The sequence below is a fragment of the Anomaloglossus baeobatrachus genome, chromosome 1, assembly GCF_048569485.1.
Source record: "Anomaloglossus baeobatrachus isolate aAnoBae1 chromosome 1, aAnoBae1.hap1, whole genome shotgun sequence".
Lineage (NCBI taxonomy): Eukaryota > Metazoa > Chordata > Amphibia > Anura > Aromobatidae > Anomaloglossus > Anomaloglossus baeobatrachus.
Window position 1 is genome coordinate 654,356,505 of NC_134353.1, and position 288,358 is coordinate 654,644,862.

At 47.3% G+C, this 288,358-nt stretch overlaps 1 protein-coding gene across 1 annotated transcript; it reads left to right on the forward strand.

Annotated features, from left to right (window-relative positions):
• Positions 1-63,606: 63,606 nt before the first annotated feature.
• P2RX2 (purinergic receptor P2X 2) lies at positions 63,607-185,617 on the forward strand. The gene is made up of 12 exons (XM_075341490.1): positions 63,607-63,898; positions 64,059-64,209; positions 86,265-86,336; positions 123,198-123,273; positions 125,004-125,100; positions 126,978-127,058; positions 135,410-135,542; positions 150,513-150,640; positions 162,404-162,494; positions 176,176-176,241; positions 180,397-180,474; positions 182,325-185,617. Exons 1-12 carry the CDS (start codon positions 63,756-63,758, stop codon positions 182,526-182,528), a joined length of 1,320 nt encoding a protein of 439 aa, XP_075197605.1. The 5' UTR covers positions 63,607-63,755; the 3' UTR covers positions 182,529-185,617.
• Positions 185,618-288,358: the final 102,741 nt, after the last annotated feature.

Genomic DNA, 288,358 nt, shown 5'->3' on the forward strand with positions numbered 1-288,358 from the left:
ATACTTTAGGTTTCCTCCCCCCCCTCACTGATCACTGTGGGGCACCAGATTCCCGCACTTTACTAGTCGCCGCCCACGGCTCCCTCCTCCCCTGAGAGCTCCGGCAGCCATTTTTACAACACATTCTGCCGGTGGAGGATTTCAGGAACGAGCTCTGCAGCTCTGGGAGACCCAAGGCAGGGAATCTGGTGGACACACACCGCTTTGGGCGGTCGGTAAGCCACACCGGTCACCCGGTGCTGGTCCCCCTAGGGTGCCGAAGTATATATATATATATATATATTTGTATATATTTTCTCTGTTCGGCCGAGTTGTTTTGCTTTTGGCTATATACCCTCAGTGATCACTCTCCTAGGAGACAACAGCATGTCATCCACAAGGAGCAAGGGCGCTAAGGCAAAGGGTTATTTTGCAACCTGTACCTCTTGTGCGGCTATGTTACCTGCAGGTTCCACCTACCCTCACTGTGAGCAATGTTCGGCCCCTGTTGCACTTGCTCAGCCGGAGCCTCGGGCACTAGTGGGACCCTCGGCTCAGGCAGAACCGGCAGCTTCCCCTGTCCAGGTGGCAGGGACAGAGTTTGCAGTTTTTGCTGAGAAACTCTCTGAGTCACTTTCACAATCCATGGCTCAGTCTATGGACAAATGGTCTGCCAAGCTACTAGAAGCTTTGCAGTCCAGATCGGTCCTTACACAGGCCCCGGGCACTGTTGGATCATCGCCTCCAGGCCCCTCTCGGTCTGCGCCGCAGCGTGCTCCCGGGGTGGCCCCTAGGTCTCACGTGGAGGACTCCGGCACGGACCACAGTCCCAGGCCGGCTAAGCGGGCTCGCTGGGAATCTTCCCCGACTTCCTCACGCTGCTCGGGGTCTCAGCTTGAGGACTCTCTGGAGGATGAGGCGGACGTCGCAGCTCAGGGCTCTGACCCTGACGTTGCTCTCAATCTTGATACACCTGAAGGGGACGCCATAGTAAATGACCTTATAGCGTCCATCAACCAGGTGTTAGATCTGTCTCCCCCGCCTCCACCTGTAGAGGAGTCGGCTTCGCAGCAGGAGAAACACCAGTTTAGGTTTCCCAAACGTACACGGAGTGCGTTTTTCGATCACTCTAACTTCAGAGATGCTGTCCAGAAGCACAGAGCATTTCCGGACAAGCGCTTTACTAAGCGCCTTAATGACACACGTTACCCCTTCCCCTCTGACGTAGTTAAGGGTTGGGCTCAATGTCCCAAGGTGGATCCTCCAGTCTCTAGACTGGCGGCTAGATCTGTAGTATCAGTTGCAGATGGCTCATCGCTCAAGGATGCCACTGACAGGCAGATAGAGCTCCTGGTGAAATCCATCTATGAGGCCACGGGCGCGTCTTTTGCCCCGGCTTTTGCAGCCATGTGGGCACTCCAAGCTATCTCAGCTTGTCTGTCTGAGATTAATGCGGTCACACGTACCTCTGCTCCGCAAGTTGCGTCTTTGACTTCTCAGGCGTCGGCTTTTTCGTCCTACGCCATGAACGCCGTCCTGGACTCTGCTAGCCGTACAGCGGTAGCATCCGCTAATTCGGTGGCAGTCCGCAGGGCCATGTGGCTACGCGAATGGAAGGCAGACTCTGCTTCCAAGAAGTTCTTAACCGGTTTGCCGTTTTCTGGCGACCGATTGTTTGGCGAGCGATTGGATGAAATTATTAAGGAATCCAAGGGAAAGGACTCGTCCTTACCCCAGTCCAAACCGAAGAGACCTCAGCAACGGAAAATACAATCGAGGTTTCGGTCCTTTTGGCCCTCAGCCAAGTCCCAATCCTCCTCGTCCAACAGGCCAGAGAAGGGCCAGAGGAACTCTTTATGCGTGGCAGTCTAAGTCACGTCCCCAAAAAACCGCCGGAGGCACTGCCTCCAAGGCGGCCTCCTCATGACTTTCGGCCTCCCCAAACCGCATCCTCGGTCGGTGGCAGGCTCTCCCGCTTTTGCGACGCCTGGTGGCCACATGTCCACGACCGATGGGTGAGAGACATTCTGTCTCACGGTTACAGGATAGAGTTCAGCTCTCGTCCTCCGACTCGTTTCTTCAGAACATCTCCGCCCCCATCTCGGGCCGGCGCACTTTTTCAAGCTGTGGGTGCCCTGAAGTCAGAAGGAGTGGTGATTCCCGTTCCCCCTCAGGAACATGGTCACGGTTTCTACTCCAACTTGTTCGTGGTGCCAAAGAAGGACGGATCATTCCGTCCCGTTCTGGACCTCAAACTGCTCAACAGGCATGTGAGCACCAGAAGGTTTCGGATGGAATCTCTCCGCTCGGTCATCGCTTCGATGTCACAAGGGGACTTCCTAGCATCGATCGACATCAAGGATGCTTATCTCCATGTGCCGATCGCACCCGAGCATCAACGCTTCCTGCGTTTCGCCATCGGGGACGAACACCTTCAGTTCGTGGCACTGCCTTTCGGCCTGGCGACAGCCCCACGGGTCTTCACCAAGGTCATGGCATCCGTTGTGGCGGTCCTACACTCTCAGGGCCACTCGGTGATCCCTTACTTAGACGATCTCCTAGTCAGGGCACCCTCCCGGGTGGCGTGTCAACACAGCCTGACCGTCGCTCTGGAGACTCTCCAGCGGTTCGGGTGGATCATCAACTTCCCAAAGTCCAAGTTGACACCGACCCAATCACTGACTTACCTCGGGATGGAGTTTCATACTCTCTCAGCGATAGTCAAGCTACCGCTGGACAAACAGCTTTCGCTGCAGACAGGGGTGCAATCTCTTCTTCGGGGCCAGTCACACCCCTTGAGGCGCCTCATGCACTTCCTGGGGAAGATGGTGGCAGCAATGGAGGCAGTCCCCTTCGCGCAGTTTCATCTGCGCCCACTCCAATGGGACATTCTCCGCAAATGGGACAGGAGGTCGACGTCCCTCGACAGGAACGTCTCTCTTTCTCTTGCAGCCAAAACCTCTCTTCAGTGGTGGCTTCTTCCCACTTCTCTGTTGCAGGGAAAATCCTTCCTGCCCCCATCCTGGGCTGTAGTCACGACGGACGCGAGTCTGTCAGGGTGAGGAGCGGTTTTTCTCCACCACAGGGCTCAGGGAACCTGGACTCCGACAGAGTCCTCCCTTCAGATCAATGTTCTGGAGATAAGGGCAGTGTATCTAGCCCTAAAGGCGTTCCATCGGTGGCTGGAGGGCAGGCAGATCCGCATACAGTCGGACAACGCCACGGCGGTCGCGTACATCAACCACCAGGGTGGCACGCGCAGCCGTCAAGCCTTCCAGGAAGTCCGGCGGATTCTGCTGTGGGCGGAGGCCACAGCCTCCACCATCTCCGCAGTTCACATCCCGGGCGTAGAAAACTGGGAAGCAGACTTTCTCAGTCGTCAGGGCATGGATGCGGGGGAATGGTGTCTTCACCCAGACGTGTTTCGAGAGATCTGTCGCCGCTGGGGAACGCCGGACGTCGATCTCATGGCGTCACGGCACAACAACAAAGTCCCGGCATTCATGGCACGGTCTCAAGATCACAGAGCTCTGGCGGCGGATGCATTAGTTCAGGATTGGTCGCAGTTTCGACTGCCTTATGTATTTCCTCCTCTGGCGATGCTGCCCAGAGTGCTGCGCAAAATCAGGTCCGACTGTCGTCGCGCCATTCTCGTCGCTCCAGATTGGCCGAGGCGGTCGTGGTACCCGGATCTGTGGCATCTCACGGTGGGTCAACCGTGGGCTCTCCCAGACCACCCAGACTTGCTGTCACAAGGGCCGTTTTTCCATCTGAAATCTGTGGCCCTCAACCTGACTGTGTGGCCATTGAGTCCTAGCTCCTAGCGTCCTCAGGGTTATCTCAAGATGTCATTGCCACCATGAGACAGGCCAGGAAACCAACGTCCGCCAAGATCTATCACAGGTCTTGGAGGATCTTCTTATCCTGGTCCTCTGATAATGGTTTTGCTCCCTGGCCTTTTGCCTTACCCACTTTTCTTTCATTCCTTCAATCCGGAATGGACAAGGGTTTGTCTCTCGGCTCTCTCAAGGGACAAGTATCGGCGCTATCCGTATTTTTTCAAAAGCGTCTACCCAGACTTCCGCAGGTCCGCACGTTCCTGCAGGGAGTTTGCCACATAGTCCCACCTTACAAGCGTCCGCTGGAACCCTGGGACCTTAACAGGGTGCTAACGGCTCTTCAGAAACCACCTTTCGAGCCGCTGCGGGATGTCTCTTTATCACGTCTTTCGCAGAAAGTGGCATTTCTAGTGGCAGTTACATCGCTCCGTAGAGTGTCGGAGCTGGCAGCGCTGTCATGCAAAGCCCCCTTCCTGGTTTTTCACCAGGATAAGGTGGTTCTGCGTCCTGTTCCGGAATTTCTCCCTAAGGTGGTATCTTCTTTTCATCTCAATCAGGATATCTCCTTACCTTCATTTTGCCCTAATCCAGTTCACCAATGTGAAAAGGATTTGCACTCATTAGATCTGGTGAGAGCACTCCGGTTCTACGTGTCTCGCACGGCACCCCTGCGACGTTCTGATGCGCTCTTTGTCCTTGTCGCTGGCCAGCGTAAGGGTTCGCAGGCTTCCAAGCCAACCTTGGCTCGGTGGATCAAGGAACCGATTCATGAAGCCTACCGTTCTTCTGGGCTTCCGCTTCCTTTGGGGCTGAAAGCCCATTCTACCAGAGCCGTGGGTGCGTCCTGGGCATTGCGGCACCGGGCTACGGCTCAGCAGGTGTGTCAGGCAGCTACCTGGTCGAGTCTGCACACTTTCACGAAACACTATCAGGTGCATACCTATGCTTCGGCAGACGCCAGTCTAGGTAGGCGAGTCCTTCAGGCGGCGGTTGCCCACCTGTAAGAGGGGGCCGTTTCGGCTCTTTTTATTGAGGTATTCTTTTACCCACCCAGGGACTGCTTTTGGACGTCCCAATTGTCTGGGTCTCCCAATGGAGCGACAAAGAAGAAGGGAATTTTGTTTACTTACCGTAAATTCCTTTTCTTTTAGCTCCTATTGGGAGACCCAGCACCCGCCCCTGTTCCCTTCGGGCTGTTTGTTCTTTTGTGTACACATGTTGTTCATGTTGAATCGTTTCTTTTGGTTCATGGTTTTCAGTTCTCCGAACATCCTTCGGATTGAATTTACCTTAGACCAATTTATAAGTTTCCTCCTTCCTGATTTTGCACCAAAACTGAGGAGCCCGTGATGCACGGGAGGGTGTATAGGCAGAGGGGAGGGGTTACACTTTTTAAAGTGTAATACTTTGTGTGGCCTCCGGAGGCAGAAGCTATACACCCAATTGTCTGGGTCTCCCAATAGGAGCTAGAAGAAAAGGAATTTACGGTAAGTAAACAAAATTCCCTTCTTTTTGTGCTTCTTTACATGCTTTCATGCTTCTTTTCATGCTTTCATGCTTCTTTTCATGCATTCATGCTTCTTTTCATGCATTCATGCTTCTTTTCATGCATTCATGCTTCTTTTCATGCTTCTTCTTATGTATTGAGATAGGGAAAAAAGCAGGAAAAAAAGCAGAAACAATTGACATGTCGCTTCTTTTTTTCAGCAACAAAAAAAGCAAGGAAAAAAGAAGCACTGTGGGCACAACACGTCATGATTATCATAGACTTTGGTGGTATGCATTTTCCTTGATTTTTTTCAGTTAAAAAAAAGCAAGGAAGAAAGTATGAAAAGCATGTGGGCATGATTTTTGCATGGGAGTAATGCGGGCTTTACACGAGACGATATATATTTCGTCAGGGTCACGGTTTTCGTAACGCACATCCGGCATAGCGCACAACGTCGTCTCGTGTGACACCTCTTAGCGACGCAGTATCGCTCACAAATCGTGAGTCGTGTACTCATCGTTAACTTTCATAATATCGTTTATTTTCATGGGTGCAGGTTGTTCATTGTTTCCGTGGCATCACACGTTGCTCCGTGTGACACCACGGGAATGATGAACACAGCGTACCTGCGTCCTACGGCACCCGCCGGCTTAATAGAAGGAAGGAGGTGGCCAGGATGTTTACATCCCGCTCATCTCCGCCCCTCCGCTTCTATTGGCCGGCTGCCGTGTGACAACGCTGTGACGCCAAACGTCCCTCCCACTTCAGCGAGATCATCCGGAAGGTAAGTACGTGTGACGGGGGTTAAATGAGTTTGTGCGCCACGGGCAGCGATTTGCCCGTGACGCAAAAACGACGGGGGCGGGTACGATCGCTCGTACTATCGCACGATAGATCGACTCGTGTAAAGCAGGCTTAAGGACTGCTCCCAGTAGTCTGTCGTTACGCCTCCCCTTTTGTGTGTGTGCTAAAGGCAGGAGGATAATGATTGGAATCACAGAGCTGCGCCATTTTCTTGATAACTGCATTATGATGCACATGTGAACAGCGTCTTCCCTGCATCATGGTGGACACAGGAGATGAGAGGGGCAGTGGTGGTGTATAAATCATTGTGTCTACTTCACTGCACTGTTTGCAGTGGTCCTATGAGCTACACACACCTCCATGGCCCTTTGGGTAGTAGAGTCACATTGGCATATAACTCGCACTAGTGCAGTGCCAGAAAAGCTCATGTTGTTTTTGGCCCAATGTTAGTAAATGATGCAGGTCAAATATGCCATGTTTTCCTCAGCCCTAATTGGACTGAGGAAAAATTGCAACATGCCTCGGCTCACTCGCACCTGTACAAGTCTATGGGTGAGCGTGAAACATCGGACTTGGATGACATCAGTACAGTCCGAAATACGCAGAGACAGGCAGCGGAGCAGATGAAGAAATTAATCTCTCCTTCTCCTCACCTCCGATCACAAGATCGGATCACAGTTGCATGACAATTGGCTCACGCTTGCAGCAGAGTTTGAGCTGATTGCATCTGATGCTACACGCCATTGTGACTCCGGCCTTATAGTGACTGCAGGCTGACCATCCAGTTCATTCACTTCAGAAAAGTGTCACTTTGCTCCCCACTTGATTAAATCTTGGCATGGCCCTGTCCGCTCACGTGTGCCAAGCTGCTCACAAGGTACGGCCTTATTCAGACAACTATGTGGTACCTATGTGTTCTATCCATTTTTTTTAGTGATGTCACATGTACCTTTTTAATCTATTGAGATATTCACATGTCCTTGCAGAACACATGGAGACATGTCCGTTTTTTCTGGCAGTAGTGATGACATCAGTGTGCCTCCGTGTGCTGTACGCATTTAATATTGCAAAGTATAAGAGAAGCTTTGTAATTTATTTAATAATCCATCTGTGAAAAACACTGATGACAACTAATGGTAAAATCGGTCATACGGATGTCACACTGTTGACACTCTGATCCAGAGCACTGGAGACACCGGTCATTTTTTCACGTACGTGTTTAAACACGGACATGTGAATGAGGCCTAAGGCTGAGGAGTGCCGCTCTTCACCTCCGCAGCCCTTCTGCCACTAACACATGCAGGAAGCTGGTAAAATTGCTGCCGGGTATAGGTCCTGTCAGCAAAGGGTGTTTGGAGCTCAGCGATTATTGCAAGGCTTCAGAATCATGGTGCCAGTCTGTCCCCACAGCAGTGAACTGCCAAGGAGAGTGTCCAGTGCACTACTGAGGAGCCCACAGAATAGGATATAGGTTTGAAGACCATTCCGGACCTCCCATTACCTTTGTATGCGTATGTACTTTGTGTAAATGTCATGCATTGACACATTACACAGAAGAAAATACATATGGCAGCCACCAGAGGCAGTGTAAAAAAAGTTATTTAAAAAATAGCAGTAGTTAATTTAATCCCCCCCCCCAAAAAAAAGAACATTTCATTTTAAAGGGAACCATCCAGCAGGTTTTTCAGATATAAAGAACAGGCAGTGCCATACTAGAGCTAGGATGCTGAGTCTAAGCATACCTTCAGTTTAGAGATTTGACGCTTGATAGCTCTAAAATCCTTTATCAAACCTTCAGAAATTACATCATTGGTGCAGTGGCTTGAGCATCAGGGTTGGGACTTTGTGGTCCAGGTCCTTCTCCAGGCTTGCCTCCTCTTCTTTAGGCCCCCTTCACATGTCTGTGATTCTGGTACGTATGACATCCGTTCTCATACGTACCAGAGAGACGGACATAAGCAGACCCATTAAAATCAATGGGTCTGTGCACACATCCCTGTTTTCTCACGGACGTGTGTCTTTTGCGCACACGCATGTCTGCGTGCTCCATACAGCAACATGTCCGTTTTTCTCTGGCAGCACTAATGTGATCTGTGTGACATCAGTATGACACATACCGGAGAAAACGTGTGTTTGAAATAAAATGATTTTCTATACTCACCTGTCTCCAGCCCTGCTGTTTTTGGCACTGCTGTCACTTGCTTCCAGGCCTGCTCATTCTGCTCATTTCATATTCACTGCACTGTAGACCAAGAAGCAGTAGCCATGGCGGAGAAAGCTGCGTCAGCGATAAGCGAGTATAGAAGTTCCTGCGGTCCGTGTGCTATCATTGATAGCACCCGGAGAGCACACTGACAACATACACTGAACACAGACACGGAACACGCACACATATGCATCCACACCACAGACTGTGATAAATGTGCGTTTTTATCATGGACGTGTGATGGGGGCCTTATTTAAATTTTGTACCACTACCGCCATTGCCACTGTTGGCGGTGCATGCACTGATGAAAAATAAAATCTGTGCCTGCAGCGGCACCGCAGATATTCATCCCCAAAGTGTCTTCAATAAAATTGCACCGGAGATCATGGTATGCGTGTGTTACGATTCCAGTGCCATTTTATTGAAGACAATGTCACACTAGCAATGCGCACACGCCGCCAACAGTGGCAATGGCTGTGGCAGTATGAAATGTACATAACAATAGGGCAGGCAAGCCGTAAGGAGGAAGCGTTCCTGAGGACCCGGCCCACAAAGTCTCACCCCGATGCTCAAGCCACTGCACAATGATGTCATTTCTGAAGCTTTGATAAAGGATTTTTCTGCAATCAAGCCTCCAATCTCTAAACTGAAGGCATGATTTGAATCACCGTCCAGCGCTAGTATGGCACTGCCTGTACTTTATATGTGAAGAACCTGCTGACGGGTTCCCTTTAAATAATTTTTTTTTTTTTTAAAGTGACACATTCCCTTCAATAAGAAAGAAGCAGGCTAGTAGTGTTTAGGTGCTGTGTGCCTCATTATTTTTCTTTGGGGGGGAGTTACTAGGAGTGTTGTTTAAACACTGAAGTATGGTGTAGTGCGCCTCATTTTAGGTAAATGCACATCTTACTGATACCCACATGTATATTCTCCCAGAGTTTGTATTGCTTGGACTGTGGATTGTGGGATTTTCACAGTCTGATGCCAATTTCACTTAGTAACTTATGTCTTTGTTTTTTAGCAGATTTAATAACAGCATCTTTTATTATTTTTAGACATACTGTATTATATACACTATATGCACTGTGATTTGGTGGTTTGGTCATTATAACCATAATGATTTCTTTTTCAGCACAGTATATGGTATATATTAAATTCTTCCTCTCCAGTCCTTCAGCAAAATTCCTGGCCCCTAATCATTGACATGAATGCCCAATCCTAAGGCTATGTGCGCACTTTGCTTTTTTACCTGCTTTTTCAACTGCAGCGTTTAATGCCAAAATGGATGTGTTCTTCTATTCAAACAAAGTCTATGGGAATTTGGGTTTCTTGTCCGCACTATGCTGTTCAAACTGCAGCCTTTTTGTGGCAGAAATTTGGGCAAAAACTCAGCTTTGCAGTGCAAAACCCAAATGGCAAAAACAATTTTGCACTGCAAAGCTGAGTTTTTGACCAAAGTTCCGCCACAAAAAGGCTGCAGTTTGAACAGCATAGTGCGGACAAGAAACCCAGATTCCCATAGACTTTGCTTGAAAAGCAGAACACATCCATTTTGGCATTAAACGCTGCAGTTGAAAAAGCAGGTAAAAAGCAAAGTGGGGCCCTAGCCTTAAAGAAACAACATATCGATTGTTTTTGCCATTTGCGTTTTGAACTGCAAGTACCTCGACGCAAAGTGTGCACATAGCCTAAAAGCAGAGTTTTTGCCCAAATTTCTGCAACAAAAACGCAGCGTTTTGAACAGCATAGTGCACACAAGAAATCCCAAATTCCCATAGACTTTGCTTGAAAAGCAGAACGCATGTATTTTGGCATTAAAACGCTGCAGTTGAAAAAGCAGCGAAAAAGCAGGTAAAAAGCAAAGTGCGGACATAGCCTAAGTCACTGAACGTGCAGTCAGTGGATTGAACACTGCAGGAAGAAGAAGTTGCTTGGTTGTTGTCAGAACTAAAATTTATAAACCTTTTTAACCCTAGAACGCATACCTGGGGCCTCGCAGGCCTGCTAGGTCATTTGTTTTCTATGGTAGATTGAATTGCTTGCGCGTTCTATGGTTAATAGGCTATGTTCACACACTGCATCTTTTATTGCGTTTTTGGTGCATTTTTGAGGTCACAAAGATGCACCTAAATCCATGCATTTCCATCTCCCACCAAAGTCTATGAGATTTCTATTTTGCCGGCCACACTGGGCATCTTTTGTTGGCTGCATCTTGGTTGCGTTTTTGAAGATGCAGCATGTCAATTCGTTTTGCATTTTCCCAGCGTTTTTTCCAGTCAATAGATTTGACTTAAAAAAGGCATTGGGCAAAATGCGTCAAATACACGTCAAAATCGCATGCGTTTTTGCCGCAGGTGCGTTTTTTTGGGGCCAAAAACGCTGCATCTTTGTGGTTAGAAAAGATACACTGTGTGAACATAGCCATAGACCTCCATACTGAATTCCACCACAACTCCAGAAACAGAGGCTTCCTCCCCCTTACGTTTTGGCATGTCAGTGTCATGTATGACAGGAGCCAGCTCATTTCAATAGCTAAGCCACTTCCATTCTGCCTTCATGATTTAGATGATGTGATGTGACAGACAATGGCTTAGCTCATGACATGCTCCAGCCATGCAGCCCCCATTATACATCCTGGAAGGAAGACCTTTGCTGTGCTGAAAGCCGGAGGTGGAGTTGCTATGACCGTGAGACTCAGTCTGGAAGATATTAGTAAATTATTTTCATTTTTAACAACCAAATAACCATTTTTCCCATGGACAATCGCCTTCTAGAGCTCATCTCTGGCATATGCCAATGTGCCTGACTAGTCTGTAATGGTGGCAGGTTCTTCACTCAGAACAGTCTGGCTTTACTTGTTGTAAGCACACCCCCTTGGGCATGATTGACATGCTCCTGACTCTTCCTGTGCCCATGAAATAAAGACATCACCTGCATAGGTGAGACTTCCAGCACAGAAAAGAAGACGCAGGGAGTAGGAGGATGTCCGCCATGCTCAGAGATGTGTGATTACAGTGCGTAAAGCAAAAGTGTTTGCAGTGAAAAAAAAAACAGACTAGTCAGGTATGTTTGTATTTCCCAAAGCAGCGATAATAAGGTATTTTCTGATAATAACAGTTATTGTTTCATGTATCGGAGACATTGTTGGAAAGTTGTAATTTTTAAGTTGTACTGAGGGCAGTTCTGAGGCTTTACTGACCTGACCTATTTCCTTTAGGACATTTTGCTCCACTATCATGCCTTATCATACTCTCTTTTTAGCTTAAAGGGAATCTGTCACCAGGTTTTTGCTCCCTAATCTGACAGCAGGATAAGGTGGAGTTCAATTTGCTGGGCTATTTGTAGTTTTGATAAAATCACTGCAGAGATTATCAGTACAAGACTTAAGGCCCCGTCACACTAAGCAACATCGCTAGCAACATCGCTGCTAACGAACAACTTTTGTGACGTTGCTAGCGATGTTGCTGTGTGTGACATCCAGCAACAACCTGGCCCCTGCTGTGAGGTCGTTGGTTGTTGCTGAATGTCCTGGGCCATTTTTTAGTTGTTGCTGTCCTGCTGTGAAGCACAGATCGCTGTGTGTGACAGCGAGACAGCAACAACTAATGTGCAGTGAGCAGGGAGCCAGCTTCTGCGGAGGCTGGTAACTAATGTAAACATCGGGTAACCAAGAAGCCCTGTCCTTGGTTACCCGATATTTACCTTTGATACCAGCCTCCTCCGCTCTCACTGCCTGTGCTGCCGGCTCCTGCTCTGTGCACATGTAGCTGCAGCACACATCAGGTAATTAACCCGATGTGTGCTGTAACTAGGAGAGCAAGGAGCCAGCGCTCAGTGTGCGCTGCTCCCTGCTCTGTGCACATTTAGCTGCAGCACACATCGGGTTAATTAACCTGATGTGTGCTGTAACTAGGAGACTGGGGGCTGGTCACTGGTTGCTGGTGAGCTCACCAGCAACTCGTGTAGCCACGCTCCAGCGATCCCTGCCAGGTCAGGTTGCTGGTGGGATCGCTGGAGCGTCGCAGTGTGACAGCTCACCAGCAACCTCCTAGCAACTTACCAGCGATCCCTATCGTTGTTGGGATCGCTGGTAAGTTGCTTAGTGTGACTGGACCTTAACAAGCCTGCTGCAATGTATCCTCCATATTCATGAGCCCTGTATAACCTCAATCCCACCACTGCTTGGCAGCTTTCTGCCTATGCACAGTGTACACAGAAAACTGCCAATCAGGCTACACAGAGCTCAGCATTCAGAGAACTGGTAAATCTACAGCGGATAAAACTAGGATTTAATCGAAACTGCAGAAAGGAGCCCAGGAAGTGATACAATACACTGGAATCAGGGTTTCTGCCCCTATATCATGCTACTCTCAGATGTAATAGCAAAATCTTGGTGACAGATTATTTTTAATCATGAACAGTCACAATGAGAGAAATGCTCAGCACCACTCAGTTAAGGTTAAGAGCAGCTAAAATCAAACTAGATAGATAGACATAATACTTATAAATTCTGAACCTTTTCGCTTATAATCTTTATTAAAACTGCATCCAATTATTGCTATCCAGTTTGATTTTATGTGAAAAGGCCCCCACCCCCTATAGACGTATTCTAGATATATTGAATATATTGGCATATACTGCACATCAGTGTTTCAAGCCGTATATAAAAGGACTGAATTTGTATCCCTAAAAGACCATTAAACCTAAACACACTTTACAGATACTTTTTTTTCTTTACTTTGGTTATATTAGGTTTAGTGGTCTTTTATACATTACAAAAAAGGGTACTATATACAAAATGCAGACAGTTGGAAATGGATAGTAGCACAAAAATATTTCTACATGATCTCAGAAATATGAATAATATCAATGATTAGTAACCAATAGTTTAGATTACAGCACAAAAACATTTACCAAAAATATATATATATATATATAGCACACTAGTCACAGAGACTGTAATTGTGTTTCTCGTGTATAGCTAGCATAAGAAAATACTATATGGTCAGTGAAAGTACAATCTAAAAATGTAATTATGTGGTAGTGGCAGGAAGTCCGCTTCTCTACGTATGTCATAAACCAGTGCTGTCCAAGTATTTAACACACCGGTCTACATCTTCTGTGATGCCATACGATGGATCCTGCGCCGCTCCGTTCCATAACATACAGTTTGTGAGCTCCGTTCTAGAATAAATGTCACAGTATCTCCATCCAGCAAGTCTTTTAAGATACATATTTGTGCATTGTCTCCTTTATTCCAGCTACATTCCTGTTCCTTTTGTTGGACCCTTTCTTTTCTTTTAATAAATGGCTCTTTTGTCAGTGTATCGAGAACAGTTTGGATTTTCCATTCCGTTTTTTAGATGTTTCTTCTGCTGGTTGGTCTGTTAATATATTTTTACCGTCCCTTTTAGCTTGCGCTCTCTGCAATTTCTTGAGCCTTCTTCTCCGTGACTTAGCTTTGGTTGCCAGTGATGGCGAGAGAGATGAGAGACTTTGTGTATGTGAGCTGAGGTCTACCCTCTGTCTATGTTTGTGGGTAGATGTGTGACTGTCTTCTGGGATGCTGTGGTTGAAGAGCTCTGGTTTGTGAATCTCGGCTTTTGGTACTATGCCGTTGTTTTTACAACTGATAAACAGATAATTGGAAAAAAAATCACATTACAAGATAATACTGAAGCTTGTTCACTGTACAAGCAATATAATGTGACTGATAAGACGAAGCTCTTGAGAAATACTGCAGAAATAAGGAAACGCACTCACCCTCCCCACCAGTGCCACTCCACACACTGTTCTTCTTCTCCCAGACTGAAGCAAGGCATTTCCAAGATGTTGAAAAACATGATACCGACAAATGTGGAAACTGTGTCATTAAGAGCATGAAGACATTGCCTAAACCTAAAGAGGAAAAGAAGAAATGAGAGTGATGGAAGGAAGAGGAAACAATATGTAACCCTATACATGTTTTTCCTATACTTGAATGCCCAGGAGATACATCAATATTTCCTGCCATTTAAATTAGTTCATGTAGATGGATTTTTTGCTGAGGCATCACATTGTTTGGATGATGCTTGCTATGCTGATAGTAAAAGGCAGAAAACATACATTTTTATTAACAAACAAAATTCAATCAAATTCACACAAGTTTTTTTGAAAATTTCAGTGCTCATTTACTGTGGATGTTCCCTCCATAAATACAGCCTAAATGTATTACATCCTATTTATAATAATGTTTTGTCTTTATCTCGTCTTATCCCAGCCTTTGACACACATTAGTCTATTTATTAGTTGGAAACATGGATTTACTGACTAGGGATGAGCAAACCCGATCTGTAAAGTTCGGGGTTCGTATCGGACACCAGGTGTCTGGGGCTTGGACTTCAACACTGACTTATTTTTATTTATTTTTTTAATAAGTCTGAGTTCAGTTTTTGGGCACTGGTCATATGTTTATAAAGTTTGTTGAAAGGCTTATTTTATTTATGAACTATTCTCCATAGGAATCGAAGAGTGTTGTGGGACATTACACTTTGCATTACTTCGGAATTTCTAGGATTTATTTTGAAATAATAAATTGGTGCACGAGGGCGTGTGAGGGAGTCTTTATTTTCACTGTGTCTATCCTTTTTTAACTCTACACTTGCCAGGTTAGTAGTGGGGGTGTCTGATAGATGCCTATCCATTACTAACCTCTGGACTTGATTTTAGCTGTCAATTGACAGCTGACATCAACCTCACAAGTATTACCCTGATTGACACCGCACCAGAGCAATCAGAAAGAGCCAGCCAAAGCTCTAGAATTGCCACATCTAATGGATGCACCACTTCTGATGGGGGGCTGCAGGCTGTTATGCTGGGAGGGGCGAAATAACCATTGCCCTTCCCACTGTGATAATACCAGCCCCCAGCTGTCTGCTTTACCTTAGCTAGTTATCAAAAATATAACCGAGCCCACACCGTTGTTTTTTAAATATTATTTAATTAATTTAAACAAAATGCTTGTGATCCCCTCTATTTTTGATAACCAGTCAAGGTAAAGCTGACAGCTGAGCATTGCAGCCTGTAGCTGACTGTTTTACCTGCGCTGGTTAACAAAATTAGGCAGGAGCCCACGCCTTTTTTTTAAAAAAAAAATGTATTCTATATCCACGTTTGCAGGGCAATTAATTTTATTTCCTTCTGCAGATCCCTAGCCCTTACCATTTTACAGCACAGAAGTTCGGGTCCACATTGAGTTACATGAGGTTCGGGATCCAGGTCCCGAACTGAACATTTAACTAAAGTCCAGGTGAACCCGAACTTCCACCGGTCCACTCATTTCTATTACTGATTAATTAACACTGCCATTTTAAAACTTTGAAACATGGATTAAAGGTACGGTATATGCTTTAAAGGTTTCCACAATTCCCTGCTAGTCCAATGGTCTGTCCATGGAAGACAGACTGCAGGAAACCAGACTCAAAGTTTCACAAATTGTGATTTCCAATCTAGTGGCCTTTGAGCACATTTCTTACCTTTGGTCACAGTCACAGTGGGACACGGTGTGAAGTCTGTAATTTCGTATCCCATACTTAAATTCAAATGCTTGAATTTGTGGAAAGCAGTGGTCATGTTCCCTGCAACAACGGTCCACTCCATGAAATATACCTTAAAATGTTACAAAAGAAAATGAGTGTAGATTAGAGTTTATCTGCAATATGTGGCTTGGATAAAGTATACTCTTATTCAGTTAAAACTGGACTCTAGTGGAACCACTCAAATATACACTATGCATTACATACAAGATAATTGGTAATCATTTTTAGATTACAGATTTAAGTGATTTTGGGTCTTCACCTAAATAAGTGAACTCTAGTGTATGTGTTTTGGGTGTATTCATCTTACCTAAGCTGGTAAAGTTTTCTGCAGTACTTCCAACTCCACACCATAATGTACCAGGCATTATCCAATTCCGTCTAGCCCTGGATTTCGGCTTGTCCCCATTTACAGTGAATAAAGCAATGAGATAGAGCACTTCTATGACTACCCAATTTCTCCAAAACATAGTTAAAGAACAATCTATGTATATTGCACTAGTATTTCAAATCCAAAATGAAAACTGCACAATATGAAGAATGCTACAAAAATCCCATGTCATGGAAATGCTACTTCTCTAGACAACCACAATGAGGCTTCCCAGCTCTGTAGATCAGTAATGAGGAAGTATGAATGAAGTTGGTCAGAGGTGGCTATACAACACTTTTATAGTAGTTGTGATGAGGTGATGTGTGATACTTCTCTCCTGATCCTGGTGTCACACCTACCATTTTCTCATTCATGCTCCGCATCCACAGGCGGCAGCTGTTATCAAGCTTTATCTCAAGGCTTTAAAGAAACACTTCAGTGTATTGCTTTCTGTTATGTAGAGGAATATATTTCTCTATAATTATAATCAATCTTTTGGGAGTAAGACATGGTAGATGTGTAGGGGTAGTCTAATCAGACATTCTCCCCCTGTCCACTACAATAATGCATAGGATCCTGAACTAATATCCAGACAAAATATGTGATCGCAGGTAGACTGGATTTCATTTCTACTCCTTAGGCTATGTGCGCACTAGAAATGTGAAGTTTCTCAAGAACATTTCTTGAGAAACGTCTGCCAGTGAAAGATTTCCGGACCTGCGGAAAAAATCCGCACCAAATCCGCATGCGGTTTTGCCGCGGATTTGCCGCGGATTTACCGCAGGTTTGTCCCTGCAATAAATAATAAAGATAATCGATAGACAGATAATGGATAGAGGGAAAGATGGATAGATGAATAGATAGATAGATAGAGGGATAGATAGATAGATGAATAGATGAAGAGATAGATAGATAGAGGGATAGATAGATAGATAGATGAATAGATAGATAGATAGAGGGATAGATGGATAGATAGATAGAGGGATAGATGGATAGATAGATAGATAGATAGATAGATAGAGGGATAGATAGATAGAGGGATAGATAGATAGATGAGAAAAACCTATATAATGTTCCACCTCCCTGCATTTTCTAAGCTGGCACCCTTTAGTGACTTTCATGTGGCACTAAAGGGTGCTTAGCCTTGTATTTAGCCATAAAATAAATAAATAATTAAAAAAAAACGACGTGAGGTCCCCCCATATTTTGTAGCCAGCTTGGGTAAAGCAGACGGCTGCAGCCTGCAGACCACCGCTGGCAGCTTCACCTTGGCTGATAATCCAAAACAGTGGGCACCCCACGCTGTTATTTTAAATTATATAAATAATTTAAAACAAAAAACGTGCGGTCCCCCCCATATTGGATCACCAGCCAAGGTAAAGCGGACAGCTGGGGTCTGATATTCTCAGACTAGGGAGGTCCACTGTTATTGGACACTCCCCAACCTAAAAATAGCAGGCCGCAGCCGCCCCAGAAGTGGCGCATCCATTAGACGTGCCAATCCTGGCGCTTTGCCCCAGCTCATCCCGCGCCCTGGTGCGTTGGCAAACGGGGTAATATATGGGGTTGATGCCAGATGTGTAATGTCACCTGGCATCAAGCCCTGGGGTTGGTGAGGTCAGGCGTCTATCAGATACCCGACATCACCAACCCAGTCAGTAAGAAATAAAAAATAGACAACAAAAAAAGTTTTATTTGAAAAAACACTCCCCACATAGCCTCTTTAACCAATTTATTGAAAAGAACAATCAATCCACGTCCGGCGTAATCCAATAAGGGGGGGGTCCCACGGCGATCCATACCATAGTCACTGTCCCAGTCAATGAAGAACAGAATGTTCCCCATTGGCTGGGAGAGCAATGCAGTGACCTGAGCTAACATCAATAGGTCAGCTATTGGTCAGGTCAGGGGATGACGAGCGCTGCCATCAGGAGCATAGATGAGATCATTACCTTCTGTGATCATCTCCTGTACTGCTGATGTCAGCGCTGTCACTCACTTCTATGCCCGCCGCGTTGTCAGAAGTATCGCGAGAGCCCGTGACGTCACCGCTAGTGACAGTCTCGGGCCGCTCGCGAGACGGGCATAGACAGCAGTGACCGCGGTGACGTCAGGAGGCAGGAGATCGTCACAGCAGGTAATGATCTCACCTCCTGACAGCAGCGATCGTCATCCCCGCGGCTCCCAGCACTGCAGGATGTCAGTGTCTGCCTGCGCTGCCGCGTGACAGGCTGCTGACACTGCGGGCAGACACTGACACTGCAGTGCAGGCAGCCGCGAGGCCGGAGCAGGACACAGACTGCACGGGCACCTGGAGGTCGCACGGAAGTGCTTCTGTGCGGCGTCCAGGCAGTGTGACGTCTGTGTTTACTCTGCTCCGCTTCCTCTTCCTGGCATAATGACATCGCTTCCTGCAAAACCACAGGCAGCGATGAGCATTCCCGCAGGTAATTCGCGGCTATTCCGGTGGTATACCGCACATCATTGCTACCTGCGGAATACCCCCGGAATACCGCAGGTACCTGCGGAAATTAATGGACATGCACATTTTCTCAAGAAAGTTTCTCGAGAAAATTTTCTCAAGAAATGTTCTTGAGAAAAATCCGCACAGTGCGCACAGCTATTTTTTTTTCTCATTGAATTTCATGGGAAATGTCTGCACAAAGATTGCAGACATTTCTCAAGAAATTTCCGCGGCAAATCCGCGGGTAAATCCGCAGGTAAAAAGCTCTAGTGCGCACATAGCCTAAAGGGGAACCTGTCACCAGTTTTATGGCCTATAAGCTGCGGCCACCACCAGGCGCATTACAATACTTTGATCTGCCCTGAGCAGGGCAGATAAAAGTACACCTGCGCAGGACCTCAGTGCTGGCGAGTGTGTATGATGTTGACGCGTCATGCACCCAGGCTTCAGAAGACGGAGGAGCAAGATGGGCGAGAGAGGAGGCGCCGGTCCTGGAGAACAGCACCGCCCACCAGGCCAACCAGCACCTCAGCGACCGGTTTAGGTGAGTATTATAAAGTGTTTTTTATGTTCTCGCAGCAGCCTGCGCTCTTATATACAGCATATTAGAGTACTGTATATAAGAGCCCACTGGTGGTGGCCGCAGATTATAGGCCATAAAACTGATGACAGGTTCCCTTTAATCACACTGTTCATGGAGGAGAGAAACAAGAGGAGTTGTGAGGTAGGATCTTCACAATATATTGCTCTTTTTGGAGTCATTATATAATCAATAGTGCTATGACAGAAGCTATTAAAGCCGCAGAATGCACCATAAAGCAAAAAATGGTTCTAGAGATAACCTCTAAGATAAAAGCTAGCCTCATACATGTTACACTTGGGTGGTATTTCAAAGGTACCTGCTACTTTGTGCATGCGGTCTGATATAGTCACATACCTATACTAGTGCTGCAGTACTACCCCTCACTAACCAGTCCTTTCTCCTATTCTGAGTATTGAGTTACTATGGCAACACAAGACACATCGACATTGTCATCAAAATGGGTGGCTCAAGTGGCAAAATTCCACCTGAGTATTCAGGTATTTGGGGTTCCTAACACTACTTAACGCCATATCTCTGCTTTTCTGTTCCCTACCACTACGACAACTCTGCTATATTATTCCCTAGCACTACTACATCCCTTGCTTTGTATAAAAAAATACATTGTGCATTTAGGAGAGGTAAGACACAGTGACTGTGTTGTATTTGGGATAAAGATTGGCATGGATATCACCATTTACACTGATGAGGAATATTATAGGTAGCGATAGGAAACCTGTCACTGGGGTAGACCCTTATTGGACTTGAGGTATTCCCATCTCCGAGATCCTATCCCAATATGTAGTACATACTGGGATACGATCTTGGAGATGGGAATACCTCAATTATAGTTGTATAACACAGGATTCAAACCATCACCTTGAGTGCCATCTATAAGGGGTAACTAACATACTAGTTAAAAAGGGTAGTGCCACCTTGGTAATTTATGGCAATGTATGGATAAATAAGGGTCCCACCTCAGGAATCTCGACTAGAGATGAGTGAACCCATTGAAGTTCAGTTTGGCGGATTCAGACAGATTTTAGAGAAAGTTCGGTTTGGGACCCGGACTTGACCTGAACCCCAATGGAAATCCGTAATTGGGCAAATCTGGTCTCTGCCCACATGCAGCCAGCCATAAACAGAGCACTTAAGAGGGAGGGAGTTGGGGTTTTCCATTTTTTTTGTGGGGGGGAAGGGGGTACACACTATATCTGATAAAGCTGTTGTTACCCTTAGTGCGAGCCATTTGAACACTGAAAGCGGCTCGCACTGGGACGAGCACTGAGTGTACCCAAGCACAACGCTGCTCGCTCGAGGAGTTTGCATATGTAAAGCACCTGATATTCGAACCCGAACACTGGTTTTTAAGTAAAGTCCGAGTTCGGTACAAACACTGAACCTCAGATTCGCTCATCTCTAATCTCAACCTATCTTGAGAATGAGACCCTATCCTGTGCTGTGGGAAATGAAGAGGTGGCCATATCTCCACTATCTGTTGCCCCTTCTCCATGTCTGCATACAGAATTAAAAATAATCTTTCCACAAAACTAACACATGATAAATCATGCCTAACATTTTCAGCATGGGAAAAAATGTTCTGACCATCATATAGTTAAATAAAGTTTATTACTTGCACATGATGTGTTTTTTTAAAGGAGGGCATTCTGTTATTTACACACATCATGTCATGTCTGTGGAAAGGGCAAACAACTTGACCTCTGCCCCCTTGACACGCAGACATACTCTGTGGAAGTCCAAGGTCCAAAGTGACAATAAGACTGGATGTTTACAAAGGTCAGGATGCAAATTATTGCTATAGTCTGGTTAAAACGGAAAGTGGAAACAAAACAGGAGTGCTGAGGACACAGGCGCTCGGGAAGACGAGATATGTAGGTTACATAACATGTAGTATTAGATTTATATTATATAGTATCATGAGTACTTAAAGTACATTTTGTATCAAACAGATACCGGGATGGACACATGTATATACAAACAGAACAAATGCTGCTGCAGTCTACCTACTTAAAGGGTCTCTGTCAGCACAGAATGAGTGTTCAAACCAAACACAGGCACTCGATGCATCATGGCGGGGCCAAAGTATTAACTGCACCTTCCCACCTCTTTGTTTTCCCTCAATCTCCCCCTCCCTCTTCTTTGATTAACCGCTGTGGCTGACAGGCAGAGAATGGCGGAGATAGATGGAGAACAAGCTGGTGGGAAAATGCATTTAAATGTTTGACCCCACCATGATGCCCCGAGACCCTATTCTTGGTTTGAACAGTCATTCTATACTGACAGAGTCCCTTTAAGATTGTCAGCTACTGCTCCCATATTATTGACAGCCATAGTCATTGCCAGGGTGATTTTTTTTTTTTCTCAGAAAGTTTGACCATAATGAATTACAGTAATCATAAATGATACAAGCCAACAGCTTTGAATGATATGATATGAACGGATATGAAGATATTTGTAGCATTTATTTTTTTTATTATGAAAAGAGAAATAAAATGACAAATATAATTTCAAACATCTTACTGAATCCAAACCAAGACCCACCAAAAAAGAAATTAAAAAAACCCCCATAACTTTACATTCTAAAACAAACTTAAATTAAACCTAATTATCCACTTCTGCCAAATTTTGGAGAATTCTATAAATCTGGAACAACTTTGATAGACAGCTTTTTTTGTAGGAAATATTTTGAGAAACTTTACCCAAGTTGTAATGGAGGGAGTATCTGAAGACATCCATTTCTGCAAGAGTACAATTGCTGTTGCGCGTAATAAGACCAGTTATATTGCTTTGGTTTCCTAATGATTAGTAAATATACCCACTTAACCCCCTAGAAAAAAGGAAACGGATATTCTGAAAAATCAACTTGAGCTCTTCAACAACTCTCTTTGGGGCATTCCACAATAGATTAAATATATCAACATTTCTTGAGAAAGCTTGATACTTACAACTTCTCTGGCTAATGATATAGCCACGAGATACAAGTCTTGTATGAAAGGTTCTCTAAGGAAGGATTTTCAAGAAGCTCACATGGATCTATACAGAAGGCACTACAGGACCATTCCCAGGGATGAACTGGATCATTGACAACTCGTCATAAATGAGAATAATGTTTTGTGAGAAACTCCTCAATTAGACAAGATATTGAGCTGCATTCAGGAGAATTAGGCTTGAGGTCTTTCTGAAATACTCTCTTGATGAAACTGTAAGACTGACGTAACATCTTCTAAAGTTCTACTATTGGTGCAGCACCATGAAGAAAAAATATTCCAACATGGGAACAAGTATAGAATGTAGTAGGTCTTTTGGATGCTAGTTAGATGTTTACTTTTCCCACTCAGCCTCAAAACCGTTAAGTGAAGCCTGCCTAGATTGGGATGACAGACTTCTTTCTTTGTCAGGTCTTTGAGAAGTGGCAACTGCCAGAATCTGCCCTTTGAAATTGCTGACATGAGTAGATACCAGGCCCTTCTTGGCTTCTGATGTAAGATGCCAATAGCTTTCGCCTTCTTTTCCGGAATTTTCCTTAGAACTCAAGGGACAAGAGAAAGAGGAGGAATTACCTAGATAGAGTACTTTGTCCATGGAATTGATAGACTGTCTATGGCCAAAGGATGGATTATCCTGTTGAGAAAGCAGAATTAATTAAGCATGATATTGTCCGTTGTCATCATCACATTCAAATCTGGCTGGAAATATGATTGAGGGCTTCTTGGTTAAGACACTACCTCTTAAGTGGGCTTTACATGCAACGACATCGCTAATGAGAGGTCGTTGGGGTCACGGAGTTCGTGACGCACATCCGGTATCGTTAGCGACGTCATTGTGTGTGAAATGCAGGAACGACCGTTAACGATCAAAAATACTCACCATATCGTTGATCATTGACACGTCGTTCTAATTCCGATTATCGTTGCTATTGCAGGATGCAGGTTGTTCATCGTTCCTGCGGCAGCACACATCGCTATGTGTGACACCGCAGGAACGAGGAACATCACCGTACCTACGGCCGCCGGCAATGAGGAAGGAAGGAGGTGGGCGGCATGTTCCGCCCGCTCATCTCTTCCCCTCCGCTTCTATTGGGCGGCCGCTTAGTGACGCCACTGTGATTCTGAACGAACCGCCCCCTTAGAAAGGAGGCGGTTCGCCGGCCACAGCAACGTCACTAAGTAGGTAAGGTAACAATGTGTGACAGGTGTTAGCGATGTGCGCCACGGGCAGCGATTTGCCTGTGACGCACAAGCGTCGGGGGCGGGTGCTTTCACCAGCGACATCGCTAGTGATGTCGCTGTGTGTAAAGCCTGCTTTAGGTGAATAAAAAAACAACTGAGAAAATGACAGAGCATTCAGAGCTCCCATATGTAGACCACTGAGAGGGAAAATAAGTAATTCTCTGCCCACTGCAAGAAATATCTGCACTTTTTTGCTAGTGAAGCAATCTTATTGCCCATTGTTTCTACGGGTAATATATTACGATTGGATTGTCTGACTGGACATGAACTTCCTCGTGTTGAAGGAATGACTGAAAGTGGAAAGTGTTAACTTGTTAGTCCTCAATTGTCTCATGTTGAGGAAAACCTCTTTTCCTCCTGAACTTCTATTCTTGTACTTGAACACCCCAGCCTCAACGTGAGGCATCCGTAGTGAGGGCTATGAAGGGAAGAGTTAGAAAACCACCACACTTTAAATGAGGTGATAATAACTACTTGAGATTAAATTTGACCATTGGAGACATAGTCATCAACTAATCTACGAATTGGGCATTTAGGCATCATTTCTGTAACAGAATATGACCCTGAAAAGTCTGTATATAGGCTTCTTTTTTTTTTTTTTTAAATCAGATCTTTTTTTATTAAATCATTACGGATCGGAGAGTATTTCACTTTTCATATAACTGATAACAATAAACAGATAAACACATGTGATTTATAAATCAGGTTCTTTCTCTGCATGTATGTAAATATAATAGAGTTCTCAAATCATAATTATATTATATAGCTTGAGCCTACAAACCTCGTGGCTCTACAAATAAACAAAACTTAAATTATGCAATAATGCCTCAGACTAACAGGAACACCTCCTCCATCAGCCGTGTCGCTCCACATCATATTACTATACTCTCCCACCCCTCCCTCTCCGTGCAGTCATCCATGAAACCATTCTAGTCCTCTCTCACCTCTTCATTCAAAGTCCACTTCGTCACAGAAAAAACTAGTTTTAATTCCCTTCCTCACACATGCCATCACTGCAGGCACAACAGTAACCGGTCCAGCATTGCATCCCGAACCAGTGCACTAGAGGGTAGGCCCGGCAACTCCATCCATGGCCGCCAAATGCTGTAAAACTTTTTCAATGTTTTTCTTTTTAAATAAACTCCCCTTTCTAATCTTATGACGTTATTTAATTTGTTTTTGAGCTCTGGTAATGTTGGTGGTAGAGGGTCTAACCAGTGATATGCAAATAGCTTTCTTGCTTGGTACAAGATACGTGCTATTCCCAGGGCTGTTGGAGAATCCGGATCCACTTCTTCCCACAGACTCAACAGGCACAGGCGGGGCGACGGTTGTATTGTCATATGATATATTTGATCTATAAGTCCCAGGGTTTGGTTCCAGAAATCACCAATGTGTCCACACTCCCACATAACATGCATCAAATGGGCATCATCCTGTCCACACCTAACACACTGTGTGTTTGGTCTGAGTCCCATCTTAAATAGTAGACTAGGAGTTTTATATACCCTGTGGATGAGATATATTTGAGACAGCTTTTGGCACTCCGATACCGCCAGTTTAGGAACTTGTTCCAATATATCAGACCACTGGCCTTCCGTTAGGGGACCGACGTCTCGTTCCCATTTGCTTTTAACAATCAATGGATGTGTTTCCAGATGGGCAGGTAGTAATTTTTTATATAGTTCCAAAATAAGACCCTTAGAGGACTCAGATGTAAGCAGCCTATGTAATGTTTGATTATGTGTCACTGTTACCGGGTTTGTCCTCCCCTGTCTTTCCAGTGCGTGTCTCAGCTGCAAATACTGATAAAAGAAGACATGCGGAAGGTGAAACTCCGTTCTCAGTTGTTCAAAGCTTTAAGAGTATTATTTTGTAGTACTTGTGACACTAAATGGATCCCTTTATCCTCCCATCCTCTGAACCCTACTAATTTTTTAATTTCTGGCAAGTCGGGGTTCTGCCACAGTGGCCAGAGCTCTGTAGGTCCGCTTATCCCCAAAAGAGACTTACCCCTGTCCCACACCCGGAATATCATAGCCAGTGTGGGATATCGTGCCCCATTTATCTGTCTTTGTCCCACATCCAACCGGCAACCTGGGTACTTCCATACTGATCCCTCTCTCACTATATCACCACTGGTATCATACCCTCCTTCTTTGCCCCAACCCCTCAGATGTTGCATCTGGGAGGCTATATAGTATATATATGGGTTTGGTACCGCCAGTCCTCCCTCCTCCTTTCCCCGCTGTAGCACTTCCAGTCGAATCCTAGCTTGCTTTTTCTTCCAAATAAGTTCCCGGAATATTGTATTAATTTTTACAAAAAATTCCCTACATATCCACACTGGAGAATTGTGTATAAGGTATAGTAATTGTGGCATCATTATCATTTTAATTAAATTGGATCTGCCGATATTTGATAGTGGCAAACGGCACCAGGTATGCACTTTTGCTCTGAATCGCTGTAACAGGGGTTCCAGATTTAGGGCCTGGAAATCCTTCGGGATTGGGCTGACAATTACTCCCAGATATTTAAACTCCCGTACCACAGGAACTGGAATCTGTAAGTCCGAAAAGTCCCCCGGAAGGGGGTCCAACGGCATTAAAGCCGACTTGGACCAGTTGATTCGTAGACCAGACCTCTGTCCAAATTCCCGAATGATATTCATTGCCGGCAAAATCGAGGAACGTACCCTGTCTAAATATAAGAGTAGATCGTCTGCGTATAATGATATCTTTTGTTCCACGGCGCCACACCGAAATCCCTCTACCTCCCTGGATTTCCGTATTGCCACTGACAATGGCTCCACTGCAGTCGCGAATAGCAAGGGTGAAAGCGGGCACCCCTGTCTAGTACCTCTTCCAAGAGGAAAAGACTCGGAGACCCTGCCATTAACCCTAACCTTCGCCACCGGTGAGTCATATAGCAGTTTTACCCAATTTATGAATCTATGTCCAAAGCCCATTTTTCGAAGTACAGCCCACATATATTCCCATTCAAGGCTATCGAACGCATTAGCGGCGTCTAAAGACAAAATTGCCCTTTCCCCCGGTACTTCAGAACTATGTTGAATTCCCAAATATAATTTCCTGAGATTCATAGATGTGGCTCTGCATGGAATGAATCCTGTCTGATCACTCTGCACTATAGATGAGATGACTCGGGACATCCTATTGGCGAGCACCTTGGCCAGCAATTTAATGTCTGTTTGTAGGAGAGAAATTGGGCGATACGAATCCGGGATCTCTGGATCTTTTCCGGGTTTTAATATTAAGACTATTAAGGCTTCCCTCATAGAGGGCGGGAGGACCCTCTGCCTTTCAGATTCTTCAAATACCTTAAGTAGTTTGGGTAGCAGTAAGGGTGCATACGTTTTATAAAACTCTCCAGGCAGGCCATCCGTTCCCAGAGCTTTTTCATTTTGTGTCTGGCCAAGCGCTTCCTCCAGTTCTTCCAATGAGATGTCCCGGTCCAGCAATTCCCTGTTTACATCACTCAGTGTAGGAAGAGAGAGAGCATCCAAATACTGCTCAATCTCAGTCTCCGTGAGGTCACAGTCTGATGTGTATAGCCGCATATAATACCTCTTTATTTCTCTTATTATATCCTCGCTTGCTGTTACAAAGTCACCTGATTCCGTCTTTAACCTATTTATATAGGAAGATCCTTCCTGTGCTCTAATGACTGTGGCCAGTAGGTGCCCCACACCCTCCCCCGCCATAAAATAATTTTGTTTAAGGAAATAGCGTTTATTTTCTGCCACCGACATGAGATTTTCTTTGAGTGACATCTGTGCCTTCTCTAGAGTGTTTTTAGTTTCTACTGTCGGGTTGAGCACCACCGCAGCCTCCGCATCAGATACCTTCTGAATCAGACTCTGGGTGTAACATTTGGTTTGATTTTTGCGTATGCATATTTCTCTAATATATATGCCCCTTACCACAGCTTTCATAGAGTCCCAAACTATGTGTGGCGGTGCAGAGCACTCATTAAGATGAAAGTATTCCAGAATGTTATCATATAAAGATCCCCCAATAAGCTGGATCCAGAAGGGATTAAGTTTCCAGATAGGCCTGGGCAGAGCGAGGGGGTTTCCCCATGCAAGCGTAATATGTAATGGTGAGTGATCAGATACACTTCTAGGTAGGTAGGCCACCTTTTGTGTATATGAGGCCATAAGTGCGTTTCCAATAGCCAAGTCTATCCGTGACATGGTGTGGTGGGAGCTAGAGTAACAGGAAAATTGTTTGGTTGTGGGGTGTTGGGCACGCCAAAGATCTACAAAACCCAGCTCTGTTAGCATTCTAGCAAATGAAGTCGGGGCGGCGTTCTCCGATATGTTTCCCGAGTGTAATTTATCTAGATAGGGATGTAAGTAATTATTAAAATCCCCTATCAAAAGCGTCGGCACAGATGGAAGGGAATCTAAAATAGACAATATCTTTTTTACCGGTTCGACTGAATATGGTGGAGGGATATATATCGCAACCAGAATAAATTGTATACCATACAGCGTGCAAAGCAAACATACAAATCTGCCCCCCGGGTCAATCACTGATTTGGTACATGAGAACAGGATGGATTTGTGCACCAACACACTCACACCCCGTGCATGGGTCGAGTATGTGGAATGATATTCATGCGCGATCCATCCCTTCCTCAGCCAATGAACATTATCCCTGACCATGTGGGTCTCGGAGAGACATAAAATAGCCGGTAAAAGTTTCTGTAGGTGAGTAAATATAGCACATCTTTTGTTCGCATCTCCGAGCCCTCTAACATTCCACACTACAATATTTAAAGATGTCGTCATAAGCGTAGACTAAGATATGATCTGGACGGATACTTCATACCTGGAGGAGAGAGGCGTTCTCCACCGATTCTCAAAAACATTAGGTTGAGCGACACGACTGAGGCACACCACACTTCCCAAACAGATTGCATCATACAACAATAAACAAGAAAAACAAGGAGAGAGATAGGGCTCCGCACACCAGTGCGCAGTGCCCCTGCCCTCAAAATCAAGTGTATCTTACACATTTCTCCCAAATAGAGAGAATCAGGGCTAAAAATACGCCCCAAGTCTATGCAGGGAGGGGGTCCACAACTCGCTAGTGCAGCGTGTGTCCACAATGAACCGGCCGTCTCCCAACCTGGATCCTAGATGAATTTAACTGAAATGAGCTCACCAGCATAGCGTCCCAAACAAAAACAACGCCTGGCGGCAGAAAGGGAAATCTCAGGTATTCTTCCTCCTCAGGGATCTCTCATTGATATCCAGCCAAGACAATACCGCCCCAGCCGTATCAAAAAAATGAGTCTCTCCGTTCGCAGCAATCCGCAGCTTAGCAGGGTACATCATGGAATATGGCACTTGTAGGTTGCGCAATCGTTTTTTTATCTCAATAAATTGCGCTCTTTTACGTTGCACTTCCATGGAGAAATCAGGAAATATTGATATCTTCCTCCCATCAATTGCAAGTTCTTTGATATCTCTGGCTCTGCGCAGGATAGTGTCCCTATCTTTATAGTGCAGTAGTTTAATCAGAATAGGACGTGGGGGTGCACCCGGCTGTGGGGCACGCGCAGGGACCCTGTGCGCCCTTTCAATGGTGAAGAAAGGGGACAGTATGTCTTTTCCCATGGTGTCTTTAAGCCATTTTTCAAAGAAATTCAGTGGGTCATTGCCCTCCATCCTCTCTGGGACCCCCACCAGTCTCAAATTACTTCTGCGGGAGCGGTTCTCTAAATCATCCACCTTGTTTAGCAGTGTGGAGATATTTTGCGTGGCCTTTCCCAGCTCTCGTGACATTGGTGGTAATTTATCCTCTGTTGTACTCACTCTTTCCTCCAGCTCCCCCATTCTGACAGTCACCCCTTGCAGCTCACGTTTAATACAGGCCATATCTGAGGTGACAGTTCCCATCTGGCTGCTTAGAGTGGCCAATGTGGTATTGCAAGAGTTAATTGCTGCCAGAATGTCTCTCAGTATGGCCTCAGTGAAAACAGGTGTTGTTTGCTCCACATCTCCCCCTCCTCCCTCTGCCAGCGCAGGCCTCTGTGTCTGCATATCTTGTGCTGCTGAACATGCAGGGCCCAGGGTACTCACAGTCTCACCGTCGGGTATGTTTTCTCCCTGCTCCAGGGCCCGTTCAGCGCTGCCATCGGGTGCCTCGTTGTAGGTAGGCTCCGTGCCAGGGGCCACTCTGGCAAACCGCTCCAACCTGCTTGCTACTCCCACTGCTCCAGCTCGGGATGGTGTGGATGCCGACGGCGCCATATTGGATTCTTCAGAGGCGCGCTCCTGCGCGTCTCTGTCCCTTTTATTGCTGCTGCGGGTCGGCATATCCTGGCTGTGCTCGCTTCCCCGGGTGTTATAAGTAGTGTTGCAGCCCTCCAGGGTCGGTAGTGCCTGTCAGCAAGGCCGGTGTGCAGGATATTTCAGGATCCAGGCAGGAGCTCACCCACGCTGCTTCCTCTCTACATGAGGTCCAGGCCACGCCCCCCCTGTATATAGGCTTCTAGTGATGATACTGCTTCTATGGAAGATGTTAGAAGCCCCAAAATCGTCATAGCGAAGCAAGTCAATTACAACAAAGAAATCACCTCACTAGAAAGCTATCCATCTAGCTACATACAGCAGGTGAAATAAGTATTGAATACATCACCAATTTTTTAAGTAAATATTTCTAAAGGTGATATTAATATGAAATTTTTAATGGATGTTGGTAACAACCCATCCAATCCACACAGGCAAAGAAATCAAACCATAGATCTCCATAAATCAAGTTATGGATAATAATAATGGGATAACAATAATGATAAATGGATAATAATGGATAACAATAATGAGAAATGACCCAGGGGAAAAAAAGTATTGAACACGCTTAATGAAACTGAATTAATATTTCGCACAAAAGCCTTTGTTGCTAATAACCGTTTCAGGACACCTCCTGTATAGAGAAACTAGTCACATGTATTTCTTTTTGTGATACCAGTCGAGAATCTCCTTTCCTGTATGTTTGGGATAATTGGTTTGCTGAAATGTCCACCCTTATTTCATCTTCATCTTGCTAGTTGATAGCAGCAGATTTTTATCAAAAATGTCTTGGTACATTTATCCATTCATCTTTCCATCAATTATATGAAGTTGGTCAGTGCCGTATGCCATATGCTGTGTATTCTGGCATCCAAAGAGTTGTATTTTGGTCTCATCTTACCAGACTATTCTCCCGGTATTTCACAGGCTTGTCTAAATGTTGTTGAGCAAACTTTAAACGCACTTGAACATGCTTTTTGTTCAGCAATGGAGTCTTTTGTGGTGAGCGTGCATACAGGCCATGGAGGTGGAGTTCATTACTTATTGTTTTCTTGGAAACAATTGTAACTGCTGATTCCAGGTCTTTCGGTAGCTCTCCAGAGGTGGCCCTTCACTCTCGGACAACTCTTTTAATAATTCTTTTCACTCCTCTGTCTGAAATCTTGTGGACAGCTCTTGGTTGTGGCCAGTTTATGGTGAAATTATGTTCTTTCAACATCCAGATTATGGCCCCGACAGTGCTCACTGGAACCTTCAGTAGTTTAGAAATTCTTCTGTAACCAGTGTCATCAGTAAGTTTTGCAACAATAAGGTTGTGAAGGTCTCTACACAGCTCACTGGTTTTACTCATAATAACATGTATTTTGTGTGACACTTAGGTAATTTGCCACCTTTTTATAGGCCATCAGTTGAACCAAATGATATTATTTTTCACTAAGTAGCAGGATGGGTTTCTAATTATTGATAGATTTCAGCTGGTGTCATGACTTTCCATCTCTTTTTGCCCCTCACTGTCTTTAAGTGTTCAATACTTTTTCCTTGTGTCATTTCTCATTATTACACATTACTAAATTTATGGACATCTATTGTTTGATTTCTTTGCCTGTTTGGATTGGATGGGTTGTCACCAACATCTGGTGAGACTTTCATGCCAATGGCACCTTTAGAAATATACAGCTCTGGCAAAAATTAAGAGACCACTGCAAAATTGTCAGTTTTCTGAATTTTCTCTTTATAGGTACAGTGCCTACAAGTAGTATTCAACCCCCTGCAGATTTAGCAGGTTTACACATTCGGAATTAACTTGGCATTGTGACATTTGGACTGTAGATCAGCCTGGAAGTGTGAAATGCACTGCAGCAAAAAAGAATGTTATTTTTTTTTTTTTAATGGTGAAAAGTTTATTCAGAGAGTCATTTTATTATTCAACCCCTCAAACCACCAGAATTCTGTTTGGTTCCCCTAAAGTATTAAGAAGTATTTCAGGCACAAAGAACAATGAGCTTCACATGTTTGGATTAATTATATCTTTTTCCAGCCTTTTCTGACTAATTAAGACCCTCCCCAAACTTGTGAACAGCACTCATACTTGGTCAACATGGGAAAGACAAAGGAGCATTCCAAGGCCATCAGAGACAAGATCGTGGAGGGTCACAAGGCTGGCAAGGGGTACAAAACCCTTTCCAAGGAGTTGGGCCTACCTGTCTCCACTGTTGGGAGCATCATCCGGAAGTGGAAGGCTTATTGAACTACTGTTAGCCTTCCACAGCCTGGACAGCCTTTGAAAGTTTCCACCCGTGCCGAGGCCAGGCTTGTCCGAAGAGTCAAGGCTAACCCAAGGACAACAAGGAAGGAGCTCCGGGAAGATCTCATGGCAGTGGGGACATTGGTTTCAGTCAATACCATAAGTAACGTACTCCACCGCAATGGTCTCCGTTCCAGACGAGCCCGTAAGGTACCTTTACTTTCAAAGCGTCATGTCAAGGCTCGTCTACAGTTTGCTGATGATCACTTGGAGGACTCTGAGACAGACTGGTTCAAGGTTCTCTGGTCTGATGAGACCAAGATCGAGATCTTTGGTGCCAACCACACACGTGACGTTTGGAGACTTGATGGCACTGCATACGACCCCAAGAATACCATCCCTACAGTCAAGCATGGTGGTGGCAGCATCATGCTGTGGGGCTGTTTCTCAGCCAAGGGGCCTGGCCATCTGGTCCGCATCCATGGGAAGATGGATAGCACGGCCTACCTGGAGATTTTGGCCAAGAACCTCTGCTCCTCCATCAAGGATCTTAAGATGGGTCGTCATTTCATCTTCCAACAAGACAACGACCCAAAGCACACAGCCAAGAAAACCAAGGCCTGGTTCAAGAGGGAAAAAATCAAGGTGTTGCAGTGGCCTAGTCAGTCTCCTGACCTTAACCCAATTGAAAACTTGTGGAAGGAGCTCAAGATTAAAGTCCACATGAGACACCCAAAGAACCTAGATAACTTGGAGAAGATCTGCATGGAGGAGTGGGCCAAGATAACTCCAGAGACCTGTGCCGGCCTGATCAGGTCTTATAAAAGACGATTATTAGCTGTAATTGCAAACAAGGGTTATTCCACAAAATATTAAACCTAGGGGTTGAATAATAATTGACCCACACTTTTATGTTGAAAATTTATTAAAATTTAACTGAGCAACATAACTTGTTGGTTTGTAAGATTTATGCATCTGTTACTAAATCCTGCTCTTGTTTGAAGTTTGCAGGCTCTAACTTATTTGCATCTTATCAAACCTGCTAAATCTGCAGAGGGTTGAATACTACTTGTAGGCACTGTATATTTTTGAGTAAACTGTAAATTCCTTTATTCTATAAACTACTGACAACGTCTCCCGAACTTCCAAGCAATAAATTTTGTATTTATTTTCTGAAAATGACAAATGGTCAAAATAAAAAAAAATGCATTGCTTTCAGACCTCAAATAATGCAAAGAAAACAAGTTCATAATCATTTAGAAACAACAATACTAATAATGTTTTAACTCAGGAACAGTTCAGAAATCAATATTTTGTGGAATAATCATGATTTTTAATCACCTTATGACACTCCTGGTGCAAAAATGTAAGCAGTTCTTCTTTATTTGATGGCTTTTGACTATCCATCTTTCTCTTGATTACATTCCAGAGGTTTTCAATGGGGTTCAGGTCTGGAAATTGAGCTGGCCATGACAGGGCTTTGATGTGGAGGTCCTTCATCCACACACTGACTGATCTAGCAAGGCACATTGTCCTGCTGGAAAAAACAGTCCTCAGAGTTGGGGAACATTGCCTGAGCAGAAGGAAGCAACTTTTTTTTCTGGATAACCTTGTATGTGGCTTGATTCATATGTCTGTATGTCTTTGGAGTGTGGGAGGAAACCGGAGAACCTGGGGGAAAGCCACGCAAACACGAGAAGAACATACAAACTCCTTGCAGAGGTTGTCCTTGGTGGGATTTGAACCGAAGACCCCAGAGCGGCAAGGCTGTAATGCTAACCAATGGGGATTCATTTTAATTACTCATGGGGAAGAGTTAAACTTAATAATAAATTGATTGAAAGTAAAGAGTGCTTTACTTCTAACATGATTTTAATAGTTAATTTTTGGTGCCTTTAGGTCATTGATCAAAGAAAAGTAATCCTAAAAAACGTGGAAATTTTAGAATAATGGGAATAAAGTGTAAAATAAGGATATTTTTTCCTTATATCAATAAATCACAAACTTGTGATTACCGTAATTTCATAAATACAGTGGGATTAAGGGCCCTGGTCAGTTTACAGTGCGTGTGCCCTCCACATTACATGATGTATCATGTGATATGTCACATGATATTTTTGGGAGGTTTTTGGAACCCAAGGAGACGTACGGTCATGAGTAGCTCGCGACACCAAATTGTTTCCCTTGCATACAACACCATAAATGACAATAAAGTATACTATGTAAGGGACAGCACTATACATGGTAAGACATGAAACCATGTAATAAGGGTCTGTGCTATACATAACTAGACAGGAAACTATATTAAAACGGACAGCATTCTACAAAACAAGAGAAGACACTATATCCGAAGATTTGATGCATTACATAAAATAAGGAATTTTTCTACAATGAAGGGTATTACCCAGGGGAGGATATATTATTGGTGAACCTGTGCAGCCGCACAGGGCCCAAGAATTACAGGGGCCCATTTCCACATTCCACATTCCATGCATTTTGATGAGCTCTTAGACTGCAAAGGTCTCATATATTGTTCTTGCACAGGGGCTTTCTTATATCTTAGTCTGCCAGTGATATTATAACATCATCTCTATGCAAGTAGAGCTGCATTTTCAAAGAAGAGTTATCATGAATGAACGTTCCTAAGAAGGCTTATTCAATGATAATCTGACAGTGTAAATGGGCTGCCAATCACCCGATGTTTGTTGAATATTACAACAAAAGTCCTTGTAATGTGTTTTGGAGCATAGGCACATCTGTTTGAGGAATGGAGGGATCTTTACCCCCGAAAATGCATTATAGCAAATGTTACAAGGGGCTGCTGATAAGTCTTTGGCTTTGTGATCTTTTTTTGTTTCTATGGTAATGAACGTTACATTACATAAAAGCCTTATGTGTCTAATATATGTCATAAAAATTTTGTGTTTGTTGCTTATGGCAACAGTGTTCTACGCATGCAGGAAAACAAAATGGCGGAGTTTAATGCGATATTCACAGCAACTGAGAGTAGAGGAGAGATAAAATTCTTGTTAATGCAAGGAAAGTACGCAAAGGATATTCATGGTGATATGTCACAGACATTGGGGGATCAATGCCCTTCATATTCCACAGTTAAGAACTGGGTTGCCAAATTTAAATCGGGCCACTTCAGCACCGATGATGAGGAACGTACTGGACGACTGAGAGTGGTTGTTCCGGAGATCGTCGATGCTGTGCTCAACCTCATGCTGGAGAATCGACAAATGTCAGCTAAAGCAATAGCAGACATCATGGGGATTTCCCGTGAACGTGTTTGTGTCATTATCCATGAACATTTGGACATGAGGAAGCTATCTGCAAAGTGGGTCCCCAAATGTTTGACAACAGATCAGAGAAGCATGCGAGTGAAAACTTCCCGGTCCATTTGTCAGCGTTTCTGGACTGATAAGAACTTCCTGGATTGACAGGTCGCTATGGATGAGATCTGGATTTATTTGCATGATCCTGAAAACAAGGAGCAGTAAAAAGAGTGGACGCACAGTGGTACTCCTCGTCCAAAGCAGTTCAGGGTGCAAAATTCAGCCACTAAGGTGATGGCGTCTGTGTTCTGGAATAAGGAGGGCATGCTGCTAGTAGACTACCTCCAAAAGGGTTCCACCATCAATGCAAGGTATTACATTGAACTTTTGGACCAATTGAAGGCAGCTCTGAAGGACAATAGGTGAGGCAAGCTGTCCAAAGGAATTTTGTTCCTGCAAGACAACACCTCCGTTCACACTGCACAAATGAGCATGGGAAAACTGGCAGAGCTGGGCTTCCAGCTGGTTGACCACCCACCTTATTCACCAGATCTAGCTCCATCCAACTATCATCTATTTCCAAACCTGAAGAAACACCTCAAGGGTATCATATTTCACACCATTTCTGATGCCATGGCTGCTACGGATGCCTGGTTTGAGGCACAACCAAAATCCTTCTTTTTGCTAGGCTTACAGAGCTTGGAATGCCGATATAAGAGTGTGTTGACTTCAGTGGAGAGTATGTGGAATAAATATAAAGTTTCATCATCCTATCTCGTTTCTTTCTAGGTTAAAGCCAAAGAGTTATCAGCAGCCCCTCGTTTAATAATTTTACGTCTAAAAAAATATACTTTGTAGGTTTATTGTATTTCGAGGATTACTGATGGAGCACCAATGATCCATACGTGCACAAACGTTTTCAACATAGATGCCAATGGTGACCCTGAAAGGTGATGAGATATCCAGGAAGGGGGTAATCGATGTGTATCTACTACCCCCTGCTGGAGAGTAAGTAACCTTTAAACGTATGTAGCTTTTATAGTACTCTTTCTCTGAGTGCTGGACATTTTCCTTTTCATATCTTTATGCAAATATTTATTTTATGATGTTCTACAGTCAATTGATCTATATGGATAATCAAATAAGAGGATGTTCACATAACTCCGTGTGATGTGGAATACAAGTTTTCCATGCAGAAGAGTTTCCATTATTAATCTTTGGATTTTCCATTATTAATCTTTGGATGGTATGAAAGTTTATGATTACATACTATCAAATTAGTCATTCTGTGACAGTAACTGTGGAAAACAGATATACAATTATAGAAGTTAGGGCAGAAGGATGATCTCATCTCTATAGGCACATCTGTAAAATCCAATTTAAATGGATCAATATTACATTGTTAGAACGTAAAGAACGTCACATTACAATACTATTAATTTTGTAATTACAGTATATAATAATAACTACATATAATACAGCAATTCTTAAGACAGTGCCTTGAAAAAGTATTCATACGCTGTGAACCTTTCCATATTTTTTGTCATTTTACACCCACAAACGTAAACATATTTTATTGAGATTTTATGTGATATACCAACACGAAGTAGCAAGTATTTGTGAAGGGTAAAGGAAATGATACATGGTTTTCTAAAGATTTTAAAAATATAAATCTAAAAATAGTGATGTATTCAGCCTCCCTGAGTCAATATTCTGTAGGAACACCTTTTGCTGCAATTACCGCTGCAAGTCTTTTAGGGTATGTCTTTACCAGCTTTGCACGTCTAGATAAAGATATTTTTTCCCATTCTTCTTTGTAAAACAGCTCTAGCTCAGAAAGATTGAATGAAGCCAAGTCTAGCCACAGATTCTCAATGGGATTGTGTCTGGACTTTGACTAGGCCATTCACATACATGAATATGCTTTGATCTAAATCATTCTATTTTAGCTCGGGTAGTATGTTTAGGCTGCTTATGCTGGAAGGTAAATCTATTTCTCTTTTTAAAGTTTTTTTCAGCCTCTAACAGGTTTTCCTCCAGGTTTGCCCTTTACCTAACTCCATCCATCTTCCCATCATCTCTGACCAGCTTCCCTGTCCCTGCTAAAGAAAAGCATCTCCATAGCATGATGCAGTCACCTCCATGTTTAACGGTGGGGGATGGTGTTTTCATGGTTAGTTGTCTGCTACACATCGTGTTTGGAAATTTAGCCCAAAAAGTTCTACTTTAGTTTCATTAGACTAGAGCACCTTCTTCCACATGTTAGCTGTGTCCCCTAATTGGCATTGTGGGGGCTATTATACTGTTTAGAGGGCTATGTGGGGGCCAGTATACTATTTGGAAGGTTATGTAGTGGCCTTCATACTGTATTGGAGTCGCTGTAGGGGGCATCATACTGTGCTGGGGTCACTGTGGGGTATCATACTTTGTGGGGGGAGGGGAGGTTATCTTACATTTCATGTGGAGGGTACTGTGGAAAAATACACTATGGGGGCATCATACTGTGTTTGGAGGGCAGTTTTGTTGGCATCATACTCTATGAGGGCCATGAAAGGGGTATCTTAGTACATGGGAATGTGACGCCCTGGCAAAACCAGGTAGTCACAGATGACTGTACCCCCACCAAGGGTACAGGAATCGCCTCCTCCTTGGGATTTAACATCACAACCCACACACAGGAACACCAGCCACAAAGCCTAGTCACCCTCCCCATGACAACCAGGACACACCAGTGGGCGGGACCAGGCGGATGGGAACGCCCACCTAGGGGTCTTGGGGTGACAGGGGGAGGAAACACAGGAGTTGAGTAGTGGAGTAGTGGAGTAGAGTTGGAGAGGAGTGGAGTAGAGAGTGGGAGCCTGTCAGTGCAGTCTGACAGTGAGTGGAGCTGAGTGGTCAAGGGTCGGAGCCCTTGGACCACGGAAGAACTGACTAGGTGGCAGACGGCAGGGTCAGGCTACAGGCGACGGAGATCCGGTCGTGGGAGACCCAAAGTGGACTGGGGTAGGGTTGTAGCCCGCCGGTACCGACAGTGGGAATCCGGTCCGGAGGCCGTGCACAGGCAGGGTACCTGGACCCTAGGACAAGGCACGCTTCAAGCCCCTTGTTAATTGACTAGCGGGACAAGGTTCCAGGCCTGGTTTCCAGAGGGAAGCCCGGAGAGAAAAACGGCAGCCGAACGTGGGGGATAAATGCACCAGAACCCACTAAAATCCCAAGGGTCAGATTTTGCAGGCACGGCCCCCTCTGTACACAAAACCACAGGGGAGCGGATTTCTCCCATTTTAAGCGGGTTAAATCAACACACAGCAAGACACAAGTGCAGGAGGAAGGGTCCCTACCTTGCTAAACCGTGTGCGGGACCAGCACACCTCTCCAACGGCAACCGGCATCTGGCCTTGGTTTACAGTACAGACTCTGTGTGGATTATTCCTAATCGTGAGTACACCGGTGTCATCCGGTCCAACCTGCCGACGGTGCCCCAGCACTGCTCCCCACCTACATCCGGGCCCCGGGACTACACCTCCCCTACCTGTGGAGGGGATACCATCTTGCTGCCCCACACCATCGTGTCCCAGGTACTGGCACCAGAGGCAGCGGCGGTGCCAGTGCCACCATATCATCACCGCAACCCACGGGTGGCATCACAGACAAAAACTATCTCCTCTGTAAATACCCCCATTCACTCATTCACTGTTACGAGGATGGGAGGTTGCACGAGCCCCGGGTCCGGTCACCACTCGAGCCTCAGACACGATCCCGGATCCGAGCGCCCGAAGCAGCCCCTCTGCCGTGGAGCGGCACCTGTCTGCGACAGGAACACTAAAGGGCTTCAATAAAAGCAACAGTACTTTGTAAGGGCTGCAAAGTTGTGAGTTATACCGGTCTGTGACCACACTGAATTTGGGTGTGTGTGTGTGGGGGGGGGGTATTGGTGTGGGTGTGTGGGTGGGTGTGGGGAGAGAGTCCAAATTGTGCACTTTTGCTATGGGACTCCATGATTTCTATGTATGCCCCTGGTCCTAACCCCAATGGAGTTCACAATCTGCCTATCTCACATGCCTGCTCTGGGTCCAATGTCTTAGAACACCAATTAATCAGTTCTGTGGGAGAAAACGGATAATCAGAAGAAACCTTCTTCCTACAAAGCTAGGTAGTATAATTTGCATACAGCTGGCAAAGTACTCAGGAAGTAAAAGAGGCAGAAAATCAATAGAATTATCTCAGGTAATTATTTTAAACCACTCTGCAATTTTGGTAAAAATTTCTAACGAGCGGGAAAGGGCATATAAAGGGAACCTGTCACCATGAAAATAGTCCAATATGCAGGCATTCTATAGAGCATGGGGAGCTGAGCAGATAGATATATAGTTTTGTAATAAAAGATTCAGGATAACCTGTAATTTAATAATTTACACCTCATCTCTTTCTGGGATATTTGGTCAAGTGGGCGGTCCTAACAGTGACTGGTAGCTATCACTGTATGCACTTATACAATTAAATCTGCCAGTCACTGATAGGACCGGCCACTAGACCAAAAATCACAGAAATAGCAGAGGTGTAAATGATTATTAAATCACAGGTTATCCTGAATCTTTTATCACAAAACGTTATATCAATGTACTCAGCTCCCCCTAGTCTATAACAAGGTGCCTGCAGTTTAGAATGTATTTTCATGCTGACAAGCTCCCTTTAATTGCCATAAACCTTAGTCATGAAAAAAGTCAGGGATCCCTAACATGTGGCTGTCAGGCACTTAAAGGGAACCTGTCACCAGTTTTTTGCCCTATAAGCTGCGGCCACCACCACTGGGCTCTTATATACAACATTCTAACATGCTGTATATAAGAGCCCATACCGCTGGATATAACATAAAAAACACTTTAGAATACTCACCTAGAAGGTCGCTCCGGTGCACAATGGTCGGAGGGGTGGCGCTGTTCACCGGGATCAGCGCCTCCCCTTTCGGCCATCTTGCTCTTTCTTATTCTGAAGCCGCAGTGCATTACGCGTCTACGTCATACACACAGGCTGGCATTGAGGTCCTCCGCAGGCGCACTTTGATCTGCCCCGAGCCGGACTGTTTCCATGGCAGTGTCGCGGGCGGAGGAGGGGACGCCGCGCTGTCCCACTGCTCGGGTCCGGCTGCCGCTGCGGCTGCTGCGGCCTGCTGCTGCTGCTGCTCGGTGGCCCCACCAATCAGTGGCCTGCTCTGGGTCAGCCTGTGTGGGGGACGGGCCCAGCTGGAGTCCCTCCGTGTCGGCTACAACCGGCACCTTCAGCAATGAGGGACCCCGCTGTGACATGGCCTGCTCTGCCTCCTGGCAGCTACATCCCCGCCGTGCCTCAGCCGAGGCCCGGTGCCTGGGAGCGGTCAACGTGACTTGCGGTGTTGGCGTTTGATCGAGGATCGCCTCCGCTACGGCCGGGCGGATTGCCGGGGCCGTCATCATCTCCGTCGCGGCTGGGATGGAGGCCGGGACGGGTGCCAGGGCGGTGGTAAAGGTAAGGCCCGGGGGCCGCAGGTCTGGGCCCTCTCCCACAGACGCTGCGGGCTCCGCTACCGGTGGCAGGGGTAACGGGTCGGTCGGGGCGCTGGCCGCAGGCATGGGCAGTGAGGGAGGTAGCGTGGTGGACGGCAGCAGGCCGGGCCCCTCAGCCGTATCGACCGATCCCTCTGGGACATAGGGGCGTGGGTCGCTTACCCGCTCCTCTGAGACCACCTCCACTTCGGATGCCCAAACGGTTGCGGCCAGGCCCTTCATCTCCGACGTCCACTTCGCCAGCATGAAGTGGACTTGGGCCTGGAGCTTCTGGCACATCTTGCTTCTGGATCCAGGAACGTGTTTCAGCAGAGTCCTGGCGTCTCTGCACGCTACAGCGCTAGTTACATGCGGCTGCGACCACCGCTCCTCCAGCGGCTCCGTCGGGCGCAGACATCTTGTTTCCGTCCCCCTTAGCCTCTTTCCGGCCACTCCTCTATCGGGGCGGGGTTTTGGCCTTCGCGCCTCTGCTACTCGAGAGGACGCTCGAGCGGGAACTTTTCGCGCCAAAGATGGCGACTTCTGAAATTTTCCGGCCGGATACCTCCGGCGGTCACAAGGCGCACCTCTAACCAACGGCAGAGCGGTAAGATCCTGTTCGTGACGCCAAGTTGTCGCGGGCGGAGGAGGGGACGCCGCGCTCTCCCACTGCTCGGGTCCGGCTGCCGCTGCTGCGGCCTGCTGCTGCTGCTGCTCGGTGGCTCGAGCGATGGGCCGGATCCCGGGGACTCGAGCGGCGCTCCTCGCCCGTGAGTGAAAGGGGATTGGGTTTTGGGATAGTTTATTGTCCGTGACGCCACCCACGGTTGTGGTGATTAAGTGGACACCACCGCTGCTCTGTATGGGAATCCCGGGAGTGATGGTATGGAGCAGCCAGTTGTTGATTTGCCCCTCCGTGGGTAGGGGTTTTTGGTTGTCCCGGGGCCCAGTGATGGGGTTGGAATGGTGGTCAGGCGGGTATGGGGCCTATGGAGGTGCAGGGGCGCAGGGGCAGCGCTGTGCTGCACAGCACGGAGGTACTCACTCAGCCAGTAAACACGACACAGTTCTCGGTAAACAAACGGCTGGTTGGACGGGTCCCTTGGACGGTTACGGTGCTGCTGTTCCCTGCAGTTAGCGGTGACGGTCTCTTCCCTGCACCTATGTAAAGTCTCTTGGTAGCGATGAGTTCCCACCGGGTACCCGCTCCCCGGCTTGGATATGGGCCGGAGGAGCCCCTCTCTTGCCCGCAGGCGCTGGCCCTGGGAAACTGGTGCCTTCGCGGTGGCGGTGTCTCCCCTTAACGGTCGGGCTGTTGCCTTCAATCGGGACTTGGTTGTTAGGCAAATTATGGTGACTCCTAGCCTTGCTGGGATCCGAAAGGCCCCTGCCCTGGTGCTGACTGTTCTTCGTATACTGCTCCGGTACCGCCGGGTCACCACCCGTCCGCGGTCCTTCCAGCAACCTCCAAGCAGTCCCCCTGCAGACTATCACCGCCGTCTGCTGACCTTGCTGTCTCAGTCCGGGGCACACACCCGGACCAACTTCAGGCTTGCTTAACTGTTTCTTTTTTACTTCTTTACTCCTCTTACAAGCTCCTCTACCACTTCCTTCTACTTCTTCCTCCAATCTCTATCTGCCTGGTTCTCCCGCCTCCAGGGCTGTGAACTCCTCGGTGGGCGAAGCCAACCGCCTGGCCCACCCCCTGGTGTGGACTTCAGCCCCTGGAGGAAGGCAACAAGGAATTTAGGTTAGCCTAGATGTACCTGCCGGGAATGTGGGGTGCATGTGATGTTGTGACCTGTGACCCCTGGCTTGCTCAGGGCGTCACAGCAGCTTGTTATGAGGAGAATAAACACCTAACTTTCATAGGCATACATTGACCAGTAGATGGCAGCAAAGTACACTTAACAATCCTCAGTGTACACACAGCACAACACAATGCATTACATACTTCCCAACTCATAGTGTGTCGCCCTGGGCAAGCCAGGGGACACAGGTCACAACAACACACACACCCCACATTCTCTGCAGGTACACCAGCTAACCTACAAATCCTTGTTGCCTTCCTCCAGAGGCTGATGATTCACACCAGGGGGTGGGCCAGGCGGTTGGCTCCGCCCACCAAGGAGATCACAGTTCTGGAGGCAGGAAGTACCAGGCAGATTAGCCCAGGCAGGGCAAGAGTGAAGTTCAGCTCAGGGAGAGCTTGAGTGAGGAGTGGACAACTAGGGAAGTAAGAGAAGTGACAGAAAGCCTGAAGTTGGTCTGTGGCTGTGTGCCCAGACGGAATCAGCAAGGTCAGCAGACGGCGGTGAAGGTCTGGAGTGGGACTGTCTGGAGGTTACTGGAAGGACCCCGTTGGCTGTGTGCCCGGTGGTCTGGAGCGGATACAAAGGGCAGTCAGCACCAGAGCAGGGGCTTTTTGGATCCCAGCAAGGCTTGGAGTCGCTGTAAATTGCTAAATCCGTTAGTGAAGGGGACGTAGATCTCCCAGCAAGCAAGTCCTGATTGACGGCAAAGGTCCAACCACAACGGGGAAACACCGCCACCGCCAAGGCACCAGTTTCCCAGGGCCGGCGCCTGCGGGCAAAGTGTGGAGCTCCTCCGGCCCAGATTGTAGTCGGGGAGCGGGTAACCGGTGGGAATCCATCGCTACCAATAGACTTAACATAGGTGCAGGGAAGAGTGACCATCACCGTCAACTGCAGGGAACCGCAGCACCGTGAACCGTCCGTGGGACCGTCCTACCAGCCGTTGGTTTACCGTACAAACTGTGTCCATGTCTCAGGCTGAGTGAGTACCACAGTGCCGCAAGGCACAGCGCTGCCCCCGCGTCCCTGCGCCCACCAGGCCCTGCACCTCACCAACCATCACCGGGCCCCGGGATCACCAACCCCTACCCACGGAGGGGCAACACAACACCTGGCTGCTCCACATCACCATCCCCGGGATCCCCGTATTAAGCAGCGGTGGTGCTACCAATCACCACAACCGTGGGTGGCGTCACGAACATTATCCCAACATCCCAAAACCCCCCTTTCACTCACGGGCGAGGAGTGTCGCTCGAGAAACCCCGGGATCCGGCCCACCGCTCGAGCCACCACTGAGCAGCTGCCGGACCCGAGCAGAAGGGGTGAGCGCGGTGTGCTGACACCCTCCTCCCCGCCCGCGACAACTTGGCGTCACGAACAGGATCTTACCGCTCTGCCGTCTGGTAGAGGTGCGCCTTGTTACCGCCGGAGGTATCCGGCAGAAAAATTTCAGAAGCCGCCATCTTTGGCGCGAAAAGTTCCCGCTCGAGCGTCTTCTCGAGCAGTAGAGGCGCGAAGGCCAAAACTCCGCCCCGAGAGAGGAGGGGCCGGAAAGAGCTAAGGGGGACGCGATGGCGGCTGGCCGCATGTGAGCGCGGCTGTGGAAGCAGGGACGCCAGGACCCTGCGGCCATTTATTGGTTCCTGGAAGAGGCCGCTGCTAAAGATGCTGAGTCCGACCAACAACACCGTGGTCCCCGCGCCCGGCATGGCGGCGTGGGTGGAAGTCCGGACCGCCCAGCTAAGCAGCCGTCTGCAGGTCCGCATGCAGCTCCTCCTGGAGGAGTGGGAGGCCGACATGGTGGAAGTGGTGGCTGCTATGCGGAGATGCGAGGTGGAGGAAGATTTGGAGGAATGGGTAAGAGACCCACGTCCCTGTATTCCCGAGGGATCGGCCGCTGCGGCTGAGGGGCCCGGCCTACACCCGTTCACCCTGCTGCCTCTCCCGCTACCCGCGTTAGCTGCTGCTGCCCCGCCACTAGGCCCGCTACCACCACCACCGGTAGCGGTACCCTGCCAATCCGCCCCGGCGGACCGACCTGCAGCAGAAGCTCATGACCACCCTGAACCGCTTCTATGGAAGAAGCCAAAGGCTGAGCCCGTCAGCAAAGATGCACCGGAGGCACGGCGGGGATGCAGCTGCCAGGAGGCAGAGGAGGCCATGTCACAGCGGGGTCCCTCATTACTGAAGGTGCCGGTCGTAGCCGACACGGAGGGACTCTGGCTGGGTCCGTCCCCCGCACACGCTGAACCGGAGCAAACAGAAAGTACTCCCGGCTGGGAGCGGCGGCAACAGCAGCTGCGCAGGGAGATCGATGCCCGAGAGGGGTGTAGAGCGGATGTGCATGCCCGCATGAATATGGAAGAAGATCGCCTGCAGCGAGCTACCATTGGGGTCCAGAGCGGTGCACCGTGTGAAGGTGGCACTAGAGCCCCACGAGTGAGAATGGACTGCTGAGCCGCAAAAGGCAGCGGAGTGCCGCTGCACCGTCCCCGTTGGGACCACCTGTCTGTTTGAAAGTTTTGAAAAATGGAAAAACACTGATTGAACCGAGTTTTCACCTGATTCACCGTGTGATTTGCAACCGGCTGGAGCCAGCACCGTTGTCCCCGTGGGGACCGTTTAAAGTTTAAAAATGCATGGGAACTAGCCATGGACAAGCCCGTGAACTCTGCAGGGCAACCACAAACGTTAGTGGCTTGTAAATATGTTGGGTACCGTTACCGTTTCCGCAATGCCGCCTCCGGAGAGGCAGGTTGGAGGGAGGGCCCTGAGCAGAGCAGGCCAGGGCCCAGCCACCAAAGGAACCGGTGGCTACCCTCTGGAGGGAAGGACAGATCCCGCTCGGGTACCGTGTGCTGGACTGTGGGTCAAGGGGTGCTGCCTGGGTTTTAGGGGCAGCATCAGGGCCAGGTTACTTGGGTGGGAGAGAGCGGAAACCGTGACCGTATACCGTTGCAACGTTAAAGTGAAATGTGCCTCCCGTTAAGGGAAGAATAATTAAAAATGTCTTATGTTATGTTTAACCCTGTTATCCCCTTTTTACAGAAAAATAAAACCGGTGTAGGACGGCAGCCCGCGGACGGTCTGCGTTTTGCTAAGGGGGAATGTGTCGCCCTGGGCAAGCCAGGGGACACAGGTCACAACAACACACACACCCCACATTCTCTGCAGGTACACCAGCTAACCTACAAATCCTTGTTGCCTTCCTCCAGAGGCTGATGATTCACACCAGGGGGTGGGCCAGGCGGTTGGCTCCGCCCACCAAGGAGATCACAGTTCTGGAGGCAGGAAGTACCAGGCAGATTAGCCCAGGCAGGGCAAGAGTGAAGTTCAGCTCAGGGAGAGCTTGAGTGAGGAGTGGACAACTAGGGAAGTAAGAGAAGTGACAGAAAGCCTGAAGTTGGTCTGTGGCTGTGTGCCCAGACGGAATCAGCAAGGTCAGCAGACGGCGGTGAAGGTCTGGAGTGGGACTGTCTGGAGGTTACTGGAAGGACCCCGTTGGCTGTGTGCCCGGTGGTCTGGAGCGGATACAAAGGGCAGTCAGCACCAGAGTAGGGGCTTTTCGGATCCCAGCAAGGCTTGGAGTCGCTGTAAATTGCTAAATCCGTTAGTGAAGGGGACGTAGATCTCCCAGCAAGCAAGTCCTGATTGACGGCAAAGGTCCAACCACAACGGGGAAACACCGCCACCGCCAAGGCACCAGTTTCCCAGGGCCGGCGCCTGCGGGCAAAGTGTGGAGCTCCTCCGGCCCAGATTGTAGTCGGGGAGCGGGTAACCGGTGGGAATCCATCGCTACCAATAGACTTAACATAGGTGCAGGGAAGAGTGACCATCACCGTCAACTGCAGGGAACCGCAGCACCGTGAACCGTCCGTGGGACCGTCCTACCAGCCGTTGGTTTACCGTACAAACTGTGTCCATGTCTCAGGCTGAGTGAGTACCACAGTGCCGCAAGGCACAGCGCTGCCCCCGCGTCCCTGCGCCCACCAGGCCCTGCACCTCACCAACCATCACCGGGCCCCGGGATCACCAACCCCTACCCACGGAGGGGCAACACAACACCTGGCTGCTCCACATCACCATCCCCGGGATCCCCGTATTAAGCAGCGGTGGTGCTACCAATCACCACAACCGTGGGTGGCGTCACGAACATTATCCCAACATCCCAAAACCCCCCTTTCACCCACGGGCGAGGAGTGTCGCTCGAGAAACCCCGGGATCCGGCCCACCGCTCGAGCCACCACTGAGCAGCTGCCGGACCCGAGCAGAAGGGGTGAGCGCGGTGTGCTGACACCCTCCTCCCCGCCCGCGACAATAGCACCCAAAGCAACTGTGGCACACCGGAACAGATCTACTGCCACACATAAGAGCAAAACGATCGCAGTCGCAGAGGTCGCCATCGCAACAGGGGCTGCAGGATTGAGAAGCCCGCTCTGCAGAGAAGGATCCCGCACCTATCAATCAGAGAAGAGCTGCACTGTTCCTGCACTCTCAGTGGGCGCTCCGCCCCCTCCATCCTTTGCATGTGACAGTGTGCTGGCTATGATGATAAATCAGGTGAAGCACTGGCAGTCTGAAATGTGCCTTGTCCCAGCACTGCTATATGGTCACTGCTGACTTCCAGCTTTCTGCAGTAAAGGCCCCGTCACACTAAGCAACATCGCTAGCAACATCGCTAGCAACATCGCTGCTAACGAACAACTTTTGTGACGTTGCTAGCGATGTTGCTGTGTGTGACATCCAGCAACAACCTGGCCCCTGCTGTGAGGTCGTTGGTTGTTGCTGAATGTCCTGGGCCATTTTTTAGTTGTTGCTGTCCCGCTGTGAAGCACAGATCGCTGTGTGTGACAGCGAGACAGTAAAAACTAAATGTGCAGGCAGCAGGAGCCAGCTTCTGCGGAGGCTGGTAACCACTGTAAACATCGGGTAACCAAGAAGCCCTGTCCTTGGTTACCCGATATTTACCTTTGTTACCAGCCTCCTCCGCTCTCACTGTCAGTGCCGGCTCCTGCTCTGTGCACATGTAGCTGCAGCACACATCGGGTTAATTAACCCGATGTGTGCTGTAACTAGGAGAGCAAGCAGCCAGCGCTCAGTGTGCGCTGCTCCCTGCTCTCTGCACGTGTAGCTCCGTGCGGTGGTAACCAAGGTAAATATCGGGTTAGTTACCCGATATTTACCTTAGTTACCAAGCGCAGCATGTTCCACGTGGCGCTGGGGGCTGGTCACTGGTTGCTGGTGAGCTCACCAGCAACTTGTGTAGCGACGCTCCAGCGATCCCTGCCAGGTCAGGTTGCTGGTGGGATCGCTGGAGCGTCGCAGTGTGACATCTCACCAGCAACCTCCTAGCAACTTACCAGCGATCCCTATCGTTGTTGGGATCGCTGGTAAGTTGCTTAGTGTGACTGGACCTTAAGTTTATATAGTAATGTCCTGTGGCTGAAAGGATGTTTTGTTGACAAGGACATCAGTAAGATAAGATATATTGCAGGAAAGTGCAGCCAGCATTGCAGTCTGTGTTGCTGTGGCCTTTTCTGCCATATACCATATCTTAACTAAACTGTTAAAAGATAGATTGATGTGTCAGTGTCATCAAGCTGCTTGGAACCCTTTGGAAGCTGGAGAGGTGGGGGAGGGGATGAGGAGAGAAGGATGTGGGACTGCAGGCTTATAGATAAGGTGGTGGGGGGTCGTCAGCCCTCATCCAATATGAGAAGTGGGGGGAGCATTAGGAGCAGTTTATGTCTGTAGAGAGCAGGTCCTGTTTATTGTGTTCAATATAACTAAATTACTGTGCACTCAGGGGCGTAATGATCACAGTCACAGAGGTTGCGATTGGGGGCCCACTGACCCCAGGGCGTGCCTCAGCTGGATGTACGTCCAAGGGTGCACATCCAGCTGAAATGTATTGCAGTACAGAGACCTGCACTGTAATCAGTGACGTAGCTACTTGGGGGCAGAGGGGGTGGTCACTCCGGGCCCCGCACTATAGGTACCCTTAATTATATCGATATGAGCAGCACGCTGCTATAGTTCAGCTATGCGGTAGACGGGCAGAACGATTGCAATCACATGGATCGTGACAGAGCCCGGAGGTGCAGGAGGCCCGCCAGCTCCAGCCCCTGCTTCAGCTGGATGTTTGTCCAAGGCTGCACATCCAGTTGAAATGCATCTCTGTTCAGAGACTGTTTCATCCACAGGTATGTGATACTGTTCCAACCACTGCCATTCCCATCTGAATTTCATATTCTTCTAACTCTTTGTTCTTGGTTCACACCTGTCTATTTCTTCTGCATCTTAAGTAGTTCGTTTTCTAGCTGTGAAGTAGTTCAAATGTTTCTCTTAGTTTCTACTTACTAATTCACCCCTGGTGTGTTTCTCAGAGCTCTCTTCCTCTATCCCCCTCCCTTCTGCTCACACCTGAGTCATTTTCTAGGCCTCTAGAGTTGTATAAATTTGTTGGCACAGGTCTGTTATGACCATGGTCTGTGTGATTTCATAAGTGGGATTTGCTAAGTGGGCAATCAGAAATGTCCCAGAAATGTCCCAGAAGGTGAGCTTTACCTCCTTAACTGTTTGTCACTTGCATTTTTTCCCCTACACTTTTTCATATTCCCATATGTAAACCTTAAACTCACCATGTTCACCTATGCCCTCACAGTTTTTGTTCCACTCCTCCTCACTCTCCTTCGCTATCCCCCAACGCCAGCACTCGCCAAACAAATATTCATCTCCCCTTCCCTTTTACCTCCCCACCTGTCCTCATCTGCTGACCTGCTCCTAAATCTCAGGTCTCTCTTAATAACACGCAGATCATGCCGTCCACTCTCCTTCTCCCACCTGCTCTCTCTTTCTCTACTTCTCCTCACTGCTGGTGACATATCTCCCAATCCTGGACCTCCCCAGATGGGACACTCCTCTCTACCACCCCCCTATCGCTCCACCCTTACTAGTAACTACCGCAACCTCTCCAATATAAAACCCATCCCCCTCTCACCCACTCCGCCACCCACTCTCTCTGGAGCGCTGTGGAATGCCCGTTCGGTCTGTAACAAACTGCACATCATTCACGACCTCTTTACCTCTAGCAACCTATCCTCTCTGGGCATCACTGAAACATGGCTGACACCATCCAACACTGCCTCCCCTGCTGCGCTGTGCTACGGTGGCCTTCACTTCTCCCATACTCCTCGCCCTGGCAATAGACAAGGTGGAGGAGTGGGCCTCCTTCTTTCTAACAACTGCAGCTTTAATCCAATCCCACCTCTACCCTCTCTTGTCCTGCCTTCCTTTGAAATGCACTCTGTCCGCATCTATTCTCCTTCCAACCTCCAAGTGGCCATCATATACAGACCCCCAGGCCCTACCACTTCCTTTATCGACCAGTTCTCTGCCTGGCTTCTACACTTTCTCTCTGCTGACATTCCCACTATCATCATGGGTGACTTTAACACCCCCACTGACACCCGCCAGTCAGCAGCCTCCAAACTACTCTCCCTTGCTTCATCTTTTGGTCTATCTCAGTGGTCCACCTCTGCCACCCATAAAGATGGACACACATTAGACCTTATCTTCACCCGTCTCTGCTCTCTATGTAACCTCACTACCTCCCCTCTCCCTTTATCTGACCACCATCTATTGACCTTCTCTGCTCTGTCCTCCTCACCTGCCCCTCCTGTCCAGCACGTATCACACCCTCGCAGAAACCTCGCACATGTCAACATACACACCCTTTCTGACTCTATCCTACCACTCTCCTCCATATCTTCAGTCCACGACACAAACAGTGCCACCACTTTCTACAACACCACTCTCACATCAGCTATTGATTCAGTTGCTCCTCTTGTGCATGGCAGAGTGAGACAAATCAATAGACAACCCTGGCACAACAGCCTCACTAAAAAACTGCGGCAAGTGTCTAGGGCTGCAGAGCGGCGCTGGAAGAAAACGCACTCCCAGGAAGACTTCACCACATTCAAAAATGCAATTCACACATTTCGCTTGGCCCTTACCTCGGCTAAACAGGAATACTTCAGAAACCTCATATCCTCTTTAACACACAACCCCAAACAGCTATTCAATACTTTCAACTCCCTCCTTCGCCCACCACTGCCCCCTCCAACCTCCCTCATTTCCGCAGAAGAATTTGCCACATATTTCAAAGAAAAGATCGACCAAACCAGACAAGTCTTTTCTGCTCAACCACCACAACCCCTTCATATAACAGACCACTGCTCCTCCCCCATAAACTTCCTCTCCAGTATCACCGAAGAAGAGCTTGCACATCTTCTCTCAAAAGCGCACCTCACCACCTGCGCACGTGATCCCATCCCAACCCACCTCCTCCCCAACCTCACCACTATCCTAATTCCAGCCTTAACCCATCTCTTCAACCTATCTTTAACAACTGGTACCTTCCCTTCTGCCTTTAAACATGCAACAGTCACACCCATCCTAAAGAAACCTTCCCTCGACCCAACCTCTGCTGCCAGCTATCGCCCCATATCGCTACTCCCATTCGCCTCAAAACTCCTGGAACAGCACGTCCATGCTGAAATTTCCTCCCACCTCTCCTCTAACTCTCACTTTGACAACCTACAGTCCGGCTTCCGTCCACATCATTCCACTGAAACTGCCCTGACTAAAATCACAAATGACTTACTTACTGCCAAAGCTAACAACCACTTCTCTATACTCCTACTTCTAGACCTATCCTCAGCTTTTGACACTGTTGACCACTCCCTCCTACTACAGATCCTCTCTTCCCTTGGTGTCAGAGACCTCGCCCTCTCTTGGATCTCTTCATACCTCTCCAACCGCACTTTTAGTGTCTCCCACTCACACACAACCTCTTCATCCCGTCCTCTCTCTGTTGGTGTCCCTCAAGGCTCTGTCCTGGGACCATTACTCTTTTCTATCTATACATTTGGCCTGGGACAACTCATAAAGTCCTATGGCTTCCAGTACCACCTATATGCCGATGACACTCAGATCTACCTCTCTGGCCCAGATGTCACATCTCTGCTGTCCAGAATCCCAGAGTGCCTATCAGCTATATCTTCCTTCTTCTCCTCTCGCTTCCTAAAGCTCAATGTGGCCAAAACTGAACTGATCATCTTTCCTCCATCTCACCTACACTCTCCACCTGATCTATCTATTACAATAAATAACATCACGCTCTCCCCAGCACCCAAAGTTCGGTGCCTCGGAGTGACCTTTGACTCTGCCTTGTCCTTCATACCACACATCCAATCCCTCACCACCTCCTGTCGTCTTCAACTCAAAAATATTTCCAGAATCCGTCCCTTCCTCAATTCTCAATCTACAAAAATGCTAGTGCATGCCCTCATAATCTCCCGCCTCGACTACTGCAACATCCTCCTCTGTGGTCTCCCTGCTAACACGCTCGCCCCTCTCCAGTCCATCCTTAATGCTGCTGCCCGACTGATCCACCTCTCGCCTCAATACCACCCCGCTTCTCCTCTGCATGTCCCTCCACTGGCTCCCAATCTTCCATCTTATCCAATTCAAACTACTAATACTGACTTACAAAGCCATCCACAAATTATCTCCTCCGTATATCTCTGAACTAATCTCTCGCTACACTCCAAAACGTAATCTCCGGTCCTCCCAAGATCCCCTTCTCTCCTCCTCTCTCATTCGCTCCTCATGCAACCGCCTCCAAGACTTCTCCCGAACATCCCCAGTCTTCTGGAACTCGCTGCCTCAACACGTCAGACTATCTACTACACTTGCAAACTTCAAACGGAACCTAAAGACTCATCTGTTCAGAAATGCCTATAACCTTGAATGACCTCACTGCCCCACCACCGTGCGGAGCTGCCGCCCCACCACCGTGCGGAGCTGCCGCCCCACCACCGTGCGGAGCTGCCGCCCCACCACCGTGCGGAGCTGCCGCCCCACCTACACCCCACCTACTTTCTCCTCCCCATAATCCTATAGAATGTAAGCCCGCAAGGGCAGGGCCCTCTTCCCTCTGTACTAGTCTGTCTACTGTAACTTGTATATGTATTTTGTATGTAACCCCCTTCTCATGTACAGCACCATGGAATCAATGGTGCTCTATAAATAAATAATAATAATAATAAAAATAATAATAAAAGACCCATTGGGTTCCTGCACTGTGAAATGCGATGCAGCCAAACAAAAGACGGCAGCTTTCAGCAGCGTGCCCATGAGGTGGCGCATGACAGTGACGTAATGCGTTGCCATAGCATGGACGCCAATGAAATCTGCCGCCACTGCGGGCCGGATATAGAGGAGGATGACGTACTAAGTGGGAGCCGGAGAGGGTGAGTACAGTATATACCAGAATGGGGACAGTTTATTCCAGGATATACCCGGAGGTGGACAGTATATACCAGGAGAGAATCAGAAGGAGAACAGTATATACCAGAAAGGTCTCAGGAGAGGAACATATATTCCAGGAGCTGGACTATATATTCCAGGAGGGGGACAGTATATACCAGGCTGGGGGACAGTAAATACCAGTATGGGGGACATACAGTTAGGTCCAGAAATATTTGGACAGTGACACAAGTTTTGTTGTTTTAGCTGTTTACAAAAACATGTTCAGAAATACAATTATATATATAATATGGGCTGAAAGTGCACACTCCCAGCTGCAATATGAGAGTTTTCACATCCAAATCAGAGAAAGGGTTTAGGAATCATAGCTCTGTAATGCATAGCCTCCTCTTTTTCAAGGGACCAAAAGTAATTGGACAAGGGACTCTAAGGGCTGCAATTAACTCTGAAGGCGTCTCCCTTGTTAACCTGTAATCAATGAAGTAGTTAAAAGGTCTGGGGTTGATTACAGGTGTGTGGTTTTGCATTTGGAAGCTTTTGCTGTGACCAGACAACATGCGGTCTAAGGAACTCTCAATTGAGGTGAAGCAGAACATCCTGAGGCTGAAAAAAAAGAAAAAATCCATCAGAGAGATAGCAGACATGCTTGGAGTAGCAAAATCAACAGTCGGGTACATTCTGAGAAAAAAGGAATTGACTGGTGAGCTTGGGAACTCAAAAAGGCCTGGGCGTCCACGGATGACAACAGTGGTGGATGATCGCCGCATACTTTCTTTGGTGAAGAAGAACCCGTTCACAACATCAACTGAAGTCCAGAACACTCTCAGTGAAGTAGGTGTATCTGTCTCTAAGTCAACAGTAAAGAGAAGACTCCATGAAAGTAAATACAAAGGGTTCACATCTAGATGCAAACCATTCATCAATTCCAAAAATAGACAGGCCAGAGTTAAATTTGCTGAAAAACACCTCATGAAGCCAGCTCAGTTCTGGAAAAGTATTCTATGGACAGATGAGACAAAGATCAACCTGTACCAGAATGATGGGAAGAAAAAAGTTTGGAGAAGAAAGGGAACGGCACATGATCCAAGGCACACCACATCCTCTGTAAAACATGGTGGAGGCAACGTGATGGCATGGGCATGCATGGCTTTCAATGGCACTGGGTCACTTGTGTTTATTGATGACATAACAGCAGACAAGAGTAGCCGGATGAATTCTGAAGTGTACCGGGATATACTTTCAGCCCAGATTCAGCCAAATGCCGCAAAGTTGATCGGACGGCGCTTCATAGTACAGATGGACAATGACCCCAAGCATACAGCCAAAGCTACCCAGGAGTTCATGAGTGCAAAAAAGTGGAACATTCTGCCATGGCCAAGTCAATCACCAGATCTTAACCCAATTGAGCATGCATTTCACTTGCTCAAATCCAGACTTAAGACGGAAAGACCCACAAACAAGCAAGACCTGAAGGCTGCGGCTGTAAAGGCCTGGCAAAGCATTAAGAAGGAGGAAACCCAGCGTTTGGTGATGTCCATGGGTTCCAGACTTAAGGCAGTGATTGCCTCCAAAGGATTCGCAACAAAATATTGAAAATAAAAATATTTTGTTTGGGTTTGGTTTATTTGTCCAATTACTTTTGACCTCCTAAAATGTGGAGTGTTTGTAAAGAAATGTGTACAATTCCTACAATTTCTATCAGATATTTTTGTTCAAACCTTCAAATTAAACGTTACAATCTGCACTTGAATTCTGTTGTAGAGGTTTCATTTCAAATCCAATGTGGTGGCATGCAGAGCCCAACTCGCGAAAATTGTGTCACTGTTCAAATATTTCTGGACCTAACTGTATATACCAGCATGGGGGACATATTTACTAGGATGGGGGAATATATATACCAGGATGGAGGACATATTTACCCAGAAGTCACCCAGGATGGGGGTCATATTTACCAGGAAGGAGCTCAGGATGGGGTACATTAAGTCAGGATGGGTGACATTATTACATAATGGGGTGGAGGGCAATTCATATGTCTGTCTTTATAGGATTTAGAACACTAAATATATATATACATATATACATCTGACCAACATGTGGGGAGGGGGGGCCCAGGTGTAAATTTTGTATTGAGGCCCATAAAAGTAGTTATGCCACTGGCCACACAACAACTGTTTAGCTCAGCAACAGTATAATGGGTACCCCCAGTGACATAACTAGAGTCCGATGGGCCCCAGTGCAAAGTGTAAGGCTGGGCCCCCCCACATGTTGGTCAGATGTAGGGGGCATTATAGCATTCGAAATCCTATAAAGACATGTGAGTTTCCCCACCTTCCCCTTAATTGTGTAGTACTGACTCCATTCTGTACTAATAGCCCCATCATAGGCCACTTCCTGTTAAATATGTCCCCCATCCAGGTGTATGTCCCCATCATGGCCCCATCCTGGTATATATGTCCCCATCATGGCCACATAGTTGTGTATGACCTCATCATGGCCCCAATCTGGTATATATGTCGCCATAATGACCCCATCCTGGTATCTATGCCCCATCCTGGTATATATGTCTCCTTCATTGTACCATCCTCGTATAGATGTCCCCTTAATAGCCCCATCCTGGTATTCATGTCCCCATAATGACCCCATCCTGGTATACATGTCCCCATAATGGCCCCATCCTGATATACATGTTTCCATAATGGCCCCATCCTGGTATACATGTCCCCATAATGCCACCATCCTGGTATACATGTTCCCATAATGACCCCATCCTGGTATACATGTCCCCAGCCTGGTTAATGTACCAATTCTGACTGCATCCTGGTACATATGATGCCCTCAGGTGCTGCACACAGTAAAAAAAAAAAGATTATACTCACCTTCCCCCTGTTCCCCCGATGTCCTCCTCCAATGATGGCATGTCGTAACTGACCAGCGTGTAAGTGGCACAGCGCATGACCTCACTGTGCGCCCACAGTGTGGTCAGGTGCCGGCATATTCTCTGCTCCCCACACCCTGAATTATGGGCATGGGGAGCAGTGAATATTCATAGTCTTAATCGACGAGTCTCAACGAATCTCAATGTATTTTAGCTGGATGCGCGCTCTCGGATGCACATCCAGCTGATACAGGTAATGGGGTCGGCTTGCCCCCTGTACCCCCAGGCCCGGCCGCGGTCCCGATTGCTTAGACCATGATCGTTACACCCCTGGGTACCAGGATACCAGACCAGGGCCTGTGCATGGTTCACAGGCCTCCTGGGTATGCTTGTAGAGTGCACACACGGACATGCCCCGTTTCTTAAAGGGCCAGGTCGCCCTGACCCAGAATTGCCTCTCAGCTCGGTTGAGAGGCATCAGGCATTTAAGGCACCTTCCCCTTAAGGGAGGTGCCTGGGCAATGAGTTCTATACATTGCTAGTTCTCAGATTCCTAATGCTGCTACTGTTATTGTTCTGTGTGATGTTGCTTATTTCTATCTGTGTTTGAGTGCATTACAAGTCTGCTGCTGCAACTATCCACGCCAGCTGCCTCCTACGATATCCACTACCACTGCTGCAAGTCTCCATGCCAGCCGCCTTCTAAGATAGCCGCTGCCACTGCTGCAAGTATCCAGGCTGGCTGCTCCTAAGATATTCACTGCTGCATCCATCCATCCAGGCCGAATCCACAACACCAGCTTCTGTTGCTGCTTCTACAACCAGAGATTGATTGTATCTATGGCTCCAGATACCGAGGCACTTTTGATCCCATTGGGCAGCCCTTAGTTGACTACCTACCAGTGTATGTGCCTATCACCACCTCCAGTGGTTTTAGTGAAGACGCGGTGGCTGATCCAGTTTGCTTCTCTAGGCCAGTGATTGTTACCTTCGATCCAGTGGATCCACTAACACCGTGCTTGCCTGGCGAGCATAACACATGTGTATTCACTCCTTTCAATAAAACCCCTAAAAATCTCTGGTGCAACCAATTACCTTTATAAGTCACATGTGTAGTACAAGGAAGTAAGTCTGTGTACAATCTAAGCATCCCATGGTCTGTCAGTATATACACACACCAAACAACACCATGAAGACCAAAGAGATCTCAAAACAAGTCAGATACAAAGTTGTTGAGAATTACAAGTCAGTATTGGGTTCTAAAACAAATCCCCATCTCAAATATCACAATCTCTGATGATCCCCTGGAGCACCATCAAATCCATTATCGTCAAATGGTAAGAACATGATACCACAACAAGCCTTCCTCATAAAGATGGCTGCAGTCCAGGTGCATGATGCTGAAGATACAGCCACACAACCTCCACACCAAAGGGGAAGGGCGGCTGTTTAGCATAAGACATGCACACTCATGAGGCTTGCATTGGGAGCCCATCATATAATGAGTGAAATGCACAGTGTCTGAACTGTAACCTACAAATGACGCCAAAAACTTAGGTCAGGCGGGCTAAACAGCACTATATACCATATTTTTCGCTTTATAAGATGCACTTTTGTTCCCCCAAATTTTGGGGAAAAGTAGGGGGTGCGTCTTATAATCCGAATATACGGGGTGTGTGTGTGTGTATATATATATATATATATATATATATATACTGCAGGGTCCGCTCTGGAGCGGTTCTGGGGGCTGGTGAAGCTGCGGGAGGGAGCCTTTGATCTCCTGCTCCCGCTCATATAATATGTACTGCTGCTGTCCATCACCGTGGTGCTGAAACCGCACAGCGGCGATGGGCTGGGGGAGCGGCGCATATTATATGTGCCTGTGCTCCCCTTTGATGTCACATGCCTCCCCTGTGTTAGATATTGCCCCCATGCTGCTGCACATAGTAAAATAAAACACTCTTTACTCACCTCCTCCAGCGCTGATCTCCCGGTGTCTCTGCTGCTGTCTGTGATCAGGCACGCAGAGATGATATCACTCTGCTGTGCCGATCACATGACCGGCGTCGAGAACTACAAAGTGGAGGAAGCCGGAGCTAACAAGCACGGAGGGAGACATGAGGAGGGACAGCGCTGAGACAAGGAAAGAGTGTTTTATTTTACTAAAAGCAGCAGCCTGGGGGCGATATCGAACACAGGGTGATGTGTGCCAACCACAGGGGGCCGTGTGCAGCAATAGTGGGCCGTATGCCAGCCACAGGGGGCCGTGTGCAGCAATAGTGGGCCGTGTGCCAGCCACAGGGGGCCGTGTGCAGCAATAGTGGGCTGTGTGCAGCAATATTGGGCCGTGTGCCAGCCACAGGGAGCCGTGTGCAGCAATAGTGGGCCATGGGCCAGCCACAGGGGGCCGTGTGCAGCAATAGTGGGCTGTGTGCAGCAATGGTGGGCCATGTGCCAGCTACAGTGGGCCGTGTGTCAGCCACAGTGGGCCATGTGCCAGCAATAGGGGGCCGTGTGCCAGCCACAGTGGGCCATGTGCCAGCCACAGGGGCCCGTGTGCCAGCCATAGGGGACATGTGGCATCACTGGGGGACGTGTGCCAGTACAAGGGGGCTATATTCAATATAAGGTGGCCATATCCAGATTAAGGGGGCTAATTTTAGGATGGGGGGGCTATGAGGGACATATACCCTATATGATTTGTTAGACGGACACTGGCATTATAAGACGGACCCCATTTATTACAAAATTCTCTATTCCTTCACCAAATTTGGGGGTGCGTCTTATAATCAGGTGCGTCTTATAAAGCGAAAAATACGGTAAGTGCATCTCACACGGATGCGCGAGATGCACAGTGTCTGAATTATGACCTATAAATGACGCACAACACCAGGTCAGGCAGGTCAGTTAGCACTATATGAGTGCATAACACATGACAGGCGTCACAATAAAAACAAAACCAAATGTTCACAGTTATAGGCATGTTTTTACATGAACCCTCAAAAATAAAAACAAAAATGCGAAATTCCAGGTTGTGAGTTAGCAAAACATCAAAAATAGTAAAGGGATCAAAAAATTTGCAAGGCACTGTATACTGTTTTAAACCTTGGAGAGTTAAATTAAACATGGAAGCAGGAAATAGTATGATACTGCCAGTTAAAGGGTTGCTTGAAGCTTATTGCAATAGTGTGGTGGTAGTGCCTGATGCAAGAATACCAATGGGGGTAGGTGGGAACCGCTGTATAAAAGTATACTGCCTTAGGCTGGAGTCACACTTGCAATTGGAAAATCGGACCGATTCTCATGCTAGAAAGTAGTATGAGCTCTGTCCGAGTGTTGATCCGTGTGCAATGCAACTGCAATGCGATTCTGTGATTTTTCCTCATGATTATAGTCCATGTGCAATCTGTGTGTGATCCGTATATGATCTGTTTTTATTCTCAGCAGCTATGTCATCTGCCATTTAGCTCTGCTACATGGCCGCTGATAGCAGACACAGACAGAGCCGCGGGATCAGAATGAAGTCGGATGAACTTCACCCGACTTCATTGACATCACACGGCTCTGTCTGTGTGTCATGGCCTGATTTTCGGTCACCGGTGAAGGTCTCACCGGTGACCGCAAATCCCCTGATTGACTTAAGTGATCTGCGCTATCAGCTGTGCTGTCACTGAGGTTACCCGCGGCCACAGCTGAAGTCCTCCAGCTGAGATCTGTGGCTGCGGGTAACCTGAGTGATGGCACAGCCGATAGCGCAGATCACTTAAGTCAATCGGGATTTGATAGTGCGACTCACTTCAGTTGCTGCGTGGAGCTCACAGAGAGCGGTTGTGGTAAAGAGACAGACACAGACAAAGAGACAGACAGACACAGGGAAACAGACAGACAGGGAAAGAGAGGGAAAGAGACAGACAGAGAAATAGAAAGAAAGAGACAGACAGGGAAAGTGACAGAGATAGATAGACAGACAAGGAAAGAGATAGATAGACAGACAGACAGGGAAAGAGATTGAGACAGATGGAGAAAGAGACAGTCTGAGACAGACAGGGAAAGAGACAGACAAAGAGATAGAGAGAGAGACAGGGAAAGAGACAGACAAAGATAGAGAGAGAGACAGAGAGATATATACAGAGGGGGAGACAGACAGAAAATGGGAGAGAAACAGAGAGACAGTTTCTATCCCGGGCGTTAATATATTCTATTTATACATTCTATCCCGGGAATGTTAATACATTCTATTTTGTTAACAGCAGTTATTAACCCGGGCGAAGCCCTTATATGGAATGTTGGCGTGTCACAATGCAGCCAGGGAAAGAGACAGACACAGACAGGGAAAGAGGCAAACACAGACAGGGTAAAAAACAGACATAGACAGGGTAAGAGACAGACACAAAGAGACACACACAGACAAAGAGACAGACTGACAGGGAAAGAGACAGACACAGACAAAGAGACAGAGACAGACACAGAGAAACAGACAGACAGGGAAAGAAAGGGAAAGAGACAGACAGGGTAAGAGACAGACAAAGACAGGTAAAGAGACAGACAAAGAGACAGACACAGGGAAAGAGACAGAGGGAAAGAGACAGACAGGGAAAGAGAGGGAAAGAGACAGACAGGGAAAGAGACAGACAGGGAAAGAGAGGGAAAGAGACAGACAGGGAAAGAGACAGACAGGGAAAGAGACAGACAGGGAAAGAGACAGACAGGGAAAGTGACAGAGATAGATAGACAGACAGGGAAAGATATAGATAGACAGACAGGGAAAGAGATAGATAGACAGACAGGGAAAGAGATTGAGACAGACGGGGAAAGAGACAGAGACAGTCAGAGACAGACAGGGAAAGAGACAGACAGACAAAGAGATAGAGAGACAGAGAGATATATACAGAGGGGGAGACAGACAGAGAATGGGGGAGAAACAGAGAGACAGTTACTATCCCGGGCGTTAATACATTCTATTTATACATTCTATCCCGGGAATGTTAATACATTCTATTTTGTTAACAACAGTTATTAACCCGGGAGAAGCCGGGTAGTACAGCTAGTTAGATATAAAGCTGAATGTATGTATGTGTGTGTGTGTGTGTGTGTGTATATGTCCGGGATTGGCATCTGCACCGTTGCAGCTATAGCCACAAAATTTTGCACACTCACACGTCTGGACCCCTAGAGCGTCATAGGCTATGTTGTGAGGCGAAATTTTAACCCCAGCGCGTTCCAATTTACCAACCAATTTTGCCCCTATCTACATAATGGGGAAAAAGTGAAACGAAAAGTATATCCGCACCGTCGCAATCACGAAATCAGGCACAGACACCTCATGTGACCCAGGGAACGTCGTAGACTATGTTTTGACAGGAAAATTTAACCCCGCGCTTTACAGTTACTCTCCAAAAAACATGCCTCCATTAAAGTAAATGGAGCCTGGAACTACAGGTTATTAGTAGGAGCTGGGATTGGTTGCTATAGGAACAAAAGACATTCATAGTATAAGAAGCTTATATGTGAGGTAATAAGATGTCGGTGTGGAGACGGATAGAGAGGACAGATAGAGATAGAGAGAGACAGACAGAGACAGACAGGGAAAGAGACAGAGAGACAGGGAAAGAGACAGACAGGGAAAGAGAAAGACAGAGACAAACGGTGAAAGAGACAGACGATGAAAAAGACAGACAGAGACAGACAAAGAAAGAGACAGACAGGGAGACAGGGAAAGAAACAGACGGGGAAAGAGACAGACGGAAAAAGAGACAGACGGAAAAAGAGACAGACGGGGAAAGAAACAGATGGGGAAAGAGACAGACCGAGACAGACATGGAAAGAGACAGACAGGGAAAGAGACAGACGGGGAAAGAGGCAGACGGGGAAAGAGGCAGACGGGGAAAGAGGCAGACCTGGAAAGAGACAGACCTGGAAAGAGACAGACCTGGAAAGAGACAGAGCTAGAAAGAGACAGACTGGGAAAGAGACAGATGAGGAAAGAGACAGACGTTGAAAGAGACAGACCTGGAAAGAGAAAGACCTGGAAAGAGACAGACGGAGCACATTACTTGGCCAATTTAGTTAAATCTGTGTGGAATATCTGTGGTGTTAAAATATATGTTGTGAAATGCTTCTATTAGCTTAGTTTCAGCCTTTTAATAATTACATTTCTATCTATTTGTTTTGTGGTTTTTGTGTGCAGAATAAATTTTTGTTAATACATTCTATTTTGTTAACAGCAGTTATTAACCCAGGGGAAGCCGAGTAGTACAGCTAGTTTCAAATAAAGGATTTTTGGATGTTTGTGTTTATTTTCTTTAACTTACAGGTTAATCATGGAAGATATCTCGGGGAGACGCCTGCCATGATTAACCTAGGACTTAGTGGCAGCTATGGGCTGCTGCCATTAACTCCTTATTACCTCGATTGCCACCGCACAAGGGCAATTCGCGATGAGCCAGGTACAGTCCCGGGACTGTCACAACTAATGGATGCGGCAATTCCAGGCGGCTGCTGGTTGATATTTTTAGGGTGGGTGGCTCCCCATAACGTGGCGCTCCCCATCCTGACAATACCAGCCTCTAGCCGTATGGCTTTACCCTGGCTGGTATGAAAATCGGGGTGGGGGGACGGGGACCGCACACTGTTTTTTTTTTAATGATTTATTATTTATTGTACTGCACGATATAGACCCGCCCACCGGCAGCTGTGATTGGTTGCAGTGAGACAACTGTCACTCAATGTAGGGGCGTGTTTGAGTGCAACCAATCATAGGCGGTGGTGGGCGGGGAAAGCAGTGGATACTAGATGGAATAATGAGTGGCCGGCTTTTTCAAAAGAGGAAAAGCCGCTGGAGCTTTGTGACAGCTGTGCAGCGCCGTGCTGGTGATTGGGGGATCGGTGAGTGTGAGAGAGGGGGGAGAGGGATAGACCGACAGAGAGAGAGAAACTGACTAACAGAGATAGAGATTGACCGACATCGACAGACCTCACTCATTTCCAGTGTTTTTTGCAACATGCGATAAATGTATTTAGAAAAACACATGTCACTAGGATGGTGTGTGTGCCATCCGTGTGACATCCGTTTTTTTTTCACGCACGCATAGACTTGCATTGGAGTGACTCGCACATGAAACTCTACAAAACGCAGCATGCTGCAATTTGTTTCTCAGTCCGATTTGGACTAAGAAAAAAATAGCAGATCGGTGCTGCATAATTGCTTAACATTGGTCTGAGTGCAATGTGAGATTTTCTCACATTGCACTCGTGCGAGTTAATCGCAAGTGTGACTCCAGCCTTAGTGTGATTTCTGTTGGGAAGTTTTGTCTGTTACTATACTGGTAACGGGGACTCTGGATGTCACTACAGTGGGAGTGGAGCATGGTAGCAGAATCTGGATGTCAGGGGGCTATGTATGTGCCTCATGACCTTCTCTCGGAGCTGAATGTAGCTCTCCTGACCCTCTCTCGGAGCTGAATGTAGCTCTCCTTTATGTAGGAAAGATTGGGGACCACTGAAATATGTAGTCTAGAAAGAGAATGTATTCTCTAAATGGACCACTAGAGGGAACCAATGCATAAAATTTACTAATCCAATTGATCCCCCCCCCCCCCCCCTCTTCTCTGTGACTTTACCCTCCCCTCACTAGATCAGCACTAATTTACAGACATTCGAAGAAGCGAGAAGACAATGCATAAACTTCAGCCTTGCGGACCTGGATGCTGTATTTTCTTTTTCCCTGTATTTTACGGATTCTACCATTAAAGTCAAGATACAGGAGTATTGGGACCACGTGCCAGTTTGTGCCCGTGGACAGGACATTGGCTGATGACTGGGTGCCGAACCATCTCCCTATCATGGATCGGGCAATTATGGGAGTACGAGACCCCCAAAGTGATTGTGGTCAAGAATCGTCATCTTGGAACCATCTACAGACTACTACAGCTTTTGATCATTGTGTACTTTATTTGGTGAGTGCCCATCCAAGAGAGGACACAAACAGCAGACATTCATGAAAATGATGTTAGTTGGTGTAACCAGTAGATATTTAGTGTCTATATATTACAACATTTCTCTACTGTCGGCATTTCCTCATCCTGATGTATTTGATGATTTCTTTTTCTTTGATAGGTATGTGTTTGGGATACAGAAGGGATATCAGGCTCGGGAGACTGGTCCAGAGAGCGCAGTCATCACTAAAGTCAAAGGAGTCTCTATGTCTAAAGCTCCCAGAGGAACTAAGAGGATCTGGGATGTTGCCGAGTATGTGAAGCCCCCAGAGGTGAGCTGTGGTTGGGAAGTAATGAGAAATTGTATAGGTAAATACAGTATACTACATGCGTTAAGATGAAGTCTAGGATGTTTCATCATAGAAAGACCTTCTATAATAAGGGTATATTTACAGGTGGCAGATCTACTGCATGCATTTTTGCTATTAACCTTCAGAAATTCATGTGCTTGCCGCCATAATAACCCCATTCCCATTCAGATTGATATTCCTTTGCAGGAAGTTTTACAACATACCTGCCGTATGTGAACTCACCCAATTACTCTATTTAATTTCATGCAGAAAAGGTGTTTAGTGGGTGATCAGATGAGAAATTCTATATCACACACGAGTAGAGAAATGAAGACACCTTATATTATCCACTTAGCAAATGTCAGTGAGGAACGATTGTACTAGGAACAGGCGAGTGATATAATGACTATGTAACAAAGATGATACCTGTAGTAATCCATGAATGGAGAATTGCTGTAGGCAAAGCATGATGAAAAAGTTTTGAAATATTCAGGTTAGTTGATATGTGTTGATCAATGAACGAATATCTAAGATCAATTATTCCCAATTGTAATGCTTAAAAGTATAATATTATTATATTAATATAAGTATCAGTTTGAGTAAAAGTGCCGTTGTTTGTTCTGGCATAAAACTTTTCATTGTTGGTAGCACATCTCCAGCTGTACACAACATACAGTATATAATTTTCCTAAGGGGCCACATAAGCTACTGTGGCTATTGCAGAGCGCCAAACCAACTGGCCGAACTTCATTCTGATCATTATTATTGTTTTATATTAATTTTTATAACTCAATACTGAGCAGAATTTAGTCTGTTGACTGGTTATTATTGCTAATACATGTTACGTTAGGGCTTATTGTAGCATTTACTCTCACCTGAAGTAGCTAATAAAAATCATATAATTTACTGCTTTTTATAAAGTTTATATAAGGCAGTTAATCTGTTATTCAGCCCTTGTATTTTGATCAACAGCTTCCACTAGAATATGCCCCACAGTCTCCTCATATAGTATTATGTCCCCACATAGAATGATATACCCACATTTCCTCTCTACATTGTATTATGTCACCATACAGCCCTTCATGCAGACTTATGCCCCCACACAACCCCCTTGCATAGTATTATGTCCCCCACACAACCCCCTTACATAGTATTATGTCCCCCACACAGCCCCCTTACACAGTATTATGTCTCAACACAACCCCATACAGAAAGATGTCCTCCACACAGCCCCCTTACACAGTATCATGTCCGCCAAATAGCTCTCTTACACAGTATTTAATCCCCACACAGCGACCATACAGAGTGGTCTCCCTGCATAGCCCCCTTACACAGTATTTTGTCACAATACTGCCACCCAATCAGAATGATGTCCTCACACAGCCCCCTTGCAGAGTATTATGTTCCTGACTCCTACAGAATGATGCACTGCTGAGGCACTGCTGGCACTATATAATGACACCATCATGCTTTCTGCGCTCTAAGGGGTACTTTGCACGCTGCGACATCGCTAGCCGATGGTAGTGATGCCGAGCGTGATAGTACCCGCCCCCGTCGCACATGCGATATCTTGTGATAGCTGCCATAGCGAACATTATCGCTACAGCAGCTTCAGACGCACTTACCTTCCCTGCGACGTCACTCTGGCCGGCGACCCGCCTCCTTCCTAAGGGGGCGGGTTGTGCGGCGTCACAGCGACGTCACATGGCAGGCGGCCAATAGAAGCGGAGGGGCGGAGATGAGCGGGATGTAAACATCTCACCCACCTTCTCCCTTCCGCATTGCCGGTGGACGGCGGGCGCAGGTAAGGAGATGTTTGACGGTCCTGCAGCTTCACACACAGTGATGTGTGGAGCTGCAGGAACGACAAACAACATCGTACCTGCGGACGCACCGACATTATGAAAACTAACGACGTGATACAGATCACCGATTTTTGACTGTTTCACGCTCGTTCATGTTCTCTCCTAGGCTTTACACGTTGCGACGTCGTTACCGGCGCCGGATGTGCGTCACTTTCGATTTCACCCCGACGATATCGCAGTAGCGATGTCGCAACGTGCCAAGTACCCCTTAGGGTACCCTTAGGGGTAGTTTGCACGTTGCGACATCGCTACTGCGATATCGTCGGGTTCAAATCGAAAGTGACGCACATCCGGCGCCGGTAACGACGTCGGAACGTGTAAAGTCTAGATGCGCCGATAAATGATCGCAAAAGCGTCGTAAATCGGTGATCTGTGTAGTATCGGACATTTACATAATGTCGCACCAATAGGAGATACGATGTTTGTGAAGCTGCAGGAGCGAGGAACATCTCCTTACCTGCGGCCATAGGCAATGCGGAAGGAAATAGGTGGACGGGATGTTTACGTTCCGCTCATCTCCACCCCTCCGCTTCTATTGGCCGCCTGCCATGTGACGTCGCTGTGACGCCGCACGACCCGCCCCCTTAGGAAGGAGGCGGGTTGCCGGCCAGAGCGACGTCGCAGGGAAGGTAAGTGCGTGTGAAGCTGCCGTACCGATAATGTTCGCTATGGCAGCTATCACAAGATATCGCATCTGCGACGGGGGCGGGTACTATCGCGCTCGGCATTGCTAGCATCGGCTAGCGATGTCGCAGTGTGCAAAGTACCCCTTAGACACTGACGACGGCTTCCTGTTCTCTCATTGTATCCACCAGTATCTGCATTCTGGAGAGGCAGCGATTAGTGAAAATGAGACACCAGTCGGCTGCATGGTGCTTGACAGCACTGCATAAAGTCTTTTGTCTTTCCCATTCCGTGGGCTACACCAGAACAGCCAAAGGGCCGTGGGCTGAAATTTGCCCAGGTCAGAACAATTGTATTAATGATTGTTCTGTGTTACATACAGTGTTTGGCAACCTGTGTGAACTATCAGAAATAGCAGGGCAATACTTGTATGTGCGTGCCAAAAATGATTTAAATATAACCTTTATTTATTCTTTTAATTAAAAGATAACAAGCACACAAACAAGACAAACAATCAAGAGACTGTCACCACACTCAATGTCCCACTAAGGCTGCTTTCACACATCAGTGTTTTGCCATCAGGCACAATCCGGCAAAAACCTGAAAAAACGGATCCGGCAACTGTTGCCGCCGGATCTGTTTTTAGCCCCATAGACTTCTATTAGCGCCGGATTGTGCCGGATGGCCTTGCGTTCCATCCGGCTTTTGTTTGTCCGGCGGCCGGATGGAACGCTGAGGGAATGTTTTTGTCTCCGGCGAAAAACCGTATTGCGCCGGATCCGGCGCCGTATGGCGTGTTTTATAATGAAAGCCTATGGATGCCCTATCCGGCGTAATGCGGCAAAAACTGGATACGGCCGCCGGATCCGTTTTTTCTTAACTGAGCATACTCAGTATCACAACGGATCCGTCAAAAAACTGAAGGAACTGATGGAAAAAACGGATGCAACCGATCCATTTTTTTGCCGGATCTGTCGCTTCAGTTTTTTCGCTGGATCGTGCCTGATGCCAAAAAACTGATGTGTGAAAGCAGCCTAAGACCCGCAACACACATCCGTTTTTTTTGTACGTGTGCTGTACGTATTTGCACGTACCGGAGACACGGAGACACGGAGACCCATGTTATTTAATGGTAGATGGCACACACACGTAAAATCACACGGAACGTGTGTCTGTGTGGTAAGTACGTGTGTGCGCTTTTCTACACGGACGGCATGTCCGTTTTTGGCCGGCAGCACGCAGGCACGGACCCGCTTTAGTCTATGGGTCCGTGCCTGCACGGACCGCACACGGAGTATGTCCGTGTTCAGCACGTATCGTCCGTGTCCGTTTTTAATCACAAAATCTGAAACACTTGTTACCAATCTATCAGGTCAATTGATGGCAAACAAAAACAAAAACACCAGGATCTCATGATGAATGATTAACAACGTTAATTGGGTAAGAATGCGGGCCTTTAAAAACGGACAGCACACGGACAGCACACGTACGTATTTTATGTCAATACGGACATTCCACACGCACACACGGCTCGCATACGCCATCACACGGATGCCATACGTACCGGAGAAACGCCCCTAAAAAACGGAACACGGACCCGAAAAACAGACCGTGAGACACGTACGTTTTTTTTGCGGAAGTGTGTTTTAGGCCTAAGAGAATTCACATAGGAGAAAACGACCAGAGGAAGAAATCCAAACAGCAGTTGTCTGTCAATAAACTGTCATTCAGCGGTCATACAACTCCCAAAGGAAGTCAAGGGAATAATTAGCTTAATACAAGCACAATTTATAAACAAAGCAGAGAAAAGGTATGTTCATGAGTGTGGCCTAAAACAACTACCCCACTCCCAACCTATTCACTGCATTAACAATATCAAAGGTTAGGAAAACATATGAGTGAGATAATGTGTCGAGCCCCGGGGACGCTGTATCGGTGCATTACCTTCAGGGACTCCGCTGTCAGTCTGGATCTTGTCACCGGTAGGAAATCCTCTATTCGTCGTGACGCCACTCTCAGTATTGCGGTCAGTGGGGACCGCCACTGCAGGTTGAGGGTCGCCTGGGGCTGATGGTGTGTGCAGTCAGTTGGGATAGCCTCCTGAGAGTGAGGCAAGCCCCAGGGCCCGGTGTAGGTGTGTAGAACCACAAGGCGCAGAATAACTCCACACAAGCAGGATGTCTTTCAGGGGTTTTACTCACTTCAGATGGCAGGGTGAGTAACCCGGGCGTAGCTGGGATGAACCAGGCTGGAACCAGGTATCCTTCAGGCTGACTTATGATGGTGACTACCGACTCGCCTTCCTTAGCCCTTAGTGGTTTGGGGTAACCCCCGACTTTTAGTCCCTATGGGGGTCACCCAGGGAAGTTGCTGAAGCCTCTCTCCCCTTCAGTTGCCGTTTGCTTGTCGCCTGGACCAGATCACTCCAGCTGCTTGCCTCCTGTGAACTATGGGCCCTAACTGTGGCTACGTGGCTGCGGCTTTTGGGTGTTGTGGTGTGGGCTTTGAGGGCCCCACACCGGCAGGTTTAGCAAGGAAAGGTGGATCTATCCCCGCTCCGGGATCTGCCGCCCGTTTGGGCCTGGTACTCCCTAGCAGTCTCCTTACTTCCCACTCTGTGCTCTCTCTTTAGCTGGAGATGGGTTTCGGGTAGCACTCCTAGGTGACCGTTCTCCCCCGTCGGTAGCCACTGCGCGGACGCTGTCAGACTGCAACAGCCCCAGGGGTAGGGGTCTGCTCTTCTCCGAGCTCCCTGGACTCTGCACTGAACCGGCTCACTGCTCCTCCTCTCCTGTTCTTGCCTACGCCACCTAGCAACCAGGCTCTCTTTCCACACCCCTTGAGTGGAGATGGAGGCTTTTGGCCCCCTCCACTATTCCAGTGGAGGTGAAGGCTTTGCCCCCTCCTGGGATCCCCAGGGGTCCTCTCAAAGGTACATGTGTGAGACCTGATCACTATGCGCCTGTGTAGTCACACCTCGGTCAGCCTTCTGGATTACCTGTATTGTACTGTCCCCAGCATGGGTGCAGTACTCAGTGGTGCCTGACCAGGTCAGGGGCGCCACATTCCCCCTTAGTTATCACCAGCACGTCCTCGGGCTGCAAGACAACATTTTAAAATGCATAAAACATTAAAACATGGTAAAACATTTTTAAAAGCACCAGGTACCATACATCACCACCCTCCACCCACAAGTCCGTTAACCCACCCAAAACCCTCTCACGTTGGCCGCGCCTTCAGCCACTTCTGGCAGGATGTAGAGGCGGCTTTCATGGTCTGGTGGTCTTCAGGGCATACCTGGCCTGGTGGAGCCGCGCCTTCAGCCTCTTCTGGCAGGATGTAGAGGCGGCCTCCACAGTTGGTGCTGACCAGGTACCCTCTTTGTGGTGGAGAGCCAGGCCCCATAAACAGGCATGCTCTCTGGTTGCAGGTGAGCCAAGGCCCTATATACGGACGTGCTCCCTGGTTGCAGACGAGCCAAGCCCCTAAACAGGCTGGCTCTGGTGGTGGTGGTGCCCTCTGGTGTAACTATTTACACTGCGAGAGTTTGTGGCTATAGCCAGTTCATAGCCTTAAGGTTCATTTCTCACATTAGTTTATGTGGGCACATTGCTTAAACTTGAAAACGTTGCAAAACTTCAAACTGGTCAAACAGTAACTTGGTGTACTTTACTTTATGCAGATTCCTCCTCACCAGGGCTTGGGCCTGTAGGGCTGCGGCACCTGTTGCTTTCTTGACCTCTTTCTTCTTCTGTGTCTGTTTCTTTTTCTTTAGGACATGGTGTTACATCTAGGGCATACCAGCCTCTTTCTCCTTGATGCATGGTAAACTGCACTGTGTCTCCCATCCTTAGGTTTCTTCCAGGATGTCCTCTGGGCAAATGAGCTCTCACGTCTCTTCTATTGACAAAAATGCCTTCTTTCATACCAGGTGCAACTATAAAGCCGTATCCTGATTTTAGGCTGAAATCTTCTACTACACCTCGACAAAGGGGTCCTCTGACCTGGGCTTTGGCTCTTCTCAGGAACCGTTTCTCCTCTAGGTCTCTGGCCGTTATTTCATCTCTCTGCTCTGGAGACTGCGGTGCAGGGAAAGACTGGGTTCTGCTACGGCGCCGTGTCTTGCGGACTGGATTCTGCGAGGTACAGCTTACAAGCTCCCAGGTGAGGCTTTTGGGTAGATCTTCTTCAGCAGACGGTGTTAGGTCTTCCTCATCCCAGCGGGAATATGGCAACATCTCCGGCTCTGGGCATGGATCCACTGCTGGTGGCTCCTGAGTCAGCTCCTCAGCTTCCTGGCCTCCCCTCCCCCTTAGTTCTTCTGAGCACTCCTTTGGTGGCAGTGCTGGGGATGGATTTTCATCAGCAGGCCCAGGCGGGGGACTCTTTGGCATGATTGCTGCAGGAGTCGTCTTGGGGGTATGCGGAGGGAGCATGTACCGGTCCACCATCTCCTGTGGGAACTTGGCCTCCAGGTCAGCCTTCAGCTGCCAGTATGCGGGGTCCTCACCTACCAGGGATTTCCTTGCAGGGACTTCCTTGGACTGGGGAGCGGTGTCTGCTCTGGCCTTGCAGGCCGGGGTAAACAATGGTACGTCTGTCTTTTCTTGGCGGGCCGCGCCCGATATGGCGGCGGCCTGGTCTTGGCGGGCCGCGCCTGGCATGGCGGCGGCCTGGTCTTGGCGGGCCGCGCCTGGCATGGCGGCGGCCTGGTCTTGGCGGGCCGCGCCTGGCATGGCGGCGGCCTGGATTGGCGTTTCTGTCGTAGCCGGAGCCTTAGCGGGCATCGCTACCGTAGCCGGTTCTTGGCGGGACGGACTGGGCGTTGCTGCCGCGGTCTGGGCTTGGCGGGCCGGGCCTAGCATGGCGGCGGCCTGGGTCAGCGTCACACCTGCGGCGTGGATTAGGGTCGCGGCGGCAGCCGGATCTTTGCGGGCCGGGCTGGGCGTTGCTGCAGGGACCGGGTCTTGGTGGGCCGAGCAGGGCATCGCTGCGGCGGCCTGGGCTTGGCGGGCTGCACCTGGCGTGGCTGCGGCCTGCTTCAGCGTCGCCGCGCCGGACGCCTCTTCAGGGACCGCGGACGTGGCAGCAAGGGTCGGGGCACTCGCGCGGGCAGGGGCATCACTGGACTCACCCATCGGTGGCAGCATCGGGGTCTGAGTCGTCACCGCCCGGTCTGGCACTCGGCGCGCAGCTCTCTCTTCATAGGCCTGAACCGCCGCGGTCATTCCCAGGAACTCCGCACGTCCCTCTCTGATCAGCCTTCCGACCCTGGCCTCCAGTTGATCGCAGAGAACTCGGCGAGCTCCCGACACCACCAGGCAGCGGAGCCTGGCTCTGGGTCTCTGCATTCAGACGCCATTTTCTCTAACAACAAGCTGCTGGCTTCTTTTCCGTTCCGCCGTCTCTGGACGCTTCCGCTCTCTTCACAAGCGAGGTCAGGACTCTGCAGGGGATCTCTGGGTAGCCGCACCTCTTCGTGGGCGGTAACTTCTCCCAGCGCGGGCTGCTGTTGTTTTTCGGCGCGCTTTTCATGGTGGCAATATGGCGGCGCTTCCAATTTTTCAAGCGGACCGCCCAGGCACATGGTCACCTGTCTGAACAGGTCTAGTCCTTATCCTGTTCGTGACGCCAGATGTCGAGCCCCGGGGACGCTGTATCGGTGCATTACCTTCAGGGACTCCGCTGTCAGTCTGGATCTTGTCACCGGTAGGAAATCCTCTATTCGTCGTGACGCCACTCTCAGTATTGCGGTCAGCGGGGACCGCCACTGCAGGTTGAGGGTCGCCTGGGGCTGATGGTGTGTGCAGTCAGTTGGGATAGCCTCCTGAGAGTGAGGCAAGCCCCAGGGCCCGGTGTAGGTGTGTAGAACCACAAGGCGCAGAATAACTCCACACAAGCAGGATGTCTTTCAGGGGTTTTACTCACTTCAGATGGCAGGGTGAGTAACCCGGGCGTAGCTGGGATGAACCAGGCTGGAACCAGGTATCCTTCAGGCTGACTTATGATGGTGACTACCGACTCGCCTTCCTTAGCCCTTAGTGGTTTGGGGTAACCCCGACTTTTAGTCCCTATGGGGGTCACCCAGGGAAGTTGCTGAAGCCTCTCTCCCCTTCAGTTGCCGTTTGCTTGTCGCCTGGACCAGATCACTCCAGCTGCTTGCCTCCTGTGAACTATGGGCCCTAACTGTGGCTACGTGGCTGCGGCTTTTGGGTGTTGTGGTGTGGGCTTTGAGGGCCCCACACCGGCAGGTTTAGCAAGGAAAGGTGGATCTATCCCCGCTCCGGGATCTGCCGCCCGTTTGGGCCTGGTACTCCCTAGCAGTCTCCTTACTTCCCACTCTGTGCTCTCTCTTTAGCTGGAGATGGGTTTCGGGTAGCACTCCTAGGTGACCGTTCTCCCCCGTCGGTAGCCACTGCGCGGACGCTGTCAGACTGCAACAGCCCCAGGGGTAGGGGTCTGCTCTTCTCCGAGCTCCCTGGACTCTGCACTGAACCGGCTCACTGCTCCTCCTCTCCTGTTCTTGCCTACGCCACCTAGCAACCAGGCTCTCTTTCCACACCCCTTGAGTGGAGATGGAGGCTTTTTGCCCCCTCCACTATTCCAGTGGAGGTGAAGGCTTTGCCCCCTCCTGGGATCCCCAGGGGTCCTCTCAAAGGTACATGTGTGAGACCTGATCACTATGCGCCTGTGTAGTCACACCTCGGTCAGCCTTCTGGATTACCTGTATTGTACTGTCCCCAGCATGGGTGCAGTACTCAGTGGTGCCTGACCAGGTCAGGGGCGCCACAAATGCCCTTAAGGAAGTTAACAAGGCAAAAAAGCAGCCGCACATATGAAACACGTCCTATGGTTCAGAAATAGAAAATTGTCAAAAAGGTGTGTAACTCAAATAGAGAGGGGAGGGTGATAGTAATATCCTTCTCACAACCAGATCACCCAAAAGACCACTACAAAAATGACAATTGTAGCCATAGGGATAATACGCTAAATAAGCAACGATAAGAGGAAAATGAGTAAGAGAAAAAGGTGGTAGCACCATATAATATGGGGGGCTCATACTACCGCCACACTATGTTGTGAGTTTAGATTAATTAAAGGCTTGCTCCATGAGAACAAACCGGGTATTTTCAGGTAGTCGCCAGGTTACGAGGCAGATACATTCTGTAGCTTTGTTTGTAAGCCGGATATGTATGTAAGTCAGATCATGGCTGGGGAAAAAAACTAATATCTCACTGTTGACCACTCTGTCTTCCCCGCTGCTCACAGCCTGCCATGTGGTCCTCTTCTTTCCTTTGTTGGGCGCACTACATCTTCCAGCCTCTTCACTATAGGTCAGGAATTATGGCTGCGTCCAGGACTCAGAGGTTGCTGCACATCATCACGACATTAATGTTGTGAGCTTATAGTGCACAGCATCTTCTGGAGCTCTGGACACGGAGAAGTGATTATTTTTTTTTTAGTCGAAAATAAGCCCTAATACAAAAATAAGTCCTAGTTTCATACTATACTATAATAGATAGTTTTCTATTTCTGAACCATAGGAATTGTTTCATATGTGTGGCTGCTTTTTTTGCCTTGTTTACACTTGTTCAGCATTAAGCCAGGTGTATGCGTCCCGGCTTCAGAGAGGTCTACTGCGCATGACCGGAAGTGCCGGGCATTCAGAAGTGCGATCACAGCAAACATAGGTACGCCTATTACCGCTGGTGATGCTGCACTGAATAGCTGTTAGCATGCCCCTGTGAACGGACTAGTTGGGTGATATAACGCCCTTGGGACTAGTCCCCGCGCTCATTAGCATAAGATAAAAGATCTTTAGAAATACTTTTTCTAAAGATCTCTTTATCTATTCTAGTGTATACAGGGACGTTTAGGCAGGGATTAGCAATATCAACCCAGAAACATCTCGTAGTTCGGGGTGCATATTGCACCTGACAGGTTCCCTTTAATTCACCCTCAAACTCAACTGTACCCAAAGCATTACAAAGACTGGCGGATGACTGGTTCATGCAGCCTTTATCCCCCCATTTTTTGGAGATAGCTGGACCATCGTTGTAAATAAGCACTTGAACCTTGTGTAACCCCCAGTGCACCCCAGTGTAGATTGTAAGCTCTTACGAGTAGGGTTGTCTTTATTTTTGCTTTAAGTATTGTATCTTCTATAATTGTTACCAGTGGCGTAACTAGAGTTGGATGGGCCCTGGTGCAAAGTTTAGACCTGGGCCCCCCCTCCACATACACAGACACTTGGGGTAAGGCATACCTCCCAACTTTTAAGAAGGAAAAGAAGGACAAAGTTTGCGGCGCGCGTAGCACGCCGCGGCAAATTTTTAGGCCACGCCCCCTAACCACACCCATTTCACAGTCACGCCCATATCCACTCCCCATCCACACCCATTCAGCATGGACACGCAGGCAGCCGGCGGGCCTCCAGCATGGACACGCAGGCAGCCGGCGGGCCTCCAGCATGGACACGCAGGCAGCCGGCGGGCCTCCAGCATGGACACGCAGGCAGCCGGCGGGCCTCCAGCATGGACACGCAGGGAGCCACAGTGAGGCGGCCGGTCGCCCACACAGTGAGGTGGCCGGTCGCCTTCACAGACAGGCGGCAGGGGGGCGCCCGCACAGACAGGCGGCAGGGGGGCGCCCGCACAGACAGGCGGCAGGGGGGCGCCCGCACAGACAGGCGGCCGGGGGGCGCCCGCACAGACAGGCGGCCGGGGGGCGCCCGCACAGACAGGCGGCCGGGGGGCGCCCGCACAGAAAGGCGGCGGCCGACCGCACAGACAGGCGGCCGGCCGACCGCACAGAGAGGCTCCGGCCGGGGGTGAGGGGGGGGGAGGGAGGGAAATCAGCGCTGGGGAGATTTTACTGTACCAGCAGCAGCACAGGCAGCGCTCCTCTCTGTTATGCCACGTCTACTGGGATGGTAGGAGGGAAAAGCAGGGAGGCGGAGAGAGAGTGGGTGGGCGGAGCCCGGGAGCCGGCCGTCCCGATCGTGGCAACGGGACAAACAACGTAAAGCGTGAAAGTCCCGCTGTATCCGGGACGGTTGGGAGGTATGGGGTAAGGGATAATGACACTGACACTCGGGGTACAGGATAATGACGCTGACACTTGGCTCTCACCCACAGCACCCTGAAATCCCTCTATCAGCACCCAGCTTTCCTATGTTCTGATATTTATCTTGTCCTCAGCACCCAGCTTTCCCATATCAGAGCATGAGAAAGCTGGGTGCTGAGAGATGTATATCAGAACATGGGAAAGCTGGGTGCTGAGAGATGTATATCAGAACATGGGAAAGCTGGGTGCTGAGAGATGTATAGCAGAGCATGGGAAAGTTGGCTGCTGAGGGAAAGAGCCTTTTTCCCTCAGCACAAAACATTTGCATCCCATACTTGTATCTTTGTCCCCCCTGTATAAAGTTCTCAAAATACTATAACAGCCCCCACATAGCCTTCCAAATAATTGTATAAAGGGTCTCACATAACCCTTCATATATTAGAATGCAGATACATAGCCCTCCATATATTATAATGCACCCCCATAATCCTCCATGTATAAAGTAGCCCTTCAATTATAATGCATTTCCCATAGTTCTCCATGTATTAAAATTCACCCCATAGTTCTCCATATATTATACTGCACCACATAGTCCTCCATGTTTTATAATGCACTCCATAGTCCATGTATAAGGTAGCCTCCATAGTCCTCCATATATTATAATGCAGCCCCCATAGTCCTATATGTATTATAACACAACCCCATAAAACTTCAGATGGTATTATGCAGCCCCATACTCCTCCATGTATAATTCACCCCCTATATTCCATGTATAAGGTGTCCCTTCATTTTGTATTATACAGCCCCCCCCCGACCTCCATTTTAATGCAGCCCTATAGACCTCCAGTATAATGCAGCCTCATAGACCTCTATGTATATTACACCTCTATATTCAATGTATAAGGTGTCCTTCATGTTTATTATGCAGCCTCACCAGGCCTCCATATATAATAATGCAGCCAACCTCTCCAGGCCTCCATGTATAATATAGCAGCCAGCCTCCCAGGCCTCCATGTATAATATAGCAGCCAGCCTCCCCAGGCCTCCATGTATAATAATGCAGCCAGCCTCCCCAGGCCTCCATGTATAATAATGCAGCCAGCCTCCCCAGGCCTCCATGTATAATAATGCAGCCAGCCTCCCCAGGCCTCCATGTATAATAATGCTGCCAGCCTCCCCCAGGCCTCCATGTACAGTATAATGGAGTCTCCCCAGGCCTCCATGTACAGTATAATGCAGCCTCCCCCAGGCCTCCATGCACAGTATCATGCAGCCTCCCCACCCCAGGCCTCCTTGTACAGTATCATGCAGCCTCCCCACCCCAGGCCTCCTTGTACAGTATCAGGCAGCCCTCCCCACCCCAGGCCTCCATGTACAGTATCATGCAGCCTCCCCACCCCAGGCCTCCTTGTACAGTATCAGGCAGCCTCCCCACCCCAGGCCTCCTTGTACAGTATCAGGCAGCCTCCCCACCCCAGACCCTCCTTGTACAGTATCAGGCAGCCTCCCCACCCCAGGCCTCCTTGTACAGTATCAGGCAGCCTCCCCACCCCAGGCCTCCATGTACAGTATCATGCAGCCTCCCCACCCCAGGCCTCCATGTACAGTATCAGGCAGCCTCCCCACCCCAGGCCTCCATGTACAGTATCATGCAGCCTCCCCACCCCAGGCCTCCTTGTACAGTATCAGGCAGCCTCCCCACCCCAGGCCTCCTTGTACAGTATCAGGCAGCCTCCCCACCCCAGGCCTCCTTGTACAGTATCAGGCAGCCTCCCCACCCCAGGCCTCCATGTACAGTATCATGCAGCCTCCCCACCCAGGCCTCCATGTACAGTATCAGGCAGCCTCCCCACCCCAGGCCTCCATGTACAGTATCATGCAGCCTCCCACCCCAGGCCTCCTTGTACAGTATCAGGCAGCCTCCCCACCCAGGCCTCCTTGTACAGTATCAGGCAGCCTCCCCACCCCAGGCCTCCATGTACAGTATCATGCAGCCTCCCCACCCCAGGCCTCCATGTACAGTATCAGGCAGCCTCCCCACCCCAGGCCTCCATGTACAGTATCAGGCAGCCTCCCCACCCCAGGCCTCCTTGTACAGTATCAGGCAGCCTCCCCACCCCAGGCCTCCTTGTACAGTATCAGGCAGCCTCCCCACCCCAGGCCTCCATGTACAGTATCATGCAGCCTCCCCACCCCAGGCCTCCATGTACAGTATCAGGCAGCCTCCCCACCCCAGGCCTCCATGTACAGTATCAGGCAGCCTCCCCACCCCAGGCCTCCTTGTACAGTATCAGGCAGCCTCCCCACCCCAGGCCTCCTTGTACAGTATCAGGCAGCCTCCCCACCCCAGGCCCTCCATGTACAGTATCATGCAGCCTCCCCACCCCAGGCCTCCATGTACAGTATCAGGCAGCCTCCCCACCCCAGGACTCCATGTACAGTATCATGCAGCCTCCCCACCCCAGGCCTCCTTGTACAGTATCAGGCAGCCTCCCCACCCCAGGCCTCCTTGTACAGTATCAGGCAGCCTCCCCACCCCAGGCCTCCATGTACAGTATCATGCAGCCTCCCCACCCCAGGCCTCCATGTACAGTATCAGGCAGCCTCCCCACCCCAGGCCTCCATGTACAGTATCAGGCAGCCTCCCACCCCAGGCCTCCTTGTACAGTATCAGGCAGCCTCCCCACCCCAGGCCTCCTTGTACAGTGTCGAGCCCCGGGCACGTTGTATCGGTGCATTACCTTCAGGGACTCCGCTGTCAGTCTGGATCTTGTCACCGGTAGGAAATCCTCTATTCGTCGTGACGCCACTCTCAGTATTGCGGTCAGTGGGGACCGCCACTGCAGGTTGAGGGTCGCCTGGGGCTGATGGTGTGTAGAACCACAAGGCGCAGAATAACTCCACACAAGCAGGATGTCTTTCAGGGGTTTTACTCACTTCAGATGGCAGGGTGAGTAACCCGGCGTAGCTGGGATGAACCAGGCTGGAACCAGGTATCCTTCAGGCTGACTTATGATGGTGACTACCGACTCGCCTTCCTTAGCCCTTAGTGGTTTGGGGTAACCCCGACTTTTAGTCCCTATGGGGGTCACCCAGGGAAGTTGCTGAAGCCTCTCTCCCTTCAGTTGCCGTTTGCTTGTCGCCTGGACCAGATCACTCCAGCTGCTTGCCTCCTGTGAACTATGGGCCCTAACTGTGGCTACGTGGCTGCGGCTTTTGGGTGTTGTGGTGTGGGCTTTGGAGGGCCCCACACCGGCAGGTTTAGCAAGGAAAGGTGGATCTATCCCCGCTCCGGGATCTGCCGCCCGTTTGGGCCTGGTACTCCCTAGCAGTCTCCTTACTTCCCACTCTGTGCTCTCTCTTTAGCTGGAGATGGGTTTCGGGTAGCACTCCTAGGTGACCGTTCTCCCCCGTCGGTAGCCACTGCGCGGACGCTGTCAGACTGCAACAGCCCCAGGGGTAGGGGTCTGCTCTTCTCCGAGCTCCCTGGACTCTGCACTGAACCGGCTCACTGCTCCTCCTCTCCTGTTCTTGCCTACGCCACCTAGCAACCAGGCTCTCTTACCACACCCCTTGAGTGGAGATGGAGGCTTTTGGCCCCCTCCACTATTCCAGTGGAGGTGAAGGCTTTTCCCCCTCCTGGGATCCCCAGGGGTCCTCTCAAAGGTACATGTGTGAGACCTGATCACTATGCGCCTGTGTAGTCACACCTCGGTCAGCCTTCTGGATTACCTGTTTGTACTGTCCCCAGCATGGGTGCAGTACTCAGTGGTGCCTGACCAGGTCAGGGGCGCCACATTCCCCCTTAGTTATCACCAGCACGTCCTCGGGCTGCAAGACAACATTTTAAAATGCATAAAACATTAAAACATGGTAAAACATTTTTAAAAGCACCAGGTACCATACATCACCACCCTCCACCCACAAGTCCATTAACCCACCCAAACCCTTTCACGTTGGCCGCGCCTTCAGCCACTTCTGGCAGGATGTAGAGGCGGCTTACATGGGCTGGTGGTTTCAGGGTATACCTGGCCTGGTGAAGCCGCGCCTTCAGCCACTTCTGGCAGGATGCAGAGGCGGCCTCCACAGTTGGTGCTGACCAGGTACCCCTCTTTGTGGTGGAGAGCCAGGCCCCATAAACAGGCATGCTCTCTGGTTGCAGGTGAGCCAAGGCCCTATATACGGACGTGCTCCCTGGTTGCAGACGAGCCAAGCCCCTAAACAGGCTGGCTCTGGTGGTGGTGGTGCCCTCTGGTGTAACTATTTACACTGCGAGAGTTTGTGGCTATAGCCAGTTCATAGCCTTAAGGTTCATTTCTCACATTAGTTTATGTGGGCACATTGCTTAAACTTGAAAACGTTGCAAAACTTCAAACTGGTCAAACAGTAACTTGGTGTACTTTACTTTATGCAGATTCCTCCTCACCAGGGCTTGGGCCTGTAGGGCTGCGGCACCTGTTGGTTTCTTGACCTCTTTCTTCTTCTGTGTCTGTTTCTTTTTCTTTAGGACATGGTGTTACATCTAGGGCATACCAGCCTCTTTCTCCTTGATGCATGGTAAACTGCACTGTGTCTCCCATCCTTAGGTTTCTTCCAGGATGTCCTCTGGGCAAATGAGCTCTCACGTCTCTTCTATTGACAAAAATGCCTTCTTTCATACCAGGTGCAACTATAAAGCCGTATCCTGATTTTAGGCTGAAATCTTCTACTACTCCTCGACATAGGGGTCCTCTGACCTGGGCTTTGGCTCTTCTCAGGAACCGTTTCTCCTCTAGGTCTCTGGCCGTTATTTCATCTCTCTGCTCTGGAGACTGCGGTGCAGGGAAAGACTGGGTTCTGCTACGGCGCCGTGTCTTGCGGACTGGATTCTGCGAGGTACAGCTTACAAGCTCCCAGGTGAGGCTTTTGGGTAGATCTTCTTCAGCAGACGGTGTTAGGTCTTCCTCATCCCAGCGGGAATATGGCAACATCTCCGGCTCTGGGCATGGATCCACTGCTGGTGGCTCCTGAGTCAGCTCCTCAGCTTCCTGGCCTCCCCCTTAGTTCTTCTGAGCACTCCTTTGGTGGCAGTGCTGGGGATGGACTTTCATCAGCAGGCCCAGGCGGGGGACTCTTTGGCGTGGTTGCTGCAGGGGTTGCCGGAATCCTCTTGGGGGTATGCGGAGGGAGCATGTACCGGTCCACCATCTCCTGTGGGAACTTGGCCTCCAGGTCAGCCTTCAGCTGCCAGTATGCGGGGTCCTCACCTACCAGGGATTTCCTTGCAGGGACTTCCTTGGACTGGGGAGCGGTGTCTGCTCTGGCCTTGCAGGCCGGGGTAAACAATGGTACGTCTGTCTTTTCTTGGCGGGCCGCGCCCGATATGGCGGCGGCCTGGTCTTGGCGGGCCGCGCCTGGCATGGCGGCGGCCTGGTCTTGGCGGGCCGCGCCTGGCATGGCGGCGGCCTGGATTGGCGTTTCTGTCGTAGCCGGAGCCTTAGCGGGCATTGCTACCGTAGCCGGTTCTTGGCGGGACGGACTGGGCGTTGCTGCCGCGGTTTGGGCTTGGCGGGCCGCACCTGACGGGGCTGCGGCCTGGTTCAGCACCTCACTTGTGGCGCGGACGAGCGTTGCGGCTGCGGTAGGGTCTCGGCGGGCCGGGCCTAGCATGGCGGCGGCCTGGGTCAGCGTCACACCTGCGGCGCGGATGAGGGTCGCGGTGGCTGCCGGTTCTCTGCGGGCCGGACTGGGCGTTGTTGCAGGGACCGGGTCTTGGTGGGCCGAGCAGGGCATCGCTGCGGCGGCCTGAGCTTGGCGGGCTGCACCTGACGTGGCTGCGGCCTGCTTCAGCGTCGCCGCGCCGGACGCCTCTTCAGGGACCGCGGACGTGGCAGCAAGGGTCGGGGCACTCGCGCGGGCAGGGGCATCACTGGACTCACCCATCGGTGGCAGCATCGGGGTCTGAGTCGTCACCGCCCGGTCTGGCACTCGGCGCGCGGCTCTCTCTTCATAGGCCTGAACCGCCGCGGTCATTCCCAGGAACTCCGCACGTCCCTCTCTGATCAGCCTTCCGACCCTGGCCTCCAGTTGATCGCAGAACTCGGCGAGCTCCCGACACCACCAGGCAGCGGAGCCTGGCTCTGGGTCTCTGCATTCAGACGCCATTTTCTCTAACAACAAGCTGCTGGCTTCTTTTCCGTTCCGCCGTCTCTGGACGCTTCCGCTCTCTCTACAAGCGAGGTCAGAACTCTGCAGGGGATCTCTGGGTAGCCGCACCTCTTCGTGGGCGGTAACTTCTCCCAGCGCGGGCTGCTGTTGTTTTTCGGCGCGCTTTTCATGGTGGCAATATGGCGGCGCTTCCAATTTTTCAAGCGGACCGCCCAGGCACATGGTCACCTGTCTGAACAGGTCTAGTCCTTATCCCGTTCGTGACGCCAGATGTCGAGCCCCGGGCACGTTGTATCGGTGCATTACCTTCAGGGACTCCGCTGTCAGTCTGGATCTTGTCACCGGTAGGAAATCCTCTATTCGTCGTGACGCCACTCTCAGTATTGCGGTCAGTGGGGACCGCCACTGCAGGTTGAGGGTCGCCTGGGGCTGATGGTGTGTAGAACCACAAGGCGCAGAATAACTCCACACAAGCAGGATGTCTTTCAGGGGTTTTACTCACTTCAGATGGCAGGGTGAGTAACCCGGGCGTAGCTGGGATGAACCAGGCTGGAACCAGGTATCCTTCAGGCTGACTTATGATGGTGACTACCGACTCGCCTTCCTTAGCCCTTAGTGGTTTGGGGTAACCCCGACTTTTAGTCCCTATGGGGGTCACCCAGGGAAGTTGCTGAAGCCTCTCTCCCCTTCAGTTGCCGTTTGCTTGTCGCCTGGACCAGATCACTCCAGCTGCTTGCCTCCTGTGAACTATGGGCCCTAACTGTGGCTACGTGGCTGCGGCTTTTGGGTGTTGTGGTGTGGGCTTTGAGGGCCCCACACCGGCAGGTTTAGCAAGGAAAGGTGGATCTATCCCCGCTCCGGGATCTGCCGCCCGTTTGGGCCTGGTACTCCCTAGCAGTCTCCTTACTTCCCACTCTGTGCTCTCTCTTTAGCTGGAGATGGGTTTCGGGTAGCACTCCTAGGTGACCGTTCTCCCCCGTCGGTAGCCACTGCGCGGACGCTGTCAGACTGCAACAGCCCCAGGGGTAGGGGTCTGCTCTTCTCCGAGCTCCCTGGACTCTGCACTGAACCGGCTCACTGCTCCTCCTCTCCTGTTCTTGCCTACGCCACCTAGCAACCAGGCTCTCTTACCACACCCCTTGAGTGGAGATGGAGGCTTTTGGCCCCCTCCACTATTCCAGTGGAGGTGAAGGCTTTTCCCCCTCCTGGGATCCCCAGGGGTCCTCTCAAAGGTACATGTGTGAGACCTGATCACTATGCGCCTGTGTAGTCACACCTCGGTCAGCCTTCTGGATTACCTGTTTGTACTGTCCCCAGCATGGGTGCAGTACTCAGTGGTGCCTGACCAGGTCAGGGGCGCCACAACAGTATCAGGCAGCCTCCCCACCCCAGGCCTCCATGTACAGTATCATGCAGCCTCCCCACCCCAGGCCTCCATGTACAGTATCAGGCAGCCTCCCCACCCCAGGCCTCCATGTACAGTATCATGCAGCCTCCCCACCCCAGGCCTCCTTGTACAGTATCAGGCAGCCTCCCCACCCCAGGCCTCCATGTACAGATGCAGCCTCCCCACCCCAGGCCTCCATGTACAGTATCAGGCAGCCTCCCCACCCCAGGCCTCCATGTACAGATGCAGCCTCCCCACCCCAGGCCTCCAGGTACAGTATCATCCAGCCTTCCCACCCCAGGCCTCCATGTACAGTATAATGCAGCCTCCCCACTCCAGGCCTCTGACCACCGTGTACTCATATATATATAAAAAAAAAAAACAAGTACTCACCGCTCTCCTCCTTCCACTGCTGCTCTGTCCTGACGTCTCCTTGTTCCACTGATGCTGTACTCCCTGCTCTCCTCCTTCCACTGCTGCTCGTCCTCCCGGTGCTGCGGTCGGCGTCCTCCCTCCCTGCGCTCTGTGCACTCAGCACAGCAGTCGCACAGGAGTGACGTCACCGCACAGGCACAGGGGGAGAATGATGATGCAGAGCGGCGCCGGCCGCTCTTTGCTTCATTATTACTGTGCGCGGTGACGGGGGAGGGGGGCCCCGGTGCCGCCGCTGACATCGGGCAGGAGGGCCCGGTGTCGGGGGCGGCAGCGGGTCATATAGTGGGCGCGTGCACTGTGATAGATCAGCGCAGCTTCTCTCTCACTGAGAGGAGCTGGCTGCTGATCTGCCGGGTCCCCGCGGGCCCCAAACCGCCCGGGCCCGGTCGCGATCGCGACCGCTGCGACCGCGGTAGTTACGCCACTGATTGTTACTTATGTTTGTTTGTATATGAACTTCTGAATTGTAAAGCGATGCAGAATATGTTGGTACTATAGAAATAAAGATTAGTAGTAGTAATGTCACCATAGCATGATGGAGAGAAGCAGTGCACTCTACTTATGTCACCATAACATGATGGAAATAAGCAGTGCACTCTAGTTATGTCACCATAACATGATGGAGAGAAGCAGTGTACTCTAGTTGTGTCCCCATAATATGATGGAGAGAAGCAGTGCACTCTAGTTATGTCACCATAACATGATAGAAATAAGCAGTGCTCTCTAGTTATGTCACCATAACATGATGGAGAGAAGCAGTGCACTCTAGTTATGTTACCATAACATGATAGAAATAAGCAGTGCACTCTAGTTGTGTCACCATAACATGATGGAGAGATGCAGTGCACTCTAGTTGTGTCCCCATAACATGATGGAGAGAAGCAGTGTACTCTAGTTGTGTCCCCATAATATGATGGAGAGAAGCAGTGCACTCTAGTTATGTCACCATAACATGATAGAAATAAGCAGTGCTCTCTAGTTGTGTCCCCATAACATGATGGAGAGAAGCAGTGCACTCTAGTTATGTCACCATAACATGATAGAAATAAGTAGTGCACTCTAGTTATGTCACAATAACATGATGGAGAGAAGCAGTGCACCCTAGTTATGTCACCATAACATGATAGAAATAAGCAGTGCACTCTAGTTATGTCACCATAACATGATAGAAATAAGCAGTGCACTCTAGTTATGTCACAATAACATGATGGAGAGAAGCAGTGCACTCTAGTTATGTCACAGTAACATGATGGAGAGAAGCAGTGCACTCTAGTTATGTCACAGTAACATGATGGAGAGCAGTGTACTCTAGTTATATCACCGTAGAATGATGGAGAGAAGCAGTGCACTCTAGTTATGTCACCATAACATGATAGAAATAAGCAGTGCACTCTAGTTATGTCATTATAACATGACGGAGAGAAGCAGTGCACTCTAGTTATGTCATTATAACATGACGGAGAGAAGCAGTGCACTCTAGTTATGTCATTATAACATGACGGAGAGAAGCAGTGCACTCTAGTTATGTCATTATAACATGACGGAGAGAAGCAGTGCACTCTAGTTATGTCACAGTAACATGATGGAGAGAAGCAGTGCACTCTAGTTATGTCACAGTAACATGATGGAGAGAAGCAGTGCACTCTAGTTATGTCACAGTAACATGATGGAGAGCAGTGTACTCTAGTTATATCACCGTAGAATGATGGAGAGAAGCAGTGCACTCTAGTTATGTCACCATAACATGATAGAAATAAGCAGTGCACTCTAGTTATGTCATTATAACATGACGGAGAGAAGCAGTGCACTCTAGTTATGTCATTATAACATGATGGATAGAAGCAGTGCACTCTAGTTATGTCACCATAACATAATGGAGAGAAGCAGTGTACTCCAGCTGTGTCATTGAAACAAGATAGATAGAAGCGGTATACTCCAGTTATGTTACCGTATCATAATGGACAGGGTAATGACAAGTAGTTAATAATAAAGATTACAAGTAGCTTGATTGTAGGCAAAGTAAGACAGCACGGTGCATAGAAGCAGTGCACTCCAATAATGTAACTGTAGCACGGCGGAAACAGTGCACTCTAGCTATGTCACTGTAGTGGAATGGAGAGAAGCAATGTATTCCAGTTATCTCACCGTGATTAATGAAAAGTGATAGTACAAGGTGTAGAGCGGCATAAAGGCACTGTAAGGTGTATGTGATAGTGAAGGTAAAACAAATTATGTGCTGGAGAATTCAGTGCTTAATGATTGTCAATTAAGTTGTGAAGTGAGGCAATAGAGGGAAGAGTGTGAATGTGCACGGAAGAAAGAAATTAAGATGGCTGTAATGAAGTTCTTTCGTGATTTTGGAAAAAAAACACGCAATTCAGCCACATGTGAACACAGCATTAGTATGGAGCTTTGAAACTAATGGTCATGAAAGGCTGGCTGATAACACAGGGAAATAAGATCTTTGAAGTGACAAAAAAAGCCTTATTAATAATATCTGCCTTCTGTTGTAGGGTGGCAGCATTTTCACCATCATAACCAGGACTGAAAGTACCAAACTCCAGACTCTGGGAACCTGCCCCGAGGTGAGAGCTCTGTTCACTATAATGGATATACAGTATATACTGTAGATATATATATATATATATATATATATATATATATATATATATATATATATATATATGCAGCAGGTAAACTAAGTATTGAACACATCACTAATTTTCAAAGTAAATATGCAGTGTCTTGAAAAGTTATTCATTCCTTGTGAACCTCACCACATTTTTTCATGTTACACCCACAGACTTAAATGTATTTTGTTAATATTTTATGTGATATACCAACACTAAGCAGTGTTTGTGAAATGTAAAGAAAATGATGCATGATTTCATTATGAAATAAGAAGAAATGACCTAGCTTCTAGATTTTTTTTCTTTATAATAAAATTCACTTTATTGGTAATTTCTTTCAAATCATCCAAGAAAATATCGCATGATTCATGAGTAATATAGTAGGTCCATAGGAGATGTAAGAGTAGCACTCCAGAGGTACCAGGTGCCTCAAAATGTAACCTGTGGAAACCCAAACCCCGGAATATCTGTGCCAGTCAACATACCAGCACCCTCAGGCCACATACACAACCCCAACACCAGACTGGGAGACTGCCTAGCAACAGGTAAAAGGGATGGGCACTGATTGGATAGTCGCCACCCAATCTGTAGGGAGAGACACAGCGAAGGGGAGGGGCCAGTGGTCAGTTGGGGAGTTGGAAGGAAGAGCAGACAGAAATCTACAGGAAGTAGTGTGAGTGAAGGGTAGGAGTGTGAAGGAAGGGGTAGAGGAGTTGTGAGGAGAGAGAAGGAGTTGAGAGTGAAAGTACAGAAAGACCTGAAGTAACAATGGAGTGCTTTAATAAGAGTGAGGGACTGTGGAGTATGGAACCAGGACTCCAGGAACCATGGGTTACCTGTGGAAGTGGAAGACTCCAGGAAGCGCGGGACGCCTGTGGAAATCTGGAACCAAGGCTCATAGGCCTCAGCATGAGGCGGAGTGCAGACCCTAGGACAGCGGGACACTTTATGGTCAACTGTTAATTCTGCCAGGTGATGGGATTTCCAGGATCTCTCACCAACCCAAAGAGTTTGAAGCACCAGCAGCGAAGAGGGGACCGGGTACTGAACCCCTTAAATAGTCCAGGCTGCCTGCAATAGGACCAAGACTGAAAAGAGGGGACTCCCAAGAAGCTCTAGACCACGAAGCCAATCAACAACAAGTGTGCACGGAGGACAGCCAACCCAGGTCACAGCTGGCATGGAGAACAAGGGCATGCAGGAACACCTGTAACCGGCACCAGCGGGTCCAGGTACCAGGCCAGTAAAGGCAAGTTGAAACTGCAATGCTGGTGTGGACTGTTTCCTTTGCGCCTCTGCACATATACTGACTGTCCCCTATCACTGCCCCTTCACCATCTACTGCTGGGACCTGCTTGCAGAGGGCCCAAAACACCTAAGCTGCACTACTCCTTCAGCCCCAGCAGAACCCTGCAGCGGCGGCCCCAATAACCTGGCTGCACACCGCAAGTGGTGTAGTCGAAAAACTATTTTTATTTCTACATTTCCCTTTTATTTTTACCACTTTTTATTCGGACCGACCCACAGGGTCACAGGACCAGGCATCGGCCGCGACCAAGACTGATTACCCCTGCGCACCTCGCACCCGGGACCGAGTACCCCACAGTCCCTGGGGCGTCACATAAGGCTCACACCAAACACGTTTCGAGCGTATGTGACGCCCTGGACTAGCCAGGTAGTCACATACATTCCAACACACACACCCCCCCACTCTAGGTTGTTACACCAGTCAGACAAAAATGCTTGTTGCCTCCCTCCAGGGTCTGATGTCCACACCAGGTGGGACGGAGCCAGGCGGTTGGCCCCACCCACCGAGGAGTTCACAGGCCTGGAGGCGGGAAAAGTGTCAGATCAGTCTTGGAGGTGAAAGTGAGAGGAGTGAACACTTGAGGTGTCTGGGTAGGAGCCCAGGCACTGACAGCAAGGTTGGCAGACGGTGGTGGCCGTCTGCTGGAGTTAGTGGAACTCCGCAGAGCCGTAAGGACTGGGGTCGGGCGTCGGCCCGCCGGTACCGGACCGGGGAACGGAGTGAAGCCAAGCACACAGGCAGGGCCATCGGACCCCGACCAGGCTTGGAGCCGCCGTCAATAGTCAAATCCGAATGTGACAGGATCCCCAGGGGTTTCCTAACAACCAAGTCCCGATTGAAGGCAACAGTCCACCCAGAGAGGATATACAGCCACCGCTACAGGCTAGAGATCCAAGGGCCAGCGCCCGCGGGCAAAACGAGCTCCTACGGCAGCTATACGCCGGGAAGCGGACTACCGGTGGGCAACCACAGGAGTCAAGAACATTTTCACAGGTGCAGGGAAAGACAGCCACCATCAGCCGTCCGGGGAGAGCACAACAACAACACTGCAGCTGGCTGCGGGACCCATCCATCCTGCCGTTTTGGTTTACCAATGACTCTGTCAGTGATTGCCTGAGTGAGTACACCAGTGCCGTCCGGCATCATGCCGCGCAGTCCCTGCACCCCAGCCATCCGGCCTCTCCTTACACCACCGGGCCCCGGGATCACCAACCCCTACCCACGGAAGGGAAAACATCCTAGCTGCAAACTACCATCTCTCCCGGGATCCCCGTTACCAGCAGCAGTGGTGCCATCATCACCACGTCCCGTGGGTGGCATCACGAACAATCTCCCTAAACATACCACCCCCTTTTCACTCACGGGTGAGGAGCGCTGCTCAAGTCCCCGGGTCCGGTCCACCGCTCGAGCCACCGAGCAGCAGCAGCAGAAGCCTCGGACCCGAACGTGGCGAGCGTGTCCCCTCCGCCCGCGACATGTAACACTCTTAGACTTGGTGAATGTGAACAGTCGGTTCAGAGGTGTAACCGACTGTTCACATTCACCAAGTCTAAGAGCGTTACGCTCGAAACGCATCAGGTGTGAGCCTTACATCTCCTATGGACCTGCTATATTACTCATGAATCATGCGATATTTTCTTGGATGATTTTAAAGAAATTACCAATAAAGTGAATATTATTATAAAGAAAAAAATCTGGAATCTGGATCATTTCTTCTTGTTTCACTTGTACCTGACACTAAAGCAGCAGTGGGATCCATTGCTTTCTATTACCGACGGAACTGAGCGGTCTCCGGGGTGAGCTGGATTCTTTATCTTCAAACAATATGATTTCATTATAAAATTTTCTCTTTTACTCAAATTAGTTAATGCAAAAACAAATACACCCCACATTAAAAACTACTACATCTAGTATTTTTTATGACCTCCATGATTTTTAAGGACAGCACCAAGTCTTCTAGGCGTGGAATGCACAAGTTGGCGACATATTGGAACATCTATCTTTTCCATTCTACAAGAATGACCTCTTTTAGAGCCTGGATGTTGGATAGAGAGTATGCTCAAATTGTTCTCCGATTAAGTTGGGTTCAGATCATACTTGAACATACTTGGCCACTGACCTACAGTATATGTACGTGGTGTGTCAGCACACTGATTAATGAATACATCAACTCCAATATTGCTATAAACATTAAAGACATACTTATTTAGAGGTTTGGTTTTTTTTGTCAAAGAGCGCAAAAGCCATCCAACCACATCAAAGTGGTCCCTAAACACTATTGTTCTACCTCTCCATGTGCCAAACCAGGCCCCATCTGAATAGGGAGTGAAAAGTGAACCAGGCGTAGCTCGCAATAAAAATTGTGGGAATGATGGGTGGATAAGGGTGCTGAGCCTTGGAGGGGGCCACTTTCACCCTGTTCTTCTTCAGAAGTAAAACAGCTGTGTGTTTTGGATCATTGTTATGTTGTAAAAGTGCACGTCTACCAAGGGCACAGAGTAATGCTATCATCTCCTTCAGTTTCGAGCAGTACGTACATCTGGGATAACTTATTAACCTTGCAAAAGTCTTAGGGGCACTTTGCACACTACGACATCGCAGGTGCGATGTCGGTGGGGTCAAATTGAAAGTGACGCACATCCGGCATCGCAGGCGATATCGTAGTGTGTAAATCCTAGATGATACGATTAACGAGCGCAAAAGCGTCGTAATCGTATCATCGGTGTAGCGTCGGCATAATCCATAATTACGCTGACGCGACGGTCCGATGTTGTTCCTCGCTCCTGCGGCAGCACACATCGCTGTGTGTGAAGTCGCAGGAGCGAGGAACATCTCCTACCGGAGTCATCGCGGCTCCCGTAGAGTATGCGGAAGGAAGGAGGTGGGCGGGATGTTCACATCACACTCATCTCCGCCCCTCCGCTCCGATTGGCCGCCTGCCGTGTGACATCGCAGTGACGCCGCACGACCCGCTCCCTTAACAAGGAGGCGGGTCGCCGGCCAGAGCGACGTCGGACAGCAGGTGAGTGCATGTGAAGCTGCCGTAGCGATAACATTCGCTACGGCAGCTATCACAATAATATCGCTGCTGCGACGGGGGGGGGACTATCGCGTGTGACATCGCAGCATCGGCTTGCGATGTCGCAACGTGCAAAGCCCGCCTTAGGAAGGTGTGAAAAAATTGAAAATTGCTGCAAAGTAAGAGTGCTTTAAAAAAAAATAATAGAAGTGTTAATATTAGAAATGAGCATATTGCCATGGTCAATGGCTTGTTCTGGCCATGGGCAAGAGCTTTACCAATATCAAGAGCTTCCGGGTTTCCGAAAAGGCATTTGATTAGTTGGCGTTTTGTGACATCATCTGTGTGGTGTGAAACACAGGTCAGTTCTTACCAGTCCGACTTATTATTAGCCAAGCTTCAGATCCTTGAATGTAAGTAAATTTGAGCAGCTCATGTCCACAGCCAGAGAGCAGTGTCCTGGTCAATGGATGAGGGTTGTGTGACGCCCTGGACTAGCCAGGTAGTCACAGACAGGCCCTTGCACAAACACCAGTCCCCTAAAAAGGTAACAGCAGCCAACCTAAAAACCCTGAGTCACCCCTCTCAGGCTTTGACGTTCACACCCGGGGGCGGAGCCAGGCGGTTGGCCATGCCCACCGAGGAGTTCGGATAGCCTGATGCGGGAAAAGCAAGCAGATGAAGTTAGGAACGAGAGGAGAGCAGTCTAGGAGGTGAAAGGAGAGGTGTTAGAAGGAGAAAACGTCTGTCGGGGATCTGGGTCGTAGCTCGGATACCCTGTGGCTAGGAGACAGACGGTGGTTGCCGCCTGCAGGAGCCGGGAAGACGGCTGGTGGAACCGTAAGGGACCACGACAGGGTAGTGGCCCGCCGGTACCGAACCGGGGAACCAACTGGAAACCGGAGCACCAGGAGGGGTACTCAGACCCAGAACGAGGCCCAGAAGCCACTGGACCGAGTCAAATTCACTGATTGGGGTCTGTACCTTAGGTTCTTTCCACTCAAGTCCCGACTGAAGACAACAGCCCAACGAGGGGGATAGAAAGCCACCGCTCAGGCAGAGAGATCCCACGGGCCAGCGTCTGCGGGCAAACGGGCTCTCCCGACACACACAAAGTCGGGGAGCGGACTCCCGTCGCTGAAGCGCAGGCAGTCAAAATCTATAAACGAGGTGCAGGAGAAAGGCGGGGACCACCAAACCGGGTGGGGGCCAGACGCAGCCGGCTGCGGGCACCGACCACCATCTTTTTGGTTTACCAGAGACTCCGGTGTATTTGTCATAGTGAGTACAACAGTGCCCTTGGGCCACGTACCGCCCCGCATCATGCCAACACGCCCGCACCCCCACATCCTAACCCCAACAACTGGGCCCCGGGACCATCAACCCTCTACCCACGGAGGGGTCAACACCTGGCTGCGCAACACTGTTCCCGGGAGCCTAGTCAATGGCAGCGGTGGTGTCCACACTCACCACGACCCGTGGGTGGCGTCACGAACTTAAACCCAAAAACCACGGCTCCGGCCGTGAACCTCCCCACCGAAACCCCCCCCTCACGTAGCGCCAGCCTCCCTTCAGAGCGATGTGACCCCCGGGTCCGGAGGCGCTCGAGCCACCCACCGACGAGCCCGGATCCGAGCGGCTCAGCTGCAGCCGAGCCCCGGGCGGTACGGTTGCACAAAGCGACACACATATCTAGTTAATAGAATATTTTTATCAATGCAAATTGTATGAACTCGAGAAATCTATATCAATATTTAGTGTGACCGTCATTTTCCTTCAAAACATCATCAACATCATATTGATACAATAAATGGAGTCAGAGATTTGACCAAGATTAATGTTGTCCTCAATGCTGAGAAATCAGATATTTCCATTATACAATTCCATCAGGGAGGCATCCAATTGGCTCCAAATTTATTCTGCAGAAGAACAATGACCCGAAATTTACAGCCATTAGGCCCTGTGCGCACTAGAAAAAGGATTTTTCTCAAGAAATTTCTTGAGTCTGAAAAATTAGCGCACTTGCGTTCAAAAAACACACCAATAATGCATACAGTTTTACCACATTTTTACCGCGTTTTTTATGCGTTTTTGGTTGTTCCCTGCGTTTTCACCATTATTTATGGCAAAAAATGCAGGTACCTGCAGAAAAGAAGTGACATGCTCATTCTTTTTCTCAAGAAATTCTGCAGAAAGAAAGGTTACAACCATTTTCTCAAGAAATTTCTGCAGCAAAAACACAAAAAAACGCGGGTAAAAACACTGTGTGTGAACAGGGCCTAAACTATTTTCTACGTAAACAACCTTCCTGCAGCGTTCCTTCTCATGCTGTGTGCAATAATAACTTACAACACTTCATGCTTTTGATGGAATAGGGTTGTGACACAAAATAATGATTTGGTTTAGATTTCACTCCTGTTCGTTCACTTTGCAATTTGTTAATTGATAAAAAATAAACTAATAACACCTCTATTTTTTTTTTTTTTTTTTTAAAACATTCTTACTTTGTAGCACTTTTTCCACACTTGCCTAAAACTTTTGCTCAGCACTGTATATTGGCGCTGACACATTTTCTTTTAACTAGAGTAACAGTAATTGGGTTTCATTTTTTAACATGTTAATTTTTTGGACATATTTCCAGCTCAGTGGTGTGTAACTAATATTCATCAAACTGATGTACTATTTTTCTTTGCGAAAAAAAAGTCTAATATTTATGAATTAAGTATTCACATGCACAAATCATACACTTGCTATGCGCTATTGTACAGTATATCTTTTGCATATTATCGATGCCCCGTTCTCCATTACTTGATGTCGTACACATCAGTCAATAAACATTAAAAAAATAAAAGATTTGCAAAATATATATAAATATATTGTAAATATATGCTGTCAGTTTAGATGAGTATTATGTAAATTAAAGGGTTTCTCCATGAGAACAAACTCTGTATCAGGGGCATAACTACCGCGATCGCAGAAATCGCCATTGCGACTGGGCCCAGCAGCTTAGGGGCCCGCTCTGCAGACCACGTGGCAACAATATATATCGATGCCGCCGCTGACATCGGGCCCCCCAGCTCGGTGTCATCGGCGGTGGCACTGGGCCCCCCTGCCCGGTGTCATCAGCAGCAGCACTGGGCCCCCTGCCCCGTGTCATCAGTGGCAGCACTGGGCCCCCATGCCCGGTGTCCTCAGCGGTGGCATCGGGCCCCCCTGCCCGATGTCATCGGCGGCGGAACTGGGCCTCCTCCCCCATCATCACGCACAGCAATGATGAAGCATAGAGCGGCGCTCCATGCTCCATCATTCTCCCCCTGTGCACGGTGATGTCACTCCTGTGCGACTGCTGTGCAGACAGCACAGAGCGCAGTACGGGAGAACAGTGACCGGAGCAGTAGGGGAACGGAGGACAGAGGTGAGGACAAAGCAGTGGTGAAAAGGTGAGTATTTTTTTTTTTAAATCAGAGAGTACAGAGTGGCCAGAGGCCTTGGGGTGCTGCATTATACACAGGGAGGCCTGGGGGTGCTGCATTATACACAGGGAGGCCTGGTGGGAGCTGCATTATACACAGGGAGGCCTGGTGAGTAGTAAGGGGGCCATATGTCTCGTCAAATCTGACAGGTGCCCCGCCCCTATCAAACCCTATCAAAGTGTATTAAACACGCCCCCTCCCCTCTCCTGACAGGCCCTATATTTTATAGGCTTTTGATTAGGCTTTTGATTAGGGATTTGATAGTGCAACTACACAGGTCCTATATTTTATAGGCTTTTGATTAGGCTTTTGATTAGGGATTTGATAGTGCAATCCTGATAGTGTAAATGCTTAGGATCCCACTATTTTATTTTGATTAGGCTTTTGATTAGGGCTTTGATAGTGCAATCCTGATAGTGTAAATGCTTAATCCCACTATTTTATTCACTGATTATGAGAAATCTGATTTAGTGTAATTGTTTGGAATCATACCATTTTATTCAGTGTGGTTTTGTTGCAGAATTCATTCTGCTAGTGTAATTTGATTGGGCATATTATGTATATGGCCAAATTTATTTTATAGGCGTTTGATACAGAATTCATTCTGATAGTGTAATATGGTTGGGCATATTATGTATCTGGCCAATTATACTATTACGCGTCTTATGCTATATAGCATTTCTTATAGCACCCATTCTGATAGTGTAATTTGGTTGGGCATATTATGTATATGGCCAATTATACTATTACGCATCTCTTATAGCACCCATGTAGAAAGTTTGTGTTTTATACTGTTTGTATAAATGAAAGACAGACACACTATCAAAATTTAAAAAGTTTATTGCTCAGAATTTAATTACATTCAGTTGCACATCAATTCAGTAGGAATGCAAAACGTCATATACATTACACTTGTAAAACAGTACAATATAAAATTATAATCACTGGCATAATACACTATTTAATAATACACATATGTTACGTCTCTTACATAATTATTTAGAGCATCACAATTCATCAGTCCAGCTGTTACATTGTGAGCCACATTGATTGCAGTATCGGGAAAGTCCTTTTTTTAGGCAGCAAACTTGCTTGTGTCAAACCTAATGGAGAATGTAAAGATTGAATTGGACGGCGTGGTGTCGATAGAGTCTGTGGTTTAGATATGCCACTAGCTTCATTGATGGGCATTTTTAAGCTGTCTAAAAGCGCTCTAGTAGTGGGATTACCCACTATGGTAGACGGTATATTTAACTCGGCCATTGCCTGCATAAACGTATTCCATCCCTGGGGTAAATTTCTGTTAGTCAAGGCATGGCTCTGTGTTGTATTACGTACTAAATCCAACATGTTCGATCCCGGTATTACAGAACCTCTGAAAATAAACTCGTTTTTATCATTCCACGATGTAATATTTTTGTTCTGCAGCAGTCTGTTTAGTAAAAATTCTGCATTCTTTTTATATCGCTGGTTTACATGACTTACAATTTCAATGGCTGTTTTGTTTTCATTAGGGTCTGAATTTGACAATTGCTGATGATCAGACTCGGGAGTGTTAATGATCTTTAAAGCTGATAATTCCATCGCATCGTGTTTAGCATGAACCAAGTATCTCTGTAGTACATCGCTATATTTTTTAATTTTCACATCGTCTGGTATGTCACGACGCTGTAAAATTTCGCTAATTTCATCATCAAGGCGGCGAATAACATTCTGTCGTATGTTGCCGCTAACTGGAGGGTTTAGTTTGATTAGTTCTTGTTTGGGGACTAGATACATTTTCTCTGTATGTTGCATTATTTGCCCGTGAGTAGACTTGTTATTATCGGGATTGCAAAGCCTAAAAGAGGACCTATAAACCCGCCGGTCTGCTTTAGTAGACGTTTCTTTTTCTTTATGGGCTGTGATTTATCACTCAGGGTTCTTATAGCTTTACGCCACTTCTTTAGTATATTTTTTTGCCGCTTTTTCAGAGGAATTCGCCCTTTCAAGATGTTTAATGCAATCTCTGCAATGGCTGTAATTAAATCACGGCTCGCATTGCATAAAATAGTTTTTCTGACAGCAGGAGTTGCCTTCACCAGCGTTTTTAAGAGAGCCCAGTTACGCCGGATTCTCTCAGACATCTTTACAACACTGCGTGCACAGCATAGAATGTCTGATTTAGTGTAAAATTCAGTTTTTAGAAGTAATTTTCTTTTGGATATATACAGCTGGCATAGCTGGTGGAAACAACCCCGTCCTTAAACGAAGATCCTCAGGGGTATTGGCTCTCAAGTCTACCAGCAAATACCCATAAGGCTCCCGTGTGGCATCCTCAAAAGCTTCTAAGAAGAAGCGCGTTTTTCCGGGGTACATTTGGCGTGCTAACGTAACAATTTGTAATTTATCTCGAGGATTATTAAAAAGTACCATGTACTTTGTGTTCAAATTTATCGTGCGACTTTTCTTACCCTGACAAAATATGTTTTGTACCAGGTAGAAAATGCTGAGGTTTCTGTGGTGTACATACTTGGTAAATGCTTTTTCTATCTCGCAGTTATCACTAGCACTCTCCATTAGGTCATCAACAATAGTCAAATTTACCTTGTCAGGCGGGAATAAGTCATCATCTACGAATGTATGCGGCAGACCCTCCACAAATCTGATGTTGGGAAAAGAGAGAGAAACTTCATCATACAGTTTTTGCCAGCATGAATAAAACCAAACAATATTATCGGGTTTGTGCGAAAAATGGGTTTCAATATTATGTAATAACTGTTTTACGAAATAACTTTTTCCAGAATTAGATGGCCCTGCTAGAATACAGGAGAATGGGTGCTGCAGTCTCGGGTCCATCATGATCCGCAACTAATAGCCGAATGGAAGGGTGGTAAAATCGTCTAACAGCCGGCGCTTTGTGTAAACACACTTTTGTGTTTTGCGTAATGGCCTTGTTTCGATATCCCAGTACTTTTTATTTCTCACAATACCCGATTGTTCAATGATAATACGTCTCTGGGTTTCTGCGGCACAATTACGCGGATAGTCCAGTACTAAATCTTTTAGACTGTTGAAATTAATAGATTGTGTGTTAGCAACATTGAGTGTTATACCCTTCACTTTTAAAACAGTTTTGCCATTATTGAGTTTGTATCCGTAGGTTTTTGGGCCCGCAGATACAAATTCGGTGATGTAAGTGTCCTCGGGTATCTCACTGGTCAATTCCCCCAGGTAATCACCTAAAGTCGGGTTCCACTCACCATCTCTCTGCACAAAAATAACTGAATCTGTGTCGTGATAAAGACACCTTTCCTGCAACCGGTCCAGCAGAGAATAAAGCTCTAGTCTGGCATACGCCGTTGTAAAACAGGCAATAAAAATGTTTGTGTTTTTGTTGACGGTGTGGTGTCCTTTTGCATATTTCCAATTAATGGTCGCTGTTTCATCATCAATAAAATGAAGCATTGAAACGTCATAGTACGGTAGAAACACATGCTGAAAAAGCTCATCGGGGTCACTAACAATGCTGGTACAAGGTAAATTAGATCGCTGTGCAAACTTACCCCATAAAGAATTTAAAAACAGCTTAGATATTTGCCTCTTAGCCGGATTCACGCCTATGTTTTCATGGTGCAATTGCACACCTTCTCTCTCTAGAAAACAGTCAATGTATTGCTGTTTCTTGGCGTCATCAGTGCACCAGCTGGGATAGCCGGAAGCTTCCTGCTTATCCCTAAGATGTAATTTAATGTATGGGGCAAACAGATCATCACTGGTTTCAGGAAAATGCCAGATTTCATAGATGTGCGCTATCCTGTAGCCTTTTTCTACAGCCAGCTCAATCTCTATAGTGCACCATGTACCTGTCAGAGACCTTTCTTCGTCAGTATGACCGCAAACCTCTGTCTGTGAATTTTCAGCGCATGTGTAGCAAAGAGGGAACATTAATTTTTTGTTGAGTTTTACTGGCAGAACAGGAAAAAATAAATCTCTTGGGGGGTAGACCTTGACTTTGGCAATACCAAAGTATTTTTTAATGAAACCAAAATTCTCATAGATAATGTGCGGATGGCCTACAGGGTAGGTTTTAGTTTTGTTTACAAAGGGGTACAGGCTTGTGAAATCATAGTAATGTAATGTTTCCCCATCTTCCAGACTGTGATAGAGTTTAATGGCGTTAGTACGACCCCCATAAAGTGCATCACGGGGCTCTAAAGGTTTGGGGAAATCCATTTCAAGAAGAAATGATTGAAGGTTGGAATCTTTTTCAATCATTTCATTCCACTCATGCTCCCAAATCAATCTCACTGTGTAGCCCCAGTACTGCAAGTAACGCTTTTTAGCTAGAAAGGCATAATATAACTGGCCATAGGATGTGTTTGTGACCTTATTTGTGTCATTTTCATTATAACATACAGGGCAGCCATGGTAAAAACAACCCTGAAATTCAAAGGCTATGTGTTGGTTGTTAACACAGGCATAACCGTCTAAAAAATATTTCCCGACTTGTTTTTCACCACCTCTCAAAGCATGCTGAATGGCGATGTTCTCTGTGTGTGCTACATACATGAGCCACTGTATAGCGGGGGACGAAAAACGCTTTTTTGTTTTGTGATAATTATCACCAGGTAAAATGGCGATGGTCTGTTTTGGAAGAAATTTAAACCTGTACATGGCCATGCATACAGATGCCAAGGTGATGAGCTGAAACGGATCAACACATCTGGGCACTACAATTTTTTTCTTTTCTCGTTTACAGTATATGCTAACATTTTTCCTCGTCATGTCCATAACCCGCTCTCTATAGAGTTCACACGAGCGTCTCAGAATCTCAACATCTTGTTTGCAATAAGATTTTAGCTATCCAGCGACGATACAATTTGCTCCAGGCCCAAAACTGTCACGTATTTTAGGCCTAAAACCCTTTATTGAGGCCTCTGTAGATAACCCACAGCTGGAGCGGAAGAAGTCGTATGCAGATATAAAAGACGGATTTTATACATTATATGTGTACACAGATATAATTCAACATCAGCTTGTAGGTGACAGCTACGTGCAACTTCTGAGAACTGTTCAGGTAGCTGGTAAGACCAGCGAAATTGTCACCATTCAGTACGCAAGACCCGATTATGTGCCCCTTTGTAAACAACATTTCGATTCTGTGACAATCTCTATATTATCAGATCAGGGAACCCCTGTTAAATTCAAGTACGGAAAAAGTATTGTTCGATTGCATCTTAGACCGCGGAGGTGTTGACACAGAAAAATGGTGTCTCAGAGGGTATATGGTGACCCCGCCATCTATGCCAGATATTACATAGCGCAATCGGGTCATGGATTAGAGGGTTTTCGCGGTGATGAGTACATGTATGGTGCCGGTCTTGCCGGAATTTTTAGAGGGCTTTTTAGAAGAGCCGTGCCATTATTCAGGAGAGGACTGGAAATAGTAAAGCCTCATGTGAAGACTGCTGTCAAAAACATTGCAAAAGATGCGGTCACATCTCTCTCATCAGCCGTAATGAATCGTATAAACACACCCCCGCAGGAGGGCTCCGGCATAGTTTATATTGCTAAAAAACCACAAAAAAGAAAAAGATGTGTGCGCTATTCACAGCCCCCAATGCTCATGAATAAAAAACCCACCAAGAGACAAAATCGTCAGAAAAGAGTAAGACGCTCTGTGGACGACATCTTCTAATCAACTATAATGGCTTTCGTACATGATGCTTCTGTAGAGTGCGCAAAATCTGAACTGGATATTTTTGTCATTCCCCCTACGCAAACAAGTATTGAGAAATCTCTTTTTGTAGAAGTACAACCTATTGCGGCTCTGTCGGAAAATGCCCCCCTGGAATTTTTCATATCGGGTAGCGGTGAATATTATTATGATCTGAACAATACCCTACTGTACATAAATTGCCGTATCGTGAAACAAGATAATACGGCTATCGGCGATGGTGCGCGTGTTGCGTTTATAAATTACCCCCTGACAACGTTGTTTAATCAGGTCGATATCACTCTTGGAGATCGCCTCATCTCGCAGTCGGATAACCTCTACAGCTATAGAGCGTACATTGAAACTCTTTTAAATTACAGCACGCAAACACTATCGACACAGTTTACCGCTGGATTGTTCTATAAAGACACTGCAGGTCATCATAATGATCGGGCCTTGGATGGTCTAAATGCTGGATTTGTCAAAAGAGCGCGTATAACCAGGAACTCTAAGACTGTAGATCTATTAGGGCCAATTTTTGGAGATGTATTTAATCAACCAAAGCTCGTACTGAATGGGCTTGACCTCAAGATCAAGTTGTCGAGGAATAAGGACACTTTTTGTTTGATGTCTGGTGATGCAGAACCATATAAAGTGCAGATCTTACAAGCGTCACTCTATGTGAAGAGAGTGCAAGTCTCTCCAGCTGTACGTATAGGCCACAGCCAAGCCCTACTAGCCACCACGGCCAAATACGCTATTGATAGGGCCTGCATGAAAGTATACAGTATTCCAGCCGGCACGCGAATTACAAACCACGAGAACCTCTTCTTGGGACAAATTCCAAAAACTGTTATATTGGGCTTTGTAGATAATGAAGCCTTTAGCGGATCGTACAATAAAAACCCGTTGTTCTTTCACCATTACGAAATAAGTCTTGCATCGCTTTACCTGGATGGCCAACCATTTCCAGCCCGCCCTTTCCAACCTAATTTCAATGATGACTTAGCCGTCCGCGAATTTATGTCTTTGGCTCATGTTTCTGGCCGTTTAAAATCTGATCATGCTCTGGCGATAGATCGTGAAGAATTTATGGCCGGGTTCACATTGTTTGCATTTGATTTATCACCAGATCAAGAACCTGGTGGTCATTTCTCGCTCGTTAAATCAGGTAACCTACGTGCTGAAGTGCGGTTTGCGCAACCTACCCCGCATACTGTAAATATGATAGTATATGCCCTCAACACAACTATACTTGAAATCAACCATAGAAGAGAAGTACTATTTGATTACATCTAATTATGGATAACTTCCAGCTCACAAACCTGTTGAAGTCTGATTATTATACAGAACGTATATTTGCTGGAGTGTTTCCGTGTGATTTGCTACCGGCATATAGAGTGACCCAGAGACCCGCTGCCTACATCGTGAATACAGACAGTTCCGGACAAAGTGGGCGACATTGGATATTGATTGTACTTTGCGATGATAAGAAGGCAATATTCTTTGACAGTTACGGATGTTCACCAACAAGTGTTTTATTTCCTGATGAGTTTGTAACCTTCTTAAATAGAAACAGTGAACTATATTGTTTTCAATCCATTCAGATTCAGGACACATTTAGCAAAGTATGCGGACATTACTGTGTTTACGTTTTGTACCATATAGCACGGGGAGTGTCATTCAATAAAATATTACAATGCTTTAGTAGTGATTTAAAAGAAAATGACAATATGGTGTCTGATTTTGTCGCGTCTCTTTCACCAGAGCATTCGATCAATTCAGGTTGTCTTTATAAGCAGCTTTGTATGCCCCTATGCCAAGTAGTCAGAAGTGATCATTGATCATGTCTTAATAAACTCATTTAATCAAACAGATGTATCTCATCTGGCTAGGACCAGCTTTGAATGCTAGAGTCTCATTGTATTAGTAAGGGTGTGTGAGGTGTTTGATCTATGCATTGGAGGGTAGTTGTAAATGATGATTTTGATCAGATAGGAGGGCCTCTTTGATGAGGGGCTAGAGTCTCATTGTATTAGTAAAGGTGTGTGAAGTATTTGATCTATGCATTGAAGGGTAGTTGTAATACTGGTTTTGATCAGATAGGAGGTCCTCTTTGATGAGGGGCTAGAGTCTCATTGTATTAGTAAGGGTGTGTGAAGTATTTGATCTATGCATTGAAGGGTGGTTGTAATACTGGTTTTGATCAGATATGAGACCCTCTTTGTATCTATATATACAGTTTCACACACGCATTGTAATGGTGAGAATCATGTCCTGTTGATAAGTCTGTGGGAAGCATTTGATCTCTGCATTGAAGGGTAATTGTAAAGATGGTTCTGATCAGATAGGAGGGCCTCTTTGTATCTATACATACAGGTTGAAACACACATTGTAATGGTAAGAAACTTGTCCTCTTGGTAAGGCTGTAATGTGCAACTGAATGTAATTAAATTCTGAGCAATAAACTTTTTAAATTTTGATAGTGTGTCTGTCTTTCATTTATACAAACAGTATAAAACACAAACTTTCTACATGGGTGCTATAAGAAGTGCTTTACAGCATAAGACGCGTAATAGTATAATTGGCCATATACATAATATGCCCAACCATATTACACTATCAGAATGAATTCTGTATCAAACGCCTATAAAATAAATTTGGCCATATACATAATATGCCCAATCAAATTACACTAGCAGAATGAATTCTGCAACAAAACCACACTGAATAAAATGGTATGATTCCAAACAATTACACTAAATCAGATTTCTCATAATCAGTGAATAAAATAGTGGGATTAAGCATTTACACTATCAGGATTGCACTATCAAAGCCCTAATCAAAAGCCTAATCAAAATAAAATAGTGGGATCCTAAGCATTTACACTATCAGGATTGCACTATCAAATCCCTAATCAAAAGCCTAATCAAAAGCCTATAAAATATAGGACCTGTGTAGTTGCACTATCAAATCCCTAATCAAAAGCCTAATCAAAAGCCTATAAAATATAGGGCCTGTCAGGAGAGGGGAGGGGGCGTGTTTAATACACTTTGATAGGGTTTGATAGGGGCGGGGCACCTGTCAGATTTGACGAGACATATGGCCCCCTTACTACTCTGGTGGAGGCTGCATTATACACAGGGAGGCCTGGTGGAGGCTGCATTATACACAGGGAGGCCTGGTGGAGGCTGCATTATACACAGGGAGGCCTGGTGGAGGCTGCATTATACACAGGGAGGTCTGGAGGTGCTGAATTATACACAGGAAGGCCTGGTGGAGGCTGCATTATACACAGGGAGGCCTGGTGGAGGCTGTATTATACACAGGGAGGCCTGGTGGAAGCTGCATTATACACAGAGAGGCCTGGTGGAGGCTGCATTATACACAGGGAGGCCTAGTGCAGGCTGCATTATACACAGGGAGGCCTGGTAGAGGCTGCATTATACACAGGGAGGCCTGGTGGAGGCTGCATTATATGCAGGGAGGCCTGTTGGGGGATGCATTATACACAGGGAGGCTTCATTATACACAGGGAGGCCTGGTGGAGGCTGCATTATATGCAGGGAGGCCTGTTGGGGGATGCATTATACACAGGGAGGCTTCATTATACACAGGGAGGCCTGGTGGGGGCTGCATTATACACAGGGAGGCCTGGTGGGGGCTGCATTATACACAAGGAGGCCTGGTGGGGGCTGCATTATACACAGGGAGGCCTGGTGGAGGCTGCCTTATACACAGGGAGGCCTGGTGGAGGCTGCATTATACACAGGGAGACCTGGTGGAGGCTGCATTATACGCAGGGAGGCCTGTTGGGGGTCTGCATTATACACAGGGAGGCTTCATTATACATAGGGAGGCCTGGTGGGGGCTGCATTATACACAGGGAGGCCTGGTGGGGGCTGAATTATACACAGGGAGGCTTGGTGGGGGCTGCATTATACACAGGGAGGCCTGATGGAGGCTGCATTATACACAGGGAGGCCTGGTGGAGGCTGCATTATACACAGGGAGGCCTGGTGGAAGCTGCATTATACACAGAGAGGCCTGGTGGAGGCTGCATTATACACAGAGAGGCCTAGTGCAGGCTGCATTATACACAGGGTGGCCTGGTGGAGGCTGCATTATACACAGGGAGGCCTGGTGGAGGATGCATTATACGCAGGGAGGCCTGTTGGGGGATGCATTATACACAGGGAGGTTTCATTATACACAGGGAGGCCTGGTGGGGGCTGCATTATACACAGGGAGGCTTGGTGGAGGCTGCATTATACACAGGGTGGCCTGGTGGAGGCTGCATTATACACAGGGAGGCCTGGTGGAGGCTGCATTATACGCAGGGAGGCCTGTTGGGGGATGCATTATACACAGGGAGGCCTGGTGGATGCTGCATTATACACAAGGAGGCCTGGTGGAGGCTGCATTTTACGCAGGGAGGCCTGTTGGGGGATGCATTATACGCAGGGAGGCTTCATTATACACAGGGAGGCCTGGTGGGAGCTGCATTATACACAGGGAGGCCTGCTGGGGGATGCATTATACACAGGGAGGCTTGGTGGGAGCTGCATTATACACAGGGAGGCCTGGTGGAGGCTGCATTATACACAGGGAGGCCTGGTGGAGGCTGCATTATACACAGGGAGGCCTGGTGGAGGCTGCATTATACGCAGGGAGGCCTGTTGGGGGCCTGCATTATACACAGGGAGGCTTCATTATACACAGGGAGGCCTGGTGGGGGCTGCATTATACACAGGGAGGCCTGATGGGGGCTGCATTATACACAGGGAGGCTTGGTGGGGGCTGCATTATACACAGGGAGGCTTGGTGGGGGCTGCATTATACACAGGGAGGCCTGGTGGGGGCTGCATTATACAGTTAGGTCCAGAAATATTTGGACAGTGACACAAGTTTTGTTATTTTAGCTGTTTACAAAAACATGTTCAGAAATACAATTATATATATAATATGGGCTGAAATTGCACACTCCCAGCTGCAATATGAGAGTTTTCACATCCAAATCGGAGAAAGGGTTTAGGAATCATAGCTCTGTAATGCATAGCCTCCTCTTTTTCAAGGGACCAAAAGTAATTGGACAAGGGACTCTAAGGGCTGCAATTAACTCTGAAGGCGTCTCCCTCGTTAACCTGTAATCAATGAAGTAGTTAAAAGGTCTGGGGTTGATTACAGGTGTGTGGTTTTGCATTTGGAAGCTGTTGCTGTGACCAGACAACATGCGGTCTAAGGAACTCTCAATTGAGGTGAAGCAGAACATCCTCAGGCTGAAAAAAGAGAAAAAATCCATCAGAGAGATAGCAGACATGCTTGGAGTAGCAAAATCAACAGTCGGGTACATTCTGAGAAAAAAAGGAATTGACTGGTGAGCTTGGGAACTCAAAAAGGCCTGGACGTCCACGGATGACAACAGTGGTGGATGATCGCCGCATACTTTCTTTGGTGAAGAAGAACCCGTTCACAACATCAACTGAAGTCCAGAACACTCTCAGTGAAGTAGGTGTATCTGTCTCTAAGTCAACAGTAAAGAGAGGACTCCATGAAAGTAAATACAAAGGGTTCACATCTTGATGCAAACCATTCATCAATTCAAAAAATAGACAGGCCAGAGTTAAATTTGCTGAAAAACACCTCATGAAGCCAGCTCAGTTCTGGAAAAGTATTCTATGGACAGATGAGACCAAGATCAACCTGTACCAGAATGATGGGAAGAAAAAAGTTTGGAGAAGAAAGGGAATGGCACATGATCCAAGGCACACCACATCCTCTGTAAAACATGGTGGAGGCAACGTGATGGCATGGGCATGCATGGCTTTCAATGGCACTGAGTCACTTGTGTTTATTGATGACATAACAGCAGACAAGAGTAGCCGGATGAATTCTGAAGTGTACCGGGATATACTTTCAGCCCAGATTCAGCCAAATGCCACAAAGTTGATCGGACGGCGCTTCATAGTACAGATGGACAATGACCCCAAGCATACAGCCAAAGCTACCCAGGAGTTCATGAGTGCTAAAAAGTGGAACATTCTGCAATGGCCAAGTCAATCACCAAATCTTAACCCAATTGAGCATGCATTTCACTTGCTCAAATCCAGACTTAAGATGGAAAGACCCACAAACAAGCAAGACCTGAAGGCTGCGGCTGTAAAGGCCTGGCAAAGCATTAAGAAGGAGGAAACCCAGCGTTTGGTGATGTCCATAGGTTCCAGACTTAAGGCAGTGATTGCCTCCAAAGGATTCGCAACAAAATATTGAAAATAAAAATATTTTTTTGGGGTTTGGTTTATTTGTCCAATTACTTTTGACCTCTAGAAATGTGGAGTGTTTGTAAAGAAATGTGTACAATTCCTACAATTTCTATCAGATATTTTTGTTCAAACCTTCAAATTAAACGTTACAATCTGCACTTGAATTCTGTTGTAGAGGTTTCATTTCAAATCCAATGTGGTGGCATGTAGAGCCCAACTCGCGAAAATTGTGTCACTGTCCAAATATTTCTGGACCTAACTGTACAAAATGAAGGACACCTTATACATGGATTATAGGGGTGCATTTACATGGAGGAGTATGAGGCTCCATAATACAATATGAAGGTTTATGGGGCTGCATTATAATACATATGGGACTATGGGGGCTACATTATTATATATGGAGGACTATGGAGGCACCTTATATATGGACTATGGGGGTGCATTATAAAACATGGAGGCCTATGTGGTGCAGTATAATCTATTGAGTACTATGGGGGGGAATTATAATACATGGAGAACTATGGGAAATGCATTTTAATACATGGAGGACTATGGGGCTGCATTCTATTATATCAAGGGTTATGTAGGACCCTTTATACTATATGGAAGGCTATGTGGGGGCCATTACAGTATTTGGAGAACTATATATGACAGGGGACAAAGATACAAGCATGGGATTCAAACGTTTTGTGCTGAGGGAAAAAGGCTCTTTCCCTCAGCACCCTGCTTTCCCATGCTCTGATATAGGAAAGCTGGGTGCTGAGGGAAAGATGTATAGCAGAGCATGGGAAAGCTGGGTGCCGATGACAAGATGGATATTAGAACATAGGAAAGCTGGGTGCTGATAGATGGTTTTTAGATCATGGGAAACCTGGGTGCTGAGGGTAAGAGCCAAGTGTCAGTGTGATTGTTGTGCCGCCCCCGTGCCAGTAGCCGGTGCTGCTCAGGTCCGGGCCTTCAGGGGTGGCGGCTCGAGGGTCTCCGGACCCGGGGGTCTCGCGAACACGCCAAATAAATGGGGGGACGTAGCTGTACGGGTAGTAAGTTTGTGACGCCACCCACGGTGTATAGTGAGGTGGGACACCACCGCTGCTGTTATGGGGCACCCGGGGGGGATGTTGTGCAGCAAGTTGTTAATCCCTCCGTGGGCAGGGATGGTGGCCCCGGGACCCGGTGGCTTGGTGCAGGGGATAGCGACCGCAGGGAGTGTTGGTGTACTCACTGTTAATAAACCACACAAGTATCTGGTAAACCAAGGTGATGGTGGCCGATGCCGCAGCCGGTTGCATTCGGGTCCCCCACCCGGCTGGTGGTCTCTATCCTTTTCTCTGCACTGTTTTGTGTAAGGTGGACTTCCTAGCGTGAAACTCAGGAGTGCGCTCCCGGTTGGATGTGGCTTAAGGTGCCGTGCCCGCAGACGCTGGCCCGTGGGATCTATGGGCACTGGGGGTGACCGCTTATCCCTATCGGTGGGTTGTTGTCTTCTATGAGGGACTTTGGGTGGGACAGGACCTCTAGTCCTGGCCTCAATCGGTGAATTAACCAGTCTGCTTGGTTCCGGTTCTGGCTTCAGGGTCCGAGTACCCTCCTTTGTGCTACGGTTTCTGGGTCGGTTCCCCGTGTCGGTACAGGCGGTCTACAACCCTAGCCTGGTCCACCTCGGTTCTGCCGAGCAGTTTTCCTGTCTCCTGCTGACGGAGACCACCGTCTGCCTCCTAGCCAGTGGCACCAGGACTCCTACCCTGGTACCGTTCAACTTGGGCTTTCCTGCTGGAGCTACACTTAGCTCCAGCCCACACTCCTCTTCAAACTGAACTCCAAACTTGATCTGCTTGTTTTCCCACCCCAGGCGGTCTGGACCCCTGGGTGGGCGTGTCCCAACCGCCTGGTCACGCCCACTGGTGTGTCTGTCTTTCCCTAAAGGGGGGTGACTAGGGTTTCTGGTTGGCTGTGTGTTTCCTAGTGAGGGAAGGTGTTATGCGGGGGCCTATTTGTGACTATCTGGTTTTGCCAGGGCGTCACATTGTCACATACCCCGAGTGCCAGTGTCATCCCGTACCCCAAGTGTCAGTGTACGTGAGGGGGGGCGGGTCCGAACTTTGCACCGGGGCCCATCAATCTCTAGTTACGCCACTGCTCTGTATATATAGGCGGTTACGAGGTACATACGTTCTGTAGCTTTGTTCATAAGCCGGATATGTATATAAGTCGGAACAGACCTGGGGAAAAAACTATACCTCACCGTTGATTGCTCTGGCTTCCCCCCTGCTCGTAGCCTGCCATGTGGTCCTCTTCTTTCCTTCGTTGTGCGCGCCTTATCTTCCGGCCTCTTTGCTATAGACCAGGTCTTATGGCTTCGTCCAAGACTCAGAGATTGCTGTACATCATAAGGTTGCAACATTAATGTTACAAGGTTATGGTGCACAGCGACCTCTGGAGCTTGCACACAGAGAGGTGGTTATTATTTTCTTTTTTTTTTTTTTAACTGTGTTTCCCCGAAAATAAGCCCTACTACAAAAATAAGCAATAGTTACATACCATACTATAATAGTATCCTGACCTGAAATAGGGCTTGGGCAGCCCTTTCAGGATATCTAACTTTTATTGAAGTACAGTACAGACCAAAAGTTTGGACACACCTTCTCATTCAAATAGTTTTCTTTATTTTCATGACTCTAAAAATTGTAGATTCACATTGAAGACATCAAAACTATGAATTAAAACATGTGGAATGAAATACTTAAAAAAGTGTGAAAAAACTGAAAATATGTCTTATATTCTAGGTTCTTCAAATTAGCCACCTTTTGCTTTGATTACTGCTTTGCACACTCTTGGCATTCTCTTTGATGAGCTTCAATAGGTAGTCACAGGAAATAGTTTTCCAACAGTCTTGAAGGAATTCCCAGAGATGCTTAGCACTTGTTGGCCCTTTTGCCTACACTCTGCGGTCCAGCTCACCCCAAACCATCTCGATTGGGTTCAGGTCTGGTGACTGGGGAGGACAGGTCATCTGGCGTAGCACCCCATCACTCTCCTTCTTAGTCAAATAGCCCTTACACTGCCTGGAGGTGTGTTTGGGGTCATTGTCCTGTTGAAAAATAAATGATGGTCCAACTAAACGCAAACCAGATGGAATAGCATGCCGCTGCAGGATGCTGTGGTAGCCATGCTGATTTAGTATGCCTTCAATTTTGAATAAATCGCCAACACTGTCACCAGCAAAGCACCCCCACACCATCACACCTCCTCCTCCATGCTTCACGGTGGGAACCAGGCATGTAGAGTCCATCCGTTCACCTTTTCTACAAAGACACGGTGGTTGAATCCAAAGATCTCAAATTTGGACTCATCAGACCAAAGCACAGATTTCCACTGGTCTAATGTCCATTCCTTGTGTTCTTTAGCCCAAACAAGTCTATTCTGCTTGTTGCCTGTCCTTAGCAGTGGTTTCCTAGCAGCTATTTTACCATGAAGCCCTGCTGCACAAAGTCTCCTCTTCATAGTTGTTCTAGAGAGGAGAAGGTGTATCCAAACTTTTGGTCTGTACTGTACGTTAACCCGTTGTATTGCTATAAGCCTCGGACGTCACATCCTGGCTAGTTAATGGAAAATTAATATTCACCCCTTCCCCCACCCACCCCTCTGCGCCCGGCATCAGTGATTTGAACATGTGTTAACAAAAAATTAATATACGCCCACTTCCCCCTCCCATAACCCTTGCGCACCCCTCTATGCTGTGTCAGTGAATGTAATGTGTGTTAATGGCAAATGAATATTCATCTCTTCCCCGCCCATAATCCTGCCAAACCCTCTGCGCCGGCGTCAGTGATTAACACACATTCCAATGAAAATGAATACCCACTCCCTTCCCCCACTCATATTCCCGCCCACCTCTTTGTGTCGGTGTCAGTGATTGGAACGTGTGTTTTGGAACGAGTGTTAATAGCAAATTAATATTCACCCCTTCCACTGCCCATATTCCCTCCCAACCCTCTGTGACGGCGTCGGTGATTGAAATGTGTTATTGCAAATGAGTATTCACCCCCATCCCTCATCCACATTCCCACCCTCCCCTCTGTGCCAATATCAGTGATTCAATTAGATTTATTACTGCCCGAAGTCACAGCGCAATTCTTGTCACCCGAGCATGACAGCTGCATAGAAATACATGCTGAGGAATAGCCCCCGGCCAACCTGAGGATTGCAATGCGATCCTCAGGTAGTAATAAGGCAATCTGACTGAATCACTGATGACAATACAGAATGATGGGTGGGATTATGGGTGGGGGTATGGTGTGAATATTAATTTGCAATTAACACACTTTCCAATTACTGATGCCGGCGCTAAGGGGTGGATGAGATAATGGAATGAATATTCATTTTCCATTAATGGGCAATCCAATCACTGATGCTGTGGCGCCCCTGACCTGGTCAGGCGCCACTGAGTACTGCACCCATGCTGGGACAGTACTTTCAGGTAATTCCAAAGGCCGGAATAGGGTGTGTATGCACAGACACATAGCAACCAGGTCTCCCACATCTTAGAGGGGACCCTTGGGCAGACCCAAGAAAGGGTTTTCCTCCACATCTCATCTAGGGGTGTAGGCAGGGCTGTATTTTGCCTTCGTGCTGCCCTAGACACTTTAAGTGGTCGCGCCCCTTAGTGACAACGTAAAACTGAGTTTTCGCACACGACATCTGTTTAAGGCAGATCTACTCTGTAGCACACTTTAAAAAGTATCAATAAGAAACGAACCCCCCCCAATGGGAATCACCACAGGCACATCAAAACATAGCATGAGTATAAAATATTCCCACCACACCGTCCCCACTTATATACTGTGACTGTGACACTGCCCCTAATAAACACCACACTGCCCTCCCTTATAAACTACTGTATATCCACCACACCTTCCTCGATTATGAAATATGATCTGTACATTGTGAGGAGGGAGCAGCATGATGTGAGGACAATGTCCCATGCATGCTGCCCCCTCCTCACAATGTCCCATGCATGCTGCCCCCTCCTCACAATGTCCCATGCATGCTGCCCCCTCCTCACAATGTCCCATGCATGCTGCCCCCTCCTCACAATGTCCCATGCATGCTGCCCCCTCCTCACAATGTCCCATGCATGCTGCTCCCTCGTCACAATGTCCCATGCATGCTGCTCCCTCCTCACAATGTCCCATGCTTGCTGCCCCCTCCTCACAATGTCCCATGCATGCTGCCCCCTCCTCACAATGTCCCATGAATGCTGCCCCCTCCTCACAATGTCCCTTGCATGCTGCCCCCTCCTCACAATGTCCCATGCATGCTGCCCCCTCCTCACAATGTCCCATGCATGCTGCTCCCTCCTCACAATGTCCCTTGCATGCTGCCCCCTCCTCACAATGTCCCTTGCATGCTGCCCCCTCCTCACAATGTCCCATGCATGCTGCCCCCTCCTCACAATGTCCCATGCATGCTGCCCCCTCCTCACAATGTCCCATGCATGCTGCCCCCTCCTCACAATGTCCCATGCATGCTGCTCTCTCCTCACAATGTCCCATGCATGCTGCCCCCTCTTCACAATGTCCCATGCATGCTGCTCCCTCCTCACAATGTCCCATGCATGCTGCCCCTCCTCACAATGTCCCATGCATGCTGCCCCCTCTTCACAATGTCCCTTGCATGCTGCCCCCTCCTCACAATGTCCCATGCATGCTGCCCCCTCCTCACAATGTCCAATGCATGCTGCCCCCTCCTCACAATGTCCCATGCATGCTGCCCCCTCCTCACAATGTCCCATGCATGCTGCTCTCTCCTCACAATGTCCCATGCATGCTGCCCCCTCTTCACAATGTCCCATGCATGCTGCTCCCTCCTCACAATGTCCCATGCATGCTGCCCCTCCTCACAATGTCCCATGCATGCTGCCCCCTCTTCACAATGTCCCATGCATGCTGCTCCCTCCTCACAATGTCCCATGCATGCTGCCCCTCCTCACAATGTCCCATGCATGCTGCTCCCTCCTCACAATGTCTCATGCATGCTGCCCCCTCCTCACAATGTCTCATGTATGCTGCTCCCTCCTCACAATGTCCCATGAATGCTGCTCCCTCCTCACAATGTCTCATGCATGCTGCCCCCTCCTCACAATGTCTCATGTATGCTGCTCCCGCCTCACAATGTCCCATGCATGCTGCTCCCTCCGCACAATGTCTCATGCTTGATGCTCCCTCCTCACAATGTCCCATGCATGCTGCTCCCTCCTCACAATGTCTCATGCATGCTGCCCCCTCCTCAGTGTCCCATGCATGCTGCCCCCTTCTCACAATGTCCCATGCATGCTGCCCCCTCCTCACAATGTCTCATGCATGCTGCCCCCTCCTCAGTGTCCCATGCATGCTGCCCCCTTCTCACAATGTCCCATGCATGCTGTCCCTCTCCATGAGCTCCTAATGCTGCCTTCCTCTTTTCCATAATGAGACCTTCATGTTGCCCCACTCATGCTAAGACCACACTAACGCTTATGCTGAGACCCCCCACACACACACTACCCCACTCTTGATATTGACTCCCCTACATTGCTCCACTCCATACTGATCCCACACATGCTGCCCCTTCTTCACAATGAGCTCCCAATGCTGCCCCCTCTTATTCTGAGTCCTTACACTCCCCCCACCCAATCGATTTTGTCATTGCACTATCCCTCATCCCTTGTCCTCTGTCTCTAGCATTAGCCCCTCTCTCCCACTCCCCCAGCATCAGCCTCTCTCCCCCAGCATCAGCCTCTATCTTCCCTCAGCATCAGCCTCTCTTCCCCAGTCTCAGCCTTTGCCTCCCCCCAGCCTCAGCCTGCCCCAGTCTCCGCCTCAGCCTCCCTCCAGCCTCCCTCCAGTCTCAGCCTCAGCCTCCCTCCAGCCTCCCCCCAGTCTCTGCCTCTGCCTCCCTCCAGCCTCCCCCCAGTCTCTGCCTCTGCCTCCCTCCAGCCTCCCCCCAGTCTCAGCCTCAGCCTCCCTCCAGTCTCAGCCTCAGCCTCCCTCCAGCCTCCCCCCAGTCTCAGCCTCAGTCTCCCTCCAGCCTCCCCCCAGTCTCAGCCTCCCTCCAGTCTCAGCCTCTGCCTCCCTCAAGTCTCAGCCTCAGCCTCCCTCCAGTCTCAGCCTCAGCCTCCCTCCAGCCTCCCCCCAGTCTCTGCCTCTGCCTCCCTCCAGCCTCCCCCCAGTCTCTGCCTCTGCCTCCCTCCAGCCTCCCCCCAGTCTCAGCCTCAGCCTCCCTCCAGTCTCAGCCTCAGCCTCCCTCCAGCCTCCCCCCAGTCTCAGCCTCAGTCTCCCTCCAGCCTCCCCCCAGTCTCAGCCTCCCTCCAGTCTCAGCCTCTTCCTCCCTCCAGCCTCCCCCAGTCTCTGCCTCTGCCTCCCTCCAGCCTCCCCCCAGTCTCTGACTCTGCCTCCCTCCAGCCTCCCCCCAGTCTCTGCCTCTGCCTCCCTCCAGCCTCCCCCCCAGTCTCTGCCTCCCTCCAGCCTCCCCCCAGTCTCTGCCTCTGCCTCCCTCCAGCCTCCCCCCAGTCTCAGCCTCTGCCTCTCTCCAGCCTCCCCCCAGTCTCAGCCTCTGCCTCCCTCCAGCCTCCCCCCAGTCTCTGCCTCTGCCTCCCTCCAGCCTCCCCCCAGTCTCTGCCTCTGCCTCCCTCCAGCCTCCCCCAGTCTCAGCCTCTGCCTCCCTCCAGCCTCCCCACAGTCTCAGCCTCTGCCTCCCTCCAGTCTCAGCCTCTGCCTCCCTCCAACCTCCCCCCAGTCTCAGCCTCTGCCTCCCTCCAGCCTCCCCCCAGTCTCTGCCTCTGCCTCCCTCCAGCCTCCCCCCAGTCTCTGCCTCTGCCTCCCTCCAGCCTCCCCCCAGTCTCTGCCTCTGCCTCCCTCCAGCCTCCCCCCAGTCTCTGCCTCCCTCCAGCCTCCCCCCAGTCTCAGCCTCTGCCTCTCTCCAGCCTCCCCCAGTCTCAGCCTCTGCCTACCTCCAGCCTCCCCCCAGTCTCAGCCTCTGCCTTCCTCCAGCCTCCCCCCAGTCTCAGCCTCTGCCTCCCTCCAGCCTCCCCCCAGTCTCAGCCTCTGCCTCCCTCCAGTATCTGCCTTTGCCGCCTCCCCCCCCCGCATGCGCAGATCTCTGGTCTGCATTAGAGACACTCCCACGCTCCTTATGAATCCACTTACCTGCTCCAGTGCCCGCCGCCATCTTCCTGGCTCACGTGAGTATCCTCTTCTGACACCGGCTTCCATCACGGCGTCCTCCACGGCGTCCTGCTGTGAGCTCTGCATGTGACGTCCACACAGCAGTGGACGCAGCACAGAGGAAGGAGCTGATTGGCGCGCGCCTGTGACCCCGGAAGTGCAGGCGCCGGCAGTTCCGGGGTCAATCAGCTCCCTGTGCTCGGCGGCCACAAAAAAAAAATGTAAAAAAAAAAAAAAAAAAAAAATTTTTTTTTTTTTTTTTGCTGCCAGAAGGTGCCGCCCCTCACAATCTGCCGCCCTAGGCACCGGACCACGGGTGCCTAATGGTAAATACGGCCCTGGGTGTAGGGGAGGGGCTGGAAGCTAAGGTAGCAGCGGCTGTAAGGAAAGTAGGAGGAGCTAGTCAGTCTGATGGCGGTAGGCGCAGAAGGAAGGTGCTGAAGGAGAGACACACATTGACATGCTAGTCAGACCCTGCCCGTGAAGTAGCCGTTAGCGGGGGAGAACAGTCACCAGCAAGTTGGACAGAAAGACGCTGAGGAAGTCATCTGGTCGTGTAAGGAGACTCTCTGGTGACTAGGCACGCACGGGGAACAGGTCCCTAGAGTAGACATCCCTTTATTGATCTGCTAAACCTGCCGGTGGGGGGGACCACAAGTCCCACACCAACCAACTAGAGTCCGAGCCTCAGCAGCAACGAAGGGGCCCATAAGGAGGATCGAGCCTGGAGCCATCTTCCTTTGTCCACGCTGCCGGCAAACGGGCCAAAAAGGGGAGAAAAGGCAGTAGCGACTTCCCTGGATGAATCACACGGTACTTCAAGTCAGGGGTTATCCGAAACAAAAAGTGCTAGGAAGGCGAGTTAACGGTTACCCTTAGACTGGCCTAAAGGAAACCTGGTTCCTCCTGGTTTATCTCAGTATCGCCCAGGTTACCTCACGAAAACATCTGAGAGTTAAAATGAGTTGAAAGACATCTTGGACTGAGACTGAGTTATTCTGGGACCTGTTGTTCTACCCACCCGATCCCCTGGGGCCACCCTCACTCACGGGAGGCCATACCACCCGACGGCAGACTCCATCAGCCCCAGATGCTCGTTAAACCTGCAGTGGCGGTCACCCATCACCCTGACCGCAAACCGTGAGTGGCGTCACAACTCCCATGTAAATAAACCTGACATACCTGTGGCCAGAGATTCCCAAAATGAAGCCCCTGTGGCGTCCCTGAAGGTGGAGTGGTGTTCCTGGGGCGACCGCTACAGGTGGGCGCCACAATGCTAATACGAAATATAAGATAACTCCCTGAAAATAAGCCCTAGAACATCTTTTGGAGCTAAAAATAATATAACACCTTGTCTTATTTTTGGAATGTGTGGAAACTTATTTATTCAGGCTTGGAGGTTACATGTGCAGGGCAGGTAGGTGGGGAGGGAGAGCTAAACACGTCCGACGACGGCCGTTTCGCACTTGCAAAATGCTTCAGCTGGTCTGAATAAACGTGACATCATGTCCCTTTTTAACCACATAAAACATGTGGCTGATGTCAGGTAATTAAAATGGGTTAAAAACATAACATTTCACCAAAACTTGGAAATATAACAGCGAATTAAAGAAGATATACAGTGCCTACAAGTAGTATTCAACCCCCTGCAGATTTAGCAGGTTTACACATTCGGAATTAACTTGGCATTGTGACATTTGGACTGTAGATCAGCCTGGAAGTGTGAAATGCACTGCAGCAAAAAAGAATGTTATTTCTTTTTTTATTTTTTTTTTTAAATTGTGAAAAGTTTATTCAGAGGGTCATTTATTATTCAACCCCTCAAACCACAAGAATTCTGTTTGGTTCCCCTAAAGTATTAAGAAGTATTTCAGGCACAAAGAACAATGAGCTTCAAATGTTTGGATTAATTATCTCTTTTTCCAGCCTTTTCTGACTAATTAAGACCCTCCCCAAACTTGTGAACAGCACTCATACTTGGTCAACATGGGAAAGACAAAGGAGCATTCCAAGGCCATCAGAGACAAGATCGTGGAGGGTCACAAGGCTGGCAAGGGGTACAAAACCCTTTTCAAGGAGTTGGGCCTACCTGTCTCCACTGTTGGGAGCATCATCCGGAAGTGGAAGGCTTATGGAACTACTGTTAGCCTTCCACGGCCTGGACAGCCTTTGAAAGTTTCCACCCGTGCCGAGGCCAGGCTTGTCCGAAGAGTCAAGGCTAACCCAAGGACAACAAGGAAGGAGCTCCGGGAAGATCTCATGGCAGTGGGGACATTAGTTTCAGTCAATACCATAAGTAACGTACTCCACCGCAATGGTCTCCGTTCCAGACGAGCCCGTAAGGTACCTTTACTTTCAAAGCGTCATGTCAAGGCTCGTCTACAGTTTGCTCATGATCACTTGGAGGACTCTGAGACAGACTGGTTCAAGGTTCTCTGGTCTGATGAGACCAAGATCGAGATCTTTGGTGCCAACCACACACGTGACGTTTGGAGACTGGATGGCACTGCATACGACCCCAAGAATACCATCCCTACAGTCAAGCATGGTGGTGGCAGCATCATGCTGTGGGGCTGTTTCTCAGCCAAGGGGCCTGGCCATCTGGTCCGCATCCATGGGAAGATGGATAGCACGGCCTACCTGGAGATTTTGGCCAAGAACCTCCGCTCCTCCATCAAGGATCTTAAGATGGGTCGTCATTTCATCTTCCAACAAGACAACGACCCAAAGCACACAGCCAAGAAAACCAAGGCCTGGTTCAAGAGAGAAAAAATCAAGGTGTTGCAGTGGCCTAGTCAGTCTCCTGACCTTAACCCAATTGAAAACTTGTGGAAGGAGCTCAAGATTAAAGTCCACATGAGACACCCAAAGAACCTAGATAACTTGGAGAAGATCTGCATGGAGGAGTGGGCCAAGATAACTCCAGAGACCTGTGCCGGCCTGATCAGGTCTTATAAAAGACGATTATTAGCTGTAATTGCAAACAAGGGTTATTCCACAAAATATTAAACCTAGGGGTTGAATAATAATTGACCCACACTTTTATGTTGAAAATTTATTAAAATTTAACTGAGCAACATAACTTGTTGGTTTGTAAGATTTATGCATCTGTTAATAAATCCTGCTCTTGTTTGAAGTTTGCAGGCTCTAACTTATTTGCATCTTATCAAACCTGCTAAATCTGCAGGGGGTTGAATACTACTTGTAGGCACTGTACATTTCTACAATAGAAAAATCACAGAAAATTCATCCTAGGAACACACTCAGATCATTCTTATCGTTTAAACCTAGCGGGCCTGTGGCATTAAATTTCATGATATATTCTGCCTCCCGTCTAAGTAAAGTCTTACGGGTGTCACCACCTCTAGCTGCAGGTTCAATCAGATCTATACCTGCAAAAGTCAGAACATTACAGTCAGCGTCATGGTAATTTTTTACGTGATTGATTAAACGCATAGACCCTACTCCACTCGCAATAGAATTTCTGTGCTCTCTAAACCTGATAAATAACTGTCGTATAGTTTTACCGATGTAAAAATAATGGCATGGACAATATATAACGTACACTACCATTTTCGTCCTGCAGGTAATCAAATGTCTTACCATATGTGAATGGCCTCCAATTTCCAAAGCTAACGAGTAATTGCCGCATCTATAATTACCTACAGGACCAATACGGTGTAACCAGGATCTGGGAGGCATATAGCGTTTTTTGACTAATATGTCCCCAATATTTTTACATCGTCTGTATGTCAATAAAGGTTTATTAAGGGCCATTCCTTAAAGTTCCTGTACTCCTTCAATAATATGCCAATTCTTGTTTATAATTGGTTTTATTATTTGGTCCATAGGGCCATATTTAAAATTAAAAACAAAACGTTTCAATTGTTTTTTGGCATGTGTCTTAACAGGTTTTTTATTTTCATTTTTATCAGAAAGGAGTTTTATTTCTGCCTGTTTTTGTACTTGATCAATCAGATTTAGGGGATAACCCCTTTCTATGAACCGTTGTCTCAAATCTACAGTCTGGGAATTCAATATGTCTGGACTGTTCGTGATCCTATTCAGTCTTAGGAATTGTCCGAAAGGGACAGATTGCAAAACGTGTCCTGGGTGAGCACTTTCATAGTGCAACAATGTGTTCACAGTGGTGGGTTTTCTATAGAGTTCCCATACAATCCTCCCATCCTGGGCAGTTAATTTTACTTCCAGAAACTCTGTAGTCTGATCACCAAACAAGTATGTGAACAACATGTTATAATTATTTTGCAAATTTAGATATGCCACAAAGGACTCAAATTGTTCTCTGTCCCCGTCCCAAATTATCAGTACGTCATCAACAAAGCGTAAATATTTTCTTATATGCTTTATATAGGGATTGCAGGAACTATAGATCAAATTGTCCTCCAAATGTGCAAGAAAGAGATTTGCAAAGGTACAAGCCACCGGGGTACCCATGGCCACCCCACTGCTTTGTAAGAACCTAGAGTGGCCAAATTTAAAGGTGTTATGCTTTAAGACAAAGGTGTTATGCTTTAAGACAAATGTGAAAAGGCCTTTTTCACAAAATGTATAAGGAGGTTGTCCTCACCTAGACCTCTCAGCATCTCTGTTATGGTGTCAATCCCAAGTTGCTGTGGTATCCTGGTGAAAAGGCTTTCCACATCCAGTGAAGCCCAGCAGAATGTCTCTTGCCATTCAAAATGCTCCAACTGTTTCACCAGGTCACCTGTATCCCTCACAAAGGAGGGGATTGTCTCCAATATGGATGTAGCAACCAGTCCAGGTATGCCGACAGGGGCTCGGTGAGGGAGCCTGATCCTGAGACTATGGGTCTCCCCGGGGGCCTGGATTCCGATTTGTGCACTTTGGGCAACCAATACCAATGCGGTTTGGTTGGAAAAGAGGGAAAACGTTTTTCAGCCCTATTGTTAGTAATAAAGCCTGCCGCAACCTGTCCATTCAAAAAACTACGTAACTTTTCTTTTAGTCTAGTTGTTGGATCACAGTCCAATTTTTGATATATGGAACGATTATCAAGATGGCGTTTTGATTCCGCTAGATTATAATCGGTGGATAAAAGAACTGTGGCACCACCTTTGTCAGCCTTCCTTATAGTGACATTTTTCAAAGATTTGATTTTGTTTAAAGCTATTTTTTTCAGCAGCAGATAGATTGTTTTTCAAGGTGGGATATTTTAGAGCTCTCATGTCCCTCATTACGATTTCATAAAATAAATCAATACTATTCCCCGGGGATACCAGTGATTTTTCTATTGTAGAAATGTATATCTTCTTTAATTCGCTGTTATATTTCCAAGTTTTGGTGAAATGTTTTTAACCCATTTTAATTACCTGACATCAGCCACATGTTTTATGTGGTTAAAAACGGACATGATGTCACGTTTATTCAGACCAACTGAAGCACTTTGCAAGTGCGAAACGGCTGTCGTCGGACGTGTTTAGCTCTCCCTCCCCACCTACCTGCCCTGCACATGTAACCTCCAAGCCTGAATAAATAAGTTTCCACACAGCATATATCTGGTGAGTGCCATTCTCTTTTAAAAACAATGTATGCTCACCTCCTGCAGTGGCACCATTCCTGCGATGTCTGCACCACTGACATGACTTGTACCACGTGGATGATGCAGCCAATGAGCTGAATATTTAACAAAAACAAAAAAAACCTTATTTACAAATTGATGGCAACTACACATCTCAAAAATGTTTAGGCATGGCTATATCTACCACCGAGTAGGATCTTCTCTTCTTTATACAACAGTTTATGTGTAAACGTCTGGGAATTAAGGAGGCTGCTGGATTTTTTGGAGAGGAATGTTGTTCCATTCTTGTCTGATTATTTTTCCTTTTGTGATGCACCAAATATTTTCTATTGGTGAAAGCTTTGGACGGCAGGAGGCCAATACAACACTAGAACTCTTCTTCTGCAAATCATTGTGTTGTGATGTATACAGTAGGTGGTTTAGCAGTGTTCTATTGAAATATGTAAGATCTTCCCAGAAATAGACATTGTGTGGCTGCGATCATATGTTTTTCTACAACCTCTATATAATGCTTTGTAAAACAAGTGCAAGATGCAACGGTGCAGAGAATGAGAATCAGTGGTATGTTAACCAACAGTGATTTATTCACTTTATACAGATATGGATTAGCACTTCGACACAGTGGACCATCCCCTTCTACTACAGATTCTCTTATCTCTGTGCATCACAGACTTTCCCTTTTCTTGGATCTCTTCATACCTAACCGACTAAACTTTCAGCGTCTCCCACTCTCACACCACTTCCTCATCTCGTTGCTTATATGTCGGTGTCCCTTAAGGTTCAGTTCTTGGACCCCTGCTGTTCTCCAGCTACACTTTTTGGAGTGTGACAGCTCATAGAGTACCACGATTTTCAGTATCTGTCTGCTGATGCTACACAGATCTACCTCTGGCTCTGACATCACCTCCTTACTAACCAGACTCCCACAATTTCTGTCTGCTATTTTATCCCTTTTCTCTGCTAGATTTCTAAAACTTAACATGAACAAAATGGAATTCATTATCTTTCCTGCTTCTCATTCAAACCCCCCAACAGACCTATTCATCAAAGTTGATGGCTGCTCACTCTCCTCAGTCCCGCACGCTCATTGCATGGGGTTAATTCTCGACTCTGCTCTCTCAATCAAGCCATATATAAAAGCCCTCTTCACCTCCAGCCAACTACAATTTAAAAAAATTTCCCGGATTCTTACATTCCTTAATAAAGACGCAGGAAAAACACTAGTGCATGCCCTCATTATCTCCCGCTTGGACTACTGCAACGCCCTGCTCTATGGCCTCCCTTCAAGCACTCTCGCACCCTTACAATCTATTCTAAACTAAGGTGTCCGACTAATCCACCTGTGCCCCTTCTATTCCCCAACCTCTCCCCTCTGCCAATCCCTTCACTTGCTTCCCATTGCCCAACGACTCCAGTTCAAAACCGTAACTATGACATATAACGCCATCCACAACCTGCCTATTCCATATATCTGTGACCTAGTCTCCCGGTACTTACCTGCATGTAACCTCCAATCCTTACAAGATCTCCTTCTCTACTCCTGTCTTATCTCCTCCTCACACAATCGCATATAAGATTTCTCCCGTGCATTCCCCATACTCTAGAACTCTCTGCCCCAACATATGAGACTCTCACCTATCTTGGAAAGCTTCAAAAGGAACCTGAAGACCCATCTATTCCGACAAGCCTACGACATACAGTAACCCTCGATCCATTTCAGCTCCACATGACCATCTCTACCCTCACCTACTGGATCCTCACTCTATACCATCAGATATGCAGACTTTTGAACTGTGAACTGATATCAAGCTGGATGTTCTCTCCCTGAGTCCACAGGAAGTTGTGTCCATAGTTTCCATAAAGAATTTATCATTTTGATTCATTTGACCACAGAACAGTTTTTCATTTTTAATCAGTTCATTTTAATTGAGTCCCAGAGAAGACAGCAGCATTTCTAGCTTGTGTTGATAAGTGGCTTCTTCTTTGATAGAGCTTTAGCTTGCATTTGTATATTGTATGGCAAACTGTGTTCACGGACAATGATTTCTGGATATATTCAGAATTTCATGTACTGATTTTTATGGTGAAATCATGCATGTTTTTAATGTATTGCCGCCTGAGAGCTCGTAGATTGCAAGCTGCAAATATTGACAGTTGGCTTTTTCCAATGTAGACATGGATTTCTCCAGAAGCTTTTGATCAAAATATGAACTGTAGGTGGTGGAATATTCAAAGTCTTTGCCATTTATACACAGTCATGTAACGTAGTAGAAAATTGATCCTCCTGCTATTTTTCATTAGTACCACTTACTTTTACAGCCTTTTGTTTACCCTATCCCAACGTTGTTGAGCGGTGTTGCCATTTTTTCAAATGGAATGGAAAAATGTCTAACTTCAACTTCTGATGTGTGATCTATGTTTTTTGTTTGTTTGTTTTTAAGAATGAAGAGTCTTATTTGGTATGTTTCACATTACAGAACAATGAAATGTTTTTCTGAATCGTAAATTAATTTGTCATTCCATGTTAATTGAAATACTATGTGCCAGGAATGACAAAATTCAATGTCAAAACTGCACACAGAAGTATTGGAGTCCTTTATTAAAGTAGTAAAATTTTGCAATATCCAGTCCTACATTCTACATTCAAAATCTGGGGTTTAGTTCTTCCAAGTTATTTGAAACAAGCTCCCAACCAAGCTCATAGAAAAACTGTCTGCAAGTGTGCCTAGAAGAATAAGGCACGTTGCGTACTGGCCCTGCAGAAATTTCTGCAGCGATTTGAACAGCACACGTGAGCTTCAAATCGCTGCAGAAACAAAAGCCGATTTCATGCGCTCAGCTTGTAGCCCCTCCCAGCCCCTGCCATAGACAGAGCAGGGACTGCATGCAGATCGCAGGAAAGAAGTGACATGTCACTTCTTAGAATGCGCGCTTCGGGCAGCAGCCAAAGCGCTACGCTCTAATACGCCACGTGCGCACGTCTCCTGCACAATCTCCATAGATTATGCTGGGGACGCATGACGCATGCAGTTACACTGCGGTGCAGATCACAGCGTAACTGCATGCAATTACGCAACGTGCGCACAAGCCTTAATGTTCTTTTGAAGGCAAAGGGTGTTCACATCAAATATTGATTTGATTTATATTTCTTTTTTGTTTATTCACTTTGCATTTTGCTAAGGGATAAAATTAAACTATCCCTACTTTATTTTTGAACGTATTCTTACTTCACAGCATTTTTTCCTCACTTGCCTAAACGTTTTGCACATATTTATCTTGTTTTTCAGAGTAAGAGTGTAATTGACGCTCGTTGCATCTCAGCTGCAGACTGTAAAATTGGAGACATGCATGTGCTTGGTCATGGTAAGTCACTTGATACTAGTCTGCACTACATCATACCTGTCACTTGCGGACATTATAGACATGCTTTGGTTACCTAACACCGAGGACCATAAAACTTGAGCGTATTGGAACTCCAACCTCAACACTGACAGTGCATAACAGAAATCCAGGCCCTAATTATAATCAATTTTGACTATTGTCTTTTAGCATTTTTGGGATTTAACTAAACAGACTGGCAGGTTAAATCCAATACCAATGGTTATAATAAATTCCTCGCTCTTTCTTGTTCGTTATGCTACTTTTCTGTTTATTTGCAGAAAAAAGTGCTGCTAATCTACAAATCTCCACGTGGCTCCACCATCATATAGCTCAATTCTCATCTCCATTTAAAAAAAGCCTTCTTTCAGTTAATGATCTACAAACCTGGTCCAGCTTTTACATAATGTGGGGCATTCCAGTATTTCACCGAGGGCCCCCTGACTGCTGTGCCCCGTGATAACGGGTTAATTCGGTCGTCCCATGTAATTTCTCCCTCCTCCCTGTTTTGTTGCAGCCAATGGTTCTATTCCCCTCCTCCTCCTACTGCTTCCTTCCTTTATAAAACTTTCCCGGCCTCTTCCGGTCTCTCCCCACTATGTGGGACCCGGAGGCAGCTGTCCCACCCTCCCTCCCTTTGTCAGCGTTGATGTGATGGTTTTGGTGCAAAAGCTTACCCGCGCCGTGAGCCCGGCTCCAGCACAATGATTTATACTGGTTTTGGCTTTTCTGCGCCGGGGGTCCGGCTATGACACAATGATTTGGACTGGTTTGGCTTTCCTGCGCCGGGAGTCCGGCTGCGACACAATGATTTGTATGGGTTTTGGCTTACATAATATTGTATTAAGTCACAGCAGCAATCAATTCAGCAACGTTGGTGGTTTTTTGGTACAAAAGCTACCCGTGCCGGGAGTCCAGCTGCGGCGCAACGCTTTGTACTGGCTTACTGTGATTTATTACAGTAGTTTTATTTTGATATTTTGGGCTGTGAACGATCACCATCCACTAAAAGATGAGATTTGGTTATTAAATCTCCAAATAAAGAGAGTTCTGATGTATATACCTGAGTCTGATTCTTCATTACATGGGACGATGACTTATGGGTTTGTTAGGGTTTCAGCAGTCTCCTTCTCCTGTCCGCACCAGTAGTATTCTCTACTACTCCCTGCCCTGGGCCATTAGATCTGCTTCTAATATTACCAGTTTTCATCATTTTTTACATTTTACTGAGCCAAGTGTGATATTCTGAGAATCAATGGCTATTACATGATCTTACATGTTGCAAACTCACCTTATGGAGCTATATGTGATATTCCGAGAATCTCTGGCTCTTCCACGCTCTTACATGGTACAAACTCACCTTATGGAGCTATGTGATGTGTGGAGAATCTGTAGGTATTACACAACCTTACACGGTCAAAAATATTTTCCCTCCATCCTGTCCTCAGCTGCCTTTTCCCCATCACTCTGCATTTTATATCCCCTATGCCTTAATTACTAGCTGGGCGATTATTTAATACAGCGTTTATTGTTTTTCCATGTTTTCCAATCCACACAGGGGGATGAGCTCTTGTATCTCTTTTAGAGTGTAATCTCTTATGGCAGCACACCACTGTTCTTGTCAGTTTACTTGTCATGTTTCTAATTTCCAAGCAAATCTGTCGGCATTATTTAAATAAGATAATTAGTAAGAACTCTTTCTCTTCTTTTTGTAGGATTGCAGACTGGGCGATGTGTCAATGCTACTCGTGGATCACTAAAAACCTGTGAGATTCTTGCATGGTGTCCATTAGAAGATGAAACTGTGACTAGGTTAGTAACATATTAAATTAACCCTAGAACGCGCAACCATAGAAATCTACCATAGAAAACAAGTCACCTAGCAGGCCTTCGAGGCCCCAGGTATGCGTTCTAGGGTTAAACATTATTTTTAACCATTTGTTAGTCCTTTCTTATACCCACCGTACCTGTATGGTTGATGTCGACTGGCACTCAAAAGAGTAGTATCAGGAGCTAAATCCGCTCTATACACAGCTGATACTCGCTGTGATATGTAGCCGACAACCCCCTGTAATTGCTGTGATTACATGTTCAAGTCTAATAGTGGGTCTCAAAATAAAATGTTTCCATTTTTAAAACTATTGAAAAAAAATGAAAAAAAAACAAGAAAAAACTTTTCCCTTTCATAGTGTGCATAAAATTGATTCATGGTACTTTAGCCTTAAAAAAAAGAAAAAGAGAATTGTTGACCAGTCATTGTGTCCCAATGAAAGTGGCAGGTACAGGAAACCTGTTACGGAGTGTCGGGATAACTGGAGCAGGGAGCACTAAACTGGCCCTTGGACTAGGGACCCTGTGCTGTCCCTTTTTCCACAGGTGGGCTTGATGGTAGCCAGGTCTGGACCGTCAGCGTGACCCTAACTCCTGTCCGAACCTTGATCTAACACCCCATCTCTCCCAACCCAGGAAAGGGCTGGGACCGGAGAAGCAAACCCCACAAATACCACAGACAGGGGAAAATCTAAAACACATGCACACTGCAATCAAACACAAGGGAGAAATAATACATGCTCAGGAAGAAATAAAACACAGGGAGGAAATAAACTATCAACAGAGGTCTTTCCTTCTAAACCACAAAGGACAGCACACAACAGATCACCTGGTTTTGGATCACTACAATGGGGACCAATATCGTTGAAGAAACCCTGAGCTAAATTTGGCAAGGAGCAACTGGATCCAGTACCTTATAAAGAGTGAAGGCAGCTGTGAGTGGTAAAATCAGCCTGAGCTCCTAACAGCAGTTCACAAAGCCAGCAGGAATTAACTCCAGCTGGACTGGAGAGCACTGAAGCTAAAACAGCCAATGCCTGAGTCAGGCTAAGCAACTAAGGGACATCAGGGTGTTTGTCAGACTTTGTGGTGAGAGTAGAGTCCGACACTGCCTTGACGCCCAGTGAGTGCAAAGCTGAACACCGAATGACAAAACCTCAAATAAAACCAAAGTGCCTTTATATATACTGTATATTTGCAGCTATTCTCTTGTATATGAAACCTCCTGCACTCCACTGTTATCCTACAGGAGGAGCCGGAGGGATCATTATTAGGGATCAGATATTGGCCACCAGCTGATTGTTATATATCTACTATATAGCAGGCAAACTGCAATTAACATATCTATATAAGATCATCAAATCAACCCAACACTGTTTTGGTGGAGACTTTGGTACTAAAGGATAGCTGAAGATCACCATTATCACTATTGAGGAAAAAGAAACTTTGAGGGCAAGCAGAGCTTGTTTGTCTGTCTGTATGTGTTGGAAGTGTTGTAAAGGTAGAGTAATGTCTGTATTGAAGCCACAATCTACATTTTAAAGCTTACAGGTTTACATTATATGGGAAACTCTACCATTTTTCTTAATCATTCCTCTTTATCCTATACATCTCCCCCATTGCAATTCAGTGTACGAGCCTTGAGATAAATTGTACAGTGCCAGGAAATGCAATACATCATTTCCCCTGAGGAGAGTTCAGAAATATTGCTAATATCCTGGAAGCATACAATATTCTCAGAGGGTATTTAGTTATTTCTCAGCTGACTGTTATCTCTTCTTCGTCACTATCCGCCACCATAATATAATCTTCTCTGTCTTCTTTCTGTTCATTTCTTTCCATTGTCTCTTTGTTTCTAGTGAGTCATTGCATGAGTTTGTCCCAAGTTTCACCATCCTCATCAAGAACAACATCCATTTCCCTCAGTTTGGATTCTCCAAGTAAGATTATTTAATCAATAGTACAAAAATCTTGTCCAAAAAGCTTGTACAAATGAAGTCCAGACTTAGATTGCTTAGTGAGGTGATTCCAATCCTCTTACTGTATGATTAAATTAATTTGTTGCTGAGCCTCAGATAATGCAACTAGTGCTTGCTTAGATTTATACTATAACACATTACCACAAAAGAAAACCGTAATAATAATAATAATAATAATAAAAAATAAAATGAAGAGGGTATTGTTAATGATACTTTGGATTAGTTTTTGGAGCCCACATCATTTTAGACAAAATCCCTTAAGAAATTATTAACAGACTTCTATTTGTGATGTGCATTGCAATTTTATTTTTTTCTAAGAAAGTGAAGGTATTTGATGTCCATTGTCTTTAAGTGAGTACCTACTTAAAGTAAGTGCCAAAACTTAGGCAAAATTGTGGCATTTATCTAAATGCATATGTTTCGTAGGTGGATCACACAGGCAATATGAGAACTATTCACCGTATAGCTGCTTTATTGTAAGGTTCTTAAAAGGATGTTCTTAAATTGCTTTAATTAGTTAGATAGCATGAAAATAAGCTAATTTGTCAGTGACTTGTTTTTTCTATCTGCTGTTATCTCTGCAATGAGATATTTTATCTTTTATAGTGTACAGCTAGTTTCCATGAAGCCCTGGTTAATTCTTAACATCCAATCAGCTCTCTCCAGGCCATTGATTTCTATATAGAAGTTATTTGCTCACCATGTTCCCCTTCCTCTCCCTCTCTTCATCAGAAGAGATATACAGTATGTCTCTCTCCTAATCATAACTCTCTGGTCTAGCTGTCTAGACCTTTTTCCTTCAAATGCTCTGTTATACAGTGCCTACAAGTAGTATTCAACCCCCTGCAGATTTAGCAGGTTTGATAAGATGCAAATAAGTTAGAGCCTGCAAACCTCAAACAAGAGCAGGATTTATTAACAGATGCATAAATCTTACAAACCAACAAGTTATGTTGCTCAGTTAAATTTTAATAAATTTTCAACATAAAAGTGTGGGTCAATTATTATTCAACCCCTAGGGTTAATATTTTGTGGAATAACCCTTGTTTGCAATTACAGCTAATAATCGTCTTTTATAAGACCTGATCAGGCCGGCACAGGTCTCTTGAGTTATCTTGGCCCACTCCTCCATGCAGATCTTCTCCAAGTTATCTAGGTTCTTTGGGTGTCTCATGTGGACTTTAATCTTAAGCTCCTTCCACAAGTTTTCAATTGGGTTAAGGTCAGGAGACTGACTAGGCCACTGCAACACCTTGATTTTTTCCCTCTTGAACCAGACCTTGGTTTTCTTGGCTGTGTGCTTTGGGTCGTTGTCTTGTTGGAAGATGAAATGACGACCCATCTTAAGATCCTTGATGGAGGAGCGAAGGTTCTTGGCCAAAATCTCCAGGTAGGCCGTGCTATCCATCTTCCCATGGATGCGGACCAGATGGCCAGGCCCCTTGGCTGAGAAACAGCCCCACAGCATGATGCTGCCACCACCATGCTTGACTGTAGGGATGGTATTCTTGGGGTCGTATGCAGTGCCATCCAGTCTCCAAACGTCACGTGTGTGGTTGGCACCAAAGATCTCGATCTTGGTCTCATCAGACCAGAGAACCTTGAACCAGTCTGTCTCAGAGTCCTCCAAGTGATCATGAGCAAACTGTAGACGAGCCTTGACATGACGCTTTGAAAGTAAAGGTACCTTACGGGCTCGTCTGGAACGGAGACCATTGCGGTGGAGTACGTTACTTATGGTATTGACTGAAACCAATGTCCCCACTGCCATGAGATCTTCCCGGAGCTCCTTCCTTGTTGTCCTTGGGTTAGCCTTGACTCTTTGGACAAGCCTGGCCTCGGCACGGGTGGAAACTTTCAAAGGCTGTCCAGGCCGTGGAAGGCTAACAGTAGTTCCATAAGCCTTCCACTTCCGGATGATGATCCCAACAGTGGAGACAGGTAGGCCCAACTCCTTGGAAAGGGTTTTGTACCCCTTGCCAGCCTTGTGACCCTCCACGATCTTGTCTCTGATGGCCTTGGAATGCTCCTTTGTCTTTCCCATGTTGACCAAGTATGAGTGCTGTTCACAAGTTTGGGGAGGGTCTTAATTAGTCAGAAAAGGCTGGAAAAAGAGATAATTAATCCAAACATGTGAAGCTCATTGTTCTTTGTGCCTGAAATACTTCTTAATACTTTAGGGGAACCAAACAGAATTCTGGTGGATTGAGGGGTTGAATAATAAATGACCCTCTGAATAAACTTTTCACAATGTAAAAAAAAAAAAAAAAAAAGAAATAACATTCTTTTTTGCTGCAGTGCATTTCACACTTCCAGGCTGATCTACAGTCCAAATGTCACAATGCCAAGTTAATTCCGAATGTGTAAACCTGCTAAATCTGCAGGGGGTTGAATACTACTTGTAGGCACTGTATCTATGTGGAAATAGATGGATAACAGTGTAGACTCAGAACATACCACTAAAGCCTGAATGTGCTATAGCAGAACTTGTGCTGAGCTTTATAGATCAACGAATGCTACAGTTCTATTCACCAGAGCTGTCACTAAAGGAGGACATCCCGCCTTACCAGAGAAACCAGTTAAGAAATGGTAAGGAGATTGCATTGCTCTGAGATACTCAAAAGAGAACATGAGCATACTCCTTGAAGGTAAAATATCCTTGTCATTATTGTCATGTGCATCATTGTTAGGTAGACCTTTTATTTATTCTATTAACCATCTATGTCGCTATCAATATGTTATCTGGTAGAGTTGTAACTATAGTGGATTCTCGGATGGCAATTGAACTTGGACTCTTCAGCCTAGGTACATAAATATATGTACCGCCCCGCGGGCTCGGCTGCAACTGCCGAGCCGCTCGGATCCGTGCTCGTATGGTGCGTGGTGGCTCGAGCCTCTAACGGACCCGGGGGTCACGTCACTCTTGCAAGGGAGTTGGCGCTACACGCAGGGACTTGACGGGGAAGTTCCACGGCCGGGGCCGCGGTGGTTTGGTTTGGGATGTAAGTTCGTGACGCCACCCACGGGTTGTGGTGAATAGATAGACACCACCGCTGCCGTTAACTAGGCCTCCCAGGGATGGTGTTGCGCAGCTTGGTGTTGACCCCTCCGTGGGTAGGGAAGCGATGGTCCCGGGGGCCCGAGGGAGGTGCTGAGGCGTGGGAGCGGGTGCGTGCTGGGTGCTGATGTGGTGCGGCACGGTGCGCGGCCCGAAGACACTGGTGTACTCATTATGACACAATACACTGGAGTCTCTGGTAAACCAAACGGGGTGATGAACGGGGCCCGCAGCCGGATGCAGCTTCTCCCAGAATAGGTTGGTGGTTTCCGCCTTTCTCCTGCACCTCTTTGTATGAATGTTTGACTCCTATGCCTAAGCAACGGTAGTCCGCTCCCCGACTGGTATATGCCGTAGGAGTCCGTTTGCCCGCAGACGCTGACCCTTTGGGTCTCTATGCCTTGGCGGTGGCTTTACCCTGTATGGTTGGACTGTTGTCTTCTAACAGGTCTTGTGTGGGATAGGTCCTTACGTCCAGTCCTCAATCAATTGATTTGACTCGGCCCTGTCGGTTCAGGGCTTTGTACTGGGTCTGAGTACCCCTCCTGGTGCTCCGGTTTTCCAATCGGCTCCCCGATTCGGTACCGGCGGGCCACCGCCCGACCCCGGTCCCTACGGTTCCACCGGCTGTAATCCCAGCTCCTGCAGGCGGCCACCACCGTCTGCCTCCTTGCCAAAGGTGACTGGGCTCCAACCAAGCCACCGGAGTAGTTTGTTGGCAGGCCTGGTCACAGGTCTGCCCTTGAACTTGTCCTCCCTCCTTCACCATCAAGGTTACTCCTCACACTCTGCTCTAGAACTACTGTCTGAACTTGTGTCTTTCCCGCCTCCAGGCCTGTGAACTCCTCGCTGGGCGGAACCAACTGCCTGGCTCCGCCACCCCTGGTGTAGACATCAAACCTGGAGGGTGGTGACAAGGGTTTCTTCGTTGGCTGCTGTCACCTACTTGGGGAGGGATGTGTGTGTGTGTGTGACTCCCTGCGGCGACCTGACTAGTCCAGGGCGTCACATTCCCCCTTGGTTTAATGCAGACCATCCGCGGGCTGCCCGTCCATCACCGGTTTATTTTTGTTTTCTGAAAGATAGAAAAACGGGAACAGAGTACAAGTATACTAACGGTTGTACAAACTTCAAAATTTTTAACTTTTTAGATCTTCCTTTACGGGAGGCACATACTTGAACGTTACGAACATAAAACATTTTTATTAATACGGGAAACGGGACCGGGTCCTTCACTCACCCACCCAAATAACCTGAACCTTGATGCTGCCCCTAAGAAGTAGGCAACATCCCCTTTCCCCAGTCCAGGAACGGGCCCAGGTGTTTTCCAATGGGACGGGTGCAGGTTTCACAATTGCCTGTCTTTTCAGAGGCCCCACGTCCAGGGGACCCCTGACTCGGAGGATGGCCACCGGTTGTAGTGGTGGCGGGCCTCGGCCATCTATTTCCCGCAAGCCCATCCTCCAGTCTGCCTCTCCGGAGGCTGTGAAACCGGAAGGCTGGTCAAGGGGAATTTATTTACAAGCCCAAACGTTTTTGGGTGGCCTGCTAGTTCTCAGCCTTGTCTTTAAGGAAACGGGGGCAAAAACGGGCAGTATGGTCCCAACGGGGACTGTGTCACTTTGGCAACTGGGTTCCGCTGCCTTTACTCTTGGTCTTCATCCTCCTCGTACTCTGCCTCAACGGTCACTCCAAACCTGTACGGCGGGGGAGGGGACTGGGAACGCTCCGGGGCACTGCGGCCCTCTCTCAGGTGGACATCCAGGGCAAACCAGCCCCTCTCCCCACAATGCCGGGTATACTGGACCAAGTCGCCGGGTAGCAGGTCATGATCCGGGTGACCATAGGGTAGGTGCGGGTTCACATCTCTGCGGGAGAAGAACACTTCGGCTTCCAGGTCGGGCTCATAGATGAACCCCCATCCGCGGTCACGGTCAAACCTCCGGACCTGGCCCTGGTACTTTTGGCCTCGTACCAGGTAGGTGGCACTCCTCAAATTGTCCTTTTCCAGGATTGTGCGGGCGAGGATCTCTGCTTTCCTCCTCTCACAGGCCTCGATCTCCCGGCCCAGCTGGTTTGGCCGCCGCTCCCAATACGGGGCGTCTGCGTGTCCGGGGTCTCTACGGGTGAGGGTCTGACCCAGCTGGAGTTCCCCAGTGGCGGCCACGACCGTCACCCTCTGGGGGGAACCCCGCTGCGTCGCGGCTGGCTCTGCTGCCTTGCAGCGGCCTCCCCTTAGTACCTCAGTCGAGGCCCTAGACCCGGGAGCGGCCTGCCTCACCTTCGGGGCCTTCTTACGGGTAACGCTCTCCCCCTCGGCCGGGCAGACTGCCGAGGTCTCTCTGGGCGTTGCCTTCACCGGGACTGGCGGGATCACGTCCGGGACGGGCACCTTCCAGGGTAACGGGTTGGTGCGGGCCGGGTATACGGCCGTCCGCGAGCCGCATCTACAGACGGGTCCTCATGGGCAGTGCAGTTGGGACGGGTTCCACAGCCGGTGTCGGGGGCGGTGGACCGAGCGGGAGGGCAGCCACACCTAGAACGGGCTGTGGAGGAGGCGACAGGGGAAGCGGGGGCAGACCGGGTCCCTCAGCCGCAGCGACCGGTCCCTCCAGGACATAGGGGCGAGGGTCGCCCACCCGCTCCTCCAAATTCGCCTCCATCTCACGCGCCCGCACAGCTGAAGCTATCTCCCCCATCTCGGTCGCCCACTGCTCCATCAAGTACCTCAACTGCACTTGTAGGCGGCAACACATGAGAGTCGTCCGGGCTTCCACCCACACCGCTGTTCCGGGCGCGGGTTTCGGGAATTTGGGCTTCTCAGACGGGGCAGACATGTTGCACTCTCGGGATCCAGGAACACAACGGGTGGCAGAGTCCTGGAGTCCCTGCCCTTTATCTCCTCAGTCAAATGAAGCTGGATCTTCACCCGCCCCCCCTTAGTCTTTTCCGAGCACTCTCCTTGCTCTCCGCACCGCTTTGCTCTCAGGGGGCGGGACTTCACTTTTGCGCCCTTTCTGTTCAGGGAAGACGGCTCGGGCGAGAACTTTTCATGCCAAAGATGGCGGATTCTGCAATTTTTCAGCGGGACGCCGCTAAGAGCAATTTCAAGGCGCACTTCCACAGGTAAGTGGACGGTTCTATCCTGTTCGTGACGCCAGAAGAGTCGATGTGTACCGCCCCGCGGGCTTGGCTGCGACCGCCGAGCCGCTCGGATCCGTGCTCGTATGGTGGGTGGTGGCTCGACCCTCTCACGAACCCGGGGGTCACGTCACTCTGCAAGTGATTTGGCGCTACACGCAGGGACTTGACGGGGAAGTTCCACGGCCGGGGCCGCGGTGGTTTGGTTTGGGATGTAAGTTCGTGATGCCACCCACGAGTTGTGGTGAATAGATGGACACCACTGCTGCCGTTAACTAGGCCTCCCGGGGACGGTGTTGCACAGCTTGGTGTTGACCCCTCCGTGAGTAGGGGAGTGATGGTCCCGGGGGCCCGAGGGAGGTGCTGAGGCATGGGAGCGGGTGCGTGCTGGGTGCTGATGCGATGCGGCACGGTGCGCAGCCCGAAGGCACTGGTGTACTCATTATGACACAATACACTGGAGTCTCTGGTAAACCAAACGGGGTGATGAACGGGGCCCGCAGCCGGATGCAGCTTCTCCCAGAATAGGTTGGTGGTTTCCGCCTTTCTCCTGCACCTCTTTGTATGAATGTTTGACTCCTATGCCTAAGCAACGGTAGTCCGCTCCCCGACTGGTATATGCCGTAGGAGCCCGTTTGCCCGCAGACGCTGGCCCTTTGGGTCTCTATGCCTTGGCGGTGGCTTTACCCTGTATGGTTGGGCTGTTGTCTTCTAACAGGTCTTGTGTGGGATAGGTCCTTAAGTCCAGTCCTCAATCAGTTGATTTGACTCGGCCCTGTCAGTTCAGGGCTTTGCACTGGGTCTGAGTACCCCTCCTGGTGCTCCGGTTTCCAATCGGCTCCCCGGTTCGGTACCGGCGGGCCACCGCCCGACACCGGTCCCTACGGTTCCACCGGCTGTAATCCCAGCTCCTGCAGGCGGCCACCATCGTCTGCCTCCTTGCCAAAGGTGACTGAGCTCCAACCCAGCCACCGGAGTAGTCTGTTGGCAGGCCTGGTCACAGGTCTGCCCTTGAACTCGTCCTCCCTCCTTCACCGTCAAGGTTACTCCTCACACTCTGCTCTAGAACTACTGTCTGAACTTGTGTCTTTCCCGCCTCCATGCCTGTGAACTCCTCAGTGGGCGGAACCAACCGCCTGGCTCCGCCACCCCTGGTGTGGACATCAAACCTGGAGGGTGGTGACAAGGGTTTCTTGGTTGGCTGCTGTCACCTACTCGGGGAGGGGTGTGTGTGTGTGTGTGTGTGTGTGTGACTACCTGGGACGACCTGACTAGTCCAGGGTGTCACATATCCTATGTCCCATGTGAGAAAACCAATAATATCAAAGATCGTTTTTAGTTGTGGGCCATATTGGATACCAGGGCCAGCGTCATCACCCAGCGCACCCGGGCAAGTGTCGGACACTGGACAAACGGGGAGGCCTGCTTGACTTCGGGGACACCATCTGGACCACTTGCTGATTGGTAGCCCCAGAACTTAGGGGTGTATGGAGCCTGCTAGCTGGGGTAACTATCTTCCTTGTGTCTCCCCTCATGCCCTGTGTGATTAGCCCAGCGTCGGGAATCGGACTGTAGTCAGCTTATGAATAATTATGAGCTGGAAGCGGAGCGTTGTCACAATCCCTGGCAGAGTCCAGTGCCAGCTGCGGACTGGCGCCGATCTCCTTCACCACCATGTACAGTATAGTGAGACAGCTTTGCTGCCAACAGTGGATAGGTAGGCAGACAGCATACAGGGGGGTAGCTGGCGAACAGGATGGGGAGACAGCGCACAAGGGGGAGACAAAGCGTTGTCCCCCCATGATACTGTATGTGTTAAAGTGGCCGATTGAGACTTTCACTTGAGGCTCACGAAAACCTGGAGTGGGCCCTGTTCCATACTTTCCATGGGGCCTCACTATCTTAAAGTTAAAGCAATGCTAACTAATTTATATAGGCGTAGTTATGTGTAATGATAATAAACTAAGCATGTATGTATATGAAGATTAAAAAGAGAATAAATGGAAAAACTATTTATTTTGTTTGTAGTCACTTTGTTCAAAGAAATATGCTAAAATCATCTGTGCCCTGAGAATGGGAACTCTGATTTTATAATTTATTTTCTTTCTTCTAGGGGTAACATTGAAGGGGAAAATGCCTTAAAGAACTGTACTTACCACCCTATCCGATCACCATCATGCCCAATTTTCACCATAGATTTTATCGTAAAAAAGGCTGGCATAAACTTCACAGAAATCGCATATAAGGTCAGCATATTATTCCACAAGAAAACTAGCGCTAACTAAATATTTAAAAAGGACAGAATACAGTTATCTTTCAGGAAATCCAGCTGATTATACTTTTGGTGTCAATAGAGGCAGCATGTTTGAGTTCCAATTATCAACCTTATGGGGCAGTTACTTTTTTTTACCCAAAAGTTAAAGCATCTTTACACAGATTTGCCAAACTCACTGTTAGGGCACAAAGTCTGACTAGAAACTTTTTCAGTTTCTTTATGTCTTGTGAGTGGCAGTGTGTGAAGGAGATTTCATTTTCAGAATTAATGTTTGTCTGTAGCACATTAAAGGTAGAAATCAGCCCGTCCAGGCATCCGACCTGCTCGTTTTGAGAACCAAGCACCTGAGCATGGTAGTGCTCGCTCATCACTAAAGGGCCCGTTACACTCTACAATATATCTAACAATATGTAATCGGGGTCACGTCGTTAGTGACGCACATCCGGCATCATTTGACATATCGTAGAGTGTGACAGCTATGAGCGACTGTGAACGAGAAAAAATACTCACCTAATCGTTGCTCGTTGACACGTTGCTCATTTTCAAAAAATCGTCCTTATGTGCGACGGTTGTTCATTATTCCCGAGGCAGCACACATCGCTCCGTCTGACACCCCGGGAACGATGAACTGCATCTTACCTGCGGCCGCCGGCAATGCGGTAAGAAGGAGGTGGGCGGGATGTTACATCCCGCTCATCTCCGCCCCTCCGCTTCTATTGGGTGGCCGCTGTGTGACGCCAAACATCCCTCCCCCTTCAGGAAGAGGATGTTCGCCACCCACAGCGAGGTCGTTTGGAAGGTAAGTACGTGTGACGGGGGTTACCGACTTTGTGCGACACGGGCAACAAATTGCCCGTGTTGCACAAACGATGGGGGCGGGTGCGATCGCACATGCAATCACACGATAAATCGCCACGTGTAAAGCCACCTTAAGACATATATGTAACAGTGGTTGACAGTTCTGTCATGTTCTTCCCCTTGAAGACAGAAATCGTTTCAGTGTGTTATTATTATGTTGTGTAGTGTGAACAATGTCCTGCATTTTTTGTGAATATTGTGTTATGTGAATTTAAGGTACTGTAATGTGTTCCTGAGTAATGTATAATGTAAGGTATACTGTATAGTAAGTATTCTACGTGGTAATGTGTTCATAGCACTTGTTGAGGAAGTTGCCGAACTGTAGGGTCAGTAAGAGTAAAGGCCCTGTCACACACAGAGATAAATCTTTGGCAGATCTGTGGTTGCAGTGAAATCATGGACATATTGTTCCATTTGTACACAGCCACAAACCTGGCACTGATTGTCCATAATTTCACTGCAACCACAGATCTGCCACAGATTTATCTCTGTGTGTGACAGGGCCTTTAGACGTTGGCACTAGCCCACCATAGTGTCAATCGAAAGGGAAAGTGGCGATTCATTCTAGAGGAGTCAGTGAAGTCCACATTCGCGAAAATGACGGACGTATATTCCATAAGTCGGGAAGGTTGCATACAGTTCGTGGTTTGTGGCAGCGAAGGAGAGGAGACAGAAGTCAAGATAGCATGAACCTGGAGTGGTCAGAAAGACACGGAGTGTGAACAGCATTGAAATGAGAGACCAATCCTCGAACGGAGTGGCCACAGACAATAGGAGCTGGAGGACAGGACTCTAGTGGCTAGGCCCCTTAACCAATAAAGTAAAGAGTTAATCTTAATTAGTCTGTGAACGTAGTTGACTACCTGACCAGTTTTCCTCTAAACGTATTGGAGTGCTAAGCTTTACTCTGTTCATGATGGGACTGTAGGGACTGGACATGGACTACATGACAGGAAGATGACCATCACAAACTATATTGTGATGCTGGGCTGGGTTGTACTAAGGCCTGTTTCACACGTCAGTGATTCTGGTACGTTAGTGCTTTTTTTTAAAATGTACCAGAATCACTGACATACGCAGACCCATTATAATCAATGGGACTGCTCACACATCAGTGATTTTTCACTGAACGTGTCTCCGTGCAGCATACACCCGTGGCCGTGATTCTGCACGGAGACAAGTCAGTTTGTTTTTTTTTTCCAAAACCTTTTTTATTGATTTTTCAAATTTGTAAAAACAGGACAAGTATCATTGCAAAAGAAGAACATTCGTCTGACAAAATGTGACATAGAGGTGGGTGATACCCCAATTTGGAGTTCCATGCTGCTGTTCGATTTAAGATAGTATACAGTAACATTAAACCAAAACAAAGGTAATGAAATATAATATATAATATAACATATGCAATACAATTCGTTAAATCTCTGTGTCGTCCCTGAATGATTTCAATTTTGCTAGCGTGCCTTGGTATTCCCAACCGTCTCGTCTCCCCCTCCCTCCAGAGCACCCTCCTAGGTGATTCTCAGTTTACCCAGGCTGTCCTGGATATCGCTCAGGATATACCACTCCGAGTGAACAAAAGGTGCCATCAGGTTAATTATTTCTCCCTGTGTGAATTGGCTTTCAATAAAATGTCTCCATCTCACAAAAAACTTGGCTGTCAACCCATCTTTATCCCTCTCCGCTTCTAGTTTTTCCCACTTCAGAAGGTTGTGTAGTTCGCCCATAACCTCCTTTATGGATGGGCCCTCCCTTTGAATCCAGTGTTTTAAGATGCAACGCTTAGCTATCATGGCTATGTCATGCGTTATTGCGTATTTGCTCTTTTCCTGCGTGCTCGGTCCTCCTCCTACTCCTCCCTCAAAGGAGTGGAAAATCCACACCATTAAGTCTAGTTTGCTGAAAATTCCCCATGTTGACTGGGCAAATAGTCTGACTTGGTTCCAGAACCTAGCGATTGTCTCACATTCCCATAGCCCATGCAGCATATCCGTTTTCTCTTTTTGACACTTAGGACACCACCTATCCCTACCTGGTATGTTGAAACCCATAATGGCCCTATGTAGAATTCTGAATTGAGTGTCTCTCCATCTCTCATTGGTAATATGTTTCCGCACTTGTACCCATCCTCTCAGTATATCATCCACCACTTCTTCCCTTCCCAATTGTTTCCCCCACGCTGTTAAAGTCCGACTATCCTCCCGTGAAATAAGCACCCCCCTTAGCGATCGATAAATTTTAGAGACATTTATACTTGTTACATCACATTCCAGTAACTCATCAATCGAACTTCTGTTCAGCTCTCTTCCAACCACACCAAGGTCTCCTATTATTCCATGTTTCAATTGTTCATATTGGATGATATGTGAGCTATTAAGGTTGTACTTATCCAACACTTCCCACCTCCTGTCCTCCACATTCATAACATCTATCATTCTCCTGACTCCCCTCTCTTTCCATCTAGTAAATAGCTTGTTTTCTCGTCCCAGGGGAAAATTTGGGAATGCCCAGGGGTTCAAGTACTTGGACACTTTCCATGAGAGCCCCAGTTTTTTCCTTACCGACTTCCATGTTAGCATGGTGTCTCGGAATATAATTGAGTTCCTTATGTGCCCTTCAACCCTGGATAGTGGGGAGTGCAGAATGGACGTCAGATCCCACGGTGACGCATATTTAGTTTCCATCGCATGATCTGAGTGCCTACTCGTTCCTCTCACCCAATCAATTACATGCCTCATGATACATACAAGATTATACCCTTGGACATCTGGAAAGTTTAGACCTCCCTCCTCTGCTGACTTCATCAGCGTATGCAGCTTTATTCTGGGTTTCCTTCCCCTCCACACAAATTCTGTATACGCGGAGTTGAGCTTATTCACATCCTTTAGTTTTAGCAATAGCGGGATTGTCTGGAAGGGATACAGCAGCCTAGGAAAGCTCATCATTTTTATCAGGTGGCATCTTGCCAGTAATGGAAGTGGCAGACCTTTCCATCCCTTTAATTGAACTATGATTTTCCTGATTAGCGGTCCATAGTTCAAGTTATAGATTGTTTCCACCGATCTTCCTATATGCACTCCCAGGTATTTAATTGAAGATTGTGCTATAGGAATTCCACATAGACAGCCATCCCTTATTTGTCCCCCCATTGTCCCATGATGCCCCTTTAGGAACATGATCTCGCACTTTTTTTTGTTCAGTTTGAAACCGGAGAATGAGCCAAATTTTTCAATCAAGGCAAGAGTCTGTGGCAAATCCGCACCGGGGTCCCCCATATAAAGTATGATGTCATCAGCAAAAAGTGCTGTCTTTACTTCTGAACCCCTTATCTTGATTCCTTTAAAGCTATTTTGTCCCTGTAGTATTCTTGACAACGGCTCGATTGCCAGGTTGAATAAAAGAGGAGATAATGGGCAACCCTGTCTTGTTCCCTTCATCAAAGGGAACACGTCTGATAGAAAGCCCGGAGTGTATACCCTAGCTCCCGAGTTGGCATAAAGGTTTCTAATGTAAAGTCTCATCTTGCCTACAATCCCTATGGCCTCCATTACCCTGTCTAACCACCTCCAATTTACATTGTCAAACGCTTTTTCTGCATCAAGTGTAACTAGAGCAGGTCTAGCCCTCCCTCAGTGAGACCCAGTCTAACCGCGTCTACCACTAGAATTGTCTTTCGGATATTGGTGACTGCATTTCTCCCCTTAATAAACCTCACCTGGTGGTTCGTAATGATCCTAGGTAAGATCTCGGACAGTCTATAAGCCATGATCTTGGACATAATTTTTAAATCCTGATTTATGAGCGATATAGGTCTATAACTAGAGGGATCATCCAGGTCCTTGGTTCCCTTGGGGAGTAATTTAATATATGCTATGTTGGAATTTTTGGATATTTCCGCCCCTCCCAGGAAAGCATTAAAGACTGAGGTTAGATCAGGCGAGATCAGATCCTTCAGAGACTTATAGAATTCACTGTTAAAACCGTCAGGTCCCAGTGCCTTGTTGGTGTTAAGCTCCCCAATTGTTCTCGTCACCTCCTCTACTGTGATATCTGCGTTTAAGGCACTCAAATCTTCCTCCGTCAAGCTAGGCATTTGGGCTTGTCTTAGCCACTCTGCCTCATCAGTCATGTCGTTATTCCCTGACCCATATAGTTTTCTATAGTAATCTCCCAGCAGTTTATTAATGTCCTTAGGATCCGTAGTCACCTCTCCCCCCTTTGTTTTCAGTTTAGAGATCACTGTAATTTTTCTGCTGCCCCTTGCCAGATTGGCCAACATCCTCCCCGCCTTGTTGCCAAACCTATGTAAGTCAACCTCCTTGTGCGACCAGAATAGTTGTTCCTTTTTTTTGGCCCATTCGTCAAATCCCTCTTTTGCCTCCAGCCATCTGCCTTTTGTCATGGGAGATCTATTTGTCACATAATTTGTATATGCTACCCGTACTGCTTCACTATGGAAATTATAATTCTCATTGGTTTTCCGTTTGATCGTGGCTGCGTACCCCACCAGACGACCCCTTAGGACCGCTTTTGCCGTTTCCCAAAAAATCACTGGGGACTCTCTATGTTCCTTATTGTCCTCTGCGAATTCTCCCCACCACTCCTGTAACACCTTGTGGAAATTATCTTGCCTGAGAAGGAACGATGGGAATCTCCATATGATATCGGTACCTCTCCTGAATTTCTCTCTAATGCCCAATCTCACCGGACTATGATCAGAGATCACCATATTCTCTATCACACAATCTTGCGTTCCACTCAGTAAATCTTGCGAGATCCAGAACTGATCAATACGTGACCAGCTATCATGAGGGTGAGAGAAGTGTGTATACTCTCTGTCATGTCTGTGAGTTAGTCTCCAGATGTCTTTCAGTCTAATGTTACATCCCTATTGTCTAAACTCCTGCCCACATTAGCTGTCCCCTCCTCGCCCCTCCTCCTATCTTCAGCTGAGTCTGGGACGGTGTTAATGTCGCGGGCGGAGGAGGGGACGCCGCGCTCTCCCACTGCTGTTCGGGTCCGGCCGCCGCGGCTGCTGCGGCCTGCTGCTGCTCGGTGGCTCGAGCGATGAGCCGGATCCCGGGGACTCTAGCGGCGCTCCTCGCCCGTGAGTGAAAGGGGGTTGTTGGGTGTGGGGATGGTTTATTGTCCGTGACGCCACCCACGGTTGTGGTGATTTTTTGGCACCACCGCTGCTCTGTATGGGGATCCCGGGAAGGATGGTATGGAGCAGCCAGTTGTTGTGTTGCCCCTCCGTGGGTAGGGGTTGGTGATCCCGGGGCCCAGTGATGAGGTGGGAGATGCAGGGCTTGGTGGGCGCAGGGACGCGGGGGCAGCGCGGTGCCTTGCGGCACTGTGGTACTCACTCAGCCTGAGATGTTGACACAGTTTTACGGTAAACCACACGGCTGGAAAGACGGTTCCCACGGACGGCTGCACTTGCTCTCCCAGTAGGTAACGGTGATGTCCCTTTGACCTGCACCTAGTGTTTCTGTGTTGGTAGCGATGGGTTCCCACCGGTAACCCGCTCCCCGGCTTGGATATGGGCCGGAGGAGCCCTGCTTTGCCCGCAGACGCTGGCCCCGAGGAACTGGTGCCCTGGTGGTGGCGGTGTTCCACCTTAATGGTTGGACTTTTGCCTTCAGTCGGGACTTGGTTGTTGGGGGATCGACATCCCCTTCACTGACGGATTTGGCAAATTATGGCGACTCCTAGCCTTGCCGGGGTCCGAGAGGCCCCTGCCCTGGTGCTGACTGTCCTTCGTATACTGCTCCAGACCGCCGGGCCACTACCCGTCCGCGGTCCTTCCAGCAACCTCCGAGCAGTCCCCCTCCAGACAATCACCGCTGTTGCTGACCTTGCTGACTCTGTCCTGCACTTAGCCGGACCAACTTCAGGGCTTTCTACGCTCACTTTTACTCCCTTTCTTCTTTGCTCCACTACCACTCTTCACTTTCACTTAGCTCCTCTACCACTTCCTTCTACTTTGAACTTCCACTTCTAACTCTTGACTCAAGCTCTTCCCTGAGCTGACTGCGTGGTTCCTCCCGCCTCCAGGGCTGTGTACTCCTCGGTGGGCGGAGCCAACCGCCTGGCCCACCCCCTGGTGTGAACATCAGCCCCTGGAGGAAGGCAACAAGGATTTTAGTAGCTTTGGTGTTCCTAACTGGGATGTAGGGTGTGGTGGTGTGATGACCTGTGACCCCTGGCTTGCCCAGGGCGTCACATTAAAATCGCCTCCTACTATAATGTTAGCCTCCCCATCTGCTAATATGGTGGCCTTTATGCCATCATGGAATGTGATTTGTTGTGAATTTGGGCCATAGACATTATAAATACTGAGTTTACCCGCTGGACTAACGATTGTTAAGTGCTGCCACCTTCCATGGTCGTCTGCCTCATGTGCCACTACCTCATGACTGAATTGTTTATTTATTAGGATCATAGTGCCCGCTTTTCTACCTTGTGCCGCTGCCTCGTAGACGGTGCCCACTCAATGTTTCTTCATGCGGAAAAAGTACTCCCCCCCAAGTGGGTTTCCTGTAATAAGGCAATGTCTGTCTTTAGTCTTTTCAGATGTCTCAATATCATTTCTCGTTTGTTAGGTGATCTCAGCCCTTTAACATTCCACGTAGTTATCTGTATCATGTTTACCTGTGTATTCTGCTTTTACTACTCCCTCCCCTATGGGCCCCTGCATCAAGGAAGACGAGATGTTCGACACTAGAATCACAGTTGGTACCACAAAATTGACACTCCCTTTCCCCATCTTGCAAATATAACAAATACAACAAAAAGTATGTAACTGTAAAACATATTTTCCCTTCCGAGAAATCCACGGCGCTTTCCGCCACGTTGGTGAGCTCCCCTATTCCTAGCCAAAATATGTAGCTCCCTAATCACCCCCCATAAAATATATATTCTATCCCCGGACTAACTTGAATAAGCCTTTGAAAATTATGCAAAAATTATCACAGTATGTCAAAACCTCAGCAAGATTCTCCAGTCCTACTTATCTCTGACTCCAGGTAGCCATCAGTCCGCCCAGAACAAGACCACTTCATTTGAATTTGGATGACGTTCCTGGACAAAGGAGAAAAAGAAAATAGACCAAGGGGAAAGAAGATGGAGAAAGAAGGAAGAAAAAAAAAAGAAGAGGGGGGGGAGGAGAGGACCCAGACTTTGGAATGTTTTCCTCTCTTTTCTTCCTTCCCCCTCCTCCTCTCACCTCCCCATCCCTCTCTCCATAACGCATCCTCCTCAACGCCTCTTCCTGTTTGGAAAAAAAAAACCAAACAGGCAAAAAAAGGAAAAATAATGAGTGAGTTCCAGTTCAGGTATCATGGTTTCTCTCCAAGGGTTGGTTCCTGTGTTCCGGGCGAGAATTATGCTGTTGACCCGGGCTTAGCCTCCTTTCCTCCCTGGTCTCGACTTGCTTTTGTCCCCCAAGACGTCCCACTTCTCTTCCTGAGCTTGTGGGGGAGCCTCTTCTATTATTCCCTACTCCACTGACTCCTTTTTCTTGCCTTTCTGACCTAGTCTTGTCGAGCTCTGCCATGAGAATGTTTTCTGCTTCTTTGTAGTCCTTGTAGTATACAAACGAGCCATTGGGGTTTCTAACTTTCAGTGTAGCAGGGTATAATAGCTGGCACTTTACTTTTTTGTTGTACAGAAATGAGCAAATTTTGCTAAAATCTTTTCTCCTTCTGGATACTTCAGCTGAATAATCTCCAAAAATTAGGAGTCTGTTGCCTTGATATTGTAGTGGACGCTTTCGTTCTCTAAAGGCCCTCAATATTTCCTCCTTATGCTTATAATCAAGGTACTTGACAATCACCTGTCTGGCTCTTATCGGGGTATTCTTGTTTGAGTTTTGGCCCTCTCCCTTATTCGCCTCCTGGTGTCTCAGTGGACCCACTCTGTGGGCTCTTTCAACTCTGAATTTCGCCTTTATGTCCAGGGCCTGCGGTAGCTCCAACTCGCATATATTATCCAACTGTCCAATCGACACAGACTCTGGTAACCCGACTATACGTAGGTTGTTTCGTCTCGATCTGTTTTCCAAATCTTCCGCTTTATCCTTCAAGTATTCATTAGATTTTGCTAGAGCTGCTATTTGTGCTTGCATAGCCAGTATTGTCTCCTCAGAGTCAGATATTCTCTGCTCTGATTCTGCCAGTCTAGATGCATGAGCATTTATCTGTTTTTGCATATTAGCTAATGACGTTTGTATGGCTGCCTCAATAGCCACTTTAATCTCTTTTGACAAGTGTGATGTCACATCTTCAGCCAGTTTTTTATAGTCCACATTAAGCTTTTGTGTGTACTTGTCTTGGCCTGCAGGTGGTGCTGTTTTCTTAGTTCTCTTTGTCTGGACTGGGCCACTACCTTTCTCCCCCAATAACTTGCAGGCTTGTGATGTTGGTGTAGTAAGCTGTTTTTTGTTTCCTTTGTAAGGGGTACTATTAATTCTTGCATTTGACTTCCTGTGTGTCTGAGTGGGATTAATCTCCCTGTGCTGTTTGTCAGTTTCATCCTCCAACACTGCTGTGTCTCTGAGCTGCCCTGCTTTGCCTGCATCTTCTCTCCCCTCTGCCTCCATATCTCCTTCATCCTCCCATTCACCATCACTCATCCACCCTCATCAGTCCCCTGCATCCACCTCTCTCCTGCTGTGTCCTCCTGTGACTCCTTGCTCATATCTCCCTTATCTCTCCCCCTCCAGCTCTGTGTTTGCTTTTCTGTGTCTCGCACCATGCGCTCAGGCTCCTCCCCCATCAGGCTCGTCGGCGCCATAATGTTATCTTCTCCTCTGCACTGCCCGTCCATGTCACAGCTTCTCCAGGCTCCCTCACCGCTCCCAGCGCTTCTCAGGAGGTACCATTCCATAGCTGGCTGCTTTAGGTAACCTCCTGTGCTGCTCTCTGTTTGGTGGCTCGTCCGGGGGGGCTTTTTTTAGTCGGTTTCTGTGAGGGGTGGCAGGAGCTTCTCTTCTAGGCTTCCACCTCAGCCAGGACCGGATCCGGAACTCCAGTTTTTTTCTGGCATCACTGATGACCCACGGACCACACTATGGTGTGATCCGTGTGTGATCAGTGAAACACATACAAGAAAATCACGGACATATTAAATATTAACAAATTTCAATTACCTTACCTGCGATTCGCTCAGCAGCCTCTGCTTTCGGCAGCTCCTGCCTGGCTCATGAATATTCATGAAAGCAGCAACTACCGACCAGGAAGTAGGTGCTGAGAGCGGTGGGCGGACGCTGCAGAGCTGGAGACTTCAGCACCATGGAGAGCAGCAGTGAAAGCAGGTGAGTAATGTCCATATGCAATCACGGGATCACGGATTGATGTTTTTCACTGACGTGTGAAACGGGCCTTAAACTTACAGGACCAGTAAGATCTCTCCAAAGCGTTTATTTACCTTTAATTATTACCTGATGGGTGAGTATCACTTTGTGTGTTTAGTGCACTCCAATTCCTTGGAGTTACTGATATCCCTATTTATTTAAGCACTTTTGCACTTTAATATAATGGCCTTTGTCCATGGGATGCACTTCCACACTTTTCTAGGTGAACTCATTTATGTTCCTGCATCACTACAAATTTTATACCAATTTTAAGGGAATTTTTGTGCCTTTTTTTCCTCTCCTCATTATCTATATTCTGACTCTACGATATTTATAGACATTTTATGTTATTTCTTGACCCCTATGTATTTCTTGTTCACAATAAAATTATTTTATATGCATGAAATATGGTTTGGGCTCTATTTATTATGTTTAATGGCACTTTAAGTCCTTTTTTTCTTAAGTTTTCATCAAGATATTGTATGTGCCTGTTATCTGGAGCATGAAGTTTTAACAGAGGAAAGAACCATACAGTAAACTGTGGTTTGAAAAAAAAATTTGTGATGTCCTTGTGAGTGTGAGTTGTCATCCAGTCCTGGCCAGCAGACGTCCTGGGTTCCCAGCCCGCATGGCTCGAGTCCACACACCCAGCCAGGAACATTTGTGTTGCGTTTTTGCTCACTGCGTTTTTATGCGTTTTTTATCAGTGAACATTGCCATTAAAGATTGTTGGAAAAAAAAAAAGAAAAAAGGTGTGATGTCATTTCCTTCTTCAATATGTTCTTCATTCTCCACTAGTGGATGCAGGAGAGCAGACAGCTGCAGAACTACAAGCTCAGCATGCTCCATACAGGACTGTATGCTGGAGGGAGAGTCAGGGGGAGCAGACCTACAAGGCTCAGCATACTCCATCCACTAGTGGATGCAGGAGAGCAGACAGCAGCTGCAGAACTACAACGTTCAGCATCCTCCATCCAATAGTGTATGCAGGAGAGCAGACAGCAGCTGCCGAACTACAAGGCTCAGCATCCTCCATCCAGGACTGTATGCAGGATTTCTTTGTCCCCCCAAAAAATTACGTGGGCTTCGCCATATTTTTGTATGCTAGCCGGGTACAGCAGGCAGGTACGGGATGCCCCCAACCCCCAGCTGTTTATTTGTACCCGGCTGGGAACCACAAATATAGGTAAGCCCTTTTTTTTTAATTATTTCATGAAATAATAAAAAAAAATGACGTGGGCTTCGCCCAATTTTTGTGTCCAGCCAGGTACAACCAGGCAGCTGGGGATTGGAATCCCAAGCTTTCTGGGCACCCCCGCTGCGAATTGCAGTCTGCAGCCACCCCAGAAAATGGCGCTTTCATAGAAGCGCCATCTTTTGGCGCTGTATACAATTCTTCCAGCTGCCCTGATGCCGGGTGGCTCGCTGGCTAATAATAGGGTTAGGGCTAGCTGTGTATTATCAGCTGACCCTAAGCCCGAAATTCATGGTGTCACGCCAATATTAGACATGGCCACCATGAATTTCTAGTAAAGATTAAAAAAAAATACAACACAGAAAAATATTTTTATTAGAAATAAAACACAACACAATTAGTGACTCCATCTTTATTGAAATAAAGAACCCCCCTCCGCAGTAATCCTGGGTCAAGGGTCCCGCACCGTCCAATCCTGATCCAATATAATCTGATCGGTTTGCTGGAAGGCAAAGCGATCAGATGATGTGTCAGGTTCAAGGCCTGAATCACATGACACAGCAGCTGATTGTATAAACGGCTTTTATACAATCAGCTGATGCATCAGTGCAAAAAAAAACAACAAAAAACAAAACTACACTCTTCAGTGCAACGTTGGACTGGCTACTGGAGGAATCTCCAGTAATGCCAGGCCTGGATTCAGATACCTACACTGCACTCCAGAGCTCTCCCCTGAGTTCCAGCATGCAGCCTGGACTGCACAGCGAGCGCTGAGTGATTGATTCTCCGGCACTTGCGGTTCAGTTCATGACAGCTGCAGACATCCCGGGCTAATCTCCGATGCTCTCACCTGAACTCCGGAGATCACCCCTGCCTGTCTGCAGCTGTCATAAACTGACTGCAAGCTCCGGGGAATCTGTAACTCGGCGTTCGCTGTACAGTCTAGGCTGATCAGTGCAAAAAAAAAACAACTACACACGTCCGTCCTGAATCCCGGGTGACCGCTGCAGGAGCTGCCGGTAATCAGTGATGAAGCCTCCTGACGGCATCAGCTGATAGCTGGCAGGGCGGTAAAATCCGGCGTCACCGCGAGACTTCCGATCAGCTGATGCGTCAGGTGACCGCGTCAGGTGATCACCGCCAGGTCCTGCAGGTATCGTACGTGCCTGGGAGCCGGCACACAGCCGGAGTGGGGGTGGCGGTACCAGGAAGAGGAGCTGGGAGCGGACATGGCACCGGGAGTCTGCAGACAGGTGGGTATGACATTTTCCTACTGTTCACTTTTGATTTAGCAGCCGCTTCCACGTCCCGCACAGGGAGCGGACATGGCACCGGGCGGGAAATGGAAACAGCGGTGGCGGTACCGGGAGAATTTACGCTTCTGTGTTTACTGACAGAAGGAATCCTCTTCCTGTACATGTCACTTTACTACCCACCCCTTGCGTTTATAGCTGCGTTTTTAGTCATAAAAACGCACTAAAACGCAGCTATATTTGCAATTTGCGATTTTCATTGCGTTTTTGAACATCTCATTGAACTCAATGGGTGGAAAACGCAGTGAAAAATGCAAAAATAATTGACATGCTGTGTTTTTGTGGGCACCACAAAAACGCAGCTAAAAAAAACGCTGTGTGCAGACAGCAAAAATGAAAACTCATAGACTTTGCTGGGGAAGCAAAGTCATGCAGTTTTCTGAGCAAAAACGCACCCGAAAAATGCGTAAAAACGCAGCAAAAACCACACTGTGTGAACTTACCCTTAAGGCTACTTTACACACTGCGATATCGGTCCCGATATCGCTAGTGTGGGTACCCGCCCCCATCTGTTGCGCGACACGGGCATATCGCTGCCCGTGCCGCACAACATCGCCCACAGCCGTCACACATACTTACCTGTCCGGCGACGTCGCTGTGACCGGCGAACCGCCTCCTTTCTAAGGGGGCGGTCCGTGCGGCGTCACAGCGACGTCACTGAAACGTCACTGAACCGCCGCCCAATAGCAGCGGAGGGGCGGAGATGAGCACGCAGCGATGTGTGCTGCCGCAGGAACGAGGAACAACCTCGTTACTGCTGTAGTAACGAGATTTGAGAATGGACCCCCGTGTCGCCGATTAGCGATTTTGCACGTTTTTGCAACGATGCAAAATCGCTTATCGATGTCACACGCAACGGCATCGCTAATGCGGCCGGATGTGCGTCACGAATTCCGTGACCCCAACGACTCCGCATTAGCGATGTCGTAGCGTGTAAAGCCCGCTTTACACTATGCCGTTTCCTTATCTTACACAGATTTGCATAGAAATACTTGCCAAGGCTTTGTGCCCACAGGGCTTTTATCCTTGCTTCTTTTAATTAATCAAATCAAGGAAAAATCATCCCAGCAAAGTCTGAGAATCCTGTCTTTCTGTGCCCATGCTGCTTCTTTTTTCTTTGCAGTTATTGTTGCTGAAGAAAAGAAGAAAGAAGTAGCATTGCAATTGTTTCTGCTTTTTTTCCTCCGGTTTCCCTATCTCAATAAATAAGCATGAAAAGAAGAATAAAAACACACTTTTTTCAGCAGCTTTTTTCCAGCCAAAACATGCTTTTTTTGTGCAGAAAAAAACAGCTACATGGGCACATAGCCCAAAAGTCTTGATTTTGCTGTGACAGACCCATGAAGTGGTATAGAACCAGGCACTCCAATGAATGAAAGATTAATTAATTTTATTTACAGCCTACAGTTCATATAGATGTTTCGGTCACTACCTTGACCTTCTTCAGGAGCCAGCTGTATTAGAGTCCTGACCGGGGAGGCCGCGCGTCTCCCCTGCAGGAGCTGTCAGTACTCATGATCAGGGTTCTGTGCGCTGCGGTCTCCTGCTTGGGTTCTCCCTATGGAGGACGCAGGCAATTCCGCAGCAAACAATTGATAAGCTGCAGTCTGGAAAGACGCTCCGCAGGTCAGTGTTTGCTGCGGAAAAAAAGAAGCACAGTGGGCACGAGATTTCTAGAAATCTCATCCACTGTGCTTGTACTGTACAACGCAGCGGTTTGGACTTAGCTGACGTATGCTGCGGCCAAACCGCTGCAAATACTGATCGTGGCACGCACCCTTAGTGTAGCAAAGGAATAAACCAATGGATGCAAAATGTGAAAAGCTAAGTAATACCGTCTGTATATGAGATATGATTAGACTCAAAATGGGTGTGCAGTTTCAGACACATGCGAAATCCTTCTTTTTGCTAGGCTTACAGGACATGGAATACCGATGTAAGAAGTGTGTTGAAATCAGTGGAGAGTATGTGGAATAAAGTGGAGAGTATGTGGAATAATTGTAAAGTTTCATCATCCTATCTCGTTTTTTTCTGGGTAAAGCCAAAGACTTACCAGCAGCCCCTCGTATATGCACTAATATGACAAATAATTTAATTAGGCAAAGGCAGGGTCCTATAGAAAAACAGATAGTCATCTATACAGTTTACAGGGAGAGACATTACTGACTGACAAAATTCATGCATTAACTACTGCTAAACCGGTTTCTTTCATTTTTAAAGGGTGGAATCATTGGTGTGATCATTAACTGGAACTGCAACTTGGATTTAAATCCCTCAAAGTGTCGTCCACAGTATTCATTCCGACGGCTTGATCTGCAGAATGATATATCCACTGGCTATAACTACAGGTTAGTGTTACTCAGAGGCATAGCTCGGGGTTCAGGTCGCGGGGGTGGGGTGGGGTATCTCTCATCAGATACTTGGATTGTTTACATCGGCATTAAAATCCTCATTTTGGGTTGATCATGCAGTGTTAAATGAAGATGTGCTGCTGATAAGATAATATTCTATGCACACAAGTGGCGTAACTACAGTCTGATGGGCCCCGATGCAAAGTTTGAGCCTGGGCCCCCTATCCTGGGCCACTTACTGGTAAATATGTCCCCCATCCTGGTAAATATGTCCACATCATGGTCACTTCACTGTGCAGGTATTTGTCAGGTAGCCTGAAGCGTTCACCTGACCTAGGGTCCTGTGCCCCGTCGGTGCTCTGGTTCCAGGGGTAACTAACTGGCTGTACCCTCTGTGGCAACCACTCTCCTACGCCACATAGGTCACTGCTACACGACCCCATCTGGAGACACGTCCTTCAACTTCAACCGTCACTACCGGACTCTCTGTCCTTCTGTCTGTCCCCTCCCACCTGGTTGTTGTCTAGTGGACTGGACTGGCTCCACCCCTGGGTGACCATCCATTGGGTCCAGGACTAGTCAGTCACCCATGATTGGGAGAGGGAAACTGGGGAAGTTTGCCGCCCCTGTGCCAGCAGCCGGGCTGCTGCCGCTGCTCGGATCGGGATCCGTGGTGGCTCGAGGGGTCTCCGGACTCGGGGATCGCACGGCCACTGGATTAAAAGAAGGGGGGGAGATATGTACAGGGGGATTTTGGAAAGTTCGTGACGCCACCCACGTTGCGTGGTAATGTGAGGGACCACCGCTGCCGTTGGGGAGCCCGGTGACGATGGTGTGGCAGCCTGATATTTTAGCCCCCTCAGTGGGTAGGGGGTTTGTGTCCCGGGGCCTGTTGGTGATGGATGGTGTTTGGGTGCCATTGGGGGATAGGTGCAGGGGGTTTCCAATGTACTCACTCAGTCCCAAAATAACCACACCGACAACTTGTAAACAAAAGTTCTGAGCACCACCGTAGTCTGCGAGGAGCACGCCTGGATCCATGCCCTTGGTGTTGTTGTTGGTCTGTGGCCCTATCCCTGGCACCTTAGTCTCGATTAGACCCGTTGATATGAAACTTTCTGGGTCCCGCTCAACCGTATGGCTAATGGAGTGAGCTTGCTCTCAGGGTTCACTCATAGGATTTCTTTGGACTGTAGTGGGAAAGTCCTATCCCATCGGTGCGCTAGTACCCTGATTTTGGAGCAGGTTGGGGATGACTCTTGAAGTCTTCACCCCCATTGATATGAAACTTTCTGGGTCCCGCTCAACCGTATGGCTAATGGAGTGAGCTTGCTCTCAGGGTTCACGCATAGGATTTCTTTGGACTGTAGTGGGAAAGTCCTATCCCATCGGTGCGCTAGTACCCTGATTTTGGAGCAGGTTGGGGATGACTTTTGAAGTCTTCACCCCCGTCGGGTAAATTACCGGAAAGCGTGAAGCTATTTTCCGGCCTGGGGTCCACGTAATCCGTCATGCACTGGCCTCTGCCCAGTGATAGCTCAAGGCCGCTGGCTGCCCTCCTCGGCAGTCCGTGCCCCTTGACACTGTCCCCTGCGACCGGGTTCCAGCTCCTACCGGGTCCAGACCAACGTCTGCCACCTACCGTGTTTTTCCAAAAATAAGACACTGTCTTATATTTTTTTTGCCCCCCAAAAAAGCACTAGGGCTTATTTTTGGAGGAGGTCTTATTCTTGGAGAAACACGGTTGAGGGTAAGTTTACCCCCCAAAAAAGCAGACCCCCCCACTTCCCAGGAGACTCATACTCACCAGACCAGGACGTCTGCGTGATTCCAAGGTCCTCCTGTGATCTACGGTCGGTGCTGCACGCCGTCCTACCCTGCTGCTAGCTGACACGCTGATACACACAGCAGATCACAGACACACACAGCAGATCACACACAGCAGATCACACACAGCAGATCTCTCTCACACACACACACACACACACAGCAGATCACACACACACACACACACAGCAGATCGCAGATATACACAGCAGATCACACACAGCAGATCGCAGGCACTCACAGCCGATCACAGGCACACACAGCCGATCATAGATACACACAGCCGATCGCAGAAAAACACACACAGCAGATCACATAAACACAGCAGATCGCAGATATACACAGCAGATCACACACATCCGATCGCAGGCACACACAGCCGATCACAGATACACACATCCGATCGCAGGCATACACAGCCGATCACAGATACACATCCGATCACAGACACACACAGCCGATCGCAGAAAAACACAGCCGTTCGCAGACACACACACACACATCACATCACATCACATCCAACACTTACGGCCGCAGGGAATGAGTCACGTGTCCGGCCGCAGGTCCTGTTCCTTGCGCTCCACTGCACTGCCTCTCAGGAGAAGAGATCGGTGTCTCTGGATGAGGTGAGTATGTATGCGATCTGATGTGTGTGCGATCCGATGTTTGTGTGTGTGATTTGATGTTTGTGTGTGTGATTTGATGTTTGTGTGTGCGATCCGATGTTTGTGTGTGAGATCTGGTGTGTGTGTGTGAGATCTGGTGTGAGTGTGAGATCTGGTGTGTGAGTGAGATCTGGTGTGTGTGTGTGTGTGTGTGAGAGAGCTGATGTGTGCGGGTGTGTGATCACTGCAGGTCCTGCCGCTCAGTGTTGGATGAGTGTAATTGCCGGGTGCCGCTGTGTATAATGAAGTGTCCTGCAGTATCTGTATCTTTTTTAGCTGCACGGACACTTCATTATTGATCCGGGAATAGGGCTTATTTTCGGGGGAGGGCTTATATTTAAGCCTTTCTCCGAAAATGCTGAAAATCCCTGCTAGGGCTTATTTTTGGGGGAGGTCTTATTTTTGGAAAAACACGGTAGTATACAGAAGCTCTCCTCCGTGGCCTCTCCTCACAAGAGCCACTTCACCTCCTCTCTCCTTCACTCTCAACTCTCCACTGTCAACTCTCAACTGACACTGTCCTCACTTTCTCCTCACCAACCCCCCATGTGGGCAGCCCTATTCCCTTCAGGCCCCCCAATGGTGTGTCTGGTAGGTTCAAGTGGGAAGTGTTCCTAGGATTTTGATTGGACTAGCTGTTAACAACACCAGAGGACTGGAATCCATTAACCAAGGAGGCACAATACTGTGCGAAACGGCAGGTTGCACAATACCCTGTGACGACCTGATAGGCCAGGGCGTCACATTCTCCCTTGGTTAAACGTAGCTCATCCGCGAGCTACAGGATGACAGAGGTTTATTTTGTTTTGCTGGTACTGGAAAGAAAATAAGTTAACATGCTTTTATTTTAAGGGGTCCATCCCTCACAGGGGAGGTAATACATTTAACGTTACTAAAATACCACTTTAGAGTTCGTCGCCCAACAGTGGGACGCTACCGGTTTTACTGGTAATGGAGGCTCGGCCTACTCCGTTGCAGCCCCTTCCTGTGACAGTCCAGTCCCAAAGTCCCTGATCCCAATAACCCGCCACCCAAACAACCTGTTCCCCCTGGAAACCTAAAGTGTCCGTTACCGGGTTAAGGTCCAGGGTGTTGTGATTTTGATGACTCTGGCTGGCACAGGAGGTGCAACTATTATACAAGACACAAGGTTGTGTTGGTCACGCCAGTCCTGTGACCGTGGTCCATTTTTACTTAAAATATATAAAACTGAATGGAGTCCATGTACCGATGTACACACTTTGGCAATTTTTTTTAGAAAATCAGGTAACTTTCACTCTTTTCATTAAAAACTGGTTGATTCACTAACATTTTCTATATGAAAAATAACAAGCTGTGGAAAATAACAAAAGAAACACTGATACCTAACATTCTATGGCATCGCAACTGTTAGTACTGTAGAATTTAACATTCTAATAATAGATTGTCGGGTCCCGCAGCCATGCTTCTTTGCTGCTACGCGCTACTGACGCCAACACATACCCTTCCTCGAACATCACATGCTTGGTTACCTCCAGGGCATACCAGCCCCACTTTCCGCAATGCCGGGCATAGGTAACCATCTCCTCAGGCTGAAGGTTACGCTCCGGGTGGCCTCACGGGAGATGCTGCGCCACATCCCGTCGAGACACATGCACCCCCGCTGCGAGGCCTGCTTCGCAGATGAACCCCCATCCTTGCTCGGGGTCAAATCGCTCCACAAGGCCACGGCACCGCGGCCCTTTTACTCAAGAAGCAGCGCTCCTTATCTGCTCCTTCTTTTCTCTATCATGGGCGGCAAGCTCCCGTCGTCACGCTGGTCTCGGTTTGCGATTTTGGATTATAATTGGTGCTGCTGTCGTTCCCAGTAGGGGGCATCAGCGTCCGGCCTCAGCTCCCTATCTGGCTCTGGCTTGATTTGAACTCTGGTGGCCCCAACAGTTGTCAGGATGCCGCGCGGTAGCGGAACGGATAGACATCTTGGTTCCGCTCCCGCTGGTGTAGACAGATTAACCGACTGTTCCGCAGTCGGGGTTACAGGGTCCGGGTGCTCCGCCTCAGAGGACGGGCCCGGTGATGTGGCCGGGTCTGGTCTGGCTAGTGTCTGGGGGACTGCTGCCGTGGCTGGAATGAGGGCCTTGCTCTGGATCTCTGCAGCTGGAGACTCTGGTAAAGATACTGAAGGCTCCGCTGCCGGGGTTGGTGGGGGCAGCTCGGCGTCCGCCGAGGACGGGGTAGTCAGCGCTCACCGCGAGCGGGGACGGTCCGGATCTCTCAACCACTTTGCAATCAGCAGGGACTGGGTAACCACTTACCCTCTCTTCACGTGGGATTTCCATTCTCACGGGCTCGCACCGCCACCGCCAGGCTCCTCATCTCTTCCCTCCAGTTGTTCAGAATGAAGAGATATTGCGTCCGCATCCTCTGGCACAGCTGCTCTGTTTCCTCCTCTATCCATGCCGCGGTCCCGGGAACAGCACGATCTGGGGACCAGTCTCGCTCCGCCATCTTTCCACTGCGTCTTCCAGGAACGTTGTGACAGAGTCCTGGCGTCCCTGATCCACTACCGCTAGTAACACATTCTGGCCTGCCCCATCGGTCTTTTTGCAGCACTCTCTCGCTGACCGTGGCCCTCTGTGAACTTCCGGTTCCGGTCTCTTCAGGAAGACGAGGGGCGGGGCTTACTCTTTGCGCGCTTTATCGAAGAAGATGGGGCTTTGGCGCGAAAAAATGGCGGAAAATTGCGGAATTGGCGGAAAAAAGAATTTTGACTCGCGGTCTTCGGTTTTCAAGGCGCACGTCACCCAGGTAAGTGGGTCCTGCTCGTATCCTGTTAGTGATGCCAGGTTTTTCAAGGTGTGCCGCCCTCGTGCCAGCAGCCGGGCTGCTGCCGCCGCTCGTATCCAGATCCGCGGCGGTTCAAGGGGTCTCCGGACTCGGGGGTCATGCGGCCACTTGATTAAAAGAAGGTGGGGAGATATGTACAGGAGGATTTTGGAAAGTTTGTGACGCCACCCACGGTGCATGGTAATGTGAAGGACCACCGCTGCCGTTGATGTTTTAACCCCTCCGTGGGTAGGGGGTTTGTGTCCCGGGCCCGTTGGTCATGGATGGTGTTCGGGTTCCATTGGGGGATAGGTGCAGGGGGTTTCCAATGTACTCACTCAGTCCCAGAATAACCTCACCGACAGCTTGTAAACCAAAGTTCTGAGCACCACCGTAGTCTGCGGGAAGCATGCCTGGATCCGTGCCCTTGGTGTTGTTGTTGGTCTATGGCCCTGTCCCTGGCACCTTAATCTCGATTTAACCCGTTGGTATGAAACTCTCTGGGTCCCACTCACCAGTATGGTTAACAGTGTGAGCTGTTTTTGGACTGTAGTGGGAAAGTCCCATCGGTGCGCTAGTACCCCGATTTTGGAGCAGGTTGGGGATGACACTTGAAGTCTTCACCCCCGTCGGGTAAATTACCGGAACGCGTGAAGCTACTTTCCGGCCTGGGGTCCACGTACCCAGACCAACGTCTGCCACCTAGTATACAGGAGCTCTCCTCCGTGGCCTCTCCTCACAAGAGCCACCTCACCTCCTCTCTCCTTCACTCTTGACTCTCCACTGTCAACTCTCAACTGACACTGTCCTCACTTTCTCCTCACCAACCCCCCATGTGGGTGGCCCTATTCCCTTCAGGCCCTCCAATGCTGTGTCTGGTAGGTTCAAGTGGGAAGTGTTCCTAGGATTTTGATTGGACTAGCTGTTAACAACACCAGAGGACTGGGATCCATTAACCAAGGAGGGTGGATACTGTGCGAAAGGACAGATTGCACAATACCCTGTGACGACCTGATAGGCCAGGGCGTCACAGATGTTTGTGTTTTGATGTTACCGGCACTGGTCTTCTAGGTCCCTGGTTGTAGGCCCTGCATCTTTGATGCAGGGCCTACCCCCGGATGCAGTACCTAGTAGTGCCCTGGTGGGTTGAGTGGCGCAACATGTGTGCATAGAATTCTGGTTTACCTGTCTAAACATGTTATTAAAGGGATTTTCCCATGAACAAAGTTTATTATAATGAATAGGTTTTGGAATTTTAAGAAGTTCCACAATTGGATGTGTTTTAAAAAAATGTTCCTGTGCTCAGATAATCTTATATACAGTATGTGCCCCTGCTATGTACTGTGTAATGGCTGTGTCTGACCATACAGGGACATGGTCTGATCATACCATATCTCCTGGGCAGGGGAGGATGCAAAAAAGTATAAAGACATTACAGCATGGGATTACAATTAATTCTTTCTTTCAGGAAAAACATTTTTTAAAAACAGGCAGAAAAATGTTTAACCTCACAAAACGAATCAGCTGTAATCCCGTGCTGTAATGTCTATATAATCTCTTGTTTCTTCTCTTGCCCAGGAGATGTGGTATGATTAGACCATGTGCCTGTATGGTCAGACACGGCCATTATACAGTACATAACAGGGACACATATATAAAATTTTGTTTTTTATTAACACATCCAATTGTGGAACTTATTATTATTCCAAGATCTATTGAATAAAATTAACTTTATTCTTGGGAGAACCCCCTTAAACAAATGCAGACAGGTGTAAATGTACCATAACTTTAGTGTTAGGAACTTGTCTGATTCTGTATCCTTATTGATGCTTTATCATGTGGAAGTATAGCTGTACAAGTGCATATCAATAAATTAGAATATCATCAAAAAGTTAATTTATTTCAGTAATTCAATATAAAAAGAGAAATTTATATATTATATAGAGTCATTACACACAGAGTGATCTCTTTCAGCTGTTTATTTCTGATTATTTTGATAATTATGGCTTACAGCCAATGAAAACCCAAAATTCATCTCAGAAAATGAGAATATTATATAAGACTAACTGAAAAAATGATTTTAAACTCAGAAATGTTGGCGCCTGCTGAAAAGTATGTACAGTAAATGCACTCAATACTTGGTTGGGGCTCCTTTTGCATGAATTACTGCATCAATGCGGCGTCGCATGGAGACGATCAGCCTGTGGCACTGTTGAGGTTATGTAAGCCCAGGTTGCTTCGATAGCAGCCTTCAGCTTAAACCCGGTATTGGTACTTTTGGCAGTGTGGACAGGAGCCACGTCTTGCTGTAAAATGAAATTTCCATCTCCAAAAAGCTTGTTGGCAGAGGGAAACATGAAGTGCTCTAAAATTTCCTGGTAGATGGCTCCGCTGACTTTGGTCTTGATAAAACCCAGTGGACCTACACCAGCAGATGACATGGCTCCCCAAACCATCACTGACTGTGGAAACTTCACACTAGACCTCTAGCAGCTTGGATTGTGGCCTCTCCACTCTTCCTCCAGACCTTGATTTCCAAATGAAATGCAAAATTTACTTTCATCTGAAAACAACAACTTGGACCACTGAGCAACAGTGGATATCTGTCAAGTCAGCAGTCTTCCCCATGATTGTGTAGCCTACTGAACCAGACTAAAGGACCATTTTACATACTTGGGAAGCCTTTGCAGGTGTTTTATGGTAATTATTCTAATTTTCATTGGCTGTAAGCCATAATCATCAATATTAACAGAAATAAACACGTGAACTAGATCACTCTGTTTGTAATGACTATATAATATGTGTTTCCCTTTTTGTATTGAATTATTAAAATAAATAAACATTTTGATGATATTCTAATTTATTGAAATGCACTTGTAGCAAAGGTTATCATGACTCACAATGTACCATCTTGATAATTTGTTACAGAAGGTTATGTCTCTTAAGAGAAATAAGATAACTTAAGGGGAACTTGTTACGTCAGACAACGCTATTAACCTTTAGACATGGTGTAAATCTGCAGGTTGAAAGCATTAGAAGGTGCCCATCAGCTGTAATGCCAGTGAGAAATTTAACTTTATTCCTCCTAAGTGCCACCGCCTTCCAGTAATACAGGCGTGCTGGCACTGCTACAGTCACCACTCAGTATACTGTGAGCAGTGGTTGTGAGCATTGCCCGGCACTAATGTACTGCAGAGTTGGCTGTCGATGCGAGTGATGGGGCAATCCTCATAGCTGCTGCTCACAGTATACTGAGCGGTGACTGTAGCAGCACCAGCACGCCTGTATTACTGACAGTCGGTGGCTGTCAGGAACAATACCGTTAATTTTCTCCTTGGAGTCAAGCATCTCTCTAATGGTTCACTCACACTGGTGTATAACTCGGACGAGTGAAATGCGAGAAATAATTGTATTGTACTTAGACCAGTGTTGTTCAATGAGGCAGTGGTGATATGCAATTTTTTTCTCAGCTGTGTTTGGCTTGAGAAAAGGATCACAACATGCTGCGTATTTCCGCGTAAGGCCTGGGTCACTACTGCGATCCTCGCATGACACTCGGCTCACGCTGGCAGGGTTAAGGATAAGATTATGAACTATTAGGAGTATATATAAGAGTTATATGAAAATATCCAAAAAGCAGGATTTAAGATGGTGTTTGAGACTCAACCACACCTAGTTCTGCATTTTCGACATAAGACTCAGACAGTCTCTACTTTCATGTGATAAGTGAATCATGCTGACATTGCTTAATATAAATGAGGAAGCAAGCACATTACAGTATATTGTATATCACAGAATAAAGCTGTTCTACTTTATCCAATAGGAGACATGTTACGTATTATTGGCTCCTAGCCAATAACTCCGTTTAAATGTTTGTCCAACTTCCGTATTAAACTAGTCTTACTTTCTATTCATATCTGAGTACGTCTCTGGTGTGTATGAAAGAGAGTGGTATGATGCATGCTACCACAATTGACTCATAATTTGGATGCAGACAGGTTTTAAGGGGGATGCACAATTAGATTGCATCACAGTAAATTTATGGACCGCCTTGACAGTTGGCGCCCAACGAACCTTAAGACGGAGAGTCTAGATGAAGGACTGCCTTGCTGACACCTTGATTCAAAAGGCAACTGCACGAGAGGGGAGATGCGCACTCCACATGCAGGTGAGAACATTTGTCTAATCTCACCTAGCTCTCATAGCAGGAGCCGAATGTCATGCGAGTGTCACTGCGACTGAGGTCCGATCATGCAATCGGACCTCAGCTGCGGGGGGCGGGCTGGCACTGAGGAGGGGCGGGCCAGTGCTGAGGAGGGGAGGGCTGGCGCTGCGGAGGGGAGGGATTTATCTCCCTCTCTCCTCCGTAGCCGGCTATTGCCATTCTCGCACTGCACTGGCGGTACACCATTTTTCTCTCGCCCCATAGACTTGAATGGGTGCGAGAGAAAAAAGGATCAAATTACAGTCGCAGTATGCTGCGATTGTTTTCTCGGTCCGATTAGGGTTGAGAAAATAATCGCTCATGGGTGCTGACACACAGGCTAATATTGGTCCGAGTGGAATGCGATGTTTTATTGCATTCCACTCGCACTGATTTTCATTCCGTGTGTTTTAGGCCTAACACTGCAAACAGTCCTGTAAATAACTGTTGAATAATAGCTGCTGGGAAAAATACACAGTGTATATGAATGCTAGGCGAGAAAATGATCGCACACCATATACAGGAGACCAAACAGATTTTACTCATCCAACGTTTTTGGATGAGGATTTGAACCATGTTTTATATGTCAGTGTGAGCGTACCCTAAAGGGCACTTTACAAACAGCGACATCGCTAGCGTTGTCGCTGGTGAAAGCACCCGCCCCTGTCGGTTGTGCGTCATGGGCAAATCGCTGCCCGTGGCGCACAACATCGCTAAAAACGGTCACATGTACTTAACTGCTTAGCGACGTCGCTGTGGCCGGCGAACCGCCTCCTTTCTATGGGGGCGGTTCGTGCGACGTCACAGCGACGTCACTAAGCGGCCGCCCAATAGAAGCGGAGGGGCGGAGATGAGCGGGCGGAACATCCCACCCACCTCCTTCATTCGTCATTGCTGGCGGCCGCAGGTACGGTGATGTTCCTCATTCCTGCGGTGTCACACATAGCGATGTGTGCTGCCGCAGGAACGGCGAACAACCTGCGTCCTGCAACAGCAACGATAATTAGGAATAGAACGACGCGTCAACAATCAACGATAAGGTAAGTAATTTTGATCGTTAACGGTCGTTTGTGCGTTTCACACGCAACAACGTCACTAACGAAGCCGGATGTGCGTCACGAATTCTGTGACCCCCAACGACATCTTGTTAGCGATGACGTTGCGTGTAAAGTGGCCTTAACACTAGAAGTCCCAGAGAGGGGTCATTTAACATTTCTACCTTTGGAACCCAGAGACGGGTCGAATGAACTGAAGGATTTTAGCTTAACTTCCCATAATCACCGTCTTTTGTTCTGTAATTAAGGCCATTACTGTCGCACCACAGGAGGTTGTTATTTTCCATTGAGTTTAGCCATTTAGTTTCTAGTTAGTTCTATTCAGTTTATTGTATTTCATTTGACCCTCTTTCAGGACTTCAGGGGGAGCTCAAAATTTCTGGGACTTCTAGTGTTAAGGGTGTGTGCCCACAATCAGTAATAGCAGCACCTTGGACACAGTGTTTTTCCTCTGCGTCCAAAACGCTGTGTTTTACAGTACAAGCACAGTGGGTGGGATTTATTAAAATCTCCTGTCCATTGCGCTTCTTTTCTCTGCAGCAAAAATGACCATGCTGTTTGACTTTCTGAGCCACAGAATATCAATTTATGCTGCAGAGATGCGAGTGTTGTCTGCAGGGAGAACACAGACAAAGTTCACTGTGAACCCTATTCGTGGGCACAGTCCACTGCGGTCTTCTGCGCAGAACACTTATGGCACCGCAGGAGAGGACATGCTGCATCCAGGACACAGCATGTCCTGATTGTGTGCACCCACCCATACTCTGTTACCTGCAGATTAACCCCACATCTGTAGGTATATAGTGTTGTACGACATAACAGTTTCCCTTTAACATTACACAAGCCATTTACACATCTCAATATTGAGTACAGAAACTTACAGCAGGTTCAAACGTATTGGTGATACCTACTATTGGGTGCTATGGGGTAAGAGAAGAATGAGAATGTATCACTAGTTGCTTTCAAAAGATGGCATCCTATAAAAATCAAGGTCACCCATTTTTATCACAAAATCTTGTTTCCAATTTATGCATTTGTATTATATAAAAATATATCCTATACTATTGAATGTGATGTTTCTGCATGTTGTTTTATAACAAATATAATTATCGTAAATAAGAATAAGTAAATGAGTGAATTGACTGCCTAAAATCAGTTTTCATTTATCAATACTTTATGACTTTTCTGATATTTCATCACTCAGGTTTGCCAAATATTACAATATGAATGGTACAGAAACCCGTACGCTAATAAAAGTTTATGGGATCCGCATTGATGTGATTGTTCATGGACAGGTAACTTTACTTATATTTAGGATGTCAGTCAATAAAGATGTTTATGATGCAATTTATGTACTTAATTTTACAGAATACAGATCTGTCCTGTTATTTTATATTAAAATAAGTTATTTAATATGGAGTGATGTCCATTTGACTGGCTGTGCACCCCAACCGCCCCTTCCCATTAGCAACAGCTGATTTTATCTTTTAACCCCTTCACCCCTGGGCGATTTTCCGTTTTCTAGTTTTGTTTTTTGCTCTCCTTCTTCTGAGAGCCATAGCTTTTTTATTTTTCTGTCAATCTTGTCATATAAAGGCTTGTTTTTTGTGGGACGAGTTGTATGTTTAAATGAAACCATAAGTTTTACCATATAGTGTAATGAAAAATGGCAAAAAAATATTCCAAGTGCGGAAAAATTGCAAAAAAGTGCGATTGCATGATTATTTGGTGGGATTTTATTCATTGTGTTCACTATATGATAAAACTGATGTGTCGGTGTGATGTTTCAGGTTAGCACGAGTTTGTCGACACCAAACATGTATAAGTTTACTTTTATCTAAGGGGTTAAAAAAAATTCAGAAGTTTGTCCAGAAGAAGTAGCGCACTTTTTGCGCTATTTTCCGCGTCCCATAGCGTTCTAATTTTTTGGGATCTGGGGCTCAGTGATGGCTTACTTTTTGCTCTTTGAGCTGACATTTTTAACGTTATCATTTTTGCGCAGATGATACGTTTTGATCGCCTGTTATTGCATTTTACGCAAAATTTGTGGTGACCAAAAAATGTAATTTTCGCTTTTGGAATTTTTTTGCTGCTACCCATTTACCAATTAATGGAAACAAGAGAAAACGAGTAATATGCTTCAGTGAAAAAAATATTTTTTATTTTTTTTTAAATATTTGCATAAGTGCTTTATGTATTAGAAAAAGTAATAAATACATCAGATACAAGGATATTACACGGACCAAGAGAGAGATGTTAAAAAGGCACTTGCATGACCTGTCTTATAAATAATCAATATATGTGACAAAAAAGATATAAGTGTGGATCCGAAAGCAAAGTTCCATCAAGAAATCTTGCATTGGGGACTTCAAAACATTGTTACACAAGGATAGAAAAACACTATTATAAACCGTCAGAGGGAAATCCCTTCTTGTATTGTTAGATAGACAAACAAGTCATGTATAGTAAAGAGGGGGTTAATCCCTTAAAGGGCCTCCTGCATGACTTGTCATACAAGTGATCAATGTGCGTAACAAGGAATACAGATGTAGATCTGGAAGCACAGTTCCAACAAGTGATCTTACATTTAAAGTTCATAACATTGTTACACAAGGACAGAAAAAATCACTGTTGTAAGCTTTCAGAGGGAAATCCCTTCATATATTGTTACACGGGAGCGATTTAAGCAAAGATCCCCGCAGCAAAATGCCAGAACACCGCTGAGTCTAACCCAATGGGGTATACAGGCATGGTCCCAGGTATAATAATAATTCCTTACAAGCCGAGTATTCAAACCCTGGGATCAATGAGCCATAGAATGACAGTTAAAAACATCAGTGTAAGGCATATGCAGAGAGGGTCCCACCTACCGCAAGCACAGTGCATAAAGCTCCAAAGGTTGTGGACAGACAGGTCAAAATAAGGTGAAGAGGGGTTAATCCCTTAAAAACCTCCAACGTACGTTTCACAAGATATGTGTTGTTGCTTCGTCAGGGAGTCCCGTCACCTTATTTTGACCTGTCTGTCCACAACCTTTGGAGCTTTATGCACTGTGCTTGCGGTAGGTGGGACCCTCTCTGCATATGCCTTACAGTGATGTTTTTAACTGTCATTCTATGGCTCATTGATCCCAGGGTTTGAATACTCGGCTTGTATTGTAATTGAAGGAATTATTATTATACCTGAGACCATGCCTGTATACCCCATTGGGTTAGACTCAGCGGTGTTCTGGCATTTTGCTGCGGGGATCTTTGCTTAAATCGCTCCAGTGTAACAATATATGAAGGGATTTCCCTCTGAAAGCTTACAACAGTGATTTTTTCTGTCCTTGTGTAACAATGTTATGAACTTTAAATGTAAGATCACTTGTTGGAACTGTGCTTCCAGATCTACATCTGTATTCCTTGTTACGCACATTGATCACTTGTATGACAAGTCATGCAGGAGGCCCTTTAAGGGATTAACCCCCTCTTTACTATACATGACTTGTTTGCAGTGGCGTAACTAGAATTTGATGGGCCTGGTGCAAAATTTGTACCGGGGCCCCCCCTGTACGTGCACCGACACTTAGGGTACGGGATAATGACACTGACACTCGGGGTACAGGATTATGATGCTGACACTTGGCTCTTACCCTCAGCACACAGCTTTCCCATGTTCTGATATCCATCTTGTCCTCGGCACCCAGCTTTCCCATGCTCTGCTATACATCATTCCCTCAGCACCCAGCTTTCCCATATCAGAGCATGGGAAATCTGGGTGCTGAGGGAAAGAGCCTTTTTTCCTCAGCATAAAACGTTCCCATCCCATGTTTGTATCTTTGTCCCCCCTCGTATATAGTTCTTCAAAAACTATAATGGCCCCCACATAGCCTTCCATATAGTATAAAGGGTCCCACATAACCCTTCATATATTAGAATACCCTTCCATAGTCCTCCATGTATTATAATGCATTTCCCATAGTCCTCCATGTATTATAATTCACCCCATAGTTCTCCATGTATTATACTGCACCACAGTCCTCCATGTTTTATAATGCACCCCCATAGTCCTCCATATATAAAGTAGCCTCCATATATTATAATGTAGCCCCCATAGTTCTATATGTATTACAATGCAGCCCCATAAACCTTCATATTGTATCATGCAGCCCCAGAGACCTGCATGTGTCATGCAGCCAGCCCCCCCAGGGTCTCCATGTGTCATGCAGCAAGCCCCTTACCAGGCCTCCATGAGTCATGCAGCCAGCCTCACGCCCCCCCCCCAGGACTCCATGTGTCCTGCAACCAATTTCCCCCGCAAGGACTCCATGTGTCCTGCAACCAGCACCTCCCAGGGCCTCCATGTGTCCTGCAGCCAGGGCCCCCCCAAGGACTCCATGTGTCCTGCAGCCAGTGCCTCCCCAAGGACTCCATGTGTCCTGCAGCCAGCCTCCCCGTGTACTCACTGATTTATAAAAAAAAAAATTAAAAAAACAAGTACTCACCTCTCCTCCTTCCACTGCAGTTCTGTCCTCACCTCTACTTGTTTCACCGCTGTCCGTCCTCACTTCTGTCATCGTTCCCCCGTGGCTCCGGTCGGCGTCCTCCTGTGCTCTGTGCTCTCACCACACACAGCAGTCGCACAGGAGGGATGTCACCGCGCAGACACAGGGGAAGACTGATGATGCATAGAGCGGCGCCGGCCACTCTATGCAATATCAAAGCAGAGCGCGGTGAGAGACGGGAGCGCGGTGAGAGACGGGAGCGCGGTGACGCCACTGCTGACACCAGACAGGGGGTGCCCGGTGTCAGCAGCGGCGACTGGGTCATATAGCAGCCGCCGCGTGGTCTGGTGCAGAACAGCGCAGCTCCTCTCACAGAAAGGAGCTGGCTGCTGATCTGCCGGGCGGCCGCGGGCCGCTGACCTCCGAGGCCTGGTCGCAATCGCGACCGCTGCGACCGAGGTAGTTACACCCATGAGGACAGGTATATATATATATATATATATATATACAGTTCACAGTTTAGCATAAATTCTGCAGCTTGTCAGTGTACAGTTCAGTAAATGCTGCTGCAGGAAATCCTTATAAAATGAAAAATAAAATACTTTTCTGGCATAAGATGCACCCCAGATTTAGAGGAGGAAAATAGGAAAAAATAAGTTTTAATGTTGAAGAGGGTCCATTTTATAATCCCAGTGCGTCTTAATCCTAATGTTCACCAGGGGGGAGCGGCAGTGGTGTAGTGGCTTGGGAAGGTCACAGGAGGGTCGCGATTCTGCAGGCTTGGAGGAGGGGGTGTTGCGGCTCAGGAGGGTCAGCGATGCTGTGGCTCGGGGTGTAGCCATGGGCGCATTTGAATCCCTTGGCTATGGCTTACCAGGGCGGTGGTGGTGGAGCAGGGTCACAGGATGCGCTCAAGGTTGTTGCAGCGGCCGCCATTGATCTGCGGGCGGGCTGTGGAGGTGTCACAACACAGGGTGTCATGGCGGCGGGTAGTCTGTGGAGGCAACTCGGCGGCAGGTGCATTGAGCTGACTGCCGGCTCCATTGAATCATCCGCGTTTGACGAGATGGACTTCAAGAAAATGGCCGCGGAGGTGGCGCGTGCGTAGATAGGACTCCATGGCCATTTTCTTAAAGTCCATTGTGTCAATCTGCGCAAGCGCTGCTTCTGTGGCCATTTTCTTGAAGTTCATCGCGTGAACTGTGAGCGATTCAATTGAGCCTGCAGTCAGCTCAATGCACCCGCCGCTGAGACACCCTCACAGCCCGCCTGCCCGCAGATCAATGCTGTCCACGCGACACCTCTGAGCGCATCTTATGAGCCCGCTCGATCACCGCCGCCTTCATAAAGCCATATCTGTTTTGTAAGATGCATCCTCATTTTACCGCCAGTTTTCAGGGGAAAAAAGTGCGTCTAACAAAGCGAAAAATATGGTAAATGAGAATTCTGAAGTATTGTGAACACGTTCAGGATCTTTTCCTTGCAGATTTGGTTGTAGAAAAAAAAACTGCAGCATGTCAATTCTTTCTGTGTTTATGCTGCGTGTTCCCCATTAAAAGTAATGGAAAAAAAAAACGAAACCAAAAATACATATAATGCATCAAATTGTGGCAAAACCCTTTGTTTTTGCTGCAGCATTTCTCCTGCCAGTAGATGCAGACTTGATGCAGAAATTTCTGCAAACAAATCTCCATCTTGTGCACATAGCGTTACAGTGTAATAGCACTCAGCAGTGCACAGTCATTTAGCCATATATAGTGCAAACGACCTGGCTGCCTTCAACAAACTGCTCCAAATGCGTCCCCCACTGCTTACACTCATTGTATGGCACTGATTCTGTGGGTTGTGACCCCCACCAACTCATAGATCAGCCTCAGTCCCTTATCCCCACAGTCACAAACAGAAGCCAGTCACTGTCTCCATACCCTGGCTGTAAAGAGTAGATGACGCGGCAGGCAGTCAGCCCGAGGTCACAGGTAAAGAGGCTAGAGGGGGCGGAGCCGGCCACTTGTAAAAGAGATCGTATAGTATAGTTACAAGTTAAGTAATGCAGCTCTCGCTCCCTGACACGATCAGCTGTTTATCTTCAGGGCGGGCCCCTAACCTCCCGGGCCCGGTCGCAGTGGCGACCGCTGCGACCGTGGTAGTTACGCCCCTGCTTGTTTGTCTATCTAACAATACAAGAAGGGATTTCCCTCTGACGGTTTATAATAGTGTTTTTCTATCCTTGTGTAACAATGTTTTGAAGTCCCCAATGCAAGATTTCTTGATGGAACTTTGCTTTCGGATCCACACTTATATCTTTTTTGTCACATATATTGATTATTTATAAGACAGGTCATGCAAGTGCCTTTTTAACATCTTCCTCTTGGTCCATGTATTATCCTTGTATCTGATGTATTTATTACTTTTTCTAATACATAAAGCACTTATGCAAAAATTTTAAATAAAATAAAAAATATTTTTTTCACTGAAGCATATTACTCGTTTTCTCTTGCTTCCATTTCGTGATATTAAGTAGCTTGGCATGCTGAGTGGTGGTTCCTGACTGGACCCCCACAGCTGCTTTCTGAAATTTTTGGATTTCATGTATTTAACCATTTACCAATTACTGCACAGCTCAGAACAGGATGAAAATGCCTGTTCTACCCTGTTCTGTCATCCCTGTGCTACCATGGCAACCATCGGCTCCCCGTGATCATCTCACTATTCTTCCTATGGCAGTGTGTAAGTGCGCGTTACCTGCTCTGGGCATTTAAATCGCACTGTCACATTTTGACAGCACAATTTAAGGAGTTAACAGGGGCGGGTGGATCGCGGATCCACCTGTGCCTGTGAGGCACACATGTTCGCTGTTCAAATCAGCTGACATGTGCGAGGATCACCGCAGGCTCAGCGCAGCAGCTGGCGGTGATCACCCCTTCACGATTTAGGACATACGGGTACGTCGTCGATCGTGAAGGGGTTAATAGTAGGTCACTCATCACCCATACATGGAAGTTTTAAAAACCCACATATAATAGAGAGATATCCTGCAGATATATAATGTCCCAACCCCCCTAAATATTATAAACTTGCACCCTTTAGTGGCTTTCATGTAGAGTTTAGGCTGTTTAAGTTAAGAAATAAATAAATGAAAACACTACGTGGGTTACCCCCTATTTTATGAAACCAGCAAAGGTAAAGCAGATAGTTGAGAGGTAATGATATCAGGCAGCGAAGGTCAATGTTAATTGGTCCCTTCCCAGACTAAAAATACCAGCCCGCAGCCGCCCCAGTAGTGGAGCATCATATTAGATGCTTCAATTCTGACGCATCGCCTAGGCTTTTTGCCCTGGTGTGTTAGTTTTCAGGGTAATGGTATTAGGGTTGATGTCATCTGTGAATTGGCCAAAATCACAACTGACATCAAGCCCTGGTGTTAGTAATGGAGAGGTGTCTATCAGACACTCCCATTACTAACCCAGTAAGTAAAATGAAAAAAGCACCCACATACAAATACTTTATTTTAAAAAACACTTCCTGACTCTTTCCCTGGTTCATCAACTTTATTTATTAAAAAAAAACTAAGGCAGGTCTGACGTAGTCCAGGGAATCCAACGTAGTCCTCAAATGGAAACCTGAAAAACATAAAAACCAATTTATTAGAAAATAAAGTTCCCACTCAGGCCCGGCGTAGTGCAGCGGTTCCCATGACGTTCCCCGATTCCGTCAATCAAAGACTATGAAGCCTCATTCTGACACTCCATAGGCTTTGAGCAGCAGCTACTCTTGACTCACACAGCGCTGCACCCGATGCATCTGGTGACATCAGTCACATGTAGTTTTTGTTTTGGGAGGTCCATATTACCGTAGTTTCAGAGTTTTTTAATTGTGAGATAACGTGACAAAAATAGCAACTTTGCCATTTCTACTTTTTCTCAGTTTTGGCATTCACCATATCTGATAAATATTTCGATATTTTATTATTTTCAGACACACAAATACAGTGTTATAAAAAATGTTTTTTATTTTTTTTAAGAATTTGATTTATGTTTCAGACAACTTAAATTGATTGGGGTTTTTATATATTTTTTCAATATTTTAAAATATTTTTTGTAGTTCCCTTTGGGGGACTTGAACATGCAATCACTTGATTGCCTATAAACCAGATTCCAAAACTGTGGCTGTGAGTTTTCTTCATAGGAGAAAATAGAATCGTAAAATGGACTGTAAAACTACAGTTATTCCTGTTTTAAAAAAAACCTCTGTCCAACAGCTGTAGTTTGCATTAAAAAACAAACAAACTGTGCTTTTACTCACTTTACAGAGCTCTGAGCAGATCCTGCTGTCAACTCAGGGGGAGCCACTGAGCTCAGTTATTGGCTGCAGCATTGCCGACATATCGTCAGTGCTGCAGAGGATAACAGACATCGGGAGCACTGGCCAAATCATAGTGCTGAACCCAGAGAGGCACTCGGTTGTTATGTCAACCCACTAGCATCTTGTGATTGATTCTCGGAGGAGGGGAGCCATTGATGTTTGAAGATATACCCTTAATCTTGTAAATGCCGCTGTCAAAATTGATGGTGGCATCTAAGAGTTTAAGCTGATGCGATTGGAGCTAGCTGATAAACCCACTCCATACAATTAGTGCATACATCCATCAGAAATTTAAGTTGATGTCACTGCAGAGTTAAGAGTGGACCTATTCATATGCAGTTTAGTTATAATGTATGTTTTAGAGTTCATAGGTAGTGTATATTGTTATGGTTCCACTGAAGCATTAATGTGACAACAGTTTTGAGCCAGTGTGCTCTTGGTGTTTTACCCTGTTTAACACATATTCAGTTAAGGTAAATTCACCTTAGAACACCATTATACGAGGGCTTGCTGATAAGTCTTTGGCTTTACCCAGAAAGAAACATGATAGGATGATGAAACTTTACATTTATTCCACATGCTCTCCACTGATTTCAACACACTTCTTACATCGGTATTCCAAGTTCTGTAAGCCTAGCAAAAAGGATGATTTTGGTTGTGCCTCAAACCAGGCATCCATTGCAGCCATGGCATCAGAAATGGTGTGAAATTTGGTACACTTGAGGTGTTTCTTCAGGTTTGGAAACAGATGATAGTCGGAAGGAGCTAGATTTTGTGAATAAGGTGGGTCGTCAACCACCTGGAAGCCCAGCCCTGCTAGTTTTTCTATGGTCGATTGTGCAGTATGAGCGGAGGCGTTGTCTTGCAGGAACAAGATTCCTTTGAACAACTTGCCGTGCCTTTTGGCCTCCAGAGCTGCCTTCAATTTGTCCAAAAGTGCAATGTAATACTTTGCATTAATGGTGGAACCCTTTTGAAGGTAGCCCACTAGCAGCACGCCCTCCTTATCCCAGAACACAGACACCATCACCTTAGTGGCTGATTTTTGCACCCTGAACTTCTTTAGACGAGGAGAACCACTGCGTCTCCACTCTTTTGACTGCTCCTTGTTTTCAGGATCATATAAATAATCCAGGTCTCATCTATAGTGACCAGTTAACCCACGAAGTTCTTATCAATGAAGAAACGCTGACAAATGGACCGGGAAGTTTTCACTCGCATGCTTCTCTGATCTGCTGTCATGCTGTCATACATTTGGGGACTCACTTTGCAGACAGCTTCCTCATGTCCAAATGTTCATGGATAATGACACAACCACGTTCATGGGAAATCCCCATGATGTCTGCTATTGCTTTAGCTGAAATTCATTAATCCTCCAGTATGAGGTTTTGCACAGCATTGACGATCTCCGGAACAACAGCCATTCTTTGTCGTCCAGGACGTTCCTCATCATTGGTGCTGCCTGTTTTAAATTTGGCAACCCAGTCCTTAACGGTGGAATATGAAGGGCATTGATACCCCAATGTCTGTGACATATCACCATGAATATCCTTCACGGACTTTCCTTACAGAAACAAGAATTTTATCACTCCTTTTGCTCTCAGTTGCTGTGAATATCGCATTAGACTCTGCCATTTTGTTTTCCCGCGTGCGTAGAACTCTGTTGCCAAAAGCAACAAACACAAAATCTTGAAAACATATATTAGACACACAAGGCTTTCATGTGATGTAACATTTGTTACCATAGAATAAAAAAAATCACATAGCCAAAGACTTATCAACAGCCCCTCGTATACACCAGTAAGTTTTAATATAAAGACCACCTGCCTAATTGTGTGGGTACTGCTTGTGCCATCAAAAAACTCTTAGCAATCAAAGGTATGGGCTTCAAAGGTCTATAAAATTGCTCTGTGATACCAAGCCAATATCTATGAATCCTTTAAGTTTTGTAAGTGGCAAGGTGGAGATTGGATTCGTTTTTTCAGCACTTTAGATACTTGATCAAATTGAGATGTGAGATTTGAGAAATTTGAAGGCCATATCATAGTTCTATAGTTTCATAGTGTTTAAGGTTGAAGGTAGACTAAGGTCCATCGAGTTGAACCCATGACCTAACCTAACCTGTTGATCCAAAGGAAGGCAAAAATCCCCATGGGGCAGACAGCACCACATTCGGGGAAAAAAAATTCCTTTCCGACTCCACATACAACAATCAGGCTAGTTCCTTGGATCAATGCCCCATCACAGTGCACAAACTTTGAACTGTTTGTCATGTTTCTCAATCCATTCCTGAATCCTCAACAATTTTTTGCAGCATGACAGGGAAATTATACCAAAAGAGACAACTGCCATTAGGGTATACCGTTGCCTTAAATGGGTGTACTTACTTTAAAAATAATATCCACATGAATGACAGATACCAAAATATCCCTGTAGAAAGTTTCCTAAATATCCCTGTAGAAAGTTTCCTAAAGCATCACACTTTCCTTCCTCCCATAGTGCACATCATGGCACCATCTCTTCCCTAGGTAATCAATATACTGTAACGTCCTGGAGGTGGACTCACTGGGCCGAGCACCAGACTCCCCCAGTGAGGCAACCTGGAGCTAACCCCTATACAGGGACTGTCCGATCACCCCACCAGAGGGCCTAGATGCACGGTAGCCGGAACACTAGGGGTACAAGGTAAGAGTCCTTTAGGCATCTGTACAGGAATGTCTCTGAGTCCAACGGGCACCGTAGGCAGGACGGATGACTAGAACTGGATTCAGGTGCCGGGTAGGAACAGCAGACGGGGTCCGGGTCCAGCGAGACGTGCAGACTGATGTTTACCAGGTGAAGTCGAGGATCGGTGATGGGTTCAGGCTGCTGGGAGATGGCGGGAACCTCAGCAGTCAGTCACCGGGAGACTTCCTGGGGAATCAGCCGTCAGGACCGGGTTAGGGTGGCAGGCGGGCTCTGCGGAAGAGACAGAGTTAAACGAAGACAAGGCACCTGAACACCTAGCTATGGGAACACGTTGATCAGGCACCGCCCACATGGAAAGGAAGTCCTAATATACCCTGTACCTGTAATTGGCCATATCCTGTTTCCAGGACGCTGGCCCTTTAAGAAGAGGTGAGTGAACGCGCTCCCTAATGCGCATGCGCGAGGTTCATGTGCCGAAGACCAGAGCAGGAAGCGGTGCAGGAGATGCAGGGGGACCAGCCAGAGTGTCCTGGGTCACAGGGAGACGCCGGGACCGGCGGGCAGGAGGCATGGAGGACGCAGAGGAGGGAAAGTGAGGGGGGCAGCCGCGGGCATGAGGACTGGGAACCGGAGCGGTGAGTGACAGACGGCGCCGGGACCCGGGGAGCGTGACATATACACGCATCTGGCCATCCACATGGTGTAAGAAATGAAGGTTCAGCTGTCCAAGAGGCCTTTTTTGGTGCTCCATTGCTTTGTTCAGATACTGAAATTTCTACTGTTGACAATTTCAACAGTAGACAGAGGGCAGAATGTGCAGTCTAGCTGATTACCAGCAGAGAAACTTCATGCACAGTAATCTAAGTGTTCTGATAACTTTATATTATAGCCAGATATAACTTTTTACAAATTTGTGCTACAGTAGCGCTTTTGCAAGATAGAACTAGGAGATTTAACAATGACTTTTATAGGTGCATGTATGAACTATGGTCTCCCTAATGTCACTATTTCAACATTTGCCCTTCTTTGGAACCTTTTTTGTTAGCTCCAATCCACTGCATATTGGGAACACAAATCCTGCCACAATTTAAATGTCGTTTAGATACTTTTGCATCACTATCTTTCCTGCTTTCATCACATCACCTGCAAGAACTGATTGTTATATTGCTGCCTAATATACCTCTAACAACTGTCATGAGATGATGATTAGCTTGATGACACTTTCCAATAGTAACCTGCAGAATTGTGACTATAGCTCTGTGCTATTATACAAGTTGTAATTCAGAATCAGATGCACCATAAACAATGTAATACATTTACAAAGTTGTTATTTTTATATAAATAATTCTATACACAAATTATACAATTGTATTTAAAAAAAAGACATACTCTTTAACCTTTTTGCCCAAAATTTCGTAATATAGTTTTTCTGAAAACATCCTTAATCGCAATGGCCAAATCCAAGATGGCAGATTTAACATACTACAAAAAGTACAACATATCGTCATGGCCGACAGTGTTGGCTCCCTTGAAATTGTTCCAGAAAATAAAGGACATCTTCCAGAAAATTATTGCAGTTACATGTTTTGTCATACACATGGTTACTTCCTTTGTGTCTATTGGAGCAACAAAAGGAAAATAAAAACAAACTAAAAAAGGCAAATTGGACATAATTTCTCTCAAAGCCCCAGAGATGTGCTGGAAAAAAATTCCAAAATTGTGGGTAAACAACTTTTTTTTTAAACATGTGAAGCTCAGTAAACCTCTCTTGTGGCAAGTAATAGGTGTGGGCATTTTGAAAATCACACTTGAAACCAGATATAAAAGGGAGACGTTGATTCAATCTTTGCATTTTGTGTCTGTGTGCCACACTAAGTATGGAGAACATAAAGAGGGGAAGAGAACTGTCTGAGGACAGGAAAAATATCAACAATCTTAACATTACAGGTCTATCTTCAGAGATGTTGATATACCTCTGTCCATGGTGTGCAACATCATCAAGAAGTTTACAGCCCATGACAGTAGCTAATCTCCCTGGACATGGACGACAAGGAAAAATTGATGAAAGATTGCAACGCAGGTTAGCCCGAATGGTGGATAAAAAACCACAATCAAGTTCCAGAGAAATTCAAGCTGTCCTGCAGGCTAAAGGGTACTTTACACGCTGTGATATCGGTATCGAGATCGCTAGCGAGCGTACCCGCCCTCGTCGATTGTGTGACACAGGCAAATCACTGCCTGTGGCGCACAACATCGCTTACACCCGTCACACAGAGACGAGCGGGCGGAAGATCCCGCCCACCTCCTTCCTTCCTTCTATTCTGGTGGACGCAGGTAGGAGATGTTCGTCCCTGCGGTGTCACACACAGCGATGTGTGGTGCCACAGGAACGACGAACAACATCGTACCTGCAGCAGCAACGATATTAAGGAAAGGAGCGACGTGTCAACGATCAACGATTTTTGACGTTTTTGTGATCGTTGATCGACGCTCCTTGGTGTCACACGCTGCGATGTCGCTAACGGCACCCGATGTGTGTCACTAACGACGTGACCCCGACGATATATCGTTAGCGATGTCGCAGCGTGTAAAGCACCCTTAAGGATGCTTCAGTGTCATTGTGAATTATCAGTTGACATTTGAATTAAATGAACCGCTATGGCAGGAGACCCAGGAAAACTCCACTGCTTCCAGCAGGACAATGACCCCAAATATACTTCAAGAAGCACCCAGAAATGGATGGAAACAAAGGACTGGAGAGTTCTGAGGTGGCTAGTAATAAGTCCAGATCTAAATTCCATTGAACACCTGTAGAGAGATCTTAAAATTGCTATTGGGAGAAGGCACCCTTCCAATATGAGACCTGAAGCAGTTTTCAAAAGAAGAGTGGTCCAATATTCCAGTTTAGACGTGTAAGAAGCTTGTTGATGGTTACAGGAAGCGATTGTTTGCAGTTACTTATTTCAAAGGGTATGCAACCAAATATTATGTTGAAGGTGTCAACAATTTTGTTCTGACCATTTTTGAAGTTTTTTTGTGAAATTACCGTATTTCAAATTAGTCTTTTTTCTCTTTTTTGTGTTGTTTCGATACACACAAAGGAAATAAATGTGTATGACAAAACAAGTCATTGCAATAATTTTCTGGGAGAAAAACGTCATGCTCTATAACAATTTCAAGGTTGCCAACACTTTTGGCCATGTGGCCATGAATGTACATCAACAAGTAAATTCTAAAATGTATCTATCGAATTAGGAATTGTTTTTATGTTATGCAAACAGCATGAACACCCTTCATACATCAGTATTTTTGATCAGTATTTGATCAGTGTATATACAAGTGACATATGAGTGAAAGAGCCCTTACTTTTAATGCTTTTGGCCTTTTAGGGTTTTTTTTTAATGAAAATCTAAGAAAAATAATTTTTTCTCATTACGCAGGCTGGAAGGTTTAGCCTTATCCCGACCATCATAAACTTGGCCACAGCCCTGACTTCAATTGGTGTGGTAAGTTAAAGATTTTTTTCAGTGATATGCATGTATGTCGAGTAGAGAGACATGGCGTCGGTTAAACTTCTGTATACCTAAGCCTCAGCTCAACATCAAGGACTTTATCTCTATCAGATCCCAATAGAAACCACTGACTTTAAGGGCTCGCTCACATTAGAGTATAAACCGGACTAGTACAATGCGAGTTTTGGACAAATGTTAGTCAATGTTGCAGGTCAAAGCTGCAAAATTTCCTCATCTCAACAGACTGAGGAAAAAATTGCAGCATGCTGTGATTGGCAGCGTGTCTTGGATCATGTGCACCCATGCAAGTCTATGGGTGCGTGCAAAACATCGGACAGCAATCATTAGTACAGTCTGATATACACAGGGACAGACAATGGAGAAGATGGAGAGAGTCAGCTCTCCATCTTCTTCCCACCTGTCGTTTGATTCTTGCATGCGAGAGAATCAGATAACAGAATAATGACAGCAGAGTTTAAACTGAGTGTCATTAGCTTATCACATACCTCGTATGGGATCATATCTCGTATAGTATTCACTCATATCGGATGCTATACGCTAGTGTTAACCTGGCATAAGGTTGCGAATGACACTCTGATCACAGTTTGATCAGCATGTCAGCTTAGTGTGATCCAATTTTTTCCCATGAGACAATTGTAGCACAGGGAAGTAGAAGATGGAGAACACAATTTCTCCATCTTCTCCACTTTGTGGAACTGCGGAAATTGCGCTACACTCGGATGTCATCTGAGCGCAGTCCGATGATTTCCACCCCCCAATGAAACATGAAAATCAAACAGCACACAAATGGAACATGCATGGCATCCAAGTACTGTCTAATTTTTTCACAGACTCATAAACTTGCTTTGGGAATTTTGATATGTGACTCAAAATCAGACGTCTGTTTTTGTGCAGTTTGTAAAAGTACACTGATATGTTAAAGCACCACAGACTATAATAGGTACGAGTTCTGTCTGTGAAAAATACGGATACGATTTCTTCATAAAAAAAGACATCTGAATGAGTATAAATCTGCCCGTTTACATCAGATTAGTACAAAAGATCAGTTAACATGTCAGAATAATTGGTAAATCAGAAATATGTGTTAAAAAAGATACTTAAAGAAAAATATACAGTGGTGAAATATTGTGTAACATTGCCTATTTTGCTTGATGACTGGATTTATTTTACTTGATTACTGTATTTTTTAGTTTTATAAGACACACACTGGTTTATAAGACACACCCCAAATTTAGAGAGAAAAAGGTAAATAAAAAATAAAAGGGGTCCGTCTTATAATCCGGCGGTGTCTTACCAGGGGGGGGGCGCGGTAGCAGTGGTGGAGCAGGGTTAAAAGAGGCAGGGGTGGTGGAGGAGCAGGACGATGCTGTGGGCGGTGCAGCAGGTGTCCCGGATGCTCGCTGTGAGAGCTGTGAGGCAGGAACATCCACAGACTGTTGGCAGTGCGGGTTTGAAAGAAATGGTCCCCATAGTCAGCATGTGTGCACTTTTGCTATCGGCTCAATGACGAGCCGAGATCTCATCTGCGCATGCACCATCTCCAGGCACCATGTCCCTAAATTCCGCTGTTGGGAGATCAATGGGTCGGAGGCTGCGCATGCGCAGATGAGATCTTGAGCCGTGAGCTCAATCTGTGCACACGCCAACTCCAGGCGCCATTATTTGAAGCCCGCACCACCGACATTTTCAAGATGGCTCCTGCCTCACCGCCCGCAGCACAGCCCACAGACCGCAGCATTGTCTCTGTCACCTGTGACCATTCTCCATCACCCCATGGCAAGCTACATTCGGCTTATAAGACACATCCCTCATTTTCCTCCCAAATTTTGGGAGGAAAAGTGCATCTTATAATCCACAAAATGTGGTATATAGCACCATTAATTCCACAGCGCTTTACAGACGTGATCATCTAAATTATCTATCAGTATGCTTTTGGAGTGTGAGAGGAAACCGGAGAACCTGTAGGAAACCCACACAAACACTGTCCTCCCTGCAGGTGCTAACCACTGAGCAACCTTTGGTTAGTTATTTACCACTGACATTTTTTTACAAATAATTTTCACTGAAATGGTAACATTTGCTATTATCATTTTTTCTGAACGTCCATTTTAGGATTACATGCTACTTTCCTTTAGTTTGCACAACTGCTGGTAGCACACATGTACATACCTGTAAAACACAATCTGTATGGAGACAATTTATTTTCCTAGAGTGCTAATGTAGTTTAACCCTGGTCATATTTTTTTAAAATTTCAAGTTGTTTGTATATGCTATTTTTCATCAGTGACATAATAAACATTCACTGCTGTTTCTTTTTATGTTTTGTAATTAGTGATTTCAGTATATTCCAAGCCACTATATAGAGAATACACACTGTAATGATTAAAAGCTTGCTGAACCAAAGCTGGTAGACCAGGGCATCAGTCTTGTTTTTAGCACAGTGGCCCAGTGTTTAGCATTGTTGCTTGCAACGCTGGGGTCCTTGGCTGAAATACCACTAAGGAGTTGTATGTTCTCCCTATGTCTGCATGATTTTCTTCTTGAGTAGTACAGTTTCCACCTATAACAAAGACATACTGATATGGAATTTGGGTTCTGGCTGACAGTGATGATAATTGATCCATGTAAATTCTGCTATCTACAAAATAACGTGCTCTTTATGAATTTTGGTGTACTGAATCCAAAACTCACATCTGTTTCCTCCAGTCATGTCTGGTTTACTAAGGAACTCTTACAGTAATAAAGTAACATTACATATAATTTTAATTATATTGTTGAGACATGCTGAATACGCAAAAATAAATGTTGAATATACAATCAGTATAACCAGTAGAAAAACCGCTTCATAAGCAGTTAAAAACTGGCAACGTTGGATTTTTATGGCTATATAAGCAATGTGAAAACTGATGGCAACATTCATTTGTTCAAGAGGCTTACAAGTCGCCGCAAATTTAACTCTATTGTAAAGGTTTTTTGTTGAATATGTCAACCAACAGCCAAACAGTCTGTAGATGGTGTAAGCATGATCCTGATATATTCTGTTAAATTACTAAAAAAATAGGACAAATATAAGTGACTTTGTACTTAGAGATTATCATGCATATTTTGTGGATAAAATGGGTAACCAGAATAAACCTTGGGCACCACATCAAATGTGCACGACAGTGTGTGAAAAACCTGAGACAGTCAACTAAGGCCGGCTTTGCACACTACGACATCGCAGGTGCGATGTCGGTGGGGTCAAATCGAAAGTGACACACATCCGGCGTCACTTGCGATGTCATAGTGTGTAAAACCTTTTTGATACGATGAACAAGCGCAAAAGCGTCGTTATCGTATCATCGGTGTAGTCTCCGACATTTCCATAATGCTAGTGCAGCGACAGGTACGATGTTGTTCCTCGTTCCTGTGGCAGCAAACATCGCTGTGTGTAAAGCCGCAGGAGCGAGGAACATCACCTTACCTGCGTCCCGGCTGCTATGAGAAGGAAGGAGATGGGCGGGATGTTTACATCCTGCTCATCTCCGCCCCTCCGCTGCTATTGGCCGCCTGCCGTGTGACGTCGCTGTGACGCCGCACGACCCGCCCCCTTAGGAAGGAGGCGGTTCGCCGGCCAGAGCGACGTCGCAGGACAGATGAGTGCATGTGAAGCTGCCGTAGCGATAATGTTCGCTACGGCAGCTATCACAAGATATTGCACGTACGACGGGGGCAGGGACTATCGCACTCGACATCGCAGCATCGGCATGCAATGTCGTAATGTGCAAAGCCCGCCTAAGGGTCAGAGAAAGTGTCTCAGCTTTTATGGTCCAGTTCTGTGTTCCAGATCCTCATTTTCAGGGGGGTTTGGCAGATGGACCTGCAACAATCAGTAAGTTATTGCCAAACTAATGGATAACTTACTAATTTTGGATTAAGCCTTTCATGAATCATAAATGTATAAGTTTAATAACAGAATTACTTTGGAAGCTGTTTTAGGTGTATGCTGCTATTGGAACATTTTGTTTTTAGATTTTATATTCATCAAACAAAAAAAGTATTGCTTTTAGGGGTTGATCCCTTCATTAACCCAACATCCCATAGATCCTTAATAAGGCCTTGTGTGTGTTCTTTTTGATGTCTCTTTAGGGTTCCGTTTTCTGTGACTGGATACTGCTGACCTTCATGAATAAAAACCATATGTATAGTATCAGAAAATACGACAAGGTAAAGATTTAGTTGATCAAACATTCCAGCTTTATAATCTTGACAAGTCCCAGGATGCATAAAGATATTTCAGAATGGCACTTCCAATTTTTTAACAATTTGAGGCCAAATAAAAACTTAGGTTAAATACAGTATTGTTTTCATTGTCAAAGTAGACAGTTATTAAAGAAGCACTCCCAACAAAATGTTTTATCCTCTTTTTATATTGCAGCCATTATATTATATAGCACTGTGTACTTACAATTGCTCATTTTGCCCTTCTATCCAGTTAATTCTTCTCTTTTCCATTAGGTCCATAACATCATGTGATGAAAAATAAACTAACTGAATCCTTCTATGCTGTATGTAGAAATAGGAGTCTCTTTTCCCTGCATGAGTCAAGAGTACAAAGTCACTGGCAGGGGGCAGGATTGGGGCAGTTGAGTCAGGAGATTGAGGGGATGACTCATAAAAAGGAAAAAAGAGACTTCCTGTTTCTCATTAGAGCTTAGAAGGATTCAGCTAGGCTGTTTTTCATCACTTGATGTCATAGACCTAATTGAAAGAGAAGAATTAACTGGATAGTAGGGCATAATGAGCAATTGTAAGTATACACTGCTGTATAATATGATTACTGCAATATATTAAGAAGATAAAAACGTTGATGGGAGTGCTTTTTAAGATCTTTAGCTTGGTGTTTTAATCACTACATATTTTTGTACACACAGTAAAGCCATGTTTTTGAACATGAAGGGATCATTACTTAACAAAGTTATTTTTTTTAGCAATGATTATATTAATTGAAATAAAAACACAAACATATTTTAAACATTTTCTAGCTGTCTATAGTCCAGTGCTCCTTATGTAAATGTACTGGAAACTGAATGCAAAAGTAACCAATCAGTGGGGTTGGTGTCAAAATTGCTAGTGAATGGCTCAGCTTATTTTTGTGTTTTTATCGCTCTACTTCAATTCCTTTATAAGGACACAAATAACAGAAATGTCAGATTCCCTTCATGCTGGACATCACTGGCAGCCGATAAGTCATATTATTGACTATATTGTGTGGTTTCTGCAAAGATGTCAAACATTTTATCAGGCAAAGTAGCTCAGAATGCCGATTTATTTTATACAGTCTAAGGGGTGCTTTACACGCTGCGACATCGCTAGCATTTGCTGGTTATGTCGAGCGCGATAGCACCCGCCCCCATCGTACGGCCGATTTGTGTTGACCACTGCTGTAGCGAACATAATCGCTATGGCAGCGTCACACGCACATACCTGCCTAGCGACGTCGCTGTGACCGGCAAACTGCCTCCTTTCTAGGGGGGCGGTTCGTGCGGCGTCACAGCGATGTCACTAATCGGGCGCCCAATCAAAGTGGAGGGGCGGAGATGAGCGGAACGAACATCCCTCTCACCCTCTTCCTTCCTCATTGCCGGTGGACGCAGGTAAGGAGATGTTCCTCGTTCCTGCGGTGTCACATGTAGCGATGTGTGCTGCCGCAGGAACGAGGAACAACATCGTTACTGCAGCAGCAACGATAATTGGGAATAGGGGGGCATGTCACCGATTAGCGATTTTGAATGTTTTTGCAACGATTCAAAATCGCTAATAGGTGTCACACGCAACGACATCACTAACGCAACCAGATGTGCGTCACAAATTCCGTGACCGCAACGAGATCACTTTAGCGATGTCGTAGCGTGTAAAGCCGCCCTAAGATTCCAATAGTCCCCAACTCTAAAATTCTGGTATTCCAGGATTTCACTTGTCCATAGATACTGGACTGCTAGTTTGCTGTTTTACTGCATGTCAATGCTTTAATTGCATGTTTTATAACATTAGTAACTTTGGTTTCCTTTTTAAAGGTTTGGAAATTAGAGGAGACAAATACTGCAACAATTACCACAGTTAGCTCTCCCCAGGACTCGCCTGCATCCTCTGAATCGCTCTGCACCAATCATAATCCTCCATACAAAGATTGTAGCCCATCATCTAATAGCATAACAGATCAAGAGGAGAAGCAAGACCAATCATGGAACGATGGAACAAGGCCACCACCGGGAAGCTGACATTTCATAGAGGGGTAAAGGTGTAGTAGTCGAAACAAATTACTGGCCCCATTCATTGGAGGGGAACCTATAGGATAAGTGTTTGGGCTGGATAACTTTAGAGTTTTGACTTTAGAAAAACTGTACTGAAGTCAAAGGAATCAAGGAACAGACACTGATCTTTGGACCACCAGCGCTAACCGATACCCCACTTCCTTAGACAATGAACAGCCTATGTTCTAAACTCTCAATCATACTTACTGTAACTTAACACCTCATGATTTTTTTTTATACATGTGAAACAAAATGTATTTCCATCTACTCATCTTTACAGCTTTTCTTTTAGCATATCATTTATGCCTATACTAATGTAGGTGCTGTTCACAATTAGCATTCTTACAAGACTCATGATCTTATTATCCAGCTATTCATCACTTTTTATTACTTCTGGGTTTAAGTCTTCCCACCTATAAGTCATTTCATCTCCATTCTACAATATTCTTTCTTTAGGACCTCCTCCCTCTCTTTCTTTCTGAGTCCTGGACTCCCATTCTCTGGGGATTCATGAGCAGGAAAGTAATAAGTAAAGATTTCTTTTTCTCAGTAGATAACAAGATTTAACTGTAATTATAAAGATTGGGACCTGTGGTCTCAGATTTACCTCCATTATGTTATAATCCATTTACTGCTTAACCCATCCTTTCATCTCATTTTACATGAGATGCGAAAACCTTGTATATTAGGGTGCCTCGGAGGGATATTATCAGTAGATGTAGTAAGTGCAGAGAACTGTCCGTAAATCAATTATCCATTTGCTTGTGGTATTAGAGTGCCCATAATGAACGTCTAAGCACAAGTAATAACTGAAGCCATCAAATGATTATGGAGGTTGTATAAACTTGACCCAAAAATTCATAGAACCCTGTTGCGGTAACTTATGAGATAGATGTATTGAATCTCTGTTTTTCGTAAGTGTGCCTTAGGTTTAATTAAAATTAGCATAATATGACAATGATGCCCCTCACTACATAGTACACTGCTAAAATACCAGTGATGAGGGGGCTAAAGAAGATGATAAGATGTATAAATACATGTTTTGTATTATTTAAGTTAGGTTATACATTGTTTACCACTGATATTGTTACACTTTTGACAAATGATTGTTTCATTGTTTGCCAATCAATGTGCAGCTCTTGTATTGTATGGGAGTCCTTCAGAATGAGAGACATTCTGCCATTAAAGGGGTTGTCCACTACTAGGACAACCGCTTACGATTCCACGTTTTCTCCAGGTAAAATAAAAAGAATCTATATTCACCTCTGTGGCTGGTGTAGTTCCAGCAGTGGTGGGGCTCACATGACATTGTGATGTGATGAGAACCCAGAGTCCAATCAGTACCGGCTTTTGTCTCCCTGCCTTCGGAAAGAAAAAAATTCCAGGCAGCACTCAAAAGTAGATGGTACTCAGGTCTATGGAAGGCATCCGCAATCCAAATGAAGAAAAAGACCGGCACCACTTGTATTCTTTTCAAGTCAAATTTGTTCAGTCCCTGCCTTCGAACACAGAAGTAATCAACAGGAAGTGTGCGTCAGTCGTAGCACTCACTTCCTATTGATTAACTGGCGCTGACTGAACGTGGGGCTCCCATGACATCAGAAGGTCATGTGAGCCTCATCACTTCTGGAATTTCAGAGGTGAGTATAGGTGAAACTCATATGGGTACGTGTGATGAACAATGTCCGGCTTACAGCCAATTAATGGTGCCCATACTTTTAGGTCAGGCGGGCTGCCCAGTACTATATACGGTAGGTGCACCACATAAGGACAGAGTACCCAATTTACCCAGCCAACACTAAAGGACCGGGCTGCATCCTGCATAGAAATGTGCAATAAAAAGATGATAAAGATGTATAAAATACATGTGCCTTTGGTCGATATTTTGGCCAAAATAAGGAAGCTCCCAACCCATATCAAGGGTCCTCATTGTTTTGCGAGTTCCTACACTAAATTCAAAAACAATTCACAAAAAAGGACAAAAATTAAAAAAAAATCACAGGAAAAAGGCAGCTGTCATGACTCATGGCTGTCAGTGTTCTCTGGAGCGTGGCCAATGGGAGGAGCCTCTCCTTCATGCCTCGTTTCCAGAATCACGGCACGTTATCTTGGGGTCATTTCCGTTCATGCGGTGCCAGTTATAGTTCTGCCTTGCAGTGTGTTCACTGGTCTCTGTAAGTTGCCTTATCCTGTCTGTCTACCTTGTCCATCCTTCCTGAATCCCGTCCTCTTGACCACACCCACCTTCCCTGACTCCCAATCCTACTGACTGTGTCCGTCCTCCCTGACTTCTGTCCTCCCCCTCCAGTCCCCTCTTGGTTGTTCTGTTTCTGTGTTTCCCCACTATTACCTGCTCTCCCAGATCCCGACCTCGGCTAGTGTCAATCTTTGGTATTTGTTCTCTTCTGGTCTCTGACGTTATCTCTCAGCTTCTGAACTGGCTCTCCCTTGACTCTGATTCCCCCTCATCCCTGGTACCACATGATCTCCAGACTCAGACCCTGGCTCGTACAACTATCCCCTTCTGATCCACTGGTGGAGCTAGTGACACCTAGTGGATTCTTCAGTTTCCCATCATTATTAGAGTGCCAGCTCCTCTGCTGGTATAACACATTTACTACAATCTTACATTCTCCAGGGACCTCTGGCTCCCTCTGCTGGATTATTACAGCAGCCTTGTTTCATCGGTATTTTGTACCTGTGCTGCCCCCGCCTTAACTATGGGGGTCTGCTGCATCCTGTAGTGCTTTGGTATTCTGATCTGGTGTTGGTAAGAAAGGCTGCCACTCCGGACCAATGTTATTCAGTAATAATATTAGCAAATACATCCAGTTAGAAATGTAGTATAGTTCTCCTGATTAGCTACATCACTTACGTTATGTGAAGGGCAATGCAGCTTAGGTATCCATGGTTACAACCACGCATATAGTGAAAGTTAGTTGGTTAGTTGCTAGTGCTCATAACCATGGATAGCTAAGTGTCACGGCCGGGCGGTCGGGCAGACCCAGGAGGTGGATCCACTGGACCGAACTCTAAGATGGAGGCAGGGAGTCCGGCAGCTGAAGCACTGAAGGGCAGCAGGATAGTCCGTGCAAGTGAAGACAGCGGAGGAGTCCCTGGGACCACGGAGTCACAGAAGGTAGTCTTGGTGACGTAGCTCAGGTTCGGAGGCCGAGATGATATCAGGCGGAGTCCGGAACCTCTGGAGCAAGATGACGGGTCACCGCAGGGATCCGAGATGGCAGGTGCTGTCGGATGGCAGACGGACAGCGTGCGGGGTTCGGGATACGGCAGACTGGATGGCGAGGCAGGTACGGCTCTACAAAGAGAGATAGGTGAGTACAGGCACATAAACACCAGGAGACCTGACTCCTAGCTCAGGGAACACGAAGATCAGGCCCCGCCCCCTTGGACAAGAACCCCCTTTATACCCTGAACCTGACTAACCTCATTTCCTGTTACTGGACGCTGGCCCTTTAAGAAAGGGTCAGTGACCGCGCGCGTGCCCTAATGCGCATGCGCGCGGCTCGGGTGCCAGAAGCCAGGGAAGGAGGCTGCGAGGAGGACGCAGGAGAGCCGGCCAGGGCCTGGGAAGATGTCGGACGCCGGGATCGGCGACCAGAGGACCTATGGAGGACGGGCACCGGAGGCTGGGACGAGGGGAGCGTGGCAGGTGAGCCGGGGAGCGGAGCTGAGGACCCGGGGAGGGGAGCCGAGGACCCGGGGAGCGTGACAGTACCCCCCCCCCCCCACGCCCCCCTCCCCGCAACCGGGACATGAAGGCACGGATAAGAGGAGTGCCTACGTTCTCCCTGGGCTCCCAGGACCTATCCTCAGGACCATACCCTGCCCAGTCCACCAGGAAGAACTGCCGACCTCGTACGGTCTTCATGGCCACGATATCCCTTACCGCATAGATGTCATCATCGGCAATAGGTGGAGGAGCTGGACTGGCAGCAGCGGAGAAGGGACCAAGGACCACCGGCTTGAGCAGGGAGACGTGGAACGAGTTGGGTATCTTCATCGTGGCCGGGAGCTGCAGCTTGTAGGAGACCTCATTGATCCTGGTGAGGACTTTAAACGGCCCAATGTAGCGAGGACCCAGCTTGTATGAAGGTATCTTCAGGCGGACGTACTGGGAAGAAAGCCAGACGAGGTCTCCAGGAGAGAAACACGGAGGATCCAGGCGTTTCTTGTCTGCGTGTCTCTTCATCCGCAGGGAAGCACGTCCTAGAGACACCTTGACAGAGTCCCAAATGGTGGCAAAGTCACGGGCTACTGTATCTGCAGCAGGGACATCCGAAGAGGGGGATACAGGCAATGGGATGGAAGGCTGAAGTCCGTAAACAACATGGAAGGGAGAGCTGGAGGACGACTCACTGATGTGGTGGTTGTGGGAGAATTCAGCCCAAGGTAGAAGAGTGGACCAGTCGTCGTGATGGGCGTTAACATAGTGACGTAGAAATGAGGTCAAGATTTGATTGACCCTCTCTACTTGGCCATTAGACTGAGGATGGTATGCAGATGAAAAGTCCAGAGTCACTCCCAGATGGTTACAGAGAGCCCTCCAGAAGCGGGAGGTGAACTGAGTTCCTCTGTCTGATACGATGTGTAATGGAAAGCCATGCAAGCGGAAGATGTGTTGTATAAAAGCGTCCGCGAGTTCCTGAGCAGAGGGCAGTCCAGCCATAGGAACGAAATGGGCCATTTTTGAGAACCGGTCCACCACGACCCATATGACTGTGTGCCCGGATGACAATGGCAAGTCCGTAATAAAGTCCATTGCTATGTGTTGCCACGGAATCGAAGGTATCGGCAGAGGCAGAAGGCGGCCATGTGGGAGGTGTTTGGGCGTCTTGTTTCTGGCACAAGAGGAGCAGGCAGAGACAAAGGCGGCGACGTCCGTGCGAAGAGATGGCCACCAGTAATGGCGTACAATCGCACCCCATGTTCTCTTCTGGCCTGCATGGCCGGCTGTTTTTGAGGTATGACCCCAGTGTAAGACCGTTAGCCTGTCGGTCTCCGAGACATAGGTCTTCCCAGGTGGTATCTGGGCCAGAGTGACAGGAGCCACCGGAACAATCTTGCTAGGAGAGATGATAGGCTGGATAGTCTCTTCCTCCTGCTCCATGGGCATGAGAGACCTAGACAAGGCATCAGCGCGTACGTTCTTGTCCGCTGGTCGGAAGTGGAGCTGGAAGTCAAACCTGGCAAAGAATAAGGACCACCTGGCTTGCCGTGGGTTCAGTCGCTGAGCGGACCGCAGGTATTCCAGGTTTTTGTGGTCCGTGTAGATAATCACGGGGTACACTGCTCCTTCCAGGAGGTAGCGCCACTCCTCCAGAGCCAGTTTGACCGCCAGTAGTTCTCGGTCACCGATGGTGTAATTACGTTCGGGTGCTGAGAAGCTCTTAGAGAAGAAACCGCAGGTCACCATCTTCCCGGAGGAGGATTTTTGCATGAGCACTGCTCCGGCTCCTGAGGAGGAGGCATCCACCTCCAAGGTGAACTGGCGGTTTAACTCCGGTCGGTGGAGTACAGGGGCGGAGGCGAATGCTCGCTTCAAAGAACAAAATGCGGCGTCTGCCGCAGGTGACCAGTCCTTAGGATTAGCCTCCTTTTTGGTCAAAGCGGAGAGAGGAGCGGTCAAGGCAGAGAAGTGCGGGATAAACTGGCGGTAGTAGTTGGCGAATCCCAGGAAGCGTTGGATTGCCTTCAGTCCAGAAGGCGGAGGCCAGTTGATGATGGCGGAGACCTTCTTGGGGTCCATCTGCAGTCCAGTATCAGAGATGATGTACCCCAGAAAGGGGAGGGACGACTGCTCAAAGACACACTTCTCATACTTTGCGTACAGGCGATTCTCTCTCAGTCTTTGTAAGACCAGCTGTACGTTTTCTCTGTGGGTTTGGAGGTCCGGAGAGAAGACAAGGATGTCATCTAGATAAACAACCACACAGATGTAGAGAAGGTCCCGAAACACGTCGTTCACCAGTTCTTGGAAGACGGCAGGAGCGTTACACAGACCGAAGGGCATCACGCAGTACTCATAATGTCCATCGCGCGTATTAAACGCGGTTTTCCATTCGTCACCAGAGCGGATGCGTACCAGATTGTAAGCACCCCGAAGATCCAGCTTGGTGAACACACGAGCTCCTCTAAGCCGGTCAAATAATTCGGGAATGAGCGGCAGGGGGTATTTGTTTTTCACGGTGATTTGGTTGAGACCCCGGTAGTCTATGCATGGGCGTAAGTCTCCCTCTTTCTTCTTGACAAAGAAGAAACCTGCTCCAGCAGGAGAGGAGGATCTCCGAATGAACCCTCTTGCTAGGCTCTCTGAGATGTAATCTGACATGGCCCTGGTTTCGGCTGGAGATAAAGGATATATCCGTCCTCTAGGTGGGGTTGTCCCTGGAAGCAGGTCAATGGCACAATCGTATGGACGATGTGGCGGCAGTACCTCGGATTCCTTTTTGTCAAAGACATCGGCAAAGGACCAATAGGCCGAAGGCAGCCCCGTTAGGGTCTCAGGAACCGGAGGTCGTCGGAGGGGTGGTATGGACTTTAGGCACCTCTCATGACACGAAGAGCCCCAACGGGTGACTTCGCCAGTACCCCAGCTAACCGATGGTTCATGTGTCCGCAACCATGGGAGTCCCAACAGGATCTGGTGGGACATGTGTGGGAGAACGTAGAGAGCGATGTTTTCGGTGTGAAGAGCACCGATGCGTAGTTCGACAGGCCTGGTGATCAAGGAGATGGTATCAGAGAGAGGCCTCCCATCCACCGAGGCAATCACTAGGGGTTTGTCGAGTGGCATGACAGGCACCCGGTACTTGTCCACCGTGGCCTGCTGGATGAAATTGCCTGCTGCCCCGGAATCGAGGTAGGCATCAGCCGTGAACCGCGTCTCTCCCGTGGTCACTTGCACTGTCCATGTAACTGGGTCAGAGAGGGTCCCAGCACCTAGGGTGGCCTCTCCTACCAACCCTAGGCTTTGGAGTTTCCCGGCCTCTCTGGACAGGAGCGTAGCAGGTGGGTGTCCTCACCACAGTAAAAGCAGAGGCCCTGGGCGAGCCGCTCTGCTCGACGTCGTTCAGACTGCCGCACTCGGTCGATCTGCATGGGCTCGTGGACGGGAATCCCAGCTGTTGATGACTGAGGAACGGAGGACTTCTGCGGAGGAGGAGAATGCCGTACCGGGCGTCTCTCCCGAGATAGCTCTTTGGAGCGCTCCTGAAAACGTATGTCCACACGAGTTGCTAGGGCGATCAGTGCATCTAGGGTGGAGGGCACGTCCCGACCCGCCAACTCATCCTTGATGCGACTCGAGAGTCCTTCCCAGAAGGCGGCTGTTAGGGCCTCATTATTCCACCCGAGTTCTGAAGCCAAAGTGCGGAAACGGATGGCGTATTGACCCACCGTCAGTGTCCCTTGACGTAGGCGGAGGAGTGATGAAGCAGAGGCAGAGGCGCGTCCTGGCTCGTCAAAGGTACTGCGGAAGGCCTGTAGGAACTGTTGAAGATCCTTGGTCATGGGGTCCTCCTTCTCCCACAAGGGGTTCATCCACGCCAGCGCCTCGCCCTCTAGGTGGGACATTATAAAGGCGACCTTGGCTTGGTCGGAGGCGAACAGATGTGGCAGCTGCGTGAAGTGAAGGGAACATTGGTTTATGAAGCCCCTGCAGGTCTTGGGATCTCCAGCATACCGAGGAGGTGACGCCAAACGGAGTCGGGAAGCATCTGAAGAGGCTGCCACTGGTACGGGAGCCATGGCTTGCCTGGCGGGGGACCTGGGTGCCGCAGGCGTCATTGATGCTTGTAATGTGTACAGGCGGGTGTCCACGGAGGTCATGAATTGCAGCATGCGGGTCTGGACTTCACGCTGGCGTTGGAGTTCCTCTTGCAGGGCCATTAGTGCAGCAGCGGGATCCATGGCCTGATCTTACTGTCACGGCCGGGCGGTCGGGCAGACCCAGGAGGTGGATCCACTGGACCGAACTCTAAGATGGAGGCAGGGAGTCCGGCAGCTGAAGCACTGAAGGGCAGCAGGATAGTCCGTGCAAGTGAAGACAGCGGAGGAGTCCCTGGGACCACGGAGTCACAGAAGGTAGTCTTGGTGACGTAGCTCAGGTTCGGAGGCCGAGATGATATCAGGCGGAGTCCGGAACCTCTGGAGCAAGATGACGGGTCACTGCAGGGATCCGAGATGGCAGGTGCTGTCGGATGGCAGACGGACAGCGTGCGGGGTTCGGGATACGGCAGACTGGATGGCGAGGCAGGTACGGCTCTACAAAGAGAGATAGGTGAGTACAGGCACATAAACACCAGGAGACCTGACTCCTAGCTCAGGGAACACGAAGATCAGGCCCCGCCCCCTTGGACAAGAACCCCCTTTATACCCTGAACCTGACTAACCTCATTTCCTGTTACTGGACGCTGGCCCTTTAAGAAAGGGTCAGTGACCGCGCGCGTGCCCTAATGCGCATGCGCGCGGCTCGGGTGCCAGAAGCCAGGGAAGGAGGCTGCGAGGAGGACGCAGGAGAGCCGGCCAGGGCCTGGGAAGATGTCGGACGCCGGGATCGGCGACCAGAGGACCTATGGAGGACGGGCACCGGAGGCTGGGACGAGGGGAGCGTGGCAGGTGAGCCGGGGAGCGGAGCTGAGGACCCGGGGAGGGGAGCCGAGGACCCGGGGAGCGTGACACTAAGCCACTGTAATGCCCTTCACATGAGGAGCTGTAGTAGGGGAGAGAAGAAGGCACAATAGGGTCTTACCCGGTTTACAGGGCAAAAGGTAAAGGAGCAATGCACTCACCTGGCTGGGTTGTGCCAGTCACAACCCCTTTGCAGACGTAAATGAGTGCTTAGGTGGTTCATCAGCGGCCCCGTTACAGAGCGGTATATGAGCGTAAAACAACTGGAGAAAACGGGTTTATGCCGCGCTAGAAAACCACGAACATGAGTGTAATAAAACACTGTTCTTTTATTTAGATCATCCAACGCGTTTCGGAGACTCATCTGCCTCCTTCCTCAGGAAAAAAGAATCTTTTTTCCCTGAGGAAAGAGGCAGATGAGTCTCCGAAACGCGTTGGATGATCTAAATAAAAGAACAGTGTTTTATTACACTCATGTTCGTGGTTTTCTAGCGCGGCATAAACCCGTTTTCTCCAGTTGTTTTACGTTTCACATGAGGAAAGTTACATAGCTAATCAGGAGAACTATAGTACATTTGTAATTGGAGGTATTTGATAATGTTATTATTATCATTACACCTACTTCATAATCGGATAGGATCTAGTACAGTCCCTGACAGAAGTTCTGTCGCTTATCCATGTTATGTAAATAAAAGCTTATAAACTGACTTTAAATTCATCCATTGGTTTTATAAATTATTCTTTTGAAAGCTGAAACCCTCCCAAATTTGGTTTAGGTTATGAAAATAAAGTTGCTGCAAAGCTGAAATATTGATCATTTAATGAACACACAAAGGTCAGATTTTGGCGAGGCAAAAGTTTTGTCGCCCACAGAAAGTAATGTGAAATTCAAACAAATAATTAACTTCTAATACAAAGATATGTTGCATAACATTGGTGAATGAAGTTGTGGTGCTATTAGAGCCATATTTAATATTTTGTGTGACTTCCATGAGCTTGAAGGACTGCATCCATGCGGTTCAACAATGATGCATACAATTTATTGATGAAGTCATCAGAAATAGCAAAGAATGCAGTCTTACATGCCTCCCAGAGTTCATCTAGATTCTTTGGTTTTGTCTTCCAAGCTTCCTCTTTCATCCTACCCCAAACATTCTCATTGATGTTCATGTCTGGTGACTGGGCTGGCCAGTCCTTGAGCACCTTGATCTTCTTTACCAGGAGGAACTTTGTTGTTGAGATGGATGTATGAGATGGAGCAACATCCTGCTGCAGAATTTGACCCCTTTATGATTGGGAATGTAAGATGTAGCTAATACTTATTATTTTAGGCTATTAATATTGCCTTCCAGCTTGCAAATGTTTTGCACACCCCCACACTTAATGAAACCCCAGACCATGATCTTTCCACCACAAAACTTAACTGTTTTCTGGGTGTATTTTGGTCCATACAGGCTCCAGTAGGTCTCCTGCAGTATTTGCGGTAGCTGTGGTGTAATTCAACTGAAGATTCATCAGAAAATCCACCTTCTGCCACTTTTCCAGCGTTCATCTGTTTAGCAGGCTATGGGACTTTTAATTGCCTTTTGTTTAGTGCTGGCTTCTGGGCCATTTCGAGACAGAATCCTACAAACTGTTCTACTTGACACAGGGATTTGAGGTGACCAGGCATTTTGGAGCTCTGCTGCAGTGGAAGTGGGGCTGGCTTTGGATTTTCAAACCAACAAACGTTCCTCCTGAGCAGTTGTTTTGCAGGGTCTGCCGGACCTGGGCTTGTAAAAAACATCTCCAATCTCTTCAAATCTTTTTTTAATTCTTTGTACTTGATGCTGAGACACATTAAAGGTGCCAGCCACCTCTGCAGTGGATTTGGTCTTCAGCCTCTTGATAATCAAGGCTTTGGTCGCAGGGTGGATTTTTGGCATATTGTCAGAGGTCAAGTTGCAGTTCAAGTGAAGGTCTGGGGTGCTGGATTTCTTTTTATACACACCCACTAATTCAGCAATCATTTAGTGAGCACAGATGAAGATGTAAACTAGGATTGGGTGCATTATATGAAAAGACGACAAAACGTTTGTCTTGCCAAAATCTGGTCTTTCTGTGTTCATTAAATGATCAATATTTCAGCTTGCAGAAACTTTATTTTCATAACTTAAACCAAATTTTGGAGGGTTTCAGCTTTCAAAAGAGTAATTTATGGGGCGTGGCCTGCTTGCTAATGGCACCGGTCACCTAGCTGCTGAGCTCCAGCCACCTCGACTCCTAACCGGCTCACTGCGGCTCACCAGTGGCACCAATCTCTCTGCACATGGGGGGAAAGTGCTGCGGAGGTACCCAGGAACGTGGCATGCCAAGGGGAAAGTCCCAGAAGAAGCCGTCCCCGGCGAAAGTTACAGACTTCTTCTCCAGCACGGGACGAGGGAAAATGGCAGCAGCATCCTCCTCCACAGCTTCCTCACGCTCATCCAGGAGGGGATCCACAGCAGGCCCAGACTTGGACACAGACGCTGCAGATATACCGCTTACCAAAGGTACCATGCAGAAACTGCTCAGTGCCCTCCGCTCATCACTGCAGCAGGATTGGAAAGATATGGTGGCTGAGCTGAGGGGAGATATCACTGCCATAGGCAGTCGCACAGCACACATTGAAACTAAAATGCAGGAGCTGACAAAGTCACACAATAGCCTCATTGATGCCAATGCAGCACTGGAGGAACAAGTGCAAAAGCTCCATACCAAGGTCTTGGATTTAGAGGACAGGTCCCGCAGAAACAACATAAGAATCAGAGGAATTCCAGAGGCCATACCAGACAAGGGGCTGCAGAGCTTTCTAGGCTCCTTGCTGCAGGAGCTGCTCCCAGACCTGTCTGCAACTGATTTCCTGGTGGACAGAATACACAGAGTCCCTAAGCCTAAATCCCTCAGTGCTGATGCCCCCCGGGACACTTTGGCTCGCCTGCACTTTTACAAGACCAAAGAAGCCCTGCTGCAAGCCCTGAGAAGGAGGCCGCCTCTGTCTGAGCAATTCCGGCACCTGTCCATTTTTCCGGATCTGTCTGCAGGAACCCTGGCAAAAAGGAGGGAATTTGCCCCTTATACCAAAATTCTCAGGGATGAAGCTATATCCTATAGATGGGGTTTCCCTGTAAAGATCCTGCTTTTCCGTGCAGGAAACACCCACGTCTGCCATTCCCCACAACAGTTGGCAAAGCTCCTATCCTCATGGAACATGGCAAATCTCCCGGCCAGATCTCCAAGAGCCACAGGATCATCCCAAAGGGATAAAGTGAATGAAGATTGGTCCGTCGCGTGAGTTATGTGATATGTCTGAGTCGCGGCTGAGACTTAGTTGCTACTTTTAAGGTCCGCTGGTTCTGTTCAACCAGGACCCTGAGCCCCCATGGCGGTACATTTCCACCATACCGCAGGCCCCCTTTTTGGGCTTTTTTCTATGTGGACTGATGCTCCCTACATCAGTAATGTTAGTGATGTTAATGTTGTCAGTGTTACCTCTTTCCTGCCTAACCTTCCTTTCTCCCCCCGCAGCTCTAGGCAAGAGACTTTTTTTCATGTACAATGGTATTGAACTGTATGTCTATAAATGTTAGGGGCCTGAACTCGCCGGCCAAGAGATCCATGTTTTGGCGGGAAGTGGTTAAATCCAAATGTGACGTGATTTGTGGTCAAGAGTCTCATCTCCTCCAGGGGGACTCGCACAGGTTAAATAATGCTAAATTTCCTTTCATACTGCTGGCTTGTGGGAAAAAAAAAGGCTGGAGTATTCATTTGTGTAAAAAATACTGTTGCGTTCACACTACATTCCCAACATTTAGACCCTGAAGGTAGATACGCCATTATTAATTGCTCCATAAATGGCTCTAAGTATACTATTGCAACCCTTTACGCCCCCAACTCTGGTCAGATCAGCTTTCTGCGGAGGTTTCTTTCCAAGCTTTCATCCGTTACAGAGGGTAAGCAAATAATCTGCGGGGATTTTAACATGTTAATGTCCAGCACTCTGGATTGCTCCAATACTGCTGTAAAGAGGAAGGAAATGAGCACAATAATTTCAGAAAGGCATCTCCATGATATATGGAGATACCAACATGCAAATGAGAGGGACTACACATTCTTCTCACCTCGGTTCACCTCATACAGCAGATTGGACTACTTTCTGGTTGAAAGCTCACTTATTTTGGATTGCTCAGATTCAAAAATTGGACTTATAGCTTGGTCGGACCATGCCCCCATATACCTGACAGTCCAGGAGCAAAGCCGCACGCCCGTTTTTACCCGGTGGCGCATGAATGACTCCCTCCTGGCCTGTAGACAACTCTCTGAGGAGTTGCAGGCCGACCTCGCAGAGTTTTTTAAATTTAATGACAACAAGGAGGTGACAGAGGAAACGCTATGGTCTGCACACAAGGCCTTTATTAGGGGGTCATTCATCAAAATTGCCACTAGGGAGAAAAGGAGGCGTCAGGCAACTTCCAAAGCTCTACTGTCCCACATAGCGCTTTTAGAAGCCCACAATAAATCTGCCCCAAACATGTCACCATCTGACGAACTAAGGAAACTAAGAACACATCTCCGCCAATTGCTGATGGTAGACTATGAGAAAAATTTAAGATCCCTCAAACAGCTGTACTATATGATGGGTGACAGGGCGGGTGCCTTACTAGCCAGGAGGGTTAAAAAACGAGAAATGCAAAACAAAATTGAATACCTCGTGACGGGTTCTAATGCCACAATACGCAACCCAACGGAAATAGCCAATGCATTCGCTGATTTTTATCAGTCTCTCTACAACCTTAAAAATGACCCCACTGCCCCAAAGCCTACCCAATCGGCAATTAATTCCTTCTTAAACAATATTAATCTTCCTCGGTTATCTACAGTACATCTAGAGCAACTAAATTCCCCTTTCTCCCTGGAAGAGGTTCGCCAGGCGGTGATCACAGCCAAAAGAAATTCAGCTCCAGGCCCAGACGGCCTCACTAACTCCTATTATAGGCAATTCACTGAAACCCTGTCTCCTTTCCTCCTGAGACTTTTCTCCTCTTGGCGAACCACAGCAGATATTTCACCAAATAATCTAGAGGCCATTATAACTACCCTGCCAAAGCCAGGAAAACCCCCTACATCACCAGGAAACTTCAGGCCAATATCCCTCCTAAACTGCGACTTAAAATTATACGCCAAAATAATCTCAGCTAGAATACATAAAGTCCTTCCATCACTGATTTCCCCGGATCAAGTGGGGTTTGTGGCGGGGAGGCAGGCGAAAGATGGGACGAGACGTATGCTGGACCTGATTGCGGTGGCTGAGGGGAGGAAAATCCCCAGTGTATTCCTGTCCTTGGACGCAGAGAAGGCGTTTGACAGGGTGCACTGGATATATCTGAAATCTGTACTGGCCAAGTTTGGATTTGAAGGCCCCATACTTACCGCCATAATGGCACTATACTCTAACCCTAACGCCAAAGTTCTGGCATCCGGATTTATACCTCGGAGTTTTGAATTATCCAATGGGACACGCCAGGGGTGTCCGCTCTCCCCTATCATCTATGCCCTTGCTATAGAGCCTCTGGCGCAGACTACCCGTGAATGCCCTCGGATCTCGGGGATTCGAGTGGGGAGTACAAACCATGTGATCAGTCTATATGCGGATGATGTGATTTTATCCTGCACTAATGTAGAGGTGTCCCTAAAACACGTAATGGAGATCCTGTCCTCCTTCGCTCAAGTCTCGTATTACAAGCTTAATATTACCAAGTCCTTAATTTTTCCGCTCTTCCTGCCCGCCTCTACTAGAGCCACTCTTTCTCATCTTTACCCTTTCAAATGGGAAGACGAGGGTATCCCCTACCTGGGTATTATACTGGCCCCGCTACACTCCGTGATCCGGAAAAATCTGCTGACCCTGCACACCTCACTGGATAGAGGACTTACTCGCCTTTCTCTTCTCCCGCTCTCTTGGGTGGCGAGAATGCAGACCTTTAAAATGATCTGCCTCCCAAAAATTATCTACTTACTTCGGTGCCTGCCCCTAACAATTCCGCAACGGTATCTCACCAAAATTCATTCGCTAATGAGTAAATTTATATGGGCTGGGAAAAAACCTAGAATAGCCCTGAGATGCATGCATGCCCCGTTAAGTGGTGGAGGAATGGGTATTCCTAATATTCTAACATACCACAGAGCCGCTATCCTGGAACCGGCTCGAGATTGGTGGAGGAATGATTCAGACTTAAGATGGTTACAGATTGAGTACACCTGGGCACAGGTCCACTCCCCTAAACAATTCATAGACTCCCTGCTCCTAACCCATTCGCCCCCCGGCGATCTTCTACCCACCACAGCAGCTCTAAAGAAAGCTTGGTCCTTGTGGAGCAAGCCAGTGTCACATGCTTTAGGTCCCAGCATTCCCCTTAGATCGCTAGAAGCCTTCATTCCGAACTTGAATCTTGCCGCCTGGACACGTGGAGGTCCAATCACCCTAGCAGATCTCTATAGAGAAGGCGTCCTACTCCCGTACTCAGAAATGTGTGATAAATTTAACCTTCCCCGACACAGTCTATTCCAGTTTTTTCAAATACGTCACTTTCTTCAGTCCGCTCCTCATCTCCCGGCTCCCACGACAGCTGACCACGCCTCAATTAAAAAATTCTTTCAAAATAGAAAAATCAAAGGCCTTTCATATATCCATAATATGCTAAACTCCCCACAACCGGACAAACAATTGCCGTATATGCTCAAATGGGAAAAAGATCTAGCTTCTCCGCTTCCGCCGCAAGAATGGTTCGCGGCCTCAAAATGGATTCACAAGTTCTCTTCTTGTCTCAATCATATAGAGCAATTAAAAAAGGTTCATCTGAGGTGGTACAACTCCCATACTAAACTGGCTTCTTTTTCCCCACATGTGTCACCACTGTGCTGGAGGGGCTGCAACCACAGGGGCACCTTATGTCATATGTGGTGGTTTTGCCCTAAGTTATCTAACTTCTGGCAGGAGGTGTTCAATCTAATCCATGAGGTTACTAGTCTCCGCCTTTCTCCAAACCCAACCTTAGCGGTGCTACACATTGGCTTAGATGGGATCCCGGATCTTTTAAAAAACATCATTTCTCACATTCTCATAGCTGGCAGGTACTGTGTGGCATACAAGTGGAGGTCGGTGAGCCCCCCTACAAAAAGGGATCTAATTGAGAGGATCAACCTACACTGGCTATACGAAACCAACTTGGCCCCCAACCTAGAGAAGAGAACGGCGAGACTTAAACAATGGCACCCGTGGGCCACTTCCCTTTATGCAACGGCCCTCCCCCAGATACCGACACCTACACCATAAATAAATTGATTATGCCTAAGAATGTCTTGTAGAGCTGCTTCCCCCACCCCCTCTCTTTCCCCCCTCCCTCCCTGCTCCTATGTTCAGGTTGTTGTTGTAAGGGGTATTTAATGTCCCAGATTGATATTCTGATAATGGCTCAAGGCTATTCCACCTCTTGCTACTCAATGCTCCTGTTCTTGATGTTGTTGTATGAGAAGTTTGTATTTTTCTGAAAACTCAATAAAAACCTTTATGATAAAAAAAAAAAGAGTAATTTATAAAACCAATGGATGATTTTAAATTCAGGTTATAAGCTTTTATTTACATAACATAGATAAGCGACAGAACTTCTGTCAAGGACTGTAGATGGGAATATCCTTTAAGTTTAATTTAGGGATACTTTGATACTAATATGCTCAAGTAAGCAAATATGGAAATGTGTATATTTGCAAAATATATGCACTTTATTCAAGTTTTGGCAAATCTTCCCTTTAAACCTTTAGACTTAAGGTACCGTCACACTAAGCAACTTTCCAGCGATCCCAACAACGATAGGGATCGCTGGTAAGTTGCTAGGAGGTTGCTGGTGAGCTGTCACACTGCGACGCTCCAGCGATCCCACCAGCAACCTGACCTGGCAGGGATCGCTGGAGCGTGGCTACACGAGTTGCTGGTGAGCTCACCAGCAACCAGTGACCAGCCCCCAGCTCCTTGCTCTCCTAGTACAGCACACATCGGGTTAATTACCTGATGTGTGCTGCAGCTAAATATGCACAGAGCAGGGAGCAGCGCACACTGCTTAGCGCTGGCTCCCTGCTCTCCTACTTACAGCACACATCAGGTTAATTAACCCGATGTGTCCTGCAGCTAGCTACATGTGCACAGAGCAGGAGCCGGCAGCACAGGCAGTGAGAGCGGGGGAGGCTGGTATCAAAGGTAAATATCGGGTAACCAAGGACAGGGCTTCTTGGTTACCCGATGTTTACATTGGTTACCAGCCTCTGCAGAAGCCGGCTCCTGCTGCCTGCACATTTAGTTGTTGCTGTCTCGCTGTCACACACAGCGATCTGTGCTTCACAGCAGGACAGCAACAACTAAAAAATGGCCCAGGACATTCAGCAACAACCAACGACCTCACAGCAGGGGCCAGGTTGTTGCTGGATGTCACACACAGCAACATCGCTAGCAACGTCACAAAAGTTGTTCGTTAGCAGCGATGTTGCTAGCGATGTTGCTTAGTGTGACGGGGCCTTTAAAGGGAAGCTATCACCTGAAAACTACCTATTATATTAATCAGATTTTTGTGGAACATGAGTTTTTAAATAATTTTGATCTTATTTTTTTTCTAAATCTTTATAAAAAAATGGTAATTTTGCCATGTTCACTTGCCGTTTCACGAAGAGTTTTCAGCATGGCTTCACAAGCAGGATTTCAATGACAAGTTATACTTCTATACACAGCTGATAACACACTATCCAACAATCACAATCTTGAGCCATGGTGACTTGATGGGCGATTGCTCTTTAGGAAGATCGATCTTGTGGATGCCTAGATAGGTCCAACAGGGTCTTCTCTGCCATTATTTTGATAGTATCAAGTCATCGGGTTGCTAGTTTTCCTTTTCACCTTGTTCATTTTATTTTTCCAACCAACGTGTCCTTCTACAATGATTGCTCTCTTAGTATGATGTGTCCTAAGTAGGCAAGTCGTAGCTTGGTGATCCTTGCTTTGAATGACATGTCTTTGTTTTATTTGTTCCAAAATTGTTTTGCAAACACAATAGAAGCTGATCCCTCACTTCACAATGACCTTTGCATAAGCTTATTAGATGCTTCAGTACAAAAGTTGGGGTCAGAGTCTGTTCATTGTGGCTATGTATAGGCATATTTCCTGAAACAGCAGTAAGTTTCAGTGTAAAAAGCCCCAGTGGTCAGCGTGAAAATTTGCAAGATGTTAAAAATAAAACATTGCCATAAAAATACCTTTAACATAAAAATCTGATTTAAACAATAGATAATTTTTTAAAGGGAACCTGTCAGATCCAATATGCACTCAGAACCACGAGCGGTTCTGGGCGCATATTGCTAATCCCTGCCTAACCTTCCCTGTATACACTAGCATAAATAAAGAGATCTTTAGAAAAAGTATTTCTAAAGATCTTTTATTGTATGCTAATGAGCGGGGAGCCCAGTCCCCTGGGTGTTAGTTCTCCTTGTTAGTCAGCACCATTAGCATGTTAGTACGCCCCTGTGGGCGTGATATCATGCTAATGAGTGTGCAGCATCAGAGGATGATCACACTCACCTCTCCGCTGCCATTTGCGTCCGACACTGGAGCCTAAATTATGCGCACTACTTCAGTTTGAAGCCAGGATGCGTACACCTAGCTTCATAGTGCGCATGACCCAAACTCCGGGATCATGTGCACTGAGTCGAAATCCCCCGTTGGAAGCGCTGGCGGCGGAAAGGTGAGTGAGATCATTCTCTGATGCTGCACATTTATTAGCATGTTAACACGGCCACAAGGGTGTACTAACATACTAATGGATCCGACTGGCAAGGGGAACTAACGCCCAGGGGACTAGTGCCCTCGCTCATTAGCATACGGTAAAAGATCTTTAGAAATACGTTTTCTAAAAATCCCTTTATGCTAGTGTATACAGGGACAGTTAGACAGGGATTAGCAATATTCACCCAGAACTGCTCGTGGATCTGCGTGCATAATGCACCTGACGGGTTCCCATTAGATTGTTTACTTTTAGGGCTCGTTCAGATGCATGTATAAATTGGACGTATGCTATCCAATATTTTATGTTTATCGGATAGCACTCTGACCCATATCGATTAGCTCACTGATCCATCTTATTTGTTGAGGCAGTGCCAGGTGACTGATTTTTTTTACTGACAGAATCTGTCTGTGAAAAAAATTGTAGCATGCCACGATTTTACTCTGAAATCGGATGAGGCTCGCCCTTTCAAGTCTATGGGTATGAGAAAAAATATTGGATACCACAATATGACATCCGATTTTTACGGGTACATTCCATTTCTTTAACATATGAAACTGTAAATGTTCCTGTAAATGATTAATAAAAGCTACTGTAAAAAGAAAAAAAAAACAAAATAACAAAAAAAAGGATTGCATACAGATAGCACATGGATGAAAAGTGAGAAAATAATTGTTCTACTTTTCTGGATGAAATTTGCACAGATTTTTTTTATATTGTTCTATGAACCTAGCTCAGAAGTGTATATTTTCTTATATGTTCCACTTGTTAGTGCAGACTTAGTAAATATGAAGAATATGTTTCTGTGGTCCTGTGGATGACCTGTATGTACAGGCATTTCCTATAACTATGTCCAAGTTCACAAAGTGCAATTTTAATGTAGTTTATGATTTCTTACTAATTTACAGTATCTGTTTTAATTCATCCCAGGAGAAGTAATGGTCTATACAGGCTTGAAACGCTACCATGTGAACAAAGATTTAACGTTGAATCATAAATTAACTTTTGAATTCAAGTTATTAGTTATGTACAGCCTTTCTACATATTTAGTGAATAACTTTGTAGACCTGTCAGTGTCTTTTCTCCTTATTCCTTGTGTTCTTGTATAATATATTATGCTTACTCATATTTATGTTGCACATTGTCTCTTCCTTGTCTTCTCCATATGTTTTCAATGTTACCCATTAGGCTGCTTTCACACCTCCGGTTTTTGCTATGCGGCACAATCCGGCACTTTGCAGGAAAATCGCAACCGGTTTTTTTTGCTGCCGGTTGCGATTTTCCTGCATAGACTTTAATTAGTGCCGCATTGTGCCGCATGGCCTTGCGTTCCGTCCGGTTTTTGCCGCATGCGGCAGATTTAGCCGATGCGGCGGCCGGATGGAACGTTGCCTGGCACGTTTTTTCGTGCGGCAAAAAAAAACCGCATCGCGCCGCATTCGGCCGATGCGGCGCATTTTTCAATGCATGCCTATGGCGGCCGGATGCGGCGCGATGCGGCAATAACCGCATCCGGCCGCCGTATGCGGTTTTTGCCACTGCGCATGCTCAGTAGCATGCCGCAAGCGGCAAAAACCGGACTGACAGCAAAGGAAAAGCTTATGCAAAGGATGCGGTATTTTCACCGCATCCGTTGCATAGCTTGCACAGCCGGATTGAGCCGCAGAGCTCAAGCCGGATGTGTGAAAGTAGCCTTACCCTAGTAAGGTTCACAAAGTAGATCCAACAAAAATGAATAGGTAATTTAATATTTTTTTACCACTTCAAAGGATACAGTAATGACCAAAAGTTTTGCTTTTTTTAAAGTGTGATTACTTTTACCTGGTTGTTGCGATGCCATTTTCCTGGAGATGAATTGAAAGTGCATGAGGTTGTCATCATGCAAGACCTTAATTTTAACCAAAATGCTTTTGAATATAGGTAAGGTCATTTAATTAAAGAAAACTAACTGACAACATTTTTGCATATACTATTTATTGCTCACAACATGGTGAGTAATTCATTGCTTACAATGGCATAAGTTAGTACCTGTTAGTATCTTGTAGCATAACCGCTTGCTTTAAATACTGCACCACACAGATGGGGCATTTAATTCCATTAGGGTATTCAGGACATCTTCAGGGATCTTGCTCCATTCCATTTGCAAATCTGCAAACAATTAATCTTTATTGCTATGGGTACGGGACCCAACTCGTTGCCCTAGAGACAAGAGGAGGGTGCCTAGGTGTCATGATCACTATGGGATAGCGGGGAACCGGGGCTCCTAACATGACCCTCAAGCTAGGGGGCCCTATGCTATCCCTAACCTCAGGGATACTCCTGATGGTGAAGATGCTTGAGTCTCCTTTCTGGCCCTGCTCCTAACCAATCCTGCTCTGATTCCCCCTACCCTTCCCCCCAGGTAAGGATGGGACAGGAGTGTGATGAAACCCACAGATAAAGACAGACAAGGGAAGACCAAAACTCTGTCACAACATGCACACACAAAGGTTAAGACAATAAGAGATTCAGATGGAAAAACAAAAGCAGTAAGGAAGCTACAAAACAAAAGGGGTAAACTCCAAACTGCAGTCCTATCCTCAGGACCATAACCTACCCAATGAACTAGGTACTGTAATGAGCGGTAAACAAAACGAGAATCAATGATTTTGGCCACATGAAATTCAAATGACATATCGACTAAGAGAGGAGGCGGAAGTAAGGAAAGAGGGTTTCCCAAACCCACATATTTCTTTAACAGAGATCTATAGAAAACATTATAAATCATGTAAGATTCCGGTAACGCCAGGCGGAAAGCGACTAGATTAATGACTGCTGAGATTTTGCATCTTGAGTGTAATGTTTTTTGCAGATAACCACACCAGATCACCCACACATAGGTCCGGACCAGGCACACGTCTACAGTCAGCCGCATGTTTATAGTTAGAACCCATGTCACACAAAAGCTGCTGAACCCTCTCCATGTAGACGATAATGCTGAGACCAATTGGTCCTCCCCATGTACCCCTGACAAGTGCCCCTCCCGAAACATGCAGAACTGGGGATGCTGACCATAGACACAAAAAAGGAGATACACCAGAAGATTCATGGCAGAGATTATTGGTGGAAAATTTAGTGAGATGAAGGAACAAGGACCACTTTTCCTGATTATAAGAAACAAATACTGCTCCAAATTCTGATTCATGTGTTCAGTTTGCCCATTAGATTCAGGGAGGAACACTAACAAATTATAGTTTAATCCCTAACTAAGAGCAGAAAGCTCTCCAAAAATTGGCAATAAACTGAGTTCCTCTATCAGAGACAATATTAGAGGGGACTCCATGAGTTTGACAATCTCATATACAAAAACATGGGCTAAAGGTACCGTCACACATAACGAGATCGCTAGCGAGATCGCAGCTGAGTCACGGTTCCGTGACGCAGTAGCGATCCCGTTAGCAATCTTGTTATGTGTAATACCTACCAGCGATCAGGCCCCTGCTGTGAATGGTCCAGGCCATTTTCTTCAAAGGCGATGTCCTGCTGGGCAGGACACATTGCTGTGTTTGACACTGTGTGACAGGGTCACAGTGACTGCTGAGATCGTTATACAGGTCGCTACTGCAACCTGTATCATTCCTGCATCGCTGGTTAGATCTGACTGTGTGACATCTCACCAATGACTTACCTGCGATCCCTATCCGGTCGCATCGTTTTCGGGATCGCTGGTAAGTCATTGTGTGTGACTGGGCCTTAAGGGCTTGGTATTATGTAACGACGGTAAGGCAATAAATGTGTCATCTTAGAAAACCTATCCACCACCACCAAAATGACCGTATTATCAGCAGAGGGAAGTAAACCAGTAATAAAGTCCATGGCAGTTTCCGTCCAAAGTTGACTAGGAACACTCAAAGGCTTCAAACATCCCGTAGGATGAGAGTGAAATGGCACACGCAGACACATACAGTGAAGGAAATAATTATTTGATCCCTTGCTGATTTTGTAAGTTTGCCGACTGACAGAAACATGAACAGTCTATAATTTTAAGGGTAGGTTAATTTTAAGAGTGAGTGAGAGATAGAATATCCAAAATAAAATCCAGAAAAATCACATTGTATAAATTATATAAATGTATTTGAATTTTGCAGAGACAAATAAGTATTTGATCCCTCTAGCAAACAAGCCTAAATACTTGGTGGCAAAACCCTTGTTGGCAAGCACAGCAGTCAGACATTTTTTGTAGTTGATGATAAGGTTAGCGCACATGTCAGGAGGAATTTTGATCCTCTCCTCTTTGTAGATCATCTCTAAATCATTACGATTTTGAGGCTGACGCTTGGCAACTCGGAGCTTCAATTCCCTCCATAAGTTTTCTATGGAATTAAGGTCTTGAGACTGGCTAGGTACACTCTATGATCTTAATGTGTTTCTTTTTGAGCCACTCCTTTTTAGCCTTGGCTGTATGATTTGGGTCATGGTTGTGCTGGAAGACTCAGCCACAACCTATTTTTAATGTCCTGGCGGAGGGAAGGAGGTTGTCACTCAGGATTTTACGGTACATGGATCCATCCATTGTCCCATTGATGTGGTCAAGTAGTCCTGTGCCCTTAGCAGAGAAACATCACCAAAACATAATGTTTCCACCTCCATGCTTGACGGTGGTGATGGTGTTCTTTGGGTCATAGGCAGGATTTCTCTTCCTCCAAACACGACGAGTTGAGTTAAAGCCAAAGAGCTCAATTTTTGTCTCAGCTGACCGCAGCACCTTTTCACAATCACATCACTCTCAGAATCATCCAGGTGTTCATTTGCAAACTTTAGACGGGTCTGCACATGTGCCTTCTTGAGCAGTAGAATTTTGCGGGCACTGCAGGATTTTAAGCCATTACGGCGTAATGTGTTACCAATGGTTTTCTTGGTGACAATGGTCCCAGCTGCCTTGAGATCATTAACAAGTTCCCCCCATGTAGTTTTAGGCTGATCTCTCACCTTCCTCATGATCGTGGATACCCCACAAGGTGAGATTTTGCATGGTGCACTAGATCTATGTCAATTGACACTCATTTTGTATTTCTTCCATTTTCTTACTTTTGCACCAACAGTTGTCTCCTTCTCAGTCAGCATCTTACTTATGGCTTGTAGCCCATTCCAGCCTTGTGCAGGTCTATGATCTTGTCCCTGACTCTTCGGTCTTGCCTATGTTGTAGAGGTTAGAGTCTGATTAATTGAGACTGTGGACATGAGTCTTTTATACAGGTGACAATTTAAGACAGCGGTCTTTAATGCAGGTAACAAGTTGATTTGGAGTGTCTAAGTGGTCTGTAGGAGCCAGAACTCTTAAAGGGAACCTGTCAGCAGAAATTTCCCCTAAAACCTAACAGATTCCCCCTCTGCAGCTCCTGGGCTGCATTCTAGAAAGGTCCCTGTTATTATTGTGCCCCCTTTCTGACCAAAAAAAAGAGTTTATAAAGAGGTACCTTTTTGGCTTCGGATTCTATAAATCTGACACGGGGGCGGGCAGCCTGATGGCCGTTATTCTGCCCCTTGGTCCTGTATGCCGCCCCCATCGCTGATTTCCATACTTTTGGACGCCGCCCACTGCTCCAGCCATCCCCGCGCATGCCCAGTGCCAGTCTCACGGGACTGAGCAATGTGACCGCTGGTGACGTGTGCGCAGGCAAGTGATTATGGGCGGGACTGTGACTGTTATCAGCAAGTACCCGCCCATAATCTCGTGAGCGCGCAAACCTCTCCAGCGTCACACTGTGCTCAGTGTAGATGCTAGACTGTATGGGCTGCTTCCAGGGATGACGTCCCTTTGTCACGTGATAGTATTTTGAACACGCCCCTATCACGTGACAAAGGGACGTCATCCCTGGAAGCAGCCCATACAGTCTAGCATCTACACTGAGCACAGTGTGACGCTGGAGAGGTTTGCGCGCTCACGAGATTATGGGCGGGTACTTGCTGATAACAGTCACAGTCCCGCCCATAATCACTTGCCTGCGCACACGTCACCAGCAGTCACAGTGCTCAGTCCCGTGAGACTGGCACTGGGCATGCGCGGGGATGGCTGGAGCAGTGGGCGGCGTCCAAAAGTATGGAAATCAGCGATGGGGGCGGCATACAGGACCAGGGGGCAGAATAACGGCCATCAGGCTGCCCGCCCCCGTGTCAGATTTATAGAATCCGAAGCCAAAAAGGTACCTCTTTATAAACTCTTTTTTTTGGTCAGAAAGGGGGCACAATAATAACAGGGACCTTTCTATAATGCAGCCCAGGAGCTGCAGAGGGGGAATCTGTTAGGTTTTAGGGGAAATTTCTGCTGACAGGTTCCCTTTAATGGTTGGTAGTGAATCAAATACTTATTTATCTCTGCAAAATGAAAATAAATTTATATAATTTATACAATGTAATTTTCTTGATTTTATTTTGTATATTCTAACTCTCACTGTTAAAATTAACCTACCCTTAAAATTATACACTGTTCATGTCTTTGTCAGTGGGTAAACTAGTACCTTTAACCTCAGGGTGAACAGCCAGGACAAAATCTTCATGCTCTCCCAGGACGTTAAGATAAAGATTCAGGGGAACAACGACTTGTTCACTGGAAGTGCAGATGGCGCATCACCTTGAGCCTTAGCAATCTCAGACTCCAAATTAGTACTGAGCGCTAACACCACCCCTCCTGTCTGAAGAATGGGGACAGGTTCCTCACAGGGTTCCCCCCCAGAAAACTCCTGAACAAAGTAACGGGTTTCATGTTTTTAAAACCAGGGTGATAAGTAACGAAAAAAATAAACCTATTGAAAAATAATGACACTTAGCAGACTCAAGGTAAAGATTTTTATGGTTAGTAATTACTGTAAGAGGATGAATAGCTCCCTCTAGAAAGTGTTGCATTCCTCAAACGCTAACTTGATCGCCAGTCATTCCTTGTTACCAATATCGTAAGTACGTTTGGTCCGAGATAATTTCTCACAAAAGAAGGCGCATAGACACAGTTTAACACTAGAAGTCCCAGAGAGGGGTCATTTAACATTTCTACCTTTGGAACCCAGAGACAGGTCGAATGACCTGAAGGATTTTAGCTAACATCCTATAATCACCGTCTTTTGTTCTGTAATTAAGGCCATTACTGTCGCACCACAGGAGGTTGTTGTTTTACATTGAGTTTAGCCATTTAGTTTCTAGTTAGTTCTATTCAGTTTGGACTAAGGGTCATTTGATCCTCTTTCGGGACTTCAGGGGGGAGCTCGAAATTTCTGGGACTTCTAGTGTTAAAAAGAGACAGACCTTAAGACAATACAGCTCCCACACCCACTCCTTATGCATCAACCTCCACCGTAAAAGGTTGCGATACATCAGGGTGTATCAATATGGATGCCAACGAGAAGCACTTCTTCAGACAGTTGAATGCATAAAACGCACCCTGAGTCAATTTAGAGATGTCCATACCTTTCTTAGTTATGTCAGTGAGTGGTCTTGCTATAGCAGAGCGGCACGGTGGCTAAGTGGGTAGCACTGCAGCCTTGCAGTGCTGGGGTCCTGGGTTCGAATTCCACCAAGGACAACATCTGCAAGGAGTTTGTATGTTCTCCCCTTGTTTGCGTGGGTTTCCTCTGGGTACTCCAGTTTCCTTCCACACTCCAGAGACATACAGATAGGGAATTTAGATTGTGAGCCCCAATGGGGACAGCGTTCCTGATGTATGTGAAGCGCTGCGGAATATGAATAAAGATTTATTTAGCAGAGAAATTCTTAATAAACTTTCTGTAATAATTCTCAAAACCTAAGCTTTGAGGTTCTCGAAACGGTCCCATTTCAAAATAGCCTGTAATTTCATGGGATCCATCTTAAAGCCTGTGACCCAAAAATGGAAGTTCTTGAACAGCGAACACACATTTTTCTAGCTTTGTGTACAATTTATTCACTCTGAGAATTTATAATGCTTGCCTGACATGTTCCAAATGAGACCCAAAATCCCATGAATAGATGAGAATGTCATCAATTTAAAGGATTACAAATTTCCTTAACAGAGGAGAAAACACACAATTAACAAAATGCTGGAATACTAAGAGCGCATTGGTTAGACCAAATGGCATTACAAGATTTTCAAAGTGCCACTCTGGCGTATTAAACACTGTTTTCCACTCATCTCCTTGTCTGACCCAGATCACATTATAGGTCCCCCTAGGGTGAAGTTTAGATAACTGCGCTTGTTGCTGTACTGCCCTCTTTAATTCAGCCACATAGAGTGACAAAGTCTGCAACTACCTCAACAGTTCAGCAACTGGGACCATACTGGAAAATAAAGTAGGGCAAGCTATAATGTCATGATGACTATGATATAGCGGGGAACTGGGGCTCCTAAGCTGACTCTCAACCTAGGGGGCCCTTTGCTAACCCTAACCTTAATGATACTCCTGATGGTGGAGATGCTTGAATCTCCTTCTTGGCTTTGCTCCTGACCAGTCCAGCTCTGATTCCCTCTCCCCCCAGGTAGGGATGGGATAGGAGTGTGATGAAACCCACAGATAAAGACAGACAGGGAAAAACAAACTCTGTCACACAGCACGTACACACAAAGTTAAGACAATAAGAGATATCGTAGGAAAAACAAGAGCAGGAAGGAAGCTACACAACAACGGGTAAACTCCACAATCGCACCAAGCAATATACACAACTTTTGCACCTCACAGATCAACAAAGACAAAATATATCTGGCATTGGTAGAAGGATTCAACCAGCATAAATAGTAGGGGAGCACATGTGATCACCCTCCCCACAACATGTGATTAAAGGAGCAAGCAGACTAGAAGGGATTAACTTTTGCACGCCTGCCTATGAATCAGTCTACAGCAGGTCGACGCCCGAGTCGTCCAAGAAGCTCCGATGGAGTGGTGCTGATAAAGGGTGAAAACACTAGAGGGTGAGTATGACTGGGGACAGGGACCTTAGATTAAAAGCACCACTCCAGCTATGAGCCCCCCTCCCCTCACTGGACTGATGCTTTAAAGTAGGGGGATGAGCAGAAGCATGTGTGGCGCCCATGAGGCTCAGGTCACCACAGGGTACTGCACTCCACTTGGGGTGTAGTGCTGATCATGGATCTAAGGGTGGTCAGTGCCGGTTTCATCATACACAACCACATACACAAATGGGTTGCCCCTTCTCCACTGGGGACTGGGCTAGGGTCGGGTACCAAAGGGGTTGCCAACAGTGTGGCATTTACAGGATGCCATCACAACATGGGCCCCAGTCCACTAGCTTAGGACCTGGGTAGGGGGAGGAGCGGCCACCAGGGGAAGTTAGGAGTCACACACACAGTAAAATTAGAGAGTTCTCCAGCAGGAGTGACAGTGAGCGGACGTCTTTCCCGGTAGCTCCTGTGGGACATAGGAGTTTAACGCTCACTGAGGAGGATACCGTGTCAGTTCCCCCGGGACCAGCGCTGTTCAGGGTGCAGCACCCTAGGGTGGTGTAATTCCACGTTGCATCACCAGATTTTGTTGGACGGAGAGGTTCCATGCTGCACCGACCACACAAGTTTCCAGAGCCAAGTGGCACCTAGGATTCCGGGGCCTAGATCATGGTCAGACTCAAGCTGATCCATGCTACTGGCCTAGGAAACTGTACTCTACCTAGTACGGAAGGGACTCTAAGTGCTTCAAGCCACAGTGACCCGCACAAAAAAGCACAGTGAGGAAGGGCCCACAGACTACCTCACCGGTTCTGACCTCCCACGGATCCGGGATCGCCCTGAGCCCATCACGGCAGTGACCAGTACTTCTGGGCTGGAGACCAAAGAAATGAGTAAACTACACCTTGAACCCGCAGAGACTGTGTTGGCTTGTCCTTACCGTCGTCGCCGCTCAGCGCTTAGGTGCCAATCGAACCGTCATTACCTTCCCTCTTCATCCACCCGGGTCCCGCTCCGCCTGTGGGGAGCGACACCATCCTGGCTGCGTTAACACCTGCCCCAGCAAGGAATCTTGCAGTGGTGGCTACTCCTAGCCACATACCACAGGTGGCGTCACGACAAACTTTCCCAAATACCCTCCTTCCCCCACCATTTGCTGTACGCCTTGGGGCAATGGAACCAGGCAAGGCCACCCGTGACATCGCCTGACCCGACCCAAAATGGCCCGATGATGAGTAGGTTAACCACCTGCCTCGTGGGGCGCTACACATGTGGCATATTGTAATTTGCTACTGGATATGATTTAGACCTATTGTAAGTATACCGTGCCAATGAGCTTGATTCCATTTTCCATACAAAAAATGCACCAACAACCTCTTTTTGAACCAAATATCAGCATTTGATATGTGGCTGTAAGTTCTCAATTTTTGGGTCCTGTCAAGTCCCATAACTTGGGATTCAAATTTATTATATTATTGCTGTTATGCTGCTTGTGTTAGCTTTTATTTCCTATAGTCAACCTGTCCTGGAATCTTTACACATGCCTATTTTGGCCTCACTCAGACATCCTGTGAAATATAGTCCATGAACAGATCATGATGTACAGGCTGCCCGCGGATCTCCCAAATTGTACTCCACAGCCTCATATATGCCCATGAGGCTGGGCTATCCAGATAAGGAGACGATAGCCATGACTGCACTATTGTAGATGTTTCCTTCCTGGCTTCAACCAACCCTCTCCAAACCTTTACCCCCTTTTGCGCTGGTTCCCCCTCCAATAACACATCACGTCTGTTTGGATAAATTGGCCAAATAGGCCTTTATTACACAAACACAACAGTAAATAAAATAGCATAACTTTCTTTAAGCAAGGTGAGCTCTTGGAGCTCAAAAAAATCTGGCGGATGAGCATAATATTGGTAAACCATCTGGTGTTGCCATCAGCCGCGACCACTGGCTCGGGGACACCTCTTACTGGAAAACAATTTCCCTAACACAGACTCCCAGGGGACCCCACCCTGGAGAGACCCAAAATCCGTCAGATACTTACCATTCCAAAAGGAAAAGGAGGGGGCTACCATCTACCTGATGTATAACTATAATAATAGTATATTTATTATTAAAATTATATTATATATAGTGTAGGGACCTACAATCATGAGGTTCCCGTGACGAGGGTTGTAGGCTTACGTCTTATGGCCATAACGCCAACAAAAAACCTCATATATTTTTTTTGTACAGGATACAGCAAGGCCCCTTTTTGTTAGGCCTTGCTATTATAGTTTCTGTCCCTATATAGCGCGCAGTGGGGGTACGGCTTGGCAGCCCGCCTGATCTAATAGTATGGGCGTCACCTAATAGGCTGCGGGTTTGTGACTGTGCGTCTGCTAGTGTGAACAGTACTCTATGCAAGCCATTAGTGTGCAGTTTTACCATCCAGCCATCACCTCCTCCATATTTGGAAGTGAGTGTGATTGGCTCCTCCTGCACCTGTGATGCCTCCACCTAGTGGGGGTTTAGCTGTATCCTGCTGGAGTAGCAGTAGTCTTTTGGCCTGAGCAATATACAGCTGCAATTCCATCTTGTTGTAAGTAATGATATTCTTTTTTATATCTGATGTATAACCCCCAGCACCATTTTACCACCAACTCCAAGATCCCACCTCACTACCGCCACTGTGAGCATTACTTGAGCCCTCATAATGCGAGTCGCCCCACCAAACAAGAAACCCCGCTCCTCCTTCCTGAACACCTACAAAAGTCTGTCGCAACTGTGTTCAAAATGCGCCCCATTGTACCACCAAAACTCACCTCCACTTTGCCCGAATCAGTATGTCTCACTACGACCTCTCCGTTCCGAACAACAAAAAAATCCTCACTGGCCAATTCACCTTATTTCCGGTATTGTAGATCCTCTCTATCAACTGGGCCGCAAGGCAGGTTTTATAGGCACAATAACCGACCACAGGAAGGTGGAGCATAGGCACAGCAAACCCTAACAAATAACTCTAATTAACACCCAACAGGGAAGAACCCCCGCATCGCTACCCCCCCACGCGCAATACCAGTACATCAGTGGAACAACCCAACCGCGAACACGGTTAAAATGCAGTGACACCTGAGCCAACTCATACTCCGCACACCGGTAAGGCACACTATAACCTGATCTCTTGTCTCTTTGCACATCTGCCAGCAGGAGCCCCTCCCAATAGACAAATGAGTGTTCAAAATATCCAACCAACGGTGCACTACCAAGGAGAAAGTATAAAGAGAGGGGGGGAGTTGGGGAGACAAAAATGACACCGCAAGGCGCATGCCATATCTGTACCTTCCAAAAATGGCCCTATACAATTGCCTACCCTTTTCAACACCACCGTCTTCACCCACACTCGAAATAAAGACGCATGTAAAGCTCGTACTTCCTGGTCTCCCGCCTACCTATTTTGTGCAGCACCTTGGCAGAAAGTCCCCGCTTATCCGCCTCAATTGCGGCCCAAACTTCAGCAATGGGCCTGGGCAAACACCCCCCCAAAATGAATATCTCCTGAAAAACACTACCCGGACACATTTTCAACCACCTCAGTGCCACCAACCTCATTTGTTTATTTTTTTTTGTTCTGACCATCACGTCTCAATTCCATGGAGACAGCTGACCACCGAACATACCAACCCCACACACCACTTCCCTTTGCGACAATGGGGACGCCAAATCCCCTATCCTCAAAACCCCCAAAAACCCAATAGAAACTAGCCAAACCACGTCACCCCAAAGTGGGAGTTCACACCTACCCTAGGTTGTGTCCCCCCTTTTTCAGCAATTTAAATGCCATAGGTCTACAATTTGGCCAAATCAGAGGACCCTTTTCAAAAATCCCTTCCAAGTTGGACTAACCCGGAAATGTTGAATGACATCAAACCAACCCCAAAAACGTACAACCATGGAGAGTCCCAGCCATTAACTATCAACCTCAAATGTGATCCCCCTTTCTGACGCCATCCTACATAACCATCACAACAACGCTCCAACCTCCTCAGACTCCCCCTCGCCAAATTCAAGCCTCCAATCCATCCCTTCTGTCCAAGCTAGCTCATATGTTAACTCTGTGCCCTCAGCACCATCCTGAACAGCAAAAACCACCCAACCAGAAATCGAGATTCAAACTGTCCCGCCTTACCCCACGCGATAACTTGTGCCAATCGTATTGTTAGAAGTAGTAATTAATTACCTCTTCTAAAACAAAAAGCTAAGGAAGAACGGCCTCTGATGGAAAAGCGGGCTCGCCCTGTTGTGAATGTCATCCGAGTAGGTGCTTGTGTGGAGCTCTCTCTGGTGGCCAGGAATGGTAATGAAGCGGAGTCTGAATCTGTGACTCAAACAGGTATTGGTATTAATTGGGAATCCAGGAAGTTCTATTGCTAACCAGCCTGGTGTATATAGGAGAGCAGTTTCTGCTTAGCTTCTGCCATTGATAAATGCTCCCTGACGAAGGCTTGTGCTGAAACGGGTGTAGGGAAGCGTGGTGACGCCATTCCAGCAGGAGAAGATGTCAACAGGTATAATCCTTACTTAATTGTATATTGACCTTTTTTAGTATGTCTTTGGATCCTTTTCTCATTATATAGCTACATGCACTTGCTTCATGCACTCTGTCATTTGGTAATAGATTCATTTATTTTGATTACTGGGTGATTTCATCTCCTCCTATTGTTTAGTGCTGCCATCCTGTGTACCATCCTGTCATGACACCTTTTGTATTGCTTTCACAATAAAGATTAATTGTATTACTCTTACTCAGGTTCCTTTTTTCTTATAAGTTGGTTTGTCGGTGATAAATGTTTGCTTCTGCCTCTGAAGATGGCTTGGAGTTTGTCCTTCAGTTTCCTCTATTTATCCTGCACCAGAATCCACTCCAGATAAGTCTGCAGGTTTTCTTTTCCTCATTGTTGGTTTTGCACCTATGGGTGATTTTGTTCGTTTTTCATTTTTTTCTGTGTTTGTTTTCTTGTATGTAAGGATCTGGCTCTCTGCTATTTTTGAGAGGGCAGTTCCTTCAGCAAGAAAGGGAGTTTCTCCCTGTTCTGATTTTGATTATTTGCACTTTTGAATATTATTTGTTCTGTGATTTTGTTTCTTCCCATTATATCTGCAGTTCTGTTTGAAGTGTCTGGCACAAGAGTACCTGATATAGTGAGGGAAAGACCGTGTGCTCTTAGGTATTATTTCTTTCAGGAGTTTGGTATTTTTGCAGGGTTTTTTGCTAGCCGCAATCAGTTATTTTTCCTGTCCTGTTGTATCTAGTAAGTCGTGCCTCACCTTTGCTAATCTATATTTTCTATCTGTGTATTGTGTTTTCTTACATCACCGCCATTACATGTTAGGGGCTTGCTATTCCTTTGGGGACTTCTCCGAGGCAAGTTAGGATTCCTCATTTCTATCTTTGAGGTGTAGCAAGTTTCTCCGGCAGTGACGAGGTGCCTGGGTGTGTTAAGAACATCCCACTGCTACTTCTAGTGTTGTCCGATAGGGGATTGCGGTCACCTTACTTTCGAACTATTCTTGTAGTTTTTGTTTTTTTCCTGATTAATGGGATTTTTGTGATCATCCACGGTTACCAGTTCATAACATCGCCCCCTAATATGGCATCACACCCGAATTCAATTCCTTAAAAAGCCACAAGATGCACCAGTATTTTGAACAAGCCCTATACACTTCTGATCCCGCCCTATGCTGTATCGTACCTCTTTCTCCGGCCTGAACTGTTCACCATACCTCAACCTGGTTTGACCCCCATAAAACCTATAAACTTCTCTTATAACGTCCATATAGCCGAACAGTCCTCAACAGTTCTCTGGGGCTCCAATCGTCTATGACACTCGCCAGACTGGTGAACGCCTGAAGCCAATTAACAAAGACTACAGTATAAGCCCTAGTCCTTCTCTGTCTGCCCGCTGCCAACCCCACTATCGGACGCCGCAGAGACCCCTCCCAGCATGCTAAAACTAAGACCCCCCCCCCACCACTAACTGGGCCTGATGAACACTCACCCGGAAAACAATTGAATGAGATGAAGACACACATAACAGAGTTGTACTCACCAGGCTGCGTAGGGGAATGAAACCCACCAGCTGGAATGCCCCTCCTCTAGATGATGAATCTTCCCAGGATGTTAAGGCACTCAAGTCGCTTTGGCAGCTCACATGTGGGGACCCTGGCAAGCTACCACACTCAGACCTGGCTGGGCCATCAGGGAGCAGACACTTGTTAAACGACCTCCCTGGATGCAGTTGATCCCCTCTTCGACACTGACCTCCTTCCTGAAAGCGGCTTCCTTCGGCCCAATGACAACCTCCATGGTGAGCTCCTGGCTGATGATGACCTCCACGATGACTTCTCTCCCGCTGACGACCACTGTGCTGACCTCCTCCCCGCTGACGATCTTCACGATGACCTGTTACCCGATGACGGCCTCCACACTGATATTCAGCCTGATGACGACCTAAGTGCTGAACTCCTGCCCAATGATGACCTCCGCGCTGACTTCTCTCCCGATGATGACCTCTGTGCTGACATTCAACCTTGATGGCGACCTCCGCACTAACCCCCTTCCCAATAGTGACCTCCATCCCGATGATGACCTCCACCTCGCCGCTGACTCAGGTGATTATCTCCTCTCTGGCATTCCCACCCTCCCAGAACCAGGTGGGGCACTCCAGCTGTCCTGATGCTGCCACAAGCGGTCCCCCTGACAGGGACATTGCCAGGTAGGACCTCGGCCATCTTGGTGTAACCCTGGACACTAGAGGCCTGGTGCAGGGGAGCGGTCACGTGATCAACCAAGGCCCCTCCCACCACTGCAGGCCCCGGCTGTTTGGTAGAATTTCTCCCCCATCGCGTCCGGCGCCTCACAGGAGCAGGATGGGGGGACGGATGGGAGGGATCCCCCGGAGGGGCTACTGCGGCGCCACCGATGCCTAAGAGCTGCATCTGGTGACAGTCTTTCCGGTCCGGGCAGGAGAATCCCCGTAGCTGGACCTCCCAGGATCTCCAAAGCTTGCGCCCTGCCCACAGCTCCGTCCATGCCACCGGCAGCAGCCTGGAGCTGCTCCAGGTGTTTTTGTACCGATGCCATCAGAGCAAGAGATCACTTGAGGAGAGCACGGGACCTTTTCTGGTGGCCACACGTGCCGCTATGGTATTCTTCACCCCCCTTTCCTACTCAACTCAGAACTTAACCACCCCCCAACTGTTATACCAATCCCCTTTAACTTTTGACCCCCAGAGCCCCCACTTTCCTTTCCTCCTAACAGTTAGCCCCTCGTTGCCCTACAAAGTGAGTCATGGGTCACTTTGCCTATGGCTCCGCTGTGGGCTCCGTTCAGTCTGTCTCTACATTTAGGTGTCAGTACGATCATGTTTTACCGACAAATGTCATGGATAAGGCCTTCAGCTGAGTTGACACTCACACAGGTTTATGGTGTAAAAACTCAGAACCTTCACACTTACAGCATAGTTACCGAGTTAGAATTGGTTCAATATTAATTTATGATATTGTGAATACAGCTGTCTACATGGACATGTTGATTGTGGTGTTGAGTAAGGTGTGACTAAACATGATAAGACAAAAGTAAAACACATTTTAGTGGGTCCCTACTCTAGGTAACCATGTTTGCAACATAGGCACACCCAAATTACTGTATAGAGGATATTAGTAATCACCACAAATGGGTGAATTTATTTGAGTGAAATTCTGCTAGAAGTTTACAAAATTCAACTTCTTTCTGCAGTTGCTCCCTGATGTCTTCAATCTAGAACAGGACATCTGGCTAGGATCAGGTCTTGGAGGTTTGACAATGACTACATAGGCTTGGTCAGGGTCAGAAGTCCTATTCTAGAGTGAAGACACAAGATCTCAGAGGTCACGTTGTGTCTTCATGTTGTGTCATTACAATGTACAGTAATGTGATGTCAAAGGCCTGATCACAGCTGGATGTCCTGTTCTAGAATTAAGTCAAATAGAATAGAAAATAATAGGCCCTGAGAAGTGGACGGGAGGGCAGTGGAGGCAGCATTGGTGCTGTTACAGGTGAGGGGATTAGTAGGTTTTTTTTTAATTATTTTTTAAACGTTGTGTTATTATGCTCTGGCATCTGGAGAATCCCAAGAACCTAATAGGGAATATTTAGTTCATGGAAAATAACTTTGATGCAAGTAAATTTTTTTATTGAAGTCAATGAAATTTGGAAAATTTGAATTTTGTCAGAACTGTCATCTTTAGTGGGCACCTCAGCTTATCACAATGTTGTGGAGTAAAAATCACTATACAAAGATGAAAACTGATATTAACATCATAAGATGTGCACATACTGGTAAATACCAGTTCTGTAGATCATATAAGAGATGACAGTTCAATTAGTGCCTCCAGGGGTGAAAATACCTTTGGTGCACTCTGTGCAGCTGCACAGGGGACCAAACGTTAAGAGAACTATTTCGACCTCCAAAGCTGCAAGCAGACTGCAAAGGCTCATACACAGTTTTTTCCACAGTGTTCCTCTGTCTGCTTTTGAGTGGGAGTGGGACTCACAGGCAACATTCTTTCTAATGGAATTATTCACTTCACATTTTTTCCATCTGGCTCAGACCGACATGACAACTTCTTCCAGCCATGACTGTTGTCTATTGTCTGTAGAATTTACACCTAGGTTACATTTGACTTCTCACATTTCCAACAGCATCCCCACCTATTCCCCCTTACTGTAATAATGCCTTCTGAGTTGCCAAATGTAGTAATAAAGTCCCAAATGCCCCCAAAGAGCAATTTTGCCTCCTCAATGCCACATAGAAACTAAAAAGTAAAAAAGGCTCCCCGAGTTCACCACGTATACGGTAGTAATAATTGCCCCATACCCCTGAGTACATGCATAGTACATGCATATATATTCAACTAACCCTGTTCTTGTCCAGTCCACTAGCACAGTCCGCTTCCTGGTGGGGCTGCAGTGATGTGTTGATGTCATGTGCAAGTCTCTGACATTCTGTAGGCCACAAGCTTAAAATGACCTGCGGTCTACAAAATGGAGATCGTTGGAATATTGAGCCCATGGATCCCTGCTCTACTGTAGGGTTTTACTTTATCAGCATTCAATGAATGCAGTTAAGAATGGCAGTTGATCCAGGGGGACTCCACAGTGTAAGTAGGCCTACGGTCACAGTCCCTGGTAGTGTCGCGGGCGGAGGAGGGGACGCCGCGCTTCTCCCACTGCTCGGGTCCGGCTGCCGCGGCCGCCGCGGCCTGCTGCTGCTCGGTGGCTCGAGCGGTGGGCCGGATCCCGGGGACTCTAGCGGCGCTCCTCGCCCGTGAGTGAAAGGGGTGTTTGGGTGTGGGGATTGTTTATTGTCCGTGACGCCACCCACGGTTGTGGTTATTTGTTGACACCACCGCTGCTCTGTATGGGGATCCCGGGAGTGATGGTATGGAGCAGCTAGATGTTAGTCCTCCCCTCCGTGGGTAGGGGGTTGGTTGTCCCGGGGCCCAGTGATGATGTGGGGGGTGCAGGGCTTGGTGGGAGCAGGGACGCGGGGGCAGCGCTGTGCCTTGCGGCACTGTGGTACTCACTCAGCCTGAGACGATGACACAGTTCTCGGTAAAACACACGGCTGGAAAGACGGTTCCCACGGATGGCTGCACTTGCTTTTCCCCAGTAGTTGACGGTGACGGTCCCATTTCCTGCACCTAAGATGATGATGGTTGCGATGGGTTCCCACCGGTAACCCGCTCCCCGGCTTGGATATGGGCCGGAGGAGCCCTACTTTGCCCGCAGGCGCTGGCCCTGAGAAACTGGTGCCCTGGCGGTGGCGGTGTCTCTCCGTTACGGTTGGACTGTTGCCTTCAATCGGGACTTGGTTGTTGGGAGACAGTCGTCCCCTTCACTGACGGATTTGGCAAATTATGGTGACTCCTAGCCTTGCCGGGATCCGAAAGGCCCCTGCCCTGGTGCTGACTGTTCCTTGTATACTGCTCCAGGCCGCCGGGTCACCACCCGTCCGCGGTCCTTCCAGCAACCTCCGAGCAGTCCCCCTGCAGACTATCACCGCCGTCTGCTGACCTTGCTGTCACTGTCCGGGGCACACACCCGGACCAACTTCAGGCTTTACAAACTGTCACTACTCCTACTTTCCTCCTTTACCACTTCACTGTTTACTCCTTCACTTCCCTAACTGATCTGCCTGGTTTTTCCGCCTCCAGGGCTGTGAACTCCTCGGTGGGCGGAGCCAACCGCCTGGCCCACCCCCTGGTGTGGACATCAGCCCCTGGAGGAAGGCAACAAGGATTTTTGGTTAGCCTTGGTGTTCCTAACTGGGGTGTAGGGTGTGGTGGTGTTATGACCTGTGACCCCTGGCTTGCCCAGGGCGTCACAGTAGCGGCACTATTGCCTTTTAGAATAAGGTTTCTCTATTACCAAATCTGACTCAGAACGGCCAGAGATAAGTGGAGATTGTCATTGTTCTGAATGCTTTTCTCTCACAGGATATAATGAGTCAACGTTGTCATAAACCATTGTTTTGCTGTTCATTTTAAGTTTCCTTTTCCTTCCTAATTTCATTTATCTAGTCAGTTTCCACATTTCTGGTGCTTTGTGCATTTCTTTTCTGATAGCAATAAATACTGTTATTAAATTATACTCTTGTTACATAGACAATTGATGTTAGATCCTAAATTACAGCCAATTACTGAGCATCGGTGATTGTAATTTGTTATGCATGTGATGGAAGACAAATGAGAATGGAATAAAGGAAAACATATCATGTTTACTAGATATGAATATATATATTGAGAGAGAAAAGAGAGCGAATAAGGTTAGTGTATCCGTAATTGTCTTATTATTCTGCTACACTTATGCACAATACACACATATACAGGTACATTCACATAATTGGTGTTGCTGACACTTGGTTGGACTCTTCATATGATTGAGCTCTAAATTTTTCTGGTTTTGCACTTTTTTGGAGTGACAGCTCAAATAAGAAATGAGGAGTATGTCTGTGTTAGAGAACAAAAACAACAATCCAAGTAGATATAGTTGCCCTGATGGGGTCTCAATCCTTGAGCATATGTGGCGCTCATGAGGCTTCAGTCGCCACAGGATACTGCATCTCACCAGAGGAGCGGTACTCATCCCGGGTAAGGAGGAGGTCGGTGCCGGTTCAAACATCCACAACCACACATAAGCCAGTTGCCCTCTCACCGGGACGGGGTTAGGGTAGGGTCATTTAGGATGGTCACCATATCGTCTGGGGCCTCCCACCCAATACCTCTGGGGCTCGAGTGGGCAGGACAACTGATCAGGGGAGTAGGAGCCACACACACACATTGAGGAGATTTGACACCACCACCAAGTGAAACTCAGGAGAATACGGTCGCTGAGGGGAGAGCTAATAGCTTCCTCAGGACTGGTGCACATCTCAGGGTGCGGAGCCCTAGGCTGGTGAGCACTTCACGGCTTGCCAGTAGAATCTGCCGGGCAGAGGATTTGAAGTCTTTTGGCAAAGCAGCTTATAGAGCCAGGAGCCGTGGCCATAGGATGGCCCATCAATGGACTTGCGCTGCCTGCTAGAAGGGACGGGGAATATAACCACCCCAAGGACTCAGATCCCTGTGTAGCTTCAAGTCGCAGGGACTCACACAAAAGAGCGCAGGGAGGATGGACTCACAAGGTATCCCTCCTATACCGGCCCCCGAACTATCTGGGATCGTCTGGAGCCCATCACAGTAGACTTTGGCAGTCCAACAGCAGGAGCAAGTCAGTAAGTAAACACTTTAAACTGCAACCGCTGTGTTGTTTGATCCTTCTTGCGCCCCGCGCTTCCCATACTAGGGTAGACAACTACTCTCAACATTCTCCCTGGGGCCTAGCTCTGCCTGTGGAGAGCTGCAACATCTGAGCTGCGTTATCATCTGCCCCAGCAGAGAGAGACCTTGCGCAGCGGCGGCTCCCCTACTTGCCGCATACCACAGGTGGCATCATGAAAGACAACTAATTCTATCACAACCCTCATGATTTAGTTGACACCGTGGGATCACGGAGTCGGGCCAGGCCACTGTGACAACCCAAACCCCCCAAAACCGGCCCGGTGATAAATAATTTCCAAGACCCCACGGGCGCGTCACATATAATTAAAAAAAATCTGGCACTTAAATGGATAAACTGCAAAAACTTAAGGCTTTTATTCAATAATCCAACAACCATGTGAATGATAGTCACTGACGTTTCGGTCTTTTTAGGCCTTTATGAAATTCACACTATAAAAGATAAAGGTGATATATAGTATACTAGCTGTACTGAAGTACATTGGCATTGCCCGGGATAGTAAATACTGTATATGTCTCTCTCCCACTCTCCCTCTCTGTCTGTCTCAGTCTCTCTGTCTGTTTCTCTCCCTGTCTGCCTGTCTCTCTCTCTCTCTCTATCTGTCTCTCTGTCTGTCTCTCTATCTTTCTGTTTCTCTCTCTGTCTGTCTCGCTGTCTGTTTCTCTGTCTCTGTCTGCCTGTCTCTCTCTCTCTTTGTCTCTCTCTTTGTCTGTCTGACTCTCTGTCAGTCTTTCTCAGTTTCTGTATGTCTGTCTCTATGCATCTCTGTCTGTCTCTTTGTCTGTCTCTTTCTGTCTGTGTCTCTCTCTGTCTATCTGTCTCTCTCTCTCTGTCTCTCTATCCTTCTCTCCACCGAAATCATACGAACTGACATATATGTTGTTTTATAATAACAATGTCCTTCGTTGCCTATAACAACCAATCAGAACTCCTATTAATGACCCAGCTCCGTTGACTTTAATGTAAGCAGGATTTCTATCGAATAACTGTAAAGTGCGGGGTTAAATTCACCCCTCAAAACGTAGTCAAATGAAGTGTCTGTGCAATATTTTGTGATTGTAAGTGCGACGGCGCGGATTCCTTTAATGGACATACACTCAGCTTTATATATTAGAAAAGAAAAATTATAATATAGATAATTCTTATAGAAGACAAAAAAAAGATTTAAAAAATTGCATGCATATTATACAATCCAGCTAATAAAGGTGAACAGAAAATAAGGGCAGGCACCACCCCCAGACAATATATATCGAAAAATTACATACAGAAATGGAAAATAAGTCCAAAGCATAACATAGGACACAGATGTAATTATATATAACATTGTACCCATGGAGTGTCCATTGCCAGGTAGAAAAAATGATATAAAGAAAACCGCTTCCTGGACAATACAACTAATTATAGCTATAAAAATGTAAGATACCTGAGTATTAAGAAAGACAATTGTGACGCCCTGACCGGGCCGGGTAGTCACAAATAGGGCCCTGCATTACACCTGTCCCTCATAGGTAACATACAGCCAAACACATAAAACCCTAGTCACCCCCCTCAGAGCTTGATGGACACACCAGGGGGCGGAACCAGGCGGTTGGAAGACGCCCACTGAGGAGTTCAGAGAGCCTGAGGCGGGAAGGTAAAGAGGAGTAGAGTTTCAGAGTTCAAGCTGGAGAGGTGTGTGGGCTGGAGCTGTGTGCAGCTCCAGCAGAGGAGAGAAAACCCAATTTGAGCAGGTGCCAGGGTAGGAGCCCTGGTACTTCTGGCTAGGAGCCAGACGGCGGTCTCCGTCTGCAGGAGCCGGGAAGACGGCTCGGTGGAACCGAGGTGGACCGGGACAGGGTTGTAGCCCGCCGGTACCGACCCGGGGAACAGACTCGGAAACCGGAGCACAAAGGGGGGTACTCAGACCCTGAAGCTAGGTCCAGAAGCTACTGGGGGCTAGCTAATTAACTGATTGCGGCCAGGACTAGAGGTCCTGTCCCACCCAAAGTCCCGACTGAAGGCAACAGCCCAACGAGGGGGATAGAAAGCCACCGCCACGGCTCATAGATCCCTCGGGCCAGCGTCTGCGGGCAAAGGGCTCCTCAGCAACCACAAGCCGGGAGCGGACTCCTGAAGTTGCAAGCGCAGGTAGTCCACCATCATAAACAGGTGCAGGAGAAAGACAGAGACCACCAGCCGGGTGGGGGACCAGACTGTACCTGGCTGCGGGCAACGACTACCATCACCTTGGTTTACCAGAGACTCGTGTGTTTACTAATAGTGAGTACATCAGTGCCCTCCGGCCGCCCATCTCCCTGCACTGCCAAACACCCCCCAACGGGTCCCGGGGCCACCATCCCTGCCCACGGAGGGGTTAACAACTTGCTGCGCAACATCTCCCCCGGGTGCCCCGTAACTGAAGTGGTGGTGTCCACCTTCACCACATCCCATGGGTGGCGTCACGAACTTAACACGGCTCTGGCCGTACAACTACGTCCCCAAACCACAAACCCCCTTTTGATTGGAGTGACCACAGGACCCCCGGGTCCGGAGACCCTCGAGCCACCCAGTGAAGGTCCGGATCCAAGTGGCTCGGCTGCCAAGCACGGGGCGGTACACCTCAATTTCTGGCGTCACGAACAAAATACTTACCCATCCACTTACCTTGTGGAAGTGCAGAAAAAACAAAAAAGCCAGCACTAAATGTGCACTACAGCACTAAAAATTCCAACTGTACTTACCATAAATTTGAGATTTTTGGCAAAAAATTGCAATTTCTTGAGCCACTTCGCCACTCCACGGCAAATCTCATTTGGGGAAGTCCTAACACTAAAATATTTTTATAAAATGTGCCAAATGACCTCACATATGAAATAGTAGAACTGCTCTTAGCAGCACTCACCTGGTCTATTTCAGTCCCGTACCCATGACTGAATCATGGCTGTGGGCGGGACAGGTCCAAGCAAATGCTGCATGAAGTAAATAGCCTGTGGACAGGGCCTGATGACTGAATGTGAACAGTCACCAATCGCCAAAATCTAGACAGGTGGAATACATCCCAAATTGGGGTGCATAGCAAGGTGGGGGTTAGCCACCGACCCAATTCAATGAAGAAAAAAACAAAAAGCCAGCACTAAATGTGCACTATAGCACTAAAAATTCCAACTGTACTTACCATAAATTTGAGATTTTTGACAAAAAATTGCAATTTCTTTAGCCACCCCGCCACTCCACGGCAAATCTCATTTGGGGCAGTCCTAGCACTAAAATATTTTTATAAAATGTGCCAAACGGCCTCACATATGAAATAGTAGAACTGCTCTTAGCAGCACTCACCTGGTCTATTTCAGTCCCGTACCCATGACTGAATCATGGCTGTGTCTAGATTTTGGCGATTGGTGACTGTTCACATTCAGTCATCAGGCCCTGTCCACAGGCTATTTACTTCATGCAGAATTTGCTTGTGTGGCGCCCCTGACCTGGTCAGGCACCACAGAGTATTGCACCCATGCGGGGACAATGCCTCCAGGTAATCTCCAAAGGCCAGGATGAGGTGCACACACAAACACATAGTGACCAGGTCTCCCACATCACTAGAGGGGACCCTTGGGTAGCCAGTAGGGGTTAACTTTCAATTCCCAGCAAGGGGTGTGGTCAGAGGCTGGTTGCTAGGAAGCAGGGCAGAGAGGAAGTGAGGGTGGTCTGGAGCTGGAGGTTGAGGTGTGTGGAAGGGAGCAGAGGGGCTCTCGTGTCAGACAGGTCCTGAGGAGTGCAGTAGCTGAAAGCGGGGGAGAAAGGGCACCGTGGGTCGGCCTGAAAGACATCCAGAGAGAGGGGTGGCTGAGTACGGAGATCCTGGTATCCGAGCACGCAAGGGGAAACAGATCCCCAGTACGGGCAGCAAATCATCCAGAGCTGCTTAACCTACAGGTGGGGGGGGGTACTTCATGCCCTCACCACGACTACACAGAGCTCGAGCCAAGCAGCAATCACTAGGCCCATAAGGGGACAGAGCCAGAAGCCATCCCACCAAGGCCACGCTGCCGGCAGACGGGCCGGAGAGAGGGGAGCAGGGTAGTAACAGCTTCCCTGGAGGAGTCCTACCACGCTTCAGGCAAGGGATCCTCCCAAACAGAAAGAGTGCAAGGAGGGCGAGTGGACAGCTACCCTCAGAACGGCCTCCTGGAATTCCTGGTTCCACCTGGTTATCACAGTGTCGCCCGGGCATCTCACCGTGACCTCTAAACAGTGAGTAAACACGTTAAAAGACTTCTTGGACTGTGTTGGAGTCATTCTGCGACCTGTGGTCCCACACACATACACAGGGGCCTGGGGCTTGCCTCACTCTCAGGAGGCTATTATACTGACTGCACCCACCATCAGCCCCAGGCATCCCTTAACCTGCAGTGGTGGTCCTCACTGACCGCAATTCTGAGAGTGGCGTCACGGCAAATCCCAAAACGAAGGTTCCCTACCTGTGACCCGACCGTTCCATCCCGTGGAGTCCCTAAGGGTAATACCCTGCTGCACCGCACCTCTAAGGCTCCACACTTGGACTTGTCCCGCCCACAGCCATGATTCAGTCATGGGTATGGGACTGAAATAGACCAGGTGAGTGCTGCTAAGAGCAGTTCTACTATTTCATATGTGAGGCCGTTTGGCACATTTTATAAAAATATTTTAGTGTTAGGACTGCCCCAAATGAGATTTGCCGTGGAGTGGCGGGGTGGCTCAAGAAACTGCAATTTTTTGCCAAAAATCTCAAATTTATAATAAGTACAGTTGGAATTTTTAGTGCTGTAGTGCACATTTAGTACTAGCTTTTTTGTTTTTTCCTTACCTTGTGGAAGTGCGCCTTGAAGTGAAGTCAACGGTGATCCGTTGTAGAATTTTCAAAATCCGCCATCTTGCCGCCATCTTTTGGCGCGAGGATTCCCGCCAGAGTCTTCTTCCCCGTGAAAAGAGCGTGAAAACTGAAGCCCCGCCCCCTGGGAACACGGCCGTAAAGCAGAGCCGGAAGTCGAAAAACGAAACTTACCGGCCGGCTAGTGGAGTGCCGAGAAAAGACCAAGGGGGGCGGGTGAAAATTCTGCGACATGTGACCGAACAGATAAAGGGCAGGGACTCCAGGACCCTGCCACCCTTCTGGTTCCTGGACCCCGAGAGAGCGACATGGCTGACCCGTCCGGCAAGCCCGGAGAAAAGGAGCCCGCGCCCGGAACAGCGGCGTGGGTGGAAGCCCGGACAACGCAGATGTGTCGCCGCATACAGGCCCAGGCACGCTTCCTGATGGAGCGGTGGATGGCTGAGATGGAGGAGCTGGCTGCGACCGTGCGAGCACGCGAAGTGGAGGCAACCTTAGAGGAGCGGGTAAGCGACCCACACCCCTATGTCCCCGATGGACCGGCCGATCAGGTTGAGGGACCTGGTCTGCCCCTGCCCTCTATATTGCCTCCCTCACCGCCCGTACCGGTTGCCGCTGCTCTCCCGCTTGGTGCCACCAACACCGGCAGCAGAATCCGTCCTACCAGCCCGCGAGGACTCGCCTGCAGAAGCCGCCGGCGGTCAGCCCGTCGCCACCCTGGCACCAACACTGGCCCCGAGGGAGATCAGCCTCCGGAGGGTGCCCTGCCCCGGTGTTGACCCGCCAGTCTCGGAAGAAGCCGTGCCCCAGTTGACCAAGGCCCCGGCAGTCCGCCCGGTAAAGATGGAGGTGGCTGCCGACCGGAAGTTGGTCCAGCGGGCAAAGCTGGCTGCTCCCAGAACCCAGGCCTCGGCTGAGGCACCGCGGGGCTGCCGCTGTCAGGCAGCAGAGCAGGCCGCGACACAGCGGGGTTCCCCAGTTCAGACAGTGTATGCCGTAGCCGACACGGGGGAACTCCGGCTGGGACCCCCGCGCAGAGTGAGCCGGAGCAAGCAGACGCTCCATACTGGGAGCGGCAGCAGCGCCAGCTGGGCCAGGAGATCGCAGCCCGCAAGAAGAGGAAAGCGGAGGTGCTGGCCCGGACCATCCAAGAGAAGGACAACTTGAGGAACGCCACCTTTCGGGTACGGGGCCCGATGCACGAAGGCCAGGTCCGGCACTTTGACCCTTGATATGGATGGGGATTCATTTTGAAGCCGGATTTGGTTGCAGAAATCTTTGTGTCCTGGAGGGACGTCTACCCCCACCTTCCAATGGGCCACCCAGACCGGGACTTGGAACCCGGTGAGTTGGTCACCTACACCCGGCATTGCAGGGAGAGAGGATGGTTCGCCCTTGATGTAAAGAGGAGGGTGAGCCGCAGTGCCCGGAGGCGCGCCCATTCCCCTCCCCCGCCATACAGTCCCGCTGATGATGAAGAGGAGTATTAAGTGGTAGCGGTTCCCGGCTACCTTTCTGCCCATCCCCGTTGGGACCTTGTTGACGTTTCCGTTTTAAAGTTAAATAATGACATGGCTGAGAACTTGCAGGCCAACCCAAAAACTATTGGGCCTTGTAAATAGTCCCTGGACCACACTTTCACCGTCCTGCAGTCTCCGGAGAGGCTGGTTGGAGGAAGAGTCTGCGGGAAATTGTAGGCCGAGGTCCTGTCACTAGTGAGGCCGAGGGTCCCCTGGACGTGGGGCCTCTGAGAGAGACTGCTGGGTAAGGAACTTATTACTCGGCCCGTGTGGGCAACACCCGGACCCGAACCCATTTCCTGGACTGGGGAAAAGGAGTGCTGACCTGGTTTTTAGAGGGAGCATCAGGGCTAGGTTTGCTTGGGTGGGCAAAGTGTAAAAAGGACCCGGTCCCGTCCCATTCCCGGTTAATAAAATGTTTTAATGCAACCATTAAGTAACCTGCCTCCCGTAAGGGAAGAAATCCAAAGTATGCTTAATTGTAGAAAAGTTATTATAATTGTAAATATGTTTTATCTTTTTCAGTTCAAAAGCAAAATAAACCGGTGGTGGTCGGAAAGCCTGCAGATGGTCTGTGGTTAACCAAGGGGGAGTGTGACGCCCTGGTCGAGCCAGGTAGTCACAAATAGGGCCCTGAATTACACATGTTCCTCATAGGTAACATACAGCCAAACACATAAAACCGTAGTCACCCCCCTCAAAGCTTGATGAACACACCAGGGGGCGGAACCAGGCGGTTGGAAGACGCCCATCGAGGAGTTCAGAGAGCCTGAGGTGGGAAGGTAAAGAGGAGTAGAGTTTCAGAGTTCAAGTTGGAGAGGTGTGTGGGCTGGAGCTGTGTGCAGCTCCAGCAGAGGAGAGAAAACCCAATTTGAGCAGGTGCCAGGGTAGGAGCCCTGGTACTTCTGGCTAGGAGCCAGACGGCGGTCTCCGTCTGCAGGAGCCGGGAAGACGGCTCGGTGGAACCGAGGTGGACCGGGACAGGGTTGTAGCCCGCCGGTACCGACCCGGGGAACAGACTCGGAAACCGGAGCACAAAGGGGGGTACTCAGACCCTGAAGCTAGGTCCAGAAGCTACTGGGGGTTAGCTAATTAACTGATTGCGGCCAGGACTAGAGGTTCTGTCCCACCCAAAGTCCCGACTGAAGGCAACAGCCCAACGAGGGGGATAGAAAGCCACCGCCACGGCTCATAGATCCCACAGGTCAGCGTCTGCGGGCAAAGGGCTCCTCAGGCAACCACAAGCCAGGAGCGGACTCCTGAAGTTGCAAGCGCAGGTAGTCCACCATCACAAACAGGTGCGGGAGAAAGACAGAGACCACCAGCCGGATGGGGACCAGACTGCAGCCGTCTGTGGGCACCGACCACCATCACCTTAGTTTACCAGAGACTCGCGTGTTTACTAATAGTGAGTACATCAGTGCCCTCCGGCCGCCCATCTCCCTGCACCGCCAAACACCCCCCAACAGGGGCCACCATCCCTGCCCACGGAAGGGTTAACAACTTGCTGCACAACATCTCCCCTGGGTGCCCCGTAACTGCAGCGGTGGTGTCCACCTTCACCACATCCCGTGGGTGACGTCACGAACTTAACACGGCTCCGGCCGTACAACTACTTCCCCAAACCACAAACCCCCTTTTGATTGGAGTGACCACAGGACCCCCGGGTCCGGAGACCCTTGAGTCACCCACTGAAGGTCCGGATCCGAGCGGCTCGGCTGCCGAGTAATACACAATTATTACATAAATTTTTATCAGAATTGGTGATCAGGGGAATTATAAGGGTATATGCAGCGCTAGAGTATTTGCGACTATATCACTATATGGAGGGCGCTAGTAAAGGATATTGCCACTGCTATTAAAAGTCTGGCAACCTACTGTATGTCACATCCAGCAACACTATTGATTGGTGGTGGTTGGCAACATGGAGCATAATGGGTTCAGCAGAGCAGGGCCGACTCCAGGTTTTTGTGGGCCCCGGGTGAAAAGTGTCTCAGTTCGCTCCATGCACACACAGACACACACATACACAGATACGTACACATACCTATTTGACTACAATTTCACAAAAATACATACAGTATAAACAGATATAAATATACACAGACAAACACTGACATACAGTCAGCGCCAGAAATATTTGGACAGTGACACAAGTTTTGTTATTTTAGCTGTTTACAAAAACATGTTCAGAAATACAATTATATATATAATATGGGCTGAAAGTGCACACTCCCAGCTGCAATATGAGAGTTTTCACATCCAAATCGGAGAAAGGGTTTAGGAATCATAGCTCTGTAATGCATAGCCTACTCTTTTTCAAGGGACCAAAAGTAATTGGACAAGGGACTCTAAGGGCTGCAATTAACTCTGAAGGCGTCTCCCTCGTTAACCTGTAATCAATGAAGTAGTTAAAAGGTCTGGGGTTGATTACAGGTGTGTGGTTTTGCATTTGGAAGTTGTTGCTGTGACCAGACAACATGCGGTCTAAGGAACTCTCAATTGAGGTGAAGCAGAACATCCTGAGGCTGAAAAAAAAGAAAAAATCCATCAGAGAGATATCAGACATGCTTGGAGTAGCAAAATCAACAGTCGGGTACATTCTGAGAAAAAAGGAATTGACTGGTGAGCTTGGGAACTCAAAAAGGCCTGGGCGTCCACGGATGACAACAGTGGTGGATGATCGCCGCATACTTTCTTTGGTGAAGAAGAACCCGTTCACAACATCAACTGAAGTCCAGAACACTCTCAGTGAAGTAGGTGTATCTGTCTCTAAGTCAACAGTAAAGAGAAGACTCCATGAAAGTAAATACAAAGGGTTCACATCTAGATGCAAACCATTCATCAATTCCAAAAATAGACATGCCAGAGTTAAATTTGCTGAAAAACACCTCATGAAGCCAGCTCAGTTCTGGAAAAGTATTCTATGGACAGATGAGACCAAGATCAACCTGTACCAGAATGATGGGAAGAAAAAAGTTTGGAGAAGAAAGGGAACGGCACATGATCCAAGGCACACCACATCCTCTGTAAAACATGGTGGAGGCAACGTGATGGCATGGGCATGCATGGCTTTCAATGGCACTGGGTCACTTGTGTTTATTGATGACATAACAGCAGACAAGAGTAGCCGGATGAATTCTGAAGTGTACTGGGATATACTTTCAGCCCAGATTCAGCCAAATGCTGCAAAGTTGATCGGACGGCGCTTCATAGTACAGATGGACAATGACCCCAAGCATACAGCCAAAGCTACCCAGGAGTTCATGAGTGCAAAAAAGTGGAACATTCTGCAATGGCCAAGTCAATCACCAGATCTTAACCCAATTGAGCATGCATTTCACTTGCTCAAATCCAGACTTAAGACAGCAAGACCCACAAACAAGCAAGACCTGAAGGCTGCGGCTGTAAAGGCCTGGCAAAGCATTAAGAAGGAGGAAACCCAGCGTTTGGTGATGTCCATGGGTTTCAGACTTAAGGCAGTGATTGCCTCCAAAGGATTCGCAACAAAATATTGAAAATAAAAATATTTTGTTTGGGTTTGGTTTATTTGTCCAATTACTTTTGACCTCCTAAAATGTGTAGTGTTTGTAAAGAAATGTGTACAATTCCTACAATTTCTATCAGATATTTTTGTTCAAACCTTCAAATTAAACGTTACAATCTGCACTTGAATTCTGTTGTAGAGGTTTCATTTCAAATCCAATGTGGTGGCATGCAGAGCCCAACTCGCGAAAATTGTGTCACTGTCCAAATATTTCTGGACCTAACTGTACATAGGGACACACATCATACATGCACATACATACACATTAGAGATATTATTAATATGGGGAAGCTGGCAGCAGCCTCACTCACCTCCCTGCTTGTCTCTATCTAGCTCCTCCAGGGCACTGCATGATAGCTGTCACTAACAGACAAGGCCGTGCATACTGACACTACTGTATATACATCACAGGATGGGCTGGGGACTACAGTATATACAGTACATCACAGGAGGGGAAGTGGGCATAGACATTACTGGGGGAGCATATACGTTACTGAGGTACATACATGTTACTGAGGAGCAAACATGTTACTAGGGTGGCAAACAGCTCTGGGCAGCATACACATTACTGAGGTAGATAGCATGCCCCAATCTTGCAATAAGGGGTATATAGCTTTATCTAGAATGTATATATTGTAGTTACTTGTATTTGGTGTATACTCTAATGAAACACATTTCTTGGATAATATGCTTATAAATATATTTATATATACTAGCTGGGATTATTTGTTGCATTGCAATTTTATGTATTTTGGTGAATATTTAAATTGCTATTAATGTCATCTTTGTGGTTCAATCGGTGAAAACCGTTTTGGAACACCTGCTTATTTTAATGTTTTTCTAAAGACTTTTAGGCTATGTGCGCACATTGCGTCCTGACCAGTGCGGAAAAGAGCGCACCCTCTGGAACACGTGATGCTGCGTGTTGACAAAAAGAATGCATACAAAACGCATGTATTTTGGAAGCATTTTACATGCGGTTTGCATGCATTTTTGTCAGTTCGTTCCCCCGGCTGACAGCAGACACAGACAGAGTCGGGCGATGAGAATGAACTCGGATAAACTGCACCCGACTTCATTGTCATCCCGCGGCTCTGTCTCTGTGTCCTGTCATGAACTCGGATGAACCTCCGAGGTCAATGCCAGGACACAGGAGTCTGCAGCAGTGACGTCAGAGCTTCACCCGATTTCACTGACATCGCGCGGCTCTCTGTGTCGCAGCCTGATTTGCGGTCACACGTGAAGGACTCACCTGTGATCGCAAATCCCCTGAGTGACTGCAGTGAGCCGTGCGATCAGCTGTGCTTTTACTGAGGTTACTCGCGGCCACAGCTGCAGTCCTCCACCTGAGAGCGGTGGCCGCGGGTAACCTCAGTGACAGCACAGCTGACCGCGCGACTCACTTCAGATGCTGCATGGCGCTCACAGGAGCGGCGGTGTTCTACTGCCGCTCCTGTCAGCGTCCGATGTAGCAGAGCTGGAAGCGTCATTGGACCTTGCGTGGATTACGTCGGACCTGGAGGTGTTTTTGAGGGCTTAATAAAGTGGTGAAAGAGGGGTTTTTTGTCTTTCATTACAAATAAAGGATTTTTTGGATGTGTGTGTTTATTTTCTTTAACTTACAGGTTAATCATGGAAGGTATCTGGGGGAGACGCCTGCCATGATTAACCTAGGACTTAGTGGCAGCTATGGGCTGCTGCCATTAACTCCAATTCGGGATGAGCCGGGTAGAGTCCTGGGACTGTCGCATCTAATGGATGTGGCAATTCCGGGTGGCTGCTGGCTGATATTGTTAGGCTGGGGGGCTCCCCATAACGTGGAGCTCCCCATCCTGAGAATACCAGCCTTCAGTCGTATGGCTTTACCCTGGCTGGTATCCAATTTGGGGGGGACCGCACGTCATTTTTATTTAAAAAAATAAATAATTAACTACTTGATATAGACACGCCCACCGGCGGCTGTGATTGGTTGCAGTCAGACACACCCCCACGCTGAGTGACAGTTGTCTGACTGCAACCAATCATAGGCACCGGTGGGCGGAGGAAGCAGGGAATACGTGATGGATTAATGAGCGGCCGGCATTTTCAAAAGACGAGAAGCCGCAACAGTGTGAACGCCGTGCAGCACCGTGCCGGTGATCGGTGAGTATGAGAGAGGGGGTGGGAAGTAGAGACCGACATGGACAGAGATAGAGACATAGAGAGAGAGAGAGACAGACCAACCGACAGAGAGACCGAAAGATCTGCGTTTATTATGTCAAAAACACATGCAGATCGCTAGTAAAAAGCAAGTGAAACGCATTCTTCCTTGAAAAATATGCGTTTAGACATTTCTCATTAACTTCAATGTTATTAAAACGCTGCCAAAATGGCAAAAACAATTGACATGTTGCTTCTTCAAACGCAGGGATTTTGACAAATTTTCCGCAACTAAAATGTAGCGTTTGTAAATGCATCGTGCGCACAAGAAAGCCATATTTTCCATAGACTTTGCCTGGAAATCAAAACACGTGCAATTTTGCATTAAAACGCTGCTGAAACGCATGAAAAAAAAGCAAAGTGCGCACATAGCCTTAAAATTATATTCAATTTTCAATTCAATCTTTTATTAGGATTTGGATTGGCATTTGTCCTGATTTCGATCAGATATGTAGTTTAAATCGTGGTTATTCCGAAGACTAAGGTAAAGGTATAAGAGGTAAATTGAATACTGACCTATACACTAAAAGCACGGATAAAAATAACTTGTTGCATTTCTCAAGTTGTCATCCCAAGAAGTTTATACCAAGATCGCAATTTCAGCAAGTGAATGGAATTGTCAGTCAGGATGACACCTGAACTCAAAGTCTGGGAGAAATGCAATCTAAATTTTAGGCTAGAGATTACCCCAAGAATGTTTTTAAAGCAGGCACTTATGTCCATCTACATCAAGGTCCCACTCTGACCAATGCATAGCCTTTGTTCACACATTTCATCCTTATACATATAAGGTACACAAGTTTATACATAGCCATTGGTTTATGGGTTAATCAAAAGTTGTGGAATTCCAGAACCCATTCATCCCTTGCTTCCATCGGGTTTCCAACCTGTGTAACAAACTGGTCAGGGCAGACATTGATACAGTTCTCAACAGATCTTTTCAATCTCATTTTCGCTTGTTTAAACTGCTTGCAATACAATTATGTCTCCAGGTGATAAAGTATACCGTCCACAAACAGGTCAGGGTTTTCCTATCACCTGCGAGTCCTCAATTGTTTACGCAGTTAAATATTCAGCATTCTATATGTGGGGTGGGGGGAACACAACATGTACAGGATACAATTTCCCAACATAAATCTACCATCTGGTGTGAACGACTTTCCCTCCCTCTCCTATTCCATTTTCATAAAATGGGTCACAAGTTATCCCAACTCAAGTTTCAGGTTCTGGAACAGGTCCCCCCACATAGAAGAAGTCTCAATCGGACTATTCAGTTAAAAAAAAGGAAGGCATCATGGAAATTCCCTTTACAGACCATAGAACCAAAGGGTCTAACAGAGAATTTGATGTTGCCAGTTTTATGTAATCTCTTTACAGTACTCCTTTGCCTTGCATTTTTAACCACCATTTCTCGTCCGGTTTCTGCATAGTTTCTAGTCACTCGAGAACATGAGACCACCATTATCAAGATTCGGTATTATTATAGTTCACGCATTTCCTCTTTATTTATTTTTGGACACTATTTTATTTTTCTACTGTTTTTTTTTTTTGCTTAATTTTTCAGTTTATTTTCTTTTGCTTATTTGGCTGTTCTTTTGGCCCTTTTTCCTTTATGTTCTATACCTTCTTATATACCTCAACTACAATCTCCTACACCTTCAGTATTGCCTTACCTATTTATATTATACTAGAAGGTGGCCCGAATCTAACGCATCGGGTATTCTAGAATTTACGTATTGTGTAGTTAATGTATGATTTTTGTTATATAGATGTTGTTGTGTGTAGTTACCAAGTGTTTGTGTAGGGCGCTGTAAATGTTCTGGGTGTTGTCTGGGTGTGGGGGGGTGTGAGAGCGGTGTTGTATGTGTGTTGCGTTGTGTGTGTTGCGTTGTTTGTGGAGCGCTGTGTGTCTGCAGCGTTCTGCGTGTGTGGTGCTGTGTGTGTGGGTGTGGAGTGCGTGTGTGTGTTTTGGGGGGAGGTATGTTTTGTGCAGTGTGTGTGTTGCGCGGTGTGATGGTGGGCTATGGGGGAGGTGTATCTTGCTGTACAGATTCCTATTTCAAGCTGGGTTCATTGTCTTATTTGAACTACTTCTGTGTACATTTCTATTGTTGTAGGTAATCACCCCCTAAAATGCAAGGTTGTATCCTCTTGAGGCACTTCCATCCCTGGGAGTAGGGGGAGGTGGGCCTAGAGTCCAACTAGTGTAAACTCTGCTTACCTGGGAGATTCAGTCAGTCTGTGTGAAACTTGAAGAAAGAAGATTGATCCTCTGGGAGGGAATAGCAGAGGCTGCATCCTAGAGCCGGTGTATGGACAGTTACAGACTGGAGATCAGTGGCCCGTGGGATTGTGTGGAACTCTTTGGACTACTGTAAGGACGATTACTTTGTTATCCGGTCCGAGGATTGTCGGGAAGGGCCCCGAATCTGTTTTACGTGGACTTATCGTGTGCTGTTCCAGTGTCCTTGTGAATAAACCTGTTGGATCGTCCCTCGGCCTCGTCCATCCTTTGCTCTGTTGTACACCCCGTCACAAACTGGTTGGCAGCGCTGGGATCAGAGCAGAAGGAATGGAGGACAATGGCTCAACATCAGGAACCAGCACTGCAGAGTACAAGACCTGGACTTTGGGGAGCCTGCAATCAAAGGCCCGTGAAGTAGGAGTTCGTTTCAAAGGACTCTCCAAGGAGCAGCTGATTGAGGCGCTAGAAGGAGTCTGCTCGCAAAATGACGTGGAGGAAGGATCCTCACAGCAAAGGGAGGAAAGACGGGAGCTGGAGGTAAATACCCAAAAAAGTCAATGGATTGTGTGGTATGAGGAGGAGATGGCACTGCTTGGAGATGAGGTCACCATTGAATATAAGATGGATGCTATTCGCAGAGCTCAAGAGAGGGCATTGCTGGAGAGGAGATTTGCTGTGGAAGCAGCTAGAGGCTCCAGACAAACTTTAACCACAGCACCAACTATGAGGGAATTCTCCAGAGTGTCCCGCAAGGACTTTAAGCCATTTAATGAAGCTGCAGGTGACATTGAGGGCTTCTTTCAGGACTTTGAGCATCAGTGCCGATTAATGGAAGTCCCAGAAAGAGAGCGAGTCAGACACCTGGTGGGCCTCTTGGAGGGTGGAGCTGCCGACGCCTATAGAGCTATGGACCCTCAGTGGAATTGTGAGTATGGGGAGATAAAACAGACCATTCTAGAACATTATGCCGTGACCCCAGATACTTATAGGACTAAGTTCCGTACATTAGCCTGTGATGGAGAAGTGTCTTTCAAGATGTTTGCCCACAGACTGAAACAAGTGTGCCATCGCTGGCTGGAGGGAGAGGGAGCCTTAACTTGGCAGACCTTCCTCCAGGTCATCCTAAAAGAACAATTCTTTGCCCAGTACCCCGCTGAGATCCGGGAATGGGTGCGTGAGAGAAAACCAGCGACAGTGGAGGAAGCTGCTGCTCTAGCTGATGAGGTGCTCACTATCAAGCCTCAGTGGAGGGTTCTGTTGGAGGATGGAGAGACGCCTAACAGCTCCACAACACCGGATGCCCCCAGTTATTCTGTCCCCATTGTTCCCCGTTCCTCTAAGCCACCACATGTTGATACCCGTGTTAATGTGCCTTCAGTTGCTTCTACTGCACTTTCTGGAATACGCCGGGGAGAGGAAGTAACAGAGCGCAGGTGTTATGTTTGTAGGCATCCCGGGCATTTGCAGGCCTCATGCCCAGTCAGCCCATGGAGGAATCATCCTCAAACCCCTACAGCACCTTCAGGTGGGAGCCGGCCTCCAAGTTCCCCTACCCCTTACCCAAGAGGACGCCTTGGATGGAGGGAGACCCAGCTCAGATGCTATCAATGTGGACAGCCAGGGCATCGGCAAGTCTCCTGCCCAGCTGTTCAAATGAGGACTGATCCTGCGCCCAATCGGATTGTTAATTATTTACAGCCCAGTGCCATGGAGGAAGATGTGGTACCGCTATGTGAGGACTGGCCTAGTGACTCAGCCCCCCATGTTGCACCACCAGGAGTTTACGGGGTGCGACCTGCAGTTATGACGACTTCTGCTCATCGAGGTAAGCACTTGCAGGAGGTTGTGCTGGATGGACAGAGACTTGTTGGATTTTGTGACTCGGGTGCTTTCCTCACACTGGCTGATCCCCGAGTGGTTCGGCCTGAGGCAATCCATAGAGGACCTGGGATTGTCATTGAACTGGCTGGTGGACAATGGAGGACTATTCCCACAGCCACTGTGGATCTGAGCTTTGGTTTTGGGGTCAGGCGATGTGTGGTTGGGGTGATGGGTGGTCTGCCTGCAGCTGTTCTCCTAGGCAATGATGTGGGAGATATACAATGCCGATTTGTGGGTGCAGAAAGCAGAGTTTGAGTGAGGGAATACACAAAAGGAAGCTTGTCCTTCCAACCCTATCGCTCTACAGGGGATTACCTACACCTTTTCTATCCAATACAAGTGTGGAAGCCAACACCAGAATGCTGATGGACTGTCCCAGCCAGAAGAACCATAGACTATTCACAGCTGAGCAACATGGACGTAAGTGAGATGGCCAGAGGTCTGTGTAGACCTCGTGGCATACTCACTTATTAAAAAGGGGGGACAGGTTGTGATGGTGGGCTATGGGGGAGGTGTATCTTGCTGTACAGATTCCTATTTCAAGCTGGGTTCATTGTCTTATTTGAACTACTTCTGTGTACATTTCTATTGTTGTAGGTAATCACCCCCTAAAATGCAAGGTTGTATCCTCTTGAGGCACTTCCATCCCTGGGAGTAGGGGGAGGTGGGCCTAGAGTCCAACTAGTGTAAACTCTGCTTACCTGGGAGATTCAGTCAGTCTGTGTGAAACTTGAAGAAAGAAGATTGATCCTCTGGGAGGGAATAGCAGAGGCTGCATCCTAGAGCCGGTGTATGGACAGTTACAGACTGGAGATCAGTGGCCCGTGGGATTGTGTGGAACTCTTTGGACTACTGTAAGGACGATTACTTTGTTATCCGGTCCGAGGATTGTCGGGAAGGGCCCCCGAATCTGTTTTACGTGGACTTATCGTGTGCTGTTCCAGTGTCCTTGTGAATAAACCTGTTGGATCGTCCCTCGGCCTCGTCCATCCTTTGCTCTGTTGTACACCCCGTCACACGCGGTATGTGCGTATATTTATGTATGCCGCGGTGTTTGTGTGTTGGGTGTTGTGTGTGTGTGTGCGGCGTTGTCTGTGTGTGTGTGGGTGTCTGTGTAGGGCGGTGTTTGTGGTTCCCAGTGTGTGTGTGGTGTGTTGTGTGGTGCGCGTGTGGCGGTGTGTGTGTGTTTTGGGGGGAGGTGTGCACCCCCATCGTGTTCCATCCCCCATGCTGCACCCCCCATCATGCTCCTTCCCCCATGCTGCGCATCCCCCATCGTGCTCCATCCCCCATGCTGCGCACCTTCCATCGTGTTCCATCCCCCATGCTGCGCACCCCCCATCATGCTCCATCCCCCATGCTGCGCACCCCCCATCGTGCTTCATCCCCCATGCTGCGCACCCCCCATTGTGCTCCATCCCCCATGCTGCGCACCTCCCATCGTGTTCCATCCCCCATGCTGCGCACCCCCCATCGTACTCCATCCCCCATGCTGCACACTCCCCATCGTGCTCCATCCCCCATGCTGCGCACCCCCTATCGTGCTCCATCCCCCATGCTGCACACCCCCCATCGTGTTTCATCCCTCATGCTGCGCCCCCCTCATCGTACTCCATCCCCCATGCTGCGCACCTCCCATCGTGTTCCATCCCCCATGCTGCGCACCCCCCATCGTGCTCCATCCCCCATGCTGCACACCCGCCATCGTGCTCCATACTCCATGCTGCACATCCCCCATGCTGCGCAACCCCTATTGTACTCCATCCCCCATACTGCGCACCCCCCATCGTGCTCCATCCCCCATGCTGCGCACCCCCCATCGTACTCCATCCCCCATGCTGCACACTCCCCATCGTGCTCCATCCCCCATGCTGCGCACCCCCTATCGTGCTCCATCCCCCATGCTGCACACCCCCCATCGTGTTTCATCCCTCATGCTGCGCCCCCCTCATCGTACTCCATCCCCCATGCTGCGCACCTCCCATCGTGTTCCATCCCCCATGCTGCGCACCCCCCATCGTGCTCCATCCCCCATGCTGCACACCCGCCATCGTGCTCCATACTCCATGCTGCGCATCCCCCATGCTGCGCAACCCCTATTGTACTCCATCCCCCATACTGCGCACCCCCATCGTGCTCCATCCCCCATGCTGCGCACCTCCCATCGTGTTCCATCCCCCATGCTGCGCACCCCCCATCGTGCTCCATCCCCCATGCTGCGCACCCCCCGTCGTGCTTCATCCTCCATGCTGCGCACCCCCCATCGTGCTCCATCCCCCATGCTGCGCACCCCCTATTGTACTCCAACCCCCATGCTGCGGACCCCCTATCGTGCTCCATCCCCCATGCTGCGCACCCCCCATCGTGCTCCATCCGACATGCTGCGCACCCCCCATCGTGCTCCTTCCCCCATGCTGCGCACCCCCCATCGTGCTCCATCCTCCATGCTGCACACCCCCCATTGTGCTCCATCCTCCATGCTGCGTAACCCCATCATGCTCCATCCCCCATGCTGCGCACCCCCCATTGTGCTACATCTCCCATGCTGCGCACCCCCCCATCATGCTCCATCCTCCATGCTGCACACCCCCCATAGTGCTCCATCCTCCATGCTGCACACCCCCCATCGTGCTCCATCCCCCATGCTGGGGCCGCCGGGGGCGGGTCCGAGCGTGGCAACGTGTGCCGGGGGCGGGGCTGAGCGGGCGAGGCGTCAGCGTATGCCGGCTCCCTGCACATGTGTACCGGGAGCCGGTGTACGCTGGTAACCATGATACACATCGGGTAACTAAGGGAAGCGCTTCCTATAGTTACGCGATGTGTATCATGGTTACCAGTGTACACCGGCTCCGTCACGATCCCAGCATCGCAAGGTTATGTCCGCCGGGGGCGGGGCCGAGGGTGCCAACGTGTGGCGGGGGCGATCGGGCGAGGCGTCAGCGTATGCCGGCTCCCTGCTCATGTGTACCGGGAGCCGGTGTACGCTGGAGCGGGCGATGTGTGCGGAGGGCCGGGGCGAGCGGCTAATCCATGCGGGGGGCAGGGCCAGGCCAAGGCGAGCGGCCAATCCGTGGGGGGGGCGGGGCCAGGCCGAGCCCAGCGGCCAATCCGACAGTTGTCACTGTAATGACACTGTCACGGTGACACAATTTTGAAGCAAGACAGACAGACAGACAGACAGAATAAGGCAATTATATATATAGATGATACTCTGTATTTATGGCTTATTCTTCTTCCTCTAACCTCTCCTTTCATATCTGTCCCACGCATTGTATTGTAATTCTCTACTGACCCTTTAACACTGTGAACACCCATCCCATTGTTAACCATTGCATCACAACAGCACTTCCCATCAGACATGATGCGATCTGGTTCACAATGATCTGCATTGCCAACCACTGACATTAGTTCCAGTCCCACAGCCATCCATCTGCCAACCATCACTTCACATTCGCACCTCCCACTGGATGTGACGCACTCGTACCCATTATGCTGCTTGTTGCCAACCATCGCTAATCAATATTGTCACTTCCAGTCACATGGCCACAGTGACAGCATGCAGGGACACAGTAGGGACCTGACCAGCCCCTGAAACAGTGTCACTAATGACACTTCATTTCAGGAAGGGGACTGATGACGCTTTGATTAAGTATTCCAGCATGTACTGGGATTCTCAATCTAACCTGATTAGTTTTTATGAAGTGGTGAATAGAAACCTAGAAAGAGGGCTGGCTGCGGGTGTAGGCCCACATTAATCAAGAACCGCATTGATAATGCTGATCATGATGAGGGGGCGTGAGGGAGTCAGGCACTCCTAATTCATTAAGAATCCCACACCTCTTAATGAATCAGGTGCGTCTGAAAAGTAGCATGTGCCTTGCCAAAAAATCCAGGGACTGGAGTAAGATTGGACACTACAACTCATCATGAATTAGATGAGCTGTAGTATCCTGCGCCAGCTCTACCTATCTTGACAGAACTGGGAATACCTGACAAGCAAATCAAATTTCCATGGAAAATCGGCATGAGTTGGTGAATTTGAATCTCCAGTCTCTTGTTATAAGTGGTGTACCCCACTATTCAGTGCTGTGTCTGCTATTAATCAACTTAACTATGCATTATCTAGAAGATGGGATTAATAGTGTTGTTTCTATATTTGCAGATGACTCCAAGCTATGAAGTATAGTAAAGTTGCAGATTATGGAACTTTTTTATACGTTACAAGATGACTTGGACAAACTGAGTGTATGGCAAATGAGCTTCAATATAGAGAAATGTAAAGGCCGCTTTACATGCTGCGACATCGCTAGCATTGGCTAGCAATGTCACGTGCGATAGCACCCGCCCCCGTCGGTGGCACGATATGTGGTGATCGCTGCCGTAGCGAAAATTCTTGCTGTGCGACGCCGCTGTGACCGGCAAACCGCCTCCTTTCTAAGGGTGCGGTACGTTCAGTGCCACAGCGACGTTACAGCAGTGTCACTGAACCGCCGCCCAATAGAAAAAGAGGCACGGAGATGAGCGGCCGGAACATGCCGCCCACCTCCTTCCTTCCTCCTTTTCCGGTGGACCCAGGTAAGGAGATGTTTGTCTTTCCTGCGGTATCACACGTAGCGATGTGTGCTGCCGCAGGAACGACAAACAACATCGTTACTGCAGTAGCAACGATAATTGGGAAGAGCGGGGCATGTCACCGTTGAGCAATTTTGAATGTTTTTGCGACGATTCAAAATCGCTCATAGGTGTCACACACAACGACATCGCTAAAGCGGCCGGATGTGCGTCACAAATTCCGTGACCCCAACAACATCGCTTTAGCGATCTCGTAGCGTGTAAAGCCACATTAAGACTAACCTCCTCTAAAATCCAAATCTCGCACTTCCATCTCCTGCATCATATCCCATAGTGCTTTACAGGAATCACCATAACTGTCCCCATTGGGGCTCACAATCTAAGTTCTCTATCAGTATGTCTTTGGAGTGTAAGAGGAAACGGAGTTCTTCTTGCAGATGTTGTCCTTGGTGAGATGTGAACCTAGTACCTTAGCACTTTATTTTACCTGTCATGTCTCCCATATTTCCTTACAGATTCTAAGATTGAGAGCAGGACCCTCACTCCTCTTGGTATGCACTAAACTTTGTGTTACTTTTTAAAGTCTTATCTTGTTTGTACCAGTAACCTCTGAGTTGTAAAGTGCTGCTGTCATGGGTTATGAAATGGCTGAATAGGGGCTCCTAGGCTGGCCCTTAGCCTTGAGACTCTTCGATGTTGCTTATCCTAGAGGTAGGCATGATGGTAGCCAGGTCTGATCTCCCAGCGTGACCCTGACTCCTGTCCGAGCCCTGATCTTACTCTCCCTCTCCCCACCATTAAGGGCAGGCTGGAAACACAGTAACAAAACCCCACAGAAACAACACAGACAAGATTGAACGAAAACTCATACATACTGCACTCAAACACGAAGGAGAGACAATAAGTGTACAAGGGAATAAAGAAAAAGGAAGTAAGTGAATGAACAACAGGGGAACTTCCACACCACTCAAAATAGCAACTACAGAGCACCACGAACTGAATCACCACCAAGACTAGAATCGCTGGAGCTTAGCTGAAGGTATAATCGGTGCCGAGTGGCAAGGTCCAGAATCTTATATAGGAAGGAGATGGCTGTAATTGGTAATTAGCAACCTGAACTCCTAGCAGAGTTCCCTAGGTCGGCATGAATTAACTTCTGCAGGACTGAGGAACAGAACATATGAAACAGCCGACGCCCAGCTCTGGCTGAACAACTAGGAGACATCAGGTTGCCTGTCAGACTCTGCAGTATGAACAGAGCCTGATGACACTGTGATAACTAATTAGTCTGGATCTGAACACCTCATGACAGCTATAGAATGTGTTGGCGGTATAAAAATAAAAATTACGATTATCATTATTATTAATAATAATATATGTAACGTTATGCATCTCGGCAATAAGAATATGTGGGCATCTTATGTTCTACGGGAAGTAAATCAAGGATAGTCACTTGTAGAGACGGATCTGGCTGTGCTTGTTGATTGCAAACTTAATCACAGCATGTAATGTTAATCAGCAGCTTCTAAGGCCAGCAGAATATTGTCATGTATTAGTAGAGACTTGGAGTTGTGTGTTATGGTCATAATACTATTATTTCACAAATCTTTATTGTTACATGACCACATCTGGAATATTTAGTTCAGTTCTGGGCACCAGTACATTGATAGAATTCCCCAGAGTTAGAAAAAGTACAAACAACCACATATCTGATAAGAGGCATGGAGGGTCTTAATTATAAGGAAAAATAAAATGAGTAAAATGTATTTTATCATGTGAAGAGTCTTCTAAAAGTGGACATGATTAAAGCTGGGTTTACACACTGCAACATCGCAAAGGACATCGCTGTAACGTCACCGGTTTTGTGACGTTATAGCGACCTCCCCAAGTCTCTGTTGAGTCGCTGGTGAGCTGTCAAACAGGCAGACCTGGCCAACGACGCAACAGCGATCCGGACCTGCAGAGCGACCTAGCTGGTTGTTGGGGACGTTGTAAAGCTGCTATTTGAAAGGGAAGTCGCTGTAAAGTCCCCTTTACACGCTGAAACTTTCTAGCGATGCATGCTGCACAGCGGGAAACAAAGGACCTAGGAATGGTCCTGAACGATTTGTAGCGATCACAACTTCACAGCAGGGGCCAGGTCGCTGATAGGTTTCACACACTGCAATGTCGCTGGGGAGGTCGCTGTAACGTCACAAAACCGGTGACGTTACAGCGATGTCGTTTGCGATCTTGCAGTGTGTAAACCCAGCTTAACTTGTTGAACAACCCCTTCTAATTCCCCATGTTTGGCCTAATTAAAATAAAAAAGCTTATACTCAACTCCAGTACCAGTACAGTTCTAACGGTGCTGGCACTCAAATTCTCTTGGCTCACTTGAGATTGTGAAGTCACGTGAACCCCGGGCCCAATTACCGCTGGCCTCTGGCTTCTCTCTTCCCACATTCAGACAAATGAGCAATCAACAGAAAGTGATCACTGCAGTTGACCACTCACTTACTGTGGATTTCTCATACTTCCGAAGGCAGGGACAGAGAAGGGTGATTGGGCATGGGGCTCCCGTGATGTCATAACCTCACATGAGCCCCAGGAATACGACCGCTGGAACCACGCCGGCACGAAAGTGAGTATAAGCTTTTTTTATTTCAATGGGGCCAGACATGGGGAATAAGAAGGAGTCGCCCAAGTAGTGGACTACACTTTTAGGTACATAAATGGCCAAAACAAAAATTATGATCAAATGCTAATGCATATAAAACTTACTCAAAATACCTGATGGCACTTATTCCATTTAGAGAAAGAAAGGACCAATCTCCAGTTGAAACCGTCCTTTTTTTTCTTACTATAAGAACTAATAATCTATTGATAAAATATTAAGATTAGCACCTCTCAACACTATCCCCATCTGAATGATGTCATAAAAAACTTAGGTCAATCTTCTAATTAGGCATCATCAATTAGTATAGAAGTTGAATTGTGGTTTTACACTTGGCAGGTGTTTTCTATCCTAAGCTGTTCTTCACCAAATAATTGGCGTGATTCTCTATAAATCAGAGTAGAAAAAACATACTGTGAAACCAATAGCAAATTTTCATTCTAAAATGCTGTTAACATATTCACAACATAGGTTAGTCAGCACATCAGTATTATCCAATTTAGGAAACCATAATTAGGAATCTCGTTATATTTTCCATGAAGGTCACATCTGAACAGAAGATGGCTGTAGCGTGGTTCCACTGGTTGCTGCCAGGTCTGAGCTGATGGCGCTGCTGAACATCTTCGTATTTTGAAAATAGTAAGCATGTTGTGTTCTGCAGCACTAAGATTAATTGGCCAACGACTGTGTCGAGGATCCTCAACATCAACTATTTATTGGTGTGTCTTTAAAAGATCTTGAACAGCACAGTATTAAACCCCAGTTTGCTTTTAAATCCTTGCTTTGGAGAGACCTTGCTGTTGCTGTATAACTACCTTTCGATTTGTTTATGTGCTCAGTCTTTCTATGATGTATGATACTGAAGAAAAGAAACATACAGGGTGCTCCATATTGCAGATATCATTATGCAATGAATAGTAATGGCAAAACCATCAGAGGCATAAGATTATATGGACACCCCATAAGGATGTGCTACTGCCAGGCACAACACAATTTCAAGACCAAAGTAAGGTAAATTAGTTGCAGTTTGACCCAAAATACCTGTCAGAAGAAATACTGGTCTTAGCTTCTGGTCTAACCTCCTCCATTATTAGAAACGAATCCTCTTGGCCCCACGATCTCTCCTCCTTTGTGGCTCGGATAGGATTCAGTGGTGGGTGAAAAATAAGCTGGAGTTCGCCTTGTTCAAAGAGACCTACTATTCCATGCTGCCAGTCTTACAGGTGGATTGTTCCTGGATGATGACAAGTCAGTATATCCTCCAGCCAATCAGTACCTTCCTGTGCAACCCTCTTCAAAATCAGCTGCTCCAAATCTACCATGGTCACCTCATGAGCTGTCAATGCACTCTACAATGCACACAGTGGTGGCTGTAACTACACCCTGGCACTGACTAACAGCCACCTCAGCATTGATGCACTGTAGAGCCAGCTGTCAGTCACTGCCAGGGCGTGAGCCGCCACTCACTTTATACTGAGTGGTGACTGAAGCCATGTAACAGGGTGTAAATGTACATAAGATAAACTTGCATGTTTGTTAATATATTGTATAAATTTATGCTAGAATTTAAATGGCCACTAGGTGTCACTAGAGGGCAGGCACACTGCTAGACAGTAAGGGGTTACATTAGGTTTCCCTGGTAACGTAGACTGAGAGAGACGGTTGAAAAGTTCAGTCAGGGTCTGAGGGACTGCGCAAGAGAAAGACGGCTGTCGTTTTCTCGTGTTTGGATTCCTAGGATTGCCTGTTTTATTTTCCTTTTGTGGACTGCTTACTCGTTTGTTTTTTTTTAGAGCTCCTACTGCCCCTGACGAGGGGAATTCATCTGAGTGAATTTTCTCCAGAAACTGTTTGGATAAAATCATCTAAGAGTGAATCAGAAGCAGTCTGAGGGGACGGACGCCATCTTGGGTGAAGACTTCAGTGAGTAACAATTGACCTGAGACCGATCAGTGTATAATAGTCAGTCAGGGACAGACAGATAGATAGGATAAAGAAGAAGGAAGATTATTCATCGACAGATTATTCACTGAGAAGGAGCTGTGTTTCTTGTTTATCCTGAGGCGTTTGCTCTGAAGTTATTAGAGGTTAAGCTGTGTTGTGCTGATGATAACAGACTATTCTGCCTTTGCTTCATCACACTGTCTGGTGGCAGTGAGGTACAGAATATTGAATAGAGGTACATGTACATATATTTGCTTGTTGCTGACTGTATATGGGAAGGTGGCCGGGTATCCTGATTGAATTGTAAACATAAGGGGAGGTGGTTGTAAGATTATATCCTTGGAGGGATCACGTCCCATTATCTGTAGTAGTGCACCCAGGTAAGCCCCATTAATAGATAAGGGAGGGAGCGGTATAGTGGGGGACAATATAGTCCAGTTCATCCCTACAGACCGACACTTTAAGTCCTCCAAGTTGCAGAAACTGTTATTGTTTATTCCGGGCTGTTGTGGCCCATACGTTGTAAGAGAACTGTTTTTTTTATAAAGAAAATTGTTATTCCCCATCTTTGTGTCCCTGGGTTTTCTATAGTGCCATCGTATCTTAATAGTCATAACAACCGGCATTCAGTCGTTACAGCCACACCAGCCATGCCTCTATGACTGAAATCCAGATGCTACCAGGAGCAATAAAGTTTATTTCCTCCAGATACCCTAGATTTCAGTGCAACTTTAGAATGCTAATAACCTGCAGATTAAGCCCATATATACAGATTAATAGAGCATTTTTAATTGGAATGTTCCCTTTAAAAATCTAATTTCATGATATAAATGTTCTTAAATGTTCTTTATTGTAACAAACTGTATATGGCTACAACCATGCAAAGCCTTTCATGTTTCATTGCATTATTGTTGTTGTTTTTTTTTTGTTTTGTCTCTATTTGGGGGTTTGCCTTGGTCTGCAGCCCTGCTTATTGTAACCAACCTTTATTTTTCAATAAAAAAGAGATTAAACATAAAAATCTAATTTCAGATATAACCTTTAATTGGTTAACTATTTTCTATCCTCTTTCTCAGTAAATTTACTGTAGAAGATAAATTTATATTCATATTGACTGACTGGGTAGAACTGTAATTGACTGGTTCAGCTCCTTGGAGAATATTATTTGAAATGCAAAATAATACCATATCTCCTAATCTAGTAAATAGACACATGATTACTTTAAATTTATGAGTGGTAGTGTCTCAGCTTGAACTATGAATAGCATGATAACGTTATATTGTTCGAAAAAGTAAAAATAAATCCAGCAGATATGGTGATATACTGGAAATACTGTACATGGAATAAGATAATTTAATTATCATTGATATAACTTCATAAATACTGATATGTTTCTAGTGCAGACGGCAGACTGACAGCACTCATTTACCGAAAAGCCTTTGGAATAATGATCAGTTACAGAACACACTCCTAACAACATAAATGCCACTTTAATAAAAGCAAAACAGAATCTATGTTCCAACATATTCATGATTTTATTGAGAAATACTGTCATTCTACAAGAAGGATATATAAATCATTAAACACATTAGGAACAAAAAATAAACTTTTAAGGCACTGGACATTTCCAAATCTTCCTTTTGTTGCATCTTCATTATAAAGTTACAGACGCTTTGGTCACAAACAGCCCTTTTCAAGCCACAATTGAAAGAAAATAACAATATTTTTTGCTTCAAAAAGCTAAATTGTGGCCAAAACTATATCCTAACATATCTATAACTTTATATTGATGAAGTCTGCTCATTGTTGAGTGACTAGAATTTCTCTCAAGAAGTTACAGGGGAGGTGCAGGTATTCCAACTTTTAATCGTACAGCAGATTATTCATCTCCATTCTAAAATAGGTTACAAACTTTCTGCTGTTTGCAATTGACCAAACAAAAACAATTTAAAAGTTCATTATAACTAACATAACATTTTTTTACATTTTGAAGGCAATACAGGTTTCCTGAAAACCACACATATGGCATAAAAGAGCAGGAGAGGGTGCTGGGTGCCCCAGGATCGGTAGTTTGCAAATAAGACATTCGGTTATGCCAACCCTGGAATAATAGAAGATTTGTAAGGATCTTAGACAAATGCAAACAGTATTAATACTAGGCACTGATTAGGTACCTGTAATGCTGAGGACATAAGAAGGCTTCTCTCCCCATGATGGTGACATGCATGCCGCACAGGACACAGCTCTGCTTATTCATAAACAGCTGTTTGAAAAGAAGAAACATATTTGTAACAGAGGGTGAAATAAATCACACATTTTCTAAGTAAATAAAAATAATAAATAGTAAACAATAATAAAAATAAAGTAAAATAATATCAGCTGCTTTAATTGATGGCCTATAAAAATGTGCCACAGAAGAAACATCTCATGATGGGTAAAACCAGGGAGCTGTCTGAAGACCTTTGAAACCTTCTTTTTTTTTAAAAATATACTAATGACATTGGCAACAGAAGAATTTAAAAACTACTGAAGTTTCCAGTGAGCTCTATTGGGACCATAATCTGGAAGTGGAAAGAACATAATTTCATTATAAACTGGCCACGACCAAGTGCTCCCCCCAAGATTTCACACAGAGAGGTGAAATTAATTATCAGAAGAGTTGTCTAAGAGCCAAGAACCACCTGTGGAGAGCTACAGAAAGACCTGGAATCAGCAGGTACAATTGTTTAAATAATAGCAATAAGTAATGCACTCAACGTCCATGGCCTGTATGCACGCGCACCTCGCAAGACTCCATTGCTGAACAAAAAGCATTTAAATTTTGCTCAGTAACATTTAGACAAACCTGTGAAATACTAGGAGATTATAGTCTGGTCAGATGAGATCAAAATTGAAGTTTTTTAATGCCATAATACACACCATGTTTTCAGTCCAAAAATACTACATATTACATGTTTTCAGTCCAAAAATACTACATATTACCCTATAAACACAGACCAACAGTGAAGTTTGGAGGAGGGAACATCATAGTATGAGGCTGATTTTCAGAGTATGGCACTGATAAACTTCATATAATTGAAGGAAGCATGGATGGACAAATGTAGCAAGATATTCTTGATAAAAATACGCTGCCATCTACCAGGATGATGAAAATGAAATGAGGGTGGACATTTCAGCAAGACAATGATCCAAAACGCACAGCCAAGGAAACTCTCAATTGGTTTCAGAGAAAGAAATTAAAGATGCAAGAATGACCCATCCAATCAATTGACAAGAATCCAATAGAATATTTAACGAAAAAACTAAAGCACAGAGTTTATAGAAGGAACCCACAGAAGCTTCACGTTCTGAAGAGTGTTTGTGTGGAGGAATGGTCCAAAATCACACCTCAGCAATACATACGACTAATTTCTCCATACAGGAAGTTTCTTGAAGTTGTCATCACCAACAAAGGCTTTTGTACTAAGTATTAAATAAATTTCAGTAAGTGTGCTCAGTGCTTTTTCCCGGTGTAATTTTTCATTATTATACATAACTAAATTTATGGACATTGATGGTTTGATTTCATTACCTATGTGGATTGTATCGGTTGTTTTGACATCTGGTGAGAAATTACTGTGAATAGCACCTTTAGAAATATATTTACTTAGAAGATTGTTGACGTTCTCAATACGTATTTCACCCGCTATAGATTGACCTTCTTCGCACATGAAGGTTACTGCTCTGAAATACCTGCTTGGTTAAATAGGACCTGTCCCCAAGTTAAAAGTAGCCAGTTGTTGCTTTTATTTTAATCATCACTACTCTGAGTATTTTTTTTTCTTTCTTAAATCTGTCATTCGATTCCAGTTATAGGCCTTTTTATTTAGCGCTTCTTTTTATGGTTTTAAGAAAGGGGGCGTTGTTAAAGGGTAATTATGCAGAGCAGCCTAAAGACACGGGCCCCCCAGAGTATCCCCTTGGTAAGGATCAGAAAAATGACTACTAAATAAAAAGGCCCATATCTCTGAAACCATTTGGCATTTTTTTTTAATTATTATTATTATTATTATTATTTATTTTTAAAGGAAATACCCCAACATTTCTCTCCAAAAAATAAAACAAAAATCCCAGAATATTCAGGGGAACAGCGGGGGAAAAAAACAACACTTTTGACCCAGTGACAGGTCCTTTTTAAAGGGTTTATCTGGCCTTAGACTACAAGTCTGCAGTCACTAAAGGCCCCGTCACACACAGAGATAACTCTTTGGCAGATCTGTGGTTGCAGTGAAATCATGGACATATTGTTCCATTTGTACACAGCCACAAACCTGGCACTGATTGTCCACAATTTCACTGCAACTACAGATCTGCCACAGATTTATATCTGTGTGTGACAGGGCCTTTAAGCTGGGTTTACACACTGCAACATCGCAAAGGACATCGCTGTAACGTCACCGGTTTGGTGACGCAATAGCGACCTCCCTAAGTCTCTGCTAAGTCGCTGGTGAGCTGTCAAACAGGCAAACCTGGCCAACAACTCAACAGCGATCCGGACCTGCAGAGCAACCTAGCTGGTTGTTGGGGACGTTGATAAGCAGCCTTTTGAAAGGGAAGTTGCTAACAAAGTCGATGCAAAGTCTTCACACACTGAAACTTCATGCTGCACAGCGGGAAACAAAGGACCTAGGAATGGTCCTGAACGATTTGTAACGATTACAACTTCACAGCAGGGGCCGGGTCGCTGATAGGTTTCACACACTGCAACATCGCAAACAACATCGCTATTGCGTCACAAAACCGGTGACGTTACAGCGATGTCGTTTGAGATGTTGCAGTGTGTAAACCCAGCTTTAGACTGCAGACTTGTGAATCCTCACACGCGTTCCCTTTTTGCGCTGTGAGTAGTCTCCGGCGTCGCGAGCGGGCGGTCATGTGATTGCAAGTATACGATTTGCATACCTACAGTCATGTGCCGAATAAATGTGTGCGCCCTCACTCAATACAAGTGTATTGAGCGAGGCCACATATAGTGTAGTCGAAATGGAGCCAATTGTACTCAAATCGCAGACCACCCACTCCATATACACATGACTTCATCTGTTGGTAACCTTATCATCTTAGATTTTAAACAATGATACCCAAAATTGTTCAAAATTCAACATTCATCCTACTTTCATCTTATGAACAGATTATATAGTTACATGGTGGAGTCAAACATGAAACCCAGAATCATAACAAGGAGAAGAAAGATATTGAGTATATGTCTACAAACATATAGAAGCTCTATATACTGTAGTCACCTGACCAAACGATCCAACTTTCATTGAACACATGCCACAGATCATAGCTTTAGACCTAAGAAAGCCATCCCTGCATACTTGAGTGCATTGCAGACCCTACAAAACACACACATGGAATAGTAAGCACCATCAATTTTATAATATGAAGATTTGACTATTATTCCTTATTATTTTCTGTATGCCATCGAGATTGGCAATGTCTTGTGGTTTTTACCTTTAGGTACCGTGCTCTGGTGTGAGCCTGGATGGCATGAGCTCGGGGATCCTTCCTCATGAAGTTGACCAGGCGATTGTTCAGCGTGGCTTTCTTCAGGAGCTGTGGCAGCTGGTGCACTACTGTGCTATTATCGGTGCAATTATACTCATAGTAATCAGCCAGGCTTACTAAATATGTATTTTGTGAGTTGTCAGGACTTAGCAAACACTGATCCACTGCCTAAAATCCCGAAAAAATAAACATATATTGCAAAGTGATAACAAACAATACACTACAGCACTCGCAAATTGCAAAGTAAAAGCATGTAAGAAGTGATATGTGGACAAAAAACCCTCACACATGCTCTATTTTTCATATTACATATTTAAAAAATATGTTCATATTACAGATTAAGTGTCCTCAGAAAATTTTCTTTATAACAATTTGAGTTTTTGCAACAGCTATTTCTGTTTCATATATCTAATAACTGATAGACTGAGTAATATTTCTGGATTAAAATGAGGTTTATTGTACTAACAGAAAATGTGCAATCCGCATTTAAACAAAATTTGACCGGTGCAAAAGTATGGCCACCCTTATCAATTTTTTTATTTGAACACTCCTAACTACTTTTTACTGACTTACTAAAGCACTAAATTGGTTTTGTAACCTCATTGAGCTTTGAACTTCATAGGCAGGTGTATCCAATCATGAGAAAAGGTATTTAAGGTGGCCACTTGCAAGTTGTTCTCCTATTTGAATCTCCTATGAAGAGTGGCATCATGGGCTGCTCAAAACAACTCTCAAATGATCTGAAAACAAAGATTATTCAACATAGTTGTTCAGGGGAAGGATACAAAAAGTTGTCTCAGAGATTTAAACTGTCAGTTTCCACTGTGAGGAACATAGTAAGGAAATGGAAGAACACAGGTACAGTTCGTGTTAAGCCCAGAAGTGGCAGGCCAAGAAAAATATCAGAAAGGCAGAGAAGAAGAATGGTGAGAACAGTCAAGGACAATCCACAGACCACCTCCAAAGACCTGCAGCTTCATCTTGCTGCAGATGGTGTCAATATGCATCGGTCAACAATACAGCGCACGTTGCACAAGGAGAAGCTGTATGGGAGAGTGATGCGAAAGAAGCCGTTTCTGCAAGCACGCCACAAACAGAGTCGCCTGAGGTATGCAAAAGCACATTTGGACAAGCCAGTTACATTTTGGAAGAAGGTCCTGTGGACTGATGAAAGAAAGATTGAGTTGTTTGGTCATACAAAAAGGCGTTCTGCATGGAGGCAAAAAAACACGGCATTCCAAGAAAAGCACTTGCTACCCACAGTAAAATTTGGTGGAGGTTCCATCATGCTTTGATGCAAAACACCACCCCAAATCTACTCAGGCATTCATGCAGAGGAACAATTACAATGTTCTAGAATGGCCATCCCAGTCCCCAGACCTGAATATCATTGAAAATCTGTGGGATGATTTGAAGCGTGCTGTCCATGCTCGGCGACCATCAAACTTAACTGAACTGGAATTGTTTTGTAAACAGGAATGGTCAAATATACCTTCATCCAGGCTCCAGGAACTCATTAAAAGCTACAGGAAACGACTAGAGGCTGTGATTTTTGAAAAAGGAGGATCTACAAAATATTAATGTCACTTTTATGTTGAGGTGCCCATATTTTTGCACCGGTCAAATTTTGTTTAAATGCGGATTGCACATTTTCTGTTAGTACAATAAACCTCATTTCAATTCAGAAATATTACTCAGTCCATCAGTTATTAGATATATGAAACTGAAATAGCTGTTGCAAAAACCCAAATTGTTATAAAGAAAAAAGGTTAACATTAATAGGGGTGCCCAAACTTTTTCATATGACTGTACATAACACTAGAAGTTGGCCCGATTCTAACGCATCGGGTATTCTAGAATTTATTGTGTAGTTAATGTATGATTTTTGTTATACATACGAGGTTGTTGTGTGTAGTTGCCAAGTGTTTGTGTAGGGCGCTGTAAATGTTCTGGGTGTTGTCTGGGTGTGGGGGTGTGTGAGAGCGGTGTTGTTTGTGTGTTGCGTTGTTTGTGGAGCGCTGTGTGTCTGCAGTGTTGTGTGTGTGTGGTGCTGTATGTGTTGCGTGGTTTGTGTGGGTGTGTGTATGTGTTTTGGGGGGAGGTATGTTTTGTGCAGTGTGCGTGTGTTGGAGGAGTGGTCCTGGGGAGAGAGGAGTATAATAGGAGGAGTAGCCCTGGGTAGAGAGGAAAATAATAGGAGGAGTAGTCCTGGGGGAGAGGAGTATAATAGGAGGAGTAGTCCTAGAGAGAAAAGAGTATAATAGGAGTAGTCCTGGAGGTGAGGAGTATAATAGGAGGAGTAGTCCTGGGGGGAGGGGAGGATAATAGGAGTAGTAGTCCTGGGGGGAGAGGAGTATAATAGGAGGAGTAGTCCTGGGGGAAGGAAGGATAATAGGAGGAGTAGTCCTGGGGGAGGGAAGGATAGAAGGAGTAATAGTCCTGGGGGGAGAGGAGGATAATAGGAGGAGTAGTCCTGGGGAGAGAGGAGGATAATAGGAGGAGTAGTCCTGGGGGGAGAGGAGGATAATAGGAGGAGGAGTCCTGGGGAGAGAGGAGGATAATAGGAGGAGTAGTCCTGGGGGGAGAGGAGGATAATAGGAGGAGTAGTCCTGGGGAGAGAGGAGGATAATAGGAGGAGTAGTCCTGGGGGGAGAGGAGTATAATAGGAAGAGTAGTCCTGGGGGGAGAGGAGTATAATAGGAGGAGTAGTCCTGGGGAGAGAGGAGTATAATAGGAGGAGTAGTCCTGGAGGGAGAGGAGGATAATAGGAAGAATAGTCCTGGGGGAGAGGAGGATAATAGGAGGAGTAGTCCTGGGGGGAGAGGAGTCTAATAGGAGGAGTAGTCCTGGGGGGAGAGGAGTCTAATAGGAGGAGTAGTCCTGGGGGAGAGGAGTCTAATAGGAGGAGTAGTCCTGGGGGAGAGGTGTCTAATAGGTGGAGTAGTCCTGGGGGGAGGTGTCTAATAGGTGGAGTAGTTCTGGGGGGAGGTATATAGGTGCCCAATGTGTGTGGGGGGCGTGGCTGAGCGGGCAAAGTGTGCGGGGGGCGTGGCAGAGCGGGCACAGTGTGCGGGGGGGTGGCCAAGCGGTCACAGTGTGCGGGGGGCGTGGCCGAGCAGGCACATTGTGCGGGGGCGTGGCCGAGCGGGCACAGTGTGTGGGGGGAGTGGCTGAGTGGCCACAGTGTGCGGGGGGTGTGGCCGAGCGGGCACAGTGTGCGGGGGGAGGCGTGGCCGAGCGGGCACAGTGTGCGGGGGCGGGGCCGGGCCGAGCCGAGCCAAGCGGCCTATGCGACGGTTGTCACTGTAATGACGTCATTTTGGAGCAAGACAGACAGAATAAGGCAATTATATATATAGATACGTCAACTGGTTTATAACCAAAAACTTGACAATGGCTAGAATTGATTTAGATGGATAGAACATGGGAACACAATTCTGCATGATATACTACAAAGTATCTGGCATTAAACTTCACCCCTAGCCAATGTTACCTTTGCTACACTGCCATGAAAGAAATTAAGCATGTCTCTCCCTCTATGGTCCCGTCCAACACGTAGAAGACAGCTCAAAGCTCTGCGAAGTGATGCCCAATCCATGGTGGGTATTTCTGAGACACCTTCTAGAGAAGACATCACTCCCTGTAAGTGTTGCTCTGCTACACCCTCCTGACAGCAATGCAGCAAACAGAGTAGCTAAAATGAAAAAGATCATATATATAATTTTCTATCATTTGTCAGACATCGGATTTTCAATCACAGGTCCAAACATTATTTATTACTACTGCTACTAATTCTTGTCACCTTTTTCACCCGACTACTGTGGTCCTCCTGCACCAGTCTCTGAATGATACTTTCCAGGAGACCTTGCAGTGTGTCAGATAATTCTATAATCTTTTTCGTCAGCATCTCAAAGACGCCATACACACGGAGTTCCTCACAGGCAAGTGATATCCACAAAGGGTTTGTTGCAGAGGATTTCTGCAAAAGTTCATGAAGCTGCTCAGCGCTTAATATCTGTGTGATGTAGAAAAGGGGCAGATACAGTTAGGTCCAGAAATATTTGGACAATGACATGTATTGGCATTTTAGCTGTTCAACAAAACTTAATCAAGATATAGTTATATAATCAATATGGCTTTAAGACTAGACGTCCCAGATATTTAGAGCTCCCGCCTGAAGTCCCGAAAGAGGGTCAAATGACCCTTAGACTATCTTTTTTACTTAGAACCAAAACAAAATATTAATTTGAAATTTTTTATCTTGCAGATGAGGAGACTCCTCCTCTACCAAAAAAAGAGAGCTTGGTTGGCGAGTGAGCCGACAGAGACCGCAAATCCTTCAGGTCATTCGACCCCTCTCTGGGACTTCTAGTGTTAAAGTACAGACTCTCAGCTTTAATTTGAGGGTATTCACATCCTAATTAGAGTAAGGGTTTAGGAATTACAGCTCTTTAATTTGTAGCTGCCTTTTTTGCAAGAGACCAAAAGTAAATGTACAATTATCTCAAAAGCTCATAAATGGACTACATGGACTATTCCCTTAAGCAGGTAAAAGGTCTGGAGCTGATTCTATGTGTGGCATTTGCATTTGGAAGCTGCTGTTGTGAACCCACATCATGTGATCAAAGAATGTCTCAATGGAAGAGAAACAGATTATCATTAGGCTGAAAAAGGAAGAGCAAATAAATCAGAGAGATATGTGAGGATTGGAAAAGTCAACAGTTTGGTACATTCTACAAAAGAACAGAGTGCACTGGTGAGCTTGGGAACTCAGAAAGGCCAGGACCTAACAGTAGATTAGGCAAGTGCAAATATCCATAGTCAATCCGCAGTAAAACAGGTGAGTAACAATATCTGCCATGCGCAATGTAATGGATACCCTAAAGTTTTTCCCACTAGGTTCCCTTTCTTCTTTTGCTGTCAATAAATTACACTACTGCTGTCACCTTACTATAGTGAGACAGATATAAGACAACCAGGTTCCGTGCCGCATCCAGAGACAGAAGATCCAGTTCCAGACAGTTAGATGATGGCATACTGTGGAGAGCAGAGGTGGGGGTACAGCTGATGACGCACTTGTAAGAAGGAGGAAGAAATCCTTGGGTACTCAGCCAAGAGAGGAGGTCAGTGACGTCCGATGAAAACGAAAGCTAAAAGAAGACATTTTGAAATGTAGACATTTATTCATAACTGTGTTCATTAACACACATTAATATTTACCTATTCACCTGAAGACAGAGAGCAGGGGAACATGAAAAACTTTTTAATATATCTTCCCTGAGAAATATTCTTTTTTCACCACTAATAAGACACTTCTATTCCTTCCTTTTCCTTCTAAACTCATCATTCACAAGGAAAAAAACCACCCAGATCTGTCTTGGTCAATGCAAGTGGCTGAACTGTCAACATACAGTAGTATCAGTTTATATCTCCCATTGAACTCTATAAAGAAGAGGGTGAAGGTAAAGTGCCCAGCACAGTGGGACTCCTTGCAAACACAGGATGATAGAGCTGAAGCATCTAGCAAATTTATTTTACTTCAGTGCTTGATTCACAGCCACACTGCTTAGTACTGTTGTGCAATGTCTTCCAATTTGCTGTTGTTGCTTCTAGTTTCCATCCACTAGCTTAGACAGAACTGAAAATACGTGATAGAGCTTGCAGAGGGGAAAACTTGTGAATAATGCAGGATACAAGTCCTACAATGACCAGAAATATAGTGTTATTCCTCATGTACACACAAATTACAACTTTTTCAGAAAGTTGCAAGAAAAAAACAGGTACGCTTTAACCCTTTTCTAACATGTTATATTAGTACATCACACATCAGGTTCCAGTAATTGGAATCTACACTATGCCCGGCAGATTATAACTGAGCTACATAGCCGACATCTTCCTGCAATTGCAGCAATTCAATTTACTGCTATTGCGGCTGTTTAACTATTTAAAGGTAATCTGTCACCAGGTTTTTGCCTTATAATCTGCTGCCAGTACCAGTGAGCCCTTACAGTCATATGAAAAAGTTTGGGCACCCCTATTAATGTTAACCTTTTTTCTTTATAACAATTTGGGTTTTTGCAACAGCTATTTCAGTTTCATATATCTAATAAATGATGGACTCAGTAATATTTCTGAATTGAAATGAGGTTTATTGTACTAACAGAAAATGTGCAGTCTGCATTTAAACTAAATTTGACAGGTGCATAAGTATGGGCACCTCAACATAAAAGTGACATTAATATTTTGTAGATTCTCCTTTTGCAAAAATCACAGCCTCTAGTCGCTTTCTGTACCTTTTAATGAGTTCCTGGATCCTGGTATATTTGACCATTCCTGTTTACAAAACAATTCCAGTTCAGTTAAGTTTGATGGTCGTCGAGCATGGACAGCACGCTTCAAATTATCCCACAGATTTTCAATGATATTCAGGTCTGGGGACTGGGATGGCCATTCCAGAACATTGTAATTGTTCCTCTGCATGAATGCCTGAGTAGATTTGGAGCAGTGTTTTGGATCATTGTCTTGCTGAAATATCCATCCCCTGCGTAACTTCAAATTCATCACTTTTTCTTGCACATTATTGTCAAGAATCTGCTGATACTGAGTTGAATCCATGCGACCCTCAACTTTAACAAGATTCCCGGTGCCGGCATTGGCCACACAGCCCCAAAGCATGATGGAACCTCCACCAAATTTTACTGTGGGTAGCAAGTGCTTTTCTTGGAATGCCGTGTTTTTTTGCCTCCATGCCTAACGCCTTTTTGTATGACCAAACAACTCAATCTTTGTTTCATCTTCCAAAATGTAACTGGCTTGTCCAAATGTGCTTTTGCTTACCTCAGGCGACTCTGTTTGTGGCGTGCTTGCAGAAACGGCTTCTTTTGCATCACTCTCCCATACAGTTTCTCCTTGTGGAAAGTGCGCTGTATTGTTGACCGATGCACAGTGACACCATCTGCAGCAAAATGATGCTGCAGGTCTTTGGAGGTGGTCTGTGGATTGTCCTTGACTGTTCTCACCATTCTTCTTCTCTGCCTTTCTGATATTTTTCTTGGCCTGCCACTTCTGGGCTTAACAAGAACTGTACCTGTGTTCTTCCATTTCCTTACTATGTTCCTCACAGTGGAAACTGACAGTTTAAATCTCTGAGACAACTTTCTGTATCCTTCCCCTGAACAACTATGTTGAATAATCTTTGTTTTCAGATCATTTGAGAGTTGTTTTGAGGCGCCCATGATGCCACTCTTCATAGGAGATTCAAATAGGAGAACTACTTGCAAGTGGCCACCTTAAATACCTTTTCTCATGATTGGATACACCTGCCTATGAAGTTCAAAGCTCAATGAGGTTACAAAACCAATTTAGTGCTTGAGTAAGTCAGTAAAAAGTAGTTAGGAGTGTTCAAATCAAGAAATTGATAAGGGTGCCCATACATGCACCTGTCAAATTTAGTTTAAATGCAGATTGCACATTTTCTGTTAGTACAATAAACCTCATTTTAATCCAGAAATATTACTGAGTCCATCATTCATTAGATATATGAAAATGAAATAGCTGTTGCAAAAACCCAAATTGTTATAAAGAAAAAAGGTTAAAATTAATAGGGGTGCCCAAACTTTTTCATATGACTGTATATACAGTATTCTCGATTACTGTATATAAGAGCCCAGGCAGCTCTGTATAACGTAAAAAACACCTTTATTATACCCACCTAGGGGGCGGTCCGGACCGATGAGTGTCACTGCTCTCGGTCCAGTGCCTCCTCCATCTTGTGCGATTGCCGTCCTCCTTCTAAGCCCCGTGTGGATGAAGCATCCCATGTCATCCACAAAGAGGTCTCCATTGCGCTCCAGTAAATGCGCACTTTGGTCTGCCTGGCTGAGGCAGAGCAAAGTACTGTAATGCGCAGGCGAGACGAAAGGTCAAAGATCGCCCTCACATGGAGTAGCCATAAGTCTAATTAAAGACTTGGTCCAAAGTGTAACTAATTTAATCAAACAGATATTACAGCCTAAAACATGTTGTAGGATATATGAAGATATAAATGAGTATGTTATAGGAAGGGTCACGCTAAGAACACATTTATTTCACCTGATTAATAGCATCAATGAAAATGTAAGTAGACATGTCAGAAGTGTGTAGGACATGCTGCAGTATTTCTTTCATCTCCTCATTTCTACAGTTTTTCAGCTTCATAAGAACATCTTCTTGCTCTGAAAACCACAAAGTAATAAAAATCATCACACAAGGCAAAAGCTTCCTGAGGCTGCACCACTCAGACACTGACATTTTAAGGACATGAGGTCAACAAAAATCCAGCTTCACAAACGTCAAGCTTCTTTATTCTTCCCTTGAGAAATAACAATTGGAGAAATGGCATTAGCCGCTCATATGAATTTTAAGAATAAAGAAGCTTGAACTTTGTGAATCTGGATTTTGTGGACCTCATCCAGCTTCAGACTACAAGACACAGACTATTGTGGTGAGCTGGTTTGTTTCACATTCTGAAGACATGCCCAGCCCTGATTTTCTGTGGTGCACCTAAATGGTGGTAAATATTGGTGTATTAAGGAACTTACACAAAGGAACCCTAGGGCAATCTTGGGCTTTAGGCCCATATCTAGTAATCATATTGAAGCAAAGAAGATTTTTCAGATTAACGGGGTTGTTTGGCTCATCTGATGTCTACATAGTGAGGTAGGAGGCACTGTCGATGTTCCATTGACAGCTACTTGGCAAGCTTTGAGCAAAACCAGCGCCTTAGTGACAGCAGATTCTAGTTAAAAGCACACAATACCCACAAGAAACCTGCAGGGGATAATGGCAGGTGGCTTTTGATGCCATATCAACAGCACGTCTTCCACCTAGCAATTCAAAGGTCAGAGGCACTTTATAACCTCTTAAATTGAGAGGACAAGAACAAGTAGATCCATGATAGTGAATATGGGGGTAGACAGAAGGTAGTGGTCAGACATTCACTTCCTGCCTCCAAATAAAGCAGAAGGTGTTGGGATTCATAGAGTAGAGCTTATGTGACAAGGTATGTACTAAATTTCAATTTGGTTTGGAGTTAAAGGAACAAAGGAAATCTATCACCAGGTTTTTGCTGCCCCATCTGAGAACAGTATAATGTAGAGACAGAGACCCTGATTCCAGCGATGTATCACTTACTGGGCTGCTTGATGTAGTTTTGATAAAATCACTGTTTTATAAGCAGGAGATTATCAGTAAAGGGCTAGTAAACCTAACCTACTGCCATGTAGCTCATGTGTAAGATATACATATTTAAAGCGGAATTGTAGTTTAAAATTTTATTTCTTAAATCAATAGCACACATGAAAATAAACACAACTTTATAATATATCTTATCAGACAAATTTGTTTTTTTTTCTGCCAGAAATGATCAGTCATTATTATCCATATTCTCAAGTCCGAAGTAAAATTCCATTACTGAGATAGGAGGTGGCAGTTATTACTGATGAGATTTTGTGACAATGTGAGGAGGCGGAGCTCTGCCTCTAGCTCCTCCCTCCTTCCGCAATAGAATCTCAAGACATGCACACATGGTACACAGACATAGTATCATAGTATCATAGTATCATAGTTTTTAAGGTTGAAGGGAGACTCTAAGGCGGGCTTTGCACGCTGCGACATCGGTAACAATGTGTTACCGATGCTGCAGCGATAGTCCCGCCCCCGTCGTACGTGCAATATCTAGTGAAAGCTGCCGTAGCGATTATTATCGCTACGGCAGTTTCACACGCACTTACCTGTCGTGCGACGTCCCTCTGGCCGGCGACCCGCCTCCTTCCTAAGGGGGCGGGTCGTGTGGCGTCACAGCGACGTCACACGGCAGGCGGCCAATTGAAACGGAGGGGCGGAGATGAGCAGGATGTAAACATCCCGCCCACCTCCGTCCGTCTCATTGCAGCCGGCAGCAGGTAAGGTGAAGTTCCTCGCTCCTGCGGCTTCATACACAGCGATGTGTGCTGCCGCAGGAGCGAGGAACAACATCGCACCTGTCGCTGCACCGGCATTATGGAAATGTCGGAGACTACAGCGATGATACGATAACGACGCTTTTGCGCTCGTTCATCGTATCAAAAAGGTTTTACACGTTGCGATATCGACTGCGACGCCGGATGTGCGTCACTTTCGATTTGACCCCATCGACATCGCACGTGCGATGTCGCAACATGCAAAACGCCCTAAGTCCATCTAGTTCAACCCGTAGCCTAACATGTTGATCCAGAGGAATGCAAAAAAAAATAAAAAAACCCAATGTGGCAAACAAGTTCCAATGGGGAAAAATTTCCTTCCTGACTCCACATCCGGCAATCAGACTAGTTCCCTGGATCAATACCCTGTCATAAAATCTAATATACATAACTGGTAATATTAAATTTTTCAAGAAAGGCGTCCAGGCTCTGCTTAAATGTTAGTAGTGAATCACTCATTACAACATCATGCGGCAGAGAGTTCCATAGTCTCACTGCTCGTACAGTAAAGAATCCTCGTCTGTGATTATGATTAAACCTTCTTTCCTCCAGACGTAGCGGATGCCCCCATGTTCCAGTCGCAGGCCTAGGTGTAAAAAGATCTTTGGAAAGGTCTTTGTACTGTCCCCTCATATATTTATACATTGTGATTAGATCCCCCCTAAGCCTTCGTTTTTCCAGACTAAATAACTCCAAGTTTAATAACTTGTCTTGGTATTGCAGCCCACCCATTCCTCTAATAATCTTGGTGGCTCTTCTCTGCACCCTCTCCAGTTCAGCTATGTCCTTCTTATATATCGGTGAGCAGAATTTTACACAGTATTCTAGGTGCGGTCGCACTAGTGACTTGTACAGAGGTAGAACTATATTTTTTTCATGAACACTTATACCCCTTTTAATACATCCCATTATTTTATTAGCCCTGGCAGCAGTTGCCTGACACTGTCCACTAAAGTGAAGTTTACCATCCACCCATACACCCAAGTCTTTTTCTGTGCCTGTTTTACCCAGTGTTCTACAATTAAGTACATAATCATAAATGTTATTTCCTCTACCCAAGTGCATGACCTTACATTTATCTACATTAAACTTCAATTGCCATTTCTCAGCCCAATCCTCCAATTTACATAAATCTCCCTGTAATATAAAATTATCCTCCTCTGTATTGATTACCCTGCAGAGTTTAGTATCATCTGCAAATATTGAAATTCTACTCCGCATGCCCCCAACAAGGTCATTAATAAATATGTTGAAAAGAAGCGGGCCCAATACTAACCCCTGTGGCACCCCACTATGAACTGAGACCCAGTCCGAGTACGTACCATTAATAACCACCCTTTGTTTCCTATCACTGAGCCAGTTTTTAACCCAGTTACACATATTTTTCCCTATCCTCATTATTCTCATTTTATGTACCAACCTTTTGTGTGGCACCGTATCAAAAGCTTTTGAAAAGTCCATATACACAACATCCACTGCATTTCCCTGGTCCAGGCTTGAACTTACCTCTTCATAGAAGCTGATCAAATTAGTTTGACAGGATCGATCCCTCATAAACCCATGTTGATACTCTGTCATAAGGTTATTTTTCTTGAGCTACTCCAGTATAGCATCTCAAGAAACCCTCAAGGATTTTACCAACCGTAGAGGTTAAACTTACCGGCCTATAATTTCCCGGCTCAGTTTTTGTCCCCTTTTTGAATACTGGCACCACATTTGCTATGCGCCAGTCCTGCGGTACCGACCCTGTTATTAACGAATCTGTGAAGATTAAAAATAATGGTCTATCTATCACAGAACTCAATTCCTGTAGTACTCTGGGGTGTATGCCATCCGGGCCCGGAGATTTGTCAACCTTAGTGATTTCGAGGCGGCGGCGTACTTCCTGCTGGGTTAAGCAGGTAATATTCAAGGGTAAATTTATGGTATCACTGGTCATGTCATCTGCCATGGCATTTTCTTGTATAAAAACCGTAGAAAAAAAGTCATTCAGCAGGTTGGCTTTACCCTCACACATGGTACACAGACACATGACACATGAACACATGGTACACAGACATGCACATATGGTACGCAGTCATGCTCACATGGTACGCAGGCATGCACACAGTTCACAGACATGTACACATATAGTATACAGACATGTGTGGCGCCCCTGAGGCTTCCATCGCCACAGAGGTACTGCACCTCACCCAGAGGTGTGGTGTCCCATCCCGGGTAAGAAGGGGGTCATCTACCGGTTCACAGACAAAACCTGCACACACCTATTGGTAGGCATACACTGGGTCAGGGATAGAGGCAGTAACCCCCATTGATGATCCGGTCATGGGGCCGTAAGTCCCATCCAATTGTCCCAATGGTGAGGGGTGGGGCCTAGCCAGAGGGAGTGTGGGAGGAGTCAGGGAGTAGAAAGGGGAACCAGTAAGTTCAAGTTTAGGCAGTCAGTGAGAAGGAGTAGAGGAGTGAGAAGGTGGGCTGTCAGGAAAGGACAGCGGTCAGAGAAGGAAAAGACAGAAGGAGGTTCCTGGTGGAGATCCTGGGGTCTTGCTAGGCCCAGGTGACACCGATAGAAGGGATTCCAGGGTACACTGAAGGGCAATTGTCCCGTGACCTGTTCCACTACAAGATCGGGTGGAGGGATCTGGCTGAAATACAGGGACGGTCCCTAGACTGAAAGAAGAAAGACATTACTTTTAGTGAAACCGAAAGCCTGGGAGATTGTTGCAGGCGCCCAAGGCCACAACCCGCCACAGATCACCGGTGAAGGGGAGCAAGATATGACTGAGGTCAGTCACCTTTGTACAGGCCCTGTGGTGGAGGCGCAAGACAGCTTAGCACAGTTTGGCGCTAAAGAGACAGCCAGAGAGGGGTGCACCGGTACTGACCCTCGAACTATCCGGGATTGGCGGAGGTCCCTGACAGTGGATCCTGGCAACCGTGGGTAACCGGTCAGCTGCAGCATTGAACAGTGAGTAAACATCTTGACTGCAAGCCCTGTGTCGTCTGCTCTATCCTGCACCACATCAATTGACACCATAGACTTTACCAAGCACCAAAGGTTGCCGCGGGGTACCCGCTCTACCTGTGGAGAGCAAGAAACACCTCAGCTGCCATAACATCAGCCCCGGAGGTCCCTTCCAGCAGCTGCGGCTCCATAGCTACAAATTACCACAGGTGGTGTCACGAACCTTATATAAACTATAAACTCTATTACCATCTCCCCCATACCGCCACATTTTAATTGACTCCACCAGGGTCATGGAGTCGGGCCCCGCCACCGCTGACTAACCCGGACTAGTCCGGCCTGACACTGAATCACCTAAGGCCCTGGGGCGGGCGAGTCACATGCAGACATACGCATATATAGTATGCATACATGCACACATGTTAAAGGGAACCTGTCATCAGAAATTTCGCCTAAAACCTAACAGATTCCCCCTCTGCAGCTCCTGGGCTGCATTCTATAAAGGTCCCTGTTATGATTGTGCCCACTTTCTGACCGAAAAAAAGTGTTTATAAAGTTGTACCTTTTTGGCTTCTGATTCTGTAAATCCGTCACGGGGGCGGGCTGCCTGATGGCCGTTATTCTGCCCCCTGGTTCTGTATGCCGCCCCCATCGCTGATTTCAATACTTCTGGACGCCGCCCACTGCTCCAGCCATCCCCGCGCATGCCCAGTGCTCATCTCTCGGGGATGAGCACTGTGCCCAGCGTCACCGCTGGTGACGTGCACGCAGGGTTAAGATTATGGGCGGTGCTGTGATGTTTATTCCTAAGCAACCGCCCATAATCGCGGGGCCGCGCTTTTCCCCTCGGCCTGCTTCGTTCTGCGCAAGCGCGCTGCTGGCCGAAGCAGGCCGAGGGGAAAAGCGCGGCCCCGCGATTATGGGCGGTTGCTTAGGAATAAACATCACAGCACCGCCCATAATCTTAACCCTGCGTGCACGTCACCAGCGGTGACGCTGGGCACAGTGCTCATCCCCGAGAGATGAGCACTGGGCATGCGCGGGGATGGCTGGAGCAGTGGGCGGCGTCCAGAAGTATTGAAATCAGCGATGGGGGCGGCATACAGAACCAGGGGGCAGAATAACGGCCATCAGGCAGCCCGCCCCCGTGACGGATTTACAGAATCAGAAGCCAAAAAGGTACAACTTTATAAACACTTTTTTTCGGTCAGAAAGTGGGCACAATCATAACAGGGACCTTTATAGAATGCAGCCCAGGAGCTGCAGAGGGGGAATCTGTTAGGTTTTAGGCGAAATTTCTGATGACAGGTTCCCTTTAAGCAGGTATGCTCACATACAGTATGCAAACATGCACACATACAGTACACAGATATGCTCACATACAGTTCGCAGACATGCTCACATACAGTGAGCAGACATGCTCATATACAGTGAACAGACATGCTCACATGGTACGCAGGCATGCGCACGCACAGTTCACAGACAGACTTGCGCATTTACAGTATGCAGACATGCACACACACTCATTCATGAAAATACAATTCATAGACATGCACACACATGAAGACATTCACACACATGGTATGCACACATGCACATATACAATACGCAAACATGCACATGACACGCCACGGTTCTGTTTCTGGAACACGGCATTGGCAAGGCCTGGTTTTGTGACCCTGGCGGTGTCAGTTAAAGTGGAAATTATTGGGTTGGTAGTTCATGACACCTCCTGTGGTATGCGGGCAGTTAGGAGCCGCCGCTGTGGAATGGGGACCCCCGGGGCAGATGGTGATGCAGCTTGGTTGGTATAGCTGTCCACAGGTGGAGCTGGGCCCCAGGGCGGATGAGGGTAGTAGTCGGTTATGGCGTGGGTGCAGGGCCGGAGGCGCAGGCGAATAACGTAGTGACGCAGGGATACAGTCTCAAGGTTTTTACTCACTGTAGCAGGTTCCAAGGTAACATAACTAGTCAGTGATTGCCTCCAGCATGCTGGGTTCCACTGTGCAGGGCTCCAGCCAATCCTGGGTAGTTCGGAGGTCAAGTCCGGAGCACCTTTCCTATGTACCTTCCCTAGTCATCTTCCTGTGCTGACTTCTCTCCCACCTGTCCCGCGCCTATGCACACAGTGCCCTGAGCCAGTGTCCGCAGACCCTGTCGGATGGCTTGAAGCTCTATCCCGTGGCACTATGTGGTCACCTTTCAGCGGATCTGTGTGCGGAGTTGGCTTTGGTACTAGATGTGTCCTCAGCCTCTGGTTTTACTAGCGGAGCATGTTGGTTCTTATCCTCTAGTCTAGGGACCTGTCCCTGTTCTGCGTCCAAGTCCTTCAACTCCGTAGCTGTATGTGGAACGAGGCCACGGGAGTATGGCGCACTTCCCGTGGTCTCTAGGACCCCTTCTGTCTTGCTGCTGGATCGAGCTGCACCAGGTCCAGACCACAGGTCTTCACTTCTCCACTGCCCTTTCCAACTGACTCCCCTACAATCTCCCCAACTCACTAGAATCCACTCCCAGGCCCTGTCTGCTTAGGGGGAGGGAGGAACCATCACCAGTGATGGCTATACATAGCATTAATGGAACCAAGCCCTAACCCTGAACTGATGAAGAGCTGCTAATTGAGGTATTGTGTGTTTTGTGTGCATACCGTACTTGGGATGGGATACCACACCTCTGGTTGAGGTGCAGTACATCTGTGGCGACTGAAGCCTCAGGGGCGCAACACACACATATACTCAGACAGTGGTGTAACTAGAGTTTGATGGGCTCCAGTGCGAATTTCCGACCTGGGCCCCCCCCACTGTAAAGTGACACTTGGGGTACAGGATAATGACGCTGACACTTGGCTCTTTCCCTCAGCACCCAGGTTTCCCATGATCTGAAATCCCTCTTTTTATCAGAACCCAGAAATCCTATGTTCTTATATCCATCTGCTATACATCTTTCCCTCAGCTCGCAGCTTTCCCATGCTTTTGTACCGCCCCGCGCTCAGCTGCAGCCGAGCCGCTCGGATCCGGGCTCGTGTGTCGGTGGCTCGAGCGCCTCCGGACCTGGGGGTCACGTCGCTCTACAAGGGGGGCTGGCGCTTTGAAGGGGGGTTTTTAGATTTAGAGTTTGTGACGCCACCCACGGGTTGTGGTGAATGGATGGACACCACCGCTGCCGTTGAGTAGGCTCCCGGGGACGGTGTTACGCAGCTTGGTGTTGAACCCTCCGTGGGCAGGGGTGGTGATGGTCCCGGGGACCCGAGGGAGGTGCTGAAGCGAGGGGATGGATGCGTGCTGGCATGTCGGTGCGGTGCGCGGCCCGAGGGCACTGCTGTATTCACTTTTACAGACACACTGGAGTCTCTGGTAAACCAAACAAGATGGTGGACGGTGTCCGCAGCCGGCTGCGCTTCTTCCCTTTTCAGGTTGGTGGTTTCCGCCTTTTTCCTGCACCTCACTTGTAGTAAGAATTTGACTCCTATGCCTAAGCAACGGTAGTCCACTCCCCAGCTTTGTGTGTGCCAGTAGAGCCCGCTTGCCTGCAGTCGCTGGCCCGTGGGATCTTGATGTCTGGGCGGTGGCTTTCTATCCCTTTGGTTGGGCTGTTGTCTTCCTTCAGGTCTTGGGTGGGGAAAGGACCTAGAATCCAGACCCCAATCAGTGAATTCGACTCGGTCCAGTAGTTTCTGGGCTTCGTACAGGGTCTGAGTACACTTAAACTGGTGCTCCGGTTTCCAAGCGGTTCCCAGGTTCGGTACCGGCGGGCCACTACCCTGTCCCGGTCCCTTACGGTTCCACCGGCTGTAATCCCAGCTCCTGCAGGCGGCCACCACCATCTGCCTCCTAGCCAAAGGTGACTGGGCTCCTACCGAGAAACCTATCAGTTTGTTTCTCTGGCCTGACACACAGGCCACTCCACTCCACTTCACTGTCAAAACTAATCTGCGACTCCTCTCCTCCTCTCCTTAAACTAATCTGATCTGTGTTTTCCTGCCTCTGGGTCTGTGAACTCCTCAGTGGGCATGGCCAACCGCCTGGCTCCACCCCCTGGTGTGGATATCAAACCCAGAGGGAGGTGACTAGGTTTTATAGGTTGGCTGCTTTTACTTTATTAGGGATTTGGTGTTGTGTAGGGGCCTGTCTGTGACTACCTGGCTAGTCCAGGGCGTCACACTTTGATTTACATCTTTCTCTCAGCACACAAACTTTCACACTGCATAATTGCTTTCATACAGTATAATAGCCCTCCATAAAGTATACAGGCTCCGTCATAGCTCTCCAAATACTATAATGGCCCCCACATAGCCTTCCATATAGTATAATGGGTCCCACATAACCCTTCATATATTAGAATGCCCCCCCACAGTCCTCCATGTATTATAATGCACTTCCCATAGTCCTCCAGGTATAAGGTAGCCCTCATAGTCCTCCAGTTATTATAATGCACCTCCCATAGTCTTCCATCTATTATAATTCACCTCATAGTCCTCCATGTATTATAATGCAGCCCCTATAGTCCTGCATGTATTATAATGCACCCCATAGCTCTCCATGTATTATAATGCACCCTCCACAGTCCTCCATGTATTATAATTCACCCCATAGTCCTCCATATACCATAATGCACCCCATAGTCCTCTATATAGTATAATGCATCCCTATAATCCTCTATGTATTACTGCATAATGCACTCCCCATAGTCCTCCATATATTATAATGCTGCCATCATAGTCCTCCATTATACTGCATTCCATAGTCCTCCATCTATTATAATGCACCTCATAGTCCTCCATATAATATAATGCACCCCACAGTCTCCCATGTAGTATAATGCACCCCCAGAGTCGTTCATATATTATACTGTACCCCCATAGTCCATTTATAGGGTAACCCCATTAGTCCTCCATATAATGCAGCACCCATAGCTCTGCATGTATTATAATGCAGCCCCCATAGTCCTGCATGTACTATAATGCACCCCATAGCTCTCCATGTATTATAATGCACCCTCCACAGTCCTCCATGTATTATAATTCACCCCATAGTCCTCCATATACTATAATGCACCCCATAGTCCTCCATATAGTATAATGCATCCCTATAATCCTCTATGTATTATTGTATAATGCACTCCCCATAGTCCTCCATATATATTGTAATGCTGCCATCATAGTCCTCCATTATACTGCATCCCATAGTCCTCCATCTATTATAATGCACCTCATAGTCCTCCATTTAATATAATGCACCCCACAGTCTTCCATGTAGTATAATGCACCCCCATAGTCCTCCATATATTATAATGTACCCCCATAGTCCATTTATAAGGTAACCCCATTAGTCCTCCATATAATATAATGCAGCCCCCATAGCTCTGCATGTATTATAATGCAGCCCCCATAGTCCTCCATGGATTATAATGCAGCCCCCATAGCTCTACATATAATATAATGCAACCCCATATTCCTATATGTATTATATATTTATATATGATATTTTTTCATATTGTTGTTGCATATGTAATGGGAGTGTCCTTCTATTAGATTGACCACAATTATTGTTGATACATATTATATAGAGTCATTACAAACAGAGAGATCTATTTCAAGTGTTTATTTCTGTTAATGTTGATGAATATGGCTTACAGCCATTATCTCAGAAACTGAAAAAATGATTTGTAACTCAGAAATATTGGCCTACTGAAAAGTCGGTACAGTAAATGCACTCAATATTGGTCGGGGCGCCTTTTGCATGAATTAATGCATCAATGCAGCGTGGCATGGAGGCGATCAGCCTGTGGCACTGCTGAGGTGTTATGGAAGCCCAGGTTGTTTTGATAGCAGCCTTCAGCTCGTCTGCATTGTTGGGTCTGGTGTCTCTCATCTTCCTCTTGACAATACTCCAGAGATTCTCTTTGGGATTTAGGTCAGGCGAGTTTGCTGGCCAGTCGAGCACAGTGATATTGTGGTTATTAAACCAGGTATTGGTATTTTTGGCACTGTGGACAGGAACAAAGTCCTACTGGAAAATGAAATTTCCATCTCCAAAAAGCTTGTCAGCAGAGGGAAGGATGAAGTGTTCTAAAATTTCCTGGTGGATGGCTGCACTGACTTTGGTCTTGATAAAACACAGTGGACCTACACCAGCAGATGACATGGCTCCCCAAACCATCACTGATTGTAAAAAACTTCACACTAGACCTCAAGCAGTTGGATTGTGGACTCTCGACTCTTCCTCCAGACTCTGCGACCTTGATTTCCAAATGAAATGCAAAATTTACTTTCAGCTGAAAACACCTTGGACCACTGAGCAACAGTCCAGTTCTTTTTCTCCTTGGCCAGGTAAGACGTTTCTGACGTTGTCTATTGGTCATGAGTGGCTTTGCACAAGGAATATGACAGTTGTAGCCCATGTCCTGGATACTTCTGTGTGTGGTGGCTCTTGAAGCACTGACTCCAGCAGCAGTCCACTCCTTGTGAATCTCCCCCAAATATTTGTATGGCCTTTTCTTAAAAAACCTTTCAAAGCTGCGGTTATCTCAGTTGCTTGTGTACCTTTTTCTACCATACTTTTTCCTTCCACTCAACTTTCAATTAATATGTCTGGATACAGCACCATGTGAGTAGCCAGCTGCTTTCACAATGACCTTTTGTGGCTTACCCCCCTTATTGAGTGTGTTGATGACTGCCTTCTGGACATCTGTCAATTCAGCAGTCTTCCCCATGATTGTGTAGTCTACTGAACCAGACTTATGCAGGCGTCACACAAGACGATCTATCGTGCGATATGTCGTCGGGGGTCACGGTTTTCGTGATGCACATCCGGCATCATTTACGACGTCGTCCCGTGTGACCCCTACGAGCGACGCAGAACGTTCGCAAATCGTGTATCGTTGACACATTGTTTATTTTTAAAAAGTCGTTTATTTTTCTTTGCGCCGGTTGTTCATCGCACCCGGGGCAGCACACATCGCTCCGTGTGACACCCCTGGAACGATGAACACAGCTTACCTGCGTCCCACGGCTCCCGTCGGCTATGAGGAAGGAAGGAGGTGGGCGGGATATTTACGTCCTGCTCATCTTCGTCCCTCCGCTTCTATTGGCCGGCCGCTGTGTGACGTCGCTGTGACGCCGAACGTCCCACCCCCTTCAGGAAGTGGATGTTCGCCGCCCACAGCGACGTCACTCAGCAGGTAAGTATGTGTGAAGGCGGTTTAACGACTTTGTGCGCCACGGGCAACTAATTGCCCGTGACGCACAAATGACGGGGGCAGGTACGATCATGTTATGCAGACATACACACACTTGAAGAAATGCACACATATGGTACACAGACTTGCACATATACAGTATGCAAACATACACACCCATGAAAACATACACACATACAGCACGCAAATATATAAACACACACGCAGACCTGCACTCATACACAGACATGTACACACATGCAGACCTGAAGCACATGGTACGTAGACATACACACATATGAGTATTGTATTATTGTATTCTTTTTTAAATTTCATCCCCTGAGTCTTATCATTAATGTCTACTCTCTGCCAGTAGTAAAAAAATAAGAAAAAAAACAACTTCGGTCACTATTTTTTAAATTAAGTCTATGAGGATCTCGTTCTAGCTCTCATAGACTTACTTTGAGAAGTGGCTTCTGGTCAATCCAGTAAACTCTAGAGCGATCTGGCTAGTCACAACTAGCAGAAGTGGCGGCTGGCAAGTATTTTACTACCAGCATGGTGCTTAGAGGAGGTAAGTGTAACTTACATGTGTGGCACCCCTGAGGCTCTAGTCGCCACAGGGTACTGCACCCCAATTAGGGTGCGGTATCTATCTTAGGTAAGGAGGGGCTTAATCACTGGTGTTCCACATCCACACACAGTTTAGGAACCTTCACACAGAGTGGGTTGGCTCAGGGTAGGCATGGGGGTGGCCATACGGACATGGACTTCCCGGTCACTGAAGCCAGCCACCTGGAGAGCAGGTTCCACTTGGAGTATAAATAGGCACTACACACGCACATTATGGCCAGTCAGGCCCGTCAGGACAATTGTTCTGGCGACACATCTCTGGAGGATTCGGACTTCACAGGGCCCAGGAGCTTGGAGGGAGAGCTCAGCCGGGGTATTTAACTGAAGAGGGGGGGGGGGCACCCTAGAAATAGGACTCTCACTCCTTCCCTTTCAAAACACCGGTGGCGACCCCTTTTCCGGATCGGAAATTGACCGGAGCCCATCACAGCAGTGACCAGTGTGACTGGGCTGGCAGCTGAAGTTGTGAGTAAACTACACCCTGAACCCGCAGAGACTGTGTTGGCTCATTCTTACCGGCGTCGCCGCCCAGAGCTTAGGCGCTAATGGCCATTACTACCCTCATCATCCACCCGGGGCCTGCTCCGCCTGTGGGGAGTGACATCATCCCGGCTGCCTTAACACCTGTCCCGGAGAGGAACCCAGCAGCGGCGGCTATTCCCTGGTAGCGTACCACAGGTGGCATCACGACAAACTCTTTTCCAAATACCCCGCTTCCCTCCCCCACCATTTAACTGTACGACTCGGGGCAACGGAACCAGGCAAGGCCACCCCATGACAACGCCTGACCCGACCCGAAACGGCCCAGCGATAAGTAGGTTTAACCGCCTGCCCCATGGGGCGCTACACTTGTATTTTGTAACTTATCTTCTGACAAGATATGTACCTGGTCCACTTGGCATGAGATCACAGCAAAGACGCATCACTATATTGGGAAGTTGAACAGATGAAGGACAGCAGCCAACAAAATGATAAAAAACCCTGATGTCAGGAAGCTGCATAAATAACCAAAGGCAGATGTTACAACATGATTGTTTCAGGAAAGGTGCTTGTAACTCTACGGATGGAGTCTCTCACCTGTTGCACTCTATCTATACACGCAGCCAGTAAAGATGACTTTCCTCTTCCAGGCACTGAAACTACCTGGTACATAGGGATCCTCCATTCAGCTGAGTTTTTATTGTTCTGCATGGCAGAATCAACTTGATCCATGTATAGGAACTCTAGGATCTTCTGTACCTCAAGATCGCGACCAAGAAACAACTGCAGCTTTTGATGAAGGAAGATGTGATGGTGAGATAATTCTGTCTCCTGCCTGAGAAGAAAGAAAGACAACTATGAGCTGTTTCTTGTGTCTCATGATAACATTAATTCCAGGTCTTTCCATGGAGGTGTATGAGATCCTACTCAACTATCTATATGTGCATATTCCGTCATCTTACCAAGAAATCGGTCCCTTCTGGGTTGTTTCTGAATGTTCTGGGAATGTAAGAAGAATTCTCTTTTTAAGAAATTCTAAAATCCATGAGGGGAAATCAGAGGAATAACTCAATTCCACCTAAAACCATAAAAATATATACATATATCAAAATCTGCCCTCACAATGAGTCGCTGAGCTAAGTGATTGGCTTCAGCAATAATATCGGCTGCATTTGTGGCTTCACCACTGTAGCCGGTGAACAAAGAATGGAAAGCGGTGGATGAGTAACAGCTCTTTTTATTATACAAGATAACTGGATTAGAGAAATAATTAAAATGTAATCCATATTTAAATTGTTATTGTCAGCTTTTTCTATTTTAAAAACTAACATTAAAGGACGCTTTACACGCTATGACATCACTAAAGCGATGTCGTTGGGGTCACGGAATTTGTGACACACATCCAGCCGCGTTAGTGATCTCGTTGCGTGTGACACCTATGAGCGATTTTGAATCGTCGCAAAAACGTGCAAAATCGCTAATCGGTGACATATGCCCCCCTATTCCCAATTATCGTTGCTGCTGCAGGTACGATGTTCTTCGTCGTTCCTGCGGTAGCACACATCGCTATGTGTGACACCGCAGGAACGAGGAACCTCACCTTACCTGCGGCCGCCTGCAATGAGGAAGGAAGGAGGTGGGCGGGATGTTCGTCCCGCTCATCTCCGCCCCTCCGCTTTCATTGGGTGGCCGCTTAGTGACGTTGCTGTGACGGCGAACGAACCGCCCCCTTAGGAAGGAGGCAGTTCGCCGGTCACAGCGACGTCGCTAGGCAGGTAAGTAGTGTGATGGGTCAGCGCGATTTTGTATGCCACGGGCAGCGATTTGCCCGTGACGCACAAACGATGGGGGCGGGTACCCATGCTAGCGATATCGGTAGTGAGATCGCAGCATGTAAAGTGGCCTTAAATGAGGTAAAAACTCCAGAGACAGATGACAGTGCTAGTGTTAATAAGTGGCTCCACGCTTTTACTCTTTTATTATTCCTTTATTATATAGTACTGCTTAATTACTTTATTAGTTATTACTTTCCCTCTCGTTAGATAAAGCTAAATAAGGACTGAGAGAAGACCTCACAAGTCAACAGATTAAACACAGTAGCTGATTCAATTTGTACCTAACTGCCCAAAAATGATCCCAGAATAGAAGATATATGGCCTGCAAACTAAAGGGGTGCACGAGAAGGGTTCCAATGTTTGGAACACAGTAAGAAGGTACTCGGCACTGCCAAAGTGATTACAGATGTGTATGGTTTTATTACAAATGCAATCCACAAAATTGATCTGTTATAAACTACTAGAAGGTGGCCCGATTCTACGCATCGGGTATTCTAGAATTTACGTATTGTGTAGTTCATGTATGATTTTTGTTATAGATATAGATATATATATATATATATATATATATATATATATATATATATATATATATATATAGATGTTGTTGTGTGTAGTTACCAAGTGTTTGTGTAGGGCGCTGTACATGTTCTGGGTGTTGTCTGGGTGTGGCGGGGGGTGAGAGCGGTGTTGTATGTGTGTTGTGTTGTTTGTGGAGCGCTGTGTGTCTGTCGCGTTGTGTGTGTGTTGCGCGGTTTGTGTGGGTGTGGTGTGTTTTGGGGGGAGGTATGTTTTGTGCAATGTGTGTGTTGTGCGGTATGTGCGTATATTTATGTATGCCGCGGTGTTTGTGTGTTGGGTGTTGTGTGTGTGCAGCGTTGTCTGTGTGTGTGGGTGTCTGTGTATGGCGGTGTTTGTGGTTCCCTGTGTGTGTGTGTGTGTGTGTGTGTTGGGGGGAGGTGTGCACCTCCCATCGTGCTCCATCCCCCATGCTGCGCACCCCTCATCATGCCCCATCCCCTATGCTGCGCATTCCCCATCGTGCTCCATCCCCCATGCTGCGCACCCCCCATCGTGCTCCATCCCCCATGCTGCGCACTCCCCATCGTGCTCCATCCTCCATGCTGCGCACTCCCCATCGTGCTCCATCCTCCATGCTGCGCACTCCCCATCATGCTCCATCCCCCATGCTGCGCACCCCCCATCGTGCTACATCCCCCATGCTGCGCACCCCCCATCGTGCTACATCCCCCATGCTGCGCACTCCCCATCATGCTACATCCCCCATGCTGCGCACTCCCCATCGTGCTACATCCCCCATGCTGCGCACCCCCATCGTGCTACATCCCCCATCGTGCTACATCCTCCATCGTGCTACATCCCCCATGCTGCGCACTCCCCATCGTGCTACATCCCCCATGCTGCGCACCCGCCATCGTCCTCCATCCGCCATGCTGCGCACTCCCCATCGTGCTACATCCGCCATGCTGCGCACTCCCCATCGTGCTCCATCCCCCATGCTGCGCACCCCCCATCGTGCTACATCCCCCATGCTGCGCACCCCCCATCGTGCTACATCCCCCATGCTGCGCACTCCCCATCGTGCTACATCCCCCATGCTGCGCACTCCCCATCGTGCTACATCCCCCATGCTGCGCACCTCCATCGTGCTACATCCCCCATCGTGCTACATCCTCCATCGTGCTACATCCCCCATGCTGCGCACTCCCCATCGTGCTACATCCCCCATGCTGCGCACCTGCCATCGTGCTCCATCCGCCATGCTGCGCACTCCCCATCGTGCTACATCCGCCATGCTGCGCACTCCCCATCGTGCTACATCCCCCATGCTGCGCACTCCCCATCGTGCTACATCCCCCATGCTGCGCACTCCCCATCGTGCTACATCCCCCATGCTACGCACTCCCCATCGTGCTACATCCCCCATGCTGCGCACCCGCCATCGTGCTACATCCACCATGCTGCGCACTCCCCATCGTGCTACATCCCCCATGCTGCGCACTCCCAAATGTGCTCCATCCGCCATGCTCTGCACTCCCAAACGTGCTCCATCTGCCATGCTGCGCACTCCCAAACGTGCTCCATCCGCCATGCTGCGCACTCCCAAACGTGCTCCATCCGCCATGCTGCGCACTCCCAAACGTGCTCCATCCGCCATGCTGCGCACTCCCAAACGTGCTCCATCCGCCATGCTGCGCACTCCCAAACGTGATCCATCCGCCATGCTGCGCACTCCCAAACATGCTCCATCCGCCATGCTGCGCACTCCGAAACGTGCTCCATCCGCTATGCTGCGCCAGCATCAGCCTCTCTACCCGCAGCATCAGCCTCTCTCCTCCCAGCATCAGCCTCTCTCCCCGCAGCATCAGCCACTCTGTCCCCAGCATCAGCCTCTCTGTCCCCAGCATCAGCCTCTCTGTCCCCAGCATCAGCCTCTCTGTCCCCAGCATCAGCCTCTCTGTCCCCAGCATCAGCCTCTCTGTCCCTAGCATCAGCCTCTCTGTCCCCAGCATCAGCCTCTCTGTCCCCAGCATCAGCCTCTCTGTCCCCAGCATCAGCCTCTCTGTCCCCAGCATCAGCCTCTCCATCCCAGCCTTCCCCTGGATCAGCCTCTCTCATCCCAGCATCAGCCTCTCTGTCCCCAGCATCAGCCTCTCTGTCCCCAGCATCAGCCTCTCTGTCCCCAGCATCAGCCTCTCTGTCCCCAGCATCAGCCTCTCTGTCCCCAGCATCAGCCTCTCCATCCCAGCCTTCCCCAGGATCAGCCTCTCTCATCCCAGCATCAGCCTCTCTCATCCCAGCATCAGCCTCTCTGTCCCCAGTATCAGCCTCCCCATCCCAGCCTTCCCCAGGATCAGCCTCTCTCCTCCCAGCCTCCTCCAGCACGCCATGCTCCTCTGCCGACACTCACAGATCCGATCGCATACACTCACACACACCCGATCGCATACACTCACACACACCCGATCGCATACACTCACACACACACATTGACGATATCGCACATACGCGCTTATACTCACAACATCCGGAGATACCACATGCTTCTGGCCATGTGATCCTCCGGCAGGTCCTGGAAGCTCACAACAGCACAGTATCGCCGCCGAGAAGCAAGCGATATCCCAGGATGTTGTGAGTATGTGGATGCGATGTGATGTGTGTGTGTGATGTGTGTGTGAGAGTGAGTGTGATCTGATGTGTGTGTGTGTATGTGTGTGTATGTGTGTGTGTGTGTGTGTGTGTATGTTCCGCCGCTGCAGGACCTTGATGTGTGGATGCGATGTGAGGTGTGTGTGAGGTGTGTGTGAGAGTGAGTGTGATCTGATGTGTGTGCGTGTGGATCTGCCGCCGCTGCAGGACCTTGATGTGCTGGTAACTATGCTACCATGGTTACCAGCGCATCACGTCCCCCACTCGCACGGGAGCCCACACCAGCATACGGCGGCAAGGCCAGCAATGCGAGGGTAAGTGTCGGCTGGGTTGGCGGCGTATGCTGGTGTGGGCTCCCGTTGGGGGGGGGTTGTACAGTACTCACCTGGGAGCCGTGACCGTGTCAGTTCAGGGAATGCGCGGGGGGGGGGCAGAGCTAACGTCCATTGCGTGAGGGGGGCGGGGCGTGGCGTGGCCGAGTTGCCAATGCCTGCAGGGTGCCGGGGCGAGAGGCCAATCTGTGGGGGGGGGCGGAGCCTGGGCGAGCGGCTGGCCAATCCGTGTGGGGGCGCAGCCTGGGCGAGCGGCCAATCGGTGTGGGGGGGGCGGGGCCATGGCGAGCCCAGCGGCCAATCAGCTTTGTGTCACCGTAAGGACACAATGTCACCGGAAGGACACAATTTTGAAGCATGACAGACAGACAGACAGACAGAATAAGGCAATTATATATATAGATAGGAAAGAGAACCGCTATGACTCCGGCACTGCAGGACTGGCTTTGGGGGTTGTCAAACCATAAACAGGGTAGTCAGCACTCCTAATTATGTAGGTTTATCATGGATGCTAATTCCAATGGCGCCAACCACTAAGCTCCCATCTGGATACACTAGAAGGAGGAAGAAACTGCACACTAAATGGCACGGAAGAATGCTTCAGACAGGATTTATTAATATCTCATGTCCATAAATCATACCGCAGTAGGTACAGAGAGAAATAGCAATGTTTCAGGTATAATGCTCTTTATCAGAAATCTAGAAAATAGTAAATTCATAAATATAAGGGTATATTTGTCACGGGCGGGGAGGAGGATGGCAACGCTACGCTCACCCACTACTCGGGTCCAGCTGCTGCTGCTCTGTGGTGGCTCGAGCGGTGGGCCGGATCCCGGGGTCTCGAGCGGCGCTCCTCACCCGTGAGTGAAAGGGGGGGGTTGTTTTGGTGGTGGGGATTTGGTTATTGTCCGTGACGCCACCCACGGTTGTGATGATTTTAGTGACACTACCGCTGCTCTGAATGGGGATCCCGGGAGCGGTGACTGGAGCAGCTAAGTTGTTAGTCCTCCCCTCCGTGGGTAGGGGGTTTGGTGGTCCCGGGGCCCGGTGATGGGGTAGGACGAGATGACAGGCGGGTTATGGGGCCTGGTGAGGTGCAGGGACGTGGGGGCAGTGCTGTGCCGTACGGCACTGTGGTACTCACTCAGCCTGAGATGTTGACACAGTTCACGGTGAAACACACGGCTGGAAAGACGGTTCCCACGGACGGCTGCTGTTGCTTTTCCCCGGTAGTTAACGGTGACTGTCTCTTTCCCTGCACCTAGTACTTCTGTTGGTTCCGATGGGTTCCCACCGGTAACCCGCTCCCCGGCTTGGATATGGGCCGGAGGAGCCCCTCTTTGCCCGCAGGCACTGGCCCTGAGAAACTGGTGCCTTGGCGGTGGCGGTGTCTCTCTCACACGGTTGGACTTTTGCCTTCACTCGGGACTTAGTTGTTTGGAAACCTGGAGGTCCCCTTCACTGACGGATTTGGCAAATTACGGCGACTCCAAGCCTTGCCGGGATGCGAAAGGCCCCTGCCAATGGTGCTGGCCTCTCTTTGTGTACCGGTCCAGTACCGCCGGGCCACCACCCGTCCACGGTCCTTTCGGCCACTCCGATCAACCACTCCTGCAGACGGTCACCGCCGTCTGCTAACCTTGCTGTTCCTGTCCGGGGCATACACCCGGACGCAGTCTCACAGTTGCTCTACTACCACTTCACTTTTCTAGCTCCACTCTCCTCTTCTCCTCAAACTGATCTCCCTGCTTTTCCCGCCTCCAGGACTGTGTACTCCTCGGTGGGCGGGACCAACTGCCTGGCCCACCCCATGGTGTGAACATCAGCCCCTGGAGGAAGGCAACAAGGGTTTCTGGTCTAGCTTTGGTGTACCTAACCGGGGTGTAGGGTGTGGTGATGTAATTACCTGTGACCCCTGGCTTGTCCAGGGCGTCACATATTCAGGGTTCTAGCTGGGATTCCCCACAAAGTAAACCAGGACACATCTGTACATCACATAGTGAGATTTATGGGCATGAGCTATATTATCTTATGTGCCATTTGGTATGTAGTTCCTTCTTTTTTATACTATATACCTTTGCGGTTTGTATTAGGAAGGTATGGGATGCAGGTCGAAACAACGCTTTGTGAATTTTGTGAATTGTATTTCTAATAAAAACATGTACATCTGTAATTAGTTTGAGAGTGCTAAGAATCTGACAGAAAAAAATAACTTAACACATTTCTTTAAAGTGCACCAATCACCAGGATTTTCCTATATAACCTAAAGCCAGGCTATACTGGCACTATCAAGCTGATTCTATACATACCTTAAGTTGTGAGATAGGATGTATAGGTTTTGAAACAGAAGTAAAAATTGTAAAATGAGCTGCTTTTTGAGTGGCAGCAGCTGCCGATCAGCTGATAACTGGGGTGGGTATTCACAGTGATTCCCCCTGCCTGTTGTCCCTCCGCCCTGTTATTTATGCTAATTATATTATAGAATCGTTTTACTAAGTGCTAGAAGGACCTGTGCTGATGTCAAATCCATGTGACCAGGAGGGGCGGGGCCTCAGCCAACATAGCTGATACCAGGAAGCAACATTATTTTTCTGTTAAACAACAGCTGTTAGAGTACAGATACCTCCAACACAAACACAGTGAGTTGTGGTTTAAAATAATTTTTTTATTGAAAAATACTAAAACAATTCTAATTTCTTTTTTAAAAAAATTGTATAGTGGTGCTTCAACATAGGAGGGAGAGAATTACAGTCTTCAATTTATGTATAAATAGTGATATAAATAAACAATCGCAAGTTATTAAGCGTGAAATGTCATATCAATAAATATCAATTATTTTTTGCTAAAAATGTATATGGTCTACATTAGACCTATATTGTACAACTAGCAATTTAAATATAAGAATGATGAAACCAGGAAATTATTCTCTGCTGATCTATCTTATATGGTATCAATCTACCTATGTTCAAAAAATAGATACTGAGTCATGAGCTACAGTACGGACAAAAGTTTGGACACACTCATTCAAAGAGTTTTCTTTATTTTCATGACTCTGAAAATTGTAGATTCACATTCAAGGCATCAAAACTATGAATTAACACATGTGGAATTAAATACTTAACAAAAAAGTGTGAAACAACTGAAAATATGTCTTATATTCTAGGTTCTTCAAAGTAGCCATCTTTTGCTTTGATTACTGCTTTGCACCCCCTTGGCATTCTCTTGATGAGCTTCAAGAGGTAGTCACCGGAAATGGTCTTCCAACAGTCTTGAAGGAGTTCCCAGAGATGCTTAGCACTTGTTGGCCCTTTTGCCTTCACTCTGCGGTCCAGCTCACCCCAAACCATCTCGATTGGGTTCAAGTCTGGTCACTATGGAGGCCAGGTCATCTGGCGTAGCACTCCATCACTCTCCTTCTTAGTCAAATAGCCCTTACACAGCCTGGAGGTGTGTTTGGGGTCATTGTCCTGTTGAAAAATAAATGATGGTCCAACTAAACGCAAAGCGGATGGAATAGCATGCCGCTACAAGATGCTGTGGTAGCCATGCTGGTTCAGTATGCCTTCAATTTTGAATAAATCCCCAACAGTGTCACCAGCAAAGCACCCCCACACCATCACCCCTTCTCCTCCATGCTTCACAGTAGGAACCAGGCATGTAGAGTCTATCCATTCACCTTTTCTGCGTCACACAAAGACACGGTGGTTGGATGCAAAGATCTCAAATTTTGACTCATCAGACCAAAGCACAGAATTCCATTGGTCTAATGACCATTCCTTGTGTTCTTTAGCCCAAACAAGTCTCATCTACTTGTTGACTGTCCTTAGCAGTGGTTTCCTAGCAGCTATTTTACCATGAAGGCTTGCTGCACAAAGTCTCCTCTTAACAGTTGTTCTAGAGATGTGTCTGCTGCTAGAACTCTGTGTGGCATTGACCTGGTCTCTAATCTGAGCTGCTGTTAACCTGCGATTTCTGAGACTGGTGACATGGTTAAACTTATCCTCCGCAGCAGAGGTGACTCTTCGTCTTCCTTTCCTGAGGTGGTTCTCATGTGAGCCAGTTTCTTTATAGCGTTTGATGGTTTTTGCCACCGCACTTGGGGACACTTTCAAAGTTTTCCCAATTTTTCGGACTGACTGACCTTCATTTCTTAAAGTAATGATGGTCACTCGTTTTTCTTTACTTAGCTGCTTTTTCCTTGCCATAATACCGATTTTAACAGTCTATTCAGTAGGACTATTAGCTGTGTATCCACCAGACTTCTGCACAACACAACTGATGGTCCCAACCCCATTTATAAGGCAAGAAATCCCACTTATTAAACCTGACAGGGCACACCTATGAAGTGAAAACAATTTCCGGTGACTACCTCTTGAAGCTCATCAAGAGAATGCCAAGAGTGTGAAAAGCAGTAATCAAAGCAAAAGGTGGCTACTTTGAAGAACCTAGAATATAAGACATATTTTCAATTGTTTCACAAATTTTTGTTAAGTATTTCATTCCACATGTGTTATTTCATAGTTTTGATGCCTTCAATGTGAATCTGCAATTTTCATGAGTCATGAAAATAAAAAAAACTCTTTGAATGAGAAGGTGTGTCCAAACTTTTGCTCCGGATCCCCGGTGGCTCGAGGGGTGTCCGGACTCAGGGGTCTTGTGGCCAAATGAAGGGGTTTTTTTTATAGGGAATTGTGTTAGCGTTTGTGACGCCACCCGTGGTATGTGGGGTACCACCGCTGCAGTTGGGAGTACCCGGGGGCGATGGAGTAAGGTAGCCAGGTGTTAGAACTCTCCACGGGTAGGGGGGGATGCCCCGGGACTCGGTGATGGTGTTCCGGGAATGCTGTCGGATGTGAAGGGGTTACTTGCGTACTCACTCAGCCCATAAAGCTGACACCGACAACTGGATAAACCAAAGTTCTGGATACCGCTGCCGCTGAGGGGAGCTAGTTCGGGACCCGTCCCCAATGGTGCTGCCTGGTGATCCGTGACCTTCCTCCTGGCACTAAGCTCACTTCTCTGTTGGTCCCGGTAGTATGGAACTCGTCGGGTCCCACTCCCCAGTATGGCTAACTGTGGGAGCTTGCTCTGAGGGTTCACGCTTGGTATTTTCTGGACCGTTTTAGTGGAAAGTCCTATCCCCCTCGCTGCGCTAGTACCCCGATTTTGGAGCGGGTGGAGAGCGGATCTTGAAGGCTCTGTTCTTGTCGGGTAAATTGTCAGGTTGCATGAAGCTACTCCCTGACCTAGGGTCCACGTACCCCGTCGTGCCCTGTCCCAACCCGGTGATGGTACAAGGCCTCCGGCTGTCCTCTTCGACAGTTCCGTGCCCCTTGTCACGATCCCCTGTGACCGGGGGTCCAGTTCCTCTAGGCCCAGACCACCGTCTGCTACTTAGACAGTTCCTAGGAGACCTGCTCCTGATCTCCTCTCTCCTTCACTTCCAAACTACTTCTCTTCTACTCCTGACACTCCTGACCTCCCCTTACCAACCCCCTAAGTGGGCGACCCTATTCCACTCAGGCCGTCCACTGGTGTGTCTGGTGGGTGTGGTGCAGAGTGTACCTAGGATTTTAATCAGATGATGTAGGCAACACCATATAGTTGGAGACCCATAACTAAGAAGGATGGGGATATTGCATGGGAGGGCAGATTGTACAATACCCTGTGACGACCTGATAGTCCAGGGGCGTCACATTCCCCCTTGGTTAAACGTAGCTCGTCCTCGAGCTACAGGACATCAGAAGTTTATTTATTTATTTTTTTTTTTTTAACTGCAAAACTAGGAAAAGGAACATTTTTATTTACAACATACATCCCACATTAGGGAGGCTGGATACTTGAACGTTACGTAACTTAGAGTTCATCATTCCAACGATGGAACGCTACCGGTTTAGTTAGTAGCAGATGCTCAACCTGATCCGTTGCAGCCTCTTCCTGCAACAATCCAGTCCCAATGTCCCGGATCCCATTAACCTGCCACCCAAACAACCTGACCCACTGCATACCTATTGTGGGTCCGTGACGAGGTTAAGGTCCCGTGTGTTGTGATAGACGACTCTGGTGGGCACAGGAGGTGCAACCATTTACAAGAACACAAGTCTGTGTTGCTCACAACTAGTCCTATGACCATGGTCCATATTTACTACTATATATGTAACAAAGTCCATGTACCGGGTGTACACACTATAAAAATCTTCTCGTTAATCAGGTAACCTATTCTGTTCATTCAAACCTTGTTGATTAAGTACTTATCTTCTAACAATTTCTATATGAAAAATAACAAACTTAGGAAAATAATAAACGAAATACAGACACCTAACAGTTCTGCAATAACATTACACATTACACTACCGTTAGTATTCTTCCCTGTACCTCCGTGGGGGCTGACCCAAGTTAACCCAGGTCGACCGTCTCAATTCCAGACCCTCATCCCCCTCTTGTGACGTAGCAATATTATCTACAGGTTCCTCGCCCTCAGTGCTAGATCTAGCTGGTAGGACCCTACGTGTGCGTGGCAAGGGTACAGGTGTTACTCTAGGTGCTGAAGTGGATGCAGTGTCAGTAAGCCTCTCCTATTCTGGTTCTTCCACGGGTTGTGGGAATGTTAACACAGGGACTATTACTACTCCATTCTGCATAGGCCAATCTTCCGGAAAGTCACCTAGAATAGTACGGATTCTCTTCCTTCCTTCCACCACTTGAGGTTGGGGCTGAGGCTTATCTGCTACTCGTAAGGGCTCTGGACATCTTTTTAGATGGTCTCGGGATACAGTAGCTGTGGTCCTTCCCTGGTCCTTGCTGATTAGGCAGGTTGTCTGGTTATCGAAGTTGCATGGTTGTACCACATATGGCTCTTTTTCCCACTGATCATCTAATTTGTGCAGCTTTCTCTTTCTTTTCAGTACAAGCTCGCCTGGTGAGAAAGGGGTGGCTTTTGCATGCTTGTTAAAGTTCCCTTCTTGTCGTTTGATTCAAACTCTCTTCAACGCACTTTTGAATCTGTTTATACTGGATCTGGCGACGTGAGTCCCAATCCACTCCGGGCAAGAAGTTTCAGGCAACTCGACCTCCATCTCTAAGTCCACTGGGTTTTGCTGCTCAAGGGGAAGAGTCTTCAGCAGATTAATCACCAAATTGTTCATCTTTTCGCACATCCCATTCGTCTGTGCATGATAGGGGGTGGTGCGTATCTTCTTGCACCCGTACAGATTGCAGAACTCCTGGAAGATTTCAGCCTCAAATGTCGGACCTTGATCGGTAACGACTCGGTCGGGGTACGCATGCGGCCTACAGAAGTGCGCTTGGAACACCTTTGCCGCTGTGCTGGCAGTTAAATCTTTAACATTTACCACCACCAGAAACCGAGAATAGTGGTCCACCATCGTAAGCGCATACGTGTATTCACTCCTGCTGGGGGTCAACTTGACATGATTCAGGGCCACAATCTTGAGGGGTTGTTTGGTGACTATTGGCTGGAGTGGTGCTCACTGACTGGTGCCATCCTGCCTCCTCAAGGCACAGGGACCGCAATTTTTACACCAGGCCTCTATGGAGTCTCTCATCCGTATCCAATAGAAGCGACTTCTCAGCAACATCTCCAACTTCTTCCATCCAAAGTGCCCGGCTCCATCATGGTACGCCTCCAGCACCACCGGGACATATGCCCGGGGTATCACAATCTGGTAAATCCTCTCATGTGTTTTAGGATTGCTCAGGCTTCTACACAGCTTGCCTTGGTGGAGATAGAGCCGACTCCTGTCCTGCCACAGTTTTTTGGCTTCTTCCGGGGCGCCTGGCTCAAGACGGGCATCAACTCTGTCCAGCAATGCTTTAACTAATCTGATTGCAGGTTCCCCATCCTGGGCTTCTTGCCAACCGTGATGAGGCAAAGGATCACAGGTCATCTCTTGTTGATGGGTACAGGGCCGAGACCACCCCCTGGGAGTGGGCTGATGGAATGCAGGAAATTCAATTTCCTCCAGGTCATCTTCATCCCTCACGTCATCAAACAGATGGGGCATCCTAGACAGTGCATCAGTGTTAATGTTCTTGCGGCCAGCCCTGTATTTTAAGATAAAACCATAATTCGCCAACCTCGCGACCCAGCGCTGTTCCAAGGCTCGCAGCTTTGCCGTATCCAGGTGAGTCAACGGGTTATTGTCCGTGCACACAGTAAATTTGGCGGCATATTACTATTAAAACTGTGAAATATGTAAAGGAATCTTCTCTGTGTGTCTCAGGAGTTCCACCATGTTCCCCACCTCCACACTGTCCTGTGTATGGCTGTAAGACAACTGGTTGCAGCAACAGCCTACCCACTAATTAACTGAAAATTCATCTATGTTCTTGTAAGGTGGCCGCCGGACATGTCATGGAGGGGAGATATGTATCACAGAAGTGGATATCCTCTGTGATGTAAACAAGGAAGCTAGCTCCAGTACAAATCGTACTAAGAGGGTTAATAGGGCTGACAGAGGGCCAGGTTTATGAGCAGTCCAAGAGATGGATGGTACTAGCTGCTTACATATCCCCACCCCAGGACGTGGTATGGTGGACATTAAGTCCAGGTGGATTCATTACTTTCTGTGTGTGGAGGTAACAAGTTCTCCAGTGTGAAATCTCCATGCTTGGACTTGTGCGCTGGATTAACAGTGCAGTACCTTTGCTAGGACTGTGTATCCTGTTACCCTGCACAGAAAGGCCATTTATTTTCCTTCTGGGTGGCTTGCTTTATGGAGCTTTAATAAAGCTCCCTGGATATATTGTTTAATGTCGCCTTCCATGCCTACCTCATCCGCCGCCGAGTGATCTGTATCCCTACAGTTCTCCACAGACTAACAGATAGGGAGGACAAATATATTTCTTAATTATGCATTTTTTTTTAAATATTAATTTCTAGGTTTAGTGTTTCTTAAAAACATAAAGTAGCACTGTTGGATATTGTGAATTTAACCTCTTCTTTCTCCCTGTGCTAGTGCACCGATGGC

Coding starts and splice junctions, on each gene's coding strand:
- P2RX2 (XM_075341490.1), top strand. CDS start 63,756: ATGACTGGGTGCCGAACCATCTCCCTATCATGGATCGGGCAATTATGG. Junction 127,059..135,409: donor CCTCAGTTTGGATTCTCCAA/GTAAGATTATTT, acceptor TCTTTCTTCTAG/GGGTAACATTGAAGGGGAAA. Junction 162,495..176,175: donor ATGTGATTGTTCATGGACAG/GTAACTTTACTT, acceptor CTCATTACGCAG/GCTGGAAGGTTTAGCCTTAT.